General features: G+C 44.2%; 11 protein-coding genes and 1 long non-coding RNA gene across 25 annotated transcripts; 5 read left to right on the top strand and 7 right to left on the bottom strand.

Annotated features, from left to right (window-relative positions):
- Positions 1-675: 675 nt before the first annotated feature.
- On the top strand, positions 676-3,185 carry c7h8orf82 (chromosome 7 C8orf82 homolog). Of its 2 annotated transcripts, none has more exons than XM_037469413.2 (3): positions 676-992; positions 1,072-1,120; positions 1,754-3,185. In XM_037469413.2, the coding sequence occupies exons 1-3, from the start codon at positions 828-830 to the stop codon at positions 2,152-2,154; spliced, it is 615 nt and encodes a 204-aa protein (XP_037325310.2). In that variant the 5' UTR covers positions 676-827; the 3' UTR covers positions 2,155-3,185. The 2 variants fall into 2 exon arrangements, with proteins under 2 accessions (XP_037325310.2, XP_037325309.2); XM_037469412.2 differs by having other exon boundaries at positions 677-992; positions 1,726-3,185.
- Positions 3,186-3,713: 528 nt separating this feature from the next.
- Positions 3,714-7,269, top strand: si:ch211-191a24.4 (uncharacterized protein LOC100150331 homolog). Of its 4 annotated transcripts, none has more exons than XM_037469411.2 (4): positions 3,714-4,245; positions 4,627-4,755; positions 5,285-5,403; positions 5,901-7,269. In XM_037469411.2, exons 2-4 carry the CDS (start codon positions 4,667-4,669, stop codon positions 6,551-6,553), a joined length of 861 nt encoding a protein of 286 aa, XP_037325308.2. In that variant the 5' UTR covers positions 3,714-4,245; positions 4,627-4,666; the 3' UTR covers positions 6,554-7,269. The 4 variants fall into 4 exon arrangements, with proteins under 4 accessions (XP_037325308.2, XP_037325306.2, XP_062419309.1 ...); XM_037469409.2 differs by having other exon boundaries at positions 3,715-4,245; positions 5,282-5,403; XM_062563325.1 differs by lacking the exon at positions 3,714-4,245 and adding an exon at positions 4,328-4,346 and having other exon boundaries at positions 5,282-5,403.
- Positions 7,270-7,706: 437 nt separating this feature from the next.
- LOC119216495 (PH domain leucine-rich repeat-containing protein phosphatase 1-like) lies at positions 7,707-21,224 on the bottom strand. Its single transcript, XM_037469403.2, has 17 exons — positions 19,322-21,224; positions 15,984-16,180; positions 15,456-15,581; positions 15,172-15,320; positions 14,293-14,439; positions 13,856-14,083; positions 13,456-13,658; positions 13,299-13,359; positions 13,084-13,179; positions 12,141-12,296; positions 11,760-11,960; positions 11,364-11,526; positions 10,950-11,080; positions 10,734-10,850; positions 10,340-10,534; positions 10,011-10,248; positions 7,707-9,521 (listed from the first exon to the last, which is right to left on the bottom strand). Exons 1-17 carry the CDS (start codon positions 20,868-20,870, stop codon positions 8,382-8,384), a joined length of 5,097 nt encoding a protein of 1,698 aa, XP_037325300.2. The 5' UTR covers positions 20,871-21,224; the 3' UTR covers positions 7,707-8,381.
- Positions 21,225-22,240: 1,016 nt separating this feature from the next.
- tns3.2 (tensin 3, tandem duplicate 2) lies at positions 22,241-54,737 on the top strand. Of its 2 annotated transcripts, XM_037469405.2 has the most exons (27): positions 22,241-22,703; positions 25,096-25,270; positions 25,396-25,446; positions 25,661-25,783; positions 25,880-25,944; positions 27,414-27,497; positions 27,784-27,896; positions 28,173-28,233; positions 28,324-28,399; positions 28,709-28,838; positions 29,028-29,093; positions 30,498-30,602; positions 34,052-35,002; positions 37,956-38,086; positions 38,697-38,805; positions 38,881-38,949; positions 48,885-49,044; positions 49,232-49,686; positions 50,061-50,144; positions 50,273-50,404; positions 51,033-51,128; positions 51,630-51,707; positions 52,070-52,147; positions 52,251-52,419; positions 52,513-52,581; positions 52,936-52,965; positions 53,401-54,737. In XM_037469405.2, the coding sequence occupies exons 2-27, from the start codon at positions 25,121-25,123 to the stop codon at positions 53,540-53,542; spliced, it is 3,777 nt and encodes a 1,258-aa protein (XP_037325302.2). In that variant the 5' UTR covers positions 22,241-22,703; positions 25,096-25,120; the 3' UTR covers positions 53,543-54,737. The 2 variants fall into 2 exon arrangements, with proteins under 2 accessions (XP_037325302.2, XP_037325303.2); XM_037469406.2 differs by lacking the exons at positions 22,241-22,703; positions 25,096-25,270; positions 25,396-25,446; positions 25,661-25,783 and having other exon boundaries at positions 27,419-27,497.
- A 26,912-nt stretch (positions 54,738-81,649) lies between these two features.
- igfbp3 (insulin-like growth factor binding protein 3) lies at positions 81,650-94,237 on the top strand. The gene is made up of 4 exons (XM_037470657.2): positions 81,650-82,271; positions 85,716-85,963; positions 86,727-86,846; positions 93,402-94,237. The coding sequence occupies exons 1-4, from the start codon at positions 81,908-81,910 to the stop codon at positions 93,525-93,527; spliced, it is 858 nt and encodes a 285-aa protein (XP_037326554.1). The 5' UTR covers positions 81,650-81,907; the 3' UTR covers positions 93,528-94,237.
- Positions 94,178-94,840, bottom strand: LOC119217079 (uncharacterized). Its single transcript, XR_005120190.2, has 2 exons — positions 94,764-94,840; positions 94,178-94,486 (listed from the first exon to the last, which is right to left on the bottom strand). It is a non-coding gene; the product is annotated as an uncharacterized LOC119217079 (long non-coding RNA).
- Positions 94,841-97,002: 2,162 nt separating this feature from the next.
- igfbp1a (insulin-like growth factor binding protein 1a) lies at positions 97,003-99,816 on the bottom strand. The gene is made up of 4 exons (XM_037470277.2): positions 99,161-99,816; positions 98,836-99,005; positions 98,388-98,516; positions 97,003-98,154 (listed from the first exon to the last, which is right to left on the bottom strand). The coding sequence occupies exons 1-4, from the start codon at positions 99,531-99,533 to the stop codon at positions 98,044-98,046; spliced, it is 783 nt and encodes a 260-aa protein (XP_037326174.2). The 5' UTR covers positions 99,534-99,816; the 3' UTR covers positions 97,003-98,043.
- An 8,799-nt stretch (positions 99,817-108,615) lies between these two features.
- Positions 108,616-142,353, bottom strand: LOC119216787 (adenylate cyclase type 1-like). Its single transcript, XM_037469921.2, has 20 exons — positions 140,790-142,353; positions 139,258-139,407; positions 137,114-137,232; positions 134,094-134,205; positions 128,473-128,600; positions 126,423-126,581; positions 125,276-125,417; positions 124,506-124,661; positions 121,166-121,360; positions 119,976-120,073; positions 119,714-119,798; positions 118,441-118,530; positions 116,695-116,951; positions 116,425-116,551; positions 115,557-115,673; positions 113,703-113,849; positions 113,322-113,420; positions 112,731-112,845; positions 111,528-111,652; positions 108,616-111,055 (listed from the first exon to the last, which is right to left on the bottom strand). The coding sequence occupies exons 1-20, from the start codon at positions 141,402-141,404 to the stop codon at positions 110,726-110,728; spliced, it is 3,366 nt and encodes a 1,121-aa protein (XP_037325818.2). The 5' UTR covers positions 141,405-142,353; the 3' UTR covers positions 108,616-110,725.
- Positions 142,354-161,032: 18,679 nt separating this feature from the next.
- Positions 161,033-169,250, bottom strand: sirt5 (sirtuin 5). 2 transcript variants are annotated; one of them, XM_062563262.1, is made up of 9 exons: positions 168,725-169,250; positions 167,975-168,087; positions 167,705-167,838; positions 166,400-166,629; positions 166,059-166,142; positions 165,310-165,363; positions 165,097-165,220; positions 164,412-164,527; positions 161,033-164,304 (listed from the first exon to the last, which is right to left on the bottom strand). In XM_062563262.1, the coding sequence occupies exons 1-9, from the start codon at positions 168,895-168,897 to the stop codon at positions 164,232-164,234; spliced, it is 1,101 nt and encodes a 366-aa protein (XP_062419246.1). In that variant the 5' UTR covers positions 168,898-169,250; the 3' UTR covers positions 161,033-164,231. The 2 variants fall into 2 exon arrangements, with proteins under 2 accessions (XP_062419246.1, XP_062419247.1); XM_062563263.1 differs by having other exon boundaries at positions 161,034-164,304; positions 168,750-169,232.
- A 171-nt stretch (positions 169,251-169,421) lies between these two features.
- Positions 169,422-189,316, top strand: phactr1 (phosphatase and actin regulator 1). Of its 4 annotated transcripts, none has more exons than XM_037469040.2 (13): positions 169,422-170,291; positions 180,104-180,268; positions 182,033-182,113; positions 182,625-182,711; positions 182,837-183,025; positions 183,117-183,357; positions 184,159-184,361; positions 184,813-184,969; positions 185,998-186,053; positions 186,143-186,201; positions 186,551-186,691; positions 186,783-186,859; positions 188,058-189,316. In XM_037469040.2, exons 1-13 carry the CDS (start codon positions 169,976-169,978, stop codon positions 188,071-188,073), a joined length of 1,788 nt encoding a protein of 595 aa, XP_037324937.2. In that variant the 5' UTR covers positions 169,422-169,975; the 3' UTR covers positions 188,074-189,316. The 4 variants fall into 4 exon arrangements, 3 of the variants coding, with proteins under 3 accessions (XP_037324937.2, XP_037324935.2, XP_037324936.2); XM_037469038.2 differs by having other exon boundaries at positions 169,444-170,291; positions 182,625-182,747; XM_037469039.2 differs by lacking the exon at positions 169,422-170,291 and adding an exon at positions 178,409-178,809 and having other exon boundaries at positions 182,625-182,747.
- Positions 188,418-192,982, bottom strand: tbc1d7 (TBC1 domain family, member 7). Of its 3 annotated transcripts, none has more exons than XM_037469044.2 (8): positions 192,686-192,982; positions 192,397-192,610; positions 192,030-192,110; positions 191,726-191,916; positions 190,963-191,100; positions 190,496-190,641; positions 189,755-189,884; positions 188,418-189,672 (listed from the first exon to the last, which is right to left on the bottom strand). In XM_037469044.2, exons 2-8 carry the CDS (start codon positions 192,506-192,508, stop codon positions 189,586-189,588), a joined length of 885 nt encoding a protein of 294 aa, XP_037324941.1. In that variant the 5' UTR covers positions 192,509-192,610; positions 192,686-192,982; the 3' UTR covers positions 188,418-189,585. The 3 variants fall into 3 exon arrangements, with proteins under 3 accessions (XP_037324941.1, XP_037324942.1, XP_037324943.1); XM_037469045.2 differs by having other exon boundaries at positions 192,397-192,606; XM_037469046.2 differs by having other exon boundaries at positions 192,397-192,582.
- A 988-nt stretch (positions 192,983-193,970) lies between these two features.
- On the bottom strand, positions 193,971-215,363 carry LOC119216533 (desmoplakin-B-like). Of its 3 annotated transcripts, XM_062563412.1 has the most exons (25): positions 214,711-215,363; positions 214,431-214,557; positions 212,342-212,429; positions 211,520-211,641; positions 211,281-211,434; positions 210,475-210,600; positions 210,052-210,111; positions 209,789-209,956; positions 209,414-209,518; positions 209,217-209,312; positions 208,544-208,669; positions 208,120-208,272; positions 207,609-207,763; positions 207,390-207,516; positions 207,023-207,209; positions 206,072-206,481; positions 205,775-205,953; positions 205,321-205,459; positions 204,853-205,046; positions 204,350-204,512; positions 204,173-204,256; positions 203,990-204,097; positions 203,707-203,805; positions 201,474-203,267; positions 193,971-200,739 (listed from the first exon to the last, which is right to left on the bottom strand). In XM_062563412.1, exons 1-25 carry the CDS (start codon positions 215,237-215,239, stop codon positions 194,485-194,487), a joined length of 11,748 nt encoding a protein of 3,915 aa, XP_062419396.1. In that variant the 5' UTR covers positions 215,240-215,363; the 3' UTR covers positions 193,971-194,484. The 3 variants fall into 3 exon arrangements, with proteins under 3 accessions (XP_062419396.1, XP_037325364.2, XP_037325365.2); XM_037469467.2 differs by having other exon boundaries at positions 214,431-215,363; XM_037469468.2 differs by having other exon boundaries at positions 202,803-203,267; positions 214,431-215,362.
- Positions 215,364-222,570: the final 7,207 nt, after the last annotated feature.

The raw sequence follows: 222,570 nt of genomic DNA, 5'->3' as shown, positions 1-222,570 counted from the left end.
CAACGTCAGTGAGGGTAAAGTGTGAGACATCACGGCGGAACATTTTACATATTGGATCATTTTTTATTATTAAACTGAACTCAACATTAAAGCAGTCCTGCGTATAAAGTCTGGAGCTGAAGGTGGTGCTGGAGCCTCCTCACACCTCGTCGGTTGTGTGCTGCTGGCTTTGGTTGTTGCTCTCGTTGTCGTCCCCTCTCAGCTCAAAACTTGTTGCCTAATACTACAGCCATTTGCACAACTTCTGCTATTGCAACTAAAATACTACTATTACTTTTACTTCTGTTTCATTTACTCTTACAACCACAGCTATTTATATGATTAGTTACAACCTCTTCTTAAGCTTCTCGAATAATGATACTTATACTACAACTACCATTTTTCGTTTACTATAAATTCTAATATTACTACTTTTGCTACAACCAATACCACTACAGCCATAATACTAAATGTATTACAACTATTATGCTATTATATTACTATTACCGTAACTGTAAATTTCCCTGCATTATAAATTAGCACTTTGCTTATGGGTTTCTCTTGATTTCATCATAAGGGCTTTTCAACAATTCAGATAAATGTTTTTCAGCTTTTACCAATGCAACGCGTTCTCTGCAAGTAGTTGTGTAGTTGTAACCAATGACCGCCAGGTGGCAGTAATCACACACTGACAAGGTTGCAGGGGCAAAAATACTTCCGGCGTGTTGCTCTGTTAACAACATCACGAGTGCAAAACAACGGTCAGAAGCAGCGTAGTCTAACGCACTAGTCCTCCTGTCAGTGTTCGAGTCCTCCCGGAGACACACGGCGTGTCCCCCGCTGAAGACATGTTGTTCCTCCGGGCTGCTGCTCTCAGCCGCAGAGGTCTGGCCGCCCTACGAGGCCCGCCCGCCGGCTGCCGTGCCTCCAGACTCACCGCTACATACGTCCAGGGCCAGAGCCCCGAGCCGCGCATCCGGGAGTACTTCTACTACATCGACCACCAAGGACAGGTGAGTGCGCAGACTGACCGGACTAAACACAACAAATGCTACATGTAGCATGACGTGTCCGTATGTGCTCCACTTACAGCTTTTCCTCGACGACACTAAACTGAAGAACTTTGTCACCTGCTTCAAAGGTAAAACTTCAAATACATAATCAACAGCTTTTAATAATAGGTCCAATGCATTATTAGATGTCATTTATGAATTGCCCCAAAACTACCTCCAGCTCAAACAGTCTAGTATTAAATGTGTCAGGTGGCGCTGACATTACCAGCTACTTGGCACGTGAGTTAAACAGCAGAATAATACGATTCAAATAGCACGTTCCTCTCCGGTTTAAAGGAATTCTGCATTTGTTGGGTACTATTTTTAGCTGCGGATTAATCCACATTTTCCGCTCTAGTATTTGTGTCTGCAGAACGGCTCAAATGGGATTTAGTCAAAATGTGTGTGTTTATTGTAATGAAGGAGCATGCAAATGTTTTGAATACATTTTGGACAACAGTGGAGGGCTTTGGTGTGCACACACACATTTTCATTGGTTCCTGGAATTTGTTTAAGAAAAACAGAATAGTACCAATACCATGTCTATTCTGTGAAAAAAAATGTGAAACCTACAAAAAATTTTTTTCTCCCACCTGACCTTTTAACAGTAGAGCCACCGAGTCATTTCATCACACGTTCTCTCCGTTGCTGTATGCTCAGCAACTCCTCGCTCTCCCTCTTTCCTTCATGCCAGATAAAAAGTTCCTGGTCTTCTTCTTCAGCCGGCTGCGTCCCAATCAGAGCGGCCGTTACCAGGAGGACTTCCCCTTCCTGTCCCCGTGTGGCAGGGAGAGGAACTTTGTGCGCTGCGATGACCGCCCTGTGGTCTTCACCCACCTGCTGCAGAGCCCCGCGGGGTCGCCCGGGGTCCCGGGTGCTCGGGAGCTGCTGTCGTACTGCGGCGGGGCGGAGCTGCTGTCCGCCCCGTTCCGCCCGGAGGCGCTCTACATGCATCCCGTCAGCGGACGAGTCTACCACCCGTGCTCTGAGAGCGAGGGGCGAGTTGGCCTGGTCAGGTCGGCTCTGGCCATCGAGCTCAGCCCCTTCTTTGTTTATTCCGCGGAGCACGGCCAATCAGAACAGCCTACACACTTTCTCTGGGGGGGGCAGAAGCACACGCTGACCGACGAGCTTGCAGGATGCTTCCCCGCAGCGGAGGAGACCGGAGGGCAGCCGGGTGGGCTGCAATAACTACCAGAACGCGTCCAACGTGTGGAATCTAAAGACAGTCCAGCATATGGTGACCGAGGGAAATGTCAACACAAAATTAGACCATGTAATTGGATGCAGCAGAAGGGAAAACCTTCTAATCGTTTATCATCTCATGAATGACTACATTTATCATCGTGACCTGCAGGATGGACAGAGATGCTACACAGCAAAATGCTGCGAGCTTAGCTAAGCCAAAAGTAAAAAGCTGGTAATTAAAGCTACTTTGCTAAAGAGTAGTTAGCAGTTGATAATCCTTTAATTGCTCTGCAGCAGGGAAATTTCCGGGATTACAGCAGCAAAGGTACACAAAGATGTAGTACAAAACAAGATCAAATAACTAGTAATAATATAACAGGAATCCACATGATTGGCCACGCTGAATCATTTATTCATCAAACTACAGGCAACACAGAGCCTACAAATCCTTAACATACCTGTCATAAGACAGCTGCATTCACGGAGTGGAGTCCCAGATGTTTAATCATTTTGACTGAAATGAATACAGATGTATTGCTGTGATTGCATAGATTTGAATCAAATAGTATTTCATGTTGTTGAAATATGATGGGAAAAATGTAGACTATATAGTCAGATCCTTCTTTAATAAAGTGAGGTTATTGACTGGTTATTTTCTTTTGTAATGTTTGATGTGATAATCTTGATACATGTTTTACATGAAAGGTCTTCTGTGGATCCTGGAACTCTTGTAAAAAGCATTCATGTGTGTGCATGGATTAAATAGGAGCATTCAGATGCTGTAGGAGTCTCAAAGTTTATAGAAATCACACATCAGTAACCTATGGAATCCCATTTCTGCAACTAAAAATAAAGGGTTAGAAAGTCAAAATTATATTATTTAAATATGCCCAACACCCCTATGTGCTGCGCATGTTAAGTAAATAAAAATGAAAACGTATAGATTAAAAGTGTATTCAAAAACTAGATTTTCTAAATGTATTGTTATGGTCATTTTCACATCCCACCACTGTCCCTTTTACCTTGCTGTGCACTGTGTGCACAATTACTCATCATTTGTATGCATATTTCCCAACTCGTGTGGAGAAAAAAAAATGGTATGAGCTTTTGGTATCAACTCCCAAAACATACGGCCAGTTTTTAGAAGACACTTTAAGCAGTGGTACAGGAAAAGATCTGTATCTCTCAAGAAGACCATGATTTTAATCACATGACATGGCCCCCCTTCCTCCCCTGACCTAAACCCTATTGAGAACTTGTGGAGCCTTTTTAAACAGGACACCTCTCAGGACCGTGTCTGGGAGGCTTTGGTTGATCTTTAACAGATCAAGAATCTAACTCCATGAATAATGTCAGGGATGTTTATTCCTACATTTTGAGTTGTTTGTTTTATTATTCTCACTTTTTAACATATGGAAATAAACATGTGAGATCTTTTGCATTTCATTTAGTTGCATAATAATTGTGCACACATAGATATTATCCTAAGGACACCAAAACCTCTCCTTTACTCTCTTAAATATTCAGGTTTGGGTTTTATTGTTTTTTTGGATTGGCCGAGAGCACCGTAGTTGTTCAATAATACAAATAATTCTCAAAAATACAACTTGCCTAATAATTGTGCACACAGCATATTCTTACTTCTATCCCAACATCTTTGGCCCGTTTGTCCTTATTCATCATCCTACATTTCCGTCCTTGTGTTGAAACAACTGCATCTCTCAGCTTCTGAGGGAGCAGCGTGCAACTCTGTCGGCTAATAAAAGACCATCAATAAATAACCACATGCATTACAGCAGAAGGGCGCTTCTTCGGCCTCAAAGACAGTGACGACTTCAAAAATATCCATTTGAAAAGCCGCAGGCCGTGACAGAAGTTGTAGCTTCTCTTCCGCCTTCCTCCTCCACCTGCTCCACCTGCTCCTCCTCGTTGGGTGGAGCTGTCTCTACCTGGACACCGGAGAGTGATTCCAATAAAATGGCGTTATAGTTGGACTTTGAAGCGCTTTCGTCGACGCATATTGACAGTAGGTGTATCTTTGATCGTGTACGGAAGAATTAACAAAGTATTAATCTACGTTAACTGATTAAAGATGTTAAACAAGATGACGCACGTTTCATAAAGGAGGTTTCTTCTCTTTTTATTTTAAACTGCCTTCGGCTCCAATGTTGCTTTTTCATGGCGTTCAGAAAGCTTCCTTGTTTTATAAATGTTTTTTTAGTTGGATTATATTTTATTATTATTATTATTATTACTACAATAGAGTTCGTCACTTTACGCGTTTGTTTTTACTTTTGTGTTTTTCTAACGTAAGTCAGAAGCAACTGTCGTTACGGCTTAACGTTGCAAAATATGACCTTAAAACGAATCGTTTACTGTTGATTAACCCGTTTCTATTTGTTCAAAGATAAGTTCAGCGTGGGGACCCATCGGTTTCAATCAGCGTAATGAGCCAGCCGCCCCGTTCAAAGCGGGGACACCGGGAGAGAAACGGGGACCACCGACAAGACCGAGACAGGCGGCCCTCACCTGACAGGTGTGCTTTACGTTAATGACATCCTTACCTGTGTCCTACATCCAATGGAGTCAAGGGAGGCCAGTGTCATTTGGTTAAAATGTTGGTTCATAATAAGAACTTTATTTACGGAGGCACAAGAACGTTAAACAATACAAATAAATATGACAATGAACTATTACCGTCAGTCACTGTGTACATGAATTTGCTTCATGTTGATGCACAGTGGATTGTTCACTTTATGACTTATTCTACAATAATAATAATAATAGTTTGCACAGTATTGTCAAATGCTATATACCGTTCACTGCCGTTATTATATTTTGTTTGTCAGCTACCGACCTTGAGTGATTTGTTTTTGTGATTTGTGAGGACAGCCTGCTGTCACCAACAAGTTTGTTCTAATATCGCCATTGACATTTAAAATCGTAAAAGTGAAAAAATAGTTCTCTGTTTTAGATCATCTGGCTTTAGGCATCCATCGTTTTGTGCTAATTTCAAACCAAACCATAGAGGTGATCGTTCAGACAACGTGTTTTCTGTGCAGCAGGTCGTCTTCCCGGCCCCCCTACCACCCCAGCGAGGCACGCCCCCCTCCCAGCCGTGCGCGGGAAGCCCCTCGGGTGGAGCACAATGAGTCCAAATGCACACACATTTGCTCCAGGAGAGGTAAGTTCCCAGTGGAAGTATCTGGCCTGAGTAAAAAAAAAAAAAAGGAAGCTCTTCTAGGGCGGACTTTGGTTTCAGTCTCAGTGCGGCTCGCATAGTTCCCTCCTTCCTAGAATACTGCACGGACCGGTTTTTCTGGGGTTAGGGTTCTTTTCTCAGTGTTGACACACTGGCTGACTTAAACGAAGGAGACAGATCGTAACCTGATATCAGAGTTTGTTAGATGAGTCACACGGTCCTGACCATTAGAACAAAAGTGTTCCTCCGGGGAAAGTTAATAACAGATTCAGGATTTACAGCTCCCCTTGCAGAAGGAAGGCCGTACTAGTCCCAGAACACCACACACCCAGCACATGCACTCCGAGCTCAGACCAGCGGCCTCCAAGATACAGTTTATTTTGTGTAATAAATCGCCCAACAGCCAATGACAACCAACGGTACCCCTGATCATACTTTGTGATCTCGTTCCTCACGCGTGTCACGCCTCTCCCTTTCAGGCATCGTGCTCATCTGCTCTGTACTCACAAACGGCCTGGTCCTGATCTGCGTGGTGGCGGCTCAGATGGTGACGTCGGGCCTGTCCGCCATGGGCGGTTTGGGCGGCTTCGACATCAACTCCAACTTTAACCTGGAGGGCACCGAGCTGCAGAAGGCGCGCGAGCTGGACAGCCAGTACAGCCAGATGAGGGCGCCGGGCATCTACGGCGGCATCGCCTTCAGCCTCACCGCCGGCGTCCTCTCGCTGCTGTTCGTGGTGGCCGGGAACAAGCCGCCCCACCTCATGTCCCGGAAGCTTCTGTACGGCGCGCTGGTGTTTCAGGCGGTGGGCGCGGCGGCGTACGTGGTGGCCGTGGGGCTCTACCTCCACTTCGTCATCGGCGTCAACGCCACAGATGTGTGCAAGCAGCGCGAGAGGATCTACGCCCGCGGCGGCTACACCTGGATGAGCTGCGACGTGGGCGGGGCGGACGCGGCCGTCGCCCTGTTCGGCCTCATCACGGCCATCCTCTACGGCGCCGGCACGGCGCTCACCTTCCTGACCATCAGACGGGTCAGGCGCTGGGAGCGGGAAGGCCGGGAGGCGGAGAAGCAGCGGGCCCGAGCGAACCCGCAGAGGGCGCCGCTGAGGGCCGATACCACGGCGGTGTGAGACGCCACGGAGCGGGCCCCCCCCCCCCCCCCCGTTAAGGGATCGCCATGGAAACCCGCAGTGCGCCGCGGAGGAGTTACACGTCCCACCTGAATGACGCTCTGTTAATGAATCAAGGATTTTAAAAACTAGACCCAGAAGCCATGAATTCCATAAATCCACAGTTCTGTGGGATCACATGGAAGATAATTCCAGGATTTATGTATATGTTTTTAACATGTGTAATTGCTTTTTGTAATATCAAAGTTGGACTTCAAAATGCAACCTTAATGAAACTGCCACCGTACAAGAATGTAACGGCTCAAATGAATGCGATTGCGTTCTCCTGCTTTGTTTGTGGTTCACATTGTGAAGAGGCAAAGGGTCCGCAGGGAGCACGAGAGGCTCTGTTCCCTCCAGAGACCTTCTGCCAGCAGTCACACGATGGGCCAAACATACCCTGAAGGACACGGCGGTGATGTAAGTGTTGGACTGTGAGGAAGTTTCTAATTGGACCACTTGACATCACAACGCAGCGATTGTATCACAGCAGCACGAGCAGCGTGACGTCAGCTCAGAGGAATGCAGGTAGCTGCGTGTCGTCATGCAGTTTCTCTCCGTGTATGTTTCGATCTTAAGCCGTATGTATAAAGTGTCTGTACGCTGGGATATCTTTCCAGTGCTATTAACATTTATGCTGCCAACCCAAAGCAATAAAGGTGAATGGGTTAGTTTTATCAATTCATCCAGATCTGAAATGATTATTTAGACTACAATTTCAAACAAAACCAACATTTTCTCCTGTCTTATACATGTCAGTTTTAAGTGGCACATCATGGCATACACTTTATAAATCAATGAATTTGTCTACGGCTTAATAACTTTAGAACATAAAGAGGTTAATTATTCAATTTGTCGCTAATCTAAATTGCCCCAGTCAACAGTAAGTAGGTAATTAGTATCATGTATACGTGTTGTATACATTTGTTTTAAAAAGATTCTATAGAAAGCACACATTTGTAATTGTTGAATTGAAACAAAACCCAAAGCGTCTCACGGCTTGATACCAAAGACACATTTACATGAGAAATATTCCTTTGGTGTGTAGTGTGTAATCGGGCTTTAAAAGCTGGCTAACCAAACCCTCCACAAGAAGTCAGTCAACTCAATGCACTTATCTGAAAACTTTAATTTATTATATGGTAAAAGTAGCTCTCTTGTGCGATTTGCCATTTTCCAGGTGTCTGTAACATTGTTCTGAGAACATTCATTGAGCTGAGCCCCCCACCCCCCCCCTGCATTTACTCTACACTGCAGCACCACTCTGCAATCTGCCCCTGGGAACAGAAACATGGCATATCATCTTTTCTCTCAGAGAATATTAGTATGCGTCAGTGACTAGGTCACTTTAAAGTATTTAACTCCTAGGAGCTAGTTTTTAACAGTTCTACTAACTTCGACAACTGTGAGGCTGTCGGCTGCCACGACAAACAGGAGGACTGTCTGCTGCAACACAAAGACAGGGGTTCGTATCTCAACAGTACCGGTTAACATAGAATCTCAAAAGTCAAATAAAAAGCAAAAAGTGCTTCGTCAAATCAAAGATATGGTAAAAAGGAATCAATTGTTAATGTTTCATCAACACAAAGTGTTTAGTATCAAAAATTGCATCATGTTTCAAGGGGCATAGAGTGAACAGTAAAAAAATAAAGTGAATAACAAAAAAACCACAGTTCTTCTGGTGCCGGAGCATGTACAGAACACTTTTTGGAGGGAGCAGTAATTCAATGAGAGCGTAGCAGACTGCACCGCTCTCCATCGGGCAAACCCCGGTAGTCCTCGGTTACGGTTAAAGGGGCGTGACGAAATAGTCCGCCGGTTTCTGGTAGCTGTGAGCTGGCTGGTTGTGAGCTTGGATCTGCTGCTGCTGCTGGATGATCTGCCGGACCTCCTCCTCCAGCTCCGGCGGGATGATAAGCTGGTCGTCGGGGTCCGGCTGGGCCGGAGCGTTGAAGTAGCCCCCCTGCTTCCTGACGGGGGCGTCGGCCGCCTCCTCGATGATGTCCTGGCTCCTCCCCTGGCAGGCCACCGAGCCATTGGCTCGAGCCCTGCGGCCCAGAGTCCCCGACTGGGCCTCCCCGCTGAGGCAGGGAGAGGAGGGAGAGACCGGAGAGGGGGACGGGGAGGAGAGAGGAAGAGCCGCAGGCTCGTGGTGCGAGGCGACGGCGGGGGCGGGGGTGCTCGTGCTCGGTTGAGCGGGCGTCTGGGGCGCCGGGCGGCCGTGGCGGCGCAGACAGTGGACGTCGGCCTCCACCTCCACGCGGCTGCCGTTGGAGAAGACGCCGGCGATGGGCTCCTCGTCCTCGCTGTCGACCCCGTTGTCGGACAGCGCCCCGGAGAACTGCCTGCGGAAGCCGCTGCCGCCTGCGCAGGCCGGCCGCCGCGCGCCGCCTTGCCCCGGCAGATTGGGGTGACCCGCTGGGGGGTCGGCGTGAGGCGGCGGCTCCTCCGAGGACGCCGTGGAGCCCACCTCGCTGCTCATTTCCGACGTGCTGAACTCGCTGCTCGCCTCGCTCGCGGTTCCCGAGGGGGCCAGCGGCAGCGGCGCGCTCGCAGAGTAGGCGTGCACGCTGGTGTGCGAGGCCGGGCCGGGGCTGGGAGGGGGCGGCGGCGGCTCGCAGAAACAGCAACAGTCCTCGGTGATGCTGAGCTGCACCACGACGGCGCTCAGGCTGTCGGAGCAGCCGTAGCTCTGGGCCAAGGTCACCAGCTTCTTGGCGGCAGCCAGAGCGTCGGGTACGTTCCGGACCGCCTCCACCGCCTCGCCGGGGGACACCATGTCCCACAAGCCCCGGCTGCCCAAGAGGAAGAACTCATCCTGTGGGGTGAGGGTCACCGTGGAGACGTGGGGTCTGGGTGTCACAGACGGGCACAGGAAGGAGTAACCCATGATCCGGGTGGAGTCCGTTATACCACCGACTTTGTTATCCTGTAGATGAGCGGGACAGAGGAGACGTGATTCCACTATTTACTGTGATCGAACATAGAATTAACTAATAATCACTAATTACAAGAAATACATTAGTGTAATTAATGTTCAGGAATAGTGAAAGTTAGTGACTTTCTGACCCAAATCTACTCCTCACTATTTAATTTGTATCTATTTGAAATCCTTTTAACCTAATTTAATAACTTACAAAAATAAAAAAAATAAAAAAACAGAAAGCTCATCAATTCCACAAAAAATAATTCGAATGATATTCAACATCCAGGGATATTTCCCTTTCAATGATATGATTTCACCTTTGGGAGGCTGTAAAAAGGCATGTTTAGAGCGCTGTTTGAAAGACGCTTTAGAATCGACTTAAAAGAATTGGCCTCTCCTAAATTATTTACGTCCCTACTCTTGCACCTGCAGACCTATAAATCAGCCCCGAGTGCCCACAACTCCCCATCAGAAACCCGAGCTCGTGTTCACCTCGGTGATGATGGCGTTGTGCTGCCGGACCCTCTGGTACTCGGGCCCCTCCTTGACGCTGTGCGTGGTGGAAAGCCGCACCGCTTTGCCGTCGCGGCACAGAACCGCCTGGCACCGGCCCACGTTGGCGGCCTTCAGGGTGAAGCAGCCGCCGCGCTCGCCGGGAGCCACCGGGTCGTGTCGGATGTGACACAAGGCCGCCGAGCCCCCCATCCTCTGACCCGCCGTGCCCAGCTTCCTGCAGGAGAGCGACACGCAGAGACTCAGCAAAAGGAGTGCGTTCGTTCGGCGCGGACGCCTCGGGGGCGGGAATCGAACTGTGCGTTTACCGCTGCATGGTGAGGAAAGTGTTGGTCATGTAATCCCCCTGCCTCTGGCCCCCGTGAAGCTCCTCCGCCAGCACGTCCCCCATGGTGCATTGCAGCAGGTAAGGCACCTCCACGTTCTTGTCGCCGTCGAAAACTCCGTACAGAGCCTCGCGGATCCCGCAGAAGCCGTCGAGAGCCAGAGCGGCCACACACAGCCTGAGGACAAGAAGGACGCCGGTGTTCATGGGTAACAGGATGAACGTCACTGCCTCCGTGTCAACCCGCCTCCTCCAAGTTCGGTCTAATTTACGTGGCTGGTCCAGAATCCAGCAGAGAGTCTCAATTGGGTTCTTCTAGACATTCGGCATAACGATGGCAGTGATAAGATGGACAGAAGCAGGGGGGGTGGACTGACTTGTTTTTGACTCCAGAGGCCTCGGTGTAGCCGTGGCTCCAAACCGACGGGGCCCCGTGGCTCTCACTCACACACGGAGCTGAGGGCGACGGATCCACCCTGAAACATTTGATGTTACTGCAAAGGAAAAAAAAAAAAAAAAGAGAAAGTGAAATATGCTTCCCATGATTAATAATGATTATCAATACTCCAATGCAGGATCTTTTCGGTCCATACTTGAGAAGCTCCAGGCTCTTGTGGTCCAGGGTAAGGCGAGGGTTGCCTTTGAGGTCCAGCTCCTGGAGCTTCTGAGGGAGGGTCTCCGGCAGAGTGACCTCGGTCAGCTCGTTGCAGCTCAGGTCGACAAACTGTGGAAGCACAGCGAGAATCAGTTCACCTCACCGCACTACTCCTCATTTGCATCACACTTGTTTGTCGCTGGGAGGACATGAAGCAGTGAACACGGAGGTACAGAGAAAAACAACAGGAAAGAAGAAGCATAGTAGTACCATAACATCTGATCATAGGCCATGTGTGTATGCGTGTCTACAATAAAAAACTTTTTTTGCACCTTTGAGCCCCAGAGGACCATCCCAACCGAATGGATGAACGGAGGCGGAGCCTAAAAATGCCTGCGTATATCGGACCAACCTTGATCTCGGGCAGCTGGAGCACCTCGGGGAAGGCGTTGATGCAGTTGGAGTGGGCGGAGAGCGTGTGCATGCGCTGACAGCTGAGGATGGTGGTGGGCACGGCCCTCAGCCGGTTGCCGCTCAGGTCCAGCTCCTCGAGCTGCTCCAGTCGGGCCAGTTTACTGCGCAGGAGGCGGAGCTACGCATCAGAGCACTGGCACCGCAAACGTTATTTTTGGAAACCCAATTTATCAAACTCCTCTCTCAACCCGAATCGGAAGCGAGGCAGGGCCCTTGTGTGTGAAAATGTACCACGTTTCTAGGATTAGCTCCTGAAAAGCACGTGGGGCTACAAGTAGGTCTGCAGCCTCACTTAAATATAGCTGGCGCCCATGATGATTTGCTTGTGTTTTACCTGGCAGTGAACGTCTGTAGCTGGTTGTAGGCCAGATGAAGCACCCGCAGGTGGCTGTGCCCCGTCAGCAGAGGGACACACTTGTCCGTCAAGCGGTTATTGGTCACATACAGCTCCTCCAGGCTGCTGAAGCTGTCCTCTGATAGGCTCGCTGCAGGGAGGCTCTCCAGCTTGTTTGCCGACACATTTAGGTACTTCAAGCTGTGATGAAATCCCAACAGAGAAACGGTTTTGTTTAATTTAATAGATGACGTAACAAAGAAGAAATTGCCAGTGTGAAGGGAGGCAGTAGAGAATGAAAGATGCACATGACGAGATGTGAAATAAAAACATGGAAGGAACAGAGAAAGAAAGCGAGCATGGCCGTGTAACCGAGTGCACCTCTGTGCCTTGATGAACAGGTTGTGTGGGAGCTCAGTCAGATGGTTGTGTTGGAGGTCCAGGACCTCGAGCTGCGACCTCTCCAGCCGCTCCGCCAGCCGACACACTTGGTTCCAGCCCGCCAGCAGCTTTCTCAGGCTCCCACTGGACAGCAGCCTACGCAACACACAGATCAACGTGGGGGGCTAGTGTGCGGAGCCTTCTGTTACACCGAGCCAATCTGCACTCTTTTCACTCTCAACGTTTAACTCGCGGCTGGCTGGACAAGAGCACGACCGTGAGTTTGAATTACATGTGTGCATCAAATATTTGCAGATTTGCAAAGTGATGTAGGTGAGCCACATTGTCCCAGAATAAACGCTGTCTATCGTCGAATGAGGTAATGCATTGGTGATTCTTTGGTAACAGTAGCTCAGTGTGCAGGACCTAATGCAACAAGTAGGAGCTGATGAAACAGAAACAGTTGGTTTTTGTTGTTGTTTAAAATGGCATTCGCTGTTACCACCAGTAAATGGTTCATCAACATCAAACTGAAATATTAAGATGCAACTTTAAAGTTTGTTGTTATTTTTTGGTAAAATGAGTCTTGAAATTATGACAAAACTAGGAACTCTACCGTTTAATTGAACTAAAATTAAAACCATGTTCACTTAATGTTGCACTACGTTATAAAATGATTTGAACTTTTCTGCTTCTTCATCAGCTTCAACCCTGAGTCAGTACTGTAATGGTACCACTGCAGTGATTTCTATTAAATCATTTCCATTTTTCCTTCTTCATTGTTTCCTAGCAGAGCAAATTGCCATGCATGTAATAGCTAGCTTTTTATATGCTGAGGTCTTTTATCATGTGCTACGTGAGCTGTTAAACTATTACATCCAAGCACCTGCCCAACGTTTTTCATTTTGATTTTTGTGAAGAAAGTGTTTTTTGTGTTGCTTACTGTGCCGGCAGCTCAATCACATCATTGTGGTTGATGTCCAACACCTCCAGTCCGCTGCTCTCACACACCCAGGCGGGGACACATTCCAGCGAGTTCCTTAAATAATACAAATAAAACAAAAACCACACCAAACAGTCAGCACCCAGCTTATAAGAAGACCGTGGCCTTCTTTTCCACACAGTAAACGGGGCAGTTAGGTATTCATAGATTCATACCAGGACAAATCCACAACAGACAGATTCTCTGGCACCGGCTCCACTTCCAGCAGCTTCAGCTCTACAAGCACAACATGCAGCATTCTTTATCACCTGAAGGTATAGCTGCACACGTCACCTGTTAAACATTTGCACAGCCCATAACAAATGTTAGTACCGTTGTGTGCAGCGTGCAGGCTCTTCAGGGCGTGGCCATTAACTCTGAGGAGGGACAGAGTGTTTCGGTCACAGCGGAGGAGCTCCAGCCTCCTGAGAGCAGTGACATCCAGCTCCTGCAGCCCCGTGTCCCTCAGGTCCAGCTGGACGATGTGGACCAGCTGCTCCGCGTCGCCCACCGTCACCTTCTGAAGCCAGTTTAGCCTGTAGGAGGATAAATGAACATGAGGAAAGTGGAATTAACTTATTCAACCTGCTGATTTTCAAATCCAGGGGACAATAACATGTTGTGGTGCAGAAATACAGAGCATATCTATCCTTCAACATCTTGGGAGTTCCGGGATGAGCTAGTTTTCATACAGGATCTATAAATGGCAAAGAGTCTGTGTGGGTTTGTTCACCTGAGATCTATGTGGCGAGCAGGCAGCCACTGCAGTCCTGCCATATCCAGCACAGACAGCTGGTTCCCTGCCAGACAGAGTCTCTCCAAGCCTCGCAGTTTCTCCAGGACGGGGGGGACGCAGTGGAAGCGGTTAAAGGACAAGCCGAGGTAGGTCAGGCCTTCCAGGGAGCCCAGCTCCACGGGTAGAGAAGCCAGAGAGTTCCCGTCCAGGAGAAGAGTCTGGAGGCTGGACACCAACAACAAGACAATGACGCACTGCACACAATGACGGGAGCGCTTGAACCTCTGAGCCGCCCGGGCTGAAGTCTGTTCACTTAATACAACGCAGGATTCATCTGCACCGATTGAACCACAGTGAGGAAACACTGTCAGTCACGACAAACAGCATCACCATCAAAAGATGAAGCCCAGAGGTCAACGTTTGTTCCTTCTTACTTGTGCATGGCTCCTACTTCGGCGGGCAGAGACCAGAGGCGGTTCCCAGACAAGTTGAGCTCTGTGAGCGAGGTGATGTCGCATAAGGCCAGGGGGAAGTCGGCCAGAGTGTTATTTGACAGACTGAGGCTTCTCAGCTTACAAAACCTAGAGACAGATGGAAGAGGGAGACGGGAAGAAAGGGGCAGGAGGAGAGGGACGAATATATTAATCCCTCTTCATCTGAACAAAGTTCAAACCAAAAACAAAACGTGGTGAAAACGTATTTTAGTTACATAAAAGCCTTCTCATAAACGAGGAAGATTGTGGAAGGAGGCCAGCACGAGGTCTGAAGGGAACAGCAGCATGTTTACTCAACTAAAAGACTCCACTGTAACAATGCAGCATGGGGTTCAGGTAGTGTGTGTGTGTAGTGTGTGTCTTTCCTGGCCTAACTTAATCCAGTTCACACAAGGCAGAACCAGGCCCCGGGTGCTTCCCAGAGGATGTCATGGTAACACTACCGGAACATTCCTCCCAACACCACCCGGGAAACCAGTGTTTATGGAGGAACAATGGCCCTGTTTATACTTTATGAATGTATGTATTGTGATCAAGTCATTGTCAGGCTTCAACTAAATCCAAAATGACAGAGACATAAAATGTTCAGAAGCAAAAACAGCTGTGTCACATCACGCCTACGGAGAAGCAACACGCGAGCAAAGCGCATGGTTAGATGTTCACTTAAAGGATACACACCGTGCGATCCCCTCAGCGCTATATTGCCCAACCACATACATTTAAAAGTACTGAGGGACACATTGAGAGAATAACAAAGAGGAAAACACTGCTTTTCATCCTTGTACCCGGACACGCGGGGCGCAGCGCTGGGGGACTCACCTGGTGAGCGCTGGAACACCTTTGTGCAGGGACAGGAAGTTGTTTTTGAGATTGAGATGAGTAAGGTCCTGGCTGTAAAAAAGCTGAGCAGGCAGCTCCTCCAAGCTGCAGCCCGACAGGTCGACTGAGTTCACCCTCTGGGAGGCAATCTGACAGAAAGCAAAATGAAGTGCAGCTCGTTTTTACAAGAGCTGGTCAAGAAAGGGTAAAACCCTACGATCTTGCTCACGATAAATCAGCCTACATCCTCCATTATGGCAGCAAAGACAGAACCCTTGGTGTACCTTTGAGGCCGTCCTCTGCCACCGGAGGTGCTCTGTATACGAGGCGTAGCTGATGTAGTAGGTCTGACTCTGTGGACCTGCTGAGCTGAAAGCCAGACAGTGGCTGTGTCTCCTCACCTCCTCCACCTGCCGAATAGGACACATTTTAGTGTCCTTGCAGCTTTGCATAGTCAACTTTAGAATGAGACTTACAGATTACACACTTTCCAAAAGGGTGTCTGATGATCGAGAAATTCTGTTAATTTTAATCCCATTTTAGAAATGGATAATAATCCATCCTTTTCCTAACGAGTCCAGATAATTACAATTTGGACGACGCCCACACTGCCGTGCAGGTGTGATGCAAACAGATCGGGACTTACAACAATAGCTAGCTGCTAAATGGATATTCTCTGTGATTAAATAGCCAACAAGCCTTACTAACAAGTTGGCCCCTTGCCTTAATAACTGGACACCGGGGCGGTGTTTGTGTAGTTCACACAAACAAAATAAGGCACGTTCAGTGATGACACACCCTTCAGAAAGTACCTTTCCTCCGATGAGAGGGAGGATGTGCATCTTGCCCGTGTGGGCGTGTTTCACAGATGAGACAATGAGGCAGGTTCCACTCAGCGTGACCTGCCGCTTCGACCAGCGGTTCACCGGCAGCGCCAGCTTCCCTTTCCGCACGTTGAACACCCCCGAGATCTGCACACGCTCAGAGCCACCCACACTCCGAGGCTTGCCTAGAGGAGGGGAGAGAGAGAGAGAGAGAGAGGGACATTTTTTTTTATAACGTCCTTTTGCAACACTACAAAATACTATTTTTAGCCGCTTGGAACTGTGTGAATCGACTCTCTCACACTGGGTTTCCCTTTCAGAAAGTGGGCGCCACAGAGAGCCGGTGGTTATGTAACAGAACCGTAGCAAAGGGCCCGCGGGCTGAGAGGGCGAGCAGCCACTCGGCCATGATTTGTTACGTTAACCCCTCGCTGTCACAATGGAGAAGCCGCAGTTCAGTCACAGTCACAAGGCCGACCGGGGGACCGGCCCGGAAACCGCTGGGGCGTTCCTCTGGGGGTTTTCAAGGGAGGGAAACAAACTATGAACTGGTTGAGAATGGAAACGGACACACACGGAACAACAGAAAGGGAGACACATGGAGAGGCGGAGCCGCTGCGGGGCCTGGAATCAGATTATCTTGTTGTGTAATGTCCCCTTGATCCTCACTGGGGCCTCCATCCACTAACCTACTCCTTGGTTTGGATTCAGTTTCCTTTTTGTAATTCATTCATCAAATATCTCAACTTTAGAGACTGCTGGCTGCCTGTTTGGACAACATTTCACATTTGCAAAGATTCTTTTGTTAAACAAAACAACTAAAAACATTACCCCCCCCCCCTGTAAAGACAAAACCCTTCTCTTGAACTTGAAATTTGATTAAAAATGTATTTATTTAAAAATAGTCGCACTCTTGAAATTAAGTATTTTGAAACAATTACGTAAAGACACAGATCCAATCTAGAGAATAGTCTAAAAAAGTGGAGAACAGTTTCCTGGGAAATCCCATCCACATCACCTCTTCATTTAAGTCTTCAAAATGTCAGAGTCATCCAACAAACCACTACATTCATTATTTAACAAACCATCACGTATTCTAAAATGCCAAAGTGAAATGGACTCATTGGATTTTCCACACAACCCAAAAAAGGTACAGATTTCATTTGCTTCTCACTTTAACGGTTTCGGCTCAGACGGCTGCCCTAATTCACTTCTACATGAACGATGTCTCCTTTCCTGGCTTGGTTTGTTCTGCTTGTACGTTGGTCCTAACAGGAACAGGGAGTCCTGACGGTGCAGACGCAGATGCCCCGTAAATATAAATAAAGATACGAAGGAGGCCACTGATGGAGAATCCAGGATAAACAGGGATCTCATTGCACCATCAAGTGTCACGCTGTTCCATTCCTATTTAGTCAAAGCCCTAACATGTGTTTTCTTGCATTCCTATTATTGTGTAAAAAAAAAAAAAAGAATAACCAGCTGCTTACATCATGCGGTGCCTTTTACCATAAAGCGTATGGTTTGTTCAATGTGGCATAAATGGGATTTTGTGAGACTCACCAGGTTCACAGCGACTGGGTAACGTGGAATGTGTTTTGTGTGGGTCCGCCCTTCCCTGCGTGTGTTAATGTACACACACACGTGTCCTGTCTTTCCGTCTATTCCTCTCACTGGGGGACATCCGGTCTCTCGTCAAGAAGCCAATGGCCATTTCCTGCTCCTGCTGTGCTTCTCTGCATCTGGTCCCTGACAAACCCGGTGTCACCAAGTGCACCAAGTGTTCGAAATGTCGACTGAGAGGACTGATTAGCGGCAGCTACAACACTGCTCCATGGATTTAAGATTAATCTGAACCAGCATGCTGGTTCCCAAAAAAAAAAAAAAGTTGGAATAGGATTTGAAGGAGTATGCCTGCAGGGATTTAGTGAATGTAGAGCATGCATATCAATCAGACACGTTTGTCGGGCGAGTATGTAACCTTGGAGGGGAGAGCAGTGACCTCTGGGTACTGCAGTTCTGAGTTGAAGAGGACTGCTGCTGCTGCTGCGACTGTCTGAGGGAGAGCCGAAACACTGAGGGGGTGAAATCTGAGTTCCACTAAGGTCACTTTCCTCTTACTGTCAGCACAGCCTCGGTGTGTGTGATAAGAGAGAAAGAGAATACTTTGTGATGTGCATCAGAGGGATTATGCAGAGTTAAACTCCTTTGGCTCTGAACATGAACAAATAATTCATAATGTTCACACGGAGAAGAAGGAAAGCATGCAGCAAAACTTTTTTCTTGTCAATTATTGATAGTTCGACTTTTTCAGACAAACTATCATGAAACCAAAAAGTAGGAACTTGTGCTAAAAGAATCTTGCTTGACTTAAATTTAAGCGGCTTGAGCATTTTTCAGCGCCACTTGTCGTGCGAAGGTCCCCATCGTGCCGGTAGCACTTCCCCCTTCCCCGACACGCTAGGGTCACGCTGCTTGTGCCACGGCGAGCTGGAAGGGCCTCTCCTTTCAGCGGCATAACTCTACGTCATTGCTTTGTTCCTGTGTCATGTCACAGTACGGGGCAGACAATCAAATGCCTGTTTTGTACCAAGTCCTGAGCATAACTCTCCTTCAAGAGGATGTAAGCTCTAGAGACGTACACTTGAAACCACATTGAGAATGAAGGTCAAATGAACCTGAATATGTTCATTTCAGTAAAAAGGATGCTCTCTTCCTCTAACGCCCCCCCCCCCACCATCGCTTTGCTCTAACCGTATTTGCTGATGGTGTGAAAAAACAAGGTCAAAAACAATATTGAGTTGCGTTAATCCCATAAGAGATCATAGCTGTTTTTCTATCCTCTTACCCGACTGTTCAGCAAAACAGGATCTTCATCGATAACAACAACATCGACAGAGGAGGCTCATGATTGGTGGGCCCAAAGAGCACACCTGTTACCTCCAGATGTGTCTCCCCACAGGCCCACATACATGGGGGGGAGGAGGGCAGGGGGTTACAGGCTAAACACTAGGTATTGTCCCCCCGGGACAATTGAACACACTTGTTTAACAGTCTGACTGAGCAAACACAATGACAGCCCTCACGGGGGCTCTGAAAATAGATGGACGATGAATGAGCAGAGACAAGCCCAGTACAGCTGAAGGGGTGTACAGAACCGCTGATGGGCTCAGTGGTGCATTATGGGGATTGGAAAAGAATTTAAAATAATAAAAATGATGATGGATTTAAATAAATCAAATGCATGTTTCCCCAGATGATTCTTTAGGGAATAAAAAAAAAGAAATGTTTTGAATTTAGACTTTTATACAACTGCAAACACTCACCAAAGTAGAAGCGGATCAGGCAGCCAACTTCTGGATTCATCCCCTCCCCCTGCACCCTCCATGGGTCTTCGAATCCCAGATTCGTGAGGTACTCGTTGAATATGTGAAGAGGCCTCTCATCGTCCCCGAGCCTCCGCACGGCTCCCCCGTGCAGCTGGACGAAGAGGGCCGGGGTGGGACTAGCGATAACCGGGTCCGGCCAGCCCGTGCCCTCGCCCGGGGTGACCTGCGGGTCAGGCCGCTCCGACGCTTGGCTGGACAGCGGCCGAGACTGGGAGCTGCCGGGGCATTTAGACGGAGGTCCGATGGAGTTACCCCCCGCTCCGGCATCACCCAGTGCCGCTGTCACTTGGCTGGAAGCGCTGCGGGCGTCTCCGGGGGGCGGGTCGGCAGCGCAGCGGTCGGTCGGGTGCGTCGGGGAAGAGGTGAGATCCACCTCGTCCGAGGAGCTCTCGAAGGGGTCGGGCCCCTCCGTGGCGCTGTCGCCGGTCGGGCTCAGCGCGGAGGAGTCCGTCCCCAGAGCCGGGCCGTCGCTGAGCTCTGTGCTTCGGGGCCCGCCCGGGCTGAAGTCGTCACAGGTGCTGCTCTCCATGTCCGAACCGGAGTAGACCCCGTAGGAGTCCGCCGCGCTCAGGCTCAGATCCACCCCGATGTCATCGAGGTAGACCTCTGACGAAGAGTTACTCGCGGTTTGATCCTCCAACAGTTTGGCGTCAGTGTAGTGCGCCTTCGTGTGCTCGTTGTCCTCCGCTTCCCGGGTTTTGACCTCCGCCCCGATTTCGTCGCAATGTCCATTGCTGCCTTTACAGCGATCGCTCGGGTCCACTGCAGCGGCAGTCTTGCCGTTGAGTCTCAGCACGGCCCCCGCTTTGCTGCCTCCCAGCCTAGCGGCGACCTCTGCAGCGGTGGTGTCCACCGTGCACAGCACCGGCCGGGGGTAGGAGGGCGTGAGCCAGTCGTGGACGTGTATGCAGCCGCGCCGCGAGTCCGATCTCACCCACGTCTTGTCCGAGGCCTGGAGCTGCTTCGACTGCTTCTGCCGGAGGAACGTCTTCCGGTCCAGGCTGAGGGTGCTCAGCGGCGACGCCGTGGGAGCGGGACCGGCCGCCTCGCCGGAGGAGGCGCCGGGCGAGCCGCTGGTCGGCGGAGCCCCCAGAGACAGATTCCTCTTGTGTCTCTGCCGTCTGCGGCTCAGCATGGAGTTGACAGAGGTGGTGCTGTTGACCGATGCCAGGCTGTATATGTTGGCAGTTTTGGTTTGGCTTTTGGTCGCACCGCCGACCGCGTTGGCAACTTGATTCTGGTAGATTCCGTTCCTGATCGCAATCTGCAGCAGGGAGGTGGCCGCGAGTCCCTTCCCGAAGAGTTTCGTTTCCGCGCCCCCGCCATCATCCTCCCCGATTGAGGGTCGCTTGCCCGCAGACGGCGTTGTCAACGACAACCCGCTTGGCTTCGCGGAATTACTGTCACTGCTGGCATCGGGTACCCCCTGTTGTGGCGCTGAAGAAGTTGAAAGCGCTTCCGGCTGGTTTTCCTTCACACTTTCCATCCTGTTGGCTGGCAACGGTGAAGCCAGTTAGCGTCAGTTAGCCGGGACAGCCCGCAGGTGAACGCTAGCTCCCGTTAGCTTACAGCCGTTAGCCCGCTCCGCTGGCGCTTACCTCCACGGTTATCGATGTGTGTGTGTGCGGATCTGCACGTTAGCTTAGCACGCTAAAGTACTGTTCGGTTTGTCCGACGAGTTGTTCAGCTACATCATCCCATTTCGCAGAACACCCGTTAGCTCGCTGACGGGAGCTAACCGGCTGGTCGACATTAGAAATGCCCTTTCTGGTCGCTCGCCATGGAAGCTAGCACAACAAGGCGCGACCGCCGCTGTGCAGGAGGATGAGAGAGTGACGGTCAGCGGTACAGCGTGGACAGGGCGGGGTCTCATCGGATATGAATTATGACGCCTTTGAGTGCTCCTGAAGACTCGGAATTTGGAAAGATATGTACATGACAGAGGATCTGACTTCTCGACTCGTTTGAAGCATTAGCTAAATCAAAACAACTGGCAAAGTGTGAATTACCCACAATGTGTGTCATGTAGAAAAAGATGGCCAGAAAACCGACGTTTAATTAATGAGTCAGGTGTTTATTGTATATACGTCTGTTGCCAGTCGTGGAATGTAATAATAGTTTACAAAAAGTCTTCATTCGTAAAGTATCTATTAACTAATGCTGTTAACTAAAATAACAACCTCGTATCGTATAGTACATATTTTACATTGATATTCCATAGAATATAATAAACAGAAGATTCTTGTAAGCACGATAAGTAGTTCTCTCCACTACATTAACCATGAAGTACAAGCTTAATTGAGTCAGTGAAGGCAACATACAGTGCAGTTACCTTAGTGTACTACTTGATAAGGCATTTAAGAGCATTCTGGTTAACCTAAACAAAGCATATGGCTTAGTTTTACTATGTGATTATATGCTTCTTGTAAATGTATAAAATGAAACCTACTCAACAATTTACTGCATATATGAACTCTTGTGAATAGGAAAACACAGAAGACTTGTAGCTCGTCTTTTAGTACCACCTAGTGGGACAAAGGCCGTATATTCATGGGACTAGTAATTCTTTAGAAACACATTATTTTACTCGTTATAATTCAATGTTTGTCGAAGTATTCAGATCCATTGTTTGAACAAAAAAAAGGGAAACAAGTCAAGTGACCGACAAGTCCTGCATTTAGGATGTGTACATATTGTTCTTATATGTAATTTAACACTACAATTTGCATAAATGATATCAAAAGTAAAAGTATTATTGTGCAGATGAACAATTTAAGTTGCAATTTAATGTCATGGCAAAGCTAATTTAAACCATTTTATTCTGTTGTTTAATCCCAAACAAAGCCTTCTATCTTTTTTTTTATTTATCATGCAGGGAAATAGAGGTGTAAAGTAGCACACTGATAAAATAAATCCGTGGTATTACTCAAAATAGTTTCTCTCCCTTAGAATACATGGGACGGGTTGGTTCTTAAAATACAAGAGTTTGTCAAATCTTTCTATTTCTATTCGTCCCCGGAGTGTATTCAGTCACGTAGGCTCATTATTTATAGTAGGGTAGAGGTAGCACACACGCTATGACGCCTTAGTCTTGGTTGATTTCCCATGCACACCAATGCTGTCTACTTTAGAGTCCAACAGAGGGCAAAGTGCAAGCTGCACTGTGACTGTAGAGTTTATCGTGCTCACTCTCTCTTGCTCTCTTTCTCTTCCTCCCTCCCCCGTTGAGTCTCCACCTCGTTTTCTATCGCAGTCAGACTTTCACTCATCGGGTGACACATTTGCTGTGATTGTCCTGTTTGTTGCAACTTCAGCAAAGGTAAGACAACCTTATCTTGTCTAAAATGTGTATTGGGAGTAATCTACAGCTATGTTACTCAGCTCCCATGAAGCTTCCTACTTTTTCAGTACGGCTCCTTCAATGTTTATACTTTGTTGGACAAACTGGACTCGTCGCCTCTCTTTTAGAATTATATTCTACACCACCACTTTCAGTAAACAAAGGGACACGTGATGGGTGGTAAATCTCCAGGGGATTAATGGTAGAAAAGTGCCTAGATTCACTGAGTGGCGGAGATTAACCTACTGACACATTAAGACACTGAGCCTCAGGAGACGGGTTTCCACTGAGATTCGGTCCATTTTAAGAGGCCATTTGATCTTGCAATAAGTCTTCAAAGTCTACTTTTTTTAAGGTCAAGTGAAAAACCATGCCGTTGGGGATGTAATAATCCCATTTATTACTAATGCAAATGAACTTGCCTTGAATCAGGTGACATGGATCTGATACTAATCTGTGTAGTAGCCTGCTAATTGACTGAGATATCCTTGAAACAAGTACAATCAAATTAAATGACCTCCCGTGGTTGGTGGATTTATCTATGAATTAATGAACAAACTAAAACATCTCAGTGAGGATCAGATGTACTAAAGGTGGATTAGTCTTGTGCTCTAAAAAAAGCTTTAAAAGGGAGGGGGAAAAACAGAATAAAAGCGGATCTTATTTCAGATGAAACTAGCGGATTATAAAAAAACAATTGCTGGTTGCAGTGAGGTGTTGCTGTAAATTTCTCATCTTGTATTTTGCACAAACAATTTTCAAAGAATCAATTAGTTGGATTACAGACACTATGGTGCCTCTATTGTTCCTGTAGTTAAGAAGGCTAAGGGTGTTTATTTCCAATCAAAAGGGCATTTTACAGAATGCCTTTCTTTAAAAATGGGAAATAGAGACTATAATTAGTCCAGGCTCAAGGACATTGCTGAGCAGCTCTCCCCATGGCAACGTGTGTGTTTGCATGTGTGTACGTGTGGTTGGGTCACTCACTTCCGTTTGTTTTTGGTTCCTCAGGCAGAGCGCTGACAAATTTAGATTAGAGCAGATCTAAAAACGTTCAGAAAACAGAGCTGAAATAGATAATTGGAGGGTAGTCACTCATTAAGATTGTTTTCCCAACCCTGTTAACTATTTCAGCAAGAACACTTCTTACACTGTCAGAATATTTTCCAAAGAGTAGACTATTGTATTTATGTTTTGTTGACGTAGCTGCGTCTGCGTTTGTAACTTAAAAAGGAAATTGGGGATATGAAACAGGGCTACCTTTAAGCACTTGTACAAGGTACTCACCCAGTGAGCAGAGGTTTATCTCCAATAAGTACATTTCTGCTGTATGCCTCATTCTGAGAACGTTGGTTGTCAGCTTAGTTAAAAAAAATAAAAACAACTTAATTAAATTTATATGTAGGTATTGTAGTAAACAGACACACATACACATGCATCTAAAATGAAGACACCTAATACACATCAAAAGATCCGTAGGCCTTTAAGAGTAACTTTTATATATTGATCATTGAGGAATATTATTATATGATGTGAAGTTGAGTTTTAGACATTTGCTCATATTAAAGAAAAACAGTAGAGTGAGACAATTGAACCCAATCATTAGTGTTGTTGTACTCTGCTCTGGTGAAAACGCTTGCCTCATTGTTTACGGTGCTGTGGTCACACGGTCCGAGTGAAGGCAGGGTTAGCCACAGCTAAAAACTGTTTCTTCCCTATTCCGTCCCCTTAATAGATGAGTAACGATAAGTAAAATTCAGCGTTTTGCCCCAACAGCGTAACAGTGTCAGTAGCACTGCCTTTGATCAACTGATCAGTTTTAAGGACTTAGAACTCTTTACAGCTCCTTCAACCAAATCGCAGATAATAACCCTGTCACGAGTAAACACGCAGAACTGTCATAAAAGTGAATTGATGAACCACAAATTCAGTAATTGTAAAAATATAAACCATTGTAAAAGATTAGTTTTTTTGACCTTATCAGAGTTTGTGGCTTTAGGTGATGACGATGATTAATGAGATTATCTGCTGTTTCTTCTGTGACTCATCACTGCCTCTGATCCGGTCACAAGCCTTAAAGAAGAAGATCAGCCTTTTGTTTAGTTCCTCGTTTTTTAAGCCCTGACCCCACTGTTTCAGAATCACATCCCTTATAGGGATTTTCGGGTTATTAAGGCTGAACGGCTGTGAACTCACAGAAAGTATCTGTGGACGGAAAAAACATTTCCCCCTACTTGGAAATCTCGCTCATTTGACAAAAACCTCTGAAAAATACCCTGCAAACATCTGATGATCTGAAGAGAGAATTTGCACTTCCCCAGACATGTCCATGACTTTCATTCTTACAAACTCTGCATGTCATTCTTTGTAGGCGGCCCACATGACCGAGATCAGTCATGGAGGAACAGCAGAGAATCGACCTGACTTACATCACCGAACGCATCATCACCATATTCTGCTCCCCTGGATGTCCAGAGAAGATCTACCTGCAGAACCTGCAGGAGATCATTCTCATGTTGCGGTCCAAGCATGGACATCACTACATGGTGAGCCCAAACACACGGAGCTAGAAATAAAAGCTCAGAATAGAGGAGAATCACCAAACCCCTTTTATGATTTAACCTTTGTCCAGTTTCATAATCATGAAAATAAAGTGTCCTTTCTCCTACAGCTCATCAACCTCTCACAGAAAAACCAAACTCTCACACACATGAACCACAAGGTAATGATGACACTTCCAAGTTCCGATTTCAGCGGTAACATGTTGAAGTACTTTATTAGCGCTTGTGATGGCACTTACTTATAGCACTCTGTAGTTTGGCTCTCTTGATTCATGTTGTTCTGGTTCCGTAGACTTTGATTGAAGACGTCAGCTAAATGAAAAATGTAAATGTGTGTGTGTGTGTGTGTGTGTGTGTGTGTGGTGTGTCTGTGAGGTTTTGGACACAGGTTGGGTGGACCTCCTGGCCCCTGACCTGGACCAGATCTTTAGCGCGTGCATGACGATGAGGGACTGGCTGCAAACACACCCGAAGCACGTCCTGGTGCTACACTGCAGGGTAAACGTCGCTGGTTCCTCTGCACACGCCGACATGTTCTTCAAATCAATCACTCTAAATGTGAAAACGTTTATTTATTCTGATTTCCCTCCACAGGGGTGTAAAGGCCGTCTGGGCGTTCTGGTGGCTTCTTACATCCACATCTGCAACATGTCAGCCAGGTAACACTGATGCCGTGTGAATGCGTTGGAATGGACTGGCAAATTGAACTTTTATTAAAAAGTTAAATAATTTTTAGAAAACCAATGGAAAGTGGTGTCAATAATGACAATGTACAACCATGCATACGCTAGACATGTAGTTCATACATGGAGCAGCACTGGTGCCCACCGGAGATGATGATTGCCACTGTTTGCTGGCTGGCTGGAGAGCAGCGGAATCATTTCCAATGTGTTTCAATTGTAAATGCTGGTTTGTTAATAGTTTATTGTTGGACCTACAGCATTTGCAGATCAAAGAGGGCTGCAGAATGAGGGAACAGAGGCTGCTTAATGTCTCCTACAGCCAAAGGGCAGGAGTCGACCGGATGATTGATGGACTTACAACTAGACTGTTATTTGATTTTCGGGCAGGGATCCTGTTGGCGTTGGACACTAGTTCATTTATTTAATCTTCATTTACCTGCATGGCAGAGTCCAAAAGACACAACCCAATTTGAATATTATTGGAAAACATTTACAGCCTTTGTATGTAATGTGGCAGCATATTTTCTATTTCATTGTTTCAATTGGAGATATTAAGAAGTTAGTAACATCCTGATGTTACATATGTATTAATGGGATGAAGGGACAGGTTTGAGTTCATTTCTGCACTGTTGTGCTTGCCTTACTGTTCATGGCTGACTCAGTCACTGAGAAATATCTGATTGTGACCATTGTCTCTCTGTGTGCTTTTGTGAGTGAGTGCAGGTATGCAAAGGTTTGTGAATCTACATGGCTTTAAAAGTTACAAAATCAAGTCCAACAGTTCTTTTTGGTCAATTCTGGGATTCTGCTTCCAGCATTAATCATAATCAATGACATCTTGTACTCTTGGTGTCTTGTAGTTTACACTTTAAAATGTCAAAGCATCATACTTTTCCCCTATTGTTATTCGGGATAGTATTTTTTTAAATAATATTTTTTTGAAAATAAATATTTTAACTCCCCAAAAGGGAATTATCGCCAATTGTAAGCATGATTAAAGTAAGTTTACGGGTCTTGGAGAGTACTACTGCATGTGTGTAAAAACGCTATAAAACCTTGGGTGTGTGTGTGTGGAGGCCTTCAGAAGTGAGCCGACAAGACCTGTGGATCCTCTCAGGACATTCGTTCATGGCTAAAGAAGCTGCTGCCTGCATAACACGCACAAAACCTCGGACTCTCTGATTCTAGCTGATATATTTTGTCGCTGCGAATCAAAGATGCTTTTGTGGTTTGAGGTCAGTTTAGTTTGTTCTAAAGCTTTTCGATCACCTCACATGATCTTCATCTTTGTGGGGTTTTTTTTGCTGCGTGGCAGAAACCTCAGCAACGGATATCTCAAGTCCGGGGCAAATAAAAATCCGATATCTGCTTGGTTAGATATGATTTCATGTGCTTTCTGAGGAGTGTCAAATGCATCGCCGTCTGAATATATGCCTCTCTCTCAGTGCAGAACTTTCTCTCGACCATTTTGCCATGAGGAGGTTCTACAACGACAAACTGTCAGCTCTGATGACCCCCTCGCAAAAACGGTAAGAACAGGCTCCGTTGAGCAGGACCGCTGCAGGTCAAAGGTGAGCCGTGCTTCTAGTCCTAGTCTCGTATCTTTGGTGTACGCCGAGGAATCTGCAGTGACTGTTGACCTGCAAGGTCTTTAATCAGTTGATTTATCCTCGTTTGAAATAGTTGGTCGAAACAAAGCAGCAGCAAGGAGACTGGCTCAGGGAACATCACAACCACACTAGAGTCCAGTCACAAAGTGATTTTTGATACCTGCGTTGGGTTAACAGCGTGAATGCGTCTCTCTGTGCTCTCTAGGTATGTGTGGATGCTGGGAAGCATGTGTAAGGGTGGACTCAGGATGTCTCCCTCACCGTCTTTCCTCCTGTGTGTTGTTCTTCACCGTCTCCCTAAGATAAGACCAGACGGAGGTAAGCGGAGGTTTGATATTATTAAGAAGAGGCAAAGTCGATAAATAGTGGCCTCTAGTCGTTGCAAAAGCACAAAGTACACTTCTTTTCATCTTAATGAGGAATAAGAAAAAACCCCGTTTATGATTCAAAAGATGTAACGTCCAAAAAGTTGTCTAAATCAAGTCAAAGTCTCACGCCTTAAGTCAACATCTCTGCTTTATGCTTCCTTAACAATGCTGTACATTTCTTTTGCAAACAAATACCGTTTTATGATGAAAGTCTTCCTTTTCCCAGCATGTTGTCTCTTCCTGAGAGTCTACCAGAGTCTACAAGCTATTTGCACGTCAGCAGTCTAGTAAGAAGCCACCTCAAGTCACATTGTAATCTCTTTTCATGGCAGGATGTTATTCAGAATAGAATGATGCAATGTTTGTATGTACCTCAGCCATGTCAATGCAGCCCAGACGGACCGCCTCTACTTTGTGCTGCAGCCAGCTCAGCTGCTCAAAGGGGACATCATGGTGAGCGTGAGCGTTTGTTTAATCATTTAGGGTTATGGTATTGATTTCTACTGCAGTGTAGGGCACAAATAATACATGATTTATTATAAGGAACCATTTGAAGCTAACTTTGCACAAACCCTATTTTCCTACTTACATTATGTTCCTGTGTATGTATCTTTCGGGTGGCACTTCATGTTTTAGCATCTGATTGATGCTACTGTCCATATATGGTTGAATTGATATAATCCCTCTAGAAAAGCATTAATCCCAGTGAATGGGATGAGAACAGCACATACAAGACGTGTGTCATCTTCTGTCTGATTTTAGGTGGTTTGTTATGATAAAAACAGCCAGTCAGCCAGCCGTCAGGTCGTCTTCCGTCTCCAGTTTCATACGGGTCTTGTAGTAGGAAACAACCTCACTTTCTGCAAGGCCGACCTGGACTGTGCCAATGAAGGTATTTATAACCTGCACATTGCTAACTGGTGTTTCAGGCACTATCAGACAATATCCATCTCAATCAGTAACTGGTAAATGATTCAGTCTTCCTCCAATGTAAACAATTAACCTTGGACCCCCTATCAGCTGGAACTATCTCCAGTGTGCAAAGTTAACTTTCCAGCTGTCCGATTTGCTATTATTCCAGATGCCCGGTTCCCAGAAGATGGAAAAGTGGAGCTGTTGCTTTCTGATAGCCCTGAAAAGATTACAGGTACATTTCTTCTGAAGCTTGTAGTAAACTAAAGGCCCCGGCGAATACGACAAAGTACGAACCGGTACCATCTGTACTATCTTAGCTTAGCGTCTAATTACAACTTATTACAATGATACCTGAAGGACAGCTGAGGCTGATGAGAATTGGTGTTACACGTATTTAGTCAAGTATTGGATTAAAACCTCAAGGCGGCGCTGGAGTAAAGGTCAGGGAAGCCATTAGGAACCAAATTGAAATCCATAGTTCTGATATTTTAACGGGGGTCAGAAACGGGGTCTAAAGTCCCGATAAACAAAAGATATGTGTGTTATTTACAAAGGACAAGGGACGTCAGTAGCTATTAAAGTTATTGGATCTATTCTAATTTGGTACTTTCTATTCTGCATGGATCCAGCCCAGGTCAAGAAACACTTCTGCTTTTACCCTGAATTAGTACATTTTTCTACTTATGGATAAGGCAACACATGTGTCTTTTTAAAATTTAAGTGAACTGAAACTTTAACACTTTCACGGCACCCAATGAGAGATGAAAAGTTAAAACAGAAACTGTTTGGTTCTCAACCACTTTGGCTTTTGGCTCGTTAAAACAAACACAACAAGCACCAATCCAACACAGCAATGATGTGTATATAACTCTTGAGTCCCAAAAAAGAACAGTTATCCAGTATTTTATGAGGGGAAAGTCATCAGTCATGTTTTCTGACTCTGGAGACACATTGTTTGGGCTGCTTGTGCTGCAGATGAACAAAGGTTGCACCCTTCCCCTCTTTCTCCTTATTCAAGCAGAAGAGACACGAATGACTCACTCACTCACTACTCATGAATGAATAACACCACTATCGAGTTTCAACAAAGTCTCACCCAGGTGGGGGCAGTGTTGGACCCTGGGAGGAGGGCGTCACAGCCAAACTGCCACCAGGCGCTTACAACCACACGCCTCGCCTCTCAACAGGAAGCAATATGAGGAGTTATCACACACACACACACACACACACACACACACACACACACACACACACACACACACACACACACACACACACACACACACACACACACACACACACACACACACACACACACACACACACACATCTGACAGGAATTCTGAGTGGAGATACTGTACATGCTAAAACACAGAGGCGGGGGAGAAAAAGGACACACAAACACAGGCAAGACACAGAGTGACAGAACTAACCAACCAAAATGCTGTAAGCTCACACTATTTCCCAAAACTTGAAAGAGAACTGGTGTTAGTGTGTGTGTATGTGTGTGCGTGTGTGTGTGTGTGCGTGTGTGTGTGCGTGTGTGTGTGTGCGCGTGTGAGCTGCTGTTGTTTAACTGACTCCTGACCAGGACTGCCTCTTCGTCCGCTGGTCTGTTTGTCATTTCCACGGACAGGCAGAGAGCTGTGGAGCAACGGACGCTGTGTGACCGTGGACTATGACACCTTGGACCCTTTGGTCAGACGAGATTCATATCTACACACGTCTCCTCTTGAGACAGGTGAGGCGCATTGTAATCTTTTTCCTCGACTTTCTCTTCCAGCTCTCGATTCCCGTTGCTTCGTTGGCTTAATTATTAGAGAGGATTCAACATCAAAGCACTATATTTGAAGACATAGCACATTATGGGAGATGGATGGATGGGTTGGCTCTGCTCTTGTAATGGTGACCTTTATTCAGTTTCCATAGCATTCTTAGGGAGATGAGAATGAAAATCTATGTTTTGACTTATAAAGGATTTGGCCTCCATCAATTCCTGTCCAACATATCCGGTTCTCTAGATAATCAATGCTCTGTTCTGTTTGTGTCGCCTTCTGCAGCCAGAAAGAGTAACGTGAATTAAATTCTTCTCCTTCATTTGTTATATTTTTAAAACAACAATGGCGTTTTCTGAGGAGGTCAGTGTAGATGTCACACTATCATTATTTATATCAGAAATGGTGAGCATTTCTCCACTGAACGGAGAGCAAAGAACAAACTACTACTACTACTACAGCTACAATCACCTGCCTCCCGAACAGTTCCCAATGACGGATTCGGAGATGGTCCGGTCTATCAAACCATCTGGCGGTTAGGTGGGGACCAAAGTGGAGCTTAAAGCGGATGGAATAGTGGACCATGCATTTAAACGCCCCCCAGCCGCATGTGAAAGAAAAAAGCTGCATGGTAACATGTTAGTCTTCACAACTTAAAACGTTGATTTGTCAAACTTAAGTGTTTTTTCCAGCCTGGTGTGGAGTCCCCCCCCCCCCCCCCCCAAAATAAATCAGTTAATCTATCTCTGGCTGCTCTCCAGAAGTCGTATCCCTCGGTGGTTGCAGATCCAATCTCGGATGGCTGTTTAGACTCCGCTTGGCTGTGGTCGGTGCTGCGGGTAATTGTCTAGTCATCAGAACGACAGTCTACTACTACCGCTGTGGTCGCGATGACTGTTTTTGGAAATGGGCGTAAAGATTATCATCTACACCGGACCAGACCCTTGAGTTTGGAGGCGGCTGTTTGCCAAACAGTCTCCATTCAGCTGGAATAACTGTTCACACACAGAAAAACACAAATCCAGACAGCTGAAACAATCACTTAAAGCGTCCGTTGAGGTTTTGAGTTCCAGCTGTTTTATGCCAAGCCATGTAATTTCGATGGACCCATCACTGGGGGGAGAAATGCAGAAAAGTGGCACGTTAACGCACATTTGCACTGGCTCTTGGCCATTACCTTTGACCACCAACACACACGCATGCACGTGAGCGCAATGAGGGTGACAGCTAGTTAGCCAGTCGCAAGAATGTTGTTTTCAACCCCCCCCCCCCCCCCCCCGGTGGCTCTACTTTGCCCTCACAGCCCACCCAGAGCCCTCTCCTCCACTACTTGTATCTCCCCATCCTCTTTGACTCCCCTTATCTTCTTCTTCCCCTTTATCTGGTCTTCATTCTTTCAACTGAAGCGTGTGGCTCTCATGTTCAAGTTGCAGGTTGCAATTTGTCCAATCTGTCCCCTTCCCCCTTCTGCACACCCGTCTGTGCAGAGCCCGCCTCCATGTTTACATTTCCCTCTCCATATTTGGCCAGCTCAAGGTCCTTGTGCTTTGTGTTTCCGTTCTTGAAAGTGCATTGTGTGCGTTGCACACAACTCCTCCACCTGTGGGCAGCCTGGTGAATGATCCACCCTACAGTTGTCTTCTACCGCTTTCCCCATTGGACAAGAAAATGCATGAGCGCGCACTCTCTGCACAGCATTGCCTACCTGTTTCAGCCGGGGCAGGATGCAGGGGGGGGGGGGGGGGGAGGAGGGATGAGGCAAAGCAAGGGTAGTTCTGTAGTCACTGTGAAGGCGGGGATTTGAAGTGTAGGGACGGAGCAGCCGAGGAAGTAAGGACACGAGAGAGGGAAAAGAGAGAGGGGGGGGGGGGGGGGCTGTTAGCACCTTAAGAGAAAGAATGTTCTTTCTGGTCTTCCTGTAGCAGCCTGAGAGGACGACAGCCGAGGAGCAACTTCAACTAAGCTGGTCTGAATCTGTTTCAGCCTCCTTTTCTCTCTCTGTCTGTCTCCTCATCCTCATTCTGTCCTTGTCCTTGCCCTCTCTTTCAGCTTGTCATCTGTTTCTCTTTTCCTCTTTCTCTGACTCCGAAGGGAGCTTTGGGAAAGCATTTCCATCCTGTTTCTAGTCCACAGTGGGAACAGTGAAAGTTCACTGGCAGACTGCTGGTGAGTAAGTGAGCGCCTTTTTTAAAATCCTATTTTGAACATTTTCTACTGAAGCATGGTGAGAGCTACGCAAAGTGTTTACAAGTGTGTGAATGCACTATTCTGTGCATCTGTGTGTGAGAAATCTCCCAGAGCAGCTGTGAGGGTTTTACCATGTGTGGTATTTGAGATTTATTGTCTCTGGTCTTAAGAGGCTATGCGCATACAGCTCTGGTATGCACTGGATGTTTTGTTACAGCCACCGTACGATGCAGTCTCATTTGAAGATGACGAGCTTTGTCGAGAAAGGATCTGCACGTTTGGATCTAACACGAGTCTACTACATTGGCTTTATAAGCTAAATGTATTTAGTTGTACCTCTATCATCTTTTATTTAAAAAAACAGCAAATATTTTGCATTTTAAAGCAAGTAGAAGGGAATGCTAGGCATTTCTGCATGAAATAAAAACTTATAGGATGAGGATTGTTAATTGGATTAATTTAACTTTATTATTAATATTATTTAATTGATTAATTGAATGATTCTCCTAGCTTCAATAAATTCCCAACTTGCTGTAAAATACACCGGAAAAGACAATGTGTGTGTGTGTGTGTGTTTGTGTTTGTGTGTACAATCTGCTCCATCTGGCCTCAGGTACACGTCTATGACGAACTGGTGCTTTGCGTGACACACACACACTCACTTACACAACTTAGTACGCACGCATCCGGCAGCATGCACAAAGGGCTTCTGTGTTATCGACAGGGAGTGTGTCTGGAGTGATGGCTGAGGTCTAACAGGTGGTCTGTTTGTGTCACAGTGAATCATATACAGTAATTGCACATATATACTGTATGTATGCTTTTCTTTTTTATATATATTTTTCTAGATTAAATTAATTTTTTGGTGTGTTTTTTTCCATTTTGTTTACCACACAATTAACTGGTTAATCAAAGAGATACATTATAATAAAATTAACTAAGTAAGTAAACTATTTGGAGCCCCAATTGACGTTCCATGTGAAAATGATTATAAGACTAATTGGTTGCTAGTATTAAATATCTGTAAGAGATGAGGCATAAACGGACACAACTACAAATCCTGCACCATTAAATAGGAAATGGCATCGACTGGGCTATTTTTGCAGGTGAAGACTCCCTGATCTCATCATGTCCTCCTCACTTCTGACATCGAAGCGACACCCTTGCTTGTAGAGCTCACCTTTTCTCTTCTGTCAACACATGAACCTCTGAATTGTTGTCTCCACAGCTCCACCTCACACCCCGGGCCCTGGGAATGGCAGTTGGTTTGGCAAAGTGAGGAAGACGAGTAGCGAGGAAGTAGCTTCGTTCCGCCTGGCCACCAGCAGCCCCGTCTGCAGTGACCGAGCTCCATCGGCCAGCAGTGACTCCGGCCTGTCTGTTGCCTCTCAGGGGCGGACCTGGGTCGGACAGAGCAGAGGGGCGGGGCAGGACAAGTTTACCCAGGCTGGGAAGCTGCTCTCCGGGTTGGACTTTGAGATTGCCCAGCCTCTCCCGGAGGTCATGACTGACCCTGCTGCTTCCTGCGGGTGGCAGGCGGAGAAGACTGGAGGGGAATCGGAGCTGACACACGCCGTCAACGGAGAGGCCTCGTCCAGCGAGAGGGAAACTGACATCCTAGATGATGAGGACGACGTGGATGGCGTAGCCCCTCCTGCTTCCGACGTGCCCAGCTCGAGCGGCATCCGCTCCCTCCCCTCTGAGAACCTGCCTCAAACTGAGAGATCAGCCCACGCTGAGTACTCCACACACTCCTGGGTTCGGCAGCAGCAGATGGTCGACGTTGTCGCCGACAACTCCCTCCAAGTCGACGGGGAGGAGGGGTTGAGCCGCGTCAGAAAAGCGAGGCCGCCGCCCATCGCCCCATCCCGAGGACACAGCAGCAGGGAAGCGGCGCAGAGAGGGCCGGGGCGCGAGGATGGCGCGCACAACGTCACACAAAGCACAGACGTTACGCACAACGCACAGTGTGTCCCTGCGGCTTCGGCTTCGCCCTGCCAAGAGGAGGATCTGTCGTCGTTGACCACAGATGTTGACGAGTCCATAGAGCAGCTGAACCAGCTGATTTTGGATTTGGACCCCACCTTTGTTCCCGTTCCCACCCGCTGTGCACCGGTGTCGCGCTCCGCCTCCCTCCACTCCAACGGCCTGAGCCACAAGGGAGATACCCATCGGTCAGGTAAAGAATGATGAAGTGCATCACACCATAAAAACAAACAATAACAAATCCTAGTCTTGACAAGCAGAACGGCTCTAGGCTCGGCCCTCTTCATCGGTTAGTCCACCAGACAGCTTTTGGGTGTATTACCAAGACATTTTGCACAGGCAGTCATGGTTCACACATGACGAGGCCTTCTGACTTTGATTTTCTTCTGACTTGTTCTCTAGCTCCTCCAGCAGTTTGACATTTGTGTAATGAGTGAAAGCTGTCAACAACTCTTGGGTGGTTTGTCATGAAATCTGGTAAACACACGATCCAGCCTTTGGTTCATGACCAAACACCTGCAGAACTACTGTCATTTCCATCTGCCTCAGCTTCAGTTTGTGTACCTTTTATATACCTGCTAAACCTCAGCATAGAAAACTACTACATTAGCCTTTGGCTCAAAGCTCCTCCGGGGTATGGATGTTGAAGAGTTGGTACAAATCTCTGCCTGCACATACAGAGAAACCTTTATAACCCAGACTGAGGTACTGAAGCGTAGCCTGATAGTGGAAATCTACATCTGGGTTTAATGCAGTTCAGAAGGTGTGTTTGTTAATGGGCACAATGTTTGATGACAGGGTGGAGACATCTGAGTACATATCTTTTGCAATCTAAGCACAATAATGTCTTTACCGATCATTCCTTGTTAGTTTAAATGGAAATGTAGTTTTGCAGTTGGAAGAAAAGGTTACATACCTAGTTAGCATTCACACCTGCAGACCTGTCGCTTTAACGACAGAGGATTAAGTTCTTTGAATTCAATATAGAGCCAATCACGTGTGAAGAAAATGGAGAAAAGTATGTTTATCTATGCAGAAAAATAAGGACTTGTCTACAAATCAAAGGTTTAGCACTTGTGTCCTAAATTGGAACGCCATTGTCAAGCCCCACCCCTCACCTGAACATGTCACAGGGGTCATTCCTGTTTTCCTGACACATTGCCTCTTCGTCACTGGTTCCTGTCACCCTGCTGGCACATATGGCAGATTTAGTTCTTCTCACATCCACTGGGGCACAGCCAGGAAGAAGAAGAGGCACATTTCTGTAGGGACCCCGGCCCTTGATCCGTTTTCGTTTTGAGCGCCACGGGTTGTAGCTCTGCGGGTGATGTCATCGCTTCCCAGCTCTTACATACGGAGCAGCTGGTTCATCAAAGCTGACCCGAGTGGCCCGGCGGTCCTCATGGGAGTTCCCGACAGTGCAGAACATCCCTGACAGCTCCTGAATCTCTGACCCGCGGCCATGTGCCTCGCAAGGGTTACGTCCCCGCTGATGTTCAACCTCCGACCTTGTGTGTTATTGTGCAGCGACAGGTCGATGGAAGCGTCTTGTGGCAGAAAAATGGAGCACGTAGGCGAGATGTAGACTTTCCCGAGGGCATGGTTGGAGCAGTAACTCTAATATGGTAGAGTTACTGCAGCGGTTCGAAACAGGGTGTTTTTCAAAGCCCAGTTTTGAGGCGGGAGTTTGTAAGTGATCAGGAATGCTTTTGAAGTTTGACACAACGCTTGACTCTGCAGTGTGTCTGCCCCCCCCCTTCCTCCTCTCTCTAATCTTGAGGTTTTTCAAAAGGGAATAGCCTCCTGAAAAGTACAGCGGGTTTCAAGTGATACTCAACACTGTAAAAAAAGAAAGAATAAGAGCAAAACGAACAGGAGCTGGCCCTGCGGTGGAGAAGAGGAACCGGATTAGTTTCACTTGGATTAGCTCGGGGGTTTAAGCTGGCCGATGCGCACAATGCTGCACATGGCTGTTTATGGATAATGTGAACAATTGAGTGCGGTCCCATAGATGGTCAACCTCCGTCATGACACACGCGTCAGACTGTGGTTTTGGTGTTACAGCGTGTATCTGGTGCTTACTGGTGCTTATTTGATAGATTCTTTGACATATTCGGTGCACTAGCTGATTAAAAAAAGAGTCTGAGAGTCTGTCTCAGTGTTTCTTGTGGGATTCATTTCTAAATACCAAAAAGTATCCTTGCGACAGCTTTGGCTTTTTACCTCTTCTGCAGTTTCAACACCATTCACACTCCCAAAAATGCTTCCCTCCCAATTTCCATATTCACCAACAGCAAAGAAGAAGATCCATAGCGGCATAGCTTGCTTGCACTGGTAGCGTTATGTTGCTTATTAAATATATTTTTTTGCCTATCAATATTGTATAAAACTGTAAAAATAAACACAAAGACTTTCAAGTCAACGTTAACTAGCTGACATCAATCTTGTTCAACACTCGCCAAAACCTTGTTTAGCAGGTCTCTAAGGTCCGATGAGCCTCTCTACTAGCCGCTACGACAAAAAAAACACAAGGTTTTAACAAGAGAAGAGAGGATGTTTGGGATTTAGCTGGCTGAACATTTTGCTCTCCCTTGTTTGCTAGCTGCAGGATTCCAGTGTTTCAACTTAATCTAAAGGTTTAGTTTATTATAGTAATTCATAAATACATAAAAAATGTAAAACTTAATTCACTTTCACTGTCTTGCTATTCATCCGCCAACGTGCAGAATCATTTCGATAGGAATACATCAAACTAGCATTTTGTCAATTGTAGGATTCTGATTGTCAACCTAAAAGTAAAAGTAAAGTATTTAATCCTTCCACTAAAAAGAGAACTATACAGATCATCCAACAGATGTTTTCTGACATTTTTGCATAAAGTTCCACCATGTGGTCACAGTGAGGTCTCGTTCGGTCACAGAGCATCTGACCTGATGACAGGCCCTTCCCACAGTGACGTTCGGCGCTTTTGTCACAGACAAACAAACATGAATCACCGTCATCGCTTTTAACTGCCATCTGGTCCTAACCATCGCAGTGCTGTTTTATGCGGTGTTTCGTTGTCTTGGGGTCAATTTCATAGAAAACTGAGTCTGATTATGTTTCAGATTCCAACCTGTCTGACTGTCGGGCTCTCGTCATCTTAGGTTGGAAGCAGCAAACGCAGGCCAGTGATGTGACGGACTACGCTGGTGTCCCCGCGCCAGAGTGGAGGCCGGGTGGTGCTAAGAGCTTCAGAGGCTCCCCCATCCGCAGTCCCCCCTTCTCACCATCTCAGGTAGACAGAGTGTCCCCTGTTCTCACTCACCTGACGGACACGTTGACACGAATGTGCTCTTTTGCAGCAGACAGCTGTTGGGAGAGAAAAAGCTCTCGTGAGGTTCACGGCCTGCTCAGCAGCGTTGAAAACAGTGGAGAATTCGGCTTCTACACAGGAGACCAAACACGGAGAAATCTCTTGTTAAATAAAACAATCATTTTGGACACACGTAAAAATGTGACCACGATGTCTTGAACTACCAAAACTTTCAAAAACTCTGAATTGACGTGCTGCACATACGATAACACAGATTCATCCCTTTGAAGTTTTAAAAGGATAGTGTGTTTAGATCACGATCATGTAACTTATCTCCATCTCTAGATGTTTCTTTGCTACCTTCCTCGTCTTCTTTAGATCGTTCTGCTCTCGCTCTCACTCTTACGGCTGGGTGCCATGAATGGCCAAACTGTTTACACCAAAACAGGCTGCAGCCACACACAGATCATAAGACTGATGTCTGCTGATACGTCTGCGTGTGTGTGTGGCCCTGTTTGCCCGTTACACTTAAAAACATAAAAAACATGTTTTTCACTTCTTTTTCTTTTTTTTCCTGTTTTTTTTTTTGAAGTATGGGGATTTCTACAAAACCAACAGCGTGGACTATCGGGGACATACAGACAGCCCTGAAATCGTCCCTGCTACGCCGGGCTTCCCAGTGTCTCCTCCGACACCCTACGGTAAGTGATGATGGCAGAATGAGTCTTCAAGTTGGTGGGTCTGTAATTTGGAAACTTCCGCTTTCTCTTTTCCAGTGAAACATTTTCCAGAGTTTTCCCAGCTCCTGACCGGTGGGCAGTGGGAACAACACAGCTGGACACAAGGTACACTCCTCAGAGAGAGAGAGAGAGAGAGAGAGAGAGAGTGAGAGACCATGTGTGTGACCATATACTTTAGATGTATATACTGTGTGTGTGTGTTACCGGCAAGACCACTACAGTTTAAAGCCAAACACTTGAGCTCCTGATTGCTGCCGGACAGGGTTCAAGGGCCGGCTGGAATGTCCTGTATTCACACACACACACACGCACACGCACACATACACACACACACACACACCTGGCTTTTCCTTTGTTGCGATTGGCTGGATATGTGGGTATGGCTCTGTTTGTGCTAAGTCGGGTCTGACTGGAGGAAGAGAGAAGGCTTGTTCTTTTTTTTTTTTTTAAGGGTTAGAGGTAAAAAGTGGGTAGAGGAATTGATAAAACGGACTGGGACGTCCTCTCTCTGGCCCATGACGGGACCGCTGATACTTGATGTTCGCTAATAATAGTTGGCGGTAACAGAGGAAGTGACCACTGCAGGCAGGATGTCCACTCACTTCCTGTTCTGGGAGGGGACGGGAGTGGAGGGGAGGGTCTTTTGTTTCTTGTTACATCCTGCCTGAGGAGATATGTACCACGCAGTTGCAGAAGAAATGTACTGCAGTGGCAGAAAACACTTCCAGCAGCTGTGTCTCATTTTTGAGCTAATTCAGTCTGTGACAACAATCTTTTGAACAGTTTCTATTTAAGTTGCAGTGGACACATTCTGCTATGGCTCAAGTAGATGGAATATCTAAAGGATAAACACATAACATCTTTGTATCCTGACATGACTGCCTGTCTTGAAATAATGAAGCTATCATGAAAATATCATGAAATAGCAGATTTCTTTACATTAGTCCAAAACCAACAAAAACAAATGTCTGTAAAAGAAATCTTTAATACATAGTTTTATGGTGGCATTGAGTAATGAGGGGAAAGTAAATGTCTCCTATTAAAATGATTGATTTTTAACTGCATAGTACATAATGCACTACACTATCACATACAGGAAATCCTAACACCATGGCAACTGTGTAGATTACACCAGTATAATCAAATGAAGCAGAGTTGCGCCCTCACAGAGCCATTGATTATTAAGAAATGTATGGTGTAAAATGCTCGATTGTGGTCCACAGAGCTTTGGTTTTGTTTCTTTAAATTTGTCCCGAAATAGAAACTGAAAAGGAGCAGCTCAAGTCCTTCATTTAAGGGGTGTTTGCGTTTAAGATGTCATCAAGTCAAGTCCTAATCTTATATAGAATCTCGCAGATTTCGTCAAATAATGGGATCATATTGTGACTAAAACGTATAGTCGTCCATCTATTTGATGAGAAAACCAAGCAACAATATTCGCGATGACGTGTTCTGTATTGAAGGCAGAGTACTTCACTCTTTTAAAGGGCAGATCCACCTGTTTGTTCTAAACACCTTTTCCATAACAGACAGGATAGAGAAAGAGCTGATAAAAGTTATTACTCCTTTTGTAAATAACACACATTGGATTATTTTTCTCCACTGGATGGACAGAAGAAAAAACAAAGGACACCGAGTATCTGGAGCTCACCACCACTTTGCGAGGCAGACAACAGTTTCCTGTTTCCCACGTTAAAGGCAGACGATTGTCTGGAAAACAATTCAGATTCCCCATATAAATGATTCCTACCTAATGTGAGTCATTACCGTGATCACAGGTTTACCCGAGGCTATTCTGTAATGTGGGGAGTGAGTACTGTGCGCAGCATGGAGCTCCAAAACAACACCACAGATTTGGTTGACATTTGTTGGAAAAATGTGCTAATGAGAAGATTGGTACTTGAGCACTTTTCACCATTTCACACATGTTAAAAAACTTGTGGGCACAATCATATTCTATCATATATAATACTGCACATACATTCCCAACATACACAGTGTATGCAACAGTGTCAATATCTTCTGTCATCTTGGAGCACCGGACAGAGCAGTAAACACAGCGTTGACTTATTATCAACTTGTAAAGATCTGTTAAATTTGTTGCATAAAGCAACATTTGCATTAATTGGAAACCATGCTCCCGTAAATTGAATGATTTCAACTAAATGAGTACCACTTCAACAGCTAGATGCTTCGCATGTCGTCTCTCACTGTGTCTGTCTGCTGCGCTCTCTTAAAGTGTAGCACCCTTACAGCTGCGTGGCGCCCTGGAGGACAGAGCCTGTGGCTCCGTGGAGAGCGGGGCTTCCCTCCAATCAGAGGGTCGCGGTTTGATCCCCGGCTCCGCTGGTCTGTGTTGATGTGTCCTGGGGCAGGATTCCTAAAATTGCTCCTGTGAGAGTGTGTGAATGTTTGAGTCCTGGAGGGCAGGTGGCACCAGTGTATGAATGGTGCATGAGGATTGTTGCGCTGTGATTTATGGATGTTGGAAGACTGGCGAAGCGAAGTACAAGGACAGCACCTTTACCATTTACTTTGTAACAAGGCCTGCCCACAGCGAGAACAATGACTTTTCTAGGTGTAAAGTGTCTGCTCACATGCCATCACGTCTTTGCGTTATACTACTTATCACTGTGGCTGTTTGAGGAGAGACGGAAGACAGAAGACTGTCAATTTACAAGCTGTAAAACCAAAACCAACCCTCCGCAGAGCTGAGGGAACCTGCAGAGTTTGGTGATGGTTATTTGCGTGTTTGTCACTATGAGAGACTCCCAACCACATTTGAGGTCAAAAGTCTCCCAGTTATCCCACTAGGCGGCTTTTGACCTGGACAATCGGTCCTTACAGGGATCAGTAAAAGACAGAAATGTCCCAGATGTCTCAAATGTTTCAAACCTGTCGAGTGTCACACATGTCATTTGAGAAACCCTCGCATTGTGGTGCTGACTCCATCTATTGGGTTTGAATGGTATGGAATGAAATAAATCCTTCAGAAGCAGCAAAAGTCTTTAGCCAAAGACGGAATTGTAAATCAACGACATCTTTCAGTCCGTCAGCAGACAGCTGACGCCTGCAGCCTTCGTTTCTGCTCCAAGCCATTGCTAAGTTGCCATCAACCAAAAGACCAAACCAAAATCTCTGCTGCTGTCTCTGTACTTGTGTATTTTCACTTCCTAGAGAAGGCAAAGCACAGCCCTAAATTGTTACATAACAACATTTCCTTTGTGTACTTGCGGCCGGATGAAAATAAACAGCGATAAATGCAGAAGCTCTCAGCCGGAGGAATTCTGTTTGTAGCTGAGGCTTCATCGGAGGCAGAAGGTTGCTTCAGACAAACACTTGACTGTTTGAACCTCAGGGGTCAAAGGTCAGGAGAAAGTACAGAGGAGCGTGCAGAGAGGACAGGGGAAACGTCTCCTCCTCCTTCAGATAATTGGATTTGTTGTCGGTGATAAATGAGAGACGGCACATCCTAAAAGATTTAAAGGCCTCGCCCTGTTTCCAGTGTCCACGGGAGGCTGCGCGCTGACCACCTCCTAGTTACAGCTTTACAGCGGACAGCCAGTCTCATGAACGTGAATTAGCTTAGCAAAAATGTCAAAGTGATGTCTTGAATACAGGGATGAACACTAGACAACAACTTCCTCTGAGTTAGTATCCCTTTCTATTGCTTTCTAAAAGTCCTCGTTGATGGACGGCGCTCACTCCCTGGAACACAGGAGAGGTTAAACTAAGGTTAACCACACTGCAACTCAACCCAACGCAATTCAATCAAGAGCTTCGTGGAGTAACTGTGCTCAGACACATGGCAGGAGACGCGGCCAGTGTGGGTGTCTGCATGCCTTTGTCTCTGTGTTTGTGGTGAGCAGATGGTGGGAGTGGACACGCATGCCTTGACAGAGAGGCCATAGAGACCACCCCCCCCCCCCCCCCCCCTTCCCCGACCGACCCCAACACCACCACCACCACCTCCTCCTCTCTGGTCCATAAAAGGCCACATATGACCTCTGACCACTGGAGTCCATTCTGATTGGGGGAAAGTGGCCCAGCAGGAACAATGCTCAGTGGTCAGTGAGAGGAAGAGGGAGGGAGGGTATGTAGACATGCGTGGAGGGGAGGGGGCAGAACATCTCTCCCTCTATTCCCTCCCTCCATTCAAACCCAGAAGTGAAGCTGTGTCACAACAAGCCAGGACCAAACGGGGAGCTTATTTTTTTGGGGGGCGGGGTGGGGGGGGGACGGCGGACGCAAGGAATCGGGCATGAGGGCGAAACGATCCAGCCACTGAAACAAAAGGCCGTCGGGCTCAGATTGCCTTCAAGGGAACGGGGAGAGGAGGAGGTTCTGGTCATAGGGGGAGTTTCATTCACACAGCAGAAAGAGATTGCGAAGGAGTGACCTTTAAACAGGAAACCGGAAAATATAACGGGAGTCACATCATGACCGCGTCTCTCGGTATGTATGAGCATCCACGTGTGTGTGTGTGTGTGTGTGTGACTGAATCGCCTCACTTTTCCTCACGCAGTTTATTCCCTTCACCTTTTCCCTTCATCCTTGCATTCTCGATTGTTTCCTCTTCTCTCAGCCGGAGTTGTTCCTGTTTTTCTGCTCATTCTGCCACTTGTTTATGAAGCGATATCTCTGTCCCTCCTGGGAGTTTTAAGGAGGTTTCAGGCATGCACAGAAACACTTCACAACTCTCCTCCGGGCCGCTCGTGTTTGCAGACAGCTTGTGGAATTTATTCTCGTCAGATGCCTTTTCTCTCTGTCAGACACAACCCCCGTCCAAACATTGTCTCCTTGGGCCTGAAGCTTACTTCTTTTTGGCCGTGGACAGCAGTGCATGTGCAGCAACACACTCGGTGGCATGATGAGATGGTTTGTTCCACTGCTCATGATCTCATCCTGGTTAAAGGCTATTTTGGTGTCTAACGTGCAGTCAGGGAAGCCTGATGGATTGGTGGTTAACCGATGTAACCCTTCTTTCCTGCTGAAGCCTTTATTTTAGATTCAGTGTTGCTTATTGCTTCCTACATCTCCCCGATACGTCGTACACGATAAAACCACATTTGTTATGAATGAATGAAAGTTATTCCAGAAAATTACCAAAAAAAAGCATTGCCAAACCGTCTATGTGTATATATGTATTTTGAAAATAAATGGCAGATTAACTTAATAATTCTGCGTTTGAATGGTGTTGAAAGCAGACAATCTCTCAGGGGCAAAAGTTCTTTGGATGTGCTGCTTCAAAGCAGCTTTTCAGCTGTCTGCTGTGGGAGAAACATTCGTCTCTCACAGGAAATCGGGGGCAAAAAGAGGCCGAATTTCTTGAAGCCACAAGGACGGAAAATGTTGACAACACAGTAGACAGAGGGCCAGTTCAGGGTGCAGAGCCGTAAGTGGAAAGAAGGATACTAGGGGCTTGTTGTTCAGAGCGTTACTCTGTGTGAGACGTACCAGAGCATCCGACCATTTAAAAAAAAAAATACTATACAAACTATACTATACTCACAAATCAGTGTGAAGCTGAACCTTCTTTTTTTCAATTCTTCCTGGTTAAAACTGCAGACATGTTTGGACCCACCAGGAGAAGTACTTATGGTCCATGATCACTTCCCCAGATGGGTAACGGCTGAGGATATTCTCTTCAGCTTCAAAGCATGATCAAATATCTGGGACAAGGCTTCTATTGGATATGATTAATACTAATATTCATTTTGATCCTTCACATCTCCACATCTGATTGTTTAACTCTGACACGCTGTGTGATGGATGAAGAGAGTCCGACGTGTCTCTGGCTGCGGTTTCAACTCCTTACCATTATTACTCGTGGATGACAGAATTATGTTCCAAAACCTTTTTCTTTCAAACCGCCTTGACCCCTGTTACTCTTCACCTCGTTTCTCCCTCCACTCGCTGTTATCCTTCACTCCACACTTGTCAGCTACCTCGTAACGTCGGCCTCTCCTCCGCCACATCGCGGAGTCGATAAAGCTGTCCGTTCACACCCACCCAGAGAGAGCAGAGGAATCGGATTCACAGAAAAGGTCTAGGAAAGGTCTCTGTTGGTGTGTACGAGGGGTCTGAGGCTGATTGATTTTCACTAAAGGAGGGAGCGGGCGACAACGGATGGCATTCGGATGCGGCGCCTAGTGACACCCAGGAGAGAGCTGCACGTCCTGCGGCAGAAACCCCTCTTGTTCTCTGCTGAATCCGATTTGTTGTTAGCGACGGATCAAATGACTACCGGGTCTTGCACACATTTGATTCATGGAGCCCAAAACTGAACAGCAGACAGACGCGGTAGGAGACTGTGGCGGAGAAGGTGCAGCGTCCATTTCCGGATAACTTCGGGCTTCTCAGTGTGCCCACGGATCACAGCAGGTGTCTTCCTCCTCATTGTGTCCCTACTTCCTCTCAGAGTCGCTCCTCGGCTCTCCCCTCCCACTTGATCCTCCTGAGAGGCCGTAGCCTGTGATGGCTGTGAACAGCTGTAGCATTCAGAGCTGTCTGCGTGTGCCTTTGTGTGTGTGTGTGTGTGTGTGTGTGCGTGTGGGCATACAAAGTGCTTGCCCTCACATTCCTGTGGTCCAGCACAGAGTCTGCAAACACTCTGCATAACTCGGCATGCATCACCGTGTGCATGCGTGGTGTGTCGGCTCGCCCTTCTGTCCAGTGCGATGCTGCTCAGGGAGCAAATGTTTGGATGCGTGAGGAGGGGAAAACGAAGAGAGAAGCGTTTCTTTGTCACAACACAACACAACACTGGGGCTCTTTAGCTGCACCGAACATGGGCTGCGTGTACGTTCCTCTGTTTTCATGTGCCCTGCCTTCCATTCCACTCTGTTTATGCAACCACCTCAGTGGTCTGAGGAGAGAAGTCTGAAGGTAACGCTGCGGATGACCTCACCGTGGTTTGACTTATTAATAGGATTATCTCCATATAGAGCATGAAGGTACGCACACAGTTTCAGCCTGAGTCATGGACAGGTTTCTCTCCACTATCAGGAAAGCGTGTGTTTATTATGGGGGGCGGGGGCAGGGGGCTATTGGCTGGCGGAGGCTGGCAGTTGTGCCCACATGGGTCTCTGCAGTCTGGAATGGGTTTTGCACGGTTCGACCCGAACTGAAGAGGCTTTGTGCTCACTGGAGGAGAAACCAGTGGACAGAAAAAAAAACCGCCCAGAGTTGAGTATCACTTGAAATGAGCTAATACCTGACAGTCAGTAACGGTACCAAAGCCCGACTTGTTAATGTTGTGCATTGAAAGAGCGAGACATCTGGAATGTTGAATGGTGTCCAAACAGAAGCAGTCTGCCCTAACATTTGAGTCACAAATGAATGTATGTACTGGTTTGCAGAACTGGGATAGCGTACTTTAATTAAAAACCAGTGCAAGTTATGCAAATATACTTGTTGTTTATACCCCAAAACGACATACTACGTGTTTGTGTTCATTTGAAGAAGCCAAAGAATTTCCAAAACAAAGAAGATAGTGTTTTCAGAGTATTTCAGATGTACAAACGAGAGCCAACAACAACATCTTTTCCCTAGTTTTTATGGCTAACCCTAAGCAAAGCTCATTCATGGCATTGTATGATCGGAAAACCAGTTGTGACTCCTGTTGATAAATCACATTGTCCTTGTTATATGTGGACGTGTTCAATACCCTGACTTCATTCTGACTTATTAGCAGTTTGACCAAGGCTATTCAAAGAGAAAACGCTCTTATTTTGGAAGGGCGGGATTACAGAATATTTCTTTACGTTTCTAACGTTTCGTGGATATTGTTATATAAAAATGTGTGTTTCCCCATCTGATCGACACAAGTCCCAGTCGGGGCTCTCCCAGCGTTTCTTCCTTGAGTCGAGCTGAAGATGAGTCGCTACGGATACTGGGCCTACAGGAGGGGACAGGTGTATCAGAGTGAAATAATGATCAACGGGCCTGGTCTGAGGTCAGGGGTCAGGGGTCAGGGTGAGGTCAGACAGTTTATCCACAGATTGGGGCAGTTCTGTAATTAACAGGATGAGCTGCGCTGCAGCACAGTGAGGACGGTCGGCCGTGGGAACAGTAAGAGACAAAGCTGCTTTCTCAGAAACGTCCCAAGAGAGACAGGAACTGACAGGGGCTGTGGGAATGTTTGAGGAATCCTCAGTGGATCCATCCAACAACTCGAAATATGGATCAAATCGGAGTCAGGCCGGAGTGTAACCTGCTCAGTGCTCTTGACCTTTAACCCCTCTGAGAGCTGAAGTTGAGTGTCGAGTGGCTGTGCGTGGTGTAATAGAATAATATATAGAAATACATAATATGATAAACAATTAAAACACGTAAAACAAGATCTCCTTCTCAAGCAAAAGTACTGCAATCATTTAGATTCAAAGACTTTAAATCTACAATATAATTAGTAGCCTCAGGCAAATCAAATAAAACAACTGTAAACTAGTGGAGTAAAAATGATAAAAAACTATAAACCTCTCAGAAAAATGAAACCGTATGAGTAACTTGTGGATATTCGATCCACCGTACATAATGTGGTCACTATAGAAACGAGTGTCGGGACCATTCCGTGGGAAACTCACATAAACAATGAATCATTAATGGAGGAAGAATTCAGGTCCTTGATTTGAACAAAAGAGCGTCATTTAAGTGTTGTCCCACTTAAGTGGTTCAAATTCCATAAAAATGAATTGAATGATTCATTGTATTTTATATATCACAGCTTGCTTGATTCTAAAAAATTTCAATTCATGTTGACATTCATGAAACCTCCTTAAAACGATTCATGAAACCTCCTTAAAACTCCCAGGAGGGACAGAGATATCGCTTCATAAACAAGTGGCATTCATGTGTGTGTGTGTGTGTGTGTGTGTGTGTGTGTGTGTGCGTATTGGTGCAACAAAAAAATTCTTCACCTATCTACATGACACGTGTGATAATATAATACACAATATAATACGATCCCAAAGGTGAGTCCAAACTCCTCCGCCCGAGTACTTGAATGGAGGGTAGGAGCGGAAGAGAGGAGGGAGGTGTTTGGGGGGCGGGGGGGAGGGGGAAGGGTGTTTGGGAGCCGGCCCGAACAAGGAGCTCTTTATAATGATCGACTCTTTACGCGGTGACTCATCGGGCTTCAGACCCTGTCCTCGTGTCTGCTGAATGACACACTGTGTTGTCAGAATGTCGTGTTGGGATGTTGGGAGTGCCCCCCACCCCCTACATCCCACACACACACACACACACACACACACACACACACACACACACACACACACACACACACACACACACACACACACACACGGCTTTACTGTCCTTGTTACAAGGCTGCAGAGTAAAGTAAGCATAAAAAGAATTTGAATCATCTTTTATCTTTCCAAAGATCCTAAATGTCCGTCCACAAGTGCGTCAAAATGTTTGCTAAGGGCAGGGGACAAATGTAACTGTCTTTTGAGGGGTGGGGTCAAATGAGGACTAGATTTATTCAAACGCAAATTATTCAGTCAGATAAAACTGAAAAATTTTACATTTTGTTTCCTTTATATCTTGCTGAAACAAACAGACCGATGACACAGATCACTGTGAAAATACTCAAAAGTACAGTGAAACCAGCTGGTAGTTAGTTATTGACAAGAAGTTGACATGACATAACACGTGGGAACTTTTCATACGTTAATTTATTATGTGCACTTGCTGCCAGGATTCCTTCCCTGAATAAATATTGGTCAAAGAAACAGTTATTAATATTTTTCAGAATCAGGACCAGGTGGTGGAGTGTGTGGCTTCATAGTTTTTATGTCTCTTCAAAGTTTGTTTATTCATTTCTTGAGATCCACACTCATATTTATATCAACTCGGAAAGGTTAAACGTTGATGGCTCTATGATCCAAGCAAAGGTCGGGTCTCAACGGCAGCCAGCCAAGGTGCCACCTAGAAGTGATATAACAGTTTATGGAACACGCCTGGTTGGTATTTGATATTTAAGAACTGTGTACAAAAAGCGCCGTGAGGATTTCATCCTCGTGTCCTTTCCCCAGAATCCCGCACTTTCCTGGAAGGTGTGAACCACGGCGGCGGCGCCACAGAGGGAGAGCTGTTCAGGTCAGAAGGGTCGGCTCCTCCTGCTTCCTGCCAGAGGATCTTTGGCTCCACGTGCTCGATGTCATCAGACGTCAGCCCCCTCCCACACACGGACAGGTACCCGCGTCCAGTCTGTTTCTGCTGTGCAAGCAACGGTGTACAATGCAAGGGCCAACTGGAACATATACGCCGACAACAGTAAATCGTGGCAAAAATGAATGCTATTATTTATTTTGTTTAAAATTTGGACACAATCAGGGATTATTTGGACACCTGTCTTTAAGCCTGTACTCCTTCCCTGCAGCTCTACACCTCCTCCTGTGTGGAATGACCCAAGTCCAAACTCCCTGAACTCTCCGTATGCCCTCCAGCACTCGCCTCCGCTCTCCCTCAGCTCTCCCAACGCCCACAGCTCCCCCCGGGGGGGTCTGAGAGGCCTGGGCGGAGGTTCGGGGGCGCGCAGGGAGACCGACAGCACCGACCTGTCCTCGTTGCTGTTGGGGAACGGCGGCCTGGAACGCAGCCTGCTGGAGGCCGTGGAGGGCCTCGGGAGCCTGAACCTCGGGGGAGAGGGGGGCCTCCCTCCACTGCTGCCTGAGAAGAGGAGATGGGGTGAGGGGTGGGAGGTTGGCTCCCGCTCCCCATCTCTGAGCGGGTTTTCTAGCCCTCACAGCGGCAGCAGTGTCAGCATCCCTTTCTCCTCCTCAATGACCCCCGACTCCCTCAGGGGACCCAGTGGGGCCCCGTCCCCTGGAGCAGGTACACTCTCGCAGGGGGTTCTGTCCCCTTTTTATAGGAATTGACTCGCTAATGGCTTGAGGTTATAGATCTGAAATGCTCAGAATAAAGTTGTCATATAACAAGAATTAAATCATTTATAAAGGAAAAAAGGCATCTTTCTATATTCTCTATTTTTCTGGAAAACAACAACTTACTCCATTGTACGGCTCGCATGACATTCTGAGGGTTCTTGTGGGTAATTGGTCATTTGTTATTGTAGTTTTCAGTGGGTTTAGAAGCACAAACAACATTGCTTGCATGTGAATAGGGTTTAGGGACATTGGTTATTTGGTAGGGGACATTGGTTAAGCCAGCCTGAAACCTAACGTAGACTCTTCATCTGTGTCTTGCAGACTTCGGCAGTAAGCACGACACTGTGAAGTTTGTTCAGGACACTTCCAAGTTCTGGTACAAGCCCGACATTTCCAGAGACCAAGGTAAATATTGGTGTTGGACGTGATTATTGGAGCGGACACTTGCACGCAGAAATGTGTGCGCAGGAGGAAGGAGGTGGTTCTAACTTTAGCTTATCTCTGCTTGCCCCTCCGGTTGGCCTGCTGAGCAGCCATCGCAGCGCTAAAGGACAAAGAGCCCGGCTCGTTCATTGTCAGAGACAGCCATTCCTTTCGAGGGGCCTACGGGTTGGCCATGAAGGTGGCCACGCCCCCTCCGTCTGTGCTACAACAGAGCAAGAAAGGTAGGCCACTGGGTTTTACTTTTATTTCATTTACAGGAGAAAATAAACAAATAAACGGCCTTTAGTGGGGGATTTCTAAACACACGGGTGGGATTGTGATCTTTTCAGTGAGTAAGTTCTATTTTCTCTGAAATAGATTTTCTAAACTACTGGTTAAAAAGACACATTCCTCCGTAAATCTCCACAAGATTATGTCTACCCGTCAGTAACAACACATGTATTCAAATATAACAAAATATACCCCCGTATTACATTACATTACATGTCAGTTAGCTGATGCTTTTATCCAAAGCGACTTCCAATAAGTGCATTTCCACATAGAGATACAAACTCAGAACAACAAGTAACAAGAAAGTACAATTTTCATCATATAAGCAGTTTCATAACGTGTTATAGAAATGTGCCATTATAAGTACAATTTGAGTGCTAACATTTGTTAGTGCTACGGTTTGCTCGTGTTTTAGTCGAGGTAGAGTCTAAAGAGGTGTGTCTTGAGTTTTTGGTGGATGATGTAGAGGCTCTCTGCAGTCCTGATGTCATCAGAGAGCTCGTTCCACCATCTGAGAGCCAGGACAGCGAAGAGTCGCGATGCAGATACGATGCAGATACTTTCCCTGTGTTTCTGCAGTGGGGGACCTGTCCAATGAGCTGGTCAGACACTTCCTGATCGAGTGCACGCAGAAAGGAGTTCGCCTCAAGGGCTGCCCTAACGAGCCCTACTTTGGTGAGAATACTGAATCCTCAGAGAGTCTTGAACAATGTTTTCCATTCAATTTATCCAACAGCGAAGTCCACGTGTATTTAATTGTATCCCCTCAAAAATACATTTGAAGGAAAAAAATAAGTGATTCCAATAATCAAAGAGTCTTGTCGACATTAATTATTGCACAGGGTTTCTTGCCAGTCGAGTGGAAAATACGACTTTACAGAGTTTACTGAACTGTAAAACCAATGAGGCCAGTTTAATAAGCTCTGAAAAGCAGTGTTCCTCTTCCTCTTTGGAAGAAAAGCATGCACATGTTTATCACAATAAGTGCAAGAGTTCTCCACCAAACCAAGTCCAGAATAATCGTGCTGTTGCCAGTCAAACACTGAGCTGACGCCGCGTCGCCCTCCAGTGGTCAGCGTGGTGAGGTGCAGCTGCCTTCATTCTCCATCATGCGTCCTGGACAGTGAGGCTGTGTGCCAAATGCTAATTTTGTGTTTGTTTTATTTTTCCTGCCAGGAAGTCTCACAGCTCTGGTGTGTCAGCACTCCATCACCCCTCTGGCTCTGCCTTGTAAACTCATCCTGCCGGATAAAGGTAAGCAATACGAGACCGCACAGTCCAAAAGGTCCGAACCAACAGTTCAACCTTTTAGAAAGTACATTCAACTGATAATCTCTTGTAACTATACAACGTCCTCACTGGAACCAACCAGAAAAGCGAAAAAGCTCTTTAACTGCAGGATACTTGTGTATAAACAATCAATTTAATCACAGCCTAAGGCCTCAAACACACATTAACACAAAAATATTACAAGATTTTTTTTTTTTTTCTTCAACCTCACACCCAAAGATTGTCTTTCCTGACTCGAGTCTTATTGATGGAATTTCAATATTGTTCATAGATGCCTTTTCTTTTTAAGCTAAAACTCTAAACTCTCTTTGTGCGGTTGCTTGCAGACCCGATGGAGGAGCCGAGTGACTCTCCTGCACCGACGGCAACGAATTCAGCAGCGGAGCTCCTCAAACAGGGCGCAGGTGCACAAACAGCCAGCACACATGCTCACAAACCTCTGTGTTGTGTGTCACATTCGTTTATCATGTACACAAGGGTAACGGTGTCACCTGCTCTCTGGCTCAGCGTGTAACGTGTGGTACCTGGGCTCTGTGGAGCTGGAGTCGCTGACGGGTCACCAGGCGGTCCAGAAGGCCGCCACGCTGACCCTCTCCACGGACCCCCCCCCGGCGTCCACCGCCGTCCACTTCAAGGTGTCGGCACAGGGGATCACGCTCACTGACAACCAGAGGAAGTGAGTGGGTGTCCTTTTGGAGTTGGGGGGGGACCCGTGTGGGGACCCGTGTGTTCACACACACGCAGACACGGCCTCTGTTTGTCCCTGCAGGTTGTTCTTCAGGAGACACTACGCCGTCAACACTGTCATCTTCTGCTCTCTGGACCCGCAGGGCAGGAAGTGAGTGTCATGTGGTGTAGTTATTCATATTAATATTTATATTAAACGCTCCTCTGTGGCCGCAGATCCACAGGTAGAGACGAGGATTATCTGATCAGGCCTACAAGATGCAGTAAAACGTTTATACATAGTACAACATACAAAGTACGTTTATACATTGTTAATGTGACCAAATTGTTTTGCAAAGACAATACATTTTGTTGAAGGACAGGAATCACATCACAAATTGTTTATCACACATTAAATGTATTAAACAATTTCATTGGTGTCTAATATATTTAATATAGTATTAAAGCCTATGTGTGATGCAAAATGTAAAGCGTGTGATACCTTGTGTTGTTCCGTCCCAAACAGATGGACGAGAGGCAGCGGGTCGACTGCAAAGTGAGTGCCTTCGCTTCATCGTGTGCACGACGCAATACATGTTGTTTTACTCAACACCTGAAAAAGTGCAATAATAATTAGCGGTCGGATTGAATTCATGTCAATGCTTTCCTACACTGCACTATTTTCATCCGACGTTTAAATTGCAGTGTGAATCATTAAGAATTGGCATGAGAGACATAACAGAAAGAGAGAGAGATGCAACAGAGATGCAACAATTTGCACTTGTTGGTTGGTGCCTTAAACACCACAACGATCCCCAAGAAGTCAAACATGTAACATACTACCGCTAAGTGTTGTTTTTTGAACACATGCAGCACACGGACAGACAATATACATTTTTATTTTGTTGCAGGATAGGTCTCAGAGAGGCCTCAGAGCCACAAAACCATTCTAGCATCGCAGCATTATTCCGTTTGTGTGCCTTTCTTCCAGGATCTTCGGATTTGTAGCCAGGAAATCTCAGAGTGAGACTGAAAATATATGCCACCTGTTTGCTGAACACGACCCTGAGCAGCCGGCCAGCGCCATCGTCAACTTCGTCTCAAAGGTCATGATTGGGTCACACAAGAAGTGAGTGAAAAGAGTCACCGCAGACTGAAGAGCCTACGGGAGCAACTTCGGGCCCCGACGTCGTAAAAATATGAGTGTGGATCCCCAGAAATGAATAAACAGACCTTGAAGAGCCATAAAAACTATGAACCCACACACTCCACCACCTGGTCCTGCTGGTCAGTCTTAACAGATGAACTTTTGTAGATTGCTGCGACTGCACTACGAGATGCCGCCACCAGAGGGAGCAAAAACTGTATGAAGTTAAACTCACCCACAGGAGGCTTTAAGATGGATCCTTGGAATATAAAAAAAATGGAATTTGTATAAAATAAGACCCTTTTCCCCAAGGGGTCCAGTATGATAGTTAGTTTGCTACTTAGTCTGACTGGATCCTCAAACACACTGTAAATGTACTATATTATGCCAATTTTACCTAGCCTAACAAATACAACACATTTACTTGTTATCAAACCTGGAGAATATCTAATATTCTTTTTAAGGAATATAACTCTAAAAGCTTGTTGTTAATGTGTAAACCAGGTATCAACATCATCAAGCCACAGGCCCATTTAGTATGTCAAGTCAAAACCTACGATATCGTTACAAGACAAAGCCGGTAATGTGAGCGCCCTGTGCATCATTGTGTTGCGTTTGGGGTATTTATCCATTTTCATTATTTTGCCTAAAAACACTTGTCATATATTTTTGTATATTCACATACTGTACATTAGGTTTGAAGGGGGTGAACCCAAGAATTTATACGTTTATTTCACATATTGTTGAAGTATTTACATACCAGAAAGATACTACATAAGCTGCCCATGTGTATTATTTGTATTACTAATATGTCGTAGATGTTAATATGTTCCTTTTACAGTAACTCAATACATATTTATGTACAATTATTGTGTCGTGAAAAATGTCATTGCGATTTTCTCTAATAAGAGATCAAATAGTCACTGTGAGAAAAGTCACACCTGAGAATTATTTCCTTTCACAGCTTCTTCTGTTCATGCGTTCATCTCTGTTGATCCTCTAGCATCTCTAATTCTGAGATAATATTAAAGCAAGGTGTGTCAATTTCCCCCAAAACAACACGTTTTCTTTTTTACTTCCAGTGGTCTCCAGCCTCGCAGATTGTTATGTTTCATTTCACCATGTTTCATTTTTATGATGAGCATAAGTTCATGTGGATTTAAATTGATTTGCAAATTATTGATTATTGTTACATTGTTACGTTTTTTAAATTCATGTTAGCAGTAATTTGGGCCAAAAACAAAGTGAGGCTCATACAAATGGCCTCATGCTGTTGAATCTCACAAGAGATTAGTTCGGTTTTCAGATATCCATCACTGACTCTTTGCCAGAAACCTTCTTCCACAGTCGTGTAATAGGGAAGAAGGACATTATTTTTTTTAGTTATAAAGAAATAACGATAAATCCAAAGCCATCAATGTGCTAGTCCATCTCTCAAAGCGTATAAACCGAGCCTTGATACACACACATTATTAGCACAATCCATCCTTTATTGGTTTGTTCCTCCAGCTTACTTGATAAGAAGTCGTGTGAAGAGTTCAATTGAAATATTTCAAAAGCTCGAAACTATTCGCATATCTACAAACAAGATGTGGCAGAATATGCCCTTTTAGGATTTTGTGGTGAGCTGAGCCTTTAAAATGTAGTTGTAGTTCACCGTTTTGCAAACAGATGGCAGTAATCCACCACCATGAATCCAGGTACTGACTAGTTAAGCTCTCACTAGACTGCACTCAACTTTACTTCTACTTAAAAAATACTCAATTTCTTGACCTAACAATTTTGAGTGATTTTTTTTGTTGTTGTCATTTTCTTCCTTCTCACTTTTATCTTAGTTTTATACCAAGAAACAGAGCTGAGCAGGTCTCCGCATGCAGGAAGAACCACCGTCTTGAATAAACTTGGCAATGTCAAAGTATGTCCAAGCTCGTGTATGTGTGTGTGTGTGTGTGTGTGTGTGTGTGTGTGTGTGTGTGTGTGCACATGACCCACACAAAAGGTGGCTTGAGCGCCTGCCAGGCCTCCAGGTTCCTCATAGATCTACTGATCCGTCTGTCTCGGGCCTCTGTGTGCAGGTCGAGGCTTTTAGAGGACGGCTCATCAGATACGGCCCTCTGAATGAGGCTTTATTCCCTGGTCTCTGCCGAGGGAGCTGAGGACCTGGAAGTGGGACAGAGAGACGTGGGGACACATCCCGGTCCTGCTGGGCCTGGAGAAAGAGGGACTGCAATGGGGACGGGGGGGGGGGGGGGGAGGGGGGGTTTAGCGATGTGTGGGGGGAGTAACGGACTCCGGTGGTGCTGCGGGGGTTGTCGGTGGTGGATGACCTCACCATTACGGGAGACTTTCCCACAGCCTGCACACAAAGAAAGCCGTCAAAAGGTAAAAAGGGGGGAGAAAGAATAGAAATTTAACGCAGTGTGTAAAAAAAAAAAGGGAGGCAAAGTGTGGAACAGAGGCTCTTTTGGAAGGGAGGGGGGGGGGGGGGGGGGGTCGTCTTCCCCTTTCTCCGACTCACAGCTACTTGGGCTTTGACAGAAGCTCAGCAAGTCCGCTCACAGCAGCCCGTCCTCTTTCTGCTGAGTCAGCTGCCGCCATTTTGCCCCGAAGCAGAACCCCCTGCATTCACTTCCTGTCGGGCCGGCACCTGGTGGGCCGCTGGTTTTCACAGCAGTCGCCGCTGCCGCCGCCGGGCCACATCACATTGTTGGCATCGCTCGCCCCGGAGGCTGTTTGGAAATCGAGCGCCGGGCTTCCGTTGGGGAATGCCTCCCTCACAGAGTCCCTCTCAGCCTCTAATCCGCGGCCTCCTCTCACTTTATTTGAGTTGGCTATTTAAAGCCCGGGCTAAGTGCGCCGCTGCTACGGCCGCACAGGCGAGCAAACACACACACACACACACACACACTCCATCGCACACACCAGAACCACAACAGCCCACAAATAATCCCTCTCCTATTTGTGATTGGGAGGGCTGGAGGGACTCGACTGCGACCCGGCCGACCGACCCTCAGATCTTCCTTTTCTTTTTCGTGTCATGTTTGTTATTCTTCTAATGACCTTTGGTGACGTGAAGATTTACAGCACAACAAACATTTGTGCAATCGGTGATTATACTGTCTGTAACAGGTTGAAACATTCCCTCAGGTACGTGTACTGCAATACATTTATTTATTACTATTTCAGTCCAGTTAGCTACTTTATTACGGTTGAATTCTGATGTGGGACTTTTTGTAATTTATTTGTATTTGTGGTCATTTTCTTCAAGTGAACATTCCGGGCACTTCTCCTAGTACTATTATGGTTTGGACGCTTGGTTAACTATACATACATACTAACCTACACAGCGCAAAAGCATCGTACATGGAGAATATTTTATGGTTTTCTCTTCTAAAGTTTTGAAGCTAGAGAGCTGATGTCATCAGACTCCTTTCAAAAATACCAATAACTGATTTAGAGGCAAATGTGCAAGGATCTATACACGTGTCTTCTTAATATAATATTTATATTTGAACATTTGATTTGTATATATTACATAACTTCAGGGACTTCAAAGAGTTGGAACAAGCTGACCCAGAATAAGCCACAGTGTATATCATACTGTCAAATAGAGGATTAAGATGAGTACTCCAACCTTAAAGCCACATGAAGAAAGATGACATAATCTAAAGAAGTGACATCATCAATACATTATTGTTTATGAGTTACATTGAAAGTCAAAACTTCAATCTCTACGTCTCAGTGTTTTTAACACCTGCCGTTTCACTGATAATGCACAAATACGCGTGTGTGTTCAATTGTATGAGCATGAAATCAAAATGTATCAAGATCAGCTCTTTACCGATTTATGTGTTTGGCTCTTCAAACAGCAGTGACGCATCAACGCTGCACAGAAATATGGTTGACTCCACAGCAAAAGAAGCTCACACACACACACACACACACACACACACACTCTGATTTCTGGTCTACGTGCACTCAGGCACATGCTCAGAAAGCAGCGCCTTTAGGCCGTTCTGTTCATTGCATTGTCTCTGTATAACTGCCTGAAACACACACACACAAAAGCCCTGGGTACTTGGGTATCAGCGTCAGTCTTAATGAACCTGTCTCCAGGGGGCGGGGCTGGGGTAATGTCTCACACAAAGAGCTCCCGCTGGGCCACCGAGCCAACCAGAGGCCAACAGATTAACTTGAATTACATCAGCATCACCACAATACACCTAATGAGAGAGGGATTATGTATGTGTGTGTGTGTGTGTGTGTGTGTGTGTGTGTGTTGGCTCTCATGCCATTGCATCACTAATTAAATGACTCACTTTTGCTGATTCAGTGCGCATTCAGCTTTTTCGATGGACACATTTAGCATACTTAAAAATGTTCTAATCAATAACTTTCAACATTTGATCCCATAACTACGGTTGTTGTGACAGGTCGTCAGAGGACGTCTGACATGGAGGAACACGACGTAATCAGATACCATGACAGCACCCCATGGGACGTCAAATCAAATCACTGAGCTTTGGTTTTCAAACACAAACGGAGGTTCCCTGAGTGAAAGTGGGTTTGAAGCATCCACCACCGCTCTCCCCCCCCCCTCCCCCCGTCTCCTGCTCTGGATTGTATGTCCTTTGCTCGGAGCGTCTCATAATGACTAAAATGAGATAAGATAATCCTTTACTTGTCCCGCAGTGGGGAGATTTACAGGAGCAAAGGGGATGAAGTGCACTAAGACATAGACATCATTTCATAAAGGTTGGCACGTGTCATACAGACGAAAGCAAACTGATCACCTGACCTTGCGTTTCTTGCTTTAATACTGATTAACAGAGGTGTGGACTCGAGTCATGTGACTTGGACTCGAGTCAGACTCGAGTCATGAATTTGATGACTTGAGACTCGACTCGACAAAACGTACAAAGACTTGCAACTCGACTTGGACTTGAACACCGATGACTCGTGACTTGACTTGGACTCGAGCCTTTTGACTCGAGAAGACTTGCTACTTCCCATGAAAACTGGGGGAAATCATTTTCACACCACCGCGCCGCTCTGTTTATCTGCATCTGTCAAAAAATGTGCGGCACCTGTATGCAGAGAGCGCTGCCTGCACGACATCCAATCACTGCAGTCCATTTGACCCTATCAACGAGACAGCTCGTTCATGGTTACAAAAATCGGGACTTTTGAACCCGGATTCAGACTCCGATGGAAATCCTCGCCAACATTATGTCAACGTCCGTTTTAAAGTAGTGTAATGAGCTGAGTTAAAGTTATTAGTTAATCAGTTATGCAGATGTTGCATGTGTTCACGTTATGCTCCGTTACCAGCTGTAGTTACGCGAGACAACCCGAGTTTTGGGGGGCCGTGAATGCGGAAGTGTTCGTTCGGCGTGGTGACGGCCAACAGTGACCGAAGTTGAGTTGTTTTATATAAATAAAGCCAGTCATCGCCTCCTTATTTACGCTGCAGCATTGGGGTGAGCGTTACAGTACTATAACACAGTCACAGTCGATCCACCATTACCCTTCCCTTCGTAGTCTAGGTCTGTGAGGCAGCGCACCATCACCCAGGGTTCCCCGTCCCCACTATAATAAAATGACTCGAAATGACTCGAAACTAAAATGGTACGACTTGTGACTCGACTTGAGACTTGTTGGCTTTGACTTGTGACTCGACTTGGGACTTGATTCGTCATTGACTCGACTTGACTCGGGACTCGAGGGCAATGACTTGAGACTTGCTTGTGACTTGCCTAACAGTGACTTGTTCCCACCTCTGCTGATTAATTGGTTGGTCTGTTTCATGTTTCAACTCATATTTTGTCCGTATTTATTCTCACTTCTTTTCTCTTTTATTTCCTGTCTATTTTTTTTTTATTTGTCTGTGCACTTGAGAACTTTACAGAATAAGTGATAACGAAGTGGTGGGAGTTACACGTGTCTCATGCTGCCTGCCCTGTTGGGCCCTTTGCATCCACCCCTCTGTTCCGCTTTCTTGCTCTTTTCCCTCAGTGCCCCATCAGTATTCTCATTCAGCATTTCCACCTCTAGAGTTTTGAGATGCCTGACCCAGATTTCTTTCTTTCTGTCCTCCTTTGGCCCGGCCCACTTTTTAGAGTGCTGAGACGGGCGGTTGTCAAATCAACAGCAAAATCAATGAAGTGATTAAATGAGGAAAGAAAAAGTAGTCTGTAAGTGGAGGGAAAGATGGTGATCAAGAGGGGCAGACAGAAATAGAACAGAGTCGTTGGGGATGGCTGCACAGCTCAGAGAGCCTTCAGTATCTGTGCTCGCTGGCCCGCATCCCTCTTGTCACACCCCTCAAATTTAACCAGGGGTTGCCCTGGGCAACGTAGGGTGAGGCGGGGGGGGGGGGGGGGGGGGGGGGGGGTGGGAGGGGGACAAAAGGCATCCAACTGGCCCCCACAAAACTCCAATGTGTGACTACTGTCAAGGAGGATTGTAGTTCATGTTGAGGAAGGATGATCAACTCCTGAGTCATATAAACAGCACGAGGTACTTTCCATATTGTGCTGTCACTAGACACACAATACAAGCCAAGCGGGCAAAATGCACGTCACGGCTGTGTACTACACATTTAATACCAAAGAAAACGTTTTCTTTCAATCTCTTAAGAGGAAAAAATTGAAACAATAATTTCTAAATCTGAAGCCAGTGTTGTCTAATAATAAGCAGCATTGGATAAACCATTGGCTAAACATGACGCATCAATAACATTCAATGTCAGGTTCCGTTTACTTGGCAGTTTTCTATGTTCTTTCCTTTGCTGTTTTTACCCTTGGCTGGACGTAGCTATACGCTCAGTACAGCTACGTTCCATTCTCACAGAGGTTTGCCTTTCTTAGAAGGAGTTGAAGCTTAGTTTGGAGGCTTGAACTAATTGACCTTAGTTCAGTTTTGGGGAGCTCAACAGAACATTGTAAATCAAACCAAAGTCTATAACACGATCGCATGAAAATACGTTTCAAGAGAATTACGATGTGCATAAAGTAGAATGACCACACACATGTTTCGAAGCATGGCCACATTTTACATCATTATTTCGACAGTTGTAGTCTTTAAAATATTTGTTTCTGTTATCGAAAAGCTAATCCATCTGTTTCTTATGTAATATTTTGTGCTGTTGCCTCACATTCCACGGCTCCGGACCCCGGATTTATGGATGTGTGACCAGCTACAGTCCCATCTGATGCTCCTATTGTGTAGGTGTCTCCTCAAAAGTCAGTATAATGCAAGCAACCCTCTCTGACTCTAAATGAAGTCTTCATGGGGTAAAAATAGCTCCTCTGGATTTCTCTCAGTAAACTTAATAATCCTGCCTCGTGAGAAGGGCCTTCGGCATTCAGATGAAAGAAAACACACCACAGGCGTGAGCGTGCCCTTGTTCCTACGGCAACTGTTCTGGAGCGTTCAGCTCACTGAGGTTTACCTTTATAGTTTAAAGATGTGTTCAAGAAAGGCTAATTTGTCTGTAAGTCTTATATGAGGCAACTGGACCTCCAGAGTCCATGCGGTGACTATGGTGACCATGGTATGTGAATGGCATCAGGTATGCTAGCTCCAGCAGTGTGTGCATGGGTTTCAATGGGTGAATGATCAGTTGTTTTGAGTGGTCAGAAGACTTTTACCATTTACAGTGAACTACTTTTTAACTTGGAAACAGCTAATTGTGTCTGACGGGATTGATGAAATCTCTCAGCCGTCTCACTTTACTCATTATTGAACAGAGGCGAGTATTCAGGGCCGAGCCTAAACAGTGTCAGTTGTCAGCAGGTCTTTCCGGGCCCTCCTCCTCCAGACTCCCTGACTGTGTGCTGTGATGTCATGCTGTGGTGGGGGTGTGTTCGTGGGGGGGGCGGGGGGAGGGTTGGAGGAGGGGTGGAGGGCAAAGGGGCAGGATAACAATGACGGGTGAACCATTGACCTTCTGGTCGTGACCTTCTAGCACACAGTCACCAGCCACCAGAGTGAAACCTGCGGGGGGGGGGGGCAGATCCCTCACGTGGCGACTAGTTTGCTGTTAGAATTAGCACGGGATCGAGACCCGGGGGCTCTTACTCGAGGCCAGAAGGACAGAGGTTAGGCCCTGAAGCAACGCCTCCTCCATCCCAGTCACATCCCTGAATTTCAAGCCCAATAAACTATTCCTGCACAAAAACCAAACATAAACAAAAGAGAAGAACAACACAAGTAACCTGATGCTTTAGCGCAAACAAGTGTGCATGCACGCACACACAATCCAATCCAGGTAGGGTTACGTCTAGCATAAAATTCGACATCCGAAGTAAGTAGAACCCATTTCAGTATCTTAAGCCATGCCCCAGCTAGGCGTCTTGTGTGACCGGGACACATGGGCCGAGTTTGGGCTAATTCAGCACCTGGGAACCCCTCCACTCTCTCCTTCCAACCCTGTCTAACTCTCTCTCTCTCTTTGGGAACAAACCCAGCCTTGTGCAACTCCCAACAATGTCAGTGACACTCTACACTGCCCCATTGCCACTAATTGTTAGTTCACAATGCTTCCTGGTATTGTGTTCAACAATGCCCACTCTGAATAGAGAGTCTAACCTACTTGTATTGTCGCTAATTGGTTTCTCGAGAGGAGTAGAAAATGGGGAGAGAAAGGGAGAGAGGAGATGTTAGTAATGGAATGACGTTTCATTGGAGTCGCCAGTAAATAGAGTTCACAAAGGGCTTTGTGGGGTCGAGGGCCGAGGGTCGGAGGTGAAAAAGAAGAGGTGCACCTGCACTCTCCACCGGCTGACAATGAGCTTATTCAGCTGCTCTGCCCAGCAAAACCATGGAGGACGGAGGTAGCGGCTGTCCCACAGCCCCACAGAGATAACATACACACACACACACACTTAAACAGTCATAAATATATGTATATATATACACACATATCTATAATAGGGTAGTAGTTTCTTCTCTTTATTTTCCCCATTCCCTCTGTCTCTCTTGCATTTCTGCAAGAGATATATTGATATATTAATATCCATTTTTAAACAATCTCAATTAACTAATGAAGGAAAGAAAAGAAACAAAGAAAGATTGAGGAAAATGGAAAAGAAATAATGGTAAAGGACAGCATTTTAAAAAGGAGGAGAGAAAAATAGAATGGGATGAAATGGGAGGAAGAAAAAATAAAAACAGATGAGCGTCCAGTTGCTCGTTCTAGAATGAACAGGCCCAGGACAAAATGTGCGTCCGTGTGCACAACTAATGTGATTATTTGGACTTGACTGATGCCTCAAAAGAGATTTTGGAGGCCTTGTGACCTTTTCGCTGGTTCGGGTTTGCGTGGATGTACTTTGATTCAAAGGACGAGCATTCCTGGGCCCGGAAGGAGCTCAAGCAGGTGAGTGCTGTAACTGCTCCTTTCAAGGCTCACAAGGAAGTGAGCTGAAAGGAAAAAGAGGGCTGGACTTACGTTCATCGGGCGCACACAAAGAACGGGATGATCTTTGTTCGCTCGATGCCAAAAAGGCCAAAGTTTGCTGACGTAGTTACTGGAAACACTGTAGTGACTTTGGTGAAGTGTGTTGGTCTGCGGATGTCGTGCTGACGCTCCTCCCAGATAACGCTGCTCTGAAGGAGACAGGGAACGAACTGTTTCACAAATAGCCTTTCTCAGAAAGCTACTTATTAAGTCATTGAAACCAAACGTTTGCCTTAACTAAAGTTATCTAACTCACCAGAGCTGATTTTGGCGTTGGTGAAGTAATTTGGACTCGTAGAAGATTTACAATTCTTCTGCAAAATCGTTTTTTCCACCCACCACCACGGCTTGGTGGCTTAGGTAGTACGTCACATCTTTCAAGTCACTGACACTCACGTCCAAGTAAAGCCATGAGTCATCAAGTTTTCTTTTTTTTTTATTGCCCTCAAGTCTGAAGTCATGAAAGTTCTGACTTGTCAGACGCATAAAGCTTTTGCCAGTAGCCAAAATACGAGCTGATAAACCTTGCAACATCGCTGCACAGCCTCACACCTTATAAGGACACAGAGCCCATAACCCGGAGTTTTCAATGCATTTAACAAGGATCCTTTGTTGATAGGAATACGTTAACTCTTCTCCATTAATGAGTTCATTGGTATTTTAAGCCTTATGTTTGAAACTCAGGGGACTGAAAACAGGGCGATATGTATTGTGAACACAGTCCTCGCTGGTTCATTTTCCTGAGCTCAACTTTGAATTCTCTCCCCTGTTTGCATAGTCCATTTTTGGTGTCTCTTCTTGTTCCCAAGCCCACTTGTTTCGCATGTCTCGCTCTAAGGAAGGAATCTGCACTAACTTCTAGAAACAACAGAATCTCAGTTTGTGTTTTTTACTTACTTACTTTACTCACCGATACACAAACCTATTAACCTGCAGAGGACACACACACACATTGAGACACACTCCTGCATTATATATATTGCCATGAAGTCCCAAGGCCATGTTTTTGTTTCCGTTGTAAATGTAACAGGGTTAAAGCAGCCACTGCGATCAGAGGACTCCAGGTGCTACAGGAACGCCTAGAATATAAAACATGCAGTATTGAGTGGTTACAGTCACAGGGTATATATGTTCCACTGCATGTAATATATACATTTTTGTGTGTGTGTGTGTTTTTGTAAGTTTATCTGTGTGGATGCATTTATGTGCGCGATGCAAATTGACACAGTCAGTCAGCATTTAGAATGAGCATGAAAATAGATCAATCTTTCTGGATCAGACCTTTTAAAACATGAGAACGTAATGCTAATTATGGTATCCATGCTTGTGTTAATTATAAGGCATCAGTAGGATTAAATAAAAATATATTCATGGTGATGTTTGCGTAAAATATGACAACAGACAGTCAAAGCCTCACTAAGGACACCTTAATAGCAGCTTTGAATGAAGAAGAAGAAAAAGTATTTCAGTAGGCCTACGGGTCTAATTCAAATACAACGCAGGCGTTTCTCTTTCTGTGGGACAGGCGACGAGAGATTCTAGAAGAGCGGGGTGAAATGTGAGCTGAGCCAGGAGCGATATTAGGCGAAGCAGCCTGGAACGGCTCGAAGCGGGGGAGGCAGAGGCCACGAGCAGCTAGGGGCGACGAGGAGTTCTCCCTGCTCAGCACAGCTTGCACGGAAACGTCGCCTTGCACCTCCACAGAACCCACACCTGGAGCATCAAGCCCAGCAACACACGAGCCCCGGTGTTTCCTATGAAGCCCCAATACACCAGCAGCATGAGAGTTCTCATGCTTATACCGATACGCTGTCCTCTTCCACACTGTCAACATCCTGCAGAAAGGCACCAAATGTCTTACACGTGCGTAAGAGTTCCTGAGTTGGATCATCCTGACTGTGGTTACTTGACTGCTGCTTACGTATCTGTCCAGTGTGTTTTATGGGTGTCAACTCAGCCGACGGGTGTCGTGGATGAATGTGAAACTTTGACACTTGAGACTGTGGTTCATGTGCCATTTATTGCCATCATTTTCCATACCAACATTTTGCATTAACCCAGAGTGCAATCTTGTCTTAACCAATGTGATTAATATGCAGTCTGTGTTCAGCAAAGAGATGGAAGCTCAGAAAATGCTCATTTGAGCGGAAAAAGTAATAAGGATAGTCTTAAATGGCACCCAGGAGTTTACTGTCCTACAAGGACAGAAGCGGGCATCAGGCTTTCAACCTTCACATTGTTCACTTCCCCCGACTGGAACATGTGGAACAGAATTAACTGAGGAGTTACAGTAGAGGAAACCAATGCAGCAAGAGTTGTCGAGGAAGGAGACAGCAGAAAGAAAAGACAGATTAAAAAAGAAGGGGGGTGGGGGAGGGGACTGCAGGGAGCAATGGGTGAGGGTTATGTTGTGAGATTGCAGGAGAGCCAGTGCATGAGATAAAGAGAGGGAGATAGAGAAAAGGAGAGAGAGAGAGAGAGAGAGAGAGAGAGAGAGAGAGAGGTGTTGGTGCTTTTTAAATAGCTTACGTGGAACACCAAATCCCCTCAGCAACACACATCAGCTGACTGACGGCCACTTGCAGAGGAGCCCTGTAGGGGTGGGGGAGGGTGGAGTGGGGGGGGGGGGTGGCTTAAAACTCTCTCCACTGACACATTGGCCGTGCACAGACGAGACGGAGCTTTACCCCTGTTGGCCGTGGAGAACTCTATCCTGCCTAAACATAGACCTTTCTGGCGCACTGGGGGGGGGGACCGGAAAAAAAAGTGATCAGCTGTCTTTGTCATTATTCACTTGACACTGTGACGGTGCGTTTTAACAGCTTAATTCCACTCTTTATTACTAGTTTATTACTAAGATTTTTGCTAAAAGTATTCCAATGTACAAAAAATATTTTCATCCTATCAAGTAATTTTATTGCAATTTTCTAACTCAAACATGCTTCCAGTTGGTTGGCTATTTGACTATCAAACACCTAGCAAACCTTTAACGCCAAGTATATAAATGGGTCAGAGTCATCGTTATCACCAAAGAAAAGTGAGACAGATCTTTCTATTTGTGCTGCTGTTCAGAAGAGAAGCTACTGCTCTGCCAAAAGGGCAATTCATTCTTGCACATATGCTTTCTCAGCCAATTATGTGAGTCTGGTCTATGGTGGTGAGCAGTTTAAGGCCAAAAAAGAACCGTCTGTCCCACCACGTCCAGAGGCAAAAGTCTTTATAGCTGTTTCTGACGGCCACACTTGGGGGGGAACAGACTGCCATTGCTGAGAGGGAGATGACGCAATAATTGTTTAAATACGCCGCACATTTTCAGCCCCTCGGAGGAAGAAGGCCACTAAACACACAAAGTGAGCATTACATGCGACTAATAAAAGGTGATTTGGTCTTAACCTTTTTAACAGTTAAAGATGGATGAAGCGTGAACCAAGTATATACATCAATGTCAGACGTAGTTTTGTTGCTTTTGTTGCTTGTGGTGTGAACAACAAGTGATAGTCGAAGAGGTGGAGGCGAATGGGAATTCAAGACTGTACGACCCTTCAACGTGTACTTTGGTTAGTTTTGTTGGCGTGTCATCTTGGGGAATCGCAATACCCCAAACCAAGATGGACTACGTACTCCCCACATCTTGTTCTAATCTCCCAGTGGAACATGCCCCAAAAACCTCTCGGGGGAAGCAACCATATCAGTGTATGAAAGAATGTATAACTGAAAAAAAGCAGTTTGTAGGACGTTTCGTCCAAACATGTATAGCCAAGCTACAGAAAGTGGCCAAAGTTGATCCGGCATTCACAGCCACCGAAATATTTGGGGTGATGGGTTGAAGATGCGATATGTCAGGTACCCAAACTGCCACGCTCGCCCTCTCTCGACGAGGCGTTACCATAACTACCTGTATTGTCTTCATGGGTTTTATTCGTTTGAGATCACGCAAATTCTACCCAAGTTATTAAATACTCATCGAAGGGTGACAAAGGGAATGCTAAGAAGGGAAAAAACTGGAGAGAAAAGGGCTCTATATGTTTGATTCTTTTTCTCTCACTCTGTCTCCCTCTCTGCTGAAGTCCAGCCAGTTTCCTGCTTTCCCAGAATAATGCACATTTTATGAGGCGGGCAGCGGGCCATGCTTCATAAATGCGCTCCTACTGTCGCTTTAGACGCCGTAGGAGCTTGCTCTCTCACTCTCTCTCCCGCTGTGTCGCCCTTCCTCCAATCTCCACGGCAGTTTGGTGGCATTTGCGTCCCTGCCTGAGATGGTCAGACTATAGTTGATACGAAGAGGCAGGAGAGCTGTTGGGTCAAAGGGGAACCGCCATTCAGTCACGGTGGACTTTTCACATGTTTGGTCTCTTTTGCACTCTGACCTCCCCCTTTCCAACACATCTTCACTTGGTAGAACTGTCATGCTCTCCTCCTCGCCCCCTCAGTTTGGCGTGAAAGGTGACCAGCGCATTGCCGCCTTCTGCTCGTGGAATTTTCCCTTAAAACGCATGTCGTCTCACTCAGAGACGTTGCCTCAGTTCTTACACTGCCGTCTTTCCCTTCTTTTCCTTACTGTCTCGTCTTTGTTGGCTGACTATCATTTTGGAGAATGAGGGTGGAAAATAATGCTTAACCGTCCTTAATGGATATCAGAGACGGGTGTGTCACATATCTGTGATTCATGTCCACTTTTATCTCAATGGCCTCCTTCAGCATTATACAAATCCCAAACATGATGAAGAAAAATGCGAGAAGGCGGGTCTGAGGTTTGGCCAGGACCTTTTGCTTCAAGTTGAAGAATGATTCAGCAAGGATGGGAATTTGTAAGTAAACCATAATGAAAAAAATCCTAGAAGACTAGCGTGTTATTTTAAATAATTTTGGCGATACTCAACATTATCACCCCTAAAATGTTGCTTTCCCCCCCCCCAACAGGTACCATTTGTTGGTTGTCAAATGCTGGACTTTTACTTGTATTTTCGCGCTGGCATTCCTTCTGTTTAAGTAAAAGATATGAGGATCTCGTCCACCACTGTGCTCTAATAGACAATTTAGTTCTTAACACATTGGTTGCAGACTGGTCAGGAAGAATTCACACAGATGAAGCACGGTCAACAAGCTGGTTTTAAGACGGTTGGTTTGCCGACCTGGCTGCAGATCCCCTCGGCATCATGACAGTTACGACAGGAGTATCGTCCCCACTTGAAGGAACGGGGAAGCTAATTGCCCTAACATCTGAAACAGCTTTTTCCCTTCTTTTTTTTTTTTTTTACATGACTCCTTCCATAATTATTGTCACAAATGCAACACCACCTTTGAGGAGATCGTCTCCCATTTGCGTGTGCAGATCCAGAACAGTTATTTTCCTCTTCAGACCTACGATTGTATCACATACAATCTAGTTCTCTTCAAGCATACCCCGTCACTCTTAAGAAGCCGTGTTCGTTAATATCTACTAAAAATGTTCTTGTTCAAATTGTTTACCATTGCTAAACTTTAAATATGGCTCTCTGTGCATTTAGCAGAGTCAAACGTTGAAAACCCCTTGGTATGGACCCTTGGGTATGACAAACCCTTCATAAGACAGTCCAGGCATTCTCTCGCCGACAAAACCCACAAAAGCATGCAGGCATGCAGCGCAATCATGTAACACTGGGGAGGAATGCGTGCACTCTCATCTGAACGCTCACTCACACACAACCACAATCATGCATCACACACAAAGCCACTGCGTGGACAACGTGTGAGGATGCAGTGTCCTGTCATCCTGCTGCGGGACATAATAAAATGCACTTTGATTACATTCTTCTGTGACGGGTCCCGTCCCACTTTCCTTCCTCCTCGCCGCCAGCGAGTGTTTCGTGCACAGCCGAGGCCGTTTCCACGGTGCAGGGGCAGCGATCTGGAGCCGGTGGGGGTGACTCACCCATGACACATCCTTTTGATGTTCTGAGCGCGAGTCCTGCCAACATTCTATGTCCCACCTGCATCTTAGTGTAGGGGTGGGGGTGGTGAAGCAGAGAATAAAGACCAGGGGATGGGGTTAGTCAAATAGAGACATTTAAAGACATGGATTCACTATTTTATGTGTATGCTGGGGCGAGGGGAAGGGTTGACCCTTTGACGGCCACAGATTAGGTGGTTGCTGTGTCTGACATAAATGCCTGGAGGAGTTGCATCATCCCATCGGGGGGTTGGAGCCCTGTCCTTGTCCCGAATGTCCTCACAAACTGGGAGGTGCATGGAGTGCCTTTCATCTTGTATCCAGAGCACTGGTCTTATCCAACACTTTTTCACACTTTCTTTTGCGGGGTAGTTTGTGAAATATATGCATGCTACTATTTCGGCCAGAATGCCAATAGAGATGAGGAGAGCACCACAGTTAAATTTACGTTTACATGAATGCTACTGAACGCTACCTTTTGACCCTCTTCTTTTCTTGCCATTATCTTTATTCAGTATTATTTCTCCCTACTTTTTTTCTTCTTCTAGAAAATCGGTTTTGGCAGGCATTTTTCAAAAAAGACCTTACAGTTTAACTTTGGTTAAATAAATAAATAAATGTGTGTTTTACCAATAATCCCTTTATTGGAACAATACATTTATGGTCAATTAAATGAATGCGACTGAATGATATTTGAGAATATAATATAGAATATTTTTCACCCTGATAGTCAGGCAGCCATTGGCTTTTCCTCTTTATTTGTGTGTTTTGCCTCCGTACCACTTTGTGTCAAGATATTTCGGTTAGAATCTATGGACAAATAAATATTTCGGACTGTATTCCAGAAATTTGAGGATACAAATAAACATTCTAAAATTCCAGACAGTGACCTTATTTCTTCTGTGAAATCTTCTTCCCCCTCTTATTCAAATAATGTCTGTATTGGATAATTTATCAACACTGGGATGGCTCATCTGACCAGATTAAACAACAGTCAAATTGATAATAAACGAATGAACACACGGCACCCCCCCCTCAAGCTGCATGATCCAGGATGCTCGGTGACAGTTGAGACATCAGACTGGGTCAGGGGACAGAAAGGGGCGTCAAATAAGCCTGAGTGTTTTCCATTCCATCAAGCTACCAAATGATTTGACCAAAATGAATTTCTTTTTAACCCTTTGACTGCACAGCTCAGGAGGCAGGGCTTCGGCCCAGCTGCAAAGTAAGCCATTGGTTGTGGTACGATGATTAACAGACTGCACGGCTGAGCTGTGATTGGCTGCTCAAACCTCCTGATCTGTCTCCACCAGTCCCCTCCAGTCAGGTGACTGTGACACGCTGCAAAATCAATGTTATCAATCCGTCCACACAATCAGCACGACCACCGCTAATCGGGAGTTGAGCATTTGTCAGTGCAATAAATAGTTCCTCTTTCTGTCCTTCAGACAAAAGCCAGATTTCTCATCCTCTTGGTTTTTCTGGGTTTATTGGAGATTAGATTTATCATGAGGCAGTTTGTAGATCCAATGGGTTACGAGCTGTTTGCGTTTTATTTAAACTCTTGGCCTCATAAACGCTGAATCCTTATTGTCTTTCATTCCAAAGCACTGCTGAGGCATAAACTGCAGGTTTGTGACTGTCTGTGGTTTCCAGTTTGGCTCACAAACTTTATCATGTGACGTCCTTTCCCTTCTCTTCCGTCCCTCTCATCTATTTTGTCAGCAAAATGAATCCTGATAAAGCAAAAGTACCTTGTAAATTATGTTGTTTGGACATAACCTGCCGGGAAAAGAGCCCAAGGATTGGGCTGGGTGTGGACGAGTTTGTCTCCGCCTGTGTCTGAGTTACTGTGAAACGTCTTTTATCACATCCGGATCCTGCAGAATTTGTGGTTTCTTGCACAAAGTGGACCACGTATTTTGTGCTCGTCAAAGCTTTTATTTCCTTCTGCCCTGAGACACACACACACAACCACGCCGAGCAGCTCCCACATACCACCTGGGTTGGCCTGTCACTTCCGTTCGTCAATTACAATATATTCACTGTAGGAAAATGACCATTATTTGACAATTTACGTGCAATTCTTTTTTGTATGAAAATATTTAATACTCACTAGCCTTTTTTCTAGTGATAGTGCACAATCACTATGAAGAGAAAAAGGTTGAGGATATATCATTCTTCTCCAAATCTGTCCGTGCAGAAGGAGAGAATGAAAAAGGCATATAAAAGGCTGTTTCTTTTATACTGTACTTTAATTCATTTCATTAAGTTGTTTTTTATTACAGAGCGACAGCAGTGTCCCGTGCGAAGGTTGCATTTTGGCAGTGATCAGAGCCCAAACCTCAGTCCCAGTTTTTTTTATACAAAGGTTGAATGTTTTATGTCTTCTAAAAGCTTCATTCAAGGAACCTGCACATTAATGACCAGCTGGCTGCTGATGTTCCCAATTGTCCTGTACAGATGTGTCCCTCTTGCTCATCCCCAAAACATTGCAAGACTTTTTCAAGCCTCCAGGAATACCTTTGAAATGGTAATTCAACAGTATGTTTGATAAAAACCATGTTCATGGGAGAAGTCAGAAAAATGGAAGCCATTCCAACAAATCAAGTCAAGTGGCTTTGGTTAAAAAAAGGGAGCTAAAGCTTTTAAGCTCTTGAATGCTGTATAAAAACCAAACGTCAAAATACACTGAATTCTGGTTGGTTATTTCAACCGATTGCCCAATATAATATCCCATACTTCAAGCCTCTCCAGTGAATACACAACACACACACACACACACAGAAACTCTATTTACACGTGTGTCCTGTTGGCGTTGCCGCTCGGCCTCTTGGTCCCAACGTCCCGGCTCCGAAGCACCGTGTACTTTTGTGGCGGACAGCGGCACTTTCAACGTAATGAGGCCATGTACTGCCTGATTCATTCACTCTAAAATACATGTTGTGGGGACGAGAGCAGTGTGTCATTAGAAATCACTTGACTGGGACACCCAAAAACAGAAACGTCTCCTCGCCCCTTTTCATCCACACAGAGAGGCAGAAGAAGAGGAGGAGTGAGAGGGGGGGGCCGAGGGGTGTAAAAAAAAAAGTGTGAACTCCTGCTCCTTTATGACCTGTTAAAATCACTCTGTGAGCATTCAGGGTCAGTGAGGACGGAGGAGGGGGAGGGGGGGGGCTTCTTTCTCTGCTCGTTGGGGGACGACTCAGGCTTAACTAACTCTTTGGCTCCCCATCGAGCCAATCCACGTGCTCTTTTTTTCTGCCCTCACATCTGATTTTCGAAAGTGTGTCAAAGCCAATCATTATGTCTGTTTCAGATATCATTGACTTCTGTGTTCGGAAGAAAAAAAAACCTCCAGCCGTTTTTTTTTCCCCCCATGCACCGACCTTTCAGCATCATGCCCAAACCGCGCTGCAGAGTCTGAAGCCCAGCGATTCTGTCCTGAGAGGTCTAATTATGCTCGGTTCGAACGCACAGACACCCCCGTGTCAAAGGCAGACCATTTGAATCACACACAGTCATTAGTGGCAAAATATGCTTTTTTTCCTCCTATTCTTTTGAGGGCTTGGCAATACAACATAAAGCCATGACAAATAAAAGCAATAAACTATTTATTGTCTTGAGGGTAGAAATGGTTGCATCTCTCCACACAGACAGGAATGGCATTTACGCAAACAAATTGGCTGTAAACGCTTTTTATTTGAAACCCAGGATATAATTAGAAACCTGTGGTTTTCTAAGAAAGGATATATGTGTGCATGTGTAAGCGTGCACAACAGCATGTTTTCTTCTCTCTCTCGCTCACTTTCTCTTCTTCATTATGCCAAGTAGCTTCCAAATATTTTGTGTTAGAAATACAGTTCACATGAGGAATTTCACAGGTGGTCGTGGCAAAAAATACATTAGACTATATGGTCAGGAAATATGAATCTGTCATTTAACCGTTCTTCAGCACGCAAAGAAGCAATCAGGTTTGTTAAGGGCAAAGCAGTTATTGTGCCACCTCAGCTGCATTCGTAAGTATGACAGTTTTTCATGCATTTTTTAATACAATGGACTCCTTTTTTGTTACTCTCTTAGTCTATAAGATCATTTAAGTCGCTTGAATCGAAATGCGTGTATACAGAGCACATGCACAGTCTAGATATTGTGGGGACAACGTTCTCGTCTTCTTTATGTACACAAGTCTTTGTTCAATGGCATTTTGTACAGAGTAGCAGCTCAAGGTGTGTTTGCTGTGCCCAGTGGCCAATATATTTTCACTTTTTGAACTACAACCTAAAAAAACAAGGTGTTGCCGTGATGCTTTAAAGTATCTGACATTTAGTTTCAAAGAGGTTGAAATTGGATGTTCTGCCCTTTTCAAGCTCCATAACTCAAACTGTGGATTAGGCCAGTTCATCGATGACAGGGATAATGGTTAAGTGTATCATTTGAAAGTGATTTAGTGTGTTTGAAGCACACTGGAGCCTTGAGGAATGAAACTTAAGCTACACTCTTATATGACCACTGTAATGTGAGATTAATCAGCAATAAAGAAATAAACTAGAATGCACAAAATTAAATTAATGGGATACCGAAATCTGAAAAATTATTTTATATAAAAAGAAAATCCTTTTCTGCTTATAATTTTATTTGGCAATGACGATGGTACCGACAATAGATATACAATACACACAGTATGACAGTATGACATCAGACTTACTTTGAAGTCTTGGAAGAAAATATTTTTTACAGCACGCTACTAATTAATGTTGCGGTATACTACTGTATTTATTCCCTTTTCAGTTGACTCTAAATCCGCCCACTACTCACATCATATAATCATATTGCATCAAGTGTCTACTTCTTATTTACTTTATCTTATTCTTACATTGCACCAATTCACCAAGTCAAATTCCTCTAACATAGGCTTATATGGCAATAAATGGCTTCTGATTCTGATCCGATCAAAACAGTGTAAAGAAATCTGTAGACATCATCGATCCGTGATTATATTCAGGGTGGAAAAGTTTGACGATTTTCATGACACACAAAGTGGACCAAGCCAGACTCTCGTCAGTCAGACTCTAACTCTAACGTTACTCCCTGGAGTGACAACCTTAATATCTGCAACGTTGTCTTTAGGTTAATCGCCTCAGAGACTCGCATCGTAGGGCGGTGAAGGACAAGCCCAAATCTCAATGTATTTTAGGACGCCAAAATTTAAATTAATTTCAAATTAATGAAATATTTACGTTATGTTAGATGAGAATAGCATTCCCTCATTAGTAGACACATTATTTTTCTATTTATTATTTTCTAGATCCTTTTTTTTTAGATTTAGCATGGGGCCCGTCTTCCTGTACCAAGAGTGATTTTCATTTACTGCCTTTTTGTTAATAGACTTTGATTTTGAAAATCAACTCTAAAGTTGTGCATTTGGGTTCAGGGCCATTGTCCGGTCGCGACAAATACAGGAAATGTGGCTGCCAGTAGATTACTGTAAATTCGGAAATTTGTTGTTGTTTTCTGTAAAACAATGAACCTTCACGCGTCTGTCTTTGTACTGATAGTTTTGCTTATCATACAGCAGAGAAATCTCCACAAGGTTTGTCCATAGCAGCCTGTGAAGCCTTTTAATGCAATGCAGGTGGTATGTAACACAACCTAAAAGAGGCAGCTCTTTAGAGACGGTTATACTGCTTCCACTCTTGACATCTTTATTATTGCTCTCTCCCCCCCCGAATCAGATGATATGATGCACACACCGAGCCCTTCCTCCCGTGTCCCTCCATCTACGCCGCCGGACTCCCACGCAAGCTTGTCTGGCAATTTGAAACGTGTTTTTGTCAAGGTCTCGCAAGGAGGGGCGCAGATTTAAAAGCTGGAGTGAGATTACATTTCCATTTTTCTCCCTTTTTCCACTGCTGAGAGGGGACCAGAGTGTATTTACTTTACCAACCTACTTAACTACACGCCCCCACGCTCCAACACCACCACCACTACCACGCCACTACCGCCTCACTCAGCTTTTCTGCAAAGCGATAAGCAGAAGGAACCATCAATTTCTCCCCCCACACAGCCTGAGTCTCTTAAACAATCTGCAGGCTGAACATGGGCTTTACAGAATCACTGGGCCATGGAACACGTGTACGTTGGATCATTATTGAAAACATATTTTTGAGATCAAACCCCGAACAAAAGGCAGTTTTTAAGGTGTACAGGCAGTTCAGTTTGGGAAAAGGCTTTGAGTTTTACAAATTTTTTAAATCTTTTATCTGTCTAGGTTTTCAAACAAATATTGTTTGTACAATATACTAATATATTTGGTATAAAAAATATAGCTCAACCATCTTGGTAGAAGAATAAGAGCTAAAGTGAAACATTTCTTTGATATATTTGCCCCTTTTTTATGACTAAGTCTGAAGATACAAGCTTTTCTAAAAGGTGCTCCAACTAGCAAATAGGTTGATTTTTTTTATCAGCAGAAAACCAATTTTGATTTATCTTAAATGAGAGTTTTGTTGCTTTAATGTGTTTTGTACTGAAAATAATATAAAACGTGTAGAGTTTTGTGCTCTAAGTTGAGTAAATAAAACACAACAGGCTCTTGTAACTTTGATCATTGATCATTTATAGATTGACCATTAAGGCCAATGTTGTTCTGTTCATATTGATGAATTGCTTTAACAGCAGGATCTGATAAGCTAGGGCTCCAAACACCATCTTACATGTCGAACATCATCGCCAGACCTGAATTTTTCCTATACAGCCTTTCAGCCCTTCCACATGTATGCCCTGCAAGCCATCTATTAGGCCACGGCTAGGTGCTCCGTAGAGCAGCTGTCACCCTCCTGAGTACGGCAGCAAGGACGCGCTGTGGTGGGAGGGCTCCACATCACGACCTAATCAGTCACCCGCAATCCAAACAGAACGTCAGCCACGCAGGCTCAGCAGGCGGCAGGGTCCGGCTCAAGCCACTCTGCAGCTGGTGTGCAGGACATGCTGCCTTTTAGCCCATTCTGGCACACACCTGCTCAATGTCAGGTCGGGCTCCAACATGTGTCAAAATATACAGGGGTTACCTTCACACATAACGGGCTGTGCTCTGGCCTTTTTGGCATCACTCTTTGTTTTGCGTTCATCTTTTGGTTTCTAAATCCATGAGCTCACTTTCGCTTCCCATTTTTTACCAAACTTTACATTTAGGTTTCACTTTTACCCAAAGCGATTTACAAATAAGTGCATCAAACCAATATGATACATGCCAAAATTGCAAGAATCAAAAGGGTCTCTTCACACAAATGCCCCTGACAAATGAACAATATATTGATTTTAACACATATAGAGCTGCTTTTAAGCTTTTTGGGGTGAGTCCATGTCCAAGTTCATTGAGTACTGACCATTGTTTTAGTCGTTTGTGTTATTAGTGCTGGTGTTCTCTTTTTAGCCACCCATGACTACACTACAAATTACCATCCAACATTGTTGTGGTGAGGGTTTGGGCAAACATTTACACATCCAGCAGAGATGGAGTCATGTTGGCATTCATTTGAAGTCATGTTTCTGTCCACCTGATGAATGTTAATCCGGTCGTCAACCTGCTTTTTACACTGTGGTTTCTGACACCGCCTGAGGGAAATACCTGGTTCGTCCTGGTTCAAAGGAGCTGCTTTTAACATCCTGAACATCAATATAAACATACGTACAACGATAAAGTGGATTAACGTCTACTTGAGAATAGTCCCTCTCCCGCTGTGTGTGTTGTTGCCAGAGCTTCTCTGGGATTTGTCTACATAGCCGGGTCGTATATGATTTCAGTGCATCTGAGTGTGCCCCACTGGTTAGCTCATGTCCGCCCCCTGCACCGCTCTGATGTGGTGGTTACAGATGCTGTCCCGACAGACGGGTGTAGCACCCACCCTCCAGTTCCCTTCTCAGGTAAACACTGTTAGCTCTCTCTCAGCACTTTTGACGCTGTTAAAACCACTGGCTCGCTGTCTGCATTATTGAGAGACGTTGGGAGGCAACAATACGCTCCCCTTACAGTACCTTGCATCTTTATCTTGTGAGTGTTGGCCATTTGGTGCATGAAAAGTGGCGCAAAGTTGGTGGGAGTGGACCAGAACAGTAAAGAAAGACAGATTCGACTTGGCAATTTATTCCTTTGTCAGTTTAAAAATATAGCTGTAAGTCTATCGCTTCGGAAGTACCATCACACGTTAGATGCTTACCACTCAGACATCCAAGCTTTGACACCTCTGTGTCTCTGTCACTTCTTCTGTCTGCTCTTCTTCCTTCAGTCCTTTTTAGATCTCAATCCCAATGCATTCCCTGGAAAATCGTGTCTATTCAACTCTATTCTTGTGTATTCTATTCCGACCACCATAACCTGGGGAAGTGGCAGGAAATGGATGGATGGACCTACTCTGGAATGTTTGAAGAGGAGCTATGCTGCTGGCCTTTTCCTGCTGCCTACCTGTGGTTGCAGTCAGACTTTGCGAGAGTGTGGTTTAAGATCGCAATCCTCTTAGCGCGGACTTTGTCTTTGCAGGGAATCACTCTCTGATCCCGTCCGCGCCGCAGGGCCACATGTCTTTTGGAAGGCGAGTGTCTGAGGCTGCTGTGCCTGGTGAGCAGCGAGCCCAAAGACTTCTGAGCGGCGCTAGCTATGTGTGTCAAGACAGGAAGGGGAAACTGATCCTCTTAGCAGCCTGGAATTGGCCCGCTCTCAGGAAAGTGTCACTTGAGTTGGTCAACTTGAGAGCGCCAGGCGAGATTGTCTAGCCTTGTGCCTCCCTCCCTCCGCCCCGGCCAGCAGTGGGAGGACTGCTGACCTAAAGACAGATGGTGTCTGCGAGCACATGACTGTGATCTTTCCTCAGCATGGTGCTAAGTATGCCGTACCTGGCCTCAGGGCATGAGTTCAATCCGAGGTGCCACACTGCATGTTTGACCAATTAGAGGGAGCCTCAGCTGGGCAGGACTCAGACCCCCTGCTGAAAGCTGCCAGGCATAGCTTACTGTAGCCCAAACAAACGGAACAGACTCCACCACAAACACATCATAACACATTCGGCCGAACTCAAAACTAGTTAACGTTTTTCTCTCCCTCCTCACCTTTCCAGCGCTACACATTTCTCTTTCTGTCTTCCTCTGCTCACCTCCAGATGTTTCCGTAACTCTGTCAGGGAGACAGTGACAGAGAGTAGCCAGGCCAAGTTCATTCCGTCCATTTATTGGAACCAGATACACCAGAGTTCATTCTTTTAGAGGAGCCTCCACTGCAGAAATCAACAAGGAGCGGTTGGTTTTAAAGGCGTGCGGGCATTTAATTGATTCTAATAAAAGCTGATCCATTATCTCCAGCAAAAGGACGGAAACTGAACTCGTGCTGTATGAGTCTCACACAATTTCTTCAGACCAGACCAGAATATTTACTCTAAAGTTAGCCCTGTGCTTTCCAAGAAAGTACACACGTAAGTTAGCGTGATGGCTTTGCAAAATGTGGAAACTTTCAGGTTTATTCAAGTTGGAAAACACATAAAAACTCAACAGGCTGTATTGACACGGTTGTTTACCTACTTCATAGCCACAAAAAAAACCTTAGGGGGAATTCTAACCATTTAACGACACAGTCACACCAACAACTACAGGCCTTGAACTTTTGGGAAAAATGATTCAACTATCTTAACCTCAACCTCAAAACCCCCAAATTAATGGAGTCTGAGGATGGTGGTTAACAAGGCCGATGTTTACCACCCAAGTTGGCCTCTTACGTATAGTTTCATGCAAATCATCTTTACAACTACTGCAGAAAAAACGCATCAGGTCATCAGCATTTCAGTATTAGATAATAAAAGATGTCGTCTGTGATTATGATTAAACTAGCAGACTTTTGTGCATCCATAAACTAACGCCTGTTCTGTTTTACTTTAAGTGTACCAGGTTCAGACAGCCTTGCAGATTAAAGTCCCCAAAACGTCCCAGATGCCAATAACAGTTTAAGCCTTCAGCAACGATCCCCGCTTCATTAGCTGATCTTCACGTTCCCCCATGATGGACGAGCCCTGTCCGCGCTGTCAGCACCCCGGCTGAGTTAAGGAGCAACAAATGATTTTCCTCAAGACAAAGTGGCAGAACGTATTATTTATGCCTTTCTCCTGTAAGCCACAGTCAACAGTATTCAAATAAATCACAGCTGAATAGTTTTCCTGGAAGGAAAAGCAACCCAACTGCATACAATAAAAACAATGAGACACAAAGCAGACTATATCTTGTAACATTTGGGCTGCGTTTATTAGGATGTTTACCAAGTTGAAATGGATTGATAAGAAAGACCATTGTTTGGACGCTTAAAGGAACGTCAAATTAATTGAAGATCTGTCAGCCCTTTGGAATGTGCTGGAATATTTTTAAAAGAAAATGTGTGTGAGTAAATGGTAAACATTCATTAGCGTTTACAGAGCCACATCCTGCTTCAACTCCTTCTCCTACTATCATACTTGTGCACACAATTTTCCTGTCAACTTCCTTTAAGTGATAACAGAGCGTTCTGGCTTTGCTGTAATAATAACTCATCGTTGAGGGAAGTTGGATAGGAATCTCAGCCCAACGACTTACTGTCCTTTTTCTTGAAAAACACCAAAACAAGATCTCTCTTGAGGCCACGGCAATTGAAAGTTGCCCAACTGAAAAAAACACTAAATAGAAGAGCTGCCGACATGATTCATGGTGCAATGGCCTGTTTTTTTGAATTAATTGATATGCTTTTCATAAAGTGGTCAGCGTGCAGATGGTATAGCTCGCATATGAATATAGATTATGTTGACAGCTGCTCAAATCGCTTGTGATGGAAGGAAACAAATAAATCTGTCTAGATCCTTTCATTCCCACAAAACCTCAAATTATAAAGTGCATTGTGCCAGTATTACTGAGGACCATCATTGACTTTGGGTCTACAATGAATGATTTACGACCTAAAATGTGCTGCATTGTGAGAGTGCTACGAAGAGGAATGTTGACAGGGACCAAAGATGCTGTAACGAAGGAGAGATTCATAACGAGAGAGAATATGAGGTTTCCTGGACAGGGAGAGGACGGAGAGGAAATATATGAAAATGCCAAATGAAGATTACATTGGGATGTAAGACAAATAGTGGCTGAGAATGCAACATAGACGGGTTCCAGCAGATGTCTGATCTTTTTCATAATATTCAAATGCAATTACAGCACTTTTTAGATGTGCTAAGATGTTGAGGATCCCAAAGGATGTGCAGGACAAGGTGAATGTTATGTCACCGTTGGTCGACTTTCTTCACCACTGCATGATATCTGATCATGCAAAAATGAACTTGAGAATGTCAAATCCATTTAGCTGTTTATATATTGTGTTAAGACCGGTTTAACCGCTATCTTCAGCCAGGCAAACAATACCAGCACGTTAGGATTAACCCAGTCACCTTTATGGTATGACAAAATAAACTGGATCTGTATATCATACTGTGTTCACACAAAGGGGGCATAGTTTTACAGAACTGTCTTTTTGCTGAATTAGTTAAAACGGTAAGAGTGCTTTAGCTAAATCATACCCTGGACGGTGGGCAGGCAAAAATTCCAACCAAAGGTCAGAGGATGAATATTTCAGACATGAAAAAATCCAGGAAGAGAAAAAAAAGTGGAGCAATAAGAAAACTAATCTCAGCTAGAGACGTTTTCTTGCTATTCCGGGAGTGTTTCATTACCCTTTGCTTGTTTTTTTATAATGCAGTCTCAACACTTTTTCTGCTTCTGTGGTGTAAATCACACAATGGCCAATACTGATTGCTTTATTTTCTCAGGGTGTACCCCCCTCTTGCGTTTGTTATTGCAGAACAGGAGAATATGCAGTACAGGGGGGCGATGCTGAGCCTGCAGAATTGTAACATTTCTTTCTCCTAATAATTTGAAATCCTGTGGGGTCGAGGGGAGCATTCAGGAGGAAAGGTGCACACTGGGACTCGTGACAAGGAAGAGTGTGTGTGTGTGTGTGTTTACGAGGTAGGGGGAGGGGGAGGGGGGGGATACGACATGCCAGATCCCCAGGTCTGCTCAGTGTATATGAAAGGTGAGCACCGCCTCTGAAACTAATTGGGCAAACGGGTCAGGTATGCAGTCTGGTCTTCACGTGTGGCATTAGCTGTGGCTGCATGTGCTGCTCGGCCTGTGCATCCGAACTCTGCAGCTCCAACTTTGCAGAACCGTGAAGCAACGCCTCTTTGACTTCCCACTGAGCGAGCGGTCGTGCACAAGTCACATGCAAAGCAAACAATGTTTTTTGGGGGGTTAATATGGCCAGGGCCACCTATACATCTGTCCAGAGGAATGTTTTATCAGCATTGCATGTGTGGGGGGTACCACCAATGGCATTCACTCACATGCCTTTGATGTCAGCAGGGGACGTGGCCAGTGGTTCGGGAACAGTCAACACGCAGCACATTCATCGACTGTTGGAAATCTGTGCACCTTTTCTGTGAGATTAAATATGATATCGTCGGCACTGGGAGTGAAGATAAATGTAGCCGATGCATTGCCTTGATGCCATCTGCAGCTCTCTGTACTGTCTTTTGAAAAGAGGCCAACCTGCCAGAAGGAAACAAACACCTTTGCTTTTGTGTAAGATCAGAGCGAGCATGAAAGATAATGACCAGTGGTGGGTGAATTATTACAAGGGATTAAAGGAGTTGAACGTTTGAGCAGCTCTCTGTCTCCTGACTGGATGCAGCGGTCCCTCATATCGGGGCTCTCCGTTTACATTATTCATACGAAGGAGGGTGTGACTTGTTGGCTCTTTTTCCGCCTGTATAAAATGAGAAGTTCGCATAAAAGAAAATACAGATGGAGAAAGCTAGCCGCCTCGCAGTGTCACAGAGAGTCCCCTTAAGCCTCCGCGACAACTCCCATACTGTCCCTTTGAGACTCGCTTAATCGGCGCAATGCCCGGTCTCTGCGTACTTTGTCTCGCCGCCGCACTGGCCGCGTTCGCCGGGCTCGCCGGCACCGTGGGGCCGGTGGTGCGATGTGAGCCCTGTGACGCCGGGGCGCTCCTGCAGTGCAAGCCGCTCCCGAAGGACTGCCTGGAGCGGGTGCGGGAGCCCGGCTGCGGCTGCTGCATGACGTGCGCTATCGGAGAGGGGCTGGCGTGTGGAGTGTACACGGCGCGCTGTGGCTCCGGCTTCACCTGCCAGTACCGGCCAGGGGAGAGCCGACCCCTGCAGGCACTGCTGGAGGGACGGGGAGCGTGCTCCGCCGCGGCGTCCAAGAAGCTCAACGGCATGCTGGCACCGGCGCACAAACCAGGTGGGACGCTCCTGATGCCATTTGCGCTGGTGACAGTTTGTTGACAGCGATTGTCATTTGACGTGTGTGCGTGTGGTGCTGCTGCTGTTGTTGATGTTTCTGTTATTTAGTGCATTTGACAGGCGCCCCCCCCCCATAAGGTGTTGCTCTGGGTTGACCTGGTCTGGGGTGTTCCCTGCTCATGGAAAAAAAGAAAGAAAAAAACGATTAAGTGCGTCGTACAGCACGTATAGACGCACCACTGTGTGCGGCGTGTTTTCCGTGGAGCGTTAAGCAGCACGCCACTAGTTTTACTCGTGGGGTTTCAGAAGGGGGGACTTGACTGCGCATTGATGGGTTAAACATGTCCCCTAGGCTCCTGAAAGTTTAGAGCGGATAACAGCGATGTGCTGCAGCTCTACGCAGCAATTCACCAGGCGGACCGTTTTTTTTCCTGCGTGCGCACATCTTACATCTTGCTTATGTCGCCAAATTCAAATCATGGAATTAAGCTATTTCAACTTTGCAGTTGATTGTTTATTCTTTTATCTTTATAGAACAGCAACAGCTTATTCACACTAACACACACGCACATAGAACCACAAGCACGCACGCACGCACGCACACACACACACACACACACACACACACACACACACACACACACACACACACACACACACACACACACACAAATCCTGGCTCCCTCAAACCAATAGTTAAAGAATGCCACATACATACTGTAAGTATACAGTATTTAGCTGAGGCTGAGCGCGGACCATGTCCTTGTCTTCTGCAATGTCCTTATTTTCCTTCAAAGAAAGCTCATGGATTTTTGTACACAGCATGAAAATATGCTGCTGAAGGATTTGGGCCAAAATCATCTCGGCTGTGTGACAAGGGGGAGGGGGGGGGGGCATTTCTGAGAGTTCCCCATAAGCAAGACACCCTCAAATACAGAGCTCACTCTCAACCAATGAGCCCAAATAGTCATTGTGTGCAACCCTGCCAATAGCCGAGGCGTTGTTGCTGCATGGCGTTTTGTGTGAATGGATTGCATGCTGCTCACACTGGTGAGACGGCACACATGCCACCTACATGTGAATACACACTGCTGTGTGTTCAGGCCCTGCTGACGTCAGGGCTCCAGGAGACCCTGTGTGTTTTTTCTTCAGGGTTATTTGCCTTGACCAAAGTAATGTGGGGTGTGCAAGCACTCCACAGTCACATTGTCATACACAAACAGACATGCTTATCCATCAGGCAGCATGCACACACTAACTCTCACTTCCTGGCACTTTTCCTGCATATTTCTCTCCTGACTTCTTTTTCTCTCCATCTCTCCATTCCAAGTTTTACATGAGCACATCCCTACTCGCAGCAACTGCCTAACAGCAGTGAGATCCATGCATGCTTAACTCCAGTAACTCCGCTATTGGAGCTGCGGGACAATTATGGGGGGAAGCTCCTAAGCGCCCCTGTTGGTCAGAGTGTTTCAGTGCAGCTCAGTGTTTCCACAACCATCAGTGCCCATGGAGCTCCGTGAGCTTCCTCGCCTCCCCGACATTTACAAGCTCTCCTCACCGCAGTTTGTGCTGTTTGCCCCTGTTCCGTCATACTAACAAATTGCGTAATGTGTTGTAATGGGCCTCAAATCTTCTTAACATGTTATACAGAAGTTTATGTTGACAATAAAAATGTATTCTTGATGAAATTCTAAATCCAAAAGGGCTGAACTTTTCTTTCCTTGGTTATGGACATTTATGGACTGTTTTGCAGGTCCTGGATGACTGTTGGTTTCTGACTGTCTTGTTCCAGTTGACGTTGTTGTTGACACCCATGTTGTTATGCTGAGTTCTTGAGTGCCTGGGCGACTGTGGGGACCAATCGCGTCACTAATTGATCAGGTGGTCACACAGAAAGGGTGGGCTGCCAGCCTGCCTGCCCACACAAGCTACACCCCTACATGCCCGTCCGCCGCCCTCACCGCAGCGCACACAACACCAAATCTGCTTTGAGTTAACGTTTTAAAATTGTTTGGGTGTGTGTGTGTGAGCCGCTGCATGTGGGTTCCCATCGTCTCTCTGCATCCTCGCGACGTCTCCTCGCTCAGTTAGCCCCTTCCACTGTGGCCATGTGGCGGCATGGCTGACCGGGTGGCATATGGCTGGTAGTTTGGTCCTCTCCTATATTAAGGAGCAGTGTTTTGAGCCCCCTCCTCTCTTCATTTCGGTCAGATGATGCCCACACTGTCTTTAACGATTCGACTGGAATCTTTGCCAGGGCCACAGGCTATTAATATATCTGCTCCTTGGTCTCCCACTTTACCCCCTACTGCTAAAACCATCTCCTCTTTTAGCAACAATACTTGTTTCCCCTCCTTCCCTACACATAGACACTACACAACATGTTGTATTAAAGAGGGCTTTTCAGTTTGTCTCTGTGACTGTCTCTTGCTCCCATGCTGTGTAAATTTGTGGATATTAGTTCTTCATGTTTTCTCTTTATTTCTTGGCGTCTGCTCTGGCTCCAAAAAGCCCACTGGGCAATGCGTTAAGAAAAGCAGATATCACTGACATGCAAATGTTTCATCAGAGTACTTCATCAAATCAAAGCTTTGAAGAAAAATGAAAGGAAAATGCTTTGACAACAGCTGATTGGCCATCATAATACAAGCTGTATTTTCCAGCTACTATCTACAGTATATGGAAAATCCTTTTCTTTTATAGTTGATGCGGTTCATTTAAGCAATAGATTATTCAGTGCATGCTATATTTATCTAAAAAGCTGAGTTTGTGACCGCATAAGCTGTTTTTTCTGCATTCAGCGCCGTCATTTGATGTAGTTGGATGCGAGGGAGAACTGCATTGTTTTTGCTGACTCAGATGTTCGGCCGGCGGGGATCCTCCGGATGTCAGTAGGTTGAGTACAAGCATACTGGTGCATTTAGGCACTGCTGGCAAGGCTCTACAAGCACCGAGAGCTCCACTCTCTCCGTCTGAATAGCATCTGTGAATGTGTCGCTTCAATTTGCTACATTCGGTCATCCACATGCATTCTTTTTGTTTACTGTTTTAACTGCATCAAGACAACTTAGGAGCAGGCCACTTGCCCAATGTGGACACTCAGCCTGGAGATTCTGCAGTTCTCAACACAGTTCATCAGTTTCAGCCTTGAACATTTTTTTAAATTCAGGTTACAAAAGACATTGTAAGACTTTTAAGCATCTGGAGTGCAATCTTATTCAGATTTGACATTAATCATGGGTTTTAATTTTGATCTTAAACAATTGTTAACAACTATAAATGATGGAGAAACCGAGAATGAGCCATCAAATTCCATTATATATTCATCTTCATCTTCTATGATTCGGATGTTAACTTCGGCATTGTTCAGTATGAATGAAACATCTCAAAAAGATGGTTTATGATCTGAAAACTAATGAATGACCTTTACCCCCTCTAGAGAATGACGGACATCAGGTTGAAGGTTCTACCAACGTGACCGCGACCATGCCAGGGATGCCCGGCGCGGAGACCGTGAAGGGTGGACACAGCCAGGGGTCGATGGACACCAGGCCACCTCTCCACAAAAAGCTGATCCAGAAAGATCAAAACAGGAAGACTCAGAGCTACAAGGTGGAATCAGTGTCAGGAGGAGCCAATATGGACATGCACAACTTCTCCCTGGAGAACAAGAGGGAGACCGAGTATGTAAGTTTCACTCAATGAGCCAATGAGAATGTACAAATTGTTATGGTGTCGCTATATAAAGGAAAAATGGAGTAAAAAAAAAGTTAAAAAGTAGAGCCATTAAGACAGCCGTAAAAAAGTAAAAAAAAATAATATATGTTATCTTATTAATTTAACTTTACTTACCCGCAGTATTTTTTTGTCGTTAGGATTCTTTAACTTTGACATCACGGCACTAAAATAAATAGTTGATAATCATTCAATGCAGTATTGCAAAGTTCATTAGTATCAGTCAGTGCACATTTCAGCTTCTAATCAAAACGTTTGTGCTCTACAGACATTTTTCTTCTACACAACCAACCTTTTTTGTTCCTACTGTTCAAACAAAATCACTGTGGTTGTATTCAGACATTTTGCAAAAAAACAAGGTACCAATTTCTCCAGAAATTTCTGACCCTCAACGAGATCATTCATCACAGCAAGTTGATGTGACAAGCACAGTTCCTTTTTTAAAGACAAAATAGCAGACACATATAAAATGCATTAACGAACTGTGCAAGGCATTAAGATGATTTAATTTTCTGTTGTAATGTAATTTATTTTGAAATGTCTTTTGATCTAAGTATTGTATAAATCGTGGAACATCCAGGCCTCGCAGGGTTAACGGTAATAGAGTCATGAACTTCTACAAAGTGTGGTGACTCCTGATGTTCTTCATGGCCTGTGGTCGTGTTGGGATGAGTGTGTGACACTGGCGTTGCCGGGGTGTTTGTCATGTTGCTAGGGGCCGTGTCGACGGGAGATGGAGAGCATCCTGAGCGGGCTTAAAATCAGCAATGTACTCAATCCGAGGGGCTTCCGCATACCCAACTGTGACAGAAAGGGCTTCTACAAGAAAAAACAGGTGAATGGCTCCCCACTCTGTTTCATCTCTCTCTTTATCTCTCGCACTTACACACACACACACACACACACCTGTGAACATGCAAAAAGACCCACCACATGCCTGAACACTTCCAAAGAATCCTCTCCCACTCATCCCACCCACCCACACATGCCCAACCCCCCCGCCACCCCCCCCCTGCCCTTTTTTGTCAGCTCCTTGGGTTGCCTTGACAGCCACATCAACACTATATTATCAGAATGGCTAATAACCATGTATCACTCCGGTAAATGCACTGCAGCCGTCTGACTCATGCCTCACAGGAAATGAAGTCGGTCAGGTGTGTTTGTGGGTGTGTGGTGTGGGAGAGTGTGGGGGGTAGGGATGTAAGAATGCGGTCTGGGAGTGTGTGTGGCACGGTAGATGTGGCGGCAGGGGAGTGTAAGTATGGCGCTTGTTTGATGGCGGTAGTTTTGGTGAGGGTGTGTAGGTGTGGGGTGCTGTTGGTGAGGTAAAGAAAAACAAACAGGCTGTCACTGGTTTAGTTTTTCTTGTCCGTGGTACAGCAGACTCTGGGCCACCCATAGCCTGCTCATTTGTAAGACGGGAGAAGAAAAAAAAAGAACAAGGAGGCTAAACTTCCCTCGGAGTGGCCCGGCGGGCGATGTGCTGACCTTAAGGGGCTGGAGGGGTGAGGCGGGGCATTATGGAGACATACGACGTGTCAAATAAATACCGGCGTCTTATTTCCTGGGAGCCTTATCAGAGGGATTATACCGATCTAGAGCCTGTTACTGAGAAACGCATGAGTCACTATGAGTCAGAGACCAACTCGATCCTTAACAGACACACACACACAATAAAATCATCCTCTCAAATTCCAACAACTCTTTCCCCAAAGTCTCCAAAGTGAGATTTCATTGTTACTTTCATTCAAAGACACTTCTTTTCCTGGATTTCATCGACAAACACCTTACCAGTGAAGTGTGTGGTTGTGTGTGTCTGTGCAGGCCCTTGTCGCCCTTTTCTCGGAGGGCCGGTGGGGTGCAGGGTGTTGTGTTAAATCCATCCGAGGGGATGTGCCTTCACGGTGTGTTGCAGAGATTTATGACCGGAAACAGAGCGAAGAGGAGACCGTGTGAACCGTCTAGGGTGACAATACTGTGAAAAGAAGGGAGCAGGGAGAGGAGGTGGGAGGGGGTGGGAGGGGGGAGGGAGGGAGGGGGGGGGGGGGGGGGGGGGGCTCAGCGACTGAGCAGAGGAAATAGGGGCATAACTATACATACGATACACTAGCTGCCTCAGTATCTCAAGTGACACCCAAATTCTTTTAATATCAAACGCTTACGAACTGTTGAAAGGTGGCTGGTAAGAGCTGGTAGTTTCATCTTTCATTTTCCAACAATTAGTGCCAAAAGTGGCTGCTAACAAAACCTTTTTAACCAAGTAGTTACAGAAAGGAAGCATCAATAGCAAAATAACAACTACATAAGTCCATAAGTCACTTAATGTATTATTAGAAAACAGTAGATACATTTCAAGCTTTTCACATCAAGAAACAATTGAGTCTTCCAGAATTAATACAGATGTTTTGCAGCAGTTTTGAGGCTTGTGTTTTATCAGTACTTGACCAGTATACAATATTGAGTAGGACTAATAGTTAGAGGGTCACTAGAAAGTACTGTAGATAGAGGGTTTTAGTCCAGTTAAGCTTTTAGGATTTCTTCTGAAAATGATCATAGATTCTTGTGAAACCCTTCGTGCAGCAATGGTTGTTACCTAACTCTCCACGGCACATAGAATGCTCGGTATTTTGCCAACATACTGTGCTCTGCCAAATTATGGCTGTACACACACTGCTGTCATTTGTCACTCGCGGCTGCACGGATGTACTGAGCAAACGGCAAAAAGTAGACCAGGGCTCAAAATGTAATAGTTTGTGCAATGTGTCCCCTGTACCATGATGTGTTCACAGCTGTTATAAGCGACCACACTGGAAGCCGGCTGAAAATAGCCTGCTGTGAAATCCTGTACGCGTTCTGAACCACGCACACCTGATCAATGGCCCTCTAATGACGTGAGTGGCGGTTTCAGAAAGATATAGAAATTCTCTGGCGCATTCACAATAATACACACTTTGAAATCTACATAAAGGCCAAAAAAACACTTTTCGAGACTACTGCGGGTGAGTTTTGATACTGGAATGATTGGTTGGGGGGGGGGGGGGGGGGGGGGGGGTTGAATAGTGTTTTAATGGTCAGCTATCACAAGTAAAAAAGTCACATGTATGTGTGTGGCTTTCAGTTTACATGTTACTGGTAATAGGAGAAGGTTGAGCAGGGTAAGCCCTACTTCTAACCTATTTTTAGCGGCAGTTGTATGAATTAGTCCAGTATCCCAGTCCAGGCCACGCATGCCCAACACCGAGCCACTCATTACACCCCGCAAAGTTTCAAACTCTCTCTCTTTCTCTCTCTCTCTCTTATTCATCATTTCACCCACCCATCATTACCCCCCATCTTGCCCTGCCCTAAAGTCATCCACCCGCCTTTTGTTCTGCCTTCCCGCTCCATCGTCCGCTCCATCCTGTCCTTCCGCCCACCCGGCTTTTTTCCTTCCTTGTTTGGCAAGGAATCCCCCTGCAGAGGGTTTGGGAATGGGAGGAGAGCGCCTGTGTCTCTGTGTGCTCTTTCAGTGTGAAGTGCGTTGAGAGGAATAGGATGAGGTGGAGCAAGAGGAAGAGTCGCTGGGTTAAGGATGTGAGCCAGGTGCCCGGTACCCATATCCCTCCTCCTCCTCCTCCCTCACTGTGTCCCGGACGGTGCCAGGCCCATAAGGACTGACTTATTGAGCGTGACTCAGAGGGATCTGTGGAAACGTACACACCGACCACAATGGCTTTATAATGAGGGGCCAACCTTTGGGGACGCAGACATCTATTTTCAATCCGTCTCTCTGTCTCGTTCCGTTCCCTCCCTGGATTTATAATCCACCTCGCCTTCCTTCTCACATGGGGAACTCTTTTTTTTGGTTTGTTTTCAATACCAATGCCAGGGTGGTACCTGAGTCACAGTAGTGATAACAAAACTATGCCTGGATAATAGGGCCGGTTCATTGCTTGATTTTACAAAAAGATACAAAAGTATTACGGTTTAGTACCCCATCTTCACATAATAATCACTTTTATGATTGACCAAGGATTTATGTAATGTAAATGTAATAATCTGACTATGTGTCATCTGTGTGAACACACAGTGTTAAAGTCGTGTGTGAGAAGTCGGACGTGACGTTGTACCATTTTCCATATGAAAGGAGCAAAGTAACTTACATGAGATGCGCTTCAACTTGCAAATCATTGGCAATTGGTAATTTTACTTGAGGAACGACTTGGCGGTAATTATTTGCGGATGATTAAGTCTTTGATCACATTCATTCATATTGTATATATAGAATTATTATTACTACTTTTTGAAGGTTTTTATGGACTTCATTCTTCTATAACTATTACACTGTAATTTCTCATTAAGCTATTTAACAGAAAAGGCCATATATACTGCAGCCAATCTCAATGCACACACACACACACACACACACACACACACACATGCACTGTCCAACACCAATACATATACTTGCGCCCCTATACACACATTGCATTTTATGAGCTTGTGTTTATCCCGTGGTCAGACTGGGCTCTTTTAAATGTCCGTAGAGGCCTGCGGCGCTGCTATTAGTTATAAAGACCGCCATCACAAGAGCACACATTCATGCGGACAACGCACCCGCACACACACCCCATAAAGGTGGCATTATGTGTGTGTGGGTTCGATGAAACATGCTTTTTTTAGTGACGGCCATGTAGACCAGGCGGGGCCAGCATCAGGTCAGTCAGACTTAGAATGCTTGGATTAGTGATCACCTTGAGCCACCACTCCGAAAACGGAGTTTACTTGACTCGCCTCACTGTGCCTCATGGAGGACACGCCGTGTAGTCAGCCAGTTTACTGCCATGAAAGTAACAAGTGGTGAGTCTAGATAGATTGTTGGTGGTCTTTGAGGTGGCCAGGACTACTTTTACTTTGAAAAGGAAATACTGTTGATGGAAAATAACTTCTATCAGTCTTTGGTGCGGACCGGATGTCGCTTGACAAACATTTGGCTTTCTTGGACATTCTTTGTGTGTATGTGTGTGTGTGTGTGTGTGTGTATAGATTCAAGCCATAAAGAAAGGATTGCTCGAGATGACTGCTAATGGTTCTCAGATGAAAGAGAGACTGAGTGGAAATTCAAAGGTAGCCAAGCAACAGGGGAATGCACACATGCACATTTTGCTCTTCCTCTCCCTTCCGCCTCCTTTGGCTTTTCAACCTTCACACGCACACACTCACATGCACACGCACACACGTATACACACACACACACACAGACACACCAAGCACATAGGACTCCATCATCATTAACCAGAGCAGAGGAACACAATGTTAAGCTCCTCTCCGCAGTGTCGTCCACTGGGTCAGGGCTGAAATAGAAGTTGGCTGCAGACAGGCGATGGCACCCTGGGGGGGGGGGGGGGGGGGGGGTTAGGGGGAGGTGGGGGGAGGGGGGACTGGCGGGGGAAGAGGAGAAAGAGACAGAAAACTGAGTAGGAGAGGAGGAGGAGGAGGAAGAAGGAAAACCGAAAATAATCTCTTGATGAAGTGAGCGTGTGAGAATGGGGCGTGTTGGGCTGCATACTTGCCCCTAGACCGCTGCACTAGTTGTTGTCAAGGTATTTTAATAGGCCTCCGTCTCTATAAAGCTGCCTTTGATCATGCACTCGGGCTGTACGTGGATGTGGAAGACGGCGGAGACCGACACCTGGTCGCACTGTAAATTTTGTCGGCCTCCCTGCCTGTTTGTCACTACTTTGCCGCATGCAATGTAGTCCACCAGTATTGCTTTTTGGGAAGTTTGGGTTTTGGCCTTTTGGGAACACCAAAGGGATTTTAATTTGTAGGGTTCTCTGCATTTTACTGACTGATTTTTAACAGATTTCCTGTCGATACACACAGAGTGGGTCTTCTTCACTGTGCCCTGGAAAACCGTTCCATTTTGTGCCACGGGGAACGTAAGCTAGCCAACCCCCCCCCCCCCTGTTGAAGTCATCAATGTTATCAATGTAAGCCAACATACCAGTGGTGTCTTGAACAGCAACCACAAAACAATGTCCCGATTTCTAGTGTCAGTGTTCACAAAAAAAAGTTGTTATTTCGCTCTCCAGCTCATCACATCTTGGCTGGTGTTAAATGCAAAGGACACAAGAAATGAAGTCGCCTCATGAGAGTGGATCCATCACATTAAACACCCTGCTTGTGTTGGTTTAGTCAGGCTTAGATTGGCATTGCATGTTCATGTAGATTTAGTGCATTAGAGAAACGTCTTAACTGTAATTAATGAATTATATTATTATTAGTGTTTCATCGATGTAGATTCAAGAGTCCGTTACAACGTTTCTCATATTATACAGAAATCTACGGAGACCAAAGGTCCGCCTCGTGGGGGTTGAAGTAAACGGGCTTCGAGCAGCTGCATCATCAGTGGTCAATTGAAATCCAGTCTTCTGGTGTAGACAGAAGTATACATACTCAGGGACTGCCCCCTGCCTGGTGTTTGTGACTATACGAGTGTGTTTGCGTGCCGGTGGGTGGTATGTATACGTACAGTAGATACAACTCTTGTTTGTGTGCGCCTACATGTTTGCCGATGTGTGTTTATGTGTGCTCGTGCACACGGAGGCCATAATCACTTCCAGATGATTTTAAGTTTCTTCCAGTTTCCCAGAATAGCAGCACTGGTTTCCTTGGAGCCCTCCAACCTTGGCCTTGGCAAATACTTTAGCAACTGCATGTTTACCTTCACACTCCTTCCCTCTCACTGACTCGGTGAGATCCTCATTCCCCGCCCCTCTCTATCAAAAATAAGCCGCTTTTTCATCGTTTGCCCCATTTGTCAGGGACACATTGGCCTGATAAATAAACAGCTCACAGAAGGAACAAACTCAACTGGTTACACACGGCCGCTCTGATCTTGATACATTTATTATCTTATTTCACAAGGCGAGCAGCTGCATCATCTGTGTGGTTTCGTTCTGATAGATACAGCTCATAAAAGCTGGGAGGCAACTCCAGACAGCAGGGCATTCCTCTGCGTGATCAATGGTGGTTTTGTCTTATTAGAGTTCTGCTGAGGCATGACTTGGCCTGCTGACAAGCTTCCAAAATCTAAAAGCCAAACACGAGCGATAGAGTCTTAATATAACTCACTCTGAGGGTTGTGTTGATGAAGCTGTGTCAGGGTAACCCTTTACCTTGGAAACGTTAATCTGTTTTTAAGACACTGTGTCCCAAAGCAACTATTCCTCTGCAACTCTCCAGTTTTTTCTTCTCCTGGTCTGCAAAATAAAGAGGATGTTTTTCCGTAAACTCTCTCTTTCAAACCTGGTCTTCATGAGGACTGTGCGTGTTCGTCCCTGCATAGTGTTTGATAAACCTAAACCAGCGGAACGCTCATTCTTTCTCCGTCTACCTGTATTTGCAGTGCCGTCCATCCAAAGGCAGGAGGCGGGGCTACTGCTGGTGTGTGGACAAATACGGGCAGCCTCTGCCCGGCTACGACGGCAGGGAGCGAGGCGAGACGCAGTGCTACAACCTGGAGAGCAAATGAGGGGACGGAGGGATGACGAGTGGACGGAGAGAAGAAGACGGGCTGGGGTGGTGTGTGTGTGTGTGTGTGCAGTGAGGGTGGAGGGGGGGGGGGGGGGTAGAAAGACAACAGAGAGTCTACTTTGCCCTTTTCATGTAGTTTTATGTAAACATTTGAAGAGCCTCTGGGCCTTTGATTTTAGGTCTGATTTCTGTGGGAGACAGGTCGAGAGCAATGGGGGGGGGGGGGGGGGGAACATGTCCCCCTGTCCTTCACAGCCATCTGTCCTGTGCTGAGGGAACCTTTCATTTAAAAAAAAATGCGACAACAAAACAATAGCTTTGCTGAAAGCTGAGAGAGAAGCGAAAGAAAGAGAAAATCCTTACAGCTGCACTATTCTTTTAGGAAGGAGGGACTTTTCCACTCGCTTTTAACGAGGACATGTTTGTGACTGTGACCCGGAGAAAAAACAGGCACCACCTCCGTCTCTATTGTGTGTGTGTCTGTCTGTGAGTCTGTAAGCGAGAGTCTGTGTGTGTCTTAATGTGCGAGCGCTTGCATAACATACCTGTGCGCAGCTGCATGTCTGTGCACGATGGCGTGCGAGTGTGCGCTCTGTCCCTAAAGTGTTTATTCGTGAAAATACCGTAAGTCACTAAACTCAGTTTAGAGATATCCGACTGCCAATTTCCAGCCCCTTCTCCAATAAAAAAAAAAGAAAAAAAAAACAATGCTGGAAAAGTAAACGCTCTCTGGCTCAGGGTTCATTTAGGAGGAAAGGATTATGCGAGGGCTTTGCCTACTTATCCAGCTCCAAAAGCCCTCCTCGTGGCCTCTGGCTTGTCCCTCAGCCTGCTATTGGGACGGGGATGGAGGCGAACCATGCAGTTACAGTGCCTTTAAAACAAACCTTTCTATATTTCCCCTCCCTTTCACCACCTGTAGTCTTCTAATAAAGGAACATTTCCCTTAAAACAAACCTTTTGACCATCAGATACTTTTTCCCTGCGGGCTTGAAATGTGGATCAAAGGCAGCTTAAAGGCGCTGATGGAAAAGCCTTTCTTCTCATTGGTTAGTGCCAACTGAAATAACAGCTTAACGCATCAGATTGGATAATGAAACTATTTCAATCAAGCAATTAGGTACTGTTTTTTTCAGAGTAGTTGCGATTATTTGACAACAATAGAAATGTATGGAAAGTGAAAACAGGAGTTTCCATGCACATTTCTATTGTTTGAATCTTCAGTATTTAAAACTCAAAGGATGGATTGGAGGTAGAGAACTGTTCTGATTTGGTCTGGGTACGTTTTTTCTCTGTTCCCGTCCACATCCATGTCCCTCGTCCACTTGATTCTCGCTCTCCCGTGTCCTCATCCTTGTATGACTCCGGTGCTGAGGTCCTCCGATCCTACATGTCTTTAGCCCCCGTCTAAAACGTTGTCCTCGTCAGTGTGCCTGACCCCATGCGCGTCTCCGACCCACTAAACCGCGCTGTTAGCCCCCTCCCTCACCGCGGCACCCCTTCCCGGCCTCGGGTCCTTTTCCTGTCAGTGGTGCAACCTGGCGTAGGCTTGTTTGAACGGGACGAGCCCGTTGTGATCGGCCTGCCCTGCCGCAGGTGCCAGCTGCCCCTATGCTTCAAGCCCAAGCACAAGCACTTAAAGCACTTTAGCTGCGCCGCTACTCATCAATGCATGCAGTTAAAGACAATTGGACCTATCTGCATCGGCATACCTTTCCTCGGAGGTAATGTCAGATGAAAGAGTGTGATACTGTTGGAAAACAATAATAAGCCAGGCAGGAGAGGGATATACAGAAAGAACTAGAACGAAGCAACTCCAGGACTTCTGACGGCAAACTTAGCTAACGACCCCTCCGAGATTTTTCATTCAATACAACTATTTTCTTTTTTGTTGTTGTTGTTTTTGTTTCGTTGAAAAAAAAAAATGCTTGTATGATCATATGCCAACAAATCTCCACAAGGTGGACACAGCACCAAATATGCATTCACACAAGTGGCAGGGGGTCTGAGGGAGGAGGCGGGGTCCTCCCCGAGGAGCTTCCTGCCCGATGCTCTCCCGCATCCTGTGTAAAGACTTGAAAAGTGGAGAGAGTGCCGACAAAGAATGCTTGCCCAGTAGCTTGGTAGCATGAAATCGGCTGTACGCGTCCTTTAATAGAGAGCAACTTACAACTAACCTGTTGGTGCTTTATCCCACCTATTCAAAGACTTGATGTACAGGGAGGAACGTGCATACAAATATGTTTAAGCTATTCCCTCCCTCATATTTGTAAGTGTGTCTTTTTATATTATTATTATTATTATTTCCTGGCCAGCTATGTGTCGGACTAGACATCATGTACAGTACTTAAAAATACAATTATTTATCTAAGAAAGAATTATAAGCTGATCCAAACTATGTTTTCTATGTTTTCAACAATTTAGTGGCTCGCCAATTGCACAGCAAAGTGTATTTGATTCAGTGTATTTTTGGGAATATAATCACTAATGAATGTTAAAAAAAAAAAGAAAAGAAAAAAAATGTATGAACCGTTTCCTTCTGTTCCTCAGCAGGGTCATTTGTAAGCAGGCGAGTTTCAGCCTCAGGCAGAATCTGTGTCAGTCAGGCACTGTGGCCTCTCAGTTCCCGGCTTCTGAAGGCCGGTGAACCTCTCACCTCTCAATAAGTCACTTCTCTCCATGCACACCCAGCCGTCCGCCTCTGTCTGCTAGTGCAGAGCCAGGAACACACTTCTTTAATGTCACTTTTCATCATTTTTTCTTGCTGGTCACATTAAGAATCTCTCTGTTCACGGGTCAATGTATTTTGTTTTTAAGTTTAAGTTAATCCTTCAAAGAGTTTTTTTTTTTTTTATACTTATCTAGAAATCACACCGTTATTATTTTCTCTGAGAAATGGAATGATGTTGATTCAAAGTATAATTTGTATTTAATGTCTTCTTTTTTTAAAAATAAAAAGTGAACACATTCTGAGATGCTGTCGCCGATGTTTGTTTTCCCGTCTTCTGAGACTTTTTGAAATATCACTGGGAAGAATGAGGCCTGTGTTGTCACCAATAAGCCTATCAGCTCAGCTTCACCTCTGCAGGCAATCGGGGCATCCACTCTTGGAATGTGTCAATAAGGATAAAGCAAAGGTTCAAATTGTAAAGAATTAAAAATAAATCTGGTGGTGCCAAGCAGGCTGGCAGTGCGCTCAAGAGGTTGAGGCGAATTCCTGCGCCCAACCGAGGCAAACAGAGAGCGGGTCAAAAGGCAGCGCGGAGCTGCATGTCCCCACGAACTGTCTAAAGTTAGACGAGGACCTCCACTTTAGTGATAACACTGCACACAAACACGCCCAATATAGAAAATGTGGTGCATAATCATGCCCCGATGAGGCTGTTATGATTCTGATGTTGTGCCACCTATGGGTGTTTGTGCACAAAGTAAACCCCTGCCTGAGGTGAAAGAAAGGCCAGGAGCGCATCTGAGGTTAATGTTTTTATTAAATATATCGCCATTTTTTTCTGCTTACATTATATCTCAAATACAAAAGTATACATATACACCTGTGGACAGTTTGTCACTTTGGAATAGACACAGACAATAATTCTCTCTCCAACAGCAGCATGTAGATGATGAGCAGAGGGAGGGACTCGCTCTTCGTGGTCATGTTTTCTCCGTCAGAGAGAACAGCAACATGTAAAATAAACTAGTAAGTCTTTTTTTGACAGATACATCAACACAACTTACATCAGACACATAAATATTGGAGGTAGGTTAATGTAGAAATACCCGTCTGAGAGGCAGCGCAGGGAGGCGCTGCCCGTCATGCAAACTGCAAACCCCATGGAACCATGGGACATGTTTTCTGAGTACTGTTTAAGGATTCCCGACTGAGAGTTTTGCATTCACTGACAAGAGCTGATCACGTGTCAAATCAGAAGCAACACAAAGGACATCACAATGGCAACAAGGTGAAAAGGAATGATAAAAACAACATTTAGAAATACTTCTAAATGACATTTGGTAACTCAGTGCTTTTGTTCTTGCTTGGTTTTTCACAAACCAAACCTCCAGACAACTCCTTAAGGGTAGAGCGAGCTCAACTCATTAGTGGAGTTACTCAGGGCCAAGATACATATGTACACTTTATACACCCCAAAAAAATAATAATATAATAATAACAATAAGGCAAAAAATATATATAAATACTCATAAAATAATTACAAACAACAAATAAAAAATGAAATACAGTCGAAATAAATAAGGCTGAAGAGTAGAAGTAAATGCATCAATATTAAAAATCTTCTTCTCAGAAAAACAAAAATAGATATATTTTCTCTTTGGGACGGGTGAACAGGAGGGAGAGGGGGGATCGGGGTAGCTGGGACCCGATGCCTCGAAATGACAGTGTACCTGAATAAAACACCACCATGGACAAGATCAATAAATAAACAGCTATAAAAAAAGGAAAAATCAGTGGCTTATTTCTTCTTTTTTGCGAGATTTTAACTCAGCGGTTAATCTCTTTAAGGGCACTCGGCATCTGCAGCCAGGTCAGTCGAACCTAAAATCTTCTTGCCGTTCCAGGAGTTCACACACCAGCATCGACCCCTCTGTCCGTCCAGAGAGGACTCACACTGCACGAGGAAGGAAACAGGAAGTCATGTTATTCACCTGCTTCGATCCTCACTCTGTTATGCACACGTATGGTCCTCCAGCAACTAAATATGCAACATCGCACACTTAAAACACGCTGCATGCAACACACATTGCATACACACGCACACACAACCTGGTGAGATTCCCTCATGCTCATTGGAGTTATAAATCAGACACACACTAAGGGCCCATTTGGCATAAGGTCATTTACCTGTTTGGGCTTGTAAAGCCCGTGTTTGTCGCAGTTGGGGAGGTAGAATCTGGTTAATTTGTCCCCTAACTTCTGCTGGGACTTGGCAATCTTGTCCAAGGCTCTCTGCAGCTCAACGTGACAGGGCCCCTGTAGAGAGGACACGTGGGGAAGAAGGGGTTAAACTGAGCTCTGCTGCTACGCGGCGCCACACACAGAATGAATCGCAAAAAGGGCCTTATCATCAGAAAGCACGTGGGCCGACGTCAATATAAAAACTTTTAGCAACAAGCATCCCTCTTCTCTGCTGTCTCCCCATCGTCTCCTCAAACAGCGCGCGAGCTCCCCCTTGTGGTGCAAGAGTCACCTCCCCAAACCTCCCCCCAAAAACTTTTGCTAACATATTACACACGGGGGGATTCATGGCTTTTAAAATATACATATAGGCTACAGGGCGGTTCGGTCTCACCTGTTCGACCAGTTTCCTGCGGATGGCGATGAGTTTGGCTTTCATGCTCTCCTGAGCGTCGGAAGCAGCCCTCGGATCGTTGGGCTTGCTAGGGGCGGGTAGGTAGTGGCTGGAGCCGGGGTCCGAGGCCATGGCTGTGTTCTCCATCTCGGCGTCTGGCTCTCCGAGTTCTGGAGAGAGACATTGAATGAATGAATGAATGAATGGAAAGCGGGGCTCACCGAATGCGACTGTAACCATGTGTTTCCTTTAGGGAGAGGGGGGGGGGGCTGTTGCAAGAACGAGGATTTTCTGGATGTAGACATTGTGTAGCTTAAAGGCCTACCTTGTGTCTGGGGCTCGCGGGTTGGCTCGGGCTCAGTGGTCTCCGTGCACACGGCTTGTCCCCGGGTGAGGGAGTGTAGCGGCCGGGGGTCGCCGGGTCTCGGGGTGCACCTCAGTCCGGAGCCGCACGGCGCCGTGTAGATCCCGCACAGCTCCTCGGCTCCCAGGGCGCAGGCTAGACAGCATCCGCAGCCGGGTTCCCGCAACACCTCGGCGCAATCTGGCGCCACATCAGGACACTGGCTCATCTTCTCCGCAGAACAAGGGGCGCATCGGATCGGCTCTGGCCCCACCACCGGGGACCCTAGCGTCCCCGTGGACAGCACGGAGCACAGCGCTGCCACAGCGAGGTGCTTCAAATATAATCCACCCATGGCCAATATAGTCAGTTGGATACCAAATCAAGAATGAATAATCAAAGGTAGAAGTCGGATTCCCACGCGGTTCTGGCTCTAGTTGTGTCTTTCGTTTGATTTTTGGGAAAATGTCTAACTGTGCGTTGCGCGCAGCCGTATTTATAGCCGGGTCCTCTGTGAGTGTTTGACGCATCGGCGTTATGAATGATTTCTGGAAAGAAGGTGTGATGATACGATGGGCTCCGATTGGCCAGCCAATGTCCGGCCAGGCAGCTCATTTGAATACAACAATCATGTCAATATTTATTTTGGAACAGGCAGCGCTCGCACGTATCGCTGGTGAGTGACGACACCAGTGTTGGATGTTGCAATCAAGGACCTCCCCAACCCCCCTTACAACCCCCCCCCCCCCCTCCGCCCCCCCCCCCCCTTTTCCCATGCTACACTTAATCACTTCACCCTACACCGCCGCCCGCCAGGATCCTAACCACGCAGCGAGTGCGTTTATTTCTTATTGTTTGTTTTAAATGACAAACATCCGACATGGCGTCAGTGATTTTAATCGATTTCAAAGGTGAACCATTTCCGCGTTTTCCGCGCTGACAAACACAAGCTCGTGAGGAACAACTCAGTCTATTAATCAGGTTTTTTTTAATCTTCATGAATTGCCCTTCCCGTACTTCTTACACAACTTTGAATCAAACTGTAGTAATGAGCGCACATTACGCACGCCCACGTCGCGCGCGGAAAGCGTGGGTCCGCCGAGAGCCAAACCAAGGTTCCGATTGGACTGGGGAAAGCGTCCGTGCATTGCAGAGGAATAATAACAAAAGACACGTTTAAGGAATAGCTGCCCAAATGAGGCTCCCCGCTTGCGCCACTGAGTCAGAGGCTGTGCTTCCTGTGGCATTAGAACCCCCCTGTCGCCCGCGCGCGCACTGGAGCGGTTTTTTGGGCTCCGTCCATGAGATGTTCCGTTGTAACCACCCGTTTCCTTTGACGAGGATAGAGCTATGAATGGGGCTGCGTGGACATGACTACAGACACGTCCCTCTGCCTCGCCGCTCACTGGGGGGCTTTGATGGTCCCACGCTGGATCCGCGCGCCTGCTTTACGGCATTTGGTGTCCTGCTTTAGGACACTGAGAACTCTGATCTCAGAGCAAATCTCCCCCCTTTGGTTCCTCTCTTTCATCACCCTGCCTATCAATTTTCTAATTATTGCTTCGACTTTTTTCTGATGCAATGGGCTGCTTTTGTGTGCAATTGCGTTACAGGGTTGCATCATCTGGCGTCAACTGGGGTCAACTGTCACTCTCACACGATGCTCAGATTTGTAGTTTCAGGGGTTAAATAAAGGCTTTAATGTAGTACTGTGTTGTACATGGTGACCTCTTCGTCTTTGATGGAGTGAAAGTACTGTGGTATAGTACAACAGGCACTAATAATAAATCACATATATTACTGACTTCATTACCACCTTCTCTTCATTTCATTTCATGTCATCAACATAAATCAACTACTTTTACTTAAGAATGTGTTAATATGTCAAACGTTTTTTAGAAGTTAATTACAGAACAGTTACAAACATTACTGTGTAAAAAAGTCAACAGGAAACAACCAACAAACTCCTGTCTCGGCTGCTCCATTTCAAAGAAGGAAATGTTGTATCGTTTTTCCCAAACATACTCTTCTGATTCCTGTTTGCCACTAAAATATACATAGAACAAAGTTGTGCGAGTTTGAAGTTTGGCTGCACAGCATGCACAGTTTCCCTCTAACGACGTGCCGGACAATGAGGTTTAAGTGTTTCATTTGGTCCATTCTTTCAATAAATCATGTGATGTGTGCACATGTGCGACTAAATACAGCCTGTCGTAATCAGACAGTATTTATATATTTGATTGAACAGCATAAGTACCTACTGTCTTTGACCTATATAGGAACAGTGAGTAAATGTTGTTGGCTAATTACACTCCACCACGACGCACTGTAGTCATACTTTCCCTTTTAGGTTAGGGTTTAATGCAGTTAAGCTATACATAAAAAAAAAATTACCTGTACATTTTTGCTTTTGGCTTTTTGCTTCTCTTTTTAAGTAAAGAATCAAAATTCCTTGTCAGGTTTACAACTTTCAAACATTTTCCTACATCCAGTATGTTTCTCTCAGTCTGTCCTCCGGTGGACGTGAAAGGGAATAACCAAGGAGCTAACTCATTTCATTTTCTTCATTTTGCTCGAATATTCAACTCAACTTAAAATTGGCCTCCTTTACAGCTCCCTGTAAGGCCTCCACCCCTGTGTACAAAGATGGCCTGTGATATTCTAAGATAGGACCTCATATGTCGGACTGGCTGCGGTTGAAAAGCACAGCATGGGCTCGTCTGGGAATTAGCAGGTTCACTTAGAGGCGTGGGGGATTAAACATATGAAGTGTTCTCATGGAAGAGCCACATGTGGTATCTGACTGTTGTTGTTTTTTTTGTATCTGTTGGATCAGAGAGGCAGAGCGGTCAAACAGAACGCAGTTATCGCAGGTCAGGAACAGACCTACTTTTTCAAAAACACATGTACACAACAAGATCAATCCAAGCGCCAAGTCCCCGGCACAAAAACCACAAATCCCCCCAATGGCGGCTGCAGGGTTTGTGTTTCAGAGAGCAATGGTAAGGGGGGAGGGGGGGGGGGGGACATCTGAAAGAGGCGGGGTTCCCAACTTGTTTCAGATGTCACATGATGAACATCAAACTGCGCTTGGCATTGAACGTCCCAAGACTGGAATGTTTACTTTTGACAAGAGCATCGGGAAAAACAGTCTTGTTGTCTCAGTAGCTAGTAGCTGCTCACACCCACACACACATTCACATACCCACACACACATCCACACCCACACACACACACATCCACATACCCACACGCACATGAGCAGACACACATGCAGGCAAACACACCCTCCGGGTTCCGTTCATTGGGATCGAAACTTTGCCCTTTGGAGGGCGTCTTTGACGGATGAGCTCAAAAAAACAGAGTTGTTTGAAATCACACCCAGAGAAAGAATGTATACCTGTGTGAAAACTACACAGGCCGACACCCAGAGGCTCTCTGGGGATAACGTACGTATGCACTTTCGTCACTTGGAAGGAGAGATAGAATTTCTGTTATGGTTACAATGCACTAAGGGGTAATTCTTGAACCGTTGCAAATGCAAGCTTCCAGAGGCAGATGTGCAGGTAGGTAGATATACAGCACAGGTAAAGGTTCCACGGTTAAGGTTCAGGTGGATTTAAAACAAAAGCTGAATGAAACAACAGTAACAATCTGATTGAATACAAGTTCCAGGGTCAAGGTTTCAGATACAGGCAGAGATACAGGCACAGGTACAGGTACAAGTACAAGTACAGGTACAGGTACACACACACACGTACAGGTATGGTTCAAAACCTGGATGAAACAACAATAACAACATTTGTCTTTTATCAGGAAACAGCACAAATAGTCTATTGAATCTTAGTCAAAGAAAAAACTCTTTCAGAGCAGTTACACAATGACAAAATTAACTAAAACTTCCACTTTTTTATCCATTTCTCCGACTTACCTCCTTATCTCCTTACGCTTCTCCACTAAACCAGTTGCTAAGACACGAAAGGCCATTTACGTACTTCAGATGATAAAAAAAACTCTCTTCTTCTGTACTATATGACCAGCAAGAGAAATCCACCTTTCACAGGGTGGAGATGTTGTACTTCAGACTGCTGTGGCCACCTGCATGTCATCACCGAGAGCAACAGTTAATTGTAATTAGATAGTTGTCAGTAAATGGACTTCAATGTGCTGATCATGCAAGTGGAGGAGCAACCTCCAAAGCCTTTCTTATCAAGGGGATTGTTGGTGATCTATAAAGAATATACCTTATTTGTTTGAAATGTTCATAGGCTAGGAACGGAAAGCAATGTATTATTTGGGCAACTTGCAACACAGCATGTAATGTTGTAATGATTTGATTTAAATTAAAACGTTTAAACAAACAAGTGCAATGAGTGTTTGTAGTGGTGCAGATAGAAGCTCTGGTCTCGGTGAGTGACTGTGTGTCTCCTCTGGTCCCGGGACACGTCCATGGTGGGGTCTGGTTAACCAGCGTCCTCTCCCAGGGCTGAGAAACAGCAGCAAGGAATGTGATGTGAGTGAGCACAATGACGCTAATCCTCAGCAAAGTTGTTCTTTTTCTTCTCCTTCACACAAGATTTCCTTAATCAGATAATCCATGTCTTATAAAACAAGGAGTGCAGATCTTAGAACAAGATTTGGGAGAAAAACATCAAAACAGAGCAGAGGTCGTTCATGGCCGAGGAGTCATGGGACACACTCCCTGTCTTTGCAGCATCTTGATGTGTTGTATGATGGTTTGCATGCGCGTTTCGGTGTGTTTTCAAATCTATGAGCTTGTGATGGTACAATTGTGTGTGGGAAAGCCAGGAAATCCAGGCTCCCATGCGCCATCATCCATTGTGTGGAGTTTCCGCCTCTCTCTCTCTTTCTCTCTCTCTCTCTCTGAGTGTGTGTGTGTGTGTGTGAGTTTAGCTGCGGTGCTTCCCTCTCTCGATGTGGCTCTAATGAGAGGTAGTAGGACATCTGAGCCAGAGGATTGCACTTGGCAAAGTTAACTGTAAACAATCTCCTGAATGAGTCAGGCGAGCTGTGTTGTTAGGATTTACCATTATTGTGTCCCCATGCAGGAGAATGGAGTTTTCCAGCCGAATTCACTGTTACTTTACTCCTCTCCTTCCCCCCTGCTCCTCCCCCTTCCTTCCCTCACATGTGCGTCTTGAAGATGGTTTAGAGCAGTCTGTCCAGAACACCCACATCAAAGCAGTCTCTGCAATAAATAAAGGCTGCAAGGTCATATACAGCCAGGGACTGTTACAGTAGCCACTCTTGTATAGTTGCATGGAATAACTCCACTAAACTCCCAACTTCATTGCACCCCCCCCCCCCCCCCCCCTGGAGGTCCAGCTAATTGTGCAGCATGGAATTATAGTAAATGCAGGAGAGAGATGGTTTGGTGGGTATACAAAGAACAGATGAGACTAATGTTTGTTAATGTTAAACACACTGTGACGAACAGAGTTTAACATCAGGGTACATTGTGCTAATTCATACATGTATTCATGCAACGCATCTCCGCTTCAAAAGACAAACTGCCTCCACACGGCGCTCAACTTTGGAATGGCTCCCAACAAGCCACCAGTGCACATAGAAGATAGTGGTATACCAAGTCTTTCCTAGAAGATTACGTCTTGCAATCCACATTGTCGTTGCGGGAATTGTAAAAATATCCACCAATTCTGTACCAATTCTTGCATCAGCTTTTCTTTATATACTGAAGTCATACTGCAGTTTATGAAGTGGAGGAGGTGAACAAGGAATATTTTGTTGATGGTCTGAAGAGCACCATAATTTTTCAATTCTTTGATAAACCACATTCCACTTGCCTCCGTACTGTGTAAGTATTGGGATGGAGGCAGACAACTCAAAACATGGAAACCCCCTTAAACTACAGTACCAGTCAAAACCTTCCTGTTGAATCGAATCATAAATGGTGTCCACACCTTTGACTGGTACTGTATCTGTGTGGTGAGAGTCCTGCGATGTGTATTTATTTAATCTTAAAGCAGTGGGGCATCACCTACACGTCTGCAGATCTGAGTCTGTAGGTCAAAGTATTGTTCTCCAGATCGTTTTTTTCACAGGATTCAGTTCATGTCAGATCATCTTGATCCGCTCTGTTTTAGGGGTTGTTATGACATTTTCTGCGTGTTTTTAAGGTGTTCGTTCTCAGCACGTCACATTCCATCTGCGTGGACATTCAGAAGAGACCAAACATGCAGGAGCAGTATAGCAGAAGGTTAGTAAGGGTCACTGCTGTTCTTACGCAACACGCAGTTCATTGACCCTGTGTGTATCGCTGCTGATGTGCTAGCAGGGAAAACATAACGTACGGAGAATAACACTCTTCCACTGGGAAAATCCTTGATGAGGAACAATCTTGTGGGAGGATGTTTTTTCTCAACTAATCAGAAGGGAGCAGTTTGAGCTTGAGACCTCTAGACGTTTTGTTTCTCACTTTTGCAGAAACTTTGTTGCGAAACAGAATTTCTCTGAAGAACATTTGCAGTTCTGTACACTTGGAAGCATTGGAGCGCTTAATATTCGCATATGGATTTGATCAATCAGAAAGCAATCCTTAAGGAAAGTCATGTGTGTTAACCCCTGGCTGTGTGCCTGACTATGAGGAAGCCTTGGGAGGCTAAAAGTTGAGCACATGGTCTGTACATCTGAAATGCATTCTGGTGTTAGAAGAACATTCACTCCTCAGCCTTTTGGAACTTGAAACACCTACAAATATACACGGTTTCACAACTGAAGTTGGAGATCGAATTTGCTTCCCTGAACCTGATCATTTTCTCAGTCGAAATTTCTAGTTTCTCCAAGCCTTTCAGGCGCACAACGTTAAAGGTGAACCATGACAAATTGTTGTGTTTTTGGCAACTGTACACACAATGGAACAGAGCCCCATATTTTGAGTGTTTTACCAAATCATTTAGTGTTTTTCTGAGATAGCTGTGAGAGACTGTTTACTGTAGACTGCAACAACAATGTTCATGTCCTTTTATGGTTTCTCTACTTCCTTAAGTCACTCTTCACTAATCTTGAGTATAGTTCCATCTCCAGACTGTGAGTGGATTCATTCAACGTGTGCCTCTAGATTACCTCAAAATGTAGACGGAACGACCTACTCAACCATTATACCATTACCATTATAAATCTAGTTGAAGTAGTGTGATTAACATCGCCTACTTGTTCCTGTCATCTCGGAACCCATCAGATTCATCTTGCGACCCCTTGAGGGGACCCGCCCTCTAGTTTGGGAACCATTTATCCAGGCCATCAGGGCTTCTTTGTTTTCATGGAGAGAACGTCCTGTTTGATCTCAGGTACATGCTGCAAACGTAATACACGTTTCATGTTGAGCTTAAAGTTCAACACTTGTTTGGTCACAGTGCCACACTAAGTTGTACACAGACACAAAAAGAGGCATAAACACATTCATGCAGCTGTAAAGAATATACAAAGTTACTCACACACACACTTTGAGACGTAGGTTTATGTTTCACCCTCCCACACTTCCAGGGTACAGCGTCCAGCAGTGGTTTACTGTAAAGGGTGTTATGACACAACGGTCATTGAGTAAGCAGTGTGAGGGGGGGCTGTGGGTTCGGTGACGCTGGCGCTGGTGGTCTGCGTCACTGACGATCTACGCTCGGCTGTGCCTTACGTTACCTTACTGCCACAGCTGCAAACCAGGCCGGAAAAGTTCTGTTTCCACTCACTTCTCTCACAGCGTGTCAGGCGTGCCCATCCATATTGTGCGTGTCTGTGTGTGTGTGTGTGTGTGTGTGTGAACTACCTGCTGGCTGTAAACGTCTCAGTTGTCAAAATAAAGTGGAACACTGACATCCTCTGAGGAGATTCCACACAATCAGCACGAATCACAAAGCCAATAGAAGGAGGACGAGGTCGGCCGACTGGTTCATGATTTACTCGTTGAAAAATAAGACCCTGACGGACTCGCGTCATGGCGTGATCTTGTTGTGTTGCCATGACAATCTTTCACTCATTATGCACCACATAGCACAACACTCCCAGCTGCTTTACTCAGCACAGCAGCAGCAAACACACACACACACACAGTCACATCGCTGATGAATGTTTGGAAGTGGGTACTTCCTGCGACAGGACTTAAACATCACTTCGCACTCAACACACAAACAGACAAAAAGATAAGGTCCCACGTTTGTTTTGCTTTTGTCCTGTTCTTTTTCCTTTTACAAACACAGTTAGATTTCACTTGTGGGGACGAGTAGGGGGGGTCAGACTGAATGGTGCACAACCCGCCGACGTCCGGACACCTTTCTCACACTCCTGACTGACTGCTCGATTCTGTCCTCGCCACAAAGGCAGGCATTGGTTGGTCCGTTTGTGTCATTTCCTGAAGTTGGCCACCGATGGGGTGGATTAGAAAAGTAGCCTCGGAAAGGACCAGGTGAACAGTTTTTTCACCTTTTTTCAAATGGACTATCACAGTTGTTCATCAAGAACGACAGCGGAACTCCACGTGGCAAAAACATTCAAAATGAATAGACTGGGATGGAGTCAATACATCGTCCCATATGAGCCACTGAGCCAATGGCGGCCATGAGGAAGGTTATTGATTATAATGTCAAACTGTCAGCTGGGAAAGGGGCCAGTTGTCTTACTTTAATAGAAACATCTTTCAGTGCCACATCGGTGAGTCACAAACTCTTAAAACCTTACTTTCGAGTGTAGGAAAAACAAGAAAAAGTACACAGTATGTAAGAAATATACATAACATGTGGTTTATCAGTTATTCCAGCTGCTAGTTGCTCGGTTTTAAAACACGTTAGGATTTCAAACTGTTGGTTACAGAAACCTGATGACATTACTGTCCCTTCTTCTGGCATTTATTAGGTTATTAACACTACTTATTTTACATATTTTTCATATTTTTTAGACAAAGTAGTTAAAAATGATAAGGTAATATTGATATTATTCTTAATAATAAATAATTAACTATTTGTATTATTGATTATAGAAAAAGTTACATGATTTAATTCAAACAAGGCACCTTTCTGAAATTAAACTCAACAGCATTCTTCCCACAGAGAACTTATCAAGCCTGAACATCAGAAATGGGAGGTGGTCACAGTAGTGGTCTTTGTTATCTGCACATACCGTACAGTACCTGCTCTCTATGCACACACACACACAAACGCAGGCACCCCCCCCCCCCCCACACACACACACAAACTCAGCTGCCATGTTTTTTTGGTAGCAGATGTGTTCATAACACCAGTATGAGGCTCCTTCTGAAAAACAGGCTGAAATTGACCTCAACATGTCCAAACTTCAAACAACAGCTACTCTGTTTTTCAAATGTTATGCAACATTATAACTGGGTCAATGGACTCTCCATATCCGCGTTACATGTGTGTGTGTTTTTCTGAAAAAGAGCCCAGGAGAAGCTTATTTAACTCCAGGAGACATGTCCTGGCTGGCTTTATTTTTATAATCATAATACGTCCATATCCTCGCAGTGCAAACACTTAGTATAAAATATCATCTTTAACAAAATTTACATTCACATAAAACATCTCAATAAATACATCTTCAACAAAAGAACTTGACGAATATCGGATCATTCATTATATATCTCTGAAAAAGACTTTACAATGTACAATAATAGCAAGTAATACCTACATGTAACAATTGAAACCCGTATCATACAGTATGAAAATATTCAATTTACAGGAAAAAACTAATTTCCATCAACTTTCCACAAACTGTTGAAAGCAAGTGTATAAAAATCTCTTAGAAACTCAAAGTAAGCATCCAAGCTACCATATTGACTTTAAATCTCTTTTTAGTATGATAAGAAGTACAATTACATCATTTCAGTCAGGTTATGGTGTCTTAATAAATCTCTTCACGCTTTCTGTCGTTTCATCATTGAGATACAAAACTGTTAAAGAACATCTCAAAACAGCAAAAATACAGGCGTCAACAAAAATAAATCCACAATAACCGTAGCCACACATTCAGTTCTGCTACAGTTCAACACCAACAACTTTGATATGTTTATGAAAATAGGTTGGCACATCTGTAAACCTGCTACCTGTTTACTACAGCAGGAGCTGGGAGGAGGACGAGGGACCCCCGGCCTGATGTCAAACCGCCCTGAAAAAGTCCTCAAAGGTTCACACGCCAAGTTCATGAAGAAGACACGGGTCAAAAAAGCACCTTACATTCAAGAGGACCGCTACCGTTAGCGCATGCATGGGGACTACATTGAAATAGAGCCACTGTGTCACTGCTGGGCCTGTATGAATGTTTCATCTAAGCATGCGTGTCGGAGCCACAGGCGTGCAGGCAGTGCATGCTAGAACAGATTAGAGGAGTTAGTGGCTGTGGTAAGCCGTACTGTGAGTAGCATGCTATACCATCAAATAAACCGTCCGATTTTGTGTGAATAAATTACACATGGAGGTTTTGTGTGTCTCCTCGTGAACAGCAATTTACTTCTACTGACCAAAGCAGCTTTTAGTTCATTATATAGTAAAACAGAAAAAAACCTCTTTTTTAAATAATAGAATCCCGCAAAGAAGGAATCACACTCTCACAATTACAAAAAATAAGTTTTTCAAGTCATGCTTCAACTCCACTGAGATACAGAATGGTGTGGCGAGCTGTGCACACTCTATTGGCTACATACACTATCAGGTCAAAAAAGGGTCCAGCTGGTTACATGCAAGGGGCTGAGATTGAAGACGAACCGCTTTATTGCTACACTTTGACGAGGAAGAACCCGGAAGCCGGTTGTCACAGGGAAACAGACAGCGAACAAGACTGAAATGCAGTTGTGGCATCATGCACTTAAAGACACTGAGCGGTTCGGCTCAGGGATTCAAGAGATAACCTCATGTGCCGTTGGTTTGGAGGGCGTCCAGGTGATGAGTAAAGGCAATATCCTGTCATATTTTGGCAAGTTTTTACCGTTAACTGCCAGTTACAATTATACATTTGGCTTTATCCACTGTAAAAACATAAATCGTTTGAACGACAATGTAAGTTAAGTTATCTGAATTCCAATGAATCAATAAAGAATCTAAAAGGCAAGGAAAAGATGGCAAGAAAACTCAGTGTGAAGAGTGGTTGCTAAGGCAACATCACTGATTTGGTTTTATCCTGAGATGAAAGGGTCACCTCAGGTTGTTAAAGGAATTTCTGGATGTGGTTGTTGCATGCTACACTATCAATTGTGCTATTGTTTTTATTTTGATTTAGTTATTTGTGGTCAATAAACGTTGGTTACCTTGGTTACAGAGCAACGTAGCTAAAGCATCCTGTTCAATACACCCTGCAGCGTGAAACAACAAACGGGCCTCCAGTGTGGAGGGCGAGTACCATTGAGGGCCCCCCTGCCTGGGAGTCCACGCCTCCTCTCGGACGATCAGTGTCCTCGTACAGGAGAAGAAGAGCGGAGGTCGGCTTTCTGCTGCTGCTGTCTTGTTGCCATCCACGCTACCTCCCAAACTCCACCCTCAATGTCCACAATAACCACGAAGACAGCATCCGTCACACTGTTGCAATGGGTACAGTGGGCAGGTACCTGGTGGTGCTTGTGGAGGTGGTTGGTTTGACCACACTCGGGCTCGGGGTCCTGCTGGTGGCATAGGTGGTCACGGTGGGGGCGGGGCTTAACCTGGTGCACACGCTGCCCTGGGTGAAAGTGCTGGGTCGTCGCTCGGCGTTTCCGGACTGGTGCTGAATTTGAGACAGCCTGCTGCCTGGCCTGCGCCATTCCAGGAAGTATGTGAGCATCTGGCCTTTGCCCTTCACACTGACCTGGCCTCGGCAGACAAAGTCGTAGTAGTCTGTGATGAGGCGATGGACGTCTTCTGTGACCTGAAGGGGAGACAAAGAGGAAGGTTTCTCTGTGTTTCTAATGATGTTTTACAGATGTCAGTTCTTCATACCAAGTGACTGAAATACGCTCGATTGATTTTTTATAATCTTACGTACAGGGCGGACTAATTGCTATTGTACATAATGATAATAATAATACATGCTATAGTACATGCTATAGTACGTACTCATTTTCCTTTCTGAGAGCATGTAAAGAAGATTAATACCTCTCTCATGTCTGTATGCTAAATACAACGGTACAGCCATGAGGTGTTAGCTTAGCATAAAGGCTGGAAACAAGGGGAAACCGCTAACAGGGCTGCAATGTCCAATGTATAGTGTTTTCACAAATTCCCCAAAACCTGGAATTTAATTTGCTTTTATCTCCTTTCAACTAGGTCCCGTTCGAAAATGTTTTGAATTTCTATGAAATGTGCAGTAAAGAAGCCAGCAGTGGACTGCTGAGCTCTACCTGTATCTTTCCTTGTACCCCAGTGCTGTCCATCCTGCTGGCTACATTCACTGTGTTCCCCCAGATGTCATACTGAGGTCTTCTGGCTCCAATCACTCCTGCCACCACTGGTCCCACATTGATACCTGGATAAATGAATAAGAAATATGCTTTTGAAAAACTTTTTTTTGTACATAAACACGTTTAAAATAACTTTGGCTCTCAGGGAGGTTTGCTTGTGTAGAAACGCGGTTTGACGTTTGAAAACTCTTTTCAAAGCTGTCCGTGGTGATTTTGAGTCAACCTACGGCTAGGCAATGCAAACACACTCTCAGTGAGATAACAGTGAACTTACGTCATTTTCATCTTTTTAATCATCCAAATCACATTATAAATGCATCATTAAAAAGAGAAATCATTTAGCCATTTGTTGCTCCTTCAAAGCTTAGCTCAAGGAGCAAATGCTGCTTTCACATAACACAAAGGAACTTTGGCAGGGATAAAAAAAGTCATCGAAACCCAGATTCATGTGCTGAGCATTCAATATTTTTTCTGTATCAATCGTATTGACGCTAAAAACAAGATTAATCAGTAAGTACTGACAACAAACATATTGTTCTGCCCACTCCTACTGTATCTCAATGGCAGCTGCTGTAATTCTATGCCTGTCTTTGGTATTGAAAAATAATAAGTAGCATTAATCATTGCACCATCAAACCATTGCAAATGAATGTTATGCTTCCTCATTAAAGCCACAGCTCTAGGTGATTAGGAGGTTGGACAGCAGCACATGTAGACAAAGTGAAACTAGGTCAAACTTTGTTTTTCTGCACGTATGCCAAATCTGACTCAGATTGTTCGAAGTGGCATTTCTGCAACCAGGGTTCAGCTAAGTACACAAACACTTGCAGTTCATGCACATGGAGCCCCACTGTCAGCGGACAGGATGGCACTGTGTACACCAGGCTACGCTGGGATTAAACAAGGGCTCTTGTTGCAGGCTCCCCACAGGATACCCAACACAATGGAACCCAGAACTTCAGGTCTCGCCGTGACGAGCTTCCTGGAGGGAACACTCTGCCAGTGATGCATTTCCCCCCAAACCTACCGGCACTGAGCTTCGGTGGTGTCCAGTGCAACAGGTCAAGAGCTCCAACGCCAATGTTTACATAGACCATTGTGTGTGTGTGTGTGTGTGCACGCATTTGAGAGTGTTCCACTCACCTACTCTCAGGACAAAGTCATTGTAAGACTGGTAGTTGATGGCATCCAGTACGTCAAACATGTCGATGGCAAAATTTGACACTGTGCATAAATGTGAGGTGATGGACTTCTTAGCCTGTGAATCAGAAAAAGCACAAAAATACCAGGACAACACAGATTAATGCAGACAGGCATGCTTACATCAAAGATAGGAAGGGATTACTCCTCTTCAGTTTGGTTTCCCGGATGGGATTTTACACATTATAATCTACACCCACCACTAAAGCACGCACCAGGGTTTTCCCCCAAGGTCAAACCAACTTTGTGACTGGGTGTTAAGTTTAAGCGCAGTTGCAAAAAGGGTTCTTTTGTTCGTCAGCTTTGCAGGATTTAAAGAAACTTTATGAATGCAGAATATGCTGAGCCACAGAGGCCGTTAATCCCTCGCAGAGGATTTGTTGACTGAAATGTGACAGCGTTCTAAATATCAACGGCTGGAAAATAGCTACCTGCAAAACCGCTGTGTTTATTCGGAACCATTTCAAAACGTGCTAAGACCCTGCAAACACACAAAGCCTCACACAGGATACAATAAAGCTACAGCATGCGTACCTTGGAGGCAGTTGTAGGAACCAGCCCCACTGCAGCCATGTATGTACTCCCAATAGTCTTGATCTTCTCAATATCTCTGTAGCAGTCTTTGTCCATCAACTGGAGGGGTAAAAAAAAACGAAAACAGGATATAAGCAGAACTACTATTACTAAATGTAGGTAGTGTTTGGCAAACACTTCAAAATGCAATTTAAAATGGACTATTGTAGCCTGGTTGAGCAAATTGATGCAGTATGTTGTTGATGATAGATTCCAAAGCTTCACCCCAAATTTGCTGCGACGCCCTCTAATTGCTACCGTTACAGATTAAGTACAGCCCCTCGTACCTTATTGCTTAGATATAAAACGGCAGATTTACCAAGGAACAAAGAATTTCCTCACCTCATCAAAGTCAGCGATGATCTCGTTGAGCAGCCTGAGGCACTCGACCCCCATGTTGTTCCCGTCTAGCTCGATGTAGAAGTCGTTGAAGTTGGCGATGGAGGCAAACAGCACACCGACCTGAGCGTAGGACTGGTAGTACAAGTCCTGTAGGGGACCGTTAATAAACTCTGTTATACTTTCTGTGATTTATTTGTGCACGATGTGCTGTGATGGTGGCAGGAAACATAGTCCAGTGTTCAAACTGAAACCTTACTTTTAACCTTAAGCTATTAACCGAAGCAATGCGAATACAAAGTTCCCAATGTGAGAGGGTCTCTTGTTATAAAAAGGCCTGGATTATTTAGCCATATACTGTGCACCCATGTTTCAACTGTAACTAAGACCACCGCAGCGCACATACTGACTGAGCTCAAGGATGTAAAGGTGGAAAAAAGCACCGCGTTTTGCATGTGGCCGAGTGGTTCCCATGCTGCAAAACACACACAAATCGTTATTTTTTTTGGAGCTATGATACTGTGAATTCCAGGCAGTGTTATGAATACAGTGTACGAGTGAACTTTAGCCCAGAGGAAAGAGAGGAAGCCTTTCTATACACTGTGGCTGCGAGGGGTCACCAATGCACCGGGAACATACTTCCTGACCCCAGTGTTTACTACCTCAGATGATCCCTGCACCGCCTAATGCACAGCACACTGATTGTTACAGGATAAGGCCGCAGTTACTTTGGATTATTTTTGAGCAAATCCTGTGACAAGACCAAAATCTTTAATTTTAACCTACTGACCAAAACTGTCTTTGTGGCTTATGCTGGCCTGCTAAATAGATCCACTGTTGGTCCAAACCGTGTTGCAACTGGGAAGCCTTCTTTCATAATAATGATTGTTTCCATTGCAGGTTATTTCTCTCAGCTTGTCAACATGTCTAAATAACTTCTGCTCAGGGTCTACAAGGCAGTTCTGAAGATGTTTTCAAAATAATCGACAATATTCATTGCAATAAAGGAACATCCAGTGAATAAAGTATTGCTCTTTTATGTGTTTTTGTATACTATGGGACTCAGATAGTTGTTGTTATACACTGTATAATCAGTATATATCTGTGAATCGAGAAAGTAACTCTGGTTGACGTCCTTGTGATGTCACGGTTATTTTAGTATATGGGATTGTAGAGGTTTTATATTTAACAAGTTAACAAGAGTAACAAACGGCATGAGGGCATGTTGAGAAAACATTTACCAGCCAAAAAAATACTTGTCAGGTGCATTTGGGGATATCTTATATTTTTGGGGCGTGACCAGTATTAGTTCTTGCAGTCCTTGAGCTCAATATGCTAAGATTTTAATTCTTAATGCTGAGCCAACCAAACATACGCGACTGTTAAAACGGAATTAGTCAGAACGTTTCAATATATAATAATAAGGATTGATTTAATTGGAAATATGCTCAGTTTAATGCTGCCACAATGTTAATACAGCAGGTAACCTAAACCAGTGTTTCCATTGTGAAGCCACGCTCTACCAACGGGTTATAATGTGAGATGAATGGGTCATGAAATGAGTAGTAGTAGAATTAAATGAAATTCTGAATAATTTAAATTTTTAAGACATGTGTTTTTATTTTGTGTGTAATTCTTTTAAGATGCTCGCCACAAGACATCGCTCCATTCACTGATCTTGGCGATCAGTTTATCAAATTTGCCCCCCAGCTTTAACCTGGACATCTTATAAACTCAACTAGCTCTTTCAGTGTGTATCAGGAAACACTGCAGAGTGCCTGCTGGTTTCAGAGGCCCCAACTGTCTCCAGTGTGACGTCCACGTTGGACGAGCCGGGACATGTCTGTGGGTGCTCACCATGTTCCTGGGGTTTGACATGAGGAAGTGCTGAGCCACATGAGCCGGCAACAGGTTAAACAGGATCCTCTTGTTGTCCAGCTTCACCTTCTCCATTTCGCCTCTCTCCTCCTCCGCCTGCATCAGAGAAGTTAACACAACACGTATTCAAATACGTAGAATAGACCTTTATTGTCCCACAGCTCAGAGGTAAGTGCAGTGGCTTATTGTTATCACTAGAGGGAGATAATGATTTGCAAACAAGGCAAATGTTCACCGGCAATCTTAAAATAGAAACGTTCACACTGACGTGCTGCACACAAGACACACAAACATTAAATTCCCAGAAAGCTTTCTCTTGAACAGCTGATAGTAGAGACACAGAATTCCAACCTCCTCCATCCCAAAACATTGCGGTTCTCTGTTGTCAGTATCTCCTTTGTTTTGGTGAAATTATTTGTTATAAATGTCTTCCAATAGAGCCAGATGAAACTACTAATCCCAAAACAATGGAGACATTCATTCAAAATAAAAGGACCAACAAAATGTTGCAAAGTTTCATATAGTCAGTTCCTAAATAACAGCGTTCTCTCCCAATGGGGAGCATCCTTGCTACATGTATACAATATATAATATATAATTTAAAATGTGCACACTAACTGCAGACATTATGTGTACATCTCCTCAAAAGGTCTACGTCATTGCTGTTATGCCAAGAGAATGAATCCATTCACCTTGGTCAACATTTCGGACAGGCAGAGCTGAATATGGAAAGAAATATTAGCAGCCAACCAGCCCTCGGACCTCAACTACTGCCACGCTGTAACTCTATGAACCATTTACAGGCAAACATGATTCACTGCCCAAGAACAGCTAGATCTACACATACCCGAGTTGCCCACAGATAGTCCAGCCGCAGCTTCAAGTCCAGCTGTCTGGAATGCAACGCAAGAGCTCCAGAAAACAGCAAGGTAGCCAAGACAGGGTCATAACCCCGTGAGTGGAGAAACCCTCCTCTAAAAGAAAGAAACAAAAAGGTTTGCTTCTTTAAATTCCCTTTTAGGCAAATTCCAAAAGTAGAAAAAAAGCAATATAAACACGCTACATTAACAACATTGGACCACAAACACACATCTTCTCACGAGCAGCTCGAGCTTACCCCACGGCCTGGCGATAGCCGCTGGTCTCCATGACGACGGTGTAGGTGACAGAGAGGAGGAGGAGCAGGAAGATCTTGGGCAGCGAGGAGATTCTGAGGTAGGGGACCAGAGTAAGAGAGGCGGCCACGCAGGACAGCAGGGAGTACGCCATGTTGGTACAAGCTCGGTCTGCCACCGTGCTGTTGATGTCTGCGGGGACGTCCTCCCCCGAGAGGCTGGGGTTTATACCCACCCTCCCCCAGGGAACACAGCCCACCTGTGGGTCACATGGGAGAGCAACCACACATCTGCATCAATGTTAAACAGTCTGACACTATTTATGATGATGCAAAAAAACGATAAACACACGGAAAGGTGCGGGTGGGGGGGATTTATAGTATTTATAATAATGAAAAGAAGTAGTTGATGACTAAGAAACTGTTTCATGAATTATGTTACAATACTAAATAATAGGAAAAATATATAACATAATGTAGGCTATGTAACCTAGTACTGGTTGGACAACACAAGAACCCAAACTGTGACAGAAAATAATCAGTTTAATAATCGATAACAAAATGAATCATTACTTACTTAGAAATATGCCCTATCTCAACCATTTAAAACACAAAACCCTGATTTTAGATTCAGGCACGAGTAATGATAAGCATATATATATAAATGAGACAATAGTATGACAGACACAGGTGACATACAGTATGTCTGCATCAAGGCTCATAGAGCTGCGAGCCATCAATTCATTTGAGTTTTTGACATTTTCCTTCACAAAAGAGCCTCTTTAAAGTATTTAGGCTCAGCTTCATCTGGTTCCTTTTGACATTTATAAACTTGATTTGTCAAAGGAAATACCTGCTTAACGATTAAGAACCACCAATAATGCAAATGAAAAAGAAAAAAGGCCATTGGGCTATTCCACTGCATTATTTGCTTTGAAGTTCATGTATTTTTACACCACATCCACACAAAGACACACGTCAGAAACCTGACTGAGTTCTGGGGCCGACGATGACACCAACCAATTTGCATTAGAAATATTTGAATGGGTATTTTAGACTTGAACAATGCATGTCTCATTATTCGGAGACTCTGCAGCACCATCTGCTCGGCCGTGACTCTGCCAGCTCATGTAGTGCAGACTCAAAATGACAATGAAATGATGACACTGTTTCCAACTCAAAAGCTTTGTACTCCATTATGTACTAAATTGTTTTATTACCATTATTTTCATACAGACCTTTAAGCTATTAAATGGGGGTATCAATCTTTTCCACCTCCACATTTAGCATTTATAAGCAATTATCAAATGCTCAATTATGAATTAATACGATAAACTGTTGATATTCAGACTGATATTCTGGCTTGTGTTATTTTGGTTTTGATTCTATTGAGCATTTCATGTTTACACAAAAGATAAAGGAGCCTGTTCCTTTCATGTTCCCGTAGGACTGACCTTACTCCAAAGAAGCTTTGGCACAAGCTCCACATTTTATAAAGCTTTTTGCTTATATCTTGTGGTCTTCTTCAGAGACTTTTTACATATTACTGAGGGCACATGAGGGCAACTGATCAAACGGTCTAAGTCAGGAAGACTTAAATCTGATTTGAGTAAAGGTCAGTAATGAACTTTTACACTTTATTATCTATTTTGTATTCACCTTTATACCGTCCTAACTAGAGGGCTTCGACAAATAATCTTGGATTCAAATAATTATTTCATACTGTACATATAGAACTTCCAATCTTACCACACAGGCTTGGGTAACAGAGTAGGTGAGCAAAACGAGGAAGACAAACAGCACGGTTCTGATCTGGATGGTGAGGCAGCTCGGTTGGCACTAAATCCAGAGGAAAGAGGAGGGAGGTTGGAAAGTGGAAACCATTCAGTAAACGAAGCACCTGTTTATCTGCCTCAACAGCATTTTGGACACATCATTAGGCAGGAGTGCAAAATGACATTTTTGTCTCATTATCTGTAGGCCTATTAGGGGAGAACGTTATATAGGATATAATGACAGTTCGATGTAGCGTGATAGCACAGTGTCATATGGAGCGTGTGAACGTGACGTCAAAGCATATAGAAGATGTCAAGGTGACTCCAACCTGACTGACATGGAAACAGGAAGAAATAAAAAGAAAGTAGCGATACCTCAGTGTAGAAATACTCTGTTATGAGTAAGTCGCGCATGTAGTTTTTATGTGTTTTTGTACGTAACAATTTTATCATTAAAAGTATAATTAAATTAGCCATTATGCAAAATAAGTAAACTATTTAATACATTTATAACTACTGAATTATTAAAGTGTACGCTCTAATTGGTATTCATTTCATTACTGCTTTTCATTCCGCTGGATATTGTATCTACAATAATGCATCGATAATTATGTAAAAAGGAGAATACATTGAGTATATTTAATTTAGCGTTGTAGTAGTAGTGCAGTTCTGAATAAAACTGAATTCAAGGTGTTCTTACTATACTATCCAGGACTTTTAACCCTAAACGTCTAAGTTAAGAATATTTTGTCACATAACAATTTCAATTTGTGCTTTAAAGACTTGAAATGTGTAATGTGGTGCAAAACTCTGAATGCCCATTAAAATGTGAATCCAGTGCAGCACAGAAAGGGCCAACAGGTGGTAGTACAAAGAGGGCAATTTCATATATATAAAGTAATTAATTATTCTGGTTCTAGAGAAAATTCACCAAAAAAATAAAGGTTTGCTGTTCATCAAGCTTATAATTTCAGAAATTGTAAAGTGAAGAAAGGTAGACTCCTTAATTGATTATGTTTGTTATATAGCAAGGATATCTTGCTGGTGGGAGCTACAATACTCACGCCTCAACGTCCACTACGGATGCTCTGACTGGCATCTTTGTTGTCTATGTGTGAGTTTATTTCTAACCATTCAGAGCATCTGCCACTCAGCTGTGTCAAGGAGGGCGGCACCGTGACAAAGAGTGTCATCAAAGAGTCGGGCTCCAGAGTGGCGTCCTGCAGGAGGAGGTGTGGGAGTCATACCTGAACGCTGGTGAGTTGCAGGTACATGACACAGGCCACGTGGAAACACACACAGAGCAACAGCAGCGACAGCACCAGCATCCCCCTGAGAGAGGAGAGACCAAAGTGACAAGGGCTCTCCCCAGTTCACCAACTGCAGTAAAAACACCTTCCTTGCTTTATTGTCTCACTACACCAGAGCAAAATTGATCCAATTACGCTGCAGGAATGGAGAAACTGCAAATGGAGAAGTGTGTGTATGTGTGTTTCTGTGTGTACATACTGTGGGATCATGAGCAGATAGATAAGGCCAAACAGGGCAGCGAGGATCAGGGAAAGAACCACCGCACCGATGAAATGGTCGTCGTACACCTGGTGGTACTGAAGGACAAAACGGAGAGAAAATGTAAACATGAGAAGCATCCACCAATCCATCATCTAGGTGTAGGTCAAAGCAGGAGCAAACAGCATTTTCCATGGTTGAAGGTTACATTCTTTTCAGATCAAAAACGTTTTGTTTTGTGTTTGTGTTCTCCTGAGCATTTGCATTAAGGCTGCAGCTAATGTGCAATGTCTTTAATTGTCTCGGATTTCAAGGCAATTAATCCGTCCTTCTCTTGTGAAGGGTCATTGTAACGGGCCGACCAATTGATTAGCCTTCCCGGTGCCATGTACAGGAAAAATGACAAATTATAAGGTCAGCAGGAACCATCCCGTATCGTCCTGGATCACAGTGTTATGGTTTTTATTGATTTTTGCAGAAAATTATATTAAATTAAACTTAATTGATCAGCAGGTAATGAAATGATCTAACGTTCGAATCTAGAAATATGATGTTTGATGTGTATTTCTGGGATTATTCTGAACTATTTTGTAGTTTCATGGAAGCAAATAAACACTAATTTGAGTCCTAATTTGATTGCGCTGGTGTCGTTAATCTCCCGAAGACTTCTAATAGAGACTAATACTTTTAAATGGGTAGGGATTTTTAGGCAACCACCTTGAACCTCTAGATTAAACAAAGACATACTGACACACACAAATCCGGCACTCCTCTGTGTCTCCTTTATGGTTCTACCCACGCAACACGGGAGAAAGATATAACACGTGCCCCTCAGACGTTCCCAAATCATCATCTGCAACCCCTCGTGAGAAGGTGGGTGGATTCCTCACACACACACACACACACACGCGCGCGCGCACATGCATACATCACAGACAACAGGCGTGGGAGGGAGGAAGAAGGGGATGAATTAGAAATTAGAGACTGTGTAGGGTGTTTGTGATAGAAGAAGTGGGGGGATGGTGGGAGGAGGGGATGCAGTCACGAAGCAGGTCACGCTCTGCATGAAGGGTAAAATACATATTTGTTACATTTTGTAAACCTGAATCCACGTTGCTGGCTTCTCTGCTGATGTTCAGGGTGTGTGTGTGTGTGTGCGTGCGTGTGTGTGTGTGTGTGTGCGTCCTCACACTGCGCTCCCTGTCTCTGCTCCTGTAGAACAGGGTGATGTAGTTGAGGTCCGTTGTCTCGGACTCAGTCTGCCGAGCTTCGATGAGCCGCCCGATGTAGCGGTTGACTCGTGTTCCCGGGGAGTTCTGCACGGCCGCGGCCGAGAAGGACGTCCGGCTCATCAGCTTCTCCGGCGCGGTCCGCATGGCCCTCCGCTGTCAGACACCGAGGGGACAGCCTAATGATTCTCTGCAGAGGTGAAGCCTGCTGTTTTAACCTGGACCGGGGTCCTGACGCTTACTAATGCAGCGAGGAGGGGTTAGCAGTTTGCCGCCGGATTTTGTCAGAACAAGATGGCCGCCCCGGCCCTCGTGTGGCTTGTTATACTGCAAAATTGTTTGATCACATATAGACACATAACTTTAATCCTTGAGTCCTTACCATAAGTGGGGTCCTTTAATCCATAACTTTAATCCTTGAGTCCTTACCATAAGTGGGTTGAAAGGTATATGTCTCTTTGTAGATTTGTGACTTAAACTAGGAGTTTAAATGTATTAATATATTTGCTTATGCAGTGCAAATACACCCAAGGAAACACAAACTGTACAAAACACAGGAAACAATTCACGGATGTAAAGTAAGGATAGCCGACTACTACTACAATCAGGTATAAAACAAAAGCATGCAAGACCATGTCAATCAAAATTTTGAAGCAAGAATATAATACGTTTGAATAATAGAAATTAATACAAGGCCAGGTAATGTTGCTGTTACAATGTTTTTAGGTGAAAATATGGAAAAGAAACGTCAGACCCAATCATGGGGTTCAGTAGTCAATACACCGGAGTTGGAAGATCTTATCAGCCGTAACTACTGATAAGTTTTTCAATTAGATGTTATAGTGGACAGGAAGCCAGTGGACAGGAGGGTGGAATGTGTATTTGAATGGTGTTTTTCCTTGAGACTGCGCAGTGTATCGTTCTGCAGAAATTGCAGTCTGGGAGATTCCAAAGTAGAACATATCTCCCATCGGGGTAATCATTCATAGGCCACTTTCCCTTGGTGGGAAGCAGATTCCGATGTTCTAGATATAGATTAAATTATAAATGACCTAACAGCTGAACAGCAGCCAAAATGTCCAAAAGCACAGGTGCAATAAATCATATGATGGTTGTGTTCCATGTGTCCCAGGAAACAGCCAGCGTGACCAGAGCCCTGACTGAGGAGCGGTCATGATTCATTTTCTGAGTCACCTGTGCACGAGGGCTCTGCTGGGAGGGCAACTACAAATACTACTGTAGATAGCATTAGCATTTTGCACTTCAAAACCAGGTAAGCGCTACATTCCTGGTGTGTAAGTGTAGAGTATATACATATGCTGTTTTTTTTAATAAGCTGTACCTTGATAGCCCATTTGATTTTAGCGTGTTTGTTAGGTGTAATGTTACAAAAACATTTTTAGTTAGCTTGTCACCATCCTTCAGTGATATTAAGGCCATTACTTAGCCACATTTATAATGTCACACTAAGTTGGTAACATGCAGTGAAATTATAGTGGGAAGTCTCTCAGTAGAAAAGATTTATTTAAAACCTGATGACATGAAGGATGAACTTCTTTCCAGCTGCTAATTATATGTAATACTAATGCCATAACAAAGAAAAGTTCCAGGCAGTAATTAAAATGTAGGCAGATTCCACTGTGGTTTGATTGTTATTGTTCATTTCACAGTAATTACATTTAGGGTTTGATGGAGTTGGCGGAATGCGTCCTGGGGAAATGTCCTTCATTAAACCTCAGTTGTCATATTGCATTAAGCTTATAAAATAAGACTCAAGTAGCCATAACCATAAAAAAAAGAGGGGCACTCTAGATGCACACAAACATGCATTATTTATTCTTTCATGTAATAATAATGACATCAAGTTTTTGCCATGATGGGTGTGTTTTGTTTTGCGTTTTTAAATGACCTGTATCTACCATTACTTACATGTTATTCATATTTATTGCTGCTTGTAGCTTTCTCAGGAGCTGTTCACCCAAACAACTTCACATTTGATATTCGACTCGCACAGGTCGCACAGGTACCCACACACCAAGTGTGAAGGGTATTGGATGAACGGACTCTGAGAAAAACTCAAAGGTCGAATGAATAGAAAGACAGACAGAAAGAGAGAGAGAGACAGACGGACTCTTCCTATTTCAGTAAGATGAATAAAAAACACTGCAGCTATTATTAGAGCGGTTGCCAGTAAGTTCCATCTTTCTCGATGCTAAGAGAATGACAGCTGCACTACAGTATCATAACTTTTATTCCGCTCCAGCATGAAATAAAAGCAATAGAAAACTCTTCCAACTGCATTGGATTTGATACAATTGTTGTCACGTAATTAATGTTCTTATCGTACATATTGTACATACATATTATTATTTTCAAGTAATTTAGTCTTATTTTCATCTTTCAAGGCTGAAGTTGATTCTGATAGAAATGCTAATGTTCCTGCCTCCGTAATAACTACAGCGGATTCTGCCGATCATTTCCGGTTCACTAAAAATATCGCATGCAGCATTTTGAGGCACCGAGCAGAAATTTGACTCGTATGCAGCACCTACACCTCATGTTTGACATTTTTTTCTGAAGTATATTCATTATAAAATTCCACTGTGTCACAATTTTAGAATGTTGGCGACCAGGATAATCATATAACAATATGGCTAAAGCTATTAGGGAGATGATACCAGGCTGTGGGTGATTACCAGCCGTCACAGTGGAACCTCATTGGAACCACAAAGTACTAATGCCTGCCAGGCTCACACAGTTGGGAGGATTATGCCAAGCATGCTATTATAATCACAAGGCAGACCTTGTGACTCCAGGACACCTAACACAGAGAGACTGAAAAGCAAACCATCGCAGCACTGTGACTAACTCGATGCAAGCAAATATACCGACCAAGATAACGAGAAATCCATGAACCACCTTAAATGGATGCTGATTTACATATTCACATGCACATGTCCATTCTAAGCGTACTCACAAGCTCAGACAGTTTATAAGCATTTACTTTACATCAAAAGTTGCTCAAAATATCTTTTGTACTGGTTTACTTTTCAAAAAGTATTATTATTTATGATGCAGCAGCATCAAGAAATCCAGATTACTATGTGTTTGTGTGTGCGTGTAGCAGATTAGTAATCCAGGCAGGATTTCACTCCATCACAAGTGGACGTACAAACCCATTAAAAGGATTTATTTTACTACGTAACCCAAATAGTTTTCTATCTATGCCGCGCAGCAGCGGAACACACATGCATGCACGCATTTGAAAAAGTGACAACTTTATGCGACTCTGCCTGTCTACCTTGTCGTCATCGTCGCAGGTCATGGCGTTGGAGAAGGGGATCTCGGCCTTGAACATTTTCCTGCAGTGCATGAGCTGCACCAGCAGGTAGCACACAGTCTTGAACTTCATCCTCTTGGCTGGTTTGATGTCGGACAGAATTAGACCGGGAAAGATCTGGAAATGAGGAGACGAATAATTGGATGAACAAGACAAAGACACCAATTATAGAAAAACAAGAACACCACAGTATGCCTTCATACATTAAATGCAAGTAATATGAACTCATTTGAATGTCTTTAATTATTAAGTATTGATGAGTATTTGTGTTGCAAACGCCTATTGTACTTCAAACGTGTGCTAGAATGGCCTTGTCTATTGTCAAGTTAGTATGTGTAGACGTTTATTCAGGAATTCAGTATATAGTGTATGCTAGAAGTATAAACCAATGAGTAGGACCAGTGGAAAATGTTGCACATTCTATGGTGCAAAATTGAAAATGAGACACGTTGAAAAGTCATGACAATAACAAAAATCTAAAACCAATGACATAAAACCATTTTTTTCTTTTCAATCAACAATCTTGAGGCCAAATTTCAATACTTTTGAAAGGATTTTGCAGGCTTGTACAGTAAGGCTGGAGCAGTAGTGATCCTTGCCCTGTGTATGCCAGCTGATCACATGATCCGCCTTTCCTCTCTGCGTCACAGGATTAACTATTATAACGCTAAAAGATGAGTCACCTCTAGAGTAAAAGAGAGATTGTTGAAAAGAAGATGATTGCGGCGTACTTTGCGTCTGTGTGATGGCACGATGAAAAACGTCTCTATGTCATGTTTCTGAAGGAAGGCATGTCTCTCGTGGCCGAGGCCCGGCTCCACCTCGTAGTCTCCATTCAAACACTCCAGGGTGGTCCTAGTGATGTGCACTTTGCTGAGAGCACAAGCAGAGCAGAGGGCAGTTAGTGAGAAATGTCTCACAGTAGGGTCACAAATCGTTATCTCCCTCATTATTTTCTGCGGCTTAATAGGCCCTCGAATTAATCAAAAGTCTTCAGAGGAAATACATTTTCATCCCAACAACTCAATAAATCTGAAGTAACTAGCTCTAAACTCCTGTGGAAACAAAGCCAAATCTAGCCAATGAGGTGACCTCATTAAATTGCTTTTTAAATGCAAATAAGCCGGTTAATGTGCAAAAGTCATCCTGGATGAAGTATTAAGCTAATACTGCCTTTGAAGCAGCCGAAAAAAAAAACATTTTTAATAAAGAATATATGATATGACATTTTTACTTGTATTAACTAATCACATGAAAAAAGCAACAATTAATTAATCCAACTACCGCATAATGCATCTGTAGCCAACGCCTAATACAGTTTATATCTCTATAAATACTATCAAAAGCTATGCCGCTGCATTTGGATAACAGATTCCTTGTGGCATGTTCAAGTGCTTTTTCTCGCTAATAGTTATCAGCGTATTGAAGCTATTTTTCAGTATCAGCTGACAACAAGGAATTGCAGCATAAAATGCCAAAACTACAAACATAATCCAGTGCTGATGAGCACTACATTGTTTGCTAGCTGTAATCATTCCCTCTGTTTATACTGGATGTTAAAAGATCCCCTCCTAACGTAAGACAAAATTCTGTTATTGGATTTTGGTAAAACATTTTGACATTGTTATTATTTTTCATATTTGCTTAATCAATAATAAAGTGAGGCTTCATGTTGGACATGTTGTCAAGTTTATAAAAAACAAGTAGTATTCCTGTCTACATATGCAGAAAGACTACACCCGCCCCTCTTGATTGGATTCACACATAAGTCTGTATTATATCTCTGTTGCTGGGATACCGTGTGTGTGTGCGTGAGTGTTTGTTTGCACCGTGACGGCTCACAGTCTACTTTCAGTGGGTGTAAGAGTCGGCACTGACCCAGGCAGCCCTCCGGCCTCCATCACATTTGCCAGTGTGACATCATTTGACCAGACGTCATACTGCCATTTCCTGAGGCCCAGAACGCCACACAGCACCCGTCCGGTGTGCAGGCCAACGCGCATGTTCAGATCCACTTCTGTCGCCTCCACCACCGACCTGCAGGCGGGGAATGAGGGTATAAGAAATGTTATTTCTAAAGCTAAATCAATTTGAAGTTGCATTGTGGTTAATTCATCCTTTTCTGTTTGGTTGGTTGTTGTTGCCAAATAGTTCTGGGCGTTTCCACTTTCTTGTGGGTGGAAATTCAGGCAATAAATCAAAGCACAAGCGTCCATTTAGGGGTGCTGCACCGAAGGACATGTGCGAATCCAGGTCACCGTCAGATGGTGAGTCCACTGCATCGGACCAGACCGAAATAGCTCGACGCCCGTGAAATGGATTCGGGATGCAACGGTCACAGCTGGTGACGTAGCTTCAACGCCGAGCATGGGACTTTTAACCATTAGACCGCTTTTCCAGATCAAAGTTGTTGTTTTATTATTTTGAAACTATGTCTGTGACTTTTTCTCTCATACCTAAGTGGTTTAGCTGTAGACATATACTTTTTTAACGCAATATGTGTCACGGTCCCGTTATGAGCTGTTGAGAGGGGTTTGATCTCAAAGCACCGCCTTCCACAAACACCTTCATGGGTTAGAAATTATTAGCAATGTTCACTTTGCTTATTTTGATGCTCCGCTGCAACCAAATGCATATAAAAGAATTCCAAAAGTTGTTTTCACGCCAATTTGGAGACATACTCTCTCTAACTAGTTTTGGGATTCCTTTCTTTCCTCAAAATGCCTTAAAACTCTTTCAATTACTATGTGGTGGAAAAGCTTTTCTTTTTGAACAATCATATAGAATTAGTTAAGTCAAGGGGGCGAATCTGGTTTATAATTATTATTAATATAAGGCTTCCTGAAGATTAAAATAGGCCACCTTTACCTCACCAGCATTGTGGTGCTCAGGGAAATCCCCAGAATGAGGTCATTCACAACGATTGTGTGTATGTTTACAGGGTGTCGCAAAGAAATTCTTCTGCACGTCAGGCATCGGGAGGGATGTAACACACACACACACACACACACACACACACACACACACACACATGCATAGAGACAGAAAGAGTGTGTAAGGGAGCACCTGTCTTCTTAGATAAAGGACTCCCACAGCAGCATCCATCCACTCAGACAGAGCAGCAGGGAAAGAACATGACAGACAAGGACTCACACAAGGAAATGAGGTAAAGGCTCTGCGTGTGTGCGCGAGTCAACATGCAGCTGAGGGGTCGGGGGTAAGCACGTGTGTCCTCGTAATTGCAATTGTGTCACAAGCGGAATTTGTCGCAGCTTGAAAAATTTCTGTTGTCAACATTGTGGTTTGGATGGATGTCTCCAACATGGCGTCATTGTGTCTAAAGGCAACAAAGTACGTCCTGCTGCTGGACTTGCTGCTGGCTAAGTTGCATTCATGTTTAAGTAAACTCTAAGGTTTGTTAGTCTAAATATCTCTTAGAAGCTGGAAAGACAGTCAAAAATCTTTGATTTATGGCTATAAAAGAAAACTCAAAGAAAGGGTGAATGCAATAACACTGCATGTTTCATTACAACAAGCAACAAAGAAATATCTTACCTTAAATTCACAAACAGAAATTTAATTGGATTTGCTTTTTCACTGGTTAACTCTGTTAGCTCCGTCCATGCTGTTAGCACCATTATCTGAGGGCCACTGGCTAAGGCAGGTTGAGAGGCGTGAGGAGGCAGTAGATATCAGTAGATACACTTTCGAGCACTGTGTGATTGGTCTTCAAAAATGCAACCATTTACAGGGAATTTGCTCAGATTCTACCACCAACAGACTAACAGACATAGTGGACAGTAACATGCCAAATAGTGTCCATGCAGATACAATCACACATTGTGTGATGACCTCTACAGATCTATGGACACCCACAAATGCTATTTATAGAGAAGACCGTGCATTTACGCTGGTGTGCATGACTCACGCAATTGTGTCAATCATATCCAGACCCATCTCCACACAGCAGTGGGCATGGTCCGCCTTGGGTTGGGTCAGGCCTGACACGCAGTAGTAACAGTCCCCCAGGATCTTAATCCGCCTGCAGTGATTCTCCTGCAGAAGGACAGAAAGAAAGAGATGATCATTTGAACAATGTCAGCGACTCTTATTTTTAGCTTTGCAAATGGCTCAAATAGCAACGCAATGATGCCCAATCGTTGGTCATAATTTCCATTTTTATCAACAATGTTTGAAAGATGTTCAACTCCCTGCAAAAGAAATTGCCAATTATTATGTTAACACACAAAACTAAGATGTCAGACATCAAAATAATACTGCATAACAGAAGCATGTAGCAAAAGCAGCATAGCGTTATAACCATTGTTATAGCATTGTTCTAAGCTGAAGATATAATAGTTCTAGTCATTTTAATATAATTGTAATGGCAGACGCAAGTTATTAGAACAGGACCATTGCTATATGATCATGAATTTGTTTCTCTTGTGAGAGAAGAAAAGTTAGAAATCACGACGTAGACTATTTTTACATGCAACAGCTGAAAGTTGGTTGAGATGCTCGTGCAACCATGTGTACGTACGCAGTGGAGGCCAACTCTAACGGCTCCGACATGCAGCTGAAGTAGAATCTCGCCTACACACGCACAGACAGATCTGCTATTTGTCACAGTGAACATTCTGCACAAACTCTTTGTTTCTTGTTCTTTTGAGTTTGTATCCTTATGGTTGAAATGCACTTATTGTAAGTCGCTTTGGATTAAAGCGTCAGCTAAATGACATGTAATGTAACAATGACACAAACACCAACACCTCCCCCCCCCATACACATACTTTTTACAACACTAAACAAAACATTCCGGTAGAAAACGTGCCAAACAGCAGCTTGCAAATATACAGTGTAGGTACTTTGCTTTTGTTGCACACACATTGGGTTTCCATTTGGCGCCGTATCACTCGCAGTCATCAGAAAAAACGCAATGGAAGACCCTACAAAGCTTAGCCTGCAGGCAGCCTCTGAATGACAAATACACACACGTGCACACACACAGATACAGAGGATTCATGACAACTGCATGGTTAGAGGTGGAGATGAGAAGAGAGGAGACGGGGTGCTCCGGTTTTCTGCTCGTGGGAGCAGAAAGATTCTGGCGTGGGAGGACATAACAATTCACAACGTGGATGATTATCCCAGCTCTGGGAAGAGAAAGGTGTGTGTGTGTGTGTGTGTGTGTGTGTGTGTGTGTGTGTGAAATGAGAAAGAAATGATCAGTTGTAGACACGCCATGTCTCAGGAGAAAAGTATCTGAGTGTGCTTTTGGAGACATGAGGGATTCGGCACCAGCTGATAGGTGACGTTTTGTCTAATTGGGGGCAAATCCGTGTCAACAATTTGCCTCGATTCATTTCACCGCGGTGGGGTGAAGGTTAGAGTTGAGGTGCATGCCTGCTTTGGTTGAGTTAGGCTGAGCCTCCTGGGATGCTGTGTGGCATACAGCGATCAGACGGGCCCAGTAGCTGTGACAGAGCCGGTTTAAAAGGAAATTTCTCCCTCGCTAACACAACAGGGCATAAATCTCAATTAAGATGCAGCTGTAGCTACACACACACACACACACACACACACACACAACCAAATGCACACAATCCTCATAACATGAGTTCCATATAATGGATTTCCGAGTGCTGGTGCGTTGATAGCAAACCACATATCACCTTAGATCTTGCTCTTTCTCTCCCCCTCGTGTCTCTCTCACCCAACGTTAAGCCATGACTGATTGCTGAATGAGGGATAATCCTGCTGATCATGTGATTATTGTGTGTGTGTGTGTGTGTGTGTGTGCATGTAGGACGACAGAGTAAACTGTGTACAGAGATCTCTTGGCATGGTAGAAGATGGCGATAGAAAGTGGCATGCTGAGTGTTTAGGTTTAAATTCTTGGCCAGATTGACTTTTGTGTGACTAACATATTAAAGGAGCCGCATTGTGCCCCTTAACCACTGATTGGTATGTGATTGGTATGGTTCTTCGTGGTCTCAATGAAATGTCTACAAGGATCATTATAACCCTTTCAAAACAGCTCTGCTCAAAACAACCCGTTTGAGGTCATAATGCTAATGAGCCTGCTACCACCCCCCCCCCACCTCACTCCTGTCCCCTCCTCCATCCATCCTCCGTGGTTTGATCCTTGCATGGCCTCCCCTGTCTCATCATGAAATGTAGAAAACTAATGATTACAAATTAATTAATTAATATTCCTCCACTGGTCTTTGATAGAAATGTAATTCCAATCATTCCATTCATGTTTTTAGTCAATATCACTGAGTTTGTGTATTTTTCTGTTCAGGTACAGGGCCAAGGCGACGTAAAGGAGACTCCCACTTGGGGAACTGCCAAACCAGTCGTTTTCATTAGTATTAATTCATTACAGCGATCATGTTTTCTTCCAGCGTTCGGGGCTTGGTACACATGCCAGACGGCCACATGTGGAAGACCTATCAAAGTGGACTTTTCATAATATGTCCTCTTTAAAAATAAGAATCAACTAATCTTAAGTGAAAAAAAAATGCTCCTTTCAGGTTATGTGTGGGCTGCACTAGATAACTTTAGAGCATAGGTGGCAGCAAAATGCTTGAATCCTGATTTTATCATAACTTTTATTCACACTGTTTTTCAATGCAGTGCAATTCAGGCCTCAAACTTTTAAAAGATGAAACTCTAAATCTGTTGTAGAAAACAAAGTAAATTAGGTTTGTCCGTTTTTGCAATAAAGTGATAAAATTTTCAGAAAAACTCCACAGCGTACTGATATGTCACAGCCAGGACATTCATTTGCTTTAACAAGGTGATGTGCTTAATGTGCTTGCAAATAATTACTACATAGTTTTGCAAATCCAGAACTTTTAAATTTTGTCATTTTCAATTATGAATTCATGTACTTTGGCCACAATGGAGCAGAAAAACATCAAAACCGATGGATAAAATCCCAAGTATCATCCCACTGGAGTTGTCTCTTTGGATCCGCTGGATTAATTAAATCCAATATTCACTATGCTTTTAGCTCTGGTTTGGTCTCCCCCAACTCACAAGAAAAAGATCTGACTCTTAAGCTGCTAAATGGTCCGATCTCCTCACAAGCTGCTTTGTCTGTTGTCTGTGTGTGTGTGGTTAGCTCTGCTGCAGAGGGGGGAGAGAGCCATCATCCAACCTGCGCCCACGGTAAAGTATATTGCCAAGCAGAACTCATCGTGTCCGTGTGTCCCTCGAAGAACCCCGCAGAGGGAGCCCACATGTTCACAGATGTGTTGACGAAGTATTGTCTTTTCACTGGAAAATATTTGATTGTGCGTATCAAGTATCGAGCGTAGTAGCCGTCAACTCGAGTATTCTTCACTTCATCTCGTTCTTGTCACAACAGTGGCCAATCTGCTCGAGCTCCCTGTGTGTGTGTGTGTGTGTGTGTGTTTGTGTGTCTGTGTGTGTATTGTTGGAGGAACTCCAACGCCTGACCGAGACAAAACAAAACAAAAACAAATGCGCACTGCAGCGTGATGGTAGAGGATATCCAAACGTTAAAAAGTATTGATAACAAGCACCAGTGCAATCCACTCCTATAAATATAACATACAATAAACACACTTTATTATTCAGCACCTGAGCCAGTTGGATAACAGTGGAGCTTAGAGAAGGATATGGGGATCATATTTGAATATTTGACAGCCTGTTTAAACAGCCGACTGTAGGTCGCTTGATGATAAAAGCCAAGCAAACGCCAATTTGCTGGTGAAGACCGTGATATATATTAGAAAGTATATAAATATATTGTCCTTGCTATTAATAGGTGCCCCTTGTGGGTCATTTACGTCTATGTGTATTTGTTGAGGTTGTTTTAGACCCTCTGCACTCCATAACTATATTGATAAAGCTACGTGCGTAAGTGTGTGTTTATGTGTGTGTGCGTGTGTATGTGTGTTAATATCATAGATAACCTAATCAGCTAATCTTCTTTCCTGGAGGACAACACTGCACATGCTAACTGAAACCATGTGCACACTCTGTGCTACCAAACACGCTCCCTCTGTCTTTATCAAGTGCACTAGTCCCAATATTGCTCAAAGACACACACACACACACACACACACACCATTATCTCCCCTCTGTCTAAAAAATGGTTTCACTCATCTCTCTCATTCTCTCAGTTCCTGACCTTCACCTCCTCCTCCTCTTCCTCCTCTTCCTCCTCCTCCTCCTCCTCCTCCTCTTCCTCCTCATCCTCAGTGGGCCTCACTTTCACTGTTGGATCAATATATGCCTTTGCATAATAAATAAGCTTCAGGAGTGAATAATAGATTTCATTTTCTTGGAAGCTCTTTGTGTTGCGGAGAAACAACAGGCAGACTAACTGTTCCATGTAACTCGCCACCAGCCTTCTTCCTTACTGGTTCAATGACATCAACAGAAGTTACACTTTAAATGTACCTAGTTTATTTTTAAATTTCACCCTGTTGCACACTAAACTCCCTGAAACAAAGACCTAATGCATTAGAAATCAATAAAGTATATATCAGTATCAGCGTATTCAGATAAGATATTTGCTGTCGACTGCAGAATTGCAGAAACGCTTATGAAAATATTAGATTGCAATAATGCTCATTAATTATAAAGAAATGGACAATCACAGAAAGAAAATGTATAAGTTAAGATATGAACTAATGAACTAACATGAAACTGCGGAAATAAAAATAATGTGTTTGTCACTGACGTCTGTAAAGAATGAATGAATGAAATAGGAAACTTGGTTGTCATACTGTGTTCATCAAATAATTTAAATGACTTACTGTAATACAGATAATAGCAGCTTTAAATTGGGGTACAATCTATGTAACCGAAGGACACAATGATTAGGGGAAATGTGAAAGTTGCCAAACTCCACAGCCCCCTTCAGCTCACTGTTGCATAGCTACGGTTTCGTAGATTCGCTCTAATAGCTGTCAGCATTCTCCTTCCCAGCAGGAGACGGCTGTTTTATTATAAAAATGTAAGATGAACTCACTCTGCACTGCCTACTATCTGCTAAGCATAAAGAAACTAATATTTCCCTCCAAACACAGAGCTAAAAGCAGATCAGAATTGGACTCATGTGGACACAAACTTGCATCCAAATAGATGTTGCCATGACTGCACCTGTACTGAATTTGTTTATAGGCAATTGTTTGCTAAATGTTTTCCATATAAAATACGTACGGTGACACTTTGTTCTGCATGTAAAGCTACTTGAAAGTCTAAGAATAATACACAAAAGGGGAGGTATTATTTCATTTTCAGGTGCATGCTTATATTTTGGGTTGCTTGACCAGACTTTCCTGTTTAATGTTTAAAAGAATCATTATTATTGTCATATTAACTGATTCTTATTTGGGTAGCCGACTAAACTGTGACTGGATTCCCCTTTAAGCTTTGGAAAAAATGAGTTTTTCATTATTCATCCCCTTCAAACAAGTGTTTGTTGTGATGCACCTGTATGCGTATAAATAATCACAGACTTTCCCCACAAAGTGAGGTGTAGCAGCGAGGGTACGGGGGAGCACTTACTGTAGCCAGCTCGTCAAACTTCCCAAATAGTTCGTTGAGCAGTTTGACCAGTTCCTGAGCAGTGCACTGGGAGGCCAAGCTGGTAAAACCCACAATGTCTGCAAACAGGATGCTGTCAGAGGAGAGAAAGAGGAATTATAATCCATGACGTCACCATCTTACCTTGTCCTGACAGACGCTTTACTTGTGTTCTCCAGAAAGGGAACGCGACGCATTCTACGGAAGGCGGAGAGGCCACAAACGAGTGTTTCAAATACCCACAGATCACACCGCAGCAGGGAAATTGGCTAATGGAGATCAAGTGCATAATCCATTTCCTGTTAAGTGAAAGCATTTTTTAAGCCAACCACTAAATCAATTATAGAGCTAAAATGCCTGCTGCAGGCTAGCTGCTCTAATGGGGATAAAGAAGGTGTTGAGAGCTACTTAGCCCTTCTTTAATTTGTTGAGAGGCTACTTCGCAACAAGGTGTTATGGATCTTATTCACTCTCAGTGCAACAAAAAAGCCCATACTGCAGTGGGGGAGAAGCTAAAGAGATGTGTGTAGAGCTCTGTATTACAAACTAATATTTCCTTCCAATGCGGATGTGAGTCTAAAATAACACTGTTTAGCTCTGATCATTCCCCTAAAGAATTGTTAATTGCATATTTCATTAGCAAAAGTAAGAGTCCCTGTATCCTGTAAACAATATTGTTTATTTCCTTTCCTAAAACAAGGAATTCCAGATGAGGAATCCTACTGACTGTGTCGTTGGTTTGACTTGCGTCTGGCACTACCACAAGGGTCACATTGGTTTTCAGCGAGATTCCCATAGTTTGTATATAAATCTATATATAGATCTATATATCTATATAGATATATAGATATATATATATTATTTTACTCTAAACTGGATCGTAATTGACTAAATACTGCATTTAAAAGGATTTAAAACCAGCGATGGAGACCATAGACCTGTGTTTACAATGTTTACTGAGGGAATAAATCAAGTGAGAAGGAGGTTGGTTTTCTCATTGACTTTCATATAATCAAACCTCATTTTTGCAACCGAAGGCTTGCTCCACGCAGGTCAAAGTATTATTTTGTCCAATCACTTAGTTCATAACCATTTTTTTGCTGTTAATTCCCATCAGCCTTTTCTGGTGAGAACAGTCCCACTAAAAATTTCAGCAACCTTACGTGAGATTTGTCTCAATAATATAGTCTAAAAAAAGCAAAATATTGCTTCAAATAAGGAACCCAAAGAACAGGTAAATAATAGGGCTGACCAGACATTCATTGGGAGCTTTCAATTTAAGACACCAGTATCACGATGAGGGCCCTTCATCTGCACTGTGAATGGGTTGCTATGCTCTTTTTGCTGAGCCTGATGTATGTAAAGCCGGGGTCACGAGCGCTCCTCGACAGAGCTGTGTGTTCTGTGTCTGCAAACGTTCTCATTTTATTCATTTAATATTTTTATTCAGCACTTTTTTTGATGAGGGAGCTGTCATGCCCCTGCTCAGCGAGTTAATGGTGAGGTTATTTATTCATTTTTTTCCTACCACCCCCCCCACACGTGTTAATGGGTGCTTTTGTGTCTGTGTTTTTGTTGCAGTTCCCTGGAGACGGGCGGGAGCCGGCTTGTTGGATGCAGCTGCGTGCAGCTCAGCAGCAAGGCGAGCGGTGTGGGAGCCGAGCGGAGGGACGGACACACGGGGACGGCGGAGTGGAGAGGACTGTCTCTGGACAGGAGTGCTGTTGACATGCTACCTAGCCCTTCACTCCCACACTCAGCAGCACTGACACGGCCCTTCATTTCTCCTTCCTGACTCGTTGGAACGTAGTGAGCTCAAACGCAGGCCAGGTTCTCACGCTCTGTAATATTGTGCGATACAGGTGTCTGCTGAAAAGGCCGATGGAATCTAAGGGGATGGGGCAAGCAAAGACTATTGTTTTTAGTGTTTAATTGTTCATTTTGTAAAAACAAATCAATGAAGGACTCCTTTGGTTTACTATGTTAAATGTTTTTTAAAAGATGGCCATTACTAGTTCTGAGAACCAAAGGAAATCTTCATGTGCATCAGCAGTAAAAAACACAAAGAAAGGCTGCGATAAATGAGCAGAACAAAAACGATGAATGTTTACAGTTTTTTTATCAGAGTCAAATCTGCAAGAAAAATGTATAAATCACCTACTGTTTTCAAAATTGCTGATCGAGGTTTTGTCAAAAGTAAATATTGCATATTTTGTCTGATTAACAGTCCAAAACCCAAAGCACTCATCGACAATGATACAGACTGGAGAGACCTTGCTGGTCGCTGAAAAGTGAAAGTAAGTTCTATAGTAAGTCTACATGCTGACAACATGTGCCTGCTGCGACGGAAACACAAGAGTTACGTTACAACTGAAGACACTGAACCCTAAAGCTCCATTCAGACTAAGAGGTCACGTCTTCAGATCAGTTTCTCGGTTTTGTTTGTCCAATTGATTCATTGATTAGTTCATCAATATGAGCAACGTCCATTCATACATCGCTGTAATATGAATATTTTCATTTCAGCTGGGTTATTTGACCTTGGTTAAGCCACAAAGCGGCTTCTGCGCAACACTTCTCAAACTTTTAGAATCTGCTACAAAATGTTTTTTTAAAGGTAAAAATGGAAATCTCATTGGAAAAATGTCCTTAGTATGTTTTATAGTCATTCAGCCAGTATGAATACAACCTATTCTGCTTAGTGAGTGAACCATTAGTTAAGAAACCAACTTTTAATTTAACAACAATTTATAAATAATGTTACTGCCGTTACTGCTTTGGTTAATATAGAATCCAATTCCTCTTTTGTAATCTATCGTTAGTTAGTTATAAAACAGGGGCTCCGTGCCTCTGATTTTTCTGCCTTTCCGTAGTTGATTGCATGTGTTTCACTGGCTGTCCTTAATTGGTCTCCTCGGGATCCCGGCGGGTGGCTTTTGGATGAAAACACTTTGGCCCCCCCATTCACCTCTGCAGCCCACAGTTGTCATGACACCTCCTACCTGACATTGTCGTGGCGTTGGATGTAGATCTTGTGAAAGATCCGTTCAGGCGGCTTCAGGAAGTCCTCCTTCATCTCCATGGCAACATTCCTGGGCAGTAAGCTCATTAGCAGACGTTCCTGGGATTGTGTGTTTGTGTGTGTGTGTGTGTGTGTGTGTGTGTGGGAAGGAGGGGCGGGGTGGGGTGGGGTAGAAAAAGAGGGCATTGTAAGGACTAACTAACTGAGAGGACACAAATGTCCGTACTGTATGGTTTTCATGCAGGAGTAATCTGGGAAATATACAATACAACATACAATACAATATACAATTTGTTTTCTGCTCGGGCGTAGACAAACATTCCAAAATAAAGAAAAGAATAAATCAATCAACAGAAAATTAGTCTGCAACAATTTTTGGAATCTATTTTTTTCATCATTAATAATAAAACTAGTAAAAGCAGTTTGTTGAGAAGCATTTCTAAACATTTATTAAGTCTAGCATCTGAAATGGAAAATTTAAATCAATTTCTGAATCAATAGTAAATTAAAGTCTATTTTGGCTGTTGTTAACCCTCTCAGTTGACAGTCACAATGAATCAATGAATCATTAGGCGGCTCCGCTGAATAGCGGTCGAGAGGCGGGTTTTCAAAGCAGCCGGATCTCCCCTGGGTCTGCTTCACCTCTGTTTAACATCTTACATCTATGAAAAAAAACAGAAATAGCCATCACACTTCCTGTTGAATGCTGTGCAGTAAAAGTGGATTTGTCCATATGTGCTGCTGTTTCTCTTTTAAACACTTTTAAACATAAAGTTGTGATAACCAAAGTGTGAATGTGAGGTTGTTCTAATGAAATAATTCCTCTATTCTTTTTATTAATCTCTTCCATTCTTCTGACCAAAACTTGTTATAATTCCCATTTCTCTGATCTGCCCGCGGCTAATTTCTTTGTGTGCTCTACGGCTTTCCTCATGGTGGTTTATTAATGAACCAATGCCTCATTTTCTTTTACTTCTCCGCTGCACCAGATACATTCAAGGGGAACTCCCACAAAAAAAATGACAAAAATCATTGCAATGACCACAGAACCAAAAGTAAAAAAATAAGAGCTATGTTAAGTTTGTCCCTATTAATCGTTTTGGTTATTGTCCTTTTTGAACAAACCATTCCCATTCAAGACAATGTTTGCTTTTATCAATAACACACAATATTCATTGGATTTTTGCCAGATGGATCTGTTAAAGTACGGTTCAATAGTTGCGGAAATCCCTGGAAAAACTCGTAAGTGGGCCTGCTTTTCTTTAACAAAAATAGAGTATTCTGTGTTAAAGAATGAACTTTAATGCATGCATTTTAGGAGAACATGGATAGACTGAGAAACTTTGGATCCGGCTGAAATTTAAGCAAACCGCTGAGTGACAACACGCAACCTTTTTGATTAGCAAAATCAAAGTCCAAGCTATTTGTTGTGCACATGAGCAACAGCCTTGTTACAAGCTGGATATTGATGGATCCCAATCAGGGGTCTGTGTGTGTTCCACTCACCCAGATAAACTGTGACCTTTAGTGGTGGGGGGGGGGCAAGAAAGCAATCTCCTTGTGTAATTACCTGTCAGAAGGGAGCGTGTTTCTGCTGTGGAAAACCGAGCATATTATCATCTAATCTTCAAAGCACAGCTGCTAAGGGTGCCTGTGCGCTCACCAGTGTTGTGTATGACAAAGGTGAAACGTGTATAGAGCCATATGACCTACATCTGATGATTTATTCTCTTTGCAGCCACTGCTGCAGGTTGGTCTCCTGCCCGCATGGTGTGGGTGTGGCTCATGTTTAATTGTTTCTGTGTGTTAAAGTTTGCCTGGTTGTTCTTTTGTTAAGGCTGTGCATGTAGGTGCACGCAAAGGGGGTGGAACGTGTGGCGCTAGTGCATGTGCCACAGTAATTGTACCTTCCTTAAATAGACGCTGTCATAGTTACCGAGTGCCTCTAGGCAGGTTGTTGGAATACTTTGGCACCTGAAACCTCCAAAAAAAAAAAAAAAGACATCTCGAGAGAGACAGCGAAGATCTCATAAACATATTTACTGAAGGCGAGGTGAAATGTGTGCATGCATGGTCCTCCAGCGTTTTCTATCTGTGCATGTTTCTGTGTTTGTGCAAATTCACCTGCTTCTCATTCTCATCCTCCAGTTTCAGCCTCTCCTCAATGCAGTTGCGGGCTTGCAGAAAGACTTTTCTCTGGGTGCGCTCGGTGAGAATTCTCACAAACACCCCAGACAAGTTGACGCTGATGAACAGCACGGCGTTGGCCACCAGCTGCACACAAACAGGAACAGACATGCCAGACAAAACCGGCAGCATCTACATACCACATGTGAGCCCGAGGGGACGCTCATGGGTGTGTCTCTGTATACATCCTGGCTGCTTTAGACTGTGCACAGTGCTTGATTATTCCATAGGGGCTTAAATGGTAAATCACACTGTGAGTGTGATTTAAAGAAACATAAGCCATTTATTGGAAATGACAGAGAAAGTACATTATTGATTAATGATCCGAAATGAATGCTTCTGCCAAACACTTCATTTTGAGGATGAACAATTGTGTGATTCTGTTGATTCCTAAATTGTTCAATCCATCACAGCAAGATGGATGACACAACACACCACCTCGTTAACTAAATTAGGACTTCACTCCAGTTCACACTGGAGCAGAACCAAAAGAAGGTCAACTTTTCCAGAAATATCGTAGTTCTTAAAACAAAAGATCCAAAAAATGGAGGGGTTCTTAATGGATTAGCAGGAGGGGGGGGGGGGCGGCAGGGACAAAGGGTATTTTAGACAGAAGGATGTTGCCAATTTCAGGTCTTAGAAGCTAAATTATAGTTAAAAATAACTCAAATTTGGCATGTTTATTTATTAGTTGTTATCAAAGGATGCTTGAAGACCACTGATAGCACTTATTTTTTTCTAATCCACAAAATATAATTTTTACTACTTTTGCAGACACCACAATGTCAAGCAAAGCAATTTGAAAAGGAAGAATAGGAACTGGTGATGGTCCAATGCAGTTTGTAGGAAGGGAAGGAGGGATATGCAATATATGCAGACAAGTAGACGTACTTAAAGAGTTGGGAACTACCGTTTAATATAGCACTAGAAAAATATCAATGTGTTACATAATTCAGAAACCTTACAAAAAACACACCACAGTGATTGTTTTCAACCTACATATGGGGCTAAAGGAGCAGTCAATATTAAACACTAAGCTGTTTATACGGCTCGGCAGGATCCTGTTTCAGCACCAGCAGCTGGACAGCTCCTTGTCTGCTTCATTACTGAGGTGCGCTAAAGTGAAACTCACTGCCCTCCAATTGTACACCTAGTGTCCTGCAGCTAATATCGATCACTGAGGGGCGTTTCTTTAACCTTTTCTTCTCCAAGGAAAGTCAAATGAGTATAAGCGTCATGTTCAGCATCACCACTTCCTATTTACGCAAAGCTTGGAGCTTCCCATTACAACTTTATGGTCTTCTGGAGAAGTTGCCGGAGGGTTTTTGAGTGAACGGGTGTCTCAACCAGCTACCTCTTCGATAAGATGACACCTCAAGGTAAAACAACCATTAACTACAAAGCCATACGCCAATAGAGCTGGTCGAGTGACCGAAGAGCTGACCCGGGATGCACGGAGGCGCACTTACCGGTCTCCACAGCTTCTGCTTCCTTCCCGTGAACGACGTCGCGATGACAATGAAGTGAGACGTAGCCAGCATCAGGCCGAACACAACGGCCAGCAGCGTCCGCACCGGCAGCAGCACGTAAGCCACGAGGGTGACCAGCATGAGCTGCCACACGCCTTGCTCAGGGGCAGCGGCGCTCAGTAGCTCCGACGTGCCGAGCGCCAGCGGGAACGGACAGCAGAGCAGCGCAAAGGTGAAGCTGAACAGCAGGGCCAGCTTGGCTATTTGCTGCAGTTGCGTCACCTGCAGGTATTTGACGTTGGTGACGATGAAGAGCGACAGGAACACCACGCAATGCACCGGGTAGGAGCCCTTGGACAAGGTGAGACGCGGACTGGACAGCAGCTCCACCAGCGACAGCGAAGACGCGGCGACGATGAGCACTGCCAGCGCTTTGAGGGTGGCGGTCTGCTCGAGCTTCAGGTTGTAGTTCTGGAAGAGAGCCTCAAGCTCCTGGCTGTTGAACTCGTCCTCGCAGCTTATGGCGCCCAGGGGGGCACCAGCTGGGCAGTGACCCTTCCTGCGCCGGGTCTTGACTCTTTCGAATTGCACCTCCTCCATGTTCGGGCCATTCATGAAGCGGGTGATGGCACACGGCCCCCTCAAAGTTTCGATTCCTCGCGCCCGTTCGGCAGTCGAACCGGCACCCTCTCCCACTGCATGCGTCCTGGGTGGCCTAGGGTCGGGCTCGGTGTCGGGGGGGAGAGGGTGGCTGCGGAGGGAACAGAGCACCGCGCGCGCCGCATCCACAGGTTGACGATTGTTGGTGTGTCGTCAGGAAAGTAGCCCGACCAATATGCTGCCCGCCTCTCTCCCTGTCTCCCTCTCTCTCGTTGTCTCTCTCTCCCTCCCTCCCTCTCTCCTTCCCCTCGGACCACCTGCTGTGCCTCACACAGGGTTACCGGTGATCCTGCGCTGCAACAGGACTCATAGCACGCGCTCTAAGATGATAATCAAAACAGCTCACCGTGAGACAGGTTGACCATTTGACACTATTTTTCCCGGTTTACTTTTTCGCCTTCTCTCGCACCTGTGTGTGCTTTTCCTGCTCTAACTCGCTTTAGTGAAATGTCAGTGAAGACAGCAGAAAACCGCGCTGGTGATCTCCCCTCACAGTCTGCATTCAGAGCTGATGTAGTTCCCCGCTAAAAATAGCTCAGCACCGGCGGATGGTTCGATATAGCAACAATTTGGTCTCTCCCGCAGCTCTTCCCCTCATAGATTTTATTGCAGAGTCAAGTGCTCAGTTCCGGCAAAGAATTAACAGGAAAACCGTAAGAGAGGGATCATATATAATCTTGCACGACAGCTAAAAATAGCTCTCCCCCCGAATTAACAATGAGTATGTGGCCAATGGCGTGCATCTTAAACTATGATGCACCATTGAGGGGAATGCATAACTTGATATGGTGTGCATGCATGTGGGTTTGACTTTGAGTTAAAAAGTGGACGCCAAGAGGATTTAACACGGTTGCAGAACAAAAAATAAAAAAATAAAAAAGGGGCACATCTGAATTATTATTATGCAAGCACAGTTTTAACACAAATCATTCAGAAAAACGGTAAAATAATGTTTTGAAAAAAAAAACTGTCTGAATGGTCTACAAAATATTAGAAAAAAAAAGTAAAACATATAATATATTATTTATTATAAATATAATAGGGGTATTCTGAATTTTCAAAAATGTGTTTCTATCAAGATGCAGATGAGTCAAATATGTGGTGTTTATCATCGTTTACAGGTAATTGAATGTAAATTTAGTTAACATTCTCATATTATTAATAGAAACTCAAAAGAAATACCAACAATATTTATAGAAAAATAAATGTCAGCAAATACAATTAATTATAGTTATACAGAACGATCATTAGAAAGGCGCCCTAAAAGAATACGCTGTATGAGGTTATAATGAATACAAATTATATGACAAAGAGAGAATATTTGAGTTGTTATTTAGCGATATCTACAGCAGAGGTCTTTAGGATTTTCTAAAAGTACTCAGCTTGGGGTACATGGAATTATCTGTGTGTGTAATGAGAAATATTCACTCCATTACAACATTCCACGCATAAACAAAAAATATATTAACATGGAAAAAATTAAATTCCAAACCAGGAGCCTTCCAAACGAGCTAACAGTGTAGCTGGGAACTTGATGGTGGGCGCTACGCATCATCGACAGTAACCGCTCTATATGACAGCTGTGCATAATGGCGGCCATGAGGGAGGCAGTGCAGCATAACACAGTGACTCATATGCAAGTGGAAGTATGCATGGTGGGATCAATATACGTAAACAAATCCCAAAGTAGCTTGGATTACTTTACTTTATTCTCTTCTCGAACAATGGATGGTTAAAACTACAGGAAATCGTTTTTTAAGGCTGCGGAGCAATTAGGAAAACTTTTTCCCAATTTGCAATCCAGAAATACTTTGCTTAAAGGACTGCCAGGCCGGTTTAATTGAATGGGCTAACCCATCACCTTGCTTTATTGTTGTCTCAGACTAAGATCTCAATGAAGAAGTCATCAATGAAGAAGTCAATGAGAAGCACTTAGGCCGCCCTGTAACAAAAAGTCTTTACATGCGCACAGTTAATTACTAGTGGTCAATGTCCACTGTCGTCCAGCGGGTTTCAAATCGATCGGGTGATGACCCGAGACCAAGAGGAAAGACAGGCTGTCCATCAAGATTCAATATTTCAAAAGGCAGGCATAACAACAATAATAATCACAATCAAAGATAACACTTACTGTACGTCTTTTAGCAAAATAGGTCGTTAACATTGTAACTGCCACATACTTTGTTTTCTCTATTTTGTCACAAGAAAAAATATTCCCGTAGTTCTATAAAACAAACGCCCCAGGAGAATCGAGTTGTCTGGGAGCATTAAACCCAGCATTATTTTCCATTTTATATCCCCACTGGCTCCATCCTAAACTGTCTCATCTTTCCTGTTTAGCTTTTTACTGAAGTGAAGTGACGTTAAGTCAAGTGATACAAGCAACGCAGCACAAACACACTGGCTCCATTTCCCCCTCTCCTGAAGTAAGTGACGGACGCAGATTTTCTGACGACCCCTTCCTCCAGGACGCTTTGACAGGCCCCCGTTACTATAGCAACAGAGGCAGTAAGGCAAGTAGTTTTTGATTGCTGCAGAGGTGTTTCCCAATCTGACACATTGCCCCCCCCCCCCCCCCCCCCCTCTGTCTTTTCTCTCCGGCGTTCTTGCAGGTGCTTTGAGATGATGAGTTTGTGCTGGTCTGTGCCCCAGTGACACAGTGCCTCTGCCTTGGCGGCTCATTGTGCTCACTGACATTTCTCCAACTTGAGGCTCTGATATCGGGGGGGGGGGGGGGGTGCGCAGATGAAAGCTTGACAGGTGACGGCCGGAACCAAACAAAACTTTTCCCTCACACACAGCCATGCCAACACACTGATGGTGGTAAGGTGCAGGAGGGGGGAACGGACGCAGTGGTAGGGGTGTGTGTAACGAGGATGTGTGGAGAGCGAGTAAAGCCATACATTTATAATAAAGCTGCGAAAACATCAGACCAAGTCTTGCATCGCCTCCAACCAGGTGACTCTGAGATTGCAGCTTTCATTTGAAATTTGTCAGGCATTCCACTCTTATAATCATAGCGAGGTGATTTCCTGTTCATGGACCCGGTGTGTGCATGTGCATGCATGTGTGTGTGTGTGTGTGTCTGTGCATGTGCATGTGTGTGTGTGTGTGTGTGTGTATGGGATGGCAGCCAGTTGGCAGGGAGACACGGAGACAGATAAATGGGACCTTAGTAGGCTGGGATCCTCAGCACATTCATGAAAAGGAGCCATCTGTAGAGGCTGAGGAAACTACTGCAGTGTTGTGTGCATTCATGAATAAACCTTCTTGCTGCCATTCATACAAACACAATTAGGTCCATGCTTCTCCTCTGGAAGACAGGAATACATGAACACAGAAACCAGCTCTCATGCATAAACTGATATTTATACGGCCGCTAAAAGACCTTGTCAAACGCATTGTCCACATAATCACTGTGCAAAGCTAAATGGATTTATTCCTTCGCCTTCACACGATGTTAGCATGCATATGAATGCTACAATAGGGGGTCAAAAGGAGAAGCCAATAAACAAAACCTTCAAAGCGGTAATTGACACCTCTGTGTGCGCGGCAGCCAGCGGATTGTACATATGTGTCCATATGCGCAAGAGCAGATATGAAAAGAGTCTTCAGAACTAGGGTGTTTGTTAAAGTATGTAAATGTGTGTGTGTGTCCTCTTTGGTTGCTGTGTGTGTGTGGGAGTGCTATTGAGCTATTGAGAGATATTTTTAATTCTGTGTGTCAGCTCCTCTCATCTCTCCCTGCAAGAGATATTGGAGGGAAGCTGAGAAACATTTTCCAATGCAGCTACCATTTAAGTACACGCACACATCTGGCTGCACACTCGAGTGTGCACATTCACACCAACTCGCACGAAACGCATGCATTCTCTGAACTCTTTCGTATAGCACAAGTTGATGCTTTGAAAGTTATAAATAGGCTGCCAGATTGTCGGTGTTTTCTTTTATGAGTTTCCCTGGGAGTGCTTGTGAGGGAATTTTACATGAACACAATTAAAATATGAATGTGATCCTGAATGGATACAATTTCAAATGAATGATGAGGCTTCCTGTCATGTCATAAAAAAACCACTTGAATCGTACACTAAAAGTAATAACAGATTAAAAGAATTCCAAATTCTCTTTCTTTGGTTTGAAAGGAAAGGGAGGCTTTTAATTCCCTGAGCCACGGTGACTAAAAAAATACTCCACCATAAGTTAGATAATGACTGTAATATTTCCCTGTGGAGCAGCAGTCGTCAACCTAATGACTTTCTTCCATTCAACTGCTTCAAGGAGTGTGAAAATGTCCCCGTGGACTGTGAGGAAGGATTAAGTTCATTCTAGTGGAATATAGCGCAGGATTTCCCTCAATCAGAGAGAGGGTGTGGATTTTGCTGACACTCCTGTACTTGGTGAAGCTTGTGAACAAATGACACGCAGGAGGTTGGATCCTGCGTTTATATGTTGCCACATTCATTATGAAAGATGGTCTATTTATATTTTGCTACCCAGGCATGACAGTTATCTAAACTCTAGATGTGTGCACGTATAGGTAGAAAACACGCACCATTGTTAGCGTTGTAGATTTTAACCCTTTGGGATGGAGCCTAAATGTGAGTCACAGAAAGGTTCAAATGGTTGCTTTCAGTAGGACTTTAGTTAGAAAGCAACCCAGTCTCCAAAAAAAGCGTGAAATGGCTACGTTGGTCCACCGTGATAAACGTAGTCATGTTACGTTTTCCCCCAAAATAACGTTACTATGTTACGTTTCTTTTGGCCCATTCATTTACATTGCTTTGCAAATAGGTCACGTGACTATCAAGTTTCCCGGTAGCGAAAAGAAAAACATGGCGGACGGTCAGCATAATCTCCGTGAAAAACACATTATTTTAAGAAAGCATCAGCATTTGTATGCATTTCGATGGCATTTCTAGCGAGAAGTATGCGTTATTCTTTCATAATCTTCTATCAGAGACTGTAGAAGACCTTCCGTTTATTCGTTTCTGCGAAGATTTGAGTGTCCCTTTGGGAAAGCGTGGCTACGCAACGCCTTTAACGGCGCATTATTAAAAAAACACTTCCAGTGGGGGCGTTACCGTAAAGAAGCGTTCAGCCTTAAAGCCACTAATCGCCAAACAAAACAAACTCAAAGCACTCGAATCACATTATGACTTTTTAAACATAAATTCCGTTATTTTTATGAGTTTTCAATGAAAGAATGCATCATTTCCGGGGGTAGGCATGCCCGGGACATCCCGAATTATGGGCAATTTTGATTTGTCCAGCTTTTTGACAGCTCCAGTCCCGACTTCCAATCACAGCCTCCTAAGTCAATGACGCGCCTAAAACTCTCGGATCGAACATTACGTCTTGTTTACATGGGAAAGGGGGGCGGGGCTTCGCCCTCAGAGCGGAGCGTCATTTCTCGCTCCACACGTCTCCTCTTTTTACTGGCCAGGAAAACGGGCGATCTATCCCACGTGGGTCTGGCTCCATTCCATTGGCTCTGACGAATCCATAGAGAGGCGGGACTTATAATTTGCCCGGCAAACGGAGAGATTTGAGCTGCATTGCTTCCACTGTGCGTGAAGTGGCCGTGAGGCCTCCACTAAAGTCTCTCTCTATTTGTTCTGCTTTACTCAATAAAAGTAAAACCTTTACAGATATACTGTCCACACACTAGGCTAACATAATGGAGACTTCCAGGCTTCGTCCTTTATGTTTTATGGGGATAAAGCCCCTGTAAGTAGTTTTTTCCCAAGCAAATCTGAGTTTCTTCTTTTTTTGTGTGTCCCATACAAATATCAAAATATATATACTGATTTTCACATCCAAACACACTCACTTATGTTCCCTTTTATCATGACAACAAGAAATTTCAAGATATACCTTTTGCTTTCATAAATCATACAGTTTTAGTGTGTAAATGCCCAGCAGTGTACGGTCCGAGGGCCCCTATCCGGCCACTTGTTAGATGGGTTTGATGGGTTACCGACTAAAATATATGCCCCCACCCCCTAACTTGATTTAGGTCTGTTGCCTCAGGGTAACTTGTAAATATAATAAGTCAAACAAGCAATGTAAGCATTAAGAAAGTAGTGCATTTTGAGCACATTAACCACAAATGGATTCAAACATAAATTCAAAAATATTAAACAAAGAAATGAAATGACCAACACTGTATGTACAAAATCCACATACAAAACATGTAAACTTAAAGGGCTTGTTTGTGTCAAATTTTATGGCATACACATTCAACTGGCCTACAATAACCTGAAGAATGTCTTAAAATACTGAAGGGGGGGACATGATATCATTAGAAATGTTATGCCAGAGGGAGCACAGAATGTATTGTGGGGTGTTCAACAAGGAGGATTTTCAACCTCTACTATGTCTCCATCCTCATCTTGATCGACAGACTCACTGTCACTATCATCAGACATGCGTTATCCTAGTTTTAGTGTGTAAATGCAATTTCCAGCATGAGACCTAAAAAACGCCTACAGGAATAAAAGGGTTAAACCAGATACAACTTGCTTGTTTGACTTATTTGACTTATTATATTTACAAGTTTCCCTGAGGCAGTTAGGGGGTGGGGGCATAAATTTTAGTCAGTAACCCATCCAACCCATCTTAAAACTCAGTCGAAGGAGTCTAACGCCGGAGTCACAGGGTGCAACAAAACTCTGTAGTGAAAAAAGTGAAGGCCGAGGCATGCTGGGTGAGGTGCGATCCCGGCCCTTTTGGGACAGTGTTGTGCCTGAACGCGTTCATAAACTTGTTGATATTTTGGGCGAACGTGAACTCAACGTACTGTATTAATGCCCGATGAACGTCACTGTTCTCGTTCATTCTGGTGTCTATGAACGGCGCGTTCGTTCAGCTTAACATCGTTCAATGGGGTACCAGATTTCTATAGAAAACACACCATAAACGCGCATTAATAAGTGTAGCAAAGAGGCGGCAGTTAATAATTTTAAAGAGTTTATGAAGTTACTGACAAGGTCGGTGAGGATGGGAGGAATCTGACCTTTCTTTGCAAACATTTGCACCTTAATGATTACTGTCCTGTTTTTCTTTTAATAATTCCTTATTTAAAAAAGACCATTTAAGCAGCATGTGTTTGAGAATGTAGTGTAGGGGTAAACTCTGCAACTGCTGCTAGTGTGGAGTGAATAGACAGCAACATAGCATCAAAGAATCATTAGGGAAATGCTGTCCCCTCAATGCTAATGTAAACCCTGGTTGGATAAGGATTCAAATTGGATAAGAAGATTAAATCTGATGCATCGCTTCAGTGTTAAAACTGATAAAATAATTGCTGTCTGTGGTTCTGGGCTGTGGCAATAATTTTAAAAAAAAATAGCTCGCAGCAACGTATGGAAAAAAAGAACTGAACTAGTTCATTTTTTGGAACCGTGAACTTAGTTCAAATATTTTGAATTATGAACTGAACTAGTTCCTTTTTAAAATTTGTAAACTAAACTTTGAACTAGTCAATGTAGAAAGTAAACTTTCCCAACACTGGCTATAGGACCCCGGAAGATGATGAACTATGCCTGGGAAGGGCGAAGCCATGCCGGTACGAACATGATGTGCAAATTAGTCGTCAAATCAAAGTATAGTAGTGATAGACTAATCGAACCATCTAACAAGTGGCCCGATAGGGGCCCCCGGACCGTACACTGCTGGGCATTTACACACTAAAACTGTCATATTTATGAAAGCAAAAGGTATATCTTGAAATTTCTTGTTGTCATGATAAAAGGGAACATAAGTGAGTGTGTTTGGATGTGAAAATCAGTATATATATTTTGATATTTGTATGGGACACACAAAAAAAGAAGAAACTCAGATTTGCTTGGGAAAAAACTACTTACAGGGGCTTTATCCCCATAAAACATAAAGGACGAAGCCTGGAAGTCTCCATTATGTTAGCCTAGTGTGTGGACAGTATATCTGTAAAGGTTTTACTTTTATTGAGTAAAGCAGAACAAATAGAGAGAGACTTTAGTGGAGGCCTCACGGCCACTTCACGCACAGTGGAAGCAATGCAGCTCAAATCTCTCCGTTTGCCGGGCAAATTATAAGTCCCGCCTCTCTATGGATTCGTCAGAGCCAATGGAATGGAGCCAGACCCACGTGGGATAGATCGCCCGTTTTCCTGGCCAGTAAAAAGAGGAGACGTGTGGAGCGAGAAATGACGCTCCGCTCTGAGGGCGAAGCCCCGCCCCCCTTTCCCATGTAAACAAGACGTAATGTTCGATCCGAGAGTTTTAGGCGCGTCATTGACTTAGGAGGCTGTGATTGGAAGTCGGGACTGGAGCTGTCAAAAAGCTGGACAAATCAAAATTGCCCATAATTCGGGATGTCCCGGGCATGCCTACCCCCGGAAATGATGCATTCTTTCATTGAAAACTCATAAAAATAACGGAATTTATGTTTAAAAAGTCATAATGTGATTCGAGTGCTTTGAGTTTGTTTTGTTTGGCGATTAGTGGCTTTAAGGCTGAACGCTTCTTTACGGTAACGCCCCCACTGGAAGTGTTTTTTTAATAATGCGCCGTTAAAGGCGTTGCGTAGCCACGCTTTCCCAAAGGGACACTCAAATCTTCGCAGAAACGAATAAACGGAAGGTCTTCTACAGTCTCTGATAGAAGATTATGAAAGAATAACGCATACTTCTCGCTAGAAATGCCATCGAAATGCATACAAATGCTGATGCTTTCTTAAAATAATGTGTTTTTCACGGAGATTATGCTGACCGTCCGCCATGTTTTTCTTTTCGCTACCGGGAAACTTGATAGTCACGTGACCTATTTGCAAAGCAATGTAAATGAATGGGCCAAAAGAAACGTAACATAGTAACGTTATTTTGGGGGAAAACGTAACATGACTACGTTTATCACGGTGGACCAACGTAGCCATTTCACGCTTTTTTTGGAGACTGGGTTGTAGAAAGACTTAAAGTGTATTTCAAGCTGCAGATTACAACTCTAAATCACATTGCAGTCCATACGTCACATCATGTAAACGCTTTTCTGTTAAAGCAGCTGCCTCTTGACAACGCAAATTCTATGGATTTTAAGTTGTGGAAGGTTATCTACAGTAAATGGTGTGATTTTGATACTTTACTTTATTATTTCCATTTTAAGCTACTTTATCCAAATATCAATTTTCAGAGAGTAATTTCTCACTTTTTGCATATATCGGATATAAAGAGCTTTAGTAATGCTTGATAACATTTTTCCCTTTTTTTACAGCTTTGTTTGCGCAGTTCAAAAAAACAAAGTACAACGAGCTCAAGAGCTTTTCAGTTGCTCTGCAGACTTAAATTTGAGTTTCCTCTCAGGCAGGCTCAGCATAGAAATGTCCCAATACTGTTCATTTAGTCTACATTTTTGCAAATAAATAAACAGTTCCCCCTCATGCCTTTTAATGGTTTCTAATGTCAGGATGGCTTAACCACGTTAAGAGGAGGTCAATTGGAAAACAAGTGCACTGGAAATGTTCATGATATACAACGACCCACAGAATTAACAGAGATAACATCAAAGACTGAACATCTCTCTCAATCTTGGACAACCATGTTACGACCTTTAAATTAGAAATAAAAGCCATGACCTTGTGAATAGAGAGCTTCAAAAAAATATAACCAGTCTGAGAGCACTGTTTTTGATTACTTCCTGCTGGATGAAAATATTTTGAGAGACGGGAGAATATTTCTTAAGTATAATTTTGTTATTTAATGACACTTAGTAAAGTGTGTGTACTGCAGGTGTGTTTTTGGTGGTTTATAATGTTTATTATGTTCACAGAATTATGTAAAAGACACAAAAATAAAAATATCTATGTATCCTTCTATTTAGGACAGACTTTGAGTAAAAATGTGAATTTCAGGATTTGAATATTAGGTGAATAAATTATTAAAAGGACAGTCTTTCAGTGAACAAATGTAATTTATGTGATTAATAAGTTAGCTTAAAAGTATTTGGGCTCTGCATAAGAAAAATACAGCCCTCCCACTGACAGCACGAGTTACATCGCTAGGAAGCTACAGAATAATATGAAGAACTAAATCACTTACCGAATCCACTTTTAAATCATCATTGTAATGCGTTTCTAAAAAACTAAACCGACTCGGATGAAGCTCCCTGCTCCTAACGAACTGATGTGAACACAAGTTTAGGAGGGTTTTCTCTTGCAGTGCCTCCTCTGCGTGAGCATTTGTAGGATGTCATTACTTTATGGTGAGGTATCAGACGGTGGCCCGTCTGATCAATGGAGGAGCCGGAGGAACCCTCGGGATCCCACAATCAACCTGACACATGAAATATTCAGCAGCAGCTCACGTTCCACAGGGTGGGGGAAACCTAACCACAAACCACCGGGAGCTCGGCGTGTGTCTGCGTGTGTTTCACAGTCAACGCGGGCACTTATCCCCTCAACAGATTATAGCTGCACACATGAAATATTAAAGGCCGGTGTGAATTATTGAGCCCGATCAATGTTTGCGGAACAGAGATCTCGGTTGGCTGAGGAGGGGCTCGTGCTTTGGGGGATGAATGGATAGATGAGCGGCATTCTGCAGTGGTTTACACAGGTACTGATGACTAACTCACATGTTGCAAGCTGACCAGCATCACTTTGATGTAATCTATTGTTATTTCATCCGAATGGATCTCAATGACAGCTTGTGTTTGTTTTTCGAACTGTCAAAGGTTTTCCACAAAACACGGTCCAACTGGAAGATCTCCTGCCAGCTATCTTTTTAAGTCAATGACCTAATTAAGAACAATTTTTAAAAGCCCAAATCAGATTCAATATCAGCCAAAAGCTGGCGAGTAACGATCGACGTGCATAGGCTTCTTTTTCGTCACAACCTTTTTTTTTCTGGGAGGGATTGGAGTATCCCACCAAACTGGGGTAAAAGATGCAAAACCATGAATTTAGTGTTTCTGGGTGTGTACTTCGATGTGAGAGCAACACCAATCCCCAATGTGGCCAGACAAAGCAAACCCTCTGGTTCCCACACTCTTTAAAGCAGCTGGACTTCGTAGTCACTTTGGCCTTTAGCTTCTGTACTGTGTGTTTTTACTGTGAAACTTTTTGAGCGCTGCGCAGTTATGAGCATGATTTTAAAAAAAATCCTTGAGTGTTTCGCTGAGCCCATAGAAAGTGGGCAAGTTTGAGCGTTATTTACACTTGCTTTGAACTTTGAGGAGCTGTGAGAATGCATGCTTGCAGCAAGGAGAAAACGTTAGCTGATTCCCTTGAAGAAAAAAAAAATTCCCTTGAATTATTTAAACCTGAGCAAAATGTTTTGAAAAGGAAAACTGTTGTTGGCCCAAACATGCATTTTTTCCTATCCCTCCAACACAGGGACCCAGGATTCAAACCTGCATTTTCAATTCTACAGAGATAATTTCATTTAAAATCCAGAAGACAGAGCCAACACCACAAAAAATATGTCACTGTCTAAACACTCCACTGTTGGTTTTTCCTGCTCTCTCTCTCTCTCTCTCTCTCTCTCTCTCTCTCTCTCTCTCTCATAACACACACACACTCGCACAAACACAAACACAGTCATATAGACACACTCACAGGCAGAGCAGCTGTGAACCCCACATCTGATTATGTTATTGACACTGAGCAGGAAACACAAGTGGAAGCGTGCCTACTCTGAGTGTAAAATCCACAGAGGACGAGGCTTCTCCATCACATTAAATGAAATGACTGCTTCACATCTTGGCAGCTGCACCACGTGCAGGAAACCAAACAGGCAGATAAGCGCAGTGGAGCCTCGCAGTTCACTAATCGGTTTGTTCATCTTGGTAATACAGCCCGCTGGTTTGCTAGCCTCAGTTGTGCCAGAGCCTTCTCTTAACCCCCCCCCTCCCCCTCTCCTCCCCCCTGGGTCCGAGCTACAACTGATGATTAGCATTTACATAATGAGCTAAATGTTAGCTGCTGCCTTTAACTGCTACTGCTCAGCTGTGAGGGGCGAACTAACCTGACCTCCACAGAAACAAGCTGAAAGGCTGGAGGGAGATCATGTTCATGTGAAATAATTTTAAAAAACACATTTGTTTTAAATATTATATACATTTTATTGTTAACAATTGTGTGTTTGTGCTTGTGTATTGTGGCGATAAATGGCTTCTGATTCTGATTCGGATCAAAGCCCGTTATATCTTCGTGATCTGTGCTCTAGAGCTCCATTCATTTCCATTAACACCATGAACTCATCGATTAGCCGCACTTTTGCCCACATGTCACTCGTCACCATGAACACACACATGCATTTTTCCTTTTTTCTCTTAATCACCAAGCATTGTTACTACAAATAAACAAAAGGTAATCAATAACTGGGAGATGCCTCTCACAGGCCAGTACCTTCACTATGATCCCTGATTAGTTGAGTGTACTATGAAGTTGTGTGGAAACCTGTTGCAGATATCTAATTCAACTTATTAGTGCGAAGTTAAAACTTATTCAATGGTGATTTCAATGCTCTTTAAGATGATTGTACAAATGTTGAATCATGGAGTTTTTTGTTAAGCTATTTTAACTAAACAAAGCTGTAGATAATAGGACTAAATATATATATATCATAGAACATTTTTAGATAAATGAAAAACTCCCTTCAGGATCAGTGATCAGTGTGATGTTTACAAGCTGGACCTGTACATTATTTTAAATTTTTTTTGTCAGAAACATTATACCAAAAATATGGCAATTTGCTTTCTTGTTGAAGGTTCAATAAGAAATGATGAATACCATTCCAATGTCTGAGTGCTAAATATGAAGATTCAGCCAGCAGCTGGTTATCTTACCTTAAAGAATCCAAAACAATTACTGACTCCGTCCGTAGATGATAAAATATTGATGAAATTGCACTTCTTGTTTCTTGTTCTTCTGCGTTTGTATCCTTATGGTTGAAATGCACTTATAGTAAGTGGCTTTGGATAAAAGCGTTCGCTAAACGACATGTAATGTAATGTAATTCCTACCAGGACCTCTAAATGACAGATTACATCCAATTTCATAAATCTGCATATAAATTCAAGTGAAGGTATTTGTCACTTTTCGGGGGGTTGTGGACTATTTATTGAATGGAACCAGTTGCCAGGCAACCAGCGGCGACTAGGAAGTTACTGGTCATGAAGAAGAAATATTCCGACACGTGACTGAATTGTCATATGAATAGTGAACAGTGTGCTTTTTGTACAGCGAACAAGATATAACTTAATAATGAGCAGCTGCTGGCTTCAAAAATGTCCTGTTTGGACATCAGATCGTCATAAATCTTTTTTTTGCAACTACTGGCAAGAAAGCAACATTGGTGTCACGTTGTTCCTTTAAGCCCCAAATATCCCAGAAAATAAAATGCACAGGTTCAAAATGGTTTGTCATTGGATAAAACAGCACCCTCCTGTAGCCCAATTAATTTTCTCCTGTAAACAAGTCACAAAGGATCCTCCTCCTCCTCTCTATCACAATCTGTCTTCTCAAAACACGGACAGCTTGCCTGACCGCCTGGAATACACATTCGGATCTGCTTGTCACTTCACATCTCCCTCGTTTTCCTCTCCCCCCTGTCCACCTCTATGTGCCTTGCTCTGTTCCTCATAATCTCTCTCCCCCTCCACGTGAGCACGCTACCCCGATAGAGAGGTCCTGCTTTTAATTCTTCAGCCAAGGGACGACCAAGATGGATGGGGGGGGCTCTAAATCGAAAGAGTTGGGGCTCTAAATGTAAACAGTGGAAAGCAGAGCGGCTTAAGAGGGCTATAAATAGAGCGATAGAGCAAGAAAGGGAGCAAGCAGGAGAGAGATAGAGCAAGAAAGCTTAGCTTACAGAATAAAAATTGCTTCCGACAGTCAGGGATTAGTGCTTCCCCGGAGGATTTTCACTCCAAAACCCAATCTGGGGTGATGGGAAGAGTACCAGCCTCAGTCATTTTAATTCAGTTAAAACCTGGCCAACAGGCAGGCAATAACCAGCGTCGATGCATGTTCAAATGCAATCATACAGAAATATACATACATATGCATGCTTAGCTGTAGGTAATAGAAAGTCAAGCAGGACAGGTGGGGCGTGTCGGGTTTGGGGGGAAAAAGGAGAATATGGATTTAGAAATGTGGTTCACTCCCTGTGAGCTGTTGCAGATGTAAAGCTGTGGGTTTGGGTAAAAGTAAGATGCACACACAAATGATACAATGTATGTACGCGCACATTCACACACACACACACACACACACACACACACATACACACACGCCTGTGAGCCTCATTACCGGAAGATTACTCAGCACCTGATCCAGCTAAGCTCGTTAAACAACCCTGTTCTGCAGCAAACACACACACACACAGACACTGAGTGAGGTGCTAAGAATAACAATGGCTGTACAAAATAATAAGAGATCAGTAGGAACATCCAGAAATAGAAATTGCATGTTTTTGCTGTCCAATTAAATATATATATATATATATATATATATATATATATATATATATATATATATTTGATGAATTGCAAAGCGGCATTTAGCATTGTTTAGCTAATCAGGGATAGAAGTAATTCAAAACACGCTGTCAGTACATTATATTACATGTCATTTAGCTGACGCTTTTATCCAAAGCGACTTCCAATAAGTGCATTTCCACATAGAGACACAAACTCTCTGCAGTCCTGATGTCCTCAGAGAGCTCGTTCCACCATCTGGGAGCCAGGACAGCGAAGAGTCGCGATCTCACCGAGTGCTTTTCTCTCAGTGAGGGAGGAACAAGCAGCTTGTGTGCGGGTTGTTGTAGGACCCGATCCATTCACAGCATGGTATGTGAGAACCAATGGTTCTGGATGCGGGCAGCCACTGGTAACCAGTGAAGAGAACGGAGAAGCGGTGTGGTGTGGGAGAATTTCGTAAGGTTGAAGACCAGTGGAGCTGCTGCATTCTGGATGAGCTGCAGAGGTGGGATGGCGGCAGCAGGGAGACCTGCCAGGAGAGAGTTACAGTAGTCAAGGCGGGAGATGACAAGATCCTGAATCAGTACCTGCGCCGCCTTCTGAGTGGGAAGGGCTCGTATTCTCCTGATGTTGTAGAGCGTGTACCTACAGGATCAGTACCCACAAGTACCTGCGTAACTTTTTTTGACCTGACTGTTGGCCGGCCGTATCTGCTTTGTTTTTGTTTGTTCTGCCCACAGGGTCACCACCTCAAGTAAACCCCCCCACAACGCGGTCTCCCTGCACGTGGTACCATCACTCCTCCTGCCCTCCTCACAAATTCCCTTCAGGACCCCGACACCTAACAGTTCCAACCGAAGGAAAGACAAGGCGCCCTGACGTCGCTTCCCCTTACTTTGATGTTTTGGCCGACGGCTGCCGACAAGACACGAAGACACTGAGTAACATTTATCATCCCGTGTGAGTCGTGTTTGTCTCTAACTTTAACTTATGCTCTCTTTAGATCCGGTTTGGTCTGCACCAGCGCCTAGGATACAAATTGCACTGTTGAGCTTCTACTTTTCTTGACCAGCAACTTTCTAGCTGTGTCCGCTGTTTGTTGCTGAGACTGAAACTGTAGAGGCTGAAGGGACATTGAATGTGTTGCTGAACCCGAACCATGAGATGTGAGAGTGCCCTTCATCCTAATCAAAGCCTTTTGGATCCTCTGACAAAACAAGGTTTTATCTCTCAGTTGATCGAAGGTTTTGGAGATAAATGTGCACGAGTGTAGGTCCAGAGGGTCATGCACCCTTGTATTGCCGTGTGCGAGTGTCACGGTTTGGTTCTGCTCTGTCTTATTTTGTAGTTTTCATGTCTCTTGTGTTCCTGGGTAACTTCACTTCCTGCCTTGTCCCGTGATTGCCTGAGTGTTTCCACCTGTGTCCAATCACCTGCACCTCCCTTGTGTATTTAAGCCCTGTGTGCCAGTTGTCCTTTGTCGCGTCATTGTCTTCATGTCGACGGTTCATGTCAAGTCTGTTGGTGTCTCAAGTCCAGGTCCCAGGTTTTGTTTTTGGCTCCTTCCTATCTTTTTTGGTTGGAGTGATTTTGATTTAGAGTTTTTTGACAATTAAAGTCCTTTTATTTTCTCATTACTCTGCATCTGAGTCCTCCCTTGCCCTCGCACCAGCCGTATTGACAGAATGACGCGACACAGAGAGGACTCAGCAGAGGACGATGTTGAAAACCCTTTTTGGGGAACCCGTCTGGCCTTTGGTGGGCCACGCAGTGTGCAGCTGGCTGCCCGGCGTAAGGCCAACCACGGCTCGCCAGCAGGCTCCGGGCGGTGTTCCAGTCACCACCCTCGCCCCTCTCCAGACTCAGGTTGGGCCTCGCCGATGGAGGCCGGCGTCCAGCCCCCGGTCCTCAGCACACGCTGGAAACAGGTGCTGGAGCTGGCCGCCCGCCTCCAGGCCAGGTACGACCCCCACGCCCTGGACCTCCGCATTCGGCGGCAGCGACGGCGCCAACCACGCCCGTCTCCGCCCGAACCGGCCCCAAGACCCACGCCCCCAGCTCCAAGACCCACGCCCCCAGCTCCAAGACCCACGCCCCCAGCTCCAAGACCCCCGCCCGTTCCGGCCCCCAGACTCCAGTCTCCGCCCGTTCCGGCCCCAAGACTCCAGTCTCCGCCCGTTCCGGCCCCAAGACTCCAGTCTCCGCCCGTTCCGGCCCCAAGACTCCAGTCTCCGCCCGTTCCGGCCCCAAGACTCCAGTCTCCGGCCCCGTCCCCACGGCCCCCGACCATGACCCCTCCAGGCCCGTCCCCACGGCCCCCGACCATGACCCCTCCAGCCCCGTCCCCACGGCCCCCGACCATGACCCCTCCCTCCCACCCTCTTGGGACCGCCTGGAAGTCGGTCCTTGAAGGGGGGGTGGGGTCAGGGGTTGGGTCGGCGCCCCACGCCACGACGACGCCGGAGCCGCACAGCTCGGCGCCCCCCGCCACGACGACGCCGGAGCCGCACAGCTCGGCGCCCCCCGCCACGACGACGCCGGAGCCGCACAGCTCGGCGCCCCCCGCCACGACGACGCCGGAGCCGCACAGCTCGGCGCCCCCCGCCACGACGACGCCGGAGCCGCACAGCTCGGCGCCCCAAGCCACGACGACGCCGGAGCCGCACAGCTCGGCGCCCCAAGCCACGACGTCGCCGGAGCCGCACAGCTCGGCGCCCCAAGCCACGACGTAGCCGGAGCCGCACAGCTCGGCGCCCCACGCCACGACGACGCCGGAGCCGCACAGCTCGGCGCCCCAAGCCACGACGTCGCCGGAGCCGCACCGCTCGGCGCCCCCCGCCACGACGACGCCGGAGCCGCACAGCTCGGCGCCCCAAGCCACGACGTCGCCGGAGCCGCACAGCTCGGCGCCCCAAGCCACGACGTCGCCGGAGCCGCACAGCTCGGCGCCCCAAGCCACGACGTCGCCGGAGCCGCACAGCTCGGCGCCCCAAGCCACGACGTCGCCGGAGCCGCACAGCTCGGCGCCCCAAGCCACGACGTCGCCGGAGCCGCACAGCTCGGCGCCCCAAGCCACGACGTCGCCGGAGCCGCACAGCTCGGCGCCCCACGCCACGACGACGCCGGAGCCGCACAGCTCGGCGCCCCAAGCCACGACGTCGCCGGAGCCGCACAGCTCGGCGCCCCACGCCACGACGACGCCGGAGCCGCACAGCTCGGCGCCCCAAGCCACGACGTCGCCGGAGCCGCACCGCTCGGCGCCCCACGCCACGACGACGCCGGAGCCGCACCGCCCGGCGCCCCCCGAGACCCTGAGGCCCGGTCGCCGACCCGGCAGACCCCCCGAGACCCCGAGGCCCGGCCGCCGACCCGGCAGACCCCCAGAGCACCCCACGCCCGGCCGCCGCCCCGGCAGACCCCCAGAGCACCCCACGCCCGGCCGCCGCCCCGGCAGGCCGCCGGACCATAGCTGTCGGGTCCCCACCCTCCCGCCCCTTGTCTGATTTTCATGGTTCTGCCCCCCTTTAGGACCGTCTGGAATTCGGTCCTTGAGGGGGGGTTCTGTCACGGTTTGGTTCTGCTCTGTCCTATTTTGTAGTTTTCATGTCTCTTGTGTTCCTGGGTAACTTCACTTCCTGCCTTGTCCCGTGATTGCCTGAGTGTTTCCACCTGTGTCCAATCACCTGCACCTCCCTTGTGTATTTAAGCCTTGTGTGCCAGTTGTCCTTTGTCGCGTCATTGTCTTCATGTCGACGGTTCATGTCAAGTCTGTTGGTGTCTCAAGTCCAGGTCCCAGGTTTTGTTTTTGGCTCCTTCCTATCTTTTTTGGTTGGAGTGATTTTGATTTAGAGTTTTTTGACAATTAAAGTCCTTTTATTTTCTCATTACTCTGCATCTGAGTCCTCCCTTGCCCTCGCACCAGCCGTACTGACAGCGAGAAATGATGTGAGAAGTGTGTGTGTACAGTAACAGTGCTGCAGGCTTGCCTCTGCTGCGGCGCTGCACACATCTTAGTTACCACAGTAACACATTACCACTCACCATGCTGCAGCCACAAATATATATATATTTATACCAGAGGTGGGAACAAGTCACTGTTATGCAAGTCACAAGCAAGTCTCAAGTCATTGCCCTCGAGTCCCGAGTCAAGTCGAGTCAAAGACGAAGCAAGTCCCAAGTCGAGTCACAAGTCAAAGCCAACAAGTCTCAAGTCGAGTCACGAGTCGTACCATTTTAGTTTCGAGTCATTTCGAGTCATTTTATTATAGTGGAGACGGGGGAACCCTGTGTGATGGTGCGCTGCCTCACAGACCTAGACTACGAAGGGAAGGGTAATGGTGGATCGACTGTGACTGTGTTATAGTACTGTAACGCTCACCCCAATGCTGCAGCGTAAATAAGGAGGCGATCGCTTGCAACTCCGCTGCATTTATTTATATAAAACAACTCAACTTCGGTCACTGTTGGCCGTCACCACGCCGAACGAACACTTCCGCATTCACGGCCCCCCAAAACTCGGGTTGTCTCGCGAAACTACAGCTGGTAACAGCATAACGTGAACACATGCAACATCTGCATAACTGATTAACTAATAACATTAACTCAGCTCATTACACTACTTTAAAACGGACGTTGACATAATGTTGGCGAGGATTTCCATCGGAGTCTGAATCCGGGTTCAAAAATCCCGATTTTTGTAACCATGAACGAGCTGTCTCGTTGATACGGTCAAATGGACTGCAGTGATTGGATGTCGTGCAGGCAGCGCGCGCTCTCTGCATACAGGTGGCGCATATTTTTTTGACAGATGCAGATAAACAGAGCGGCGCGGTGGTGTGAAAATGTTTTCCCCCAGTTTTCATGGGAAGTAGCAAGTCTTCTCGAGTCAAAAGGCTCGAGTCCAAGTCAAGTCACGAGTCATCGGTATTCAAGTCCAAGTCGAGTTGCAAGTCTTTGTACGTTTTGTCGAGTCGAGTCTCAAGTCATCAAATTCATGACTCGAGTCTGACTCGAGTCCAAGTCACATGACTCGAGTCCACACCTCTGATATATACATATATGTATGTGTGTGTGTGTGTGCTTCCAAGCTTCAATCTTTACAAGGAACAATGTGATTGTTAAAAGGGACAACATTTTGTGAAGCCATTTTTTAACAACACTTAAATATTTGTGACAAACTGGAACTTTTTAAATTAGAATGAGAAGACAAAAAAATTGCAATTTTTTTTAAAAGTGGGAACATTTTACTCGAAGATAATAATTTATCTGCGGTTCACCTCTTTAAAGTGCAGTTTGAGTGTAAGTAATTGCTGCGGTTAGTCCTACTGTGGCCCCGTGGTAGCGGCGTTGGTGGTTCAATCCCAGTTCCTCCCAGTGTGTCCTCCCAGTGTCTGAATGCTATGGGCGGGTGACACTGTGTATGGAGGCTCCTGCCATCAGTGTATGAATGGGAGAGTGTTGAAGCGCTTTGAATGTTCTGCAGTCTATTAAGTCAAAGGTCCTCACAAAATTCATTTGCACGCATTTAATTACAAACGTGCATGAATATTTGCCACACAGACATTAGGACATGCACTTATCAATATAGGGTGATTTTTACATTACCTGTAACACTGAAGCTTCTAAATGAAAACTTCCTCAAACAGTCTGTAAGGAACCTGAAGAGAAATCAAAGAATCAACCACTGCACCTTTTTTTAGAGTATATATAGAGTATAATTAGATTGAGCAGCTAAATAAGGCCTAAATAAATTGAGAACAAGCATTGTCTCATCTTCTAATTTTATTGTTATAGACGTTGAATGTCAAAGTTTAATTGGATCATAGAAGTGGAAGCATCAAACATGGTTCTCCGCACTGCTTTGACAACTTTTTAAAGTTTATTATTTCATAATAAATGGTTACTTGAACATTTCCTTAGTGCAATGTCACAACCATAAACAATGATAATTCAGTATTTAGTGTTTTCATCCAAGCTCAGTGATACAATCATGCAGAATACACACTAATCATTTCATACTCACGCATTAGCTTTAAGTGTGAGGCTGGACCTTATTTTCACTAGATTCTGTTATAGTAGTTTAATAACCTGTATAACAATGCATCCTATTTCATACATTGGTTGCATCTTTTACAAATGTAGCTGACTTAAAAGTGCAATACTCAAATGTAGTAGAGTACATGTTATAGTACGTGAGCCCTCTAGGGCAGAACTTTGCTGTTGGGCCGTTATCGACTACTTTCCCGCTTAGTTAGGGACCTTCCCAAAATGCTCCCACTAATAATTAAACCAATGGAGGAAGAATTGTTGTTTTCCTGAAAGTTAAATGAACCATGCTCCTATATGTACAATACACACAAAGCTACAATAAATATGGTGGATAGCCTCTATAAAAGGATTACAATTCTTTAAGGGTTATGCATGGGCATTTTTTCTTTCAAATGTAAAGGAAATCTCCTAAAATGGCTACAGCTGCATGTTGGTATACTTCTTGAGGCTGATGAGGGCGGTGTGCTGATAGGATAAAGCACTTGTATTTTCAATCCATTACACTCTGACCTACATATTCCCTTTGCTTTTCTTCTCCACGTCGTTTCTGTCTCTCTACCCGCTCGCTCTGGCAGAGCAACTCAGATTGGTGTGAAATCGGCGCCTAACAGGCGGGAAATTGTCTCTGTTATTTGTGGAGCCGTGTCGCGGGGGGGGGGGGGGGGGGGGGGGCGTCGGACCATCGGCCTCCCTCTAATGAGCGGGCGATGGAGGCGTCTAGAACGCGGCGCGCATGGCAGAGGTACAGATGAGAGCGCAGGGGGAAAACAGCTCTTCAAAAAAGGTGAATGGCAGAACACAGGGAGGAGAAAAGAAAAGGCGAAATGGTGTCGCATTCGCCACACTGTGGCCGAGCGGGGATGTGTCAGGAACAACGCGGTCCATTTCAGAGAGGCTTCAGAGACGGATTCCAAAGCTCAACTTCTTTTGAAACCTGGAAAAAGATTGCTTTAAAAAAAAAAAAAAAAAAAAAAGTCCACTTTCTAGTCTCAAGTAGGATTTTTTTTATTGAACCATCGATCCACCTGCACCCAAAGGTCCTGTGCAGTCAGCCTATCATTTTCTTGTCATGTTTTGGTCGCCGTGGCACGTTTCATGCATACAGACCATCGCATCAATGTTTTTATGCCATGCAACACAAATGTGTTTAACAGTTCATTCATTTGAACAAATCAAAATTCAGCTTTACAGTCTTGGCTCGTAGTTGCTGGTAACTGCAGTGATTCCCAAAGCAGGGGATGCTTTCCTCGCATGTAGCGCGGCACCATGACGTACAAGAACACCGCTCTTGGCATGCGCACTGTGTGTTGATGTTGAGACAATGGAACAAAAGGGGGGGGGGGGGGGGGGTTGTCGGTTGTGGCCGAGCATTAAAGTGTCAAGCTACAAGAAAAACGCCTACCGGAGAGCACATAGAGGAGGGGTAGAGTCCATTTTCACTTCTACACTGGTACCATCGTCCCCACCTGCTGCATTATTGAAGCTCGGTCCTTTCTGATCCAGACTGTTATAGATACATGCATGCAAGGACCCTGAGGACGCTCTGCGGGGACACCCTTTATCTCCTAGACGATACCTTTACTCATTTTAAATGAATGGGATGTTCTAGTTATCTACAGGAAATAATATGTGGTCAAAAAAATTCCTCATAGCTTCCTTACTGGTTTCCCTGGTTTAACTGAGCTCACTCATGCCCACTGGAAGGCATCATACACAGTATTCACCACAGTCCATAAATTCACACAACACCAAATCCAAACACACACATCCATTGGAAGGAGGCTCCTTCAATCTGCCATCCTGAGATGTCCCAGCTCACGCAGCAGTGGCTAAACACTGTCCCCTACAGTCGGACTATCACTATTCACTCACTGCTGTGTTGGCATCACTGTCCTTTTCACAGCTAGGTTGTATCAAAGGGCAGTTGATAATCTTGCCATGGCTCACCAACTAGTTTTACAATTACAACTCTTAAATGTGGCACTTGCTGCAGTCCGCACAGAGAGCTGGTTTCATTTGCCATTGTAGTGATATCTGCTACCATTCTTAAAATGTAGGAAATCCTTCAAATCTGTCATCGACTAATTAACAGATGAAAGACAAAAAGTCTCAAGACAAATGTGTGTACAGTATATTATAGTCTACATACTTGTCGCTGTATGTTTGATCTGCATTAGCTTGAACCACCACACCGCTCATTACATTCAACCCACTCATTTTGGTATTTGTACAAATGAAGCCCTCCACGGTTGGACAGTGTGCAGCTGACGTCCAGGACTCATGTTGGTTCCGCCTCGTGGCGTGCCAGCGCGGGAGGTAACGTGGTCCCACAGGGCCCGTGGAAGTGGAACCTGAAACATAAAAGGGGAGATGCATGTCGTCTGTAAACGTGACACAAATGAGTGACGCCTAACGATGCGCACGTACAGAGTGCGTGTGGGAGGAAAATGACACGTACTTGAATTTCATGGTGGCCGGTGTGTTTTCCATGTTGAATTCGGCCACAGGGACCCCTCTGGCTGCCACCTGAGGAGCCAACATTGCTGCTGGATACACAACGGATGAAGTGCCAACCTGCAGTCAGAGTGTAGTTGGAAATGTAAACACATTTAAAAATGACTTGGCACATTTTTGTGTTCTTCGAGTATTGGCACATTCCATCCCTTCCATTTTAAACAAAATATATTTGAAATATTCATTAGTAAAATGTTTTCTTTTTACATTTAAGGTTCAGTATTTTTTCTTCTTCACTTGCTATATTTAACGTGGCCGCTGTGTATCAAAGAACCGAGAAATGAACTTTATTCTGATCTTTAATATCATAAACTTTTATAGGACCAACGAGTGGAGATGTTGTTAATCCGGAAGCTTTAAAGAGGATGTCTGTATTAAAGAGTCACTCATTTAGGACAATACCAACACCGTAAAGGGATATAAACTGATATAACTTGTATGAACTTATGTTTACATGGTACTAAATTAACCATCCTCCAAATACCTTGGAACCTTTTATGACAAAATAAACACTTTTACAATTTAACATCAGGATGGAAATAAAAAGGGCCGCTTTGTTTGTGGCAATGGTATTTTTCATAGATTTTCGTTGTGGGCACACACACACACGCACACGCACACACACGCACCACAAGGCAGAGGTCACAGCTGTCCAACACTTTCTCTGCGCGAGTGAGGATGTCCGAGTCCAGATTCTCTCCAAACCAAACCACAGCTGGTCTCAGGAGGCCGTGACAGCCTTTATGCTCACACCTGAAACGCACACAGACACACACGCTGTAAAAACAAACGAGCTCGATTGAAAAGAGCACGCAGTAAAAGAGAACATGAGTGTGTGTTACCTGGGCAGCTCCTCAACAGAGATCTGGGCATCGTTTGTGTCTGGGTCCGGAGCTCTGAGGAAGCCGTTTGGTAAAAGTTAGATTAGCCTGAAAATAAAACCATGCATAGCCATCAATGTGTGCATCCCACCAATAGTTTGGATTTGTCTTTCGGGAGACATTAATATCACTTGTACGACTGGAGATTTAATCAGAATTACTGTTAATGGTCCGGTCAGATCAGCTGTTCCATCAACGATTCGGATACTGGTGTTTAATTTTAGGATAGGACTTCCGTCATTGTGTCAACAGCAGAGACTAAATTGATTAGTGGAACATTTCAGCCATTACAAAAACTAATTTAAATGTCAGATAATTGACAGAGTGACATTTCAGTTTGGCCACAGCTTTTCCTTGTCCCTGCGTCATTCGGTGTCATTCAGCTGCTGGCTGACATCTGACAAACCGAAACCTGCTTCTTTTTTTCACTGGCATTTTGTGCCCAAATTAACGTGATCGATATCTCTGATTGCCATTGTGACTCTTCCGGGGGCCGTGGCTTGTGTTGTTGCGGCATGCTCTTTGTGTTTGTGTCGGGGCGTGTATGCTTAAAACTTGCCCCGCCCCCCGGCCCGCGATTTCTGTACAGTTCATTTTAATTTGTTAAAAAATTAAGGAAAAAAGGTCATGTGCATGTGCTACCCTTGTATGTGACGTCCTCAGAGCAGGCCCATGAAATTACAATGTGAATCCCCAGATGATGCTCTTACCCTTTGCCCTGCAGAGCCGCACAGATTGGGCTCTTGTAATTGGCAGCTTCATGACCACAGCTTATACAGCGGGTTTTAAATAGGCTTCCTGAATTAACGAGAAAAAACAGATTACATTACAATTAGCTGTTGTTTTTATCCAAAGCTGCTTACAATAAGTGAATACATCCATGTGGGCTTTCAGACCCAGAACAAGAAAGTACAATTTCTTCAAGAAAAACAAGCCACTAAATGCTATAAGTGCCTTTTTACGATATTAGTGCTGAAATAAAGAGCCGATTAGATTAGACACAAAATGAGTAGCTTTCCAGATTAATGCCGGCATTGAGTTTTCATTGTACTTGCCGTGGAGTTCCAGGATGTTGCTGGATCCGGCGCGGCGGTGGAGCTCGTCAATATTTTGAGTGATCACCGTAAGCGCGCGGCCCTGTCTGCTCAGCCGCTCCTCGCACTCGGCGATGGCCAAGTGGGCCGGGTTGGGATTTTTCGTGAGCATGACCTCGCGGCGGTAATGGTAAAACTCCCAAACACGCGAGGGATTCCTGGAGAAGGCCTCTGGGCTGGCAAGTTCCTAAAGATGAAAACCAACAAAACAAAAAAACGCCACAATGGTTTATGAGGCTGAAAAACCACCCAACCTGTTAACACGCAGGTAAAACGCATAGCAGCTGAAAATGATTATGATTCATATTACTATCGTGATAAACCAACATCTTGCTGCTCTCCCTCCCCACAGAAGCCTCTGTGGATGGTGGTTCTATCTGATGGTGGTTGTCCCTGCAATTTAATGTATTGTACATCTTTTACATTGTTCTGTACACATGACATCCATTGCAGTCTGACCATCCCGGGAGACGGATCCCTCCTCTGACGTTCTCCCTAAGGTTTCTTCCCTTTTTTCCCTCCATTGAAGGGTTTTTTTAATTTTTTGGGGAGTTTTTCCTGTGCCGATGTGAGGGTTTCGGGACAGAGGATGGTGCATGTGTACAGACTGTAAAGCCTGAGGCAAATTTGTAATTTGCAATTTTGGGCTATACAAAATAAAATGAATTGAAAAGCAACAGGGAATTAGGTATGTGGCTTTCTTCTTTAAGTAACAACTCATTTTAGCCACAAAAAAAAAATTTCAGTCAAGTTCTTGAAAGCGAGTCTGAGGTGCCCGTACATACTGCTCCACCTGACTAGGATTTGAGAATTATTCGTTAAGTCTCCTTCAAACACTCTCGGCAGGATGGAGAGATCATACATGTCATCTGGCAGGAGGAGGAGAAAAATGTTGCGGGGCATCTGACCTACTTTGCTTAGCTTGCTGCCAGCGTGACTCCACCCCAAATAAGCATCATAAACGTGATGCAAATTTGAATTATAAAAGACAGTCAAATGCGCTCAGTTGACAATATTTTAACTAGGTACACCCAGCTTGAATGAATGCAATCTGAAACAACCGTTCAACATCAATCCTTCTTTTGCCAGGTTCAAGTGTTTTTTGTTGAAAATGTATTAAAGTATTTCCTCTAAATCATTTTAAAGGCTGTGGTTTATGGTGCTGTCAGATTGCATTCCATTAAATGAATATGGGGGAGCTAAATAGCCCAAAAACCTCAGTATAATACAATACATTTGAAGGCAACCATATACTTGCATACCTGCGCTTGCCATTTTCTCCAGTAGCCTCCTGCTCCTCTGAAGGTGGGGACTCCACTCTCTGCACTCACCCCGGCTCCTGTGATGATGGCTATGTTCTTGGCCTGGGAGAAGATCTCCCTCAGTGCTGCCAGGTCTGCAAATAAACACGACCATATGCACACACACGACAATAAAAAAAGAGGCTCGTGGATGTGTGGGTGACAAATATGAGAATTGCTCAGCAGAACTGTGAAATAACCGAAGCAGTAACTGTAAAGAATTAAAAGTACCTGAACTGGGTCGGGCCATGTCTTGGCTGCACTGCGGCCTTCTCAGGTGGACACGCAGGTGGGGGTGTGTTAGGCCTCTGTAGGTGAGCTGGCGCAAAAGCATTGGGTTTAAGCTACAAGGAAACAGAAACGTGACATTTTTAGTAGAGGAAACAACTTTTTTTTAATGGCCAACATCCCTGCTTTGTTTTTTTATTTGGAATTGAGACATTTGCAAACAAAACCATTTGCTTTACTTCATTGCAAGCAATGTCCCTTCCCGTTGTCATCTTTGTTTGGATGAACAAAATGACTTGGGTAACTTGAGAAAAGTGTGTTTGTGCAGCCGTTCCTTCAGCCTCATCTGAAGATGCATTTGAAACAGAGGTCAGTGTGGTCAAAGTGGCCACATGAAGGGTCTCTCCAAAGTTGTTTTGATCTTGCGATAGAAAATCTGCTCATGCTTGCCAAAGTTGTGCAATGTTTAAAAGCGACCTGGGGCTGGCTCGCAGGTGTGCGTCCTCCAGATGCGTCACAGAGTGATCATCGAAATGAACGTAAACAAGCGCAGTTAGCACGTGTTTTGGTTTATTTAGCTAACGTGCCATTTCCTTATCCGGACACAAGCGATGGATGAATCAAGTAACAGTCATATTACGACAGATTAATAATAACAATAACAATTCCCTTCCAGTTAGCTTCAAATGAGTCAGTCGTTAGCTGGCGAGCTAACAGCCTGTCAGCAGGTTCAGAACAAGTTAGCGAACACACCAACAAAAACCAGCGAGGGCCTCACCGGCGCGCGTGCAGCTGTGTGACAGCTGTGTGATGTTATGGAAGGTTTGGTTAGAGGCGCAAACGTGACGCGACGTCTGGACCATCGGCCGAACAAAGTAGGAAGTCAGTCGCTGTTTTCTGTCTTTAAACGGCTCGGGTGATGTCATTGGCGGATTGGTTTTGCTGTGAGAAAATGCGCCAATGAGAGGCCTCCGCGAGGTGAATAACAACCATACCGACGGCCCGATGTGACCAGCAGAGGGAGCACTTGTACTCCTGTTGTCCTGTTTCTAAAAGCGCATTCACGTTGATCTGACCCCTGAGATACTTCCCGAGCTACAAGACCAAAACGTCGATTAGTTTGACGAGCTAATTTACTTATATCCATGGCCCCAAGGGGTGGATAACGTACCCAGATCTTTCAATTCTTTTTTTTCTTCTTAAAGTACAAATATTAAAGTTACAGGCCCATTTCAGAATAACGTTTCTGTAATTATCTGTAATTGCCAATGTTCATAGCTGCCAGTAATTAAATAAACATGTATTTTAGAGTCCCTCTGTTTTTCTTTCTTACTGAAGTAATAGTAAACCCTTGAACCCATTGACATTCGTTTGTATTATTTGTCCACTAGAGGCCAGCATTGGCCTAATAGATTATGAATTATAACGCTTCCTCGATAAATCATTTTTCTGATGTTTTTGCTAAAATAACGCTGTATAGCTTGAGCTAGAACTGACTGACTGACTGATTACTAGATGAAGGTCACAATGGGATAGTTTTACAGTCACCAGGTAAGACAATAATATAAACGATTTAGTTAACAAGGGATATTGCTAATATTATTACACGTGCTATATCAAACCGGTAAAGTGGTGCCAAAACCAAAAGCTGGTGCCGTTTTCTGCAATTCAGGGAATATTTTATTTATATAATCTATGGGTGTATTACTAAAAGTGATACATGCCTATTTTTGTTTTATATCTGCCCTTGTAGTACCTATGAACCTAAAATAAAGTTTTAATCAATTGAATATATGTCAAATTCATCAAATGCTGTCACAATTTCTCCAATCCCTGACGTGTCAAATTTCAAATAGCTTATTAATTGTATATTAAACAGAGGAAAAAGGTAAGTCAATTCTAACAATGGAGTAGCTTGAAGAAAAGATTTTGACTGATAAATGCAATTTTAAATAACAAGCAGCATTGTTCTTAACATTCTTCTCCATATAATCTTCTCAGTAAATGACAATGATTTCACTGGCCACTGTGATCTGGTGTTATAGAACCTCTCTCTGTCTCTCTCTCTCTCCTTCCTTCACACCCTCCATCACCATCACAACGCGCCTCCCTCACTGTCTGCCCGGGTCGGTGCACGAGTGGCTGCTGCTGCGCCGAACCCCACGCAGTCCCGCCGGTCGCCAGTGTGCGCTGCCCGGCCGGCCGAACATGGCGGCGGCCCCGGAGGACAAAGTAGACCGCAGACCGATCCGGAGGGTCCGGTCCAAGAGTGACACGCCTTACATCAACGAGGCGAGGATCTCTCTCCACCTGGAGACAGGTAGTCGACTACTCCGTGACTGTGTGCGTGCGTGCGTGCGCGCGCGTGTGTGTGTGTGTTTGCAGCCTCCACGGGGGAATCGGCGTTATGCTGTGAGAGGAATCGCCTCGTGGTTTTAGCGGCGGTTCCCACGCATCAGCGTGACTTTGTTATTTCATTGTGCAGCTCAGACGGTGCCCATGGTGCTTAGCTGTACCTGGGTGTACGGCAACCAAATAGAGACTCACGCCGCAGGAGAGGAGATCGGGGATGCGTTTTCTGAAATAGGCTGTTTTTAACCAAGCAGGCTTCGCCTTGTTTGTCGGCTGCATTGAAACGCTGTGCGGACCTGGCCGCCTCTGGCTAGTCATTAAAAAGCGGTTTCTATTTTGCATTTGGAAAAGGTATTCGGAGAAGGAATGGATGCTCCATGCGGAATCCACGTCGGATGCAGTGGCTCAATCCCTGTGTGTGTGTGTGTGTGTGCAGGGGAAACAAGAGAGATTATTGTTTCCTTATATTGCCATGGCCACGATGGTACGGTTTCACGAATTTACAGATTAGCCTGTGTATGAAAAAAAATGTAGGTTTTCATCTTTTAGTAAGATAGGCTGCTTCAACATCAGTGCGGAGCTGTCCACTCCCCCTCGGTGCTGAAAGGCCACAGAGCAGAATGGGCGATCGGAGAGTCGAAGTGATTGCATGGAATTGGCATTCCTCTATTGGTGATCATTCACATTACATATATGAGAGGGCTTTCTTTTTCTTTTTTTACATTGTGTTTGACCCTCCCCCAGAATTTTCCGATGTGACAAATCCTAGTCACATGGTGTGCCTGGTACACTAGGCTCAACTCGAGCCTACATTTTCAATTTGGAACAGATGACAACTGTAAAAATGTTCCCTTTCTGGCTGTTATTTGCGTTGTCTTTATTTCCCAGCGCTGTGTTTATAAACTTCTGATACCTTGGGCAGCATTTGTCACACATAAAGGTTCTATGTATTCAGCACACTGCTATACTAATGCAACGGTTAGTGAGTGAAATTAAATGTTTAATGTACTGCCATTGTCTTTTTTACCTCAAGCTAGGTGATGCATCTATGTAAATAAACAGCCTTACATGAATCCTAATGAGATCAGGAATTATCCTCCCTCTTTTTTTTAGCCTGCTTAGACCTTTATGACTCATGGTCCTCTGACCCATAATCTCGCTCAGCTGCCCTCTCTCTGGCCCTCAACAATCTCCTCTCCATCTTGTTTACCGTTAAACGCGGCACCTCCTCTTTGCGAGATTCGCCGAGCCTCGGCGATGTGAGTAAAGCTATTCTTTCTTGGAGCTTTGTGTCAGGGCTTTCCATCAGGCATGGCTTGAATCTGAAGGAGGTTTGGGGAGTTAAAGTGGGGCTGGGGGTGGGGTGCTGCTTGTGGCTTGCTGAAAACAGAGCGGGAGATGCAGTTGTGTGAGGTGTGAGGCTGGTGCAGGATGGAAACCAATAGGCACTCCCAGCTGTAGAGTTATATTTATTTTCTTCAACCCTAAAGCATTCCTGTGTTCTTTTTCCTGCCCCCTGCGAAATGCTCTGGTCTTTATTCAGCCATATGCCCACCCACTCGTCCTGATTTTACTTCATGTGTGTTTAGCTGCTGTTGCTTTGCATAAACCCAGCCCACTCTTTTCTTTGATGTGTGTCACAATTCATATGTGACAAATGTCCATGATGCCAAATCTTCACACGGCATGTGTGTGTGTGTGTGTGTGTGTGTAGTGTGTGTGTGTGTGTGTGTGTGCGTGTGTGTGTGTGTGTGTGTGTGTGTGTGTGTGTAGTGTGTGGGAGGCTGATTGGATTTGAGTATTGGAATTTGTAAACAAGAACTAATCACCAAACAACCTGCAGTTGCTCTCTTGAGCTCGTTTGAGCTCATTTTACTACAAAGGGGCAGAATCATTCTTGCTCATATTTTGAACATTTTACGCAGTAAAATATGTCTTGCTCTAAAACATTTTTTAAAGGAGGTCTTGGCTAATAAATGGGTCAACAAAGAGAGTGGCTTTGATGTGCTTTGATATGCCATGTTGCCTTAAGGCCAATTACGCATTGTCTAGAACTACCAAAGTGACACTAGGGGGCGGCTGAACTCCTAAACAATTTGACAGAAAGATGGATAAAGGTGTTGTGTTGGGAAACATTTCCCGATGTGCACATCCGTCAGAAGTTCTGCAACATAAGTGTTCATCGTGAGTTGTGTTTGGGTCCACCTGATGAATTTGAATCAAATATTTACTTGTTATGTTGTTAAAAACATCAATGGCTCTTTGGTTTAGTTACACTTTCATCACCAGCTACCCTCGTCTAACTTTTTCTGTCCAGTATTTGGTGCAAGGCAGATACTGTACAAAAGTCGTAAGATGAAAACAGCTGACAAAACCAAAACAATGAGCTAAAATACGTTAAAAGCCTGCTCCGGGCCCAGAGCTGATTAAAAACATTTGGTGTTATGGTCACTACAATGGATCTGTCCCATATTTATACTCATTGTGAGAATTAAAAACTACTACATCGTTTTGAGCCAATCCGGATGCAAGGCCATTTCCTCTGCTCCCTCAATGTATATTCAGGTCAGCTCTCGGGGGGCTTTGCCCTTCTCACTAAGACCAAGACACAGGCAAAACAACACTCTCATTCAAACCCCCGAATGAGCGACTGACATAGAGGTCCTGAATGAGTTGAGGTGGAGGAGCAGGACGGCTCTGAGGAGGAGCATGGCGTGGCAGGACGGAGGCTTTTGAATGGTGCCAACATAAAGACTGGCGTGGAGAAAAAAACGAGTGGGCTGCCATCCATAGAATGTGGTGGGAACGTTACTCTCTCTCTCTCTCTCTCTCTCTCTCTCACACACACACACACACACACACACACACACACCTCCCACTATTTGAGTGATTGTCTTTTGTTCTCTCTTTGCACATACATCAACGCTGCTGTCTCCATAGAGTGGCCAGGCCTTGAGCAGCAGAATGGGAGAACTACCTGGGCATTCAGTATACAAAAGAAATAGTGGGAGGATTCAGGAGAGCTTCAAACAGAGGGGACAACATCCTGCCTCGCTGCCTCCCACCAAACAGACAACACCCCCCACTCTTCCCGCACTGGCACGCAGGTTCATCCATTCAGCTCAGACAAGCCAACCATTGTGCTCGGGGAGAAGACCTAAGACGGGGAAGGCATCTGACTCACACTGAGGACGGTAATCCAGACAGTGGGAAGCTTTCTTAGTCATGGTGAAGGAGCACTTATGCAATCTGTGTTGTCTTGTTCAGAATTTAAAACATCAGTGAGGTTCTCTCTCTCTGACTGCCACGCTTGTGTTCCTTTCATATTTTTGTCTGGATTACAGTGTGACCGCATACAGTTTCTGGACATTTTGGTCTGTGCAATGGGCTCATTCCTTGGTTAATGTATTTATTATCGGTTAAATTCTATTGGAATTTAAAGTGCAATGAAGGTATATTTCAGGTATAACTCATGTGATTTATCTTCTAGCTCTTTTCCAAGGAAGTGTTTCTTCTTTAGGATTCTTTTACCAAAACAAACCTCAAACTACGTAATGGTTACATTTGCATGTAATATGGTGCTCTGAATTTACAGCCGTTTAAAATAAATCAAGGCACTTTATATATATAAATATATAAAAAAATAATAAAAAATAATATTTATATAAATATTTGCTGACAGGCAGAAATATCAAAATATCATCCATATTTCCATGTAAACCAAATTTACAAAGTATGTTTATATTTAGATTTACTTGTGTAGTAGTGTACTCATTAATGTCTAAGAACCCCCAGGCTTTTGTCTTTTAGTAGAGCTTGTGTACGCATTGCATTGTGGGAAATCGAAATGAGAAAGAAAAAGTAGCTGCTCTTTATTTTGTCCTTTCACGTTCTTCCCAGCAGTCGTGTATTTAGACAGTTTGTCTGGACTTGTTGCATTCATCATGCACGTGTCTGACAGAGCAGCAGTGATGAGTAATACCTGTGGCATACCAACACAGAAAATATTTCCGTTTAAGAAAAAAAAAATGGGCCTCCCATGTGTACAAAGATAGTGTTTTCAATGGAGTTCTAATGTTACCTTTTTTGTAATGAAGATCTTTGTTTCATCTCAAAGAGGTACTGTATGTACAAAACAAGCCAATATATATTTTGAGAGCGTTAGAGAGAGAAAAAACTCATATCCCAGTGATATGCCAAGTTTCATATTCACACATTTACAAGGAAGCACACACACACACACACACACACACACACACACATACACAATGCTCCTCCAGACTGCTGTTCTGTCACTTTGGATTAATACAGCACATAGAGGGGGGAGCGTGTAGAGGCTTGTGAATGGTAAGGAGTGAGAGGACGACAAGAAACTGTGGGAAGGAGAGAAAACAATGAACTTTGTGTCCCCTTCCTCCCAACACACCTTATTTAACACTGTACATGTGTGTTTCTGTCTTTATGTCAACACTGTTTTAGTCGGAAGAAAAGGAATGAGGTTGACATTTTAATTTCCTTATAATACTTTCTTGTTTCTTGCTGTGCATTGTAGCATTAGCTGCAACGTGTGTACACAAGGTTGCCAGGAGACAGTACACCGACTGGTGTAATTGGCTTTGGGGGTAGTTTGCTTCAGGCAGCACCAGAACACCTGTAGCAAGCACAGCTGCTCTCTTGGAAGCGGACAGACTCATCAGTGTCAATAATAACTACTTAAATCAATAAAAATGAATTAATAATCTGTTAATTGGTTTACCCACAAACAATGTCCTGTTACCTCTCTGGACCCAGGACACAGTAGTTTATTACAGTAATTATATTACTATGAACTATTGTCATCCACAGCTGCAAAAAATTGATAAAAATGGAATTTAAATGTAATTAGATGATATATAAATAATTGTTATTTCTTTCTCCCTTATTGGCACTAATTTTGGTTTCAGTAATTATATGAGTGGTATGACTGTTAAAAAGATATTAAAATTGCATATAAACTGAATTCTATGAAACAGGCATCAAAAGTCACAGACTTTATTGCAAATAACTGTAAATATCCTAATAACGTCCAAAACGACACCACCATCGACAAAGGCAGCCTCAGCTCACCGTCTTTAATTGGCATCTAACCTACAAACAGACAAGGGAAAACACCTGGTTTAAATACACCTGGAAGTTAGCAGGTGATTGGACACAGGAGGAAACAACCAGGGACACACACACAATCACAGGAGAAAACACACCAAGGCAGGAAGTGAAGTTAACCCAGGGACACGAGAGGCAGGAAACTACAAAATAAAATAGGAAACGAACCCACGCCGTGACAGATGATGATGACTACATATACAGTATCTATCCGATGAGTGTTACTATGTTCATGTTTTTCGGCTGATCATTTTGCCGAGTTAGTAAGGTTCATTTACTGTGAACCAGGGGAAGAAACTCGTCTTTGGTAAATGTAGCCGGTTGATGAAGATAAACGTGAAGCGGGAGTATGTTTTAGACTGTCACTCAGACTTAGACTTTTCCAACTGTATCAGCGGCAGAGCAGCACATCAACTTTTCATGCTAAATCTCTGTCAGGAACAGTCTCAGTGAGGGGCCTAAATTAGCTGCAGCATTGTCAAAAGGCCAGAGGATGATTCATGTTTTTGGGTCGATGGGATGAGGAGTTGATATATGTGAGGTTATGGATATTCATATATGTGAAATAGAGAAAAGGGAAGGTTATGTGGTCAATCATAAAGACAGTAAACCATGAAGCTTTGCCTCTGAGAGGATAGTTTGAGTCTTACTAAGTCAGTGTCTGCCAAAATTCCTTTTGTAGGATGTAATATCAATATCAATCAATTGCAGCATGTGGCATTGGTTAGAGTAAGAGGGTCTCTTTGGAGAGACACAGGCCACAATGACTCCTGGCTGTCCCGCGCCCCAAACCTAAGCTCTGCTGCAGCAAGACTTCGGCAGCGTGCCATCAGATAGTAGAAGTGTTGGTTAATGTGCTCCCGGGGCGGAGTGGAAGCTCATTAGAGTTGTCAGGCAGACAGGGCACCGTAGAGATGTGACTCACTGCTCGGGCAGGTCAAAGAAAGATTGATCCGGCCGAGGCTTCTCCATCCCAGCACAAAGGCCCAGAGATAAGACCCTCCCTCGGCCCGCCGTGTGCTGATGCACGTCTGAGCTGAGAGACATGCTCAGACTCCTGGCGCTACATGACGGACCCTGTTGGACAGGAGCGTTTGCGATGAGACAGGTGTGAAGAGAAATTCGAAAATAGAATGAAAATAAGGTGACAGCTGTTCACCCCTCAGGCAGAGGATACGCTGCCCTCTAAGATGTGACAAGCACACCTGTGGCCTCATGAGTGTGCGCGCGTTCTCACGTACGCGTGTGTGTCTGCCTTGTGTGAGAGTGGGCTGGTATGTTTTAGAGTCACACATGCTAACGTGTGCAGAATCCATCACTGGCGGGCAGCAGCACAGTGAGCTGTAACCTGCCAAACCTTTGGGCCCCGCCTCAAGTGTGCAGGGAACAAAGAGCCTTCCCGAGGATGGAAATGAAAGACCCTTCTATTTCTTCTGGCTCTTTTGATCGTGATTTTGAGGCTTGAAATTCATATCAAGAAGACAGAGGCTGGAACAAAATGAGATGAGGCATTCGGGGTATGCAGAGGTAAAAATAACAATATCCGCAACTAATGAGACGGCACTGTGGGCGTTATTTTATTTATTAAAGGTTGTGTTAAAAAAACGTAGGTATTTTCTGATTTGCTTCATAAAGACATGTAAAACAGTAAATAAGCTTAATTTAGTTCTAGATTGCAATCAGGGCCGTGAGTCAGGAGGTATTCCAAATGTCAAAAGGCCCAAATCCTTATGGTTATGGTTAGAGTGTGTGTGACTGTGTGTGTGTGTGTTTGTGTGTGTCTGAATGGGAGGAAAGGTTCTACAAAGATCTTTGGATGAAGGCGCTTTTTAAATGCAGCTGAAGCTGAAGGGATAGAGTGGAGGAAAAGTGGGGACTGGCTGGTTGTGCTATGGAGGAAATCTCAAAGGATTTAGGTCTTGTGCTTTTAAATGTGTGTATAGTATTAACAATGACAACAGAGGAAAACACAAAGGACATTCCTCTGCACTGAGTACTTTTACTCAAACTACTTTTTGTGTATTTTGGAGATTATATTCAGACACATTCACCTATGAAACATGTTCAATGCAGGACTTTTACAATGACAATATTAATTGATTCAAGGGATCTAAATGCTTCCTCCAAAACTACCAGCCAGTGAGGTGAAAAGCGTTTGCCAGAGTTTGGTGGCCTTCATGAGTCGGTGTCTGCGGCAAGGAAAAGGAAGCTTGTGCTTTATATCTTAGTGTTGCATAAAAAGACATAAGCCACACACATTGTCAAAGAAAACTCCCTTAAGCACACAAGTCCCATACAACATGGAGGTAATGCACTTGGTTTCAATAGATATCAGTCTATTGCTTGAGAGTGAGCTCCATCTGCTGGTGAAGATTTGTAACAGCAGCCTGTGACCCTTTGTTGGCCTCAACACAACCAGCTGTCTCTCTGCCAAGCACATTGACTTCAGTCCTTTCAGTTTCTTGAAGGTTTCCTAATTTAACCTGCTTTAATCTCTCAATCCTTTAGAATGTATTATCCATGCTTTATTCATATTTTTAGTGCAAGAACGGGAGATGCCTGACAAAATATTTCATTACACAGGAATTTGAGCCTTGTAATTCCTGAGAATGGATAGTGATGATAAAAAAAAATCAAATTAGTCTTAATATCCTATTGATTTACTTTCAAGACGGTGTATTGACGTGTGTAGTTTTTTCATATTTTAAATTGACACTAGTAGGAACTTGTTTACTTGTTGTAATGTCAATGTAGAACCTATAATGTTAAAGCAATGAAAAGCAAAAAATAGAACTAACAACTAAAGTTGTTGTTTATCGTTGTTGTTCATTAAATATTCTTTACGTAGCGAGATGGGAAAAAACGTAAAGGTTGATAGAGATTGTTACCACTGGTGCTTGATCGACGTGCTTTTATTTTGAAAGAAGCTCCAGGAAGTAGTAATAATGGTAGGTATTTTTCACACTGTGACTTCAGTGGTAGTTGTTAGACAGGGAAACCGGAGCGGGTCGAAGGGTCCAGCCCATGCAGGTCAGACATGGCTGTCCGTGGAGGCAACGTCACGTGTCCGCGGTCCGGATCCGAATCCGACACCGACCGCCCGTCTTCAGCTGCGACCACGTGCGCGGACCCGGAACCGACGAGGAGGAGGAGAGCGTTCTGTCTGACGAGGATGAAGTCCCGAAACAGTTCCGCCAAACAGCAGCAGCAGCAGCATCATCATCACCACCACCACCAGCAGCACCACCCCACCGTAAACAACAACAACAACAACACCAAGTTCATGATCGGCGAAGAGATCCGACACATCTGCGTCAAGTGCCGCGGGGCCGAGCCAGGGGACGGTGAGGCGACACGGTGCCTGCTGGACGGGGAGGAAGAGGAGGGGGCACAGCACAGGGAGCATCACTCAAATTGTTACCAATTTGTTTCCCATCAATCAATATTTTTTGCACTGATTGTTGCAGCAAATTGGAGGGTCAAATGTGCAATCAAACAATCAACTTGATCTAATTTGAAAACCTCTCTCTGGAATAATTGTCCGTCTGCAGATCAATGCAGTCATGAAGCAGATTGCTTAAATAGACTAAAGACATTAGATATACTGTAAACTCGTTTCCCATAAACAATACAACCAGTCAATTAAAAAAAATGGATTTTCTTTTTGAAGACCTTCATTACCGCTATTAGTCCAATAATTGAGTTCAATGATGGGACCCACTCTGGATCTCACCGGATCTCCTCTCCATAGTAACACATGCCTCATTTGTGTGTTTTATAGTCACGTGAACTTAAAAGGTCTAGTTTAGTCAATGCTGTGATTTCTTTGTTTAGAGATATTCTCTCATACGTCCTGGGGGACAGCTGAGGAGGAGCAGTGGAGCGGTGTCGGGTGTGTGTGTGTGGGGGGGGGGGGGGGGGGTCGTATGTTGTTGGTGTTCCCGATTAGTGGCCGCTGAGCCGCTGGTTGTACATCCATCTCGTATCCGAGGCCCGTCTGCACCTGTTTACTGCTTCACATCCATCTAGTTCTTCTATATCGACATTTTGCTTTGGATAAACACAGCTTGCTTCATGTTGAACTCTACAGTACATCGGTGGTTACGTGTATCCTTGACTACTGGTCCTTGCATGTCAACTACAGCCGGCTGAAACTTTTAAAAACATATATGGATTCCCATTCAACAAAATATTGTGGCGAGAGTTTAGTCTTTCAGTTTATGTCTCTAAACTATCTAAACTAATCAGTTGGCTATATAATACAACACATGATCTCTTTGCCAATAAAATAAAACAAGCAGGCAAAAAATGGTTTTAGTTTTCCTTGTTTACGTCTTCTCACCTTTACATTTGAGCTCCTGTTGGTCAGGCAGCTGCAGAGCTTTTTCTTCTCTTGTGCTGCGGTGAGGCTTTTGCCTGCAGGAGGAGAGGATTTAACAAACCTAAGGCCACAGAAAATATGCGATACGATTACTGGAATTTACTTTATTTCTGACTTTAAAGTGATCAAACCAAACAAACTAGAATTACAAATCCATTGTATTGACATGTTGATTTTGTCATTATGTAACCGACAAATTGTCAGTGCCGTTTTCCTGCCTGCTAATGACTTTTGTTGTTCCCATTCCTTTTTCTTAGCCGAGGAAGTGGAGAGGTTGACAGCGATGCGCTCCGATTCGCTGGTTCCAGGCACACACACGCCTCCCATTCGGCGGCGGAGCAAATTGGCCACTCTGGGACGTCTATTTAAGCCCTGGAAATGGAGGAAGAAGAAGAGTGAAAAGTTCAAGCAGACCTCAGCCGGTGAGATCACATCATCACGCAGCTCCCCTACCTCTCCCTCGCAGTAGATGGGGAGAGACAAATGTCTCCCTGTGGCACCTAGCAACAGTAGTGGGGCATTTAGGTGCTGCAGCAAAGCTATATTATAATTTAAGGTTATCTAAGGCTGCTTTAGTAGCTCCTGCTGCTGCACAGTCTGCTTCAGCAAGTTATTCATATCAAGATAGAACAACGTTAGACACAAACCAACCAAATGGTGCAAAGAATTGTGCAAAAGCATTTATTGAAAACACATGCTCACTGGCACACGAGTGTGCACAGTGCAGATGTGGTTTGCACGGTGCCAGCAGTAACGTCCAGTGAGGCCTCGCAGCCCAGCGGAGTTCACACTGTGCAGCAGCTGAAGGGTCTCAGAGGAACGTCGGCAGGGTGCAAGTGGAGTTCACTCCAATGGGGGTATAAAGGGTATTAAGGGTAATAATTCTCAGAAGACAGTGGACTACCAAACACACTAGTAATGGATGACACTGTAAATAGTGAGTGGTTTTGTACTCATCCATAGTGTGCCGTCTCGCATGTTCAACAATGCCCGCTGCTGTAATGTTTGATTGAATGAATACGACCCACAAGAGGCCAACCACCAGACTCTGATGGGTTTTTCACAACCATCTGCAACACTTAGTGTTGAGCGAAGTTTTAAAAGAGTTTATTTAGGCTTCAAGTCTGTATTTTCCACCATACTCGTCTAAACATTAAAATGGAAAACAAAAATACCAACCTGTGTTTTTTGGTGCTTGACCAAGTCAGTTATTTGAATAGCACATTGAAAACCAATGAGAGAAGTAACGGATTGAATCAGATTGATGAATAAATGTATTAAAAACAACTAAATTGAAACTAAAATGCAATACTTTGAATTCTTACATGGTTTTTCACACTACTTTTACTTTGGTCCTCTCAAGCAAACTGCTGGTCGTAGTAGAATTCCACAATTTACATTTGATTTTTTTCACTTGAAATCTTATTACTAAAAGTTGATTTTTACATTTCTACCAGAGATCCAAACACAGCTGTGGGAGTGAAGTTGTTAATCGTTAACTTTTACTGCAGCAACAAAAGAGCTTTAAATGCCTAAATTAATGGTTACTACTATCATTTAATTTACTCAATGTCACCTCTGGGTCTGAGGAAATGTGGATGTTGGTTCTCACGTAAAAAATCTGCAAAAATAGAAGGCCTATTATTTTGGCGGAAGCTGTAGTTGTTTCTCAGCTGCCACCTCGTTGTTACTGAGAGACACAAACACACAGCAGAGTAGCAGAGAGAGACTTCCTGCTGTTTTCCCAGCTGTCCCAGCAGGTTGCTTGTGCTCATGAAAGGTATATATATATAGAGAGATCGGCCTTCGGCTTACAGCACACAGGTAGAAACACATTGTGAGCGCGGGGTGTTGCTGCTGGGCTCGTATAATGATTCCATCGTGGTCTGATACAGAGAAAACTACCATTCTATATTCAAATACTGCATCTTCTCATTTGGCACAGCAAGACATTCCCAACACATGTTATTCAATTAAAAACTCTCTTAAAAACAAAGAAGGTACATTTGGAAAAATATCCTATCCAGGATGGGGGCAGCGAGTCCGTGCGTGCATTCGCTGCAGCAGACGCATTCATCACCACTAGTGACGAGGTGGAAGCGCCTTTTGGATTTGCAGTAGTAGCTGCTGCTGCTGCTGCTGCTGCTGCTGTTGTTGTACTCAACTTCATGTCTCTTGTCCCTCAGTGTTGGAGAGGAAAATGTCCACTCGCCAGAGCAGAGAGGAGCTAATTAAGAAAGGAGTGCTCAAGGAGGAATATGAGAAAGGTGAGGGGCAAGAAAACAAGTCAGGCTATAAAAGTAAAGTATTGAAACAAACTGTTCATTAAGAAATGTGTTTTTTTTTGTTCATGAATGTTTGATTTCGTCCCCCCTTTGTTTAAATCTATGGATTAGTCAGATGTGACAGTTTGGCTCTTTTTCTCATGTCATTTTGGATCACTACTATGGTTGTTGGGATCTTGATGAAACAATCAGGGATCGAAAAGTGATTCCATTACATTGCTATTTTAAGTTAATTGGTCATTGAAGTGTATTTATTACAAGTGTTTTAATGCAAACGGGAATGTTTTGAGCATTTTGATTTTACACTTAATTTTGCATCAATTAGCCATATGTATTGTAAATATATATATATATATATAATAATATTGATTTGAACCATTCATCATAGTCAACAAAATGAGCAATTTTTGCCCCATTTATGTGTCCCTGGTAACTTTATCGGCACGTTTTTCTTTCCTCCTCTCGTTGTCCTCTTTCCTTTCCATATTTAAAGAGGGCTCTTCCTCGGCTCTACTCCAGGACGAGAAGATGGAGAACGGGCCCTCTCCGGCGCTCGACTCCAGCCCGTCAGAGTCTGAAGGTACTGAGTTGATGGAAGGAGCCACTGCAGCTGTAGGTAGGCAGCAGAGCCCCCGGCACTACAGCGGCCCTGCCTTTGGTGTCATACCGTCTGACTGTTTTCATTCCTGTGTTTTTGATCCTCAGGCTCTCTGAAGTTTCAGATGCTGAAAGAGGGTGCATGTCAACAGGACCAAGGCCAAAAACCCACAAAGAAATCTCCAGTGTATGGGGCCGATGGCGCCGAGTCAGCGCTCTCCAGACCTCCTACGCTACACAAAACACCCCCTGCACTGCCGCCCAAGCCCTTCAACAGGCTACCCAATCACATCGCAGGTACATTTGTCTCTGTGCCTGTTTATAAATGTTTGTGTGACTCTGCGTGGACATGTCTAATCTCTCCTCACGCCCCCCCCCCTGTGTGCAGACGGTGCCCCGGTGAAGTTGCCATGTATGTCTGCGAAGCTCTCTCCTCCTCTACCTCCAAAGAAGCTAATGATCTCCATAGCCGCAGGGAGCACGGAGCCGTCATCACTCGCCTTCCAGAAGTGCCACGCTCCAACGGGCGGGCACTCCCTGCAGTACGGGGTGCTACCCCTCCACCCCCCCAGCCGAATCATAGAGGAGCTCAACAAGACCCTCGCCCTCACTATGCAGAGGTTTGAGAGGTGTGGATCAAACAGTGGAAGATCTGATACTGAAGAAGTGTAGAATTCCTTTTTACTTTATTTTGCATGGTTTAACTTAATCGAAAATGACAAATTGACCTCATAGGGTTATACTGTGCACATGAGCCATCCCCTGTCTCGAAACAGGAAACACTCTCCCAAAAAGCAAAAAACCTTTTTATGACATACATATTTTTTTGCACAATGCAGACATCCTTCAGTGCGTAGATCAAATAAAAAATAATAAAATAAATGACGAAATCAGGGAATCATGTCACACATAGTACTACTACAGGATTGCATGGTCTTAAAGAGGTGTGAATCATTTGGGCGCGTGTTCCAGTTGGATGGAATCCCACAACCGGCCTCCTTTCAGTTAATCTAGCGAGCATACGTTCCTAAACCGCTGTTTCACCAACACGCTCCTAACGACTGGAGCCTTTGTGATATTTCAGTGTGCATACTGAAGCTTTTGCAGATTAACTCCATAACTAATAAACTGATGCACCGTAAAAGTTAATAAATGCGGCCCATTATCCGCCATCATGACAATAACTAAAAAGGAACTGGGATAGAGGAGAAGGAGAGAAGCACAACGTGTTTTTCTTCACCTTCTCTGACTAAATGACCCCAGTTTTATTGCTGCTGGTTTGTTCTGAAAGTTTAAAGCCAATTTTGGATGAACAAACGCATTAAGTCATATTGCACAGTCTCACACATAGCTGCTGCTGCTGCTGTTTACAACTTTATGCGACATGAAGCTTTCACGTCTGACCTTTGCCCTTCCCCACCGACCCGCAGCACCTTGATGCACACGGTTCCCACGGTGATGAATGACTGTAACAACGACAAAGAGAACCTCCCTCTGGGGGCAGACTACGAGGACCTCCCTGAGGAAGAGGAGGAGGAGGAAGAGGATGAAGAAGAAGAAGATGACGAGGAGGAAGAGGAGGAAGAAGACGATGATGACGATGAGGAGGAAGATGATGATACATTCTTTACAAGTAGGTGTACTTTCCTTCTGCCTCTGCATACACACAAATCATGATACAAGGAAAGGAAGAAAGGACGAATGCTTGGATTCAAACTTCATCTAAAGATTTCTCCCATGGGGAAAAAACGCTGATATCTATGACAAAAAAAGGCTGTTTATGACTCAAGAATGTGGCAGTTCAATTTTTCTAGATACCAAATACTTACTAATACTTAATAATATACTACAAATATGTTCACCAGCCAGGCGCAATCTGTGCTTTCATGCTGTTGGTGGCTGGCAGGAAGCGCATGGTGGATTTATTAAAGCTTGTTTGCCGAAAACGGCAGCCTTCTACTGCAGGAAACACTCACTAAACCGGAGTAAATGTGCCCTAAAGAGGAAGGCATCAAAGAGCTGCAGCGTTGTGAAGCGTGTGAAATGAGTATTGATGCATCACATTTCCTTCTTGTACTTTGCAGGCACGCTGGCGATGAAGGTTTTACGAAAGGACTCGCTAGCCATCAAGCTGAGTAACCGTCCATCGATGAGGGATCTGGAGGACAAAAACATCCTGCCGATGCAGTCGGACCAGGAGAGATTTGAGTCGCGGCAGCAAACCGCCACCAAGCTGACCAGGCGAGTCACGACACGCATGCAGAGACTCCACGGCCACTGATGTGAGCGACCGTACACAGTACCGCGCCGTGTGCAGACGCAGTCACCCTCGAGGGGCGGGGCTTCAAAAGCTGTGGTAGATGTGACTTGGCTGCGAGAGGGAGCAGGTGATGGATTGTGAGTCATAGTTGAGGGGAGTGAGGAGGCATTCAGTAACTGATGAGAGGAGCAGAGATATTAAGGGCGAGGAGCGTGAAATAGAAAGTGGAGTACAGCATGCGGTGTGAGCATCATTCACATATTCATTATTAGGAAGATGTTAAAACACTTTCCTTAACACCACATTGGTAAATACGGTATCTAGTGATGCAACGAATGATATCAAAACATTTTCCGATTATGACATGTTTTGTTTCATTTAGTGTAAAAATGGCTGAAGCAGAAAGTGAATGTTAATGTAAAAGTTAATGAAATCGTTTAGCCATATATCACTATGCATCAAATGGATGGGAGACTATGCAGCATCATCAAGTCTAATGATAATAATGGACCTAGCAGAGAAATCTACACTTTAGATTGAATGATAGTATTCCCTTGCTCCATCCCATTAATAACGTTTGTATATCAGGACCTGTCATTACATGTTATTTCTTCATTCGGTGTTTAGGTGGATTTTACAACCGTTGTATATAATGACATTATATCTTAGAATTTCTTTAATGACAAATAGTTACGTTCCTGTCATATCTGAACATCTGAAATCATGTTCCTCCTCCGCTGGCTTCTCTGTTGGTCACAACCGCCGGTTCTTTGCATCTTTCTAACATCCGACCAAGTGAATGAATTGTTGCACCACCTCGGTCTGGGCCCACAAACTCATCCCCACAGTCAAAGGTCCACTGCCCAGTCGGTCCACAAGGTACAAGGGGCACATTTCGGCCTGCCTGAGGACTGTATGAATCCTGAGCCACGGTGATGATCTGCAAGTGTGCGCATACGTAAAAATAATTCCATAAATAGATTTGTTTATTCTACTAAAATGTTTTAAGGCGATTGAGTCAGCGGCCGACAGCAGAGGAACTGGAGCAGAGGAACATACTCAAACGTCAGTAACTTACATACGGTAAGAGAGAACAAACAGTATGTGTTAATCATCCCCGTGTTTGATCCGGCTCTCTTTCTCCCGCCTGGCAGCTCGAAACGATGTGGAGGAACAGGAGAAGAGGGAGATCAAGAGACATCTGTCCAAAAAGGTAAGGCAGAGACAGTGGCTCTTCACGTCGGTATTCATGATCAGGTGGTCAGGAACGTGAGCGTACCTGCGGAGATGAACATGGTTGCCGTGGTGACTCAACTGCCACCCTTCAGAATGCAGCCTCTTAAAAGGATGATATTTCCCTCCGTTCAGAAAAGAAATGATCACGTTGCTCGCTCAGCCAGATACATTAAAAAAGGACTTCACAAAGGAATGGAATTTAATGGGAATGAGCCGTTACAAACATAACATTTGCTGTCCTTTCTGCACAGACACGTTGCCCAGCATCCATGTTACGGGGCGTTCTGCTACTGTCAGTGACCCGTCTCCTTTGCTGCACTCTCTAGCTCAGCCAGAGGCCCACAGTGGAGGAACTGAGGGAGGCCAAGATCCTCATCCGCTTCAGTGACTACGTGGAGGTGGCCGAGGCTCAGGACTACGACCGGAGAGCCGACAAGCCGTGGACTCGACTAACAGCTGCTGACAAGGTTAACAAGCCCACAGCGAGGCATCCCAAGCACTGGATCGGAGTCGATTGTACATTTACTGTATACTGTGTGTACTTTGTGCGTTGTTCAGGCTGCCATCAGGAAGGAGTTAAATGAGTTTAAGAGCACAGAGATGGAGGTGCATGAGTCGAGCCGTCATTTCACCAGGTAAGGCGGGAGAAGGCTGGAGTGAATGCAGAGATTCCAACCATGTTTTCAACTTTTATGGTATGCTTTTATAACTTCATGCGCCTATGGTATAGGGTATGTTTTTATATCTTTTTGTGACACTTTTTATAGCGTACTACCGTCATTTCCGGACTACAGAGCGCACCTGAATATAAGCCGCACCACCTAAATATAGAAAGAAAAAAAAGTGTACATATATAATATGCACGTAGTTGTCCACGTTGTAACATGAGATATTTACACAGAAAGATGATACACATTTATTTTAATTGTTGGAAATACATTTTTCCAAAAAGTGCCTGAAACAATGCACTAAACCCGCAGTAACACGGCTGGTTAATAAAATAAGCAGCCGACCAGAAAAGTCATTGATCACTTTCTTCATTTTCCTCCTGCACACTAAAACCACCGAAGTGGTCTTCTTCGTTGTCAGAATTGAACAGCCCCAGAATGACTTTGTCACTTTCATTGTCGCTCTCAATGTCACTTTCGTCCCGAGGCGAATTTGTGCTGGAGCGATTCTCTTCATCACGCAACAAGTCCAGCCTTTTGAAACCCCTTGGTGGTCGTGGAATCTGTGATATGGGCCCACACAATCAAACGTCTTCCTCGGCGCGGTATCTTTTGCACCGGTCTGTCTCGCTCTTGCGCGTTAGCCCGTAAAACATGATGCCTTAGCCGCACCGTTGTATAAGCGGGTTAGAGTGTGGGGAAAAAGTAGCGGCTTATAGTCCAGAATGTACCCATATCATGTTAGAATCACACTTCTACTCAAATTAAAAAAAAAGGACTATTGGCTCAAGACAACCGATGTTAGAAGTTGTTCTCAATATTCAACACAAAATGTCACTTTCACTGACTAGTGCCGTCTCAATTATTAAACTTAGTAGAATCCCTTATATTTAGGACACTTTTTCTCATCCGGTGTTTTCTCAAGCACCAAATCAAGGGCCTCATTAGTTGCAGCAGGGGTTTTATTATTTAGTCCCGCAAATATTTTGCATAACTTTTAAGGGTGAACACAATACACTTCTAATACACCATTGAGTTGAGAAAAATGCACGACAGACACACAGACTACTCATTATTTTAGATGAACGGTTTTGAAAAAAGAACCACCCAAACAGCATTTTAATGAAGTTATTGACTTTCCCTTTTGCTGCTGTTGTGTCTGCAGGTTTCATCGACCATGAGATGGACGTGTAAGAAAGTCGGCCATGCTTTTATTCTCCCACGCAGGCCTCCATCGGTCCGACTGTGACCTTTTCCAGCGTCGACCTCAAGCTGATGGCCGGGTTGGAACACGTGTACGAGGCCGTCACGGGAAACACTAGCAGACACTTTTGAAATTCAAATGGATTCAACTCTGAACCCAGAATCCCCCCTCAGTGGCGATTTGACACACATCTCAATGTCTACATGCACTTTTATTTATTTTTCAAGCTGAATGAGGCAATGTGGGGTTTTTTGCAGCACTTTTTGGAACACTGCTTTAGTCACACAGAATATGTGCCAAGTTTGAGGAAGGCAAACCAAAGGCGATGAAGATGGGACTTTATTTCACACAGGGATTGTTTTCTTGCCTTTCAAAATATTCTTTTCTGTGCTCTTTCAACTGGACTTGATCTTTCCTTAGGGAGCTTCTTGTGTTGGCACAGTGTTACTCCATAGATGACATCCAGATCATTTCTCAATGACTAAAAATGGCAGCTGAATCTTAAGCCTAAAGTCCCAAAACGCACCCAGCAAGCTAGAAAGTGATAATTGAGAACACACACACATATTAAACAACTGAGCAATAATTCAAGATTTCTTTTGATTTGCATGTATCTGTGCCCTAAATTCAAGAGCTCAAAACACCCTGGATTTCAGATCTCTGTTTTAAACCACATCAGTCTCAATCTTGGATGCATCTCATTCACTTCTGGTGGGAGTTACTGAACCCACGGTGCCACTCTGCCTTCACTATGATTTACAGGGATGTCAAAGTTGCCAAATGATATTGTTCGATACAGATCTGTGGACACAGCATCACGTTACCGGACTCTCAGCAAAATTAAAGTGTGGATTTGCATTCCATTTTTTTTTAATTGTTGGTACACAATCCCTGACCTTAACTTTATTTATTCTTTACAGTCCTTGTTAGGTACATAAATCTGACCATATTATTGGGACAGCTGGTTGATCTGTTGTGTGTTATGACCGTTTGTATGTACAAGCGTCGGTATTATTACTGTCTCTTGTATGTTTAAAAATGTTTTGAAAAATGTTCTCAGAATTATAATACTTGTACATAACAAAGGAAGTAAGCAAGACTTTTCAAATGTTTTTTGTAAAGCAGAAAAACTGCATGTGGGTATTAAGTTATTGTGAGTCTATGATGCAAGTTTCTTGAAGAAAGAAACTCATAAAAATAATAATAAGTTAATGCTTCTGCGCTTTTGTCCCAACTGTGTTTCTGCACCCTCTCTGCAAAGCAGCTGTTTCAGTGTTCAGTCGTTTCCACGTGTAGTTCATCATATTCTTTGGGGAAAGCTTAGAGTTCTTCTCAAAACATCCTCCGTGTCATTGAAAGTAGCCCATGACGAGTCTTCCTGCCAGTCCTGCAGAGACCTCTCCACAATGTAAGAGCCGATCGTGATGCATCATGGGAAAGTCTCTCACCTCTGGGCCTAGATTTCCACTGTGTGGGGAGCTCCATGTGACTATACAGCATGCATTGGAGTGCCACAATACTTATGCCACGAGTCGATAGCTTTAGTCACAATGGCATCCGTGTTCTCCTGTGGTATCTGAAAGGGAAACGTTACTGTGAGGTTTCACAAGAGGGAAGGTGGACAACAATGAAGCTATGTTGTGCTGCCGTTTGCTCACATTGCAAAGAAGCTTGGCCACGTCTTCAGGCCGGCTGATTCCCAGCAACATGTTGTTGTAGCTGAGCAGAATCTCCAATGCCACAAACACCAGGACTTTACAGGACCCACTGATAACCTTGTCCCACACCCTAAAAAAATAAATCAAGAGGCATCCGTTTATTTGACCAGTAAAATAAATTAGAGTTGAGATGAAGACAAAAATATGCCGTGTAATGTGTAGCAAACAAAGAAGGCTTAAGAAGGGTGGTGAACAAATGTACCATTGTAAACAAAGTGTCCGTTGTCTCTCACTCAATATGGAGCTTTCTAGATAGGCAACAAAAGGAATTATTTAATATTAACCGGCAGTCTTACTCTGCTGCAAGTACTTTTTTTTGGTTTTGCGCTTCGGTCCCATAAGTATGGTTGTTAAAACCGTCTCAAAAGGTATTCACAAATCAATGCCAAGTAAAACACAAGGCACTGAATGTGGAGTGAGTCTTTATCTATGAATCTCTAGCTATGCCTCTAATTATAAATTAATTTATCCTAATTTCCACATTACATTGTTCAAAGAAATTGTATACGTGAATCTCTACCCACTTCTGTAGAATATTTTGGGACTGTTTCTTATGTAGCAGGTTCACGCTTGAAAATAAATGATGCCATAATTAAATTTTATTCTGCTGAGGATAAAGAAAGAATGAATACATGCCGTGTGTTGGCTTGGGGAAAGTGTGCCGATGAACAGTGAACTGACCTTTGCAGGCTGGACTCGGGCAGGCAACCAGCGAAGCAGCGTCTGAACCACAGGCTGTACGGCAGCTGAGCCAGGGCGCCGGTGTTCTTCAGATGCCTCAGCAGTCGAGGTTCCTCCTGACTCAGATAATGCTCCAGGCTCTTCGGCTACACAAACAGGGAGAGACAACAAATCCGGAGTCACACTGACGTGCATTTAAAAATATGTGATCTAAACTCTGGAGTTTGTTATATTGATTCTGGCATTTTGGAAACTAAATATACACCTCGTGATTTGTACATCACAGGAGAGCCACACAAAGTGAGGGAAGCAGAGACATGACATATCTTGTTTTTATAGCCATGAAGAATGGCTATAGACAATTTTTTTGGTATCGATTTTGCTTTGGAGTATAAGAAAAAACACAAATGAAAGCTTAGAATCGATTCCAGAAGACCTTGTGCTGACAATAATTGTGTAACACTTACAAGGTGGGGTATTGAGTCTCCAAACTTTGCGTGAAACTGATTGACGAAACACTTGATCAGCCAATAGCAGTCAATAGGATCATCTACAATTTCCTCCATAGATCGACCAATGGAGAGGAAGTCCTCGTCTTCATCGTCCTGAAGAAAAGATGAATACAGCAAATTACTATGAAGCATTAGAACATCAAAGAACAAAGGAAACAAGTGTGAGTGGTACCTACATACAAATATTCACTGAACTTAATGTCACAAAAATCAGGAGTCATAGTGGTCCTCTCATTTTTAATACACTATTTAAATCAACTGCTTCTTTATTAATTGTACTTTGATCATCAAAACTAGAGATTTATATCATTTCAAATATTTGTATTCAGACATAAATCACACTTCGAGTCCAAATGGAAAGGACTAGATGGATAATCATTTTCAGAATAGTAAGGCATCAAATAGATTTGAGTTATTTGTCATTAGTATGCTCATACTACTATGAGATCTCAAAATATACAGATTTGAACAGGACACAAACCAACACAATCCTTTGCAACTAAGTTCACACACATGTCCTGACCTACACACTCCCATTTGGGGTTGCATGAGTATCACAATTCCCACTGTTGTCTACATAAATCTGCATTAAGATATCCGCTGAGCATCTAAAAAAGCTGTTGAGGGAAATCCTGCGTGATTTAACACATTGATGGAATATGTTACTCAATACAATGTTTCCCTGGTGCTTTATCAGTCTCAAACATGACTACCTTACCGGGGCTGTGGTCTCAGAGCACCGTGGAAGCACCTGGCTCTCCAGCTGGAACATGCGCAGGTAGACATCGGTGGAGGGAGTGGAAGAGTTGACATATCTCATCACCTGCAGGGCTTCCAAGATGTCATTGTACTGCGCTTTCCTGTAGCCTCCCACCAAAGCATGAGAGTCACTGTGGGGAGGTAGGATTCCTGCAGGAACAGGTAAGTTTGGGCACAGATCACATTTTCATTATTTTACATGCACATTTGTAAATGCATGCCACTAACGTAATGCAAGTGATATGGATGCGGGTGTATCTTACCCAACAACACTTTCCACACATGGATCCTGTACATAGAGGGGAGGGGGAACCTCTGACTGAACGTGCTCAGCTTCTCTAGATCTATTAGAAAGATGAAACACATTTGTGGAATTTAAGGGCAGTAACTGATATACAGGTGCCAAAACTGAAGCAAAGAACCAAAAAACGCAAAGTAGTTGTGAGAACAGCAATCGGGGGGGAGAACTAGAATATAATATAAGTTGTTATTGATGCCTGGTGGATGTGTCCATTAACGTCACCGATGGTGCATACTCATTTGACAACTCCAACACTGTTCCTGGACCAATTCAATTCAGTATGTAAGCCATTTTAGATAGGCATGCTTTTCATGTGAATTGTTACCTACCCAGAGGATTATCCTTGAGCAGTATTTCCAGAGATTTCTTCTCCTCCACTCCTCTAAAGCCCACCTTCTCATAGTACGCAGTGCGGAAATTCCTTTGTGGATCTTCAGCCATACCGTTAATGTGTACTGATCCTGTCTAAGCGGATCTGATTGCTTGCTCCACCACTGAAGATGCGATGATAGTTGCTAGCAGCATAATCAGGGACAAATCTTTCTGTGTGAGGCGAAATGCAGCATTTACTTACATTTCAAGCTTGTCTTTTTATCAAAACGGAGTGAACATGTTTACCTTGTACAGGTGTTTCACGCAGACTCAATTCACGTAACGCTGCATTAGCTGCGAACTAGTTAGCAAACTTCATAACTTCAGCCGACAGTAACGTCAGCTCGAGAGTCCAACACGTACGAGGCGTTTGTAACTGCAGTGTCATCAATGCGAGCACACGAGTCATTGGCGTGTAGGAGGACGTTGTCGTAGAAGAGTGCAGAAAACCCATGCAAATAAATGTCTGTTAGTTATCGAAACACTTCCGGGTACTCGAGCAATGTGGATTGCGCATGCGCAGTGTGGTGACGCTGCGACGCGGAAAAGTTCCGTTTTCAGATTACAGCAATACCTACTTGCAGGGGAGACTCATATCGTCCTTTTCAACTCTCCTAGGTCGCATCGTCTCTATATTCATTATTTGCTGCTCTACCGACACCATTGAGGGTGGGTCAAAAGAGTTTTTCCTGTCCATATTAATCATATATATCCTATTATTGTGTAATACAATTGGCTGCAAAAACACATTTTTTCAATTAGAATTATTTTTTATTTATGTTCAATTGTTTACCTAAATAGACTTCCGCATTAGGGCCTTACACACAAAGCAAGACATCCAAATGGTTTAACAAAATACATCATTTTATAGCTACATATTTATTTAGTTATTTATAATTAAAAATAACTATACTAAATTCAAGCTGAAACATTGTTATTTTTAAGATTAGGCTATTGCACGATACGTTTTATACTTATCAATAACATTTGACAGTTTTATAAAATATCTGCTCTGCTATTTCATTTTATTGTACTGTATATACTGTGTACATATATATATATATAGTGCAGTTCTCATTATTTACTTAACTGTATTGCTACTATTACAAACAAATTTCCGCATGGAAATTAATAAAGCATATATTTATCTATCTCAGACTCAGTAGGTTATAGTGAACACAGCAAACATTTGCTTGTTTTTTCACAGTATTTTGCACATCCCTACACAGAGCTGTACAGTGCTTTGTTTTTAAAAATATATAAATCAGAATTGTTTTTCTCTTACACATGCCCTTGTCCAGTGAAAATCAACTGCATGATCGACATAATTCTGATAGCTAGCTGGTAACTATCAATTCATTTTTTTTTTATTTTGTATAGCCCAAAATCGCAAATTACAAATTTGCCTCAGAGGGCTTTACAGTCTGTACACATGCAACATCCTCTGTCCCGAAACCCTCACATCGGCACAGGAAAAACACTATCAAAAGTGTATATGAAAACTAACAATGAACAGTCATCGATCCACATGTGAAAAGGGCCAAATCTTTATTTTGCGTTATTGATTATTGAACTGTTACAAAACCAGTTCAAACAAACAATGGTTAACAACAGCATTTAAAAAAATAATACTCAAGCCAAGGCATATAACCAAACCCCACATCCCTTCTCTCACAAAGCAGGCATTTCAGATTACAAATAATTGTAAACACAAGACCATTTTTTACCAATGCAACTGCTTAAAAAGAAATAGCAAAGAAGGAGCATTTTGAAAAATATATTTCCAATTGTGTATAAAGTCTATAAGAAATCTAAGGCAACTTAAGGGAACCAATTATTATACTACTATCCATAGCACCACCAAAGCAAAAATCTTAAACTATATAAAAAAGCCAGAAAAGCATTATCTTTGAAGTACATCATGTTTTACATTTTTTCTCCTCATGTTCAACATAAGTTCTTTTCTCAACCATAACTCTACAATTAACAGATCCTGATTCATTTGTAAAAAAACAGTTTCTGAATGTAAAAAAATTGTTCTTTATTTATCTAGTGGAGTTAGAAAAGAAGTTAGTGAGGCTGGTGCGACTTTGGTGAAGAGTTAATGATTGGGGGGAGCCTAGGTCCACACTGCTCCTGCGGGAGCTTCGTCTGGAGCCACTCCTGGAGCCACTCCTGGAGCCGCTGGTTGATCCGGGGGCAGAGGAGACATTATAGGGACTGCTGATCCCTCTGGAAGAGACAGATGATGCCTGGAGCATTTTCAACCCACTGTTTTCCTCCACCAGACAATTATCAAGAGCGTCCTTGTATGATATCTTAAGTTTGCTCTTGGGGCAAGTTAGGTTCTTTTTGTGGTGTCTGATGTCTTGGAGATTCTGACGTGCCCTCTCGTCCAGCCAGCCCAATTTCACAGCCTCGTCCATAGTTCTTCTAGAGCCTATTTCTGGATCATAAAGCCCTCCTGTTACAAACTGGAACTCCATGAACCTCTGCCCAGCCTCATATGGTAGCCAACCCTCCTTAACGGCTTGAGCAGCAGACATCTTCTTCCTGGTTTTCACATCCTCAAAGCCAAAGAAGGCTTTCTGGGCAGGCTTAAGCTTTGAGGCCATGTCAGAAGTTATTATGTCAAGGCGTGTCGCCTCTTGGATGCTATGTCTATGGCCACTTATGGGATCAATAATTCCCCCTGTGCAGGCCTGAGCCTCCAGCAGTCTTTGAGCCGTAATGGAATCTAACAGACCACGATTCAGAGCTTCACTGATGGATATCTTCTCTATAGTGTCTGTGTCAAAGATGGCACCTACAGGTACCTGGTCACCCACTATTTCCACAGGAGAGGCAAGATTGATACATACGCTGGATATACCCTGTAGGGAATCGAGTGAGTCACTAGCTACACGGATGTTTGAAGCGCTTCGCTCTGTGACAGTTGTAGTTCTTGTTGTTGTCATCTTGGCTAAAGTAGGTGATACAGGTCTTGACAGGACTAATGATGATGAAGATGTCATTGACGATGGAACTGAGGCTGCTGACGTTCTTAAAGTTGATGATGATGTTACTAAAGATGTCCCAGGGGATACTGATGTTCTTGAAGTCATTGCCGATACTGATGATAATGATTTGGTCTTGTTGCCGATGATAGCTGCAAATTCAGCAAGGGTGATGGTACGAGATCTGTAATTATCTAGATCGGATTGATCAATTACTCGCTTTTCAAGCAACTCTGTAATATCATATCGTCTGTCAGTCTTCCTGTCAATGATAACAAATTGTTTGGAACCATCTGGAGCAGTGATAGTGATCTCTTCCCATTCACACTCCTGCTCTGACAGCTCCAGGAAGGTATCGTAGTCAATAAACCCCTTGTCATACGCTTCACGTACTGTCATCTCTTTATTAGTCTCTGGGTCTACGATTATCACTCTCCTCTTTCTCTGACTGTTCTTCTGAGTCGACTCTTGATCTTTCTTGTCTGTGATAGGCAGAAGTATGAGGCCAGTCTTCTTATCTGTGATACAGCGTTTCTTAAGCTCCAGATAACTTAGGTTTTCCTCTGTGTTGGGATCCAAGAAACCCTTGTTATTAACGTCAGTCACAATCTTGTTCATTTCCTTATCAAAGTGACCTCTCTTGTAGGCTATGTTTACGTCAATACGGTGGCTATATTCAGGATCAATTATACCGCCACTGGCAATCTGGGCCTCTAGTAGATGTAGTCCATGACCTCTCTCTACCAAACCTCCCCTCTGTATGGCCTGAAAGAGGGAGATGACCTTGTTTGTTCCAGGCAGTCTGTAGCCAGTCACAGCCCTCTCTGCAGATAGCAGAGTGTCTTTAAACTCTGGCCCAAACAGTCTTTTATTGTAAGCGTCACTAACATTCAGGTAATTGTTGGTGACAGGATCAACTATAAAACCTGAGGCAGCCTGGGCCTCCAGCAGTTTCAGAGTGGTCTCAGGAAGCAACAGTCCATTTTTCATGGCCTGATAGATTGTCATCATCTTATCACTGGCATTATCATAAACTCCTGCTATGCAAGAGGAGCCTCTCAGGTAGGAGTGCAGGCGGTTTTCAATGTCCTGCTTTGTCAGTCTGCCCTCCCTTAGTTGGTCCAGATCCGATTGGTTTAAAAGGTTTGCATCAACTAGATCAATGACCGACACCTGGCCCCTGAGACCCTGGACAGTTAGTGGCTTTTTAGGTTCAGGGAGAAGCAAAAGACCTGTTCTTGGATCTGCCTTGCATTTCTTCTTTAGATAAACATAAGTAGTGGCTTGTTGGGTGTCTGGGTCAAGATAACACTGAGGACACTGATTCAGGCCCTGATATAAGTCCACATCTATGAGATCCCTATCCATAGCAATGTCTTTGGGTAGAAATATACCAAGGGCAGGGTCCAAAATACCCCCTACAGACTCTTGAGCCTGAAGTAGACGTAAAGCTGTGTCCTTGTCAATTAATCCCTTTTTCATGGCCTGGCCCGCTGACAGGAGCTTGCCAGTATTTAGGTCTTTGTAACCTATGGCAGCTGCTTCAGCAGCATACAACATTGATTCCTCTTCTTTATCCACAACTCCTCTGGCACGTGCTTCCTTTACAGTCAGTTTTTGGTTCGTTTTGGGGTCAATGATATAGCCAGTAGCTGCCTGAGCTTCCAGTAGCATGTCAGCACTGTCAGATGACATTACTTTCTGTGTTTTGGCTTCTGTAATAGACATTTTCCCTGAAGGTCCTGCTGCCACACCAGCAATTGACCCTGTCCCCATCAGGAAAATCTTCATATCCACAGACACCTCTGTGATAGTTTTCTCTCCCTTCAATAGCTGGTTAAATGTTCGTTTGTCCAGGACCCCACAATCAAGCAATTGCTGTGCTGTGACTGTCTTACGAACACCATCGAAAATTAGTTTTGAAGGGTCAAACCTCTCAGAAAGTGGCAAAAGTTGTAAGCTTGCTTGAGGCTCTGTCTTGCATCTTTCCTGCAAAGCCCCATAGGTGGCATTACGCTCAGTTTCTGGGTCAAGATAACAAGTAGGGCTCTGTTTCAGAGCTTGGCGGAGGTTTTCATCTAATAGGTTGTGCTTGATAGCTATGTCTTTGGGGAGAAACACGCTGAGATTAGGGTCAATAATTCCTCCCACAGACTCCTGGGCCTGAAGTAGGCGTATCCCGGTCTTACTATCAATTAATCCCTTCTTCATTGCCTCAAACACTGAGAGAAGCTGGGCTGAGCTAGGGTCCTTGAAGCCCACAGCAGCAGCCTCGGCTGTCAATAATCTGTCTCGATCCCTAATGTCAACCACCCCTCTGGCACATGCCTCCTCTACTGTCAGCTTCTGGTTAGTTTTAGGGTCAATAATGTAGCCTGTTGCAGCCTGGGCTTCAAGTAGCAAATAAGCACTATCCTCAGGCAGGAGAAACAGTTTTTTAGCTTCTGAAAAAGACATTTTTCCTTCACGTCCAGCTAACACCCCGCCAATGGCTCCAGTCCCTTTAAGAAAGACTGTCTTTTCCATAGAAACTGTTAGAATGGTTTTCTCCCCTTTAACTAGTTGGTCATATGTTAACTTGTCAAGGACTCCACATTCAAACAACTGCTGTGCTGAGACTGGCTTACGGATTCCATCAAACATTAGTTTGGAAGCGTCTTTTCTCTCTATTATTGGTAGAAGTATCAGGCCTGTGTGAGACTCTGTTTTGCTTCTCTTCTTTAAAGTGCCATAGCTGGTATCACGCTCAGTGTCTGGGTCAATATAACACTCAGGACTCTTGTTTAGAGCTCGATAAAGGTCGTCATCCAAAAGATTACGTTTGATAGCTGCCTCTTTGGGGAGGAACACGCTGAGATTAGGATCAAGTATGCCTCCAGCAGATTCCTGGGCCTGCAGCAGGCGTAGCCCAGTCTTCCTGTCAATCAATCCCTTCTTCATTGCCTCAAACACTGGGAGAGGGTTAGCCGTGCTAGGATCCCGGTATCCCACAGCAGCGGCTTCTGCTGCCAAAAGTCTATCTCGATCCCGATTGTCCACCACTCTTCTTGCACATGCTTCCTCTACTGTCAGCTTCTGATTGGTTGTGGGGTCAATGATGTGTCCTGTAGCAGCCTGAGCGTCCAATAGCAAATCTGCACTTTCTGGGGGCATGAGCATCTGTTTCTTGGCATCTGATAAAGACATTTTCCCTAAAGGTCCAACTGCCACACCAGCAATGGTTCCTGTACCCTTCAGAAATACCTTCTTATCCATGGACACCTCTGGTACAGATTTCTCTCCCTTCAGCAGTTGGTTAAATGTTGGTTCATCCAGAATTCCACAGTCAAGCAACTGCTTTGCTGTTACTTTCTTACGAACACCATCAAAGACCAATGTAGAAGGGTCTAGCTTCTCAGTAATTGGCAAAAGAAGCAGACCTGTGTGGGGCTCTCTCTTGCATCTTTTTTTCAATGCTTCATAACTGACATCACACACAGTCTCTGGATCCAGATAACACTCAGGACTCTGATTTAGAGCCTGGCGGAGGTTCTCATCCAAAAGGTTGTGCTTTATCGCTGTATCTTTTGGAAGGAACACACTGAGATTGGGATCAAGAATACCCCCCACCGACTCCTGGGCCTGCAGCAGGCGTAGTCCAGTCTTCTTGTCAATTAGTCCCTTTGTCATAGCGTCAAACACTGAGAGAGGCTTGCCGGAAATACCATCCTTGTATCCCACAGCAGCAGCTTCAGCCCCCAATAATCTGTCCCTGTCCCTAATGTCAACCAATCCTCTGGCGCATGCCTCTTCTACAGTCAACTTTTGATTGTTTCTGGGATCAATGATGTGACCTGTGGCAGCCTGGGCTTCCAGTAGCAAATTTGCACTATCTTCAGGGATGAGCAACTTTTTCTTGGCTTCTGAAAAAGACATTTTGCCTTGACTCCCTACTACAACCCCAGCAATAGGCCCTGTCCCCTTCAGACTAAGGTTTTTGTCAGCAGAGACTTCTGAGACATTTTTCTTTCCCTTTTCTAGATCTATAAATGTTGGCTTGTCCAGGACGCCGCAATTAAGCAGCTGCTCGGCTGTGACAGGTTTTCTAACACCATCAAAGACAAGTTTGGAGGGCTTTAACTTCTCAAAGACCGGGAGAAGCAGAAGGCCTGTGTGTAACTCTACCTTACATCTCCTCTTCATTGAGAGATAGGATGCACCATCCTCACTTTCTGGGTCTAGATAAAGCTCAGGTCTCTGGTTCAAAGCACTACATAGGTCTTCATTAATTAGGTTACGCTCAATAGCTGTGTCTTGGGGAAGGAACACACTGAGTACAGGATCTAAAATGCCCCCAACAGACTCTTGGGCTTGTAGCAGACGCAGTGTTGTGTTCTTGTCAATCAGCCCTTTCTTCATGGCCTGAAACACTGAAAGGGGTTTGCTTGTGCCAGGATCCCGATATCCTACAGCTGCAGCTTCTGCTGCTATTAACCTCTGTCTGTCGCTTTCATCAACCACACCTTGATCACATGCCTCTTCAACTGTCATCTTTCGATTAGTCCTGGCGTCAATTATGTGGCCTGTGGCAGCCTGAGCATCCAATAGCAGGGCAATGCTATCTCGAGGTAGCAGATTCTCTTTCTTTGCTTCTGTGAAATTCATTTTGTATGTAGGTCCTGTAACAGACCCCGTACCTTTAAGACCCTCAATTACCACCCCAGCTATAGGGCCGGTACCTTTGAGACTGACCTTTTTATCAATAGACACATCAGGAACGGTCTTTTGCCCCTTCACAAGCTGGTTGACTGTTGTTTTGTCCAAAACACCACACTCAAGCAACTGGTTTGCTGTGACTGGCTTACGGACTCCGTCAAAAAACAGAGTGGAGGCATCCAAGGTTGGAGGCTCCCTTTTACTGACAGCTACTTCTTGTTTCTTCTCCATTGCTGATAGCTTTATTTTATATGAATCACCAATCTCCCTGTGTTCCCTCATCAGCTTCTCCATCTCACTTTTCAAGGAGTTATTTTCCCTCTCCAGACTTTCCTTTTCTGTGTCATGTTCCCTTATCAGGCCCTGCGTACTATTATACTGGTCCTTCCAGTAGACAAAATCCCTCTTAACCCTCTCGTTCTCCTCCTGCAGACGCTGCCTATTATGAAGCTCAGAGTCGTGTGACATTTTCATGCGACTGAGTTCCTCTTCTAGCCTTTGGTAGCGATCACTGTCCTTTTCCAACAATTGCAGTTTCAGCAAAAGAGCATCTCTCTCATTCACAATTACGCTATACTGGGACTGAATGGATAGCATCGAGGCTGTTGTCTGCAGAAAAAAAGAATGATAAAAGCAGAGAGACAAAAGGTTAGTCAGAAAAAACGTGATATGTGCATCTCTTAAATTTACATCACAGTATACAAGCAGACAATCAAGGATGATAGGATAAAATAGATTTGGATATAAATGAAAGAATCATCATTCTGTTATCCAAATGAACTGCACCTACATGTATACTAGTGCTAGTTAACCTTAATGGTAATCTTACATACTATGAAGAACAGCAAACATAAGATTCTTCTAGAAGCACATATATTCCAATATTGGAATAGTTACTATCTAAGAAACTGCAAAAACACATGCCAGTATATCAATACCAATTTAAAATCACTAGGCTTCCAATACTGTAACATTTCTTTGTATATTTTACATAAAGATGCAACAATAATATGTCAAACAGAATCAAACATCAGTGGAAATTATGTAATTAATGATTTTGATCAATCTGGGAATGACCGGAAGGCAAAAAAGCATGCAGACTGCAAATCTTATGTCAGGTCATATTTGCATGCAAGTGATTAACATGCAAGTTTATTTGAACACATACAGTGATATGTGTGTGAATCAGAGGTTCTAAGTGACAGGCATCTATTGGGGATCTAGAGGTATTCCGGCATGCAGGCAGAAGTTTGGCTAAAGACACTAATAGCTACTTGATCCAAATTAGGAGTTTGATTTGGAAACAAGAGTAGTCCAGGACTTATTGCCAAACTGCCATGTACCTCGGTGGCCTGCTTTTGTATTTTCTCAGTTTCCAGCGTGAGTTTCTTCCTCTCCGATGAAAGCTCTGACACCAGGTTATGGTAATCTACATTACTGCGCTCACTGGCTTGCAGCTGCAGTTGCAGACTAGAGATCTGGGAGGAGAGCTCATTGTCACATCCCTGTTGTGATCTCAAGAGCTCCTCTTTATCATGTTGTGTGGTCCTTAGTTCTGCCTCCAGCCTCAGCCTCTCTTTGGTCTGGGTTTCAGTCATTTCCTTTAGCCTTTGAAGCTCAACAGAGTTCTCATTCAGTGATTTACTCTTCTCCTCTATAGTTCTGTACAGGCTTTCATTCCTGAGGTTTGCCTCTTTGCCTCTGGCCTGCTCCTGGAGGTGTTGTTGCTGCAGGGCCTTCAGCTCGGCGCTCAGCTGGGTTATCTGCTCTGCAGAGGTCTTGCTTTGTCTCAAGCTTCTCTCCAACTCCTCCTGTAACCTAAGACGCTCTTCCTCCCCTCTCTTTTCTAACGCGGTGGTCCGTTCTTGGCTCTGGTGTAGCGTGGTAATGGTGCTGATGTGGTCTGTCATGGCCATGGTGTTGTTTTCCAGCTCTGTTTCTATCTCCCTTCTTCTGGACACTTCCTCTTGGTTAGCCTTTCTCAGATTTTCCACTTGGCTCTCAAGCCCATCTCTCACAGCCTGAAGGTCCTTCATGCGTCCCTGTAACCTGCTCATGTTTTGTTCTGCTCGGCTTCGCTCTCTGCTCTCCCTCTCCAGCTCCAAACGCATCTTTTGAAGCTCCTCCTCGCACTCCCCCAGCTGGGTGACAATCATTGACGAACTAGCTAGCTTCACCTGCAGCTGTGCCAAGGTCTGTTCAAGCACACTTTGCCCTTCCTCTACAGTTCTCCTCCTGCGGGTCTCCTCCTCCAGACTATGTGCAGTGTAGGCCAGCTCCTCACTTGTGTCCTGCAGGCTCTTCATGACTTGAGCCAGCTCCTCTGTATATTGGCTTCTTTCCTCGTCTATCTGCCTCAACAGCCCCTCCACCTGACTCTCCAGTTCTCTCCTCCTGCGCCCTTCCTCTGTGATGACAGCCCGCTGGCTGTGAGCTTCTTCCTCTGCCCTCATCCTATGTTCTTCAGCCATGCTCAGAGACATCCTGAGCCTCCTGAGCTCGTCCTCTATATTTCTTCTCTCTGCCTCCAACCTGTCCTTCTGCAGCTGGAGATCAGCGGTATCATCCTCCCTCTGGGCGGCCAGCCTCTGGATATCTGTGCGGCTGGTGTGGATCTGGGATTCATAGCTGAGCTTTAAGTTATTTATCTCCGTACTGAATTGGCTCCTTACCTTAGACATCTCCGTCTGTAGCTCCTTGATCCTCGCTGCCCCCCCAGCCAGCTGCTGCCTCAGCTTTTCAATCTCATAGTCCTTATTTGCCCCACTCTTCTCCAGCTCGGTCCTGGACCAGCTGACTGTCTCCAGCTCCTCCTGCCTCTTCCTCAGCCTGACCTCGTATGCATCCTGCTGCGTAGTGCAGCGATCCTCTGCCAGCCTCCTCTTCGTCTTTTCTTCTTCAAGCAAGTAGTTGAGATTTGTCACCTCCTCATTGAGGTCTGCCAGCCTTCTCTGAGTGGAGTCAAGATTGTCCTTGGTGACATTGTTCTGCAGCAGCTTGTTCTGTGAGCTGGACAACTCCACCCGGTAACTGGAAACAGTTTCTTCCAGACATTTGTTCTGGATGTTGCGGTCTTGCATTGCCTCCCTAGACAGCCGAAGTTGTTCCTCTAACAGGTCAATCCTGGTGTTACGAATCTGAAAGCAAGATGAAGCAAAGATAAATGCAGTTGTACTTTTGAAAAATGTAATCAAGCATATTTCCCATTGCTTATTACAGAAAACGGTCTAACACAGTGAATTTGGATGATTCATTAAAATGTGTTTAACTGATTCATAAAAACAGAATATACATTGCTTCTTAACCCTGCATTATTGGTGTTTTGGCCCTTTGGGGACAGTGCAACAACCTTTAAATAAAACACTGACCTAGTATCACCAAGGCTGATATACTGTTAGAAATCATTTTCCAGTTATTCCACTAAGAAATGTGTATTTCATTCACATAAAAACATTTAATAAAAACCTAAAGCAATTTTTTTTCAAAGCAATTTTAGAAATACAGAAATAACAAGAATGTGAAAGAATACATAGCAAGCATAAATATTCAAAGAACTACAAAACACAACATTATTACCTTGAGTTCCTCCATGTTTTTGAGCAGCTCTCCCAGGAATTTGTAGTAGTCATCAGAATGAGTGAGCAACTCCATGTAACGGGTTTGTAGCTGTGTGGCCTGAAACAAAGACAAGCCACAGATCAATTTAAATAACAAGTCACTGAACTTTACAGATTCATAAAAATGTAATTGATTCTAACATACAAGATACAAGAATAAACAGGAAAACATTTTCAGACACAAGTGTTAAAAGAAGCTTCAGTGTTTAAATAAGACAACTGTTCCAATCTGGTTTTATTACTTCAAAATTGAGATCCATCGACGGTGACTTTAGCATTGTCCGTTTGATGGGGATGTTGAGCAAAGTCTCTAAACCGGAGCTGTAAGAGACCAGGTCCGTTTCATAGTCCTGTAAAACAAATGACAATACATCAATAAAGGACTTTAATGAGTTTGAAGGCAGTTTATACATAGGCCTCTTTACCTTGATAGCATTCGCACACAGCTCATTGTCCTTCAGCACGCTCTCCACTGTCTCCCTCCTCGCTTTGATTTCTGAGTTCAGGGCCTTGAGAAGACAATAATAAAAAATTTCAGTTGATTTGAAAACACATGGACATAAGCAAATGAATCGATAGCAATGGAAGGGTGAACAGGAAACCTTCTGGTTGTTGATATGATCTGTCAGTGCTGGGATGCTCTCTATCTTGGTGGCCTGCAGGGCGTCTTGTTTCTTCTTTGTGGCATCAATCCATTCAATAAGGGAGCTGCTGGTCTGCTTGTAGCGCTGCAACTGAGGGTTATACAACTGCAAATCATGGACTCTGGTAAGAAAGGGGAAGAAGCATAATAGTATATTAATAAAACCTTCAGCACCTTTTACAGAAGAAACTATTGATTAGGGTTAGGGTTAGGGTTAATGTGAGACACAGAGAAGCTGTATTAAGGGCTGTTAAAAAAAAACATTATTTTCATAATAAATAAATCTTCGGATCGTTCAATAAATCAACTGATTGGTAAAAATGGCCATCACAAGTGGCCAGAGCACAAAATGCAATCGGAGGGATCAACTGGCTGACCGTTAGTCAGAATCTTGTTGGTGCAATAGTCAACTGTTGGGTTAGGTTTAACATGGATACATTTTAGAACAATAGGGAGACATACCTCGTGTCAATCTGCCCGTGGATTCTTCTCCAGCGGTCTGACAGCAGGTTCACATGCTCGGTGTATTTGGATAGCATCATGTCACACCTTTGGAAGGGCCCGCCCACCTGGCTGTTCCAGTGGCTGGCCTTGGCCAAGTCCGCCTCCATGGAGGACAGGACACCTTCCTTTTCATCCAGCTCTGCTTTAACATTCTGCACATCAACAAGACACAGGAGACTCTAGTTGAATGTGACGTTCCTGACAAGTTGTCAAATTGCTTTAGAAGAATCGGGGGATACATCGGGGGACTCTTAGGCTTTTTCACATCAACTTTACTAATTCAAACTGATGGCCGAGCACTCACATACAGTTGTTCCAAGCGTTGCTCATTTTCTCCAATGCAATACATTTAAAAAGTTTAATTTCAGACAACTGCAGAAATTCTAGCACCAAAATAAACCTGTAAAAGTGTATCCTCTGAAATACCTTTAGGGTCGACATGTAATCCTCCACTTCACTGTGCGACAGAGAAGTGGTCTCTTTCTCTGTCAGTCTGGCCTCATGAACTTTCACTATGTCTTCAGCTTGCGCCACACTCTCAAGCAAGTCCCTCAGAGCCTGCAGCCTGATAGGGAGGAAGGAATGATGATTGGGTACATATTCTTTTTTTGAATAATGTGTGAGATCCATAAGTCTAGTTTATTATTTACATATGTCACCCTGTTGTTTTGTGAGAAAACGAGGTCATTTTAATGCACTAACTTACATACGAACATCTTTGCTAGAACACAGTTTGGAGCTATGATCTTCTTAGTTGAGATCTTGTGTGTATATTATTTCATCTCGGGTTGTTCTTGTTTTCTTGCTTGAGGACATGAAGTCAAAAAGACCTCTTAATTAATCAAAGCTAAAAGGCAACAGTTGACGTGCGCCCGCTTACCGCTGCAGGTAAGCAGAGGAGCTGCTCTCTAGACTGCCCAGTCTTTGGTCAATGACTCCAATCTCACTGCGGAGGAACTGGGCTTTATCAGAATCATTCATGCCCTCCAGCTCCGTCAAGATTCGCTGCTTCAGACGCAGGTACTCTGCATGCATGGATTGGACATCACGCTGCACCGTCTGCAGGGAAACACACACGGGTCCACTTATTTCACTAAATGCATATTTAAAATAAGATCAGTTTTTTTTAAATAATGCATGCTTGTCTTTTTTTGTATTTACAGGTTTTTGTGTCTACCTCTAGCTGAGAGATCTTGAGGCCACAGTCGTGCATCCCGTCGTCGCCGAGGCAGACGTGAACGTGCTGACTCAGTGTGTCCTCGGCGCCATCCAGCCTGAGTCTGAGCGCATGCAGCTCAGTTAAGCTGCGGGAGGAGGAGGAGGTGGAGGTGGAGGTGGAGGTGGAGGTGGAGGTGGACGAGGCAGTACATTGGGTCACCTTTCCCGCTTTGAATACCTCCTTCACTTCTTTTTTCCTCACTTTTCTAACTGGTTTTTCTTGTTCGAGCTTCCTGGTCTCTTCTTTGAGCCTCCTTGCTTCTTCTTCACGCCTCCTGACCTCTTCGCGCATCCTGGCTTCCTCTTCAAGCCTTCTTGCCTCAGCTGCTTGCTGCTCTGCTTGCTGTATCTCTATTTGTCCCTGATGTCCTGTAAGGGAGAAACAAGATACGTAGTTGAAGGTGAAGATAATTCTCTGGTGATACAATTGGAATCTTACACACACTTAATCATTTTATTAGAGGACTGATTCCAGATTATGTGAGTGTATTCTAATGCTTTAAAAACACATCACACATATTAGGGGATTTTCAAACGACTTTCTTAAGAATAAGCAATTTCTTTTTTTTTTTCCTCAAATATTTGATACAGGTGCAGAGACAACAATATGGAAGTAGAAATTAGGCAACATTGATGATAAAGGTCACTAAAGAAATGATGGTAATTCTGTATCATCTATGCGCTGACCTCAACATTTCTATTTCAGTGATAAAGTCCTAAACCATGCACACTAAATTAGAATTCTAGACCAGAAATGTATTATATTCACAAGAACACAGTTCACAGTTCTTACTGCTCCGATTCGTGTTCAGTGAATAATCTCTTTATCACAACAATAAAATTCCACATCATCAACTGTAAATCCAAATCTAAATTGGTGTGAGAGATTTAAATGTGTGGTAATACTGACTGTATTTAGGCAGCTGCACCAGCAGCTGTTCATAATGGCATTGAGCTCCATTGAACTGGTTCTCAATGCTTCTCTTATCGTCGTCAGCAAACATCTGGGAGTTGTAGCTGCTCAGTATGAACTCCTCATAGCGAGTCTCCAGACTCTTGATAAGTTGACGGTATTCTTCAGGCCGCATTTGGGACAGCTGAACACAAATAGAAACAAACACAAAGTTTTACTTGAATCGAACCAACACCAGGAACCAAAAAACCCGTAAATGGACTTCAATCCACGCACTGCTGCGATAATGCTTGTGTTCTTGTGTTCTGATGGATAGCTGGAAAAAAAACAAAGGCCGACTTCAGAGGGCTCGCTAATCCCTTACCATGGACACGGTGAGGGAGTTGATTTTTCTGATGTCCATGAGGCAGTACTGCCAGGCGATGAGACTCTTAACGTTGATGTACAGCTGATTCCAGATTGACAGGATGGCATCGAAGTACTGCTCGTTCCTTTGGAAAACACAGGGACAACCTTTCAATCTTATGGTCACAACAACATGGTGTCTTCTTTCTCAGCAACACAAGACACGTTTGCAACTTACTTGTTGGCTAGACTGATGCCGTGTGGGTTGGGGGGAGGTACGATCAGGCACACAGAGGGCACCAACATATCAAGTCCTCCGGGACCCGTGACGTCCCACTTACTGCGTTGACTGTTGTCCTTTAGGATGGCTTCATTTTCCTTACAAATCACTTTCTGTGGATTCCAATAAAAATGCATATCATCAACAAATCATTTAAAGAACGAATCAATTCTGGCTTCACACGACACGGCTTAGAATGCTTGGCACAAATGGACGATGATGATGACTCCACATATGAGTGATTATGGCATCTACTTTGGTTTGTTCAGTCTCGCTAGCCTCCCAATGTGTGAACCCATATCAGCAAATGAACTAAAATATATTGTTTTCTGTGATCGGTATCCTTGGCTGCTTGGCACAAGGGAAGGATTGGCTTGATTTATTTGGAAGCCACCCTGGCACTGGGCACACCAATAGGATTTTATTACCAGCGGGTAAGTATATGTGATGTGATCCTTGGACAACCGACCTGGTCTTGTTTGAAGTCACACAGGGCTTTGACAATGATGGGGCTGCTGCTCTTATCGCCGGGGTTTCTGGGTTTCAGTCTCACAATGGTCCTCGACTTGTTGACCAGACGCTGGACCTGCCTCTTGTTTTCCATAATCCTCTCCTTCTCTTTCTGCATATAATCAATAACAATGGTGAACATGTAGATCAATGATAATAATGATTACAAACTCCTGCTGTTTTGTTGCTAATTTAAAAAAAATCATTTTTTACATATTAACATATAATGTAGAAAGGTTCAAACTTGAAGTGATTAGAAGAAGAAGACAATTGCCAAATGAAAAAACTTACTTAGACCAAACTGATAGTGAGTGGTGAGTTTGGACCATCTACAGATATTGTGACATTACAGGAGACATTCCTTTTAAAATAATCTGTTGTACCTCGAGTCCCTTGAGGAGCTCCATTAGGTTCTCCAGTGAAGTGTCCTTGTCACAGAGAAAGTTATTACGGATCAGCTCATGATCCTTCTGCAGACCGCTGTACGTCTCATTGGCCTCTTTGAAGAACTGAGATACAGAGAAGACATTGTTAGAGATACATTATGGGGTTTCTACAGTGTCATTTTGAAATAAGGTCTGTTAAAACAAACAGCATTTTCACAAAATACATTAAACCTCATGGGAATCAAAGCTGAATGTAAATCTAATGGTACAGGACACTCTTTTAACAATCATGTGTGGTAAATTAATGAGTAAATGAGAAGTTCCATTTGCATCAATAGAAACCTCTATGTTTGAAGTTGTTATGTGAGAGTTAAGGCTGAGCATGCATTGCAGTTTATCACATTGTCCTTTTCATTCCATGAAAATAAATAAGTGTTTTGTTGACAAGCTACTGGCTTACTTTGTCATTTGTTGCTGGGCAGATTATGTACAGTGAATTTATCAGAGCTTATTTGCCAAAAACAACACTGATGAGACTGAACGGAAACAGTAAAGTTACTGGCGTTAAAATAAAACCACATCACCACAATAGTTACAATAACACACTATACTTCACACATAGTAATTCCATCAATTGTTAATATACATTTTAACTGTTTTTTTATGTTACCTGATTGTAAGCTGCGTTCTCCTTCAGATGGACATCAATGCACTTGGTGATTTGAAGGAGCCAACTCCACTGCGTCTGGAGAGTGTCCCTGTAAGCCTGATAGACACGGCCAAAGAAAACAAAAACCATAAACATTATCCTCCTCCACTTATAACTGCATGTAAACGCTGTCAGATGAAGGAGGGATCGGTCCACACCTCGATCTTGTCTGAAGCTGGGTGGTTGTTCTTCAGGAGGGTATCCACTCTGGTTTTCAGCTTATTCAGGTCCTTCTCTTTTTCCTCCAGGGCACTCATCAGTTTCTGTTACGTAACACGAGGTTCAGTAATCACAGGGACAGAAATCCTCGGGATTCAGTCGATGACTGACTGAGCTTTATCATTGATGATTGCTCCTCTATGAGATGGAGATTAACCTCATAGAAAGGCGTCCGTGTATTTTACACGCACAGGATTGCCAAGAACTTTAAGTAACTAGAAAAAAGCTTTAAAAAATGACTCAAGGCATCAAAATGAAACCAATTTGCCCATTTTTCCAATGGGACTTCTGAACGTTGGAATTGCTTTGCTTACCGAGTAGCTCTCCTGCTTGCGGGGGATGTACTGGTCGATGTTCTTGTCTCCCCAGTCAAACATCAGCTCCTCCTCCTCCCTGTCGTTCACCCACATGATCTCCTTGGACATATCCTGGATGATCCGCTTAAGGTCCTGCAGCTGCTCGGTCCGTCCAAACGACATTTTCTAGCAAGGGAGAAGATAGTACGTTTAAATAAAACAAATTCACCTGAAATATACACAACACAAGAGGTGAGTAGCTAGAGAGGATTGTCTTTCACCTGCAGACTGTCCCATTCCTGGTCCAGAGCGTGAAGATTGCCCTTGTCTCCTTTCTTATTCTGGTGGAAGATAATCAACCTCAATTATTGAAAGACACAGACCTAAAAACAGCCTGTGGAGTTTGAAGCATGGGAGCGTTTGTTGGTCAGGGGGATCTCATAAAAAGATGCTACTGAGGTGCCCCATTGGATATGGACGATCCTGGAACTCATACTAGAGACTAGTAAGGATGACTTGGACTTCAATCGGGGTTTTTTGCCTGTTTATACTAAACAGTAAACCACTGAGGTGCCAATACTACATCAACCACTGCCCACTTAAGTGTTTTTCTCTAAAATAGATAATCGCAAGTGCGATTCATTGAATAATGAATTGGCATTTTTCATCCCAGCAGCAATGGTGAAAGTGCAGAGTGAACCCACCAGGTCATCTTGGGCTCGGTCCACCTCGCCGCTCCTCTGGATGGAGCTGTGAAAGTTCTGGTGGCTGATGAGCTGCTGGTCGATGGTGGCAGCATCTTCCCCCCAAGAAGAAGTTTCAATCAGACGCTGAAATGAAAAAAAAAATGCTATTTTGTAAGCATTGAAAAAAACGATGTGACTGAAAGCCTGAAACCCTTTAAGTTCACTCTTTGGCAGACAGCAAAATCCTCAGAAATCCTTCTTCCAGTCCAGATACGTGTCTTAGATGTGCACTGAATGCCACCAGCAGGTGGTGGCAGAGAAACAAGTTAGATTTTTCATTTAATTCATTCCTCAGCTTCACCACCAAAATAGCCTTGGAGTTGTTGACAACACAAAACCTTCTTCAATAGGCCACTCCCAGATTTTTAGACCTACAACATGATTTGCATGTTTTTCTTTAAATTCCCCGTGAAGGAATAGTTCTGAGGTCTATACATCATTTCCAGGAGCATGAACACCTCGTCCAGTATATCTGACAACTCAAAGCAGGCACTCAGGTTTAATGAGATCTGTCAGTGACACCACATTTAAAATCTAGCTTTTGAGTATGGATGAACTTGAAAAAGCATTAGGATTGACAACAGCTATTTTTAAGCAGTATCTAAAAAATACAACACTCATTCAGTCAGTCATTGGTGAATTACAAACGTATATGGCCAAATAATCATGTTCAGGATGAATTTAGTTCTTAGCGTCAGCAGTGATTCTACACTTACTTGCAGTTGTGTGAGTGCATATGTGTGTGTGTGTGTGTGTCTGTGCACCTTTTGCTGTGCAATCCAGGCCATGGCATCTTGGAAGCTCCTTCCAGGCTCCTCCCAGGCTCCGGAGCTCCCTCTGTTGCTCCTCCTCCTCCTCGGCATGGAGCCGGTCATGGCCCTGTGGACCCCTTTCAGCTGGTCGTTGCACATCTCCACACTAAGGAGTAGGATGAATAATAATGAATAATTTCAGCTACAGATAAAAAGGAATCACGAGAAGAAAAGGGAGAAGTCTTCCTTACGTCCTGACTACGTTGTCGTTGGGTTGTCCCAGTTTCCTCAAGTCCACCGCGCAGTTCTTCAGCTGCTCAATGATCTCTTTGGCCATCATCATGTAGCGCTCTACGTCTCCCATGTTGCTGCCCTGCAACGTATGAACAAAGCACTCACGGTGGTGTACAAAATGACTCGGCAGAAAGACAAAGGCCGCCTATGCATCCACTCAGTTAACTATGTGACGTGTCTTTCTATGTTGAAATGTCTAAAATGTTTTGTTTTTGTATTTTCGAACCGATCTAGGACCAAAAGGTGTTTTTCAAATGTATTTAGGGTCTATAAGTATCCAACAGTGTTTTCTTATTATTTTCTTATTTCTTAATAAAAATGAGCCAAACACTTTTTGTCTTTGCTTTATTTGACAAATGCAGTACTTTTGCTTGACGTCAACTTTGTGGACATGAGAGAAATATCAAATTCAAGGAGAAAACTCCATGGGAAAACTCTGAGTAAATATTGTTCAAATAAGAGATATTACACAACCACTTCGTCAAAGCACACAACAATATGTTTTGAAAATCCGCAAAGAGCTGAGTAGTGTGTATGTGTAAAGTTGACACTATTTGGCTCTAGGGGTTTTTGCTTTACAAGCCAACAGATAAATATTCAAATGACACTCAATTTACAAGAGTACATTCCTGTAATTGTTTCTTTCTTTCACAGAAGGGAAGCTGCAACACAACCATTTTCTTTTGAAAGAAAGTATAGAACATTGAGACAGGCTTTTCAAACTTCTAGTGATGGGGGGGGGAATAAATAGCGTTACAAAACAAAAAAGCAGGACTCACAGACTGTAGGGCGTATTCGGCTTGCATCAGGTATTCCTGGCACTGGCTCTGCAGGATCATGGATTTCTGGTGGATGGAACTCGAGGCACTGCAGGGAGCAGCAGAGGAAACTCAGTACCACCAGGATACTACTATGACCATAATACAAGGCATTATCTATCACAGGTTTGGCCAGCGCTCCACTTGTTCGCGACCTTGCAACCAGTTGAGAAGTTTCCTCAGAGTGATTTGTCATGTAAATTTGTTGTGTACTGGGAACCGTTCATGAAACAATTCATCATCATATGCAGTAGTTAATGAAAGCACTGAATCTTTGTGTCTCTTTCAGCATAAGCATGACATGAACCAAAATGTAATAAGGACCTTTAATAATATAGGTCACCCTTTTAGTTAGGTGTATGGCATTTCACAACTTCTTGTTACTTCAGCCAATATACGGTGCAATAACAATATGTTATTGATTTAATTAATTAATTATATTAATACAAATCATACCTGAAACTCACACACACGTTCAGAAAAACAAAAAGAACTAGAATCAATAAACGTCAATGAACTTTCACACTTATTTTCTTAGGCCAACCGTTAATATATATATATCAGCCCATTCAATTTATTGGTCTTGTTCTAATCGTTAGTTTATCTTTGAAAAACTCCAATGACAATAATTTTCTATTCAGAAGACTATTCAAATATTAGAAAATCCACAATATGAGTTTCATTGTGGATCTTGTCCGACAGGTAGCCTTTTGAAAGTACCACACTGGCATATTTCCCCTGCATGCAAACTGACTCAAGCTGTTGCAGTGGAGGGAACTAAAAAGTTCAAAGTGAACTGTAAATCAAACAAGGGAAGACATTTCCTCTGCAATGAGCCTCTCTGCTCATTATAAATAATCTGCAGTTAAAAGTGTTGCCTCGTTTTGTTACCACTGTAAGCTATTATTGCACTCCTGTTCCGGTGTAAGTTCTTTTATTGTGAAGGAGGAGAGGAAGTAGAGGAAGGGTTCAAGGGGGTGAAGCAAAAAAGACGGGTAATAAAGTTGCGGCCGGCGTGGCGCAGAACCGGAGCCGTGTTGTTGTTTTTTTATTAACCCAAGTATAGGCGTACCATAACCCTCGGCAACACCACTATGGAAGCCCATTTCCGCCACAAAAAATAAGGGTTAGAAAGTCGAAAATAACGGCTTAAAAAGTCGAAATTGTGACTTAAGACTCAAGTCTGAATCTGTAAATATCTTGCCAACTTTACCGAAGTGTAAACGTTGCACGGACACTTGCACCCACTCAGTCCACCAACAGGGAGGGACAGAGACGTCTGAAGTACAGTGATCCGCTTTTAGGTACTTCCGAGTCCGAGCTAAATCAAACTTATTGGGAGATAAAATACCGCCCGGGTGGTAATTCAGTTGTTCTCATGATTAGTAACGATTGAAAAGTCCTGATGAGAGTTCTCTCTTTATGGAACCGGTCAACGAGGAAAGACGCTGCAGAATCAGCGGCGGCTTTGCGCATGCGCGCGTGACTGTCAGTCTGGACGTGACATGACTGCAGCCTGACTGCTGCAAGCCTCAAGGTTTCTGTGAGACTCTCTGAGGACAGTAACTGTAAAACAACACGCGCTTTCACGTCAGACACCACAAAAGTCTCCAATTAAACCAGATCGCTGTATTCGTCGCTAGTCGCTTTTGACAAAAAGTCGCCAATAGGGTTTGGAAAGTCAATCTACCAAAAAACGAAGGAGCTTGCGCATGCGCATATTTTAAATCATAATTTCGACTTTCTTAAGTCATCATTTCGACTTTCTTATTTCTTTAGTCATAATTTTATAATTTTATAATTTTTTATCTTATAATATCGTTTTAAGTTATAATTTCGACTATTTAACCCTTCTTTGTTTGTGGCGGAAGTGGGCTTCCATACGTCTACACAGGTTGTGCAAGGCCGAAATGAATACTGGGATTGAAAAGTGTGCCATGATCAATAATTTACAGTTAACAGCGGCTCCCTGCAGAGAGGGCCCCGGGTTCACAGAAACAGTGTGCGCGGATTAAATAGTTGTAAAGTAAACCATAAAATGAAGTCATACCTCATTCCGCCTACTTTCTGGCTCATCATGCCGCCGGATTCTCCGCCTCCCATGCCGCTCGCCATTCCGCCTCCCGTTACGCTCATCATTCCGCCCGCTGTACTCATCATTCTGCCTGATTCTCCGCCTCCCATGCCGCTCGCCATTCCGCCTCCCGTTACGCTCATCATTCCGCCCGCTGTACTCATCATTCTGCCTGATTCTCCGCCTCCCATGCCGCTCATCGTTCCGCCTCCCATGCCGCTCATCGTTCCGCCTCCCATGCCGCTCATCGTTCCGCCTCCCATGCCGCTCATCGTTCCGCCTCCCATGCCGCTCATCGTTCCGCCTCCCATGCTGGTCACCATTCTTCCTCCCGTACCGCTCATCGTTCCGCCTCCCGTACCGCTCATCGTTCCGCCTCCCATGCTGGTCGCCATTCTGCCTCCCGTACCGCTCATCATTCCGCCTCCCGTACCGCTCATCGTTCCGCCTCCCATGCTGGTCGCCATTCTGCCTCCCGTACCGCTCATCATTCCGCCTCCCGTGCCGCTCATCGTTCCGCCTCCCTTGCTGCTCGCCATTCTGCCTCTCGTACCGCTCATCATTCCGCCTCCCGTGCCGCTCAGCATTCCGCTCGCCATTCCGCCTCCAGAGGACTTTGAAAAGTTGAAGGTGTTGTACTCCTCAAGGTAGGGATCGTACCCATTACCGCCTGCGTGCACGAGATCACCTTGCGAGTAATACTGCATCCCCGTGGCAGTCAAGTTGCCTTTGGACCCGACCCCGGGGCCCATGTTCAGGGCCTTTTGGGACCCGTACATGCTCATTCTGCCACTGAAACGGCAGCCGAAGCGCCTGCGTGGAATCCACCAAGGGGAACCGAGCAGGGAGGCAGTCTCTCTGTCGACCCGTCAGACCCGATCCCTCAGTCAGACTGCAGCTGGGGAGCAGCGGGCAGGGAGGAAAGGCTTTGCAGGCTGGTGACCACTCCTCTTTGTCACTCCCTAACGTGCCGAGCCCTAAACACCTCCCCTTCAAACTCAGCTGGAGGCGAATAGCATGTTTGAGCTGAGAGATCTTGTAGGGGCCAAAGTGAGTTTCACAACAAAGCTGCTTTTGAAATGTTAAGATATATAAAATATATCAGATTTAGAAAATGTTTCATTATTCTACCAGTACTGTGGAGGAGTTTCTTTTATATTACTTTTTTTGGACAGTGAGGACAAAAAAAAAGTTAAGATATTTAAAGAGGTAAGGACATATATTCTGGTCCTGACTGCTTCAAAAGTCTGTTTGAGGTCAATTGGTTTTAAGTTGAAGATTTAAAATGGCGTTCACATTAACGTGATTAGGGTGGGGTCATGGAGGTATGAAGATGCATACGGTAATGCATTGTGCCCAAACAATAATATAAACCTACAATAATATAAAAAAATGTGTGAGTGCCCTGCAAAACTTTACTTGCAAGTAAAGATCAAATAAATGCATTGATCATTAAAAAAAATAGAATAAATAAATAAAATATTTTTTTTTGTCTAACATCCATTTGTAGGCCATTTATGTTTGCTTTTACGTTTTGATATGTTGAAAAACCTTCTGCAATATCTTATTAACACACAATGAGTGTTTCTTCTCAAAAAAAAGTATCAACTCTATGCTCTTATTTAGTAGAAGTGTGCATCTTTATATGTATATTTAGACCTGCCTGCATTTTCTAATTTCTCTGTGGACTTTTCTGAGTGTCAATCTCAATCCAATTTAGTAATTAGGTGCCAGACTGTAAGCGCAGCTTAAAAAGGGAGATGTCAACACTGGCAAATACAACGCTATATACAATATATAACAAGGTGACACACCAGGTGGAAAAAGCTCGCTCCGAAATGGGAGTCGGCTTTCACCCGCCCAACAAGCACCGTGGCCCTCGGTGAGCAGGGGAGGAGCGGCCAACTTTGAAAGTTGTGTTGAATAAACGTTGACTAACTAACAAACCCAGCTCATCGTGTTTTTGCTGTAAAGGCCAAAGAGCCTTAAGGTAAAGTGCTGCAGTGTCATGTGATGAAGACATGTGACCAGATGCACCAAACTTTATACAAGAAACAACCACCAAATCTTACTGTCATTCTGCCTCTGCTGCTAAAATATTAGCACTCTGTAAATTAACACCTGCCTCAATGGGTGGAACTCATTAGAAAAAAATGACAGCAACGTTGGATGAGTTTTCTAGTCTCCCGATTGGTCCAAAATTAATAAAGTAAAAGGATAAACTTATGAAAACCTTTCTTCCCCTCAGGAGTATGTCTTATGTCAAGGAATTCTATCTTTTCTAATTCACACAATAATTTGCAGATCATTTTGAGCTTCAATGCAAGTTCATATAGTTCTGTGGATTAACATTAACATCATTAATCATTAAGCACATGTCAACTTCCTCTGGGACTGAGGTCCTCCACAGAAAGCCCTTCTACTGTAGTTATACAGTAGAACATATATATATAGTTTTGCATAAGAAACATTAAAGACACTAACATCAGAAACAGTGCTGCAAAGTTTAGAGACTCAAATGAATCAAGGTGACACCAAGCGAATGCCTTGTCTAGTCTTGCCTTGCCGTGCCTTTGTTGTAAATGAGTTATGTGAGTTATGTAAAAAACTCACATACTCTATTCTCGGCTCAGGTTATTATGAGAATAACTTTAAAGAAAAAATACTTGTGTGTGCTGCAACATTATTCTTGGTAATTATGGAATTAAGCACCTTCAATGACCATCATGCCTGCTGAGCATCAGCGTATGTTAACATTGTTGTAGTGAGCATATTAGCAGGCTGAGGATAGTTCAAAGCGATGCTACTGCCTCACAGAGCTGCTGGGAGATCAATATGTTGAGTTAAGTTTAGGATTAGTTTTAGTTCTTTTTGTGCCTTTATAACATCCACACAAATTACACAGGATTCATTAATCAGAATAGAGAAAACCAAACAGAGAGAGGAATGTATTCTAAGTGGATGAAAACCATTGCAAATTATGTTTTTGCAGATTTAGGGTGAAGTTCTATCATGCCTTACACCTTACAAGAATTCCTTAGCACAGTGACTCGCCTGCAGGCCAGTAATACCCTCAGACTGCCACAAATGATGAAGGAAGTAAGAAAAGAACATATTAGTAGCCATTGAGATATGGTGTGTGTGTGTGTGTGTGTGTTTGTGTGTGTGTGTATAAGACTGCATGATTGGGAGTTATATGTATGAACAGTCAAGAGTTTCTGGTACATTACAGTGTTAGTGTGCTGTTAATGATCTATTGCAAACAGATGTAGCCTATTCACATAATTACAGACACAGATTGGTTGACTGGGTGCAGAAGAATGTTTATCCACCATATTCTGGGAAATAAATAAATAAATTATTACCATCAGCTTACCATTGAAGTTCTCGCGTGCTTGATGTGAGTGATTCATGGATAATAGACTGCTGTAACATTTTTCTTGGGGGAAAAAAAAGGTCCCACCTTACCATAGCTCCTAAATTACATTCAAGAACATGCCTTTGCCTGTACATAAACTAACACAGAAACAATACTTTTGCAAAAAGAGTATTCCAGCAGTGGTCCTCCTTATTCTTTAGAGCTACACTTTGTTTCCTTGTTTTCCGTTCTGAAAGTTTTGGTCTCATTTAAAATGATAGAAGTATGGAACTTGTGACCTTGCACGGGCACGTTCTTGTTAGTTAACTTGGGGCATAAACTAAATCAAGACAGTGGGAGGAGATTGTATATTCTAATACATGTTTAATCGGATGAATACACGCTTTTAAGACCATCACTGAATTTAACAAATGTGCTCTTTGTGCGTGTGAGTCTCTTTAATCCAATGGCATAACATATTTTAGGGTGTGTTTCCAAGGCGTGTTCCCAGTGTTCACCCTGTTCCATCGTCTCTCACTCCTAAGACAAGATAAGGCTTGCACACTTTATTAGGATTCTAAAAGGTGCCCGACATAACGGAGATCTCTAACCGGCTGTGGGAAATATTGTGGTGCATGGACCTTGAAAATCTTAAATATGTATCTAATCCAGTGCTTATTCAACACAGGTATATTTACTCATATTTCTTCTTCAGGTTCCTCTTGTTGGTTGTTTGATTTTTTTTTTGTTGATGTACTTTAAAAATCCAATCATTCCTCCAATCTGTACTCAAAAGGAAGACTCGATCCTTTTGTTTAACTGAAAAAGCATGACATTTAAAAAATACATGTCGTTCACTTGGCAGCAAGGATCCTTAATTAATAAAGTTGACCCAAGGCCAATACCACAGTGTAGAAGTACTTTGTTACAAGTCATGGTCCTGCCTTCAAAAGCAACATCCAACTATACGATATTTCCCTCTGATATCTAGTACAACTTTTGAGTGGTGGACCATAGAAATATCAAGTACAAGTAAGTATAAGTATAAGTACAAGTACCGTAAAATGAGTAATTGTACTTTCAGATTAGAATTCAAATATCAAAACGCCCTATAATCTGCCCTCCAACAGGCAAACTGGAGGATGCTCCACACCCCTGAACACACCCACGATGGGCTGGAATCTGGGAAGGAGTCCTTTGACCTTAATCTTGCTATCAAATGAAATCCCCTTGTCCAGTGCGCATGCACACACACGTGTACAGACAGTTCATCTCTTCTCCCTCTACGACGTCTAAGAGGAGGAGTGTTTTAATTGTTTAATCTGGGGGTGTTGTCTCAATCTGTCAGGAACTTGGGTTCCTTGGTCTGCATGCAATGTCTGTGTGTGTCAACAAGTGTGTCAAGGGAAAGTTTTCAGATTGGATTAAAGTGCAGATGAGTAGGCCTGAGAGTGATAATTGCTGGTGTTCAGGGTGTGGCTGCATGTCTAGTGTTGTTCTCAGATGTGAGGGTTTCGGGACAGAGGCCGGTAACATTGTTGTTCACACGCTTAAGCCAAACGAATGCCAAGAGTCTGTCAATGTTGACGTAACAAACTAGGCGGTTTGCACTGATGCACAGGTGTGGCCTTGCAGTGTCTCCTCTCCTGGAATCCCTCAGGGCTAGTGGCATGCAGGCAGGTAACATCCATGTCTGCACTAACCAGGTGGTGCAGAAGGAGAACATTCAATTAAAAGGTAATCAAGTCCATAAACTACGAACTATCAATCAGCAGGTTTAAATTATCTTATCCTTTTATTAAATAAACGGAAAATATTTTAGTCTTCATTTAAAATAGCGTTTGTATTGAGATTGTGCTCATCAAATAAAATTGAAACGTTGAGTTCTTTACCAGACAAATGAGATCTATCTGAATGGCTGTGAGCTAATTTCTTTGTGCATCACCAAGTGCTGGAATAAACAAAAGAAGAGATTGAGAAGATAAAAGATTCTGAGGTAAATGTGTTGGGTATTTTTATCAGCTTGGAACTGGAGCCAGAATCCAACCGGCTACTGGAACCAAAAACTAGAAACAAGAGGGATTTTGCCAGGAGTGGGTGTGAAACAAATTCCCAGTTTGCTTTGCATGAATTATGGAGAAGAAAACACATATAAAGACAAATAGCCATTGCAGCTACAAATATATGTGAAACCTTCCTCTAGCACAGTACTCAGTGTCCTAATATGTGACTGCTTTATGTTTTGTTTTTTACTTATTGAAACTTACTTTTCCATAGTTATTTGGACACTTTTTGGACAAACTTGAATGTTCTGATACCTACAGGCTATGTGGTGAAGGTTAAGGTGGGGCTGAGTATGTAGTAACCAGAAACCAACAGCCACAAACACACACACACACACACAAATAGTCACACAAAGGGAGGAGACGGGACTCTCATTCCAGTGGGTTTGACATGAATCATAGGGTGCAAGGAAAGATAAAAGTACAATTTTGTGTTTGCACCTGCAGGTGTGTGAGAAAGAATGAGCACAGAAGGGAGGGGAAGGGAAAGCGATATGCATTCATCGCTTGAGGCACTTTGCGTCACAGGTGAAAGTGCAGTGCAGTGTGCAGGGAGTCGGTGACAACTGAGACGAGCTTTGTGCTCAGTTTAAACATGGCTGCCCATATCTGCAATGTTTTATGATATTATGCTGATATTGCAACCGAGCAGTATCACAGTGTATATGTATGATGTGACACAGAGAACAATGTGCACTGTGAGTACTGGTGTCTGGTGAACAGGCTGCTGCAGCTCACTGATCCTGACAGAGGTGTACCTGTGCACCAGGTGATATGGATATGCCTTCTGGGTCCATGGAGACAGAGCCGGGGACGGGATGAATGGGAGGGAGGGGCCGTCTGAGAGCCGTCACATGACACGTGAACCAATCTGGGTCACTGGTCACCATGAGACAAATAGTCACCATGGTCACCATGAGACTGACCTCCTCCATAAAGACAAATTATTGTGCTCCCGGCTTGTCAGTACAGATCGTTTGATTTAACTTCTTTATTGAAGTAAAGGGAAGAAATGTCTTGTTTTATTTTCCACACTTTTATCATCAAACTATTGGAAAAGCAAGACCACAATTCCCAAAATCTGGAATTATACCTTTAATTTTAACGCGGTATATTGTGTGTTTTGCATGTTTTATGAACTTCTCTTTTTCCTTCATCTTAAAAGCATTTATACACAAAGAAATCCACTTGTCACGGTTTGGGTCCTCTTCCTGTCTTATTTTGTAGTTTTCTTGTCTCTCGTGTCTCTGGGTGAACTTCACTTCCTGCCTTGGCTTGTGATTGCCTGATTGTTTCCACCTGTGTCCAATCACCTGCACCTCCCTTGTGTATTTAAGCCCCGTGTGCCTGTTGTCCCTCGTCGCGTCATTGTCTATGTTCCCGTCGTCGTTGGAGCACGCCTCTGTTCCCGTACCCGTACCCGTACCCGTACCCGTACCCGTACCCGTTGTGTTTAATAAAGAACACTTTCTGTAAGAATCCTGCGCCTGGGTCCTACTTCCTGTTCCGCCTGCACCAGCGAACCATTGTGACACCACTGGTTTAAATTCATTACCGTGTATGTACACTAGACTTTTATCTAGAATCTTTTCATTGACCTCACATTCATATATCTTACCTATTAAGTACTTTGTAAATGTGTTGCATATTTTGACATGTTCTCCTTTTATCACATTTAATTTATTATCATAAGATAATACAGCTATAGGCGTTAACACAACAAATTAACAACTTTGTCAATTATGAAAGCTAATATGATGGGTTAGTATCTTAGGCTTGTATGCAATATGCACAAATTGATATGGATAATTATGAATAGAATCAATTAAGTTGTGCGTATACACATTTAATACAACGTGGTAAACCTAAATTGTATGTAACGCATGTTCAAAGAACAAAATAATACTATTGTGCAAACATCAGCAGTTATGTGAAAAAGAGAAAGGTGAAAAAAATGAATTTTTAATGTCATTTAATTTAAAAGTTTGTCAATTAAAATAAATAAGGAGGAAGTTTAGAGAGGAATTAGAAGATGAATCTGTTCCATGTTGAAAAATGGTTTATCCATCTGCCTCGTGCTTCTTAACTGCTGGTTGCCTGGCAACCTCTGGGAGAGGTGATTTCCCAGCACTGGGCCGTGTTCACCAAGAAATAGTTGTGGCATGTGTTTCTGCTGCAAATGCTCTACAGAATTCAATTTCACTTGCAGTAAGCTGCACACACTATCAAAAAAAGGCAGGAGGCAAAACAAAGCCACTAAAAAAAAGGTTGCAGCCTTAATCATCAGGATCTGAAAACCCTGAAAATCTCTTCTTTAAATATACTTTTGTGTAGAAAATGAGATGTGACGTGTTCTTTAATGAGCTTTTTGGACAGAGCCAAACTAGTTATTTGCCCTTGATTCTGTCTTCATGCTGAGCTTGTGTGATAGTTATCAATTGTCTTGCATTACTCCAAAAGGGGAACGTGAATAAGCATGTTTCCTAAAATGTTTCAGCAGCTGTAGCAAGTGAACACCAAAAACAGTTTGATACATCATTGCAATTATGACCTAATTAAGGGTTTGCAAAAAGTGGCATTCAGTTCAATTTAGGTTGCTTTAACTATATAAAGTATTAATTGAAAATGAGGTGGGGCACATTCTGTGTATTTGTATTTCTGGTATTTGTTAAGATGGGTGTGGTTGGCTGTAGTG

The sequence above is a fragment of the Pungitius pungitius genome, chromosome 7, assembly GCF_949316345.1.
Source record: "Pungitius pungitius chromosome 7, fPunPun2.1, whole genome shotgun sequence".
In the NCBI taxonomy this organism is placed as follows: Eukaryota; Metazoa; Chordata; class Actinopteri; order Perciformes; family Gasterosteidae; genus Pungitius; species Pungitius pungitius.
Note: the sequence above shows the minus strand (reverse complement) of the source record. Positions and strands in the feature narration are given on the sequence as shown.

Excerpts from the sequence above, each read along its gene's own strand:
- igfbp3 (XM_037470657.2), top strand. The coding sequence starts at position 81,908 with ATGCCCGGTCTCTGCGTACTTTGTCTCGCCGCCGCACTGGCCGCGTTC. Across the intron at positions 85,964-86,726 it reads ACAAGAGGGAGACCGAGTAT|GGGCCGTGTCGACGGGAGAT; the intron begins GTAAGTTTCACT and ends TCATGTTGCTAG. Across the intron at positions 86,847-93,401 it reads GCTTCTACAAGAAAAAACAG|TGCCGTCCATCCAAAGGCAG; the intron begins GTGAATGGCTCC and ends CTGTATTTGCAG.
- LOC119216495 (XM_037469403.2), bottom strand. The coding sequence starts at position 20,870 with ATGGAAAGTGTGAAGGAAAACCAGCCGGAAGCGCTTTCAACTTCTTCA. Across the intron at positions 15,321-15,455 it reads GGCAGAGGACGGCCTCAAAG|ATTGCCTCCCAGAGGGTGAA; the intron begins GTACACCAAGGG and ends GCTTTCTGTCAG. Across the intron at positions 10,851-10,949 it reads AAGAGCCTGGAGCTTCTCAA|TAACATCAAATGTTTCAGGG; the intron begins GTATGGACCGAA and ends TTTCCTTTGCAG.
- LOC119216533 (XM_037469467.2), bottom strand. The coding sequence starts at position 215,239 with ATGAGCATGTACGGGTCCCAAAAGGCCCTGAACATGGGCCCCGGGGTC. Across the intron at positions 205,047-205,320 it reads ATTACATGTCGACCCTAAAG|AATGTTAAAGCAGAGCTGGA; the intron begins GTATTTCAGAGG and ends GTTGATGTGCAG. Across the intron at positions 203,806-203,989 it reads CGATGGATCTCAATTTTGAA|GCCACACAGCTACAAACCCG; the intron begins GTAATAAAACCA and ends TCTTTGTTTCAG.
- si:ch211-191a24.4 (XM_037469409.2), top strand. The coding sequence starts at position 4,667 with ATGAGCCAGCCGCCCCGTTCAAAGCGGGGACACCGGGAGAGAAACGGG. Across the intron at positions 4,756-5,281 it reads AGGCGGCCCTCACCTGACAG|CAGGTCGTCTTCCCGGCCCC; the intron begins GTGTGCTTTACG and ends TTTTCTGTGCAG. Across the intron at positions 5,404-5,900 it reads ACACATTTGCTCCAGGAGAG|GCATCGTGCTCATCTGCTCT; the intron begins GTAAGTTCCCAG and ends TCTCCCTTTCAG.
- igfbp1a (XM_037470277.2), bottom strand. The coding sequence starts at position 99,533 with ATGGGTGGATTATATTTGAAGCACCTCGCTGTGGCAGCGCTGTGCTCC. Across the intron at positions 98,517-98,835 it reads GCAGGAAACTGGTCGAACAG|GGGCCCTGTCACGTTGAGCT; the intron begins GTGAGACCGAAC and ends TCCTCTCTACAG. Across the intron at positions 98,155-98,387 it reads GGCTTTACAAGCCCAAACAG|TGTGAGTCCTCTCTGGACGG; the intron begins GTAAATGACCTT and ends TTCCTCGTGCAG.
- tbc1d7 (XM_037469044.2), bottom strand. The coding sequence starts at position 192,508 with ATGGCTGAAGATCCACAAAGGAATTTCCGCACTGCGTACTATGAGAAG. Across the intron at positions 192,111-192,396 it reads GCTCAAGGATAATCCTCTGG|ATCTAGAGAAGCTGAGCACG; the intron begins GTAGGTAACAAT and ends TCTTTCTAATAG. Across the intron at positions 191,917-192,029 it reads TGTGTGGAAAGTGTTGTTGG|GAATCCTACCTCCCCACAGT; the intron begins GTAAGATACACC and ends CTGTTCCTGCAG.
- sirt5 (XM_062563262.1), bottom strand. The coding sequence starts at position 168,897 with ATGACATCACCCGAGCCGTTTAAAGACAGAAAACAGCGACTGACTTCC. Across the intron at positions 168,088-168,724 it reads GCCCTCGCTGGTTTTTGTTG|CTTAAACCCAATGCTTTTGC; the intron begins GTGTGTTCGCTA and ends GTTTCCTTGTAG. Across the intron at positions 165,364-166,058 it reads GCGGCTCTGCAGGGCAAAGG|AGCTCCGGACCCAGACACAA; the intron begins GTAAGAGCATCA and ends CGGCTTCCTCAG.
- LOC119216787 (XM_037469921.2), bottom strand. The coding sequence starts at position 141,404 with ATGAATGGCCCGAACATGGAGGAGGTGCAATTCGAAAGAGTCAAGACC. Across the intron at positions 128,601-134,093 it reads AGTTTGACGAGCTGGCTACA|GAGAATCACTGCAGGCGGAT; the intron begins GTAAGTGCTCCC and ends GTCCTTCTGCAG. Across the intron at positions 124,662-125,275 it reads TGCCATCACACAGACGCAAA|ATCTTTCCCGGTCTAATTCT; the intron begins GTACGCCGCAAT and ends CCTCATTTCCAG.
- phactr1 (XM_037469038.2), top strand. The coding sequence starts at position 169,976 with ATGACAATGATTTCACTGGCCACTGTGATCTGGTGTTATAGAACCTCT. Across the intron at positions 170,292-180,103 it reads CTCTCTCCACCTGGAGACAG|CCGAGGAAGTGGAGAGGTTG; the intron begins GTAGTCGACTAC and ends CCTTTTTCTTAG. Across the intron at positions 182,114-182,624 it reads CAAGGAGGAATATGAGAAAG|AGGGCTCTTCCTCGGCTCTA; the intron begins GTGAGGGGCAAG and ends CCATATTTAAAG.
- tns3.2 (XM_037469405.2), top strand. The coding sequence starts at position 25,121 with ATGGAGGAACAGCAGAGAATCGACCTGACTTACATCACCGAACGCATC. Across the intron at positions 25,271-25,395 it reads AGCATGGACATCACTACATG|CTCATCAACCTCTCACAGAA; the intron begins GTGAGCCCAAAC and ends TTTCTCCTACAG. Across the intron at positions 25,447-25,660 it reads TCACACACATGAACCACAAG|GTTTTGGACACAGGTTGGGT; the intron begins GTAATGATGACA and ends TGTGTCTGTGAG.
- c7h8orf82 (XM_037469412.2), top strand. The coding sequence starts at position 828 with ATGTTGTTCCTCCGGGCTGCTGCTCTCAGCCGCAGAGGTCTGGCCGCC. Across the intron at positions 993-1,071 it reads ACATCGACCACCAAGGACAG|CTTTTCCTCGACGACACTAA; the intron begins GTGAGTGCGCAG and ends CTCCACTTACAG. Across the intron at positions 1,121-1,725 it reads CTTTGTCACCTGCTTCAAAG|ATAAAAAGTTCCTGGTCTTC; the intron begins GTAAAACTTCAA and ends CCTTCATGCCAG.